Source organism: Molossus molossus, unplaced genomic scaffold (assembly GCF_014108415.1).
Source record: "Molossus molossus isolate mMolMol1 unplaced genomic scaffold, mMolMol1.p scaffold_m16_p_1, whole genome shotgun sequence".
Classification (NCBI taxonomy): Eukaryota; Metazoa; Chordata; class Mammalia; order Chiroptera; family Molossidae; genus Molossus; species Molossus molossus.
In genome coordinates this window covers 214070604-214322018 of record NW_023425344.1, presented here as the reverse complement: position 1 = coordinate 214322018, position 251415 = coordinate 214070604, and the positions used below count along the sequence as shown (strand labels likewise).

At 42.7% G+C, this 251415-nt stretch overlaps 1 protein-coding gene across 4 annotated transcripts; it reads right to left on the bottom strand.

Moving 5' to 3' along the window:
- Positions 1-40942: 40942 nt before the first annotated feature.
- DAAM1 (dishevelled associated activator of morphogenesis 1) lies at positions 40943-195535 on the bottom strand. Of its 4 annotated transcripts, XM_036260273.1 has the most exons (29): positions 168990-169053; positions 166247-166364; positions 164879-164971; positions 164067-164126; positions 132710-132928; positions 115079-115168; positions 94130-94201; positions 88598-88692; positions 86386-86719; positions 85684-85794; positions 85466-85569; positions 85107-85173; positions 84614-84731; positions 84051-84189; positions 83709-83767; positions 80270-80457; positions 79488-79784; positions 79083-79190; positions 72569-72598; positions 71430-71536; positions 64399-64483; positions 59112-59218; positions 57008-57096; positions 55988-56156; positions 52451-52558; positions 51108-51168; positions 47874-48005; positions 44577-44747; positions 40943-43618 (listed from the first exon to the last, which is right to left on the bottom strand). In XM_036260273.1, the coding sequence occupies exons 3-29, from the start codon at positions 164906-164908 to the stop codon at positions 43409-43411; spliced, it is 3360 nt and encodes a 1119-aa protein (XP_036116166.1). In that variant the 5' UTR covers positions 164909-164971; positions 166247-166364; positions 168990-169053; the 3' UTR covers positions 40943-43408. The 4 variants fall into 4 exon arrangements, with proteins under 4 accessions (XP_036116166.1, XP_036116175.1, XP_036116162.1 ...); XM_036260282.1 differs by lacking the exons at positions 164067-164126; positions 164879-164971; positions 166247-166364; positions 168990-169053 and adding an exon at positions 195313-195535; XM_036260269.1 differs by lacking the exons at positions 164067-164126; positions 164879-164971; positions 166247-166364; positions 168990-169053 and adding an exon at positions 194961-195109.
- Between the last annotated feature and the right edge of the window lie 55880 nt (positions 195536-251415).

Sequence of the window (251415 nt, the reverse complement as noted above, 5' to 3'; positions counted from 1 at the left end):
TTTTCATAGTGCAAGAAAGTCACTTTTATGCAAATCCTTTTCCCTCCCAGGCTCCTCTTCTGCCAGATGGCAGCAATTTAAGATCGCAGCATCCAAGTGTTAGGGGCTTATTTGGCACCAAAGCCTTGGTGAGCATCAGTCTTTGGGGGTCATCCACCTCACAGGCACGGCCGAGGCATCCATCAGCGTGTCTCCAGTCACATCCAGGGCCTACTGCGTGATTATCCCCACTCAGTCCAAGAGGACCCAGCTCTAACATCACACCCTTTAGAGCTCTTCTCCGGACACAGAAAGGTTATTACTCCATCTCAGTGCTAGGGAGATCTAATGCTATCTCGGGCTGTTTTTTAAAATCATTTTTAGTATTTATTATTATTTGGAACATTTTAGTATTGTTGGTTCAATAAATCAAAGTTATATAAAAAGTATAAATTGGGAGTTCCATTTACAGAATGTCAGTGAGGAGCCCTATGGACCCACTCCCCAGTGAAACAAGTATAAATGTTGAAAATCATTTTAAAAGCAACTATTTGAAGGCCCTGGAAATTGTGCTAAGAGCATGCAGCAGATGAGGGAATGTTTGTTCAGGGAAATCTACCATGACTCGGTAAGCACAGCAAGAATCTGCTGAATCTGCTCCCAGCTCAGTGCGATAGAAACTGCACTTCAGGTGAATACAGCCAAGAGAATGGGGCTCCCTCTCCCCCAGCTCCCAGGCCAGTGATGTGGGATCTTCCTGGGAGGAGCAGGCCATGAGACCTTCCCACCGTTCCAGGTACAAGGGCAGAGGCCAAATCCCAGGTGATTACAGCCAAGGAGTTGGGAGTTCTCATCTTCCACCCCGTCCCCATTCACAGGGTAGATGCTTAACCTCAGGTGCAGCATGCTGGGAATATCCTAACGATATGCTTTAGTCCTGTCCTTAGTCTTGGGATGTGATTCTTCTTTTAAGGCATACTTTTCTTCTTTTAAGGCACACTATTCCCATAGTAGAGTCTTTCTGTTGTCTCAAATGAATGCCTGAGGTGCTCAGTGGAGTCTCTCCATTCCGGAGGGACTGTAACCCCAACATCATCCAGTCCAGTGTCATTTAAGGTATCTTTCTGTCTTTCTGCTCACCTTTCAGTCCCTCAGTTGCCCCTCCCTCCTAGACCTCATGCAATTTGTTCTGCACATGTACAGCTTTGTTCTAAAGATCTATGGGGGAACCCCCATGCAGAATTCTGTCTCCCTCTATCACATAACTTGCTTTTCTCTGGTACACAAATTACCGTCACTTCAGCTGCCTTAAACTCTGATCTCTAATTTCTCAGCGTGGCAAGATCACCTTTCTTGACTTGGGCTCCATCTCCCCATGTCAAAGTCTGAAAACAAGCCCTAGGCAGAAAGAGGGGATAATTTACATAATACAAATGCATACAAAGCACTTAGCATGATGTCGGCAACATATGGGCAATATATGCTGGGGTTTTTTGTTTTGTTTTGTTTTGTTTTGTTTTTTATCCTCACTTGAGGACATTTTTCCATTTTTTTGTTCAGATAGAGTGGGAGGGAGAGAGAGAGAGAGAGAAACATCGACATGAAAGGGACACATTGAGTTGTTGTCACCCGCACAACCAACCAGAGCTGGGGACAAACTGCAACCAAGGTACGCGCCCTTAGCGGGAACAAACCCGGGTCTCTCTGGACCACAGGCCAACACTCTAACCGCTGAGCCAAACTGGCCAGGGCGATATATGCTGGTTTTTATTATGAAATCTTTACTGATATCAAATTTTATGCATGTATAATATTTTATTAAAGTAAAAGTCCATTATAAAACAGTGTATTTAGAGTGATCTCATTTTTGGAAAACAAACTTGCATTGAAATAAATCTGAAAGGTATCTACAAATAATATTTTTACCAAACTATATAATTATAGGTACTCTTCAGTTGTTAATAATTTATTCCATTATATTTTTGCAATAAGCATGTTACTTTTTAAAAAGTGAATAATAAAGATAAACCACAAAAGAGCATTTTCAGCCAGGCCGTGTGCCTCAGTGGACTGAGCAGCATCCCCTGGACTGAGAGGTCCCGGCTCCAGTCCTCATCAGGGCACATGCTTGGGTCGCAGGCTCGATCCCCAGTAGGGGGGCGTGCAGGAGGCAGCCAATCAATGTTTCTCTCTCACACTGATGTTTCCCTCTCTCTCTCCCTTCCTGTCTCTCTAAGAAATCAATAAAAACATTATATAAAAAAAAAAGCATCTTGAGAGGTCCGTGTTTAAGGAGAGAGGAGCAAGTGCCTCCCCTTCGCCTTGGAAGAGGAAATCATTTCCGCAGTTACTGCAATGGGCCCTGGGGTTTTTCAGGCCTTTTGGCACCGTAGCTCTGACTAAGGCCTGCGCTACCAGCCAGGGCTCCTGCAAACATACACCATGGAAACACTTCTAAGTTGTGTGGCTAAGTAGTTAAAAAAATATCCTGTAAAAATTTTAGTTAAGGTGTAAGCTAGTCTTATATTTTATTTTTATCATATTGTTACATTACGGTTAACAAAAATATACCAAGGATTCAGATGCTTGATACATCCAGTCCCCTGTTTTGTTCTCTGACACAGGAGTGGAGGAGCAGGAGATAATCTCATCATATCGCTCTGCCTTTGGTCCTCACTGGTCCTCACTGGTCCTGGCTCGGCTGGATCTCCATGCACACTGGCTCCGGAAACACAGCCACCAGCTTCTCACAGCTGCCATCACGGTCCTCCAGGGCGGAGCTGGCTGAGGTGCCGGCCCCTCTCCCCAAAGCCCTGGCTGGTTCAGGGAGGCCACCTCCCTCTCAGGAGCATGCTCTCTGGTCAGAAGCAGAGAAATCGTTCCACCTTGTTACGGTGACACATGCATCTTCCTAATTTATGTTCTCTGCACGAGCCAGTTTAAAAGTAGACAATTGTCAGTAAACTTGTTCTCTCTCCAGAGAACCTAGCAATCGATGTAACCGGAAAAGAAATGTAACCCTGTTTTACCTCCAGCTACAAGAGACAAATGAAAGGAGACACGGTGTCGTGTTCGTGCCCCCTGGTAGTCCTTACACCCTGTTATTTCCCAACGCCAGGGGCCACACCCAAGGACATATCTTCTTGATAGCACCACCTGTGCTCACACTGTGAAGGGGAAAAACCCAAATAGCATTTTATCTGCAATTTGAAAGCCTGAAATACTTTCAATTCCCCACAAGGAGGCCCCATTATCAAGTACAACAATTTTCAGAGAGCGAAAAGTATCAACCATTTTAAAAGCAACACATCCTGGTGTATTAAACTTTCATAACCATGAAACGCTTTAACCTTCCTGATTAGTTTGGTTCTTATCAACATATAAAAAGTATTGCATTATTGTAGTGCTATGTGAAGTAAGGCAAATGTGTCATGTATTAGATCTATAATTTAAATTAAGCTGAGGAGACAGAACAAGAGAGAGGTTTGGGGGGGGGGCAGGGAAGGTTGATAATTACAATGAAAAGAAATTTCCTCATGCTTCAGTTATTACATTTGATCCAAGAGTTATCACATACATTCAACTTTGGCTTTTGAAGTCAAATAAGAAAAAAAGATTAAACTTTGGCTAAAAAAAAAAATTCCCTTTATATATACGGCAAAACACTATGACCTGTTTAATGGCTCTTTGCTTCATCAATAATACATATGGCCTGGGCATTATTTCAATACCACTCTCTAAAATTAAAGCAGTGGATACCTCTTGTTGGGTGATGTAATATCTGAAAATACTGGCCATAAGTTTAAAGTATTTTAAAAGGAAATATAGATTGAATATATAATAACTTACACAGTGAAGATCTTTTTCAATGTATGATGTTAAAACTGAATAGATAAAATACTGCATGATGTCAAAATCTTTTCTTTTTCGTTCTTTAAACTATTTTCTTTAAAAATCTTTTCTTTTCTTTTAAAGGTAATTATAATGACCTTTTTCAGTTCTCTGGAAAAATAACTTAGAATAAATGTGAGTGCCAAAAGTGTTCAGTTAACTTTATGTTTAAATCATTTATTTTATACTATATGATGTCTGTATAAAATGTATCAGGGCAACTGAGAAATAAGGCAAATTTCTTTACATGGAAAATAGAATTAGACTTGTAATTTGAGAGTTTTAGTGTTCTAAGACTTTATTCTTCTTTACAGAATGGGATTTGGGGTGTAGCTACCATTTACTGAGTGCCTCCACTAGGTGCTTTGCTTATTATTTCATTTATTTTATATCCACGGGCTAGATATTACGCTGTAAGTGAAGAGACTGAGACTCAAAGAAATAACTGTGCAAGATCACACGCCATCTAAATGACAGCTGGTGTTGGAACCCACAGCGAAGTGGGGATGGGGAGAGAAGTGGGGAGGGGTGGAGGTCAGAGATCCTGAGAGGAAGGAGATGGGATGAAATGAAATGAGGGCAGAGTCTTCTCTGGGTGCTCACCAAAGGAGAGATTTCTATCCCTTAGCATGGCTTCTTGTCCTCATCAGCCCCTCTGTGCCAGATGGAGCTCTATTTTTCCAGTCAGCTGAATTTAAGCATCGAAATTATGTTTAAAATGTAAGAGTCAAATTGGTGTCCTATTATAACTTTTTAAATGACTACTGGGTGGCCAGGCAACTAGCTTCTTAATGTTTCAACTAGCTTCTCCTTACAGGTCAGGACTGTGCCCTGCTGGCCCTGCTGGCCCTCTAGAGAAGACCTGGTGCCCAGGGCAGCCCGAGCCCAGGGACACCCACCGAGACTCACTGATGGCTGCTGTGCACCCGGAGGAACCTGGTTTCCCTGGGGATGCTCAGGCTGCCGGAATATCTTCACCTCGGCGTCAAGAGCAGATTTGGTCCTGCCCTGGTTGATGTGCCTCGTGGTCAGAGCATCGGTCCATGCACTGGAGGATCTTGGGTTTGATTCCTGGTCAAGGGCACATACCTGGGTTGTAGGTTTAATCCCTGGCCCTGGTCAGGGCACTTGTGGGAGCCAACCAACCAATGTGTCTCTCTCACATTGGTCTCTGTCTCTCTCCCCTCCTTCCCTCCCTTCCACTCTCTTGAAAAATCAATGGGAAAAAACACCCTTGGTTGAGGATTGAAAAAAAAGCAGATTTGGTCTTAAATCTACAATTGGGATAGATGCAGGACAAAAATAATCTGAAATTAAACACAGAATGTTGGATTTAGCATGAAGTAGATAACCAGACAGCCTATCAAAAAAATAATACTCCCGGTACCAAAGCATTGAAGTCATAACAGAGGTAAACTTGTCAAGTAAGTTCTAAACAGATTCCAGATTGAGTCTTTGTCTTTGGTGCCAAAGAGACTAATCAGCTTTGCGTATCTGCAACTTACCTTTTTTAAAATTTAACAATGAACAAGGTTCATAAAGCTTTTTTTCTAAATATTTAAACATTGACAGAATTCAGTTTTGCACAATTTTATTTTGGAGCACACACACATACATTCTTATAGAAAGACATCTATGTATTTAGTTACTTTCTTAATTTAAATCATTCTTTAATTTTTCAATTACAGTCAACAAACAATATTATATTGGATTCAGGTGTACACCACAGTGATTAGATATTTTATAACTTACTAAGTGATCATCTCAATAAACCTCATACCCATCTGACAACATAGCATAGTTATTTGAATATTATTGACTATATGCCCTGCATTCTACTTTACATGCTCTCTACAACTTACCTTTAAATGGTCAAACTGCAGGTGTGATAAAATCTTTATCAACCTGTATGGTATGGGCACAGGTGCTGGTTATACACCTTCAATTGTTATTATTATTATTATTATTTTTTAATGCATCACCCTAATTATGGGGAACTGGTAGGCAGTTAGCATGCAGGAAAGAAGAAGAAGAAGAAGAAGAAGAAGAAGAAGAAGAAGAAGAAGAAGAAGAAGAAGAAGAAGAAGAAGGAGGAGGAGGAGGAGGAATGTCCCCTTTGGTCCATTAAAAATTACGCTACTCCTTTGGGGAAAAGGGAGAGAACATTCCTCCTGAACAGATTCTCCACTTTGGATAACTCCTCAGCACTTCTAAAAAACCTTCATTCTAGTTGTTGAAAATATGTAGAGGATACAATTTGAAAATGAACGTCAGTTTGCTTATTATACATTAAAATGCCAATAGTCATACGTGAGACACACAGAAGAAGAGGTCAAGGGGGGGGGGGGGACCCTGTCAGGGCTGCTTCCCCAGAGGGAGAAACTCGCTTGCGACTGGACCACGATGCAGAACAGTATCGTGGGAGGCAGCCCTGCGTAATACAGGGGAGAAGGGCGAATAGGTTTGGTTCCATGTGACCTCCTGGGCATCTAGTGTTCTCCTGCCTAGTTTACAGTAAAGGAACAAGGGCAGCACCTGGTCCTGAGGACGGCATAGTAATGAGGCTCTGAATCCCCTGACCAGGGAAGCCACCTAGACTGGCCAAGGGTGAGGCGAATTTGGATGCGTGATAGGGAGGGGAGCTGTGCAATATCTCGGCATCCCTGAGATCAACTGCATTCGGGGGGATTGTATTTCATCCCCCTACATCTTCTCCTGAGGAAAAGGGACCAACCAGAATCCCGAGGGAACTGTGCACGGTGTATAGAAAGCAGGGGAATCCGGGCAGTGCAGGGGCAAACCGCGGTGGATGCTTCCCTAGCTCCCCACAACTTTTATTCCTGAGACCGCTCTACAGTAAACGGCCCGAATGCAAATTTATTTCCTGGCAAATGTGGTGAAGAGAGTTTCCTATGAACTATTTTAAACATATTTGGAAAAGTGTATGTTTGTGACACATTTTATCAATAATATGCAAGAGCCCTGGCTGGTGTGGCTCAGTTGGTTGGAGTGTCGTCCTGCCCACCAGAAGGTGGCAAGTTCGATTCCCAGTCGGGACACAGGCCCAGGTTGCAGGGTTTGATCCCGTCGGTCGGGTGTGTGCAGGAAGCAGCTGATCTATGTTTCTCTCTCACATAAGTGTTTCTCTCCCCCCCCTTCCTGCCTCTAAAAATCAATAATAAAAAAAAAGTGTTTAAAAAATATGCTAGAAATGTGCTATGCTTGAGTTTATGTTAACTAATTTAGCAAACCTCAGTAAAACAAATGTAAAGCTTTAGCAACAGATTAATATTTCATAATCAGTTCTAAAGCACTGGACAGGCATTCTAAACATGCCATTTTAAGGCGATGCTTTATTTTTAAGTAATTAATATATGTTCAGCCAAATCAAATAAACTGCTTTAGTTCTTTTCATAACACTCGAAGTTCATAAAATAAATACCAGTGATGATACGCTTTCACTTCCCCATGTTTTTCATTTACCACAAAATTTTAACGGAGCTTTATAGTCATAAAACATTTCTAAACCTACGGTTTATTATTTTTCAACCGCATGCTTTCAATAGTTTGGTTTAATTTGTCTAATTTGACAGGTTTCAGAATTTATTAAAAATTATTCTGTCGAAATTTCATTTCTCCAAATGGGAGCTTCTACATTAGCCACCTTGAAAAGTTCATTGCACAACCACACTGAGGCTAATGAGGCTGGAGAGAGTCGACGATGGAGCCAAACTGTAAAAGCTTTTCAGCATCTTTGTTTTTCATAACAGCTTTATTCACATATCATTCTCGTAGCACGTGATTCACCCTTAAATTGTATAATTCAGCGCGTTTTAGTATATTCAGACTTGTGCAACCATTACCACATGTGACTGCAGAACTTTTCATCACCCTAAAACCAATCCTACACCCACCAGCTGTTGCTCCCCATCCCCTTCCCCTCCCTGCAGTCCCTGGCAACCGCTCGCCTCCTTTCTGTCTCCTTGGATTGGCCTATCCTGGACATTCCACATGAGTGGAGTCATCCAGCATGTGTTTCTTTGTGACTGGCTTCTTTCACTTAATATATTAACAAATCTTGTTGTCAAGGTTTGTCTATGTTGTAGCATCTATCAGTACTTCATTCCTTTTATTGTCTTATTCTTTCATTGCTGAATACTATTCCATTGTGTGGATGTGCCCCATTTTGTTTATTCATTTCTCAGTTAACGAATGGCTGGTTTGGGGAGTCGCTTCCACTTTTTAGCTACTATGAGTAATACTGCTATGAGCAGTTTCAGTTTCGTGTGGACATATGTTTCCATTCTCTTGGGTATATACCTTGTAGGGAAATGTCGGGTCATATGGTAATTTCATGTTTAATATTTTGAGAGACTGCCAGACTCCCCCGAAGCTGGCCGCGCCATGGTACCCTCCCGCGAACCGTGCCGAGGGCTCCGGCCCCTTCACATTTTCACCAGCACTTCTTATGGATCGCTCTCTGGTTTGGTTTCCTTTTTAGCATTAGCTACCCTAATAGGTGTGAAGTGGTATCTCACTGTGGGTGGATTTGCATTTCCCTAATGACTAATAACTGTCTTGTGAAAAATAGTGAAGAATAAAAAACAAAAAACACGGATGTTTGACTTGGAAAAAAAGGAAGACTTTGGCAGGAGGACCGATGGCTGTCTTTAAGTTAAGATAGAAGGACAGATGAACAAGGGTTGATGTTAACTAGAGGCAGAGTTTAGCTCTGTGTAAATGAAACGTGTCATGACCGGGTTGAACAGGGAGGGAGCAGGTTCTTCTTCCCTAGGGATGTTTAAGTAGCTGACACAGAAGAATTCTGCAGGGCTACTCTGATGAGTTGTAAACTTGTGTGGCAAATTTACAAAGTATATCGTGATTATTTTTTAAGCCATACATAAATAAGCTCGGTAAGAACACTGTTCTAATCGAGTCGTTACATATGAACAGCTACTCTGGAAAAGTCTTACACCAGCTGCAGCCTGGGGACGCAGAGCCGATGGGGACAGCAGAGCTCATCAGAAGCCCGATCGGAGGCGCACGCTGACAATCCGCCTGGAGAGTCTGCTAAGCCACCGGGAACCACTTCGCTGACTCCTGAGGATCACAATGTCTTTTCTAAACGCTCCCAAACCACTGATTAACAATATCCTAAAGAATCTTTCTAGAGCATGCTATCACGTTCTGGGATTCACCTTTTAGAAAATCAGAATCTTTACTGTTTTGACACATCTACTATAAATAAGAGGAATATTGAATTCCTATTATATAGGCATGCATATTTATAGGTATGTATACAGATATATGCTTATATACAAGTATACATACATACCTATAAATATGCATACGCATGTATCTGAGTAATTACCCATCGAATGAATAAACGAATGGTGATGATTTCATGGTAAATGGCGTGATGCCAAAGAACATAAAGCTGCCTCCAAAACGTGAAACAGAAAAAAGAGAGAAATGCAGGGACAGCTGTAAATAATTTTGCTGTAATTTACTGGACTCCTGGTTTTCCAAAATGCAAAGATAGAAAAGGGAGAATATTGAGCTCAACTCTTACTGAGGCTAAGACAAATTATAGAAATGCTTAAAATAAAAAAAAATAAAAAAGAATTCCTAATATGGGCTTCTTTACTAGCAGAGTTCACAAAAAAGATAATTATTAGATCCGATACCATCTGTGGGAGTTGACTGGGGCTTTTGGTGAGCATTCAAGTCCACAGTCCACATGCAGTTTATAAGAAGTAAATCTTGCCTTCAAAATAATATTTCAGTAAAATTAAACATAAGTGCCCTGGCCAATTTGGCTTAGAGGTTGGAGTGTTGGCCCGTGGACCAATGAGTCGAGGGTTCGATTCCAGTCAAGGGCATGTACCTCGGTTGCGGTTCATCCCCCGCCCTGGTTGGGTCGTGCAGGAGGCAGCCAGTCGATGTGGCTCTATCACATCGATGTTTCTCTCTGTCTCTCTCTCTCCCTCCCTCCCACTCTATCTGATGATAAATAGAAAAGTATCCTCAGGTGAGGAATTAAAAAAAATTAAACATAAGCGAGAGTAAGCTATTGTTCACCGTCCTTCTCCTCTTTTGATGTACAGTTTTGTGGTGTGTGTTAACATCCTGTTGCTCCTGCAGCTGCACAGACTGCGTGGTCTGAGACAGCACACGGGTACCTTCTTTTACAGCTCGGAGTTCAGGGACCTGACAGAGATCTTACCAGGCCAAAAGCAAGGTGTCAGCCGGGCTGATTCCTCCGGCAGGCTTCAGAAGACAGTCCATTCCTTCCCTCCTCCAGCTTCTAGAGGCTTCCAGGAATCACTGGCTTAGGGCCACAGCAATCCACTCTCGGCTTCCATCCTCCATTGCCTTCTCTCTTTGACCACTTTCCTCCCTTTTGTGAAGACTCTTGTGATTGATTACATTAGACCCACCTAGATGATCCAGATTGTCTCCCCATCTTAAAACCCTTAAATTAGCTCCGGCTGGTTTGACTCAGTGGTTAGAGCGTCAGCCCATGAACTGAAGGGTCCAGGGTTTGGTTCCTGGTCAAGGGTACGTACCTGGATTGTAGGTTAGACTCCAACATGCAGGAGGCAACCAATCACATCGATGTATGTTTGTTTCCTTCTCTCTCTCTCCCTCCCTCCCTTCCCCTTTGTCTAAAAATCAATGGAAAAATATCGTCGGGTGAGGATTAACAAACAAACAAACAAAAAACCCTTAAATTAATTATATCTGCAATGTTTATTTTGCCACATAAAATAATATATTCATAGATCCCAGGGATTAGGACATAAACCTCTTTGGGGGCCATAATTCAACTGACCACAGTATATAGTATGTATTTTAAAAAATAATACAACTTAAATTATTTTTGGAATGAAGTAGGAACATGCCACCAATTAATCAGACAACCAAACAGCTCTTGTTGATATTATTTATCTCTTGCTCCCTTTCACGGCTTTATCACTTAAATTCCTACCCAATTAAGAGAAGAAATAAACTTTAAAAAACAGCAGGTTCATTTCCAGCATTGAAGTCTGTGTTGGTTCAAAGCAGTACTCACGCAAGTGCGTTGGCTGAACTGGAAAGGAGGAAAACTGCACTTCACCTGGTGTCTGGCATCTGTCTGGGAGGGCATCCTGACCACCTGCAGACTGACGTGTGGTCAGTTCTGAACAGGCTACACCCACGCATGCGACATCCAAGTCACAGCCATGTGGGGTTACTCGGGATCACAGACAGTATTTAGCGAGATCAACTTTTTTGATAGTTAAAAAAATTATTGTTAAACTTTTTATTGTAGATACCACTCAGTTGTAGGAAATAACAGAGATGCCCTGTACCTTTTACCCACTTTCCCCCAACAGCAACATCTTGCAAAGCCATAGAACAACATTACGATAAGGATATTGATACAGGACATTTTCATCACTGTCAGAATTCTTTATGCTGCCCACTGGTAGCCCATCCATTCCCCTCTCACAGCCTTAACCCCTGGCAACCACTAATCTGCTCTCAATTTCTAGAATTCTGTCATTTTAAGAACGTTATATGAATAGAATCCTACAGTGTGTAACCTTTAGGGATTGGCTTTCTTCATGTAGCATGATTCTCTGGAGACTGATTCAGGTTGCACGTATTAATAATTGGTTCTTTTTTATTGCTGAGGACTCATCTGCAATGCTATTCTGAGTACTATTTCAGTATCACAGTTTGGTTAACCATTCATCTGTGCAAAGACATCTTGGTTGTTTCATTGGGGGGTTATGACGATCAGATCACAAACGAACGTTTCTGTGCAGGCTTTTACATGAATCTAAATTGTCATTTATCCAGGACAAATGCCTGGGAGTTGAACTGTTGGGTTGTAGAGTAGCCACATGTTTAATTTTTTTTTTCTTTATTGATCTTAGAGAGAGAGAGGAATTGAGAGAGAGAGAATAGAGACATTGATGAGAGAGAACATCTATTGGCCACCTCCCGCACGCCCCTCCACTGGAGATTGGGCCCACAACCTGGGCATGTGCCCTGACCGGGAATCGAACCAGCAACCTCTTGGTGCATGGGTTGATGCTCAAACACTGAACTACACCAGCTGGTGTTTTTTTAAGAAACTGCCATTATTTTCCAGAGTAGCTGCACCATTTTTTATTCCCACCAAGAACATATGAGTAAATATGTTTCTTCTTACCCTAGCCAGTGCTTGGCGTTGTCACTCTTTTATATTTAAGCTGTTCTGATAGGTCTGCAGTGGTATCTCACTGTAATTTTAATGAATTTCCCTGTTGGCTAGTAATGGTGAACATCTTTGCTTGTGCTTATTTGCTTCTTTCAATTGCTCTTTCCAGAGAGCCCTTGGTGTCACTATGAGGTGGACACGTAGCCAACACAACCGGTACCCTTTGCCTCTGCCAAAGCTGAGATATTATTATTACTACCCATTTTACATATTGGGCTTCTAAGCAAGATTTCATTTATGCAAGGTTTCCTCTGCTAAAGGAAAAACAGTGAAATCAACTTCATCTATTTTGCAAGTTATTTTGTAGGAAATGACTTCCTGCAATCCTAGACAAAAACTAAATTCAGAATTAGAAATTAAAATGTTTAAATATATTTGTATAAAAATATGCTTCACCCGGCTGGTGTGAATTGAGCTAGTGGATTGAGCGTAGTCCCATGGACTGACAGGTCTCGGTTTGATTCCTGGTCAGGGAACATGCCTGGGTTGCAGGTTTGATCCCCAGTAGGGGGCGTGCAGGAGACAGCCAATCAATGTTTCTCTCTCACATTGATGTTTCTATCTCTTTCTCTCTAAAAAATCAATAAAAACATATTCTTAAAAATATGTTACAAAGTCAACTACTTCAGCCAATATGTACTCTTTTTTCACTTTCTTATTTCTTTACAATGAATGACAACAGGGTGACTCTATTTTTTAAAAATGAAAATTATATCTCTCATTAATTAAAAAAAGCTAAAACATCTCTCATCAATGGTCTGCAGCAGTCCCCTCTCATCAATGGTGTGCAACAGTCCCCTCTCATCAATGGTCTGCACCAGTCCCCTCTCATCAAAGGTCTGCAGCAGTCCCCTTTCATCAATGGTCTGCAGCAGTCTCCCCTCATCAGTGTTCTGCAGCAGTCTCCCCTCATCAGTGTTCTGCAGCAGTCTCCCCTCATCAGTGGTCTGCAGCAGTCCCCCCTCATCAATGGTTTGCACCGGTCTCCTCTTATCAATGGTCTGCAGCAGTCCCCTCATCAGTGGTCTGCAGCAGTCCCCCCTCATCAATGGTCTGCACCAGTTCCCCCTCATCAGTGGTTTGCACCGGTCCCCTCTCATCAATGGTCTGCAGCAGTCCCCCCTCATCAATGGTCTGCTGCAGTCCCCCCTCGTCAATGGTTTGCACCAGTCCCCTCTCATCAATGGTCTGCAGCAGTCCCCCCTCATCAATGGTCTGCTGCAGTTCCCCCTCATCAATGGTCTTCAGCAGTTCCCCCTCATCAGTGGTCTGCAGCAGTCCCCCCTCATCAATGGTCTGCACCAGTTCCCCCTCATCAGTGGTTTGCACCGGTCCCCTCTCATCAATGGTCTGCAGCAGTCCCCCCTCACCAGTGGTCTGCAGCAGTCCCCTCTCATCAATGGTTTGCACCGGTCCCCTCTCATCAATGGTCTGCAGCAGTCCCCCCTCATCAATGGTCTGCTGCAGTCCCCCCTAGTCAATGGTTTGCACCAGTCCCCTCTCATCAATGGTCTGCAGCAGTCCCCCCTCATCAATGGTCTGCTGCAGTTCCCCCTCATCAATGGTCTTCAGCAGTTCCCCCTCATCAATGGTTTGCACCGGTCCCCTCTCATCAATGGTTTGCACTGGTCCCCTCTCATCAATGGTCTGCAGCAGTCTCCCCTCATCAATGGTTTGCACCGGTCCCCTCTCATCAATGGTTTGCACTGGTCCCCTCTCATCAATGGTCTGCAGCAGTCCCCCCTCATCAATGGTCTGCTGCCGTTCCCCCTCATCAATGGTCTGCAGCAGTCCCCCCTCATCAATGGTCTGCTGCAGTCCCCCCTCGTCAATGGTTTGCACCGGTCCCCTCTTATCAATGGTCTGCTGCCGTCCCCCCTCATCAATGGTCTGCAGCAGTCCCCCCTCATCAATGGTCTGCAGCAGTCCCCCCTCATCAATGATTTTCACCAGTCCCCTCTCATCAATGGTCTGCACCAGTCCCCTCTCAGCAATGGTCTGCAGCAGCTCCCCCTCATCAATGGTCTGCACCGGTCCCCTCTCATCAATGGTCTGCACCAGTCCCCTCTCATCAATGGTCTGCAGCAGTCCCCCCTCATCAATGGTCTGCAGCAGTCCCCTCTCATCAATGGTCTGCAGCAGTCCCCTCTCATCAATGGTCTGCAGCAGTCCCCTCTCATCAATGGTCTGCAGCAGTCCCCTCTCATCAATGGTCTGCAGCAGTCCCCTCTCATCAATGGTCTGCAGCAGTCCCCCCTCATCAATGGTCTGCAGCAGCTCCCCCTCATCAATGGTTTGCACCTGTCCCCTCTCATCAATGGTCTGCAGCAGTCTCCCCTCATCAATGGTTTGCACCGGTCCCCTCTCATCAATGGTCTGCAGCAGTCTCCCCTCATCAGTGGTCTGCAGCAGTTCCCCTTCATCAATGGTTTGCACCGGTCCCCTCTCATCAATGGTCTGCTGCAGTCCCCCCTCATCAGTGGTCTGCTGCAGTCCCCCCTCATCAATGGTTTGCACCGGTCCCCGCTCATCAATGGTCTGCAGCAGTCCTCTCTCATCAATGATTTGCACCAGTCCCCCCTCATCAATGGTTTGCACCGGTCCCCTCTCATCAATGATCTGCAGCAGTCTCCCCTCATCAGTGGTCTGCAGCAGTTCCCCCTCATCAATGGTTTGCACCGGTCCCCTCTCATCAATGGTCTGCTGCAGTCCCCCCTCATCAGTGGTCTGCTGCAGTCCCCCCTCGTCAATGGTTTGCACCAGTCCCCCCTCATCAATGGTCTGCAGCAGTCCCCTCTCATCAATGGTCTGCAGCAGTCCCCTCTCATCAATTGTCTGCAGCAGTCCCCCCTCATCAATGGTCTGCAGCCGTCCCCCCTCATCAATGGTCTGTAGCAGTCCCCCCTCATTAATGGTTTGCACCAGTCCCCCCTCATCAATGGTCTGCAGCCGTCCCCCCTCATCAATGGTCTGTAGCAGTCCCCCCTGATCAATGGTCTGCACCAGTCCCCCCTCATCAATTGTCTGCACCAGTCCCCTCTCATCAATGGTCTGCAGCAGTCCTCTCTCATGCAGGACCAATGCACCGTCACCCTCCTACAGGTCAGACAGGAGGGTGCTAGCGTGGAGGAATAGAAAGTCAGTAAAGGATCTCATAATTTGGTTGTCGTACCTTAGATATAAATATAATAGACTTGTAACATTTAACAATGATGATGATACCATGCAAAATGCTTGCATATAGTCTGATTGTGTAATTCCATAGATGAGTTGTTAGCACATAAACCCTTCCCAGGGAGCACAGTCATGCTGTAATCTTATATTCCTTGGGAAGAAAATTCCCCTAGAGACACTAGTATTTTAGACTCTTCTTCCCATACTCAGGCCCTCTTGGTATTTTCATTAAGAAGAGATGTTTTTTGAGCAAAGCCAAAAATCTTGTCTCATTTAAAAAAATCAAAAAAACAAAAAAACCCACGATAGCCATACTACACTTTTCCTGGTGATTTTCCAGCCCTTGGCAGGAGCGTGGGAGTCAGTGCTCCTGGAGGCCACGCAGGAGAGCACCGGGCACTAGCTGATGCTAAGGCACCAGGAACTCAGTCTGCCTCGGTGAGGCCATCTGAGGTGACAGCCTGTGGCCGGACATGAGCTGCATCCTCCCAGAGGACGGAAAGACAGAGGTCACTCCATCCCAGCTCCCAGGGAGCAGCATGACCTTCCCACCCATGGCCTCGGCCACCAGGGGCTCTCAGCTGCGCATCCACGTGCTTGCAAATGACCGTCCGCGGGAACACAGATGGCAGTAAGAGCATTTTTCTCTCATGGTATCATCCGTTCCGATTCTTCTGCTGGGAAATCTGTGAAAAGTCAAGGATAGGTCTGGTGGAAGAAAATCAAAACAACCTCTGTTCGTGTGTCTTCCTTCTGCACGTGTACCTCCGGAACACTGCGATCCCCACGCTCCACGGGGGCCTCCTACGCGGTGCTCGCGCTCCCTGGAGACGCGCTATTGGCTGGTGCGTGGTTTTCTTTCTCTGTGTGTGGTAGAGTGAATTAGCGGGGGGGATCTCCTTTGTAATAACATGTTTTACGATTCCACTGGACCTCAGGTTCGAAAACACAAGTAAACGTTTAGAGGGAGAGTTTGCGTCGGTCGAGGTGGAACAGAGGCCTGCTGGCCGGCTGGACCCCGGGAAGAGCTGGTGCCACCTCAGCTCATGCTTCACTGGCTTCCCCTCCCCAGGCCCGGGCAGGACCCCCCAGAACTGGAAGGCAGCGGCAGGGCGCCGGCCAGCGTCATCTTTCCCCCACGAAGCTGATGGCATTCCCTCCACACTCCCTCTAATTCAGGCCGGAGGACCCAGGGCGGGCAAACACTCCCTCTTTCCTGGAGGAAGAAGAGGCCCTGGTGCCTAAGGAAATCGGAGACCCGAGCCCATCCCCGAATAATGGTGGAACCAAGGCAATTACAGAGCCCATCTGGTCCTGGCCCCTCCAGAGTGAATGTAGTTGGGAGTTAGCGGAAGAGGGTGTCCGAAGCCATGTCCTATGCATCGGTGTCCGGCTCCGGAATCACACGTGGACTGACAGCCAGAGGAGTGAGGCCCTTGGGGAAAATATTAAAAACCGATGTTGGCCTTTTCCAAATATCTCATTTAATCTCCACAAGCACCCATCGGGAAGGTACTATTATAAACCCCATGTGGGAGCCAAGGGGTGGTAAGGTGACATAACTTTCCCAAAGTCACACGGACAGCGAGATGCAGCACCGGGAACCGAACATGGCTCCCGAGCGCGCGTGGCTAACCACTGGGCACTGCGCCAGGAAGACCCACTGCAGAGCTGATGGGGAAGCCCCTCACAGACGGGCACTGAGAAGGACAGAATCCTGCCTGGATCAGGACTTGTGCCCAGAGGGCGAGAGAGGGGTTAGACAGGAGAAGGGGCAGAGTGAGCCCGGGAAGATGAACTCAGGAAGGGAGAGGGATGTGCAAATGTGCAGAGGCAGGGGCCCGGCAGGCGGGAGCACAGCTCAGTGGTCATTGCATTGTGGTTGAACTGAGCAAGGAGGTCAGGGCAGAAGCAGAAGAATTAAGACTGGAGAGCTTGCTAGTTTAATTGGGAAGGTTAAGGAAAGCCAGTAAAGGATTTTAAGCCGAGATCAGGGTGAAAAGATTTGCGTTTCAGTAGGATCACTCTGTTTGTACAGGGATTCCTGGCAGGAAATCAGGGCCCAGGTGTGACAGCAGAGTCACCAGTGAGACAGCGAGGCCGGTTAGGAGACCACGCCCTTATCCAGTCAGAACTGACAAGGGTGTTGAGTAAGTGGTGATGGGGGTGGAGAGGAGGGAACAGACCTGAGAGACATGAAGGAAGTTAAAGGAGAGTAAGGGACAGGGAGTGTCGATGATGAAATAACACGGATGTGCTTCCTCCCTACATGATCATGGTATTCGTTCACGTGGGGAAAAAGGGGTGGAAGAAGGAGACAGCGTTGAGGAGGACAAACAAAAGGACAACAAGAGCAATTTAGAACACACTGAATTTGAAGTAACCATGGGGCCCCAAGTAAATACTGGCTAAACGAGTCTGGGGCTCAAGAGAGAGGCTTGAGCTGGGGAGGTGGGCTTTTCAATCCTCCCGTGGGATTCAAGGTTATGGGGTTGGGCCAATTTTTATCTGTCGATCCGAAGTCACTCTCTAATTGTCTCTGATAAGTCACTCGCTTTCAGAATCGGGAGCTGGAACTCTACAGACCACAGTTCTGCTTTGCCAGCTGCCTCCTCCTTGGGCTCTGCCAATAGCGGGAGCAGACAAGGCAGAGTCCCCTCCAGCCTGGCTCCTTCACTCCTGCAGCTGCAGTGGTTTCCAGTAGCAGCTGTTGGGTCCAGTGTGCAGTTTTTCTAACACGTGTAGAACCAGCTTTCTCTTACCCCCACTTAGAGACCCTTGCAGTGCCCAGGTTCGCCCCTCCCCAAGGTGTGGGTCCCACCCCATGGGGACTCTCCTCTCCATTCTAGTCTTAATAATTCCAGTCTTCCTTTGTCCCTTCAGCCCTAGAGGGGCATTGCTTCCTGTGGGTGCTGCCTCCACCGCACCTTCGAGTTCCTTTTTCACCCATTCTGTTACCTAGTTAACAACTTTCTGCCTAGTTAACAATTCTTTATCTTAATGTCTTGAGGTTAAAATGACGGGTAGGGTGAGTATGGGCAACCAAGGAAAGTACAGAGCTCATGAAGGGAGAGAGCTTTGAAAAGAACCTGGGAGCCCCTACATTTATGGGCTGTCAGCCCACGGAGTGGACCAGGGAGGCGCTGCGGAGCCAGAAGAGTTTGTCTGCGAAGGGAAAGAATCAACCGAGGAGGAGAGAGAACAGTCAAACCAGAGTGATAATTATTAATGGACAAGACTCCGGAGGAGTGGCAGGAGTAGCTTCGCCCTTGAAATGAAAGGAAAAGAACGAAAGTGAGTGAGAAGTAGGTACACTTTCAAGAGGGACGATCAGGGACTGTGGGGAAGTGATCAGCTGGAGGAAGGAGGAGGAGGAGGAGGTGGAGAGGTGGGCGGGGAGGAGGAGACTTGCAAGAGCCTCAGAAGAGTGTGGAATGAGGCTGCCAAAGGGCATCCTGTGGGCGGGAAGGGACAGTCAGAGAACTTGAATTTGAGGTGTCTCCCATCCACACAACTGGGCGTGCTCTGTTTGTTTTATACCACCTGGGCAGAGCAGTCCTTTGTGGGTCATTGAAAAGCCAGACAATGGGATTAATCCAGGGAAGGAGTTCACCAGGTACTCAGAAGAAAAGTGGGTTTAGGCAAGAGAGGGGTTAACATGGAGGACCTCAGGCTGAGGTTGGCTCGAACATGAAGTGAGGGGGTGATGAACAGAAACGCACAACCCTGTGGGAACTCGTGAGGGTGTACGTAGGATTCAACTCTCTTCTTTAACTAAAGCCATAAAAGGAAAACTTCCCAAATATCCTCTGGCCAGAGAGAAAAAATCCCCCACAGAGAATGGACACTGGTTTTAATCTTAATAAAACATGGCGGCTCATCCTTAGGTCCAACCTAATTTACAAATTACCCTTGTCAACTGGCTTATAAACCTGCATATATAAATTCCTTCTTTATTCGAGGTAAGGAACCAGTTTTCTGAGAATCAGTGTGACAAAGAGCTTAGAAAACGTTAGAACTCCTCAAATATGAAGAATCAAGGATATTGTTGTAATGAGGTAGGTCTGCTTTGAATAATATTTTATTACTTTAAGTTTTCTTAGGGCTGAGATCAAGTCTGATAAGCACTTTAACTTAGGCAAATAATGATGGCAATAAAATATTATGCCACTGCAGAATAAACTAAGTGCCCAGGCTTCCGAACTTTCCCAATTATTTTCTCGTAAATGCATTTCTATGGGGGTAGTTTCCCCCTAGGACAGAGCATAATTTTAAAAGCTTGTGTTCACTGCAGCCCTATAAATTACTGTTTCCCCTTAATGTTGGCAAGTAGTGATTTATCTCAGTAAAACTGCAGACTTCACCAGGCACGCTGTGCCGTGCGTGTGCTTCCCTGGGGCGTGCAAGACTTTTTTAGCATATCATATGGGGGACACATAAAAGCTATTAAATTCATAAATTAATTTACACATGAATTCCTAGTTTACTATGCTTTGTCACATAGTTTGTACAAAGTGGCTGTTTTAGTTGCATTATCCATAAGCAACTAAAATATACAACTATTAGTAATTCTTAATTTGTAGAACAGAGATTTATTGCTGCTAAATATCTTCAAATATATCTTTTTTTGCGTTGCAATTCTGATTATGAAGGATGACTTTTATTTTATTTTATTTTTAAAAAATTTTTTGTATGTGTCCCTAGAGGGACCCGAACCTGGGACTCTCTGGTCCGCAGGCCGACGCTCCAACCACTGAGCCAAACCGGCCGGGGCAGATGACGTTTATTAATGTTATATCGAAGACTCACCTTTTCACTAACACGGAATTTATTTTAACCCTTCTCACATCACACATTTATCTAGGAAGGGCAAAGGAAAAATAGTTTTCCTCGCCTCTCTCCTTCTCTGCAGCAGTGTTGCCTGTGCTGTGCTGGGCTTTATTTAAATCAATCATATATTTAAAAATGAAATGTATTCAGAAAAATATATGGAAGAGTAAATGTTGCATACAATGGGGACAAGGTGCGACGGTCTAAGGGGAATGGAGGCGCCATGAACCCCAGCTGTAGGGACCACTGCAGGAATCTTCACAAATCTGACCAAAAAGAAGTTACTTAGTAGAAAACAATCACCTGAGTCAGACAAATACTGGTTCAAAGTCTAGCTCAGCCACTTCCTAGAGTTTGAACTTGTTCAACTTGAACTTCTCGTAGTCACCGTTTCTTTGAAAATTGGAGATAAAGTAATTACCTCTCAAGGTCCTCTGAGAAACTTGTGATAACGGGTGTTAAGTGCTAGCCCCTGGGGAGCCGGGGTGGCCTCCTGCCTCTCACATCTAGGACTTCCTCTCGACCGCCTGGGGAGACACGAGGTAAGATTTTGCTAGAACCTAAAGGGCAGATGCCACCCACGGGCCATCATCCGTTGGTTGATTACAAACTTTCAAATGTGGAACTGTTTATACTTTGAAGACCTGGTGCAAAGTGTGACGGAGAAAAAGAAGTTTGTTCAGGAGGTTGTCTCCAGCCAAAAGGGGACAATAATGGCACCATAATTCCTATCCTAGGGCCTGGCCACAGAAGTGCCCGAATGTCATTACTAATTTGGAAACGTGGCTGAAAGTGCAGATTGCAAAGCAGTTGGAATCAAGAAAGCTGGAATGAGCAACACAGTGATCTGAAGCACACAGGAGCAAATTCTCTTGTCAAGAAAGCCTGGCTTAATACTCCTTTGCTATCACACCCGATCATCCAAACACTAGCAGCAAAATTATTTCATTTGACTGTTCATCAGTTCTATCAAAAAATCGGCATCGTGCTGTTGGTTCAGGGAAGACTCCCTGTGACCGTCTCCACGGCAGCTGTTCGTTCCTCTGTTTCTCATCAGCTCCAGTCTCTGCAGCACGTGACAGCTCGTGGGGGCTTTCCCACGGTGACCCGACCGGCACGCAGCACCAGAACCCCTCCCGCTGGCCTCTGCCCTTCTCTGCAGCAGCGCTGCCTGTGCTGTGCGGGTCTGCGTCACCCAGCCCTCGCTCCCACCAGTTCTGCAGGTAGCTCCAGACTCTCTGGCCCGGACTTCTCCCCCGTGCTGCGGTCCCCATTTCTACTTGTCTGCCAGACACAGGTACACAAGGTACCTGTCTCCCAGGTACCTTGACCTGGGTTTATCAGCTATGAAATCTGGGGTGTCCCATTCAATGTTGAGAGGCACTCAAAATGATCTGACTCAGTAATTCCACTCGGTATGAAATATATGAAAGCACATGTCCTCACAAAGACATACTCAATATTACTCATAACAGCCAACACGTAGAATCAACCCCATGGCCGTCCACTGACGAGCGGATAAACAAAAGGGGGATTGCTCATAACTGAGCGTCATTCAGCAACAGACAGGAATGAAACACTGATAGGTCCTACCAGCTGGTGAGCTAAGAAGACATTGTGCTGAGTAAAAGAAGCCAGTCACAAAAGACCATATATTGTCTAATTCCGTTTACATGAAATGTCTGAAACTAGGCAAATCTATAGACACAGAGAATGGTTTCCTAGGGGTGCAGAGGAAGGAAATGGGGGCCCCGGGGAGTGGCTGCTGATGGGCGTGGGGATTCTTTGGAGAGATGAAAGTATTTTAAAATGCTGCACAATGTGGGAATACACGAAAAGCCATGGAATTGCACACTTCGAGTGAGTTGTATAATATGTAAATTATATCTCAATAAAGCTGTTATTTAGAAAAGCAGTCAACTGGTATCAAGAATTATTATGCGATAAAGAGATAGGTTAGTCAATGGTAACATACGCTACTAAAAATTCTTTTGGAAAGAGGAAATTCAACATTTCAATAGGCACCTTCTAAACTTTCTCTTTCTCAAAACAGATTATAAGGAAACAGAAGAAATAAAAAGCAAAAGGTACTTGGTTCTTCACTCTGTCTGCTGAGACTTTATACTTTAATCAGAAATTATGCCTTGGTTTAGATCAGTCAGGAAATACCTTTTGCAAAAACAGTTTTTACTCTTCTATATCTCAAAAAGGCGAACATGAATATTTCATCATTTGGATAATGGGGAACTGCTATTTTTAGCTTTCATATTAATTTTGGAGGACACTGAACACAAATGAGCATTTTTACCCAGCTAGATAAGTGTGTTTTAACAGAAATGGGTTTGGACTTATCTAAGCCCAGACTATGAAAGAGCAGCGGTACTGGTAATGACTGCTGTGCACTCCTGGCCCGCGGGGACTCGTGAGAACACCGGACCACAGAAACCCTGTAAGAGTGCATAACATGGGAAACAGTCTATCAATAGGAAGAATATCAGTTATTTGCCAAAACACACAGATTTTGGGTTGACCACACAGAGAGCGAGGAGTAGGAACACCATCAGGCTCTCTGACGAGCTGAGTGAACCTTGGACACAGACAGTAATAAAGATATTATGTTCTCCTGAGCAGATGTTAGGGGCGAGCTGAAACCACATCTCTCACTCTGGTTGCTTTCCAGCCTCCAGAAGCGGGAAGTGGGCCTGGGAATACCGAGCCCACGAGCCTGTGCTGGCTCCTGTGCTGGACGCCCTGCGCTCTCGAGAGCCGACGCAGGCAGGGGGCTGGCTGGTCTGGGTTGGCAAGGACCATTGTTTGCTTCAGAGGTGTTGTAAGAGTCTGGGGAGCCTGGAGAACCTTCTTGATCAACGTGAGCTTAGCCAGAGTGGCGTTGTCCTGCCCTGAGGATGGCGCATGTGGCCACTTGAGTTTCTCTGAATAACCTGGTCTCCAGCGCCACCCACGTGCTCATATTTCCAAACATCCTCCACTCGATACGCCTATGTTTTGGTACATACTACTTCTTTTAGTCAGAACGTCTCTCTTCTTCATCTGGAAATCTCCTAGTCATCCTGTCCTTTCAAACTTACCTTTGCTTTGAAGCCTCCCCAGGTCCCTCCGGCAAAGTTAGTCATTTCCACCCCGCCCTCCCCAGGCTGGGGCTGTCAGAGTGCTCCAACCAGACGGCTCTCCCTCCCCGCCAGCGAGGCTCAAATACTGTATGAGGATTGCATCTCTAGTTTCAAACCTGTATTACTTAGCATGTCTGGCATATAGTAAAGTATTTAATAAATGTTTGTTGAATTCCACTAGATGGAGATCCTAAGAATGTGGCCTGAGAATACAGAGATAAGTAAGCCAGCTGCCTGGCCTAGAAGGAGCAACGACAATGTGTGTGTGTGTGTGTGTGTGTGTGTGTGTGTGTGTATTAATATTAAATAAGAGATTGTTAAACTGCATAGCCAAAGCCAAAGGACTGACTGTAATGGGAGTCTTCCAGGCACTGAGGGGAGAGAGATTTGTCCAAAACATACTATAATGAGCGTATTAGTTTGCTTGGGCTGCTGTAACAAAGTGCTACAGACTGGGAGGCTTAACAACAGAAATATATTTCCGCCTGATTCTGGAGGCTAGCGGACTGAGATCCAGGTGTCTCCAGGGTGGGTTTCACCACGAGGCCTCTTCTTGGCTTCCAAGTGGTGGTCTTCTCCCTCCATCTTCACGTGGGTCTTTGTGTCTCTGTGTCCTAATCTCCTCTTCATATAAAGCCACTAATCGTAATGGATTCGGTTCCATCCTAGTGAGCTCATTTAAATTACCCCATTTAATGACCTCTTTAAAGACTGTATCTCCAACTACAGCCACATTCTGGGGGTTTGAATTTTGAAGGGATGCAATTCAGTCTATAACAGTGGGTAACTACCTACTTTGCCTGAGGTTCAGACTTGCCTTGTACATCAGTTCTGCAAACTCTTTTTACCTTCCTTGAACTAGATCTTCAGATCTAAGCCATGCTGACAGAGTCCCTTTACACTCACAATGAGATGGTAATTGGAACTGAAAATGTGGAGCCTGGATGCGAATGCACGTCATCTTTCTTGCTCTTCTCAGTACTGCACGGGATGGGGAGACCTAGCCCGGGGACCCCTCCACAGGATGTCAAAGGTACGTGGTTTCTGACTGCACGTCCCAGCCTGTATTTCTCAGGCTGCTTTGATCCCACAGGAGTGTGCCATCCAGAGTCTACGACAGCATTTGCTGTCTTCTCTCTGTAGTTAGCACCACCCCCCCCAGCACTAAACCTGGTTAGAGCCCATGCATGAGGCCAGAGAGAGAAAGCTGACCAGCTAAGGTCTCTGTCCATCCTCACAAACTAGAACTGTGTGTAGCTGAAGTCACCCATCCTCAGTGCTGGATTGGAAACAAGGCCAGTCAGCGCAAACCCTGAGTGCAGATGTTCATTTCAAAATAGAACAAAAAAAATTATTATATCATGAAACTGTTCAGAGTGGATACCTCCTGGAAAGAGCAATATCGGAGTAATTTCCTGAGATAAAATAAATTTGGGTTTATAGGGTTGTCACTCCAGACATGTGCTTCCCCTCCTTTAGTTTAATTTCTCCAAGTGAGGTCCTCGGCCATCTAGGTTGGACTCACATGGGGTTCTTAATAAAAATGTAAATTCCTATGCCTACCTAAGGCTGACAGAATCAGGATCTGGGGCGGGGGGGGGGGGGAGATTTCAGAACCTGAGTTTTAGTTCTTGCCTTGTGTAATTCTTAATTCTTATCCAAGCTAACATGTGTAAACACTGATTTTGTAATTCTGCCTGGGAATGTAGGAGGCGACCTGTCAGGTGAGTGGTTCAACCTGGACAGTGGCTCCTGAGGCGCTCAGCCTTCCCATGGGCGTGGCTACCGGGGGCGTGGCTGCCAGGGGCGTGGCTCCCAGGGGCTGGGAGAGACCTGTAGATTCACCGCGTCCAGGTAGGGTGGATCTAGCTGCTGATTCCCACTCCAGGGCTCTGCTCACACTTCAGTTATTTCTTTTTCTGATCCCTTTGTCCTTTGAAGTCACAGTTTGAATCACTTCCAATTTGGAAAAAAAAAAAAAAAAAAGTGCCTAAATGTTCTAATCCGGCTCTTGCTCAGTGCTGATGAGGGCGTGGTGAGGAGGGAGCTCTCACACCTGGCTGCCGCGCGTGTGAATGGCAGTCCCTTCCGGAGGGCGATCTGGCAATCTCTAGTGAGAACCCGGGAGTTCTATTTCCAGAATGAACCCCACGGGAAATATGACTCTGACAAAGACATATTCAAAATATTCATCATATTCACATTTATCACTTACCACTTGTTGGTAATAAGTGATAAATAAATGTTCAGCCATGCATTTGTCAAATTCATAAAATTAAAATATTCGGTAGTCATTAAAATTTCTGTTGTAACAAAATTCCTAACAGATGGGAAAATACATTTTATTAAGTTTGTTAAAAAGTAAGATTTTATTATATAAAATATCTCTATATAATTCTAACCCTCCCCCCCAAAAACAACAACAACAACAACAACAACAACCACCACCACCACACACACAGATTTCTCTATCTCTATCTGGAGAGAAATATACCTAGTTGTTAAGAATGATTATCTTTAGGTCAGGGGCTTCGAAGGAGGAACCCCGAGGACACCATCATCAAATCTTCAGCAAACTTGCATCCATTTCCTGCCTTTCTCTTCGCAGGAGCTTAGATCAGCCAGCTCGAGTGGATAGGAGGCTGGGCGGAAGTCGACCATTAGAAACCAAAACACTTTGGCTCTCAACCCTCCGTGTGTAAAACGTCCCCAGGGAACCTGCTTAGAATACAGATTCCTTGGCCCCACTTCTAGAAATTTTTATGTAAAAGGTGGGTTTAGTAATCCTCATTTTAATAATCCCCTGATGTCATTTTGCTGTAGGTGACCTGAGGGTAACAGCTGGAGAGAGAACCCCAGGGGAGACCTAGGAGAGCAAAGGGCCCTGGGAAGCTGGGGTGAGGGTTAAAGAAAGGGGTGTCAAATTTTAACATTGTTCCTTTCTTTTCCATATAAACTAGGACTATTGACTAGAATACTGGGACCGTTAGAACGGTCTGAAAGTCCTTTGCCGGCTAACCTTGAGGACACAGCTATCATTTTAAACACAATTTCCAGTGGAAAATATGTTTTACGTTAAAAACTAATTCCCATCTGAACTTTCGGAATTCAGTTGGTTTCTATCCCAACTGACTATCTGTTCCGACAGCCATGCCATAAGCCTCCTGACTAGAATTTGGAAAACCACCCCAACCCTGAGCTAACTATTTAGATGCCATTCCGTTTTTCACATTGATTTCCGCTCACTTAACAACATAGAAAGAAAAGAAGGTAGACTTATTTTTGAGAAAAAGGGATAGATATTCACTGTTAAATATAAGATCACATTCACTCTCATGCCAAAAGCTACAAGTCGGATTGGAGTCTCTATTTTTTTCCCCCCAAAGATCTTTGGATTCTTGCCCTTTTGGAGAGGGGTAGTAGGAGGAATAGGGAATGTAGCTGAAAAGTTCTGGTCAGCTTCTTTAGATTTAGTTGAATTCAGAATGATCTTTTAACATTTTATAAATTTCAAGTTCAGTAACTTTCGAAATAAATTGTTGAACAAATTTCTTTTGACAGGTATGGAGTAAAAAAATAATAAAAACTGCCAGTGCTGAAAATGTACACAAACAATGTGCCATTATACATTTACAGTGTGGAAATAACAGGGCATTGTTTAAAGGAAAGTTCAGATGTGATTTGGAACCAGGTTTGAAAAGCTGTCAACAGGAGGTGAGTTGGGATGGCGGTGGTTCCCACGTCTGTCTTGCCTGGGCACAAACAGTGGTAAGATTAAAGGAGCTCCCAGATGCCACCATCTCTTCATGCTTGAATTTAGTTGCAAGATAAATTAATAGCAAACAAAATTAAAGTCCCCAAGAGCTGAGCTTGCTGGTCACAACTTGAGCTACCAAGGACTGAGGTGTTTGGACTAGATTAGTGATGTTTCAGACTTTAATAACAAAACCCTTGTTAATAACCAACAGAGCCCTCTGGCTGAAGCGGAAGTGGGGAGCTGGTCCCTCTTGTCTGGCCCCTCAGTTCCTTGAAGACCCCAGATTAGACATTTGTATCTGTTAGGATTCTTCGGTTCCAACCCACAGAATCTGACTTGGAGCAGTTTTCAGAACTGCTGGGAAAGCTGAAGAAGGAAGCTTTGGAAAGGACCGGAACCAGGGAGGCTCCTGACTTCTGGGTTCCAAGAATGATGAGCTGACTCTTCAGAGATTGTCACTGGGACCAGGCGTGGTGTTCCTCAGCTCTGACTGCCTCCCTCCGGTCACATGTCCCTCCCTCAATCTAGGGGAATGGGAACACTTTGAATGATCACCTGGTGGGAGAGGGTGGTTAGCAGTTGATGGTAGGAAACTAAAATGTGTGTCCACTACCTCCATTCGGATCCCCTCCAGCCTCATAACTTTAGGAGTACTGTTCCATTTTAGAAAATCCCACTGGCAACAGCAAAACAGAATGGCCCCAGACAGCTAGCCACAGGCTCTGTTCTCCACTTGAGTTTTCATCTTGGAGAACAGCAGCGTCAACATAAACGGAAGAAAAAAATCAGAGATATAATAATGGCAGTGCTTTTTGCAATTTCTTTTTAAAATAAATATCTGTTAAGGGTTCACACTCTGATCAGATTATGGTTGAACTCCGTGTGACCTTCAGTAAATTTCTTACTTTTCCTGAGCCTCAGTTTCCTCCTCTGTAAAATATGAGTCATTGGATTTTTAATGGGTTGTTCTATAGGAAGTGCTTACTACAGTGTCTGGGCTTAACAAACGGTAGTTATTATTTTTCTAAAAAGAAATTTCCCCTGAAATGTGAATAATAGAAATACATACAATCCTGTTTTAATGAGGTCATGTTCATAAATTCATTAAAACTTGGAGACATGGTAAACAAAGATATTCTTGGATTGTCAACAGCCAAGCCCAGCGGACGAACACACTGAATGGTGGTGATTCACCGAAGCTGCAGATTTGATTCCAGGAGCACAAAGACAGGTGGAGGGATTTGTCCCGGTACATAGCCTGCATGTTTGATAGCACCTGGGGCAACACTGCGGGAAGAATATTGCAAACGCGCACCGAAGATTTACCCTGGCTCTTCCTGCAAGTTTCCTCCACATTGACTTCCCTGGCAGGGATGACATATTCCTGTAGAATTTTGACATATAATCAAAATGTGTACATCCTCTGTCCTTTGGCAAACTGGAGCAGTTGCTGTATCCTCGTGATGATTAAACTACAAACGAGTTTCAGGCCAGCAGTGTGTACTGGGGATCATGCAACCGCTGCTTCCGGCGGAGCGCACTGACCTGGGGTTTGCAACAGAGGGACTGGAGTCTGGGGACAGCATTTCCGCCACTCAGTTCATCACAGGCACCTTATTAGGAATGGGACATGGGGAAGGAAACTGTTTCTACTGCCAGAGGATCCTGGTGCGACCAGAATTACGTCTGAGAGGAAAGGAGTCCTGCCCCTTTGCCGAACACACCTCCTTCCTCTGGAGCCTGGGGACGGGAAAGCTGAGCCTTTCGTTCCAGAGGCAAACGCCAGTGCTGGGAAACTCGGTGTCAGTCCTCCAGGACCCCATCTCAGGGTTTCTGAAACCAAGGGCCCACAAGCCTTTGCTGACCACTTACTTCTCTCTTCAGTGGTCACCACGCCGCTCCCAGAAGAAAAGGGTGATTCTGACTTCTGGACTCTGCTTGGGGGACCCGGGAAGTAACAAGACCGGGTGGAAGCCAGTGCGGCCCCAGGTGGGGAGGGAGCAGCTCCGGACTCGCTGCGCACTGGGCAGAGGCTCTAGTTCGCAGGGGGAGGTTGCAATCAGCCAGCTTATCTGTGCCTGACGGAACAGTGTCACTAGGCCATGTGGGACGGCAACTTGTTGACATCGTCTCGCATGCAGGAAATCCTGTGTTTACTCACTGGGAAATACTACATAAAGATTTGGATTTGTTTCCCCTTGTAATGCTCGTCCAAAATGAAATTTGGCAATGGAGCCACTGCAGACGAGAAGGACGTTGCTCAGGAAATGACAATACGGTGGCAGCCCATTGTACACAGCAGGCCTCATTTCTTTGTTCCCATCCTGGTTTTCAAAGTTAGTTGATAGAATCACTTCCTTCGGGAGTCCAGCCTCACAGGTTCAGGCTCCGGCACTGACGCCCTCAGGGGGCTTTGCTGTCTCCCCGAGAATGTCTGGGAGGACGGGAGAGGGTTGCCTTGGAGACGCTGGACTCGTCTGCAGCGATGTGGAGGGTGATGCGCACAAGGGACAGGGAGACGCTCCAGGTTTCAGCTAAGCGAACTAAACCAACTACGTGGACATAAAGTAGGCTCTTTCTAACGTCACCAGCTTGAGCCATAATGTCTACACTTGTAACTCAAGAGTTTCCTTTAGCCCAAAGATCAGAGGCTGTAGACAGAATCTGAGGGATGTTACACAGCACGAAAAAGATATGTGGGGATATATTTAAACGAAAATGCCATCAGCAGATGGTGATGAGCACCTGGAAGAAGGATGAACGGATGTACAGTATGATCAGAACTGTCCGGCACTGTGTGAGAACCGAGGATCCGGGAGTGTTATAGTATCACCGGCAAGGCTATGCCTGCGTGGAAAAGGCTTCCCCTTTAAATGAACTGAGCTGTGCGACATCTCTTTAGATTACTTATTTTGTTTTCTTTGATATTTTTGGTCGTTTTCTTATTTTTGAGTTAAACATTTAGTTCGCCTTTAATCATTTCTTTGCTTAAGAAATGAAGGCATCAACAAGCATACCTTTGCCTTTGAGTACAATTCGGGTTGTATTCTGTGCACAGTGGCTGTATTTTATATACAATGATGTTATCTTCACTATTGTATAAATTAGAGTTGCCAGATTTACCACATAAAAATATAAGATTCCCCAGTTAAATTTAAATTTCAGATAAACAGGAGAAAAAAATCTAGTGTATGTCCTAAATATTTCATGGGACAGAGCCATACTAAAAAATAATTTATTATCTGAAATTGTAATTTAACTGGGTGTGCTGTATTTTATCTGGCAACCCAATTAGTTTGGGGTAACTTTTGACCCAATATTTTTGGGAAGATTTTGCCCCAAATTGTGATATTTTTTGCTTAAACTTTTATTGTTAAATTTTGTTATTTTTATGTATATATGGCTCAATTTTAGGAATGTAACCATAAGTGGGTGGGTCTCAACTGGGGGTGATTGTATTCCCCGGGGGACATTTGGCAATGTGCGGAGATATTTTTGGTTGTGACAACTTGGGGAGGTTTGCTGCCGGCACAGGTCAGGATGCTCTACGTGCCCTTTGGTGCGCACAGCGAAGAGCTGTTTGGGACAAAATGTAATAGCTGCTATTGAGAAACACTGTCATAGACATTTAAAAAGACAGCTTTATCTTTTCAAATATATCCTTGTTTAAAATATATGTATTAAATACACCTTATCAACTGCATTTGTCGTGTCTCTATTTTTTGCATATTTGATCTATCAAAGAAGAGGGGGATATATTGAAGTCATTCACTTGATTTAACAAACATTTATGGAGAGCCTCGGGTATGTCAGATCTTGTTCCAGATGTTGAACTATTCAGTGAGCAAAGCAAACACCTCTGACTTCGTGGGGCTTTTATTCTAATGGGTGGGGTAGGATCAAGAGACCTAATACACAAACGATATGCCAAATATATGATGATAAGTGTTATGAAGAAGAGTAGAACAGAGAATAGGGATGGGTGCTGGGATGGGAATGGGTTGTCATTGTCAAGAGAGTGGCAAGAAAGTCTTTACTGAGAAAGCTACATTAGAAGAAAGATCTGGAGAAGATGACAGAGAAGGTGAAGAAAGGGGAAAGTGTTTTTGGCAAAGGACACAGACGAGCGAAGACCGATGTAGGTAGGTGCTTGGTATGGTCAAGGAAGAGGAGGGTGCCAAGGCAGCTGCAGCGAAGGGAGGAAGGGGCGGGTAGTACGGATGAAGTCAGAAGGGTGATGGTGCTGGGCTGGTACCCAGATCATTTAGGCTCTAGAAGGCCATTGTGAGAACTGCCGTGTTTATTTCTTAGTGAGCTAGGAAGCCTCTGGATAGTTGCAGTGGAGTGACAAGACTTGACATAGATTTGAAAGCATCACTTCAACTGTTGTGATGAGAATAGATACGGCAGAAAAGACGGAAGCGGAGAGGCCAGTTAGGAGGCCATTGTTATATCCAGAAGAGAGATGCTTAGCCCAGGATATAACAGTGGAGAGAGTGAGAACTGATGAATTCATCAGGCACACTTGCACATTGCTGGTGGGAACGCAAAATGGTACAACCCTATTAAGGTTATTTAGTAATCTTTCACAATAACCTAGGTGTCTACTCCTTGACTTAGCAATCCCACTTCTAGAAATTTATATTGAAAATACATCTCCAACAGCAATAGAGATGCACAGGGTTATTCATGACAATGTTATACGTAATTGGAAAATATTGCAGGTTGGTTGAATAAACTGTTACCTACAGATGATGGAGTACAATGCAGTTATAAAAAAAAGAATAAGATTGAAGATCTATATGATTGACATGGGTATTTTCTAGCAGATATTGAGTGTGAAAGGTTCATTGCAAAAGAGTATAGGCAGTATGCTACCTTTTGTGCAAAAAAGAAGGAAAAATAAATACACATAAATGTATCTATCATTACGAAAGGAATGGAGGGAAGACAAAGCAGAACGCATTAAATTTGAATACCTACAAGATAGGGTGGGTGGGGGTGACAGGGATATAGGAGTGACACCTCTCTGTGTACCTTTTCAAAGTTTTGACTTTGAAAGTATGTTAGCCATCTACACAGTCAAAAAATAAAATTAAATCAGAAAGAATGAGGAGACAAAACCTAACTAAAAAGAAAAGAAAATGCAAACAAATGGATCTAAGTGTATTTCAAATGATTATTATAACTGTACTAAGAGGGGGAAAAGAAGAAAGGAGCAATTCAAGTGATTTATGAACGCAGTTTTTGATTCCATACCTCCGTCTGGAACACAGTGGGATGTGGAGGGGAAGCAGAGAGGGGAGAAGTACACACTCTGCACTCTCCAATGGGGTGGTTTGTAGTGTTACGTAAGAAGCAATTTTAAGACTCTTTGAGATTCAGTATAGGATTGAACAAATGTGTAATGTGTTACATGGTTGGGAATTATTGTTCTCTGTGGAAGAAGGTATAGACAACTATGGAACCAGGGAAGGTGGGGGAGGACCCTGTGAGGATGGTTTAGAAGTTGAGGTATTGGCGTGAGGTCGTGATTCCTGATATATGTGCATGTTTATAAACATGTCTATGTGCATGTGCATATTTGTGTGCATGTATGTTATATGGATATACACATGTATACTTTTCCTCACTGTCTGTGATCACCTCGGTCTCTAATGCCATTTGCCAGTAAAAGCATCAAAGGTCCTCGGAGAAATGACTCATTCCAAAGCTGGGGCCATGTAGGTACAAGATAAACCTGGTACAAACTTCTGTTATGCCTGAAAGTTAGAAAATTATTATTTTTAATGGGACATATTACAAGGACACAGGGACAACTTAAGGAGGCATTCTCAGGACAAATCTGGAATAATCTGAGTATAAAAATAATTAAGTCCAGTAATAAACTATAAGCCACTTGAAAAAATAGGAATTTGCAAGCCTATGCTGATCAGAGGTGAATTAATGATGGAGGAGGAGGGCTCTTGCTTACAGGAGAAGGCTGAGGCCAGTGGGGAACGTGGACAGACGGCTGCCGCTGGGCTGCAGCATTATTTCCCAACCATTATGCTGAAGATTATTTCAGCCAAGGATCACCGATAGCTGCTAACTCTAGGGGGAAATTTTGACAAAGACCAGATAGCTTATTAATTGCAAGAGAGAACAAAACCCTATGATTATAGAGAGAAGAAATTGGGTCACATCTTAGTGATGAAAATTTATGTTACCTACTAGGAACAGATAAACATTGTGTGATTCCCTGATACCACCCATGCTGTCTTCTAGCCAAGAATGCATAACCTCAATCTAACAAAAAGAAACATCAGACGAATGCAACACAAGGAAAATTATAGTTGAATAAACAAATGGAACTGCATCAAACTCAAAAGCTTTTTCACGGCAAAAGAAACCATCAACAAAATGAAAAGGGACCCCACTGAATGGGAGAACACATTCGCCAATGATACATCTGATAAGGGGTTAATTTCCAAAAACATAAAGAGTTTAGACAACTGAACACCAGGAAGACAAACAGTCCAATTAAAAGATGGGCAAAGGAGCCCTGGCTGGTTTGGCTCAGCAGTTAGAGCCTAGCCCCTCAGACCAAAGGGTCACGGGTTTGATCCCCGTCAAAGGCATGTGCTCGGACTGAGGGTTTCCCCAGCCCTCACATGGGAGGCAACCAATAGACTCAACATCAATGTTTCTCTCTTTACCTCCCTCCCTTCCACTCTCTCTAAAACAACAAAAATGGGCAAAGAACCTGAATAGGCACTTCTCCAAAGAGGATGCATACATGGCCAATAGACATGAAAAAAAAATGCTCAACATCACTAATCATCAGAGAAATGCAAATTAAAACCACAATGAGATATCACTTTACACATCTCAGAATGGTTTTCATCAATAAATCAACAAACAAGTGCTGGCGAGGGTGTGGAGAAAAGGGGACCCTCATGCACTGTTGGAGGGAATGCAGACTGATGCAGCCACTGTGGAAAACAGTATAGAGTTTCCTCAAAAAAATTTAAAATGGCCCTGGCCAGTTTGGCTCAGCCGTTAGAGTGTCAGTCTGTGGTCCAGAGAGATCCGGGTTCGGTTCCCGCTAAGGGCATGTACCTCAGTTGCAGTTTGTCCCCGGCCTTGGTTGGTCGTGTGGGTGGCAGCCACTTGATGTGTCCCTTTCACGTGAATGTTTTTTTTTTTTTTTTTCTCTCTCTCCCTCCCACTCTATCTGAACAAAAAATGGAAAAAAAAATTAAAAATAGAACTGCCATTTGACCCAGCAATCCCACTTCTAGGAATATATTCTAGGAATTCTACAACACCAATTCAAAAGAATATATGCACCCCTATGACTATAGCAGCATTATTTAAATAGCCAACATCTGGAAACAGCCCCCAAACTGATCAGTAGCTGGGCAGATAAAAAAGCTATGGTACATTTACACAATGGAATACTGTGCAGCCATAGAAAAGGAAAACCTTACCTTTTGCAACAGCATGGATAGATAAACCTGGAGATTATTATGCTAAGTGAAATAAGCCAGAGAAAGACAAATACCATATAATCTCATTTACATGTGGAATATAATGGACAAATTAAACTGATGAACAAAATAGAAACAGAGTCATGGATACATGGAAGACTGACAGCTGTCAGAGGGGAGAGCGGGTACTGGGTGAAAGAAGGTGAAGAGATTAGCTGAGAAACATATATACATTACACAGAGATACAGACACCAGAGTGGTGATAGCCGAGGGAAAGGGGGTGGGCGCCAGGTGGAGATGGGCATGGGGTAAACGGGGATGGAAAAAGACTTTGCTTGGGACAATGGGCGCACAATGCAGTGTGCAGATGATGTCTTATTGAGTTGTACACTAGAAACTTGTACGGTTTTGTGAATCAAGGTCACCCCAATACAGTTTTTTAAAAAGATGGGTGGGGGGACTTGTATTTCTTGGTTCGTGACGCCCTTCCACTCCTAAAGCCAGCAGTACATTACTCCATCCTCAGCTTCTTTCCCCCATCTCCTGCTTTGACTCAGACCCTCCTGCCTCCCTTGGATAAGGTCCCTGTGATACCTCTGGGTCCAGGTGGGTGACCCAGGAGAGCATTCCTGTCTGAAGATCCTTTCCCTAAGGTCTTTTTTTCCCATGTAAGGAAACCTATTTACAAATTTTGGGGGATTAAGATATGAACATCTTTGGGGGGACATTGTTCTGCTTACCACAGGACTATTCAAAAATGTCAGTGTCATAAAAGACAAAGAAAGAGTTAAAGAGCATAAGAGCCTAAAGAGATATGACAGTAAGTACGACATCTGATCTTGGACTGGGTCCTTTTCTAGAGGGGAAATGCTCTAAAGGACATTCATTATTACAGACAAAATGGGAACCTGAATGGTTGATTAGGTAGAGGCAGAAATAGAAATCTATGAAGTCGATAAATGTACTGAAGTTATGTAAGAGTGTATCCTGCTTCTTAGGAAATGCACACTGGAGTATGTAGGAATTAAGGGCCATGACACAGACACGTTTTGAATGGTTCAGAGGAATAGATTATGTGTATTCATACTCACGGACAAAGAGAGCAAGAGAACAAATGATGAAGCAAATTGGGCCAAAGGTTAACAATAAGCAAATCTGGGGAAAGAGCACATAAGGTGTTCCTCATGCTATTTTTATTTTTTGTAAGTTTGAAATTATTTCCAAATGAAAATTTTTAAAAATCATCTCTCTGGCCCAGCCGGTGTGGCTCAGTGGCTGAGCATCGACCCATGCACCAAGAGGTCACTGGTTTGGTTCCTGGTCAGGGCACATGCCCAGGTGGGCCCAAGACCCAGTGGGAGCATGCAGGAGGCGGCCAATGGATGTTCTCTCTCATCGATGTTTCTATCTCTCTCTCCCTCTCTCTAAAGTCAATAAAGAAAAAAATATTTAAAAAAAATTATCTATCCAACCTGCCACTTAGTCCCAAACTTCTGACAACGGCCCTGATGTCATAGACGGTCGTTCAGTGCAGGGGCTGATGCCTCTCAGGACGGGCGCATCCAGGATCTTCCTGCGACTCCAGCTCAAAGGATTCTGCAAGTTCTCTACACGTTAAGGAAAATGAAATCTGTTCGGTGGTGACTTTTTCCTGTTGGTTGCAGTCCTGAGTTCTGGTAAAATACAGAATAAGTCTTCTCCCTCTTCAAATATTTGAGGCTGGCTGTCATATCTCCTTTAGAATTTGTCTTGCAGGCTCAAAGTTTCTTTTTTTTTTTTTTTTTTTATCCTCACTCGAGGACATTTTTCGATATTTTGTTCAGATAGAGTGGGAGGGAGAGAGAGAGAGAGAGAGAAACATCGACGTGAAAGCGACACATCGAGTGGTTGCCACCCACACGACCCAACCAGGGCCGGGGACAAACTGCAACCAAGGTATGTGCCCTTAGCGGGAACCGAACCCGGGTCTCTCCGGACCGCAGGCCGACACTCTAACCGCTGAGCCAAACCGGCCAGGGCTCAAAGTTTCTTGTCAGTGGATGCTGCTGAGTCTGTATCTAAGCCTCTTCACCAGGATGCATTTTGTCAGTGTTGCTCTTAAAATGCACTGACCCTGAGAACACAGCGTCCAGCTGTGGCCACTCCAGTGAAGAGTGAGGTGGGCCCACCCTTTTAGCTTGATTTGTTCCTGCCTCTCTTCCAAGTCACCCCACCTCTACAGGGAAATGCCTTTTAACGATATCTACTGATTTTATGATTAAGGCAATGCGGGAGGTTTGGGCGCAGCCCTGATGGGGCTCCGAGGCGCTACCCCACCAGTCGCCTGGTAAAACACGAGGAGACCCTGGAAGGGGCCCGGGGACTGCGGAAATGGAAACTGCGCCCAGCACTCGCCCTCCCAGCAGGCAGAGGCGGGCTGCTAGGCAGTGGGTGACAAGCAGTGCCATCTGGAGAGGTGAACTCTGGTTGGTAAGTTGGCTGCAGGAGCCTCAGAGGCGGGACTACTCCACCCTGCAGTGGGAAGTTTTCCAACCGCTCTGCCTAGCTTCCAAAAAGGGAAGTGAAGGCCCTGGCCAGTTTGGCTCAGCGGTTAGAGCGTCGGCCTGCGGTCCCGAGAGACCCGGGTTCGGTTCCCACTAAGGGCGTGTACCTCGGTTGCAGTTTGTCCCCGGCCCTGGTTGGGTTGTGCGGGTGACAGCCACTCGATGTGTCCCTTTCACTTCGGTGTTTCTCTCTCTCTCTCCCTCCCTCCTACTCTATCTGAACAAAATCAAAAAATGTCCTCGGGTGAGGATAAAAACAAAACAAAACAAAAAACAAAAAGGGCCCTGCGGTTAGAGCGTCGGCCTGCAGTCTGGAGAGACCCAGGTTCGGTTCCTGCTAAGGGCACGTACTTCGGTTGCAGTTTGTCCCCGGCCCTGGTTGGTCGTGCGGGTGGCAGCCACTCGATGTGTCCCTTCACATCGATGTTTCTCTCTCTCTCTCTTCCTCTCGCTCCCTCCCACTCTATCTGTACAACAAATGGAAAAATACCCTCGGGTGAGGATAAAAAAACAAAAAACAAAAAGGGAAGTGAAGATACGTAGGAGACCCACCTTAGGTCAAGCTCATGTCCCATGGCAATAGACAACTCTGGAATTCAGTTTTAGGTTCTAAAATGTTGCTTAGAAATTGGCACAAGGAGCTCGGGAGCAGTCTTCTATGGGGAGTACGGTAATGACTATAGGTTAGGATTCATCAGGGTCACCTTCGTCGCATTCCGAAGGGCATCATGTCTCCAGGTCGTGTGGCATTCACCTCCAGCAGTGATCCAGTGACACAGGGCTGCGGGACCCCACGCCTAGCAGTGCTTCTGCAGACACCGACAGACCAAGCTTTCAGTGGGGACTCTCCAGCCATAAAATACTAGGTCACTGAACAGCTGCTGCATTGCAGGGTCAGATAGCTCACATTCAAAGCAGTAGGAGAGGACTGTTTTTCGCAAAAGTCTTAAGAGAATTCCTAATAATGAAGCCTTTGTGATACTGGAATGAAGCTGGTTTGAGGGAAGATGGGAAGGGAAGGAGGGGGGAGGAGGGACAGGCTCTTCTTGGGAGGTCTCTAATGACAGTAAACTTGCAGAAACTGTTTAAACCCAGTGCTTATAATCTGAACTGCCTGAGCATGGCTAGCTCACTAGTGATCAACCCATCCTTTTTAAAAAAATCCTCACCCAAGGATATTTTTCTATTTATCTTTCAGATAGAGTGGGAGAAAGAGAAATATTGATGTGAGAGAGACACATTGACTGGTTGCTTCGCACAGGACCCGACCAGGGCGGGGGATGAACTGCAACCTAGGTACATGCCCTTGACTGAAACCAAACCCACGACTCATTGGTCCACAGGCCGACGCTCTACCCGCTGAGCCAAACCGACCAGAGCTCAACCCATCCTTTATTCCTGCCCCCCACCCCCTTCCAAAGAAGAGTTAAGGAATGGACAGCAGGTTCCACTGGCCTAAGAGTTAATCAAGAGGTTTTCAAGATGAGGCTGAAGTCTCGAAGCATGGTGGTCTGAGATGGAAGTACAAGGAAGTGTGAGAAGCCACCCTGCTGGACTGTTCTGGAGATGTACCCAGATGTGTATAAACTGGGCAAGTCAAGGGGCACGATAAGCTACCACAGGGAGTTTAGCTGAGGGGGCGGGGCATGTGCAAGGGACTAGGGCAACTTAACCCGACTGGCAGGGAAGTGTCTTGGCCCTGCACACAGGGACTTTTTTTAAAATCCTCACCCGAGGATATTTTTTCATTTATCATCAGAGTGGGAATGAGGGAGAGGGCGAGAGAGAGAAACATCAATGTGAAAGGGACACATCGACTGGTTGCTCCCTGCACAATCTGACCAAGGCCAGGGAGAAACCACAACCAAGGTACATGTCCTTGACCGGAATTGAACCCACAACTCTTTGGTCCACTGGCCGATGCTCTACCTGCTAGCCAAACCGGCCAGGGCGGGACGTATTTTCAGCAGCGGGTAGAGGACCCTCCTTCTCTTCCGTTTATCTGAGTCATTGCTTAGCGTGACATCGCCTCCTCTCTGAGCACCCGTCCCATCCCAGAAGTCAGGTGGCCCTCAAATCTCCTAAGGCATAGGACAGTTTCTCTACACTGGAGGCCGCGGGGGGTGGGGGTGGGGGAGCGAGGCCACTGACGGGAAATGTTCATCATCACATGGGGGGCTGCAGATTCATTTGCCATAGAAATGTGCCCACATGACCATAATGGGTGTAAATGAAACAGGAGATGGTACCAAAGACCAGTATTGAACTGCTTTTTCCTCCTCTCAGTGAGAAACCACAGGCAGAGAAGCCGAGAGAACAAATACTTTATTGGAATGACATGGCAACATTATACTTCAAAACCTCACCCCTGAAAAAGGAAAACATATCAAGGTTTGATAAAAATAAGGATCTTCTTTGTCAAAAACCCCTGGTATGCAGTCCTGTGTTCATGTTGTTTTTGGATACCATGGAAACACAGTTGACTGCAGCAGACAAAAGTGTGTCAGGGAAGAGACCAAAGGTTAGTCCTGATGTTTTCCCCACAAGACCGATGAAAAATAATTCCGATCCGATCGGTCTTTGCTACGGAAAACACAAAAGTCCTTATAAACAAGAAACTCCTTCCGTTAGGGCTCCAAACTTTCTCTAAGATAAAGAATTCACAAATTTTAAGCCATCTCTTAATTGTGAATGACAGGACTTTAGACTTCAGGAGTTCATATTAGTAGGGAAAACAGGAAGAGCCTCAGAGAAAATAGGCACCTACCTCTGCATAGTGATGGTCTATAAATGACCCCAATGCAAGAACCCAGGACTTGACCAGCGGTCTCTGCACCCAGTGTTTGTGGAACTGAATGGTATCAAGTAACTGTTAAACCTTTGGAGTTCCTAATTTAGGTTTTCTACTTGGTAGGAAACAAAATTTCACAAAAACAACTTTTTCAGAACAGTCTTTTGAATAATTGTGTCCAAACTAGTTTAATAAAGATTATCCTTTTGCCTCACATAAACCCATATCTGGTTACAGAAAAGGGGCAAAGTTCTGGAGGGATCAAATAGCTTCACCCCGACAGAAGCACATTTTCCCCAGAGACGATTTGTTGGGGGGGGGGCACCAAAGACATACAAGTGGAGTGATCTGTACGTTTCATGTTTTCCCTTATTTCTATCAACACAGCAAGGGCAACAGAAGGTCTAGGTGGTTCTTCATGCTCAAATGTACAAATAGGCAATGGTAGGCACATTCCATTTGTGGGATGGGATACAAAACGTGTCCAATGGGTAGGAGGGTCTCTTCCATCTGAATGAGAACAAAGTAGCCTTTGGATACTATGCAGTATCCAGCGACTAGATGAAAAACAAGATGGTTAGTAATTATAAGAACATCATAAATCCATCTGAAGATCACAAGTGCCTGGGCCCTCTATCACCCACTGGGACAGTTTGTCTTCAACATGGGCTGAGGAGAGCCAGGCAGCCAGTGATGTGGGGCCAAGAGAAAGCCCACATTTCAAAGGATAAAATACACCTGTATTGTTCTGTACGGGCAACACTTCCCACATTGACCTATACCATAAATTAATTTAAAAAAAAGAAAACTCTTCAAAATAAAATGGGTTTTGATTCTAGAGACTAGAGTCTTTTCAATAGCCGCCTGATCCCACCATGAAACTGCATCACTCATACAGAGTTAGACAAAGAGGTTGTAGAAAGTTAGAGACAGAGGTAGCATATGGTGGACTGTGGACAAACTGAATGCTGCCATAGCAGAAAACTGCACCCTTCTAGGTCTAGTATACACAAGTTAAAGCATATGTATATATTTCTGATTTAGTAAATAACTTGCAATACTTAAATGTAATGGTGGAAAGTACAAAGAAATTTGATAGTGCTGCTTTAATAACTCATAGGAAGCATATACATACACCCAATGAATTCATCTCTTTATTGCATATTGCTATTTAAAAAAATGTACACTCTCATAACACATACAACATTGTTTTCTTGGTACTATAGCAACAGTCCTGCACCTAAAGACTAAGTGTTCCAACTACTAAGCTAATAAGATACAAGACATACAATTAAGTTTACAAATTATAATGCTTTTTCTTTTTGGCATTAATTTAAAAAAAACAACAAACAAAAAAACAACCAAACTTTAAAATACACACCCAAGAGAGAAAAGTGGCTACTTACACCAGCACCAATCTAAAAAAGTAGATTTTTTTTCAACAATGGCACATGAAATTACCTGCACACAGCTTTTTGGGAAAGAAACCAAAAATGGAAATGGCGAAGGAGGCCTACCAGGATGGCCATCTCAAACAAGGATGCTGAGAAAGGGCGAGGGACCTGCTCACGCTTCTCCTTTCGGTGACTCTCCACCCACTTGTCTATTCCTTAAACTGTAAAACAAAGCCATTTTCAACATAGTCCCCAAACTGAGCCAGACCAAATTTCTCCTGCTATAAATAGAAAAGAATATACATAGAGGCACTTTAGTTAAGGAATAGACAAACCCATCGGCACATCCCACTCCTCCTCTCCAAGCCTTTGAGCCGAGTCTCCGTCCGCACCTTGAACAGGCGTATTTGCAGACCACGGTAGTCACGGGTTGGGGGAGCACAACCCTGCTGTGTATTTGAGTTTTATTTGCTCGAGTCATCGACTTCCAGTAATATGCAGAAAGTCGCTAAGTTTGCAATGGGGGGAAAATGTAAAACCACAGCTCTTGACAACTCTTAGAGCACTATTTCACAGCTTTCACACAGCGCAGAGAACTTGCCGTCTGCGCTAAGCATTATAGTTTATACAAATTATCTTTAAATAGCACAATTCCTGTACAGTGCACGCCTTGGTATTCTATTCACCCCTAATATCCCCATTAGAACACGAGCTCCGTGGGGCAGGGGCTCTGTCTTGCTTACCACTGTAGCCGTACTATGCCTGGCACATAGTAGGCATTTAATAAATATTTGTTAATTGACTGAAAAACTCAATTTAGTGAGTAAATAATGTTCTAGTGCAACAGGACAAACTACTCTCTCCACAGGAAACTCAACCACAATAGGATTGATGGAAAGAAAAGAGAGAACCTTAGCCCCCCTCCCCCACTACAAATAAATAAAGCAAAGCCAAAAAAAAAAAAAAAAAAAGTAACAGTCCTCTTTATATATAATTTAAAGATATTAAGAATTGGTAGGTTAATGGTAAGCATCTATATTTTCTTTTCTAATGTTCATTGTTTTTATTCATTTCTCCCTGAGAGCTTTATCTTTTGGACTGAAGTCTTACAGGTAGCTTTACTGACACACAATTTAAAATGACAACATATAACAGGAAACCACTTCAGACGTACTTAGAGATAAATAGATCTTGGCATCTCTGTTGTTGACATTTTGTGCATTTACTAAGCATCCTTTAGTCCAGACCTATATTTACAGAAGATGCAGCTTGTCCTAAGAAACAGAGGATAGATGATACCAAAAGAAAAAAAAGGAAGGCACCCCATAACAATTTTAAAAAATAATTTTTATCCCTTCAGTGAATTCCTCCTTTTAGGTGTTGGGTGGGAAATTATATTTTTAAAGTTGATACTCTATGATGTTAGAACAAACACATTCTGGCAATCTTGTTCTTTAACAAGAGCATAGATTGTATTTAGATAAATAGTGTTCTTTCCAAAAGCAATGTGAAGAAATCATCAAGACGCTTGGCAGAGAGCTTGATGAAATTAAGAAAAAAAATGGATGTCCAAGTTTTAAATATATTAAAAAGTTCTGATTGACCTACATAGTTCAGATTGTGTGCATTCTCCGTGAAGTTACAGATGGCATCCCCCACTGTGTCAGAGTCTGAGCCGGTCCCGTCGGGTACTGACGCACCAGCATCACATGTAACTATCAAACACCATTTTCAATCTATATTTTTCCAACACCAGTTTCACCAATGAAAATAATTTCAAAGTATGCCAAGCCTGGACATCATGAAATACTTTTCAAGCTTTTTTTTCTCTGTACTCTAAGGAATGTCTTTGTCATCTCTTCCAGGAGATGCGCTTGTGCTTCTGAGCAGTCGCGGTGTTCAGGGGAAGGTGAGCCACACTCAGTATGAATGTTCACACAAAGGGTCTCTGAGCACGGATATTAACACAGATTTGTACAAACCATATGGACAGGTCTCCAGACAACACTCAGACTTCTATATACAGTTTTTAATGTACATATACACATACATTTACATACACACATTCACACATTCACTCACGGATGGAAGAAGAAATTGCCACTGTTCGGATTGCAAGGCAGTGTAATGAAAAGTTCTAGTCACTTCAAAGGGCTGCTATTGAGCTTTCTAAAAAAGTATTCAAGGAAAATTAGAAGTTAAGTTTTGTGACTGGTCTCTCTCGGCTGCTGTCCGTCATCTGGTTGGTAATGCGTTTGCGATTCCGTTTCAGTTTGGAAAGGTCTTTGTCAAACACTTCTCCCGAGCGCAAAGCTGAAACCAGGTCATCAAACTCTCCGCCTTCCTCACTGTTCTCTTTAGCTTTCCTCATCTTACGCTCCCTTTCACGCTGTTCTTTGAGCTGCAAACAGAAAGCACCCTCTTAGAAGTGTCCAAGTGTTGAATTTTGTTTTCAGTGGCGATGAATTCTGTGAAATACGGCCATGTCCATCTATAGCTGCTCGCCCCTCCATGTCACGAGAGGGGTGGCAGAAGCAATGGACAACACAGAAAAGTGACTGCTACCTTGTAATTAAACTCTCGCCATCCAGAATCTAAGTAGCCTCTAGCTAGAGAGCAGTGGAAGCAATTTGTATTTCTATAATGGGACGAGAAAGTTTTTCCTATTAAGCAGACCCCAAATATTGGTTTTGTTGATGGCACAGAGAGACCATCAGGCCACTCTCCTTACATCAAAGGCTCAGCCTGTACCTACTGTGAATGCCCAGGACCCGCTATGTAAGAGTTACTATTATTGAAAGCCAAATAACACACATACATTATAGAAAATTTAGATAATTCAGATAAACAAAAAGGGGGGGAAAATCATCCTTAATCATCCTTAATGCTACTATCAAGAGATAAGCACTGCTAACTTTTTGGGAGAATATTGCACCATCATTTTCTATATTTACACTCACTTTACATTAAAAAAAGATTTCACGTAGAAATCATTTTGAAAGCTTTCTTGCATGATTAAATCACCTCTGAAGACATGACTTTCAGGGACTGCACAAACATGCCATTGCGCAGCTCTTGCTCCTTGGGAACTAACGCCTGGTAAACATGGAGACTGTTTCCAGGTCGGGCAATTATAAAGACTGCTGTTCTCGTGCAAATTTATGACTTCCTTCAGAATACTTCTAAGAAATGGAATTCCAGATCAAAGGATAGGGGTATAATTTTTTGGGCTTTGGGCCTAGACCACCACTTGCCCAAGGGACACTGGGTACCAATGTGAACTCCCAGCAGCACGGTGAGCGCTGCTTGAACCCCGGGTTGCAGATCTCGGAGGTGGAATCGGCCATCCGCCCTCTTACCTGAGCTTCCATGCGAGCTCGGCGCTCCTCCTCCTCCTTCTTCTTTCTCATGTTTTCATTCTCTTGTTTGGCTTCTGACACAGCTTGAAGAAACTGATCAAAAATGCCGAAGAACTCATCCGGCTGTATCTTGCCAGCCTCTTCCCCGAAGTGTTTCACTGCTTTCGTGAACTGGAAAGAAGGAGGTTTGGGGAAGTTGGTATCCCGAGAGTTCCACCATCAAACCAAGTCCCTCCAGGACTCGAGCTCAAACTGAGTCCCGTTTGACTTGCTGGACCGTTGTGAGTCTGCCTCTGTCTGTGGCGGCCAGACACGTCTATCCGTCATTTCTAAAGTAAAAACTGAATACTCCTCGACTTTGGAAACCATTTATTCTTGTCTGCCTCATTCCGGCTTAACATCTATGATTACCTCCTACCACTTTTTTATTAACTAAACAGTAGTAAAAACAAGAAAGCAAAATATGGTAGGGCAGAGCACTGAGGACGTAAAACTAACAGCAAGCTCAGCAGGGGCAGGGAAACTCGTACTTTCAACTTTTCTTTGAAGTAGTTTAATATCATTTATTGGTGCCATATGGTTAATATCAATAGCAAATGGGATCCAGTGCTTCTTAGATGTTCTTTCTAATCATAAATAATGCTAGTATTGTGAATTTCCTGGGCCTCAATTAGAAAACAATAACTGATGATTAAGGGAGACTAAAAAAATATTAAAATATATGTATATGGTAAAACAATATTTTCAGTCTTTTTAGTTTTAATTATTTCTAATTTTAGTTCTTCTAGTAGTTATCTTCATAACTTGAGATCACATGCTTTCAGAAGTCTTTGCATTATGATTATCCAAATAATGTCCAATGTTGGTCAAATTGTTGACCATGTTCTTCCTTCTGTGAGGGTCTAAAGCTGTCACTCCTACCAAGAATGCTGTTTCTAGCTTCAAAGCCAAACAAATGCTCATTCCCTGTGCCTAATTAACAACTTAGAATTTTCCAGATCTTGATTTTTTCATGTTTAGACCATAAAGTTGATGCGGTCTAATTGCTTTTGTTTTTCTTGCATTACTTGCCTAGATATTGTTTATCTGCTATTTCAGTGATACTATCGACCTAAAGGAAATGTTTTCAATATTTCGTCTCCTTTTATTTCTTATTCCCCCCTAAGCACAGTATAAGTTTAAGACGGACAGCATGACTTCTTGACATGCATGACTAAAATAAGTTTAGTTAACATCCCTAGTGTTGCAGATACAAGAAAAGGAGAAGTATTGTTTCCCTGCAATGAGAACCCACAGGTTTCCTCTCTTAGCACCTTCCCCACGTAGCACGCGGCGGGGCTAGCTGGTCACGTGTGGCACGTGACATCCCCGCCTTCCCTGTCTCCTGGCAGTGTGTACCTCTGGACGACCCTCCTTCTATTTCCCCTCAACATTTATTCTTAAATAACCAACTTTTGATTATTTGATATGTGCGTATGTCTATATATAGTACTTTATAAATACTATTTCGTATCTTTAAATTTACAATACAATATTACTTTACTACTTTTTCCTTCGCTGAGCAGTTGGTCTCAATGTTTTACTTATTTGGAAATATGCTATTAGAAACCAGAGCTCTTTAGGAAAAAACAGAGCATTCTTCACACGCCACATACAGTGCTCCAGCTTGTTCCATGGTTTTATAAGCGAATTTCTAAAAGTTCTGGTATGAGCAACCCAGCAATAGACAGCCTACAATTGTGTTTCTAAAACAGTCAAGTTCATGCACTTCAAGCCATCCTGAATGATCTTTTTATCTAGGAATTCTAGTGATGATGAAGTCATGTATATTTTCGTCTTAGAAATCTGAAGAAAACTAGTTCCAGACTAAAGTTCCCACGCTAAAATAAAGGGGAAAAAATAGACTTCTGCATGTGTGTGTGTTTAAATCAAATGTTAACTATCCAGTTGATTCTTATAAAAATGTTTGAGCCCTTGGTGAAGTAGGTCTATATTGCCCGGTCTGAGGTGGGGGTGGGGTCCCCTTCCTGCGATGAGTGTGTGAGTGGTGAGGCATCACCAGACGTGGAGGGCCACCCCCCGGAGGCCCTGACACGCTGACCTGCTGCAGTCACGGGGAGTCAGAGGCTGGACCCCTCACAGCAGTCTTCTGAATATACACTGTCTTTCCATTTATTCAGTAATGTTGGAAAGGGGGCTGCATGCTGACTACCTAATGCACCTACTTCTGCATTTTAACCAGTATGTGCGTACACTTACATAAACAAGCACCCAGCTCCACAGCGGAGCACGTCACCACAGAAAAATGACATCCACTACTCAAGTTTCAAAGAAAAGGTTTCCGTTAAAGCAGAATTTGTGGCAACTGAGAGAGAGGCAGTATGGAAGTACTCAACAGGTCAGGGTAGGGGCTTAATATCATTTACAAACAATGAGAAAGGAAATGAGGGAACATATACCTATATATGTATATGAATATGTATATATTTTAGAAGAGGAAAGAGAGGAAGAGAGAGAGAGAGAAGGGGTAGGAGGGTTGAAAGGTCTTGGTAATTTGCTAACAAAAACTTTTTCTTCACAGCAAAACAAAAATTTGAAATAATAAAAATTATAAAAAGAAATGTCTTATTAGGATATATTCCTCTTGCAAGGAGACCAAGGATTAAGAGATATGTCATTTAGCAAGTCCTTTTGCATTCCTTCCGAATGCCTCTGTTATTTGTCATTTGTCGTGGGTCTATCTGCCATCGCACAGCCACCGTGTCTCACAGATCGCCTCTAGAAAAAATAATCAACTCCTGAAAGTAAAAATATACCTTTATGGGCTTTAAGTAGATAATTACTCTAAATTTTCATATGGATATTATGGTGGGCCATCCTCTGCCCTGGGGAACTTTGAATAAGCTCGGCTCGAGATTTCAAAATGGAGGGCCCTGTTCTCCTGAGCATCTCAGGGGAACATATTATTTCCAGGTACTGAGGCACATGGCCTTGGTCACACCCCATCTCATTCCCCATCCTGACTTTGGTTTTCATAATCTCTTTTCTGGCTTCCACAGATAAGTACTTTGATCCATTATTAACCAAGAGAAAACTGTCTTAGTTTATTTACTAGTTTTACACCACTCAGATACTTCATGGTCTTGCGAACCTAAAGGCAACATAGGTAAGTCAGACAAAAAGGGTGTGTTTCAATTGAGCACAACCTAAAAAAAATAAAATAAAATAAAATTATAGCATAATATCTGGAAGTACCAGCCCTGTCAAACAACACTCGGTGTGCAAGGAGAAATTTACCAGGTCTTTAGCTTCTGCTAGAAGATCTTCAACATCCGAGAAGCTGAAACTGGCTACTGTGATGAACTGGCTGACAACAGACACAAACTTATCTCCAGGCTGCGGGGGCTGAGACTTCTGATATTCCAGCTCCTTAAACAGAGGAAATGGATAACGTCAATGCAGGCTTTGAATGCAGACACACCTTGTCTCATTTTCCATATGCCTCAAAGTTAATCAGTCTGAAACATTTTGGGATGTCCTAGCTCCCCTTGCCCTTCTGCCCACCGTGCCCCTGTGCACCCACAAATTTGCAAACAGCAATTTATCCAATTGTGTGAGTACTTATCAGTGTGACTTCTTATACCGGCTTAAATGTAAACAGATTAGGATCTGATAAAATTAGTAGAAGTTAAAAAGTAATTCTGGTTCCTTGATTTTTTTCTTCTTTCCCGCTCTGCCAAGCCTACTTCCTAAGCCATGTATCTGGGTCAGGAGGCTTTTAACTGCAAAGCTTGGCACCACAATCAGCGACCATTTTTCTCCTTATCCACACCAGTAACTCAGTTTTGGGGAACAGGCAGGCAAAGAGTGTCAGTGCCTTGTTAATACCAATACTCTCCATCACCATGGTGATAAACACACAGATTATCCAAATTTAATTTTGATAATAAATTTCAACCATCGTCAGATGCACTTTCTTCTTTACTCCCCCAGCGCCTGTGAGTGCGGCGTTATCATCTCCACTTGGAAGTTCAGAGGGTTTAAAATCCTAGAGCAAAGTCAACTGATATATGATAGGGTCAGAATTTGAACTCAGGCCTGCCTGACTCCAGAGTGTCAGTAACGATGATGCTGTGTACCAACTGACTGAATCTGGGTCTATTTTCTTCTCCACCTGCTTTGGCAGAGGTGGCCACAAGCAGAAGTGTGGAGATCACGGGCTCTGGATTCTGACTCAGCTCCACCACTGGGCCTCGGTCTCTTTGCTTGTAAAAGGAGGGCAGTATCTACATCACCATGGGAATCACATGAAATAACAGAAGTGGAAACTCATCAATTATGGAGCTTGCTCTGATGGAAACACTGCCACCATCCTGGAACTCTGGCCTGGAAATGAGCTGTGTGTGTGTGTGTGTGTGTGTGTGTGCGCGCGCGTGCGCGCGCATGCAGATGTGAAAGCAATTTTAAAGTGTTTCATTAGCCCTGGCCGGTTTGGCTCAGAGGTTAGAGCATCAGCCTGCGGTCCGGAGAGACCCGGGTTCGGTTCCCGCTAAGGGCACGTACCTCGGTTGCAGTTTGTCCCCGGCCCTGGTTGGTCGTGCGGGTGGCAGCCACTCGATGTGTCCCTTTCACGCCGATGTTTCTCTCTCTCTCTCCCTCCCACTCTATCTGTGCAAAAAATGGAAAAATGTCCTCGGGTGAGGATAAAAAAAATAAAAAAATAAAGTGTTTCATTAATGTATAATTTCTAAAGAATTCCATCTGTGATATCTTCAAATGATACAATCAATTTGTGCAAATCACAATTAGTACACACGAATATGCAGACAGGCCAAGGCCCGCCTCCCGATGCTCCCTTCCCATGCCACATCTTGACCCCTAAGCTGGTCAGACACCCCCATCAGGCTTCAGAAAGGCGGTCACAGCTGCCATGTAGCCTCAAGAAGCCCTCTGCAGGAGCAAATAAGACAGGCCTCGCCCTGCTTGGTTTGGCTCAGCGGTTAGAGCGTCAGCCCTTGGACGGAAAGGTTGAGGGTTTGATTCCCAATCAAGGGCACATACCTGGGTTGCAGGTTCAATCCCTGGCCATGGTTGGGGTCGTTCAGGAGGCAACCAATCTATGTATCTCTCTCACATCGATGTGTCCCTCCTTCCTTCCCTCCCTCCTTCCCTCCCTCCCTCCTCCCTCCCTCCCTCCCTCCCTCCCTCCCTCCCTCCCTCCCTCTCTATCTAAAAAATCAATGGAAAAATATCCTTGGGTGAGGATTAACAACAACAGTACCAACAAAACCAGCAAGCCCTTTCCCAAACTGCCCTTATCCGGTTTGGCCTCAGAAAGCTGAGGACGTGAGGATGTCCCACAAACTCACTCAGTCTCTCCACCCTCTGGGGCTGGAAAGAGTTCACTCAATTAGTTCATCTGCTTTTCTTTGTAAACAGTCCTCCCCCCCCCCAGGGAAAAAAGAAAACCTCATATGCTCCTTAGTTTATTCAAAACAAACAGAAAAGATTAGACACTATAACTTCAATTTTTATTAGAGGTATGTCTTTAATGAAGTCAACTACTTTCTATGGCATAATTTTAAAAAATATTTATGAGGGGCACCTTTCCAAGCTGCGTGTGAATCAGTCCCCTGCACCAAGTGCCCGACCGGAGCTATGCCCACTCTCCTGAGCCAGGCTTCTCCTCCCGACCTGCCCCTCCCTGACGACCGCAGTGCCCGGGTGGCACTGTGCCACCACAGCCATGGCCCGTTCCTCCGCCTCCAGCAGTGTGACCTGCTTTCCTCCCGCTGAGGCCTGGGCCAGGCGTCTGTACACCTGGGACGTCCTCCCTCCTATGTGGCTACGTTTACACCCGCATCAGCTCAAAGCTCCTCTCCTCCAGAGGAGAAGCTCCCTGCGCCACGTGCCAGCCACTCCACAAGGCTGACTAACCTAGACCCTCCCTTCTCCCCGCAGGCGCCTCTGTGGTCACCGTGCTTATCTGGATGTGGCCGACTTGAGCAAACGTGAACGTTCTCTGGACTGACTGTCTTGGCCGCTGCCACACCTGGACGGCAAGGATTCTGAACCAACACGACCCCTTGTCTTGAAATGGACCGTACACCCAAGTGTCTGTTCGAAAAGTACTCCCCAAAGGACCGCCTCAAAGACAACAGAGACGTTCCGTTCCTCTACGGAGACAGCAAACATCATTTATCACTAGAACGTGAACACTGAGGATGCTGGAAGAGATCTTGTCCAGCCCACGTTCCTGGGCCCTCTCCCAGGCGGAAGCTGGTGCGGCTCTAGGTCCAGTTTCCCAGCTCCTGCTCCAGTGACACCCCCAGGAACCCTGCTGCCTACAACTGAGTTGCCTGGCTGAACACAACCTGCCTCTGCTTCTTCAGTGTTGCTGTTTTTTTTTTTTTTTTTAAATCAATACATGTCTATCTGGGCCTACCCCATGCCAAGGCAAACGCCCTCACCGCTGGGCATCAGCAGCACTAGGCGCAGTGACGGGACGGAGTCAGAACAGGAAACACTCACCGTCTCCACGGCTTTCAGGCCACTTCTCAAGGTGCTGACTTCTTTGTCCAGCTCCGTCATGCTATTGCAAACAGCAAGGTTTCAGTGACCAGCATGGGACTTACATGTGTTAAACATAAGAGGGGTTTAACATGTCATGCTTGGAAGTCCTTACCAGTTGATTTTAAATGTTTAAAATTCCCTTCCATGTTCAGCTCTCACAGAAAGACAATACTATTTTAAACTTGTGGAATTATGTTTCTTATTTTCCACAGCCAGCAGGTCTATTTTATAAGTTAAAAATGGCAGAATTAAAACATCTGTCCATCCGTACAAAACTATTCCCCGCTGCACTGTCAGAGAGCTCATGTAAGCCAATCACTCTGCGCGGAAATGCGCTTCTCGCGCGTGTGGCTCCCTTTGACCAGCACGAGACGCCAGCTCAGCGCAGCCGCGGTCACGCGCCTCCTGCCCATGACTGCACTGCCCTTCGCTAGAGCTCTGCGGTGTGAACATTACAAGGTGGTGGCTTGAATTTCAATCAACAATGATTTTTCTTAAGGTTGCACTAACTAGGTTTTATTGTTTTTGCCTTTTTTTGAACAGAGAAGGCTTCCTGGACTTCTTCCATAACGCTTTCTACTTGACGACTTGTATGTTAGCACATGCAGCCTCATTCTCACAGACGAGCCGCACGTGAACACGTTCACCAACACTTCCTCTTAACTCCGTCTCACATGGCACTGTTCTACCGAACTCTACAAACAGGCTTTCCAATTCACGGCAAAAAGATGCAGTTAAAATGTTTTTGTTTGTTTAAAAAAAAAACCAAAAAACGCCAACAGGAGGAACAGCAAGGGAAATCGCCTGCTCCTCGGTCTCTGAAAAGTGGTGTGAAGTTTGTGGTCAAAGTTTGGCAAATTTCCATTTTTATTTTTAGTGTCTTCATTTGCATAAAGACTGTTTTCCGTGAAAAGGTTGCCTTGGTTTCTGGGAGTGTGTGTAACTACTAGCTACGCCCTGACATTTAGGTCGCCTATTTGCTTCCCCATCTATCCTCATTTAACTACCTATATTTTAATAGAACTACCTTTGAAAAATACTAGTGAGACCATTCCTTAATTCATAATACACACTCCGAACACACACAGTAAGGCCCTGTGGGACTAAACACTGCATGCTGGAGTCTTCCAAAGGAGCTAGAACACATATTAGAAACCATGTAACACGTTTGTGTGTTTGGATAAGATTCCAACTTTATTTCATGTAGTAGTATTCAGGGGAAAGCAAACAGAAGGACCCTTTTCAGACAAAGCTAACTAACTCTCTCAATGGCCAGAGCACAGTCCACTGTATGTACTTACTTTACTTTTGCTGCTTGAGGAATGTCCCGAAGTTCTTCATTGAGGCTGAGAACCTTGGGGTATTTATTTTCCACAATAGTTATGAGATAGTGCAAAAGTGTAATGTTCCTAGATTAAAGGAAAGAGTATTTATTAACTATGGTTAATATCTGTATATGATTTGAATATTCAAGTGATTGAACCCACAAGAATGCTATATTCCTGCATTAATTTCAAACTCTGGAGGTTCCTATAAGGCAAAGATCCTTGAAAGAAGGGGACATAGGGAGAGTCTACATGAAATTTACATAAATATATGTCACAGGAAGCATACACCTTCTACAGGGGAAGGGCAGAGGATAAGAATTACTTCTTTGGCCCATAATGAACAGCCTTCAAAATCTGGGTAACGCCATGGGTGATGGAAATGAACCTGAACCGTGACCAAAGAGGACATTCCTTCACAGTGTGTCCACCCAAAGTAGGGGTGTGCCCGGGCAGTGCATAGCAAGCAGGGCGGGTGGGGACTGAGGGATGTTGAATTCATTAACGAGGACAGCTATCTTCAAGTCTAAAAGTACAGGGCAGCAGCCCACTGACAACAATTATTGATAATTTTCATTTAAGGTTTCTTGCAACTCTGACAACATTCCCTCTGACTCATTTGTTTTGCTGTTGCAGCGAAGCGTGGTCACAGAGGTAGAAAGCTCCCTATTTCAGGGCTGGGCCTGGAAGCGGGCCAGGATTACGCCATCATGGATATGATATCCCTGTGGCCAAGAATCCATTTCCTAATTTTAGCAACACTTCGGCTCCTACCTGCATCACCCACCTCCCTCCTCAGTGGTGACAGGCCTGAACCCTGCCTGACCTGGGCTGCAAAGGCAGGCATCTCATAACACTATCCATTAGGCAAAGCGGTGGTTGTCTGGTCCTGCTGTCCCTGACTCCAATGCATGTTACAAGCATTTAATTGGAATGAGGTGGGACCAGGCGTGGGTATTTTTAAAACCTCTCCAGTGATTCTAACAGCCAGGATCAAGAACTATCCGTCTGTTGAAAGTTATCCTAACCAGGAGGACACAATGCATTTCTTTGACAACATTCCCATACTTCAGGTAGTTTGCTAATTCCCAGTGCTGTCACAACGGCCCCCCCACCTCCACTCCAGCAGCAGAGCTGCCACAGTTTCCTTGTCCATGACGATGAAACCCCCTCTGGTCACCCCTGCAGCTTCAGAGAGCCAGTGTCACCCTACTCCTCTGCTCAGCTGGCTCACATGTAAAAAAAAACTCCCCCAATTTTTCTTGCTCCCAATAATTAGAGACCAATTGTCCAGCAAAGTAAAACAGTGGCTGCAAAATCCCTTTGCAGACGTCGGTGCATGTCACTTATGCAGTTTGCAATCGACGTGTCTGCCGTGTGTCTGTAGGGAGCAGAATCCCAACCACGAGAAAGAGAATGCCATTTTCTTCGTTATCTGAGAAACGCTCTGATATTTAGAGACATTAAATGTAATTGACCACTTGCACCTTTCTAGTGTAGAAAGACTTAAAACCAGATCTGAGCTTTCCCGTACGTCTGCTATCCAAATAACACCTCATTTGACTGAACGTAAATTCTTGAGGAGTAAACAATCCAGCGCACATTCGATCCTCCTCTTGTCGTCACCAGAAACAAGCCTTTAGCGCAGTGAAGGCACCTTCAGGCTGACTGCCCACCTGCAGTCTGATCGGATTCGCCTGAACAGTTCGTGGTGCCTTAGGCAAGGCACTCAGCCGGGCACTACAGGCTTATAAGACACTGGGGCTACTTTGGGGGCAAATGTTCACAGGCAGAAAGAAAAAAAGGAAGAGATGGGAACTGTTTTTAATTTATTTGTTTTGAAAAGGCTTGCGAATTAAATTCTGTAGTAACTTCAATAAGCAGGTCATCGCAGTGGGTGCGGGGTTATCAGTACTACGCTGGGGAGGGCAAAGGGTATCAAAGGTGTGTGTATGTTTGTGGAAGGCAGAGGGGCTGGGAGAACAGGACTGACTGGCAGTGAGGGTTCCCTCCTCCAACCTGCAAGCCCAGCTGAAGAGAACATCCTTCCTTAAAGAGGTGGCTGCTCTTGAGACGCAAGGAAGATGCTGTAGTTATTTACGACAGCCTCCAAGTAAGATCGATTTTTTTGTAGAGTAGCACTGGGGACAGAGCAATAACAGGTGTCAAATACTTGCAAGGCCAGATACCCTGCTGGTGGTGACCTTGGGCAAACTAATGAGTCTGCCTCAGTTTCCTTATCTGACAACAGGTGATACAGCACTTGGCCTGTGACCTTCCCAGGCTGCTGTGACAATCAAATGTGAAAGTGCCCTGGAAAGGACCAGAGTTGACATTAAAAATAAGGTGGCCGTGACAAAACATAACAGCTGCCCTTCGTCATCTGTCTCTACACAATGCAAAGTAAGGCTTAGCCCCGTAATTTAACACGTTCTTTCTTATGGGAGAGTTCAGGGTGGCCACAATGCTATATACCTCAGTAACCCCACAGAATATACAGAGTAAAAAGCCTCACTCCTTAGGAATATTAGGGTGAAGAGCCTACATTCTTTTCTTTCTTTATTAATTTTAGAGAGACTGGAAGGGAGAGGGAAAGAGAGATAGAAACACTGATGAGAGAGAACATCAACCAGCTGCCTCCTGCATGCCCCCCACTGGAGATTGGGCCCACAACCTGGGTATATGTCCTGAGTGGAAAATGATCTGGTGACCTCCTGGTGCATGGGTCGATGCTCAACCACTGAGCCACACTGGCTGGGCCAGCCCATGTTCTTAATAGAAGAATGCAGGTACAGAGAAATTTATCTTAGAAACAACTGTGCCCGTTGCTTTGAAGTCAGGGAGAACCTCGGGAGACTGGGCCCTCTGCTGAATGACCTACCACTAGTGACACCAGCGCATCTCCACATCACGGTGTCTCTAACGAGAATCTGTCCACCAAAAACGCACTTTCTCAGAAGCATTTTAACGAGTCTTGGGATGAGTAGCTCAGTACCAACAGCCAGGAGACATTTACACATCCTAATTTTTTCACATAGCTGCGACCTCCAATGTGTAAAACCCCACAGGCTTCAGATTCTACCATCAGCTGTCAGGTTCTGTTCCTCTTGCCTGCAACACGGTCTCGATGGAGGGCAGTGGCGGGAGGTCATGAGCCCACCACGGGAGCACTGGTCAAGTTTTATTTCTGGATCTGGGCACTAGTTACACAGAGGTGTTCAATTTGTAAAAATTCATCAAGATGTACATTTATAATTAGTGAGTTTGTCTTAGTGTATCATAATAAAATACAAAGTTTATCTAAGGAAACCCCCAAAAAAACAAAGAACCTGGACTAGATGATACCCCTGTGGACTGAAATGGCTGACAGCTGGCCCAGCAGGAACGTGGGGACACCCTGGGTTATGCGAGAGGAGAGGGACCAGTGCAAACTGTGGAGGCGCGGGGCCAGGGGACGCAATAAGCCCTGACCTAAGCGCCTGCGTCCCCCAAGTGTGGACGAGCCATACTCACTTGTCAATACTGGACTTCGTGTCGGCAATCTTGTTCAGGCTAGATATCTTGAATCCATACGCATTGCCTCTTTGGCCTTTGTTCATGTAATTTCCAAAGGCCAAAACCACCTCCAGCAACTGCTTCAGGGCACCGCTCCTGAACACCTCTTCTGAGCCAGAACGGATTGCTTCAAAACAAAACATACCACAGCACGACTGTCACGACCGAGACTTTTCAGAGATATCCATCCTAACTCCACACACCTGATAGCATGTACTGAAGGTGCAAGATCGGGTCGTTAGATAACCGGGAGCACTTTTGAAACACCTGAACGAGACGCAGGCAGCAAGGGGACAAGGACGCCGGCTGACGTTGTCCAAGAGACTCCCAGACAGTTGCACAATCCCATCCCTCCAGTCCTTTACTTGGCTGTCTTATCAACCAGAAGCAGTCAGAAATACAGAACAGAAAGTGCACTTCCCACATTCCTTTGTGAACACTTGCTTGCCCGGTATGAGTCGGATCAACAGGGGGTTACTGATCAATTTCATTGATAGAAAAGCTGGCCCAATGTGCTACATGTTATAGCTTGCAGGTATCATCAGGGATCAGGGCTCAAGTAGGGTCCCGAATCCAGCCTGCCTTCTGGGGCTGTGCTCTTCAGCTGCCTGGACCACATTTTAACCATTTACAAATTTAATAGCCTCAAAATCAACCCATATTTATATCTCAAATCTTCCCTTAGAAAAGCTAATGAAAGGTTTAATGCTAGTAGCAGTAAAATTTACTCCTCACCAACACCCATGTGGTCAAAAGCCCAGTCTGCAGAGGGCCAGGGGTGTGCTGTGCGCTCTAGAACGCAGGCCCGGCCGTGAGCGAGCGATGACCTTAAGTGATTATCCATCAGAATTACAAAAGATTTCGAGCAAAGAAACCACCAAAGGAATCTTGTTTACTATATCCACTTGGGTTGCACTTGTATATAAGCACTTAAGACAAACATCATGTTCAGTCTGAGTGGCTTGACTCTGACTTTACCTTCCACTTTTGGTTTAACTTCGGCCACGCGCTCTGCAAACTTCTTTTTGAAGTACAGCGACTGTAATCTTTGCTGATAGTGATTAATTCTGTAAGAGCAAACACAGACTAATGAACGTTCACTTACTACATATAGCACGTCACTCAGTGGACATGAAGGTGGAAGTACCTCAGAGCGCTCTCAACCCGACACACACACACACACACACAGTCTCTCCCTCCCTCCTCCTCCTTTTTCTGGACAGGAGCACAGGGCCTGAGACGACTTTGCCTGGAGGGCCCACTTTCCTCTGCTCTGCAGTGGGGATTTGGGGATGGCACCAGGGTCCTCATCTCCAATCAGACTAGGCGATGGCTGGCTGTCCCCTTCCCTTCCTCAAAGTCTCAGCAGCTCTTATGAACAGAGAAGGGATAGAAACATGTAAATGAAAAGATTCCCCATTCTGCTGCAAATAAAGGGCTGTTTCCTACACTTCTCTCTGGGCGTTTTAACTTTCCAAAGTTTTCCTGTAAGGAACATGCCTCCAGCATTCTCGCCTCGTACCACCCTCTCCTCACTCACATCCCCTACCTTCCTCTTTCTCCCAGCTAGCTGCCTGTCTGCTCCCTCAGGGCTGGCAAGCTCTGCCTTCCACGACAGCAACTAGTTACTTGACATAAGGATAGAACTGGCCTCTGGTCACCATGAAGGTCAGCAGCCCTATGCTGCTGAGGGGTGAGGGTGGGATTTAGCCCAGACCTTCTGGAATCACTGCCTAGCCTGCTCTCTGGGAAATTTCAGTCCTGTAGGACCAGGGATCAGCCCCTTCTCCAAAACTATACTATACAATCAGAGAGACCTGGTTTTGCAGCCCAGGTTCTCCTTCTATTAGGTGACCTTGAACGGGAACTCCTCCGAGAAATGGAGGAGAACAGCTCTGGCCCACACCCTCCTGGCAGGGCCAGCAGGAGATTACGTGAGATGGTCAGCAAAGGTCTGCACAGTTACTAAGCAGCAGCTACTGCAGGTGGCCATCCTGTTTGTCTACATATAGGTTGCTGGGCACACCTGTCAAAATTTCAAAACCATCCTTTGCCCTCCTGCAGTGGGCGAGTAGTGACAGAAAAACAACAAAAATAAGTCTGGATAGGGCAGGAGTGTATAGTGAGGGGCACATCCACCTTGGTCACATTTGTTGGCCTTTGGCACTCGGGAAGGGCTCTGCCCTGGGACTGACAGAGTTTCAGGACCACTGGTCCTTCTCTAGAGCAGAACCCATTTGCCAGGCCTGGGATGGCACATGCACTCAACTCACACGCCAGACTCAATTAAGAAGCAGTGGCTGGCCCTGGCTGGTTTGGCTCAGCGGTTAGAGCGTCGGCCTGCGGTCCTGAGAGATCCGGGTTCGGTTCCCGCTAGGGGCGCGTGCCTCGGTTGCAGTTTGTCCCCGGCCCTGGTCGGTTGTGCGGGAGGCAGCCACTCGATGTGTCCCTTCACGTCGATGTTTCTCTCTCTCTCTCTGTTCCTCTCTCTCCCTCCCACTCTACCTGAACAAAAAAATGGAAAAATGTCCTCGGGTGAGGATAAAAAAAAAAAAAAAAAAGAAGCAGTGGCTGCCTCGGGGACTCCTGGAGAGGGGCTGAGAAAACTTGCCAGGGCTCTGTGGGAAGAACGCCACCATCGATTAGTGATGTCTGCACGTGTCATGATTTGACATCCAGACCCCGGCCGCTCAGCTCTGTGAGCTCCGGGCTGACATCATAGAGTCTGTCTGTCATTTTCTGTTTTATAACAACCTTGAGATGTGGAGGTAGTATAGGGAGTGAGAAACAATTCCCCAAAATCAAGAGGTGAGGAGAATGACACTGAATGGAACCAGAATAAGTTATGACTTAACGAGGTTGGAGCTCATGAGTCAAAAAGGCCCAGAAATAGAGATAATGGTGAAGAAACTCTGACCCTGTCTAACCCATGGACCAGGACTCAATTAAGCAAAACAAATTCCATACAATTCCAACTTGAAAAGATTCTGCAATTCAAAAAGGCTTCAAGTTAAACCAAATAATTCCACACGAATCAAAAGTTTAACTTTCTTAGAGAGGTAAAGGGCATTTTTAAACTCACCGGCTCATCTCAAAAAGGAATCGATCAGCCTTAGCCATCCGATCCAGCTCATGTTTATGTTCCTCCAGAAGGTCAATGTCACCTTTTTCAGGAACAAATTTCAAGAGCTGAAAAGTACGCACAAATATTAAAAGTGAGGTTTGTCATTTAAATTTCTTCAGTAACTTCTCCCAAGATGAAATTTTAACTTTTGTTTAATTTGTAAGCTCTGCTCATTAAAGATACATTAGAAATGACTAAAATTTCCATTTTACTTGGAAGGAGTTAAATCGGTGGAAGAGTCAGTCCTGGCATCTTTCTGTTCTCTACTGTCTCTCAAATCAGCATGTGGCAGCTCTTTACCAGACCTCACTCTACACAGCCCATCGGAGGGACCCGGGGGACTCAACCCTCGCATCAGAAGATGATACAAAGGAGGCCCAGAGAGATTAGAAAACCCACCCAGGATTACCAGGCAAGTGTGTGTCACCATCAGAAATAGAAGCTAAGTCTGGACTCCCAGCTCTGTGCTTTTTTCTATTACATCATGCTGGAATGAGTTAGTCTCTGTGCATTTTCCATTCAGTTTGCTTATCTGGCTTATCTAATTCCACCTCTCTTTTTTTGCTCCATGTAGAGTTGGAAGAGAGGAACTCAGTGGGATTTGAAGTTTTTAATTCCATATTTTATCTTGGAGGAAGACATGAGCATGGAATGTGGAAGAAATAGCAACAACATTTAGAGTGGAAAAAGTACTTGTTTGTGTGTCTGATTTGCTTTAAAGGAACGAACACCTAGGTGTGTGTGCGCACAGACGTGTGTGCAATTCTCTAGATCAAATGCCCATGGACATTAAAAAATTACACTGCCTCTGTGGACCCAAGATCCTTCCCAGAACTTGATGCTGACATTGGGTGCTCCGGTCAGCAGGTTTCACATGTGGGACTTGACGAAGGCACCTCAGAAAAGGCAGTCAGTATGGGTGCGACAGCAGAGAGAACCCAACTACCGGAAGGAGGCGGGTAGTGTGAGAGGGAAATGCATCCCGGGCAGAGCGCCTGCGTGGGCCCTGCGTGGGCCCTACGTAGGCCGGGTGGGCAGAGCGCCTGCGTGGGCCCCGAGGGGGCGGGCAGCGCAGCACGTGCAGGTATAAAGCAGCTATAATGTCGCGGGGAGGGCAGCAGGGGTCCAGGTCGGAGAAGAGCAAAGGCCTCATCAGTTTTGCCCTGGTGGGTTTGGCTCAGTAGTTAGAGCATGGGCCAGAGGACCAAAGGGTCTCAGGTTCAATTACTGGTCAAGGACACATGCCTCTGTTGTGCTTTGATCCCTGGCTCTGGTCAGGGTCATGTAGGAGGCAACCAATTGATGTTTCTCTCTCTCCTTCTCTTCCACTTTCTTTTCTTTTTTTTTATCCTCACTCGAGGACATTTTTATTTTTTATTTTTTGTTCAGATAAGAGTGGGAGGGAGAGAGAGGAAGAGAGAGAGGAAGAGAGAGGAAGAGAGAGAGAGAGAGAGAGAGAGAGAGAGAGAGAGGAACATCCACGTGAAAGGAACACATCGAGTGGCTGCCTACCGCATGACCCAACCAGGGCCGGGGACAAACTGCAACCAAGGTACATGCCCTTAGCAGGAACCGAACCCCAGTCTCTCTGGACCACATACTGACACTCTAACCTCTGAGCCAAACCAGCCAGGGCTTTTCCACTCTGTCTTTCAATGAAAATATTCTTGGGTAAGGATTAAAAAAAATCAGTCTTTATCTTGAGGGTAGTGGGATAGACTTGAAATCTTAAGTAGAGAAATGAGTTTGCATTTTAAAAAGGTTCTGTGCCTGAAGATGGGAGAAGGAATTGGAGGGACGGAAAGCACCAGGGCTATGACCAGACGGCTGATGCAGCGATCAAGGCGAGACGACGGTGGTCTGGGTTGGGTAGAGGAGAGAGTCTAGGGCTACTTAGGAGGTTTGAATTAAACTGGCCTGACTTGTTGATGGGTGGATAATGGTAGAGAAGAGTCAAAAGGATGAGGTCCAGGCTTCTGGCGTAGGCAACAATGTACACAGAGTGTAACAAGGAACCCAAGAAGAAAAGGGTTGATGAAGGTGGGTGGGGAGAAGGTGAGTTTGGTGTTTGAAATACTGGCAAGAGAACCAAGTAGTGATTTTTAGTAGGCAGGTGGACAGATGGGTCTGGAACCCTATCTGTTTGGAAGACAAAGCATTGGCATTGGTTGTAACATGCTTGGAAGTGAGTGAGGCAACCTGGCCAGCCTTTAGAGGGAAAACAGGGCTCCAGAGAAGCCAGCATTTCAGGGATGAGGACACGAAGAGAAACCTTCAAAGGAGGCAATGGAGGGACGTATATGGAGTCACAGGACCAAAGGAAGTGGTGTTTCATCAGGGAGCAAGTGGCCATCATGTCACACACCAAGGAGTCAAGGAAGATAAGGACTGCAACGTGTCCCTGGCCCCGGCAACAGGCAGTCTGTGTGTCCTCAGTGAGAACAGCGTTAGGGAGGCGAGGCAGACGGAGCTGAGGAAGAGGGAGCAGGAGGTGAGTGGGGACAGGCTTTCAAGAACTTGGGCTGTGTCAACAGCTAGACGGAGATGTGGGGTCTCGAGAGGGGTGTGTGTTTGAGAAGCTGACACTCAAACAGGTCATGTGTCGAGACGGAGAGGTGAGAGATCTGGGAGGGGGCAGTCTCCACTCCAGCTGGGTCCCTGAGCAGAAGGAAGGGACGGCCAGGGACACCCCTCTTCCCTAATGGAGTGGAAGGGGAGATAAAGTGGATGCTGGGAGTTCACAGGTCTGGTGGCCTGAGAGCTTCTGGTCATTTATGTTCTGCTGTTCAAATAGTGACAGTGGACAGGACAAGAATATTCTTGTTCTTCCTCAGTGTAAGGAGGGAGGTGGTCAGCAAGGGCAATGGAGAAGAAGACAGAAAAGGGCTGATTTTTCCGTAGTGTGGAATTTTACCTACCAGACAAGGACATTCAGTTCTAGTCCCAGTATTGCCCCCACTCATTATACTGAGCCCTGTGCATAATGAAGAGGTACCAAGCTCTCTTCATGCTGAAGGTGAGTCCTTCTCAAGGCACAGATAACAGACTGCATGGATAGTTTTAAGAAGAAAGAGTTAGACAAACACTTGGTGAGGGGAGAAAGGTATACTTTCCAAGAAAGAGTATACTGACCTCATCTGAGTTCTGAGCCCAGAGCTAAAAGCACAGGAAAGGAGGAGATGAATATGGCTCAAACGCAAATCAGAGAGGAGTCAAGAGAGGCTGGCTGCGGCACCTGTCTGGGAAGAGTGCTATGTGAAGGAAAAGGAAGCAGGAGGGATGGTGGAGTCAGGAGGAAAAGAAAGAGCACGAGATGAGACGCACAGAATTACCCGAGAGACCAGGTCAGAGGTACCCTCGCTGGCCAGATTCTGCTTCAGTAGACTGAGTTTCTTATTTGCATTTATCTGAAGTATATTCTATTTGCACTGCAGGCCCTTTTGGCAAGCTTTCGAAATCCTTTCTCTCAAGGAGGAATTTTGCTGGATGCAATTTCACAGTAAACAGATCTTGTGGAATTTTAAACATATGACCTTGTCGATAGGGGCTGAAGGCCTCAAGACTAAGGCGGCTTTCTGCACAGCTCTGCTCTCTGGGCGAGCGACTTCTGAGGCGGACAACTGCCGTGCAGGCCACCTGGGGGCTGGGCCAGAGAGACTTTCCGGCCTGTAGACAGCGAGGGAGGGAGGACTGTGTGGAGAAGCTGCAAAATGCTCTAAAATACAGATTTGAAGCTTAGGAATGACTTTAAACTATTCGGATACAAAGCATCCTAACGGGCTTGGAAACGTAGTCATGAACTATTTTGATAACTAAGTCAAACCTTACAAGGACAGCAGGAAACGTCTCCCCACCGCCAAGTGTGAGGGCTTTCACCTCAGACCACTGCAGCCGCGGTGCCTTTGGGCAGGCAGGTTCATGTAGGCATGGTGACATGGTGACACCGCACATCACTCCTCCCTGCTTTGTGTCGCAGGCCTTTTAGGACATTAGTGAGAACCACTAAACGTAGGCGCAGACAGGCACCCCACCTGGAGCAGCCTCGCCACCCAGGATCACTGTTAGCAATGCAAACTATTCTTTCCCTCTGCTCCCGGGGCTGAGCACGCCTGCGGACGAGCCCTCAGGTTCAGTGTGGAATCATGACTGCTGTGTCCACCGTCAAGATTGAGTGTACGTGGCCCTAACAAACATGGATGGACCTCTTGACCAAAATCATTCAAAACATGATTCTGTCCCAAGAACAATGAGACAAGCAGACAGAACAGTCTTGGAGCATTCTGAGACGATGTCTACAAAGCACAGGACAGGTTAGGCACAGACCGAGAGACAGGTGATAATCCCTAGAATATCAGCTAGCTAACTGTCATTTGGGGGACAACTGAACAAAGCTGCTGAAACATGTGACAGAATCGGAGTGGCTACACGGAGCGCATTACAGAAACTCTGCACAAAGAGAGGCCAGGTGACCGCACTCGACTTGCCTGCCAAGGACCAGACAGATCATCTCCAAATACCACAAACAGGGATGTGTGCTGACTGCGGGTAAACCCCTCCCACACTTGCCAGCCCTGGTAACGAGATATACTGCCATTAACGACACAAGAAGTGTGCCACGTGACTTAGAGACAAGACAGCCCAAGACCCTGAAACCTCACCGTATGACATTTCTAGATGTAGGTGAACGTGCTGGGGCTTTGACAGTGGCTTTATGGTTGTGGGAATGGCGAGCTGAGACCAAGACACACGTTGCATTAAGGATTTCGCAATGGGCCAGTTTATGCCGGACAGTGATCTCACAGTGCGAGGGAGATTCTTGATATTCCTGTGAACCATCTTTCGCTAAAGCTAACACACACACATATATCTATATCTATATCTATATCTATATCTATATCTATATCTATATCTATATCTATATCTATATCTATATCTATATCTATATCTATATATGACCTACAAAGGCATCCTAATGTGACACAGCATGACAGACGCATTTGTCAAAGTTTGGCATTGTGGATCCCAGGCATCTGACAAACTGTCACCTTGCTTCACACCCATCTTTCTGAGGAACACTGAGAATCAAGTCATATGCTTTCCTGATAGAACCCTATGGAACCTGGGCTCAAGCCCAATTTGGAGAAGAAGAAAGTGTCTACCAGCAATAACCAGCTTTCTCAGCACCTCCTCCCTCCTGTTGAAAGTCAGCTGTCACTTTTGCCCTGAGATAAGTCTGTCAGCTCACCTGTTCCAACATGTCCTTGGGAAGATCTTCCTGCTCGTCCATGGTTAGAATCGCCCGTTTGATTTCATCATTGGATAATTTCAACCTGAAGAAAGAATATCGTATTTTGTAGTTAACGATACTGGCTTGAGTAGTACAATTTAATGGACGATAATTCATTTTGCTACTCCAGCTGCTGATTTTCAAATACCGTTTTGCTCAAAACCTCTCAGTGGAAGCTTATTTCCTAACAATACTGCACCTAAAAATAGTATTTTGAAACTGCTCTAACATTCTTTCAGGGCTCTGTAATGCTCTGCTGACACAGCGAACAAAGCTGTTATGTTCTATCCTTTCGTTTCCTTGAGCCAGGGACTGGCAGCGAGAAGCAGGGGCTACGCCCACACACCATTTTCCCGACTCTGCACGACGGCAGGTGCAAGAGGAGAGCTGGGTCCCTCGTTTCGTTGTATATCAGGAGTGTTGACAGCTTGCTGTCATATTAAAAATGGATTTAAATAGTTTAGAATCTATGTTGTTAAAACACTGAACAATAGTTAATATAAAAAATAAAGTGTACAAGCACTTCATAGTTGAGGAATTTTCACATTATTTCATCAGAACTTCAAAATCACTGTGACGGTCTTTTTTTTTTTTTAATAGAGGAAGAAACTGAGCCTCAGAATAGTTAAGAAACTTGCCCATGGTCAAACATATAGAAAGTGGCAGTATCTCACACAAACCCAACATTTTTGATTGCTAATCCCAAGTTCATTTTATAAATATTGCTTACTTAATTAATATCTCATAGGGAAGGATTTAAGCAAAAACACAAATCTGTTTTCTATCATAAATTTATATGATTTACTTATTTAATTAAGGATTTATGTCTTGCTTATGTCAGGCACCAAAGTGTTTACTGTAAAGGGTTGTGAAATTAAAACATACTCGTAAAAATGTGTCTTTAGTAGACACAACCAATAGTCATAACCAGGGCAAAGTGTCTTAATTACATTATTAGCTGTAAACAACAGAGTCATTCTTTTGTTTTATTTGTAAGCATTCGACACAGACTTACTTGAAAAATCACACTTCCTTACAAACTACCAGTAATGTGGCATATTAACTTCATTTGCTCTGTTCTAGTTTATGATCTCCAAAAAGAGTAATATTTAGGACTAGAGAGAAAGACATAGACACAAACATAGAGTGAGATGTACAGCCCTCACATCTAACATCTGAGACGGGATTTGACATCAGACAGGCTGGGCCTGTCCTGGCTCTGACACTTCTTGGCCAGAGTGACCTTGGAAACGTGTTTCTTTAGCCTCAGTTTCCTCATCTATAAAATAGGGATAATAACTACATTTAAATAAAGGAGTGGGTGTGTGTGAGTGTAAACTTTAGCATAGTACCTGGCCATAGACAGGCTCAACACAATGCAGGTGTACTCTCCAAGGCAGACTCTTCTACACCAGAGAAAAGGGCAGCGGTACTTATGTAACCTTCATTGTCACATGCAGTTATTTGATCATTAAACAGCACTTAGCAGGGTTATTGTGAACACTTCCCAAAGTACTCTCATACCCATTATTTCACCATAGCCTCCTCTCTGCATACACTACCCATTAGGCCTGGGAGTATTAAAAAAGAATTAGAAGATGTAGTGTTTATTTTAAAGGTGGGTATAATGTTTGGGAGAATCAAATGATAAGCTGAGACACTCAAGACACAAGCGTACGCAAAGCATGCGTGGTTACGGTGTTCTCACAGATACACGAGGGCGCTGGATGAGAGTGGGGTGCACACAAGGGCCAAGGAGGAGGAAAGAACACCAGAGAGGAGCCCACTCTGCACACCTCTGGCTTGTCCTTTCCTCTAGATTTTGATGTGATCTTGCTAAAACCATTCATCCCGCCATTTAAATGGAACGCTGTCTCATGTGCCAATAAGTAGGATGAGGAAGAAACAACAATACACACAGAGTTGAAGAAACAAGGCCCATTCTATCGCCTGGTCCTAACCATCAGAACTGGGCCGTGGACAGCAACCCTGGACCTGAGCAGATTTCCAGACTGGGTTAGTCATCCTGGGGACAGTCAGTGCCCCATAATCATGATGTGCACTAGAACAGCGTGGTGGAAAAGCCCCAAACCTAAACAGAACAGCTAGGCAAGTTGGCACGGGTAAAATGAATGATGGAAAAAACTGTACCCCAGCCTCAAGGGCTCCACTGGACAGGCCTTGGGCAGCCCTAGGTCCAGGACGCCAAAGGCTCTGCAGCCAGTTAAGGGCAAACACCACGGTGCGGCCCTGCCAGGCCGAGGAGGAGAACTTAGGGAAGGTTGAAACTGCCACTAATGAAAACCAACTGGCTGTGGAAATGTTTCTAGTCATCATGAGAAAAGCCTGCTTACAAGAAAAAAATAAATTAGTTCTCTGTCCTTTTCACACAGAGTTGAAGAAACCACTTTATGGTGCAGTTCTGCTGAGTCCTTCTGTTTTGCATTTAAAAGAAAAGGAGTTGAAAATCAGAGTGAGAACAATCCTTGAAGTATCAGATTTGCATTTCATTAGCTCCCCATATGGAGTGCAGAACTTCTTGCTTTTGAAATTGTATATATTTATGCTCCTCAACAACCTCCCCCGCCCCTCAGGCTGTCTGGACTAAACACCAGCTCTAATTCATAACAATTTTGGTTTCTCTTAATGTGGTCCACAAAGAGACTCGAAACTTTAATGGATAGTACTTAAGAAAATCTACCTGTCAACGTACCGCCTTGCACGTGGCCTGGTGGAGCAGACAAAGAAGCTATACCTTTGGGGAAAGAGGAGAAGGGTATGCTGCCCTCCGGGATGGTTCCATAGGTTGCTGAGTTCTTAGTATCATCTGTCATCCACAGAATGAGCTGCTAATCTCTGTAATTTAAGGACCCTAGCAGTTCTAACCTTTTAATTGCTTTTAAAGCTTGGCAGCGGTGTTCTGGTGTGCTGGGGGGTGGCAACTTCTAAGACATCCACTTCAACTTTCTTTAGCAGGCAGGAAACAAACTGGCCATTTAAAAACAGTATTTAAATCTACCTTGCTTTACTCAAGTATTTAAAAAATGTGCCAAGAGAATTGGAATATCCAGGCGTAATTACAATAAGTCAGGGAAGGATGGCTACATCGGCTTCAGCTCTGCTTCAGTGGATTTAAGCCAAATCCTCCTACTTTAAAGTAGCTTTTTGTGGTTTACTACCCCCCGGCTGCCGTGTTAAGTGAGCATCTGGAGAAAAGAATGGCAGGACACTTCATAAAAGTGTTTTTTAGGTGGGTTCATTTTGCAATATAAGCCAGCTTCCAAGTTTCTTCCTGTCTTCTGTATTTTTTTCCCTTTTTGGAAGGGAGAGGTCTGTTTTGGGGAATAAGGCAGAGAGGATTTCGGATTGCCACACGCCGCCTACAGACACGCGGTAGGAAGCTGCTCACTCTGCCTGTGGCCTGAGGAATGGGTTCTGCCGCCACACCCTACTCAGGTCTGTGAAAGGCATGGTCCCTGGTGGCCTGGAGCTTCTAATTCAAGCTCCTACCTTCCAGGCACTCTTCCTAGGAGCTAAGAGTGACCCTGGCCACTCATGCTGTGAGCACGTAGAGAGGGACTGTACCTCCCCCTTGCTCGGTCCCTGGGATGGGAAGGGCATTCTTTCTGTCCGTCTGCTCAGCCCCAGGTGAGGCTGTGGCAGGTGTCTCTGACCAAAGGGCCCACTGACTTTTGCAGTGTGTGTGGGTAAGGAAGAACTTTTAAGGATAATCAAACACCGCAGACATGCACTCATTACAATGGAATACACCACAGACTTCACTGTGGTGAAATCTGATGTAATGACTGCACTGCTGGGAATTAAATTCCTAGTCAGCAAGATAAGAAACAGAGAGGGCTGCCACCCTTTGGGAATGAAATAAGCAGAAGAGAAGAAAGATAGTAAATGTGGAAAGGTAAGAAATCTTGACAGCAACTTGGAAACGTTCCTATTCATTGTCCCCATGCACAAGTCTCCACGTCCTGTTCGGGGTTCCTTTGCCTCTCTCAACTCTGTCTCTCCTCAGGCCTCACTTGGGCAAAAGACAGAGCCTCCCACCTCATGGCTGCCTTTGCCTCCAGTTCTTGACCCATTCCAACCTATCCTGCAAACCTCAGAGATCACACTCGCAACCTTATTAAAACAAAGTGATCTCCTGAACAAACTGCACCGATCTGCGATGCCCCGGGCACACGCACAGGCCGACTGAGCAGCTACCACACGCAGGCATCCGGCCAGGTCTGATTCTCACGAGCTCACTGCCAGGCTGCCCCACTCATTATCTCCATTTTGATGGAGGAGGAGGGGATGGCTCCGTCCTGGGAGGACTCATGCTCTCATAGAGGCACCAGGCACGGACTGCAGGCTCTCCTGCCTGGTCTCGGTCAATCCAAGTGACAAAGGTCTGCTGCAGTCCCAGCGCTCTCTGTATTAGCAGCTTCTGCCCCTCGGCCCTTTCCTCCTGCGCACGCCCTTGGAACTGCCTCCGGCCCCTGCCCACCTAGCTGTCACCGCCCTTCCAGGCCCACTGTCCTAGTGAAACCCGTCGGTGTCCCGCTCACTTAGCTGAGCTCCTGTCTCCTTCCCGTCAGATCAGTCTGAGCCCTGAACTGCTCGCAAGTCACCTCGCCCGTGTCATCCACCTTCTCCAGTTGGCCATGAGCTTCCCCAGGCAGCAGTGCTATCGTAAGTGTGGGTACATCCTAGGACACCCCGCGAGGGCCAGGCAGATAGATGCCGCAAAGCGGCAACTCCCTAAGAGAAAGTACCCACCGTGCCCTCCCAGATCTCCTCCTGGGAGGCCCCGACCTCCTGCAGGGGCAGTAATGCACTGCGAGCGAAACAGGAAGAGAGCAAGGAGAACTGCCGACTGCTTACAGAAACTCAATAAAGACAAACAAATGAAACCTGCATGATTTCTCTTACCTGCACCACAGCACAAGGAGCATGTCAGCCCTGTGCTTCCCCGAGCAGAGTTCAAGCTGCCGGTCACTGAGCGGGAGAAAATGTGCTCAGGAAGCCTCTGGGAGGGAAGGTGTGGGAACCCGATCGACAGGGCTCAATTACCAGAGGGCCAACTGAGACCCCAAATTATTTTATGTACAATAGCTTTTAATTATGTACACTGTAATAACGAGTATTAATGATATTGAATGTTATTAGATAATCTAACCGACACGAGGCAAGGTCTTAAAACTGTCTTCCTGAGAGAGTTTAGACACATTCAAGTTCTAAGTCCCCTTAGGCTCTGACACTTTTGAGGTAACAAGGAAATTATATAGCACAAATATGGAACAATTCCTTCAATAACTAGTGTAAGTACCCTGGATGGCACCTAGTAGTGAGAATAATCTGTCTGTAAGGAGCTGGGTCACAATTTATACTCCTATGAGCACTTAAATACCGTGGAAATTCAGGAGTGACAGCTCCCTCTGTCAAATTGTTTTAAAGTATTCCTCTAGAAAATACAGAAAAAAATTCTAGAATTAAAAAAAATTTCCCCCAGATTTTCATTTCATTTGTCTGTTAAAAACGTTATCTGTAAAAAGATATTGGCACAGCCCTGGCCAGGTGGCTCAGTTGCTCGGAGCATCATCCTATACACCAAAAAAGGGTCGCAGGTTTGATTCCCAGTCAGGGTAGGTAGACAAGGCAACTGAGCGATGTTTCTCTCCCACATTGATGCTTCTCTCTCTCTCTCTCCCCCTTCCTCTCTCTCTAAAATCAATAAACATATTCTTAGGTGAGGACAAAAAAATTTGGAACAAAACAGACTGTATATACTACAGAAGAAAAATGAGAGACCTTCAGTTATTTTCAGTGGTATCTTCCTGAGCATGTGACCAGAGAGCAAAAGTGGGGATAAATCCAGGGCCCGGCCATTTACACAGCCTCCTTTCTTCCAGAGGCAGAAATGAAACGCTAGCGAACAGGACGGGTCATGTTACCTCACTAGTTGTATTAAAATTCAGGGATCTCACTAGGCTTCAATTTCTCTTTCACTAAAAGAAACATTTGGTCCCTGAAGTAATATATATCTGGCTACAATCAAGCTTCCATGCTGAAAACCAAGCAGTAGCTCTTTGTGTTAAAAGAAACTTACTCTAAGACCATCTAAAAACTCAGGACGACGACTTTCCCTCTTTGCTCTCCCTGAAAGAGAAGTGACCTTACACCAGCCTCAGTGCACACCCATTTTTTCTAGAATGTAACCAATGGGACCACACTTAAAGCCTCAAAGTTCAGGCTTCTTTACATCTTCATTCACCTAATAAAGCAGTAGGTATCTTTGCCTAAGGTGCAAGCTCCTTTTGGAGAAAAGAAGAAACCAGATCCAGACAGGCTACTAGAAATGCCCACGACGACCTAAAGCAACAATCAGATTCCAGGCTCCCACATTTCCTTTCTTCTTTTCAAGATCCAGGGTCGTGACGGTTCACTAATTATGAGAAAGATTTCTGAACAGGGCCGAATTAGATAAATTAGCATTTCATTGAGGTTTGAGATATACATATTCTTTTAGTTATAAAAATGTTCAGAAAGAGCATGACATCACATAAACTCAAAGTATATAAAGATGACTTTAGAAAGCAAAAGTGAAAAAGAAAAGAGGCTTCATCATTGGTCCCGATTCTGTGACAGTGTTACTCAACGGCCAAAATATCTCTGAGGCCAAGACATATAAATAAAAGCAAAGTCCATTTCACAGGCTATCTTGGAAAAAAACAACATACACAACAGTGACTTGGGAAGGTCTGCTTTTTAAATTGAGGAGTCTGTGGAAAGTAAACTCTAAGAAAGCAGGCGACCAACTCCATCACATTCCAGGAGGGAAGGCGCGCACCACAGCTGCCCTCGCCTTAGATGGGAGAGCCCGAAAACAGACCCATCCAGAGACCAGTTACCAGAACCAGTGGGAACGTGTGCTGCGGAGCCACACGGCAGAGAAGGTGGCCCTACCAGAAATGTCTGTTCAGCATCAGCAATACCTTGACAGGAGGATGTTGCAGTTCTGAGCCCTCCGACCATCAATCACCGAAAGCTCTTTGACTTTAAGTTTGGAACTCAGTGTGTCGTCGATGGCATCTGCTTCTTTCTGTAAGGAGCGTGAAAGAAATCCATCACAGTCAAATAGGGACAGTCCGACTTCAGACACATACTTTTCCTTTATATTTTCTGCACACACACACACACACACACACACACACACACACTCAGCAAAGCTGAGATGGGGGGGGGGCGTAGGGAGGTGGTAGAATTGACACAAAGACTAAAATCTAGTAGACAAAGGAAAATAATAAGGAAAGCTGACCACCCACATTTGAAAACGCATTATTTGGAAGAACAAAATGCTTCAAAGTTGAAGATGCTAAGCGTGCATCAATTATCAGTGAGTGTGCCCTCCTTTTGTCCCCAAACCCCTTTGGATAACAGACAGGACTGTCACTATGAATGAAGCTCTGCCGAGGCCTGCCATTGCCGGTCCGGCCACTTGCAGGGCACATTCACCCCAGAACCATTTGCATCCTGAGCACTCCAAAAGCTGCACAATAAAGATTCCCAAACGTCTTCATGTGCAACAGGAAGCTACGAAGCCCAGACGGTACCTTTCACTACCCTGGAGCCTGACGGACAGCTCAAGGGGAGGGGGCAGCCCAAGGCACTAGACGCCTGCGTTAACGAAACACGGCCTCTGTGCTGGCTGCTGCACAGAACGCTGTGAGCAATGATGGCCAGTCGTAGCTTAGGTGGGAGGCGATGAAACAATTATCTATAAGATACTGTTTGAGTAAGCTGGGCATCAAGGTAAAAACACACACCAACTTGGTAAATAGCAATTTTGATCTTATTAGAGGTCAGTATCCATTTAAAAAAAATGTAAGGAACCCAAGGAGCTGTGGAATTGTGTAACTGCTGAGGAAACAGACAGTGTGGAGTTTCTAGTAAGAGCGCCATGTGAACAAACTGAACCGCTGTCTTTGGTCGTGATGAGACTGCAGTTAAGAGCTGAAACCCAACTTGAAGTGACCTCAGCTCTCCGTTACACTGCCTGAACAAACGAGACTTTCCGAGCTCCTAGAGAGCCAGGAGTTGACGCGAAGCAAGGTTCAGGTGGTCGCTCACTTACCTGCTTGGAGTTACCGCTCACAAAGAAGTCCTACAGCCAGGCCGAGGCATGAGAAAGGCAAATCAGATACATGCAGCTCAGAAACCACAGCAACCAACAGGGGCAAGTCAAGATCAGGGAGGGGAAAGAGGCGACTGTGCCCCTAGGGGGGCCGTGAGGGTTAATGAAGATGAAAATCCTGGTTGAAACACAAGTAAGGGCGTGGTACTGAGCTTTGGGGCACACAGGGAAGACCATGTGCTGCACCTCATCTTCACTGGTGGAAAATCAAACTGAGGAAAGAAAGGACTTAAAACACTCCAGCAAGACTCAAGTTGGAAAAGGAACACATCCTGTTTGAAAGGCTCCAGGGACTCAACATGATTTTTACTTGAAGTAAAAAAAAAAAAAGAAAGCAATTGAATTAACTTAAGAAAATTATCCCCACTGTCATATACTACTATATATATATATTTGGTGGAAGTAATCCCTGTTTTCTTGTATCATAAGGGAGGATTATGAAAAGACAGAAGACTGGTTCAACAACACCCGTCAGCAGTATTGACCCTCAGTACCGTCCAGAGTCCAACAATGCCTGTAGGTGCTGCAGGGAGGGAAAAGACAGTAAGGGGTTTGTGTGGTGTGCTCCCACTGGGGACCCTGTCCCAACCGCCTCGGGGCTGTTTCAAGCACACAAAAGTCAACAGCCTCTTCTTGAAATAGCCCATGGAATCTTGGAATGAAGAAGAAAAAGAGGAAGAAGTAATTGACATGGTATGAGAAAGTCACAGCTTTCTTGGCATATTTTTGCCATGATGGAATGAATAGCGCTTTGGTGTGCAAAACACACCCAGCTTTCGGCCAACCGCTTGCACAAGCAGCATTTGCTCAGCGAATTCCTTCAGGCCTCACTGGTCCTGGCCGCCCCACCAAGGCCAGTTTACACAGATGAGCTGCTTCACATTCTTCTAGTGGGAAACAGTGTCCCCTCCCCTGGCTCCACCCAGACAAGGAGGATTGCTTTTCTAGAATGACATTTAAAAAATAATTTTGATAACCACGAGAAACCTTTCTTCTCCCTTGATGTCCCAGTTTTCTTTTGTCCTTGTGGTAATTTGTCAACTTTTCTACTCTAAGACTCCTTAGGACTCTTTTCCTGTAAAAGCAGCTTCTCCTTTCAAGGGCGGAAAACACGATGATGATGTGAACTCCGTGAGGTGTTGCCCTACTTTGCTCTCTTAAAGAAACAGGTTTATCTAGCCTTCAGAAAAGAAACTTCTAAGAAGTTCTCTAGCAACTCTCCATAAGTTCCCACCGTCAGGAAATTAAGACTTCTGACCTCTACTGCAGTGGGTATGGAATCAGACCACTATCGATAACTAGGCGTGTACTGGTGCTCAGTCCGTCCAGAAAAAGGGCTCAACAACTGGATTATTAGTGTGAAGATTAAATGTGATAATGCGTGTAAGCGTTTTGTACAGTACCTTACACAGAGCTATGAGCTCAATACTTGGAAGCTATCATAAAATGATCTCATCTTCCAAGCTGAAGATCGAGTCCTTTGTTTTCTCCTACTGTCCTGCTTCAGCTGAGACGAAGAGTTGGTCAAGACCTCCCACTGGTGAGCAGCAGCAGCAGTGAGGGTCAGTTAGTAGTTAAGGAATGTATCCATCTTTCCCGAGGTGAGGATGAGGAATGCCATGGAGAGTTTGGTTAACTGCTAGCCTTATGATTTCCCTTCTTTTAGGTTCCTTTAATCATCACATTTTAAATAAAATCACAAAGTTTATTAGATGGGGCATGGCAAAAATAACAATGTTTCCAGGCCTATTTCAAATAAGTCAACATTCTTTTTCAAACCTTAAATTCTTCACTAACTGGCTTGAACTGAACATGATAGAATCGTCTGTATTTGGCACCATCGAACAGGATGCCTGATTTTTCCAGATGATTTTTGGTGTAGAGCTTTGGGCAGGGAATATAAATAGGAAGTTGGGACTTGCATTTTCAGGAACTAGTGCTAACAGATTCCTATAGATAGGGTTCCACAATGAAATAATGACTCAACACTTCTTGGATAATAATAACTCTTACATGAATGGTTCTTAATTTTTGAGGTTGAGATTCCTTTGTAAACCTGATAAAAGCTGGGGATTCCTCTCCAGAAAAATGCATACACTAATATTTACATAAACCCTGCATTTGATTAACTCTTACCATGCAGTGAGGTTCTAGACCCTCTCCCTTATACTTGAATCTTAAGAAAAGCCATCATGCACAATTTTCTCTTTGGCGTTCATATGCCATAGCTAAGGGCCAAGATTACTGAAACAAATATCTTAAATCACATAAGTTTTCCATGTGAAAACTAGATATACAGGAAAATAAAAAATATAAAAAAATAGAAAGGGCCCTGACCAGTTTGGCTCAGCAGTTAGAGCGTCAGCCTGCGGTCCGGAGAGACCCAGGTTTGGTTCCCGCTAAGGGCATGTACCTTGGTTGCAGTTTGGCCCTGGCCCTGGTTGGGTTGTGCGGGTGGCGGCCACTTGAGGTGTCCTTTTTACATAGACATTTCTCTCTCTCTCTCTCCCTCTCTCTCTCTCTCCCTCTCTCCCCCTCCCACTCTATCTGAACAAAAAGTGAAAAAATGTCCTTGGGTAAGGATAAAAAAAAAAAGGAAAATGCTTTGAGTATTTATAAAAATCAGAAGATACCATCAAACGTTCCAAAAGGAACCCCAAGAATGATTTCTGCATTGCATATTGGCAGGAGAGATCAGACTGTGGAGCCCGAGAGGCAGTTACCCTTTGTTCCCTAAATCAGAGCAGAGAGGCTTTGAAAGATGATTCTATGTGCTGACAATAGGACCTGTAAAGAAGAGGTATCCGCAGGCAAACAGCAGGGAGGAGGAATGAAGACAGTGAGCTGCTAATTTATTACTACAAAGATAGGACTTCCTCTAGGTAAATGTCAAGTTTATTTCCCTCTGTCCCATGGCATGAATATGGAGAATTAATTTATAACATCTCAGGATAAAATTTCCCACAAAACCAACCAAGATGAATAGTGTTCAATTGTATCTGAAATAGTATTACTATGTAATGTGCTACATTATATAATATAGTAACCTTTTGTGGCTGGCCTATATATTATAGTTTTAATGAGAAAAAGAGGTTTTGAGATTCAAGAAATTGACTTTCAAATGAACCTTTGGAATGTGAGTCAGGGATACCTGCATGCTATCAAATTCCATTGGATGAGGCTTCTAAACTCACAGTCAGCTCTGCACACCTTTGATATCCACACTGAAAAAATCCTGAATAAGAACGGTCTTGTTCTTAAAACTTTAGTTAAAGAAAATCCTCTATAAAACCCAACCTTCCTAATGAATAAAACCATGGAATAAGAACAATGTGAAACTAAGAATTATGCCACTTGTACACCTGGCCGTGCCGCCTGTTTGGACAATGAATACACACTAGGCCATTTTTTATTAGCTGTGAAATGAGAATAATACTCACTTCATAGAACTGGTGTGAGGATCAAGATTAAAAATAAGTATAAGAGCTCCTTGAGAACTATACTGTAGGGTTGATGAGACTGGGAACTGTATATATCATATTCAGTACCCAAACTGATTATCAATTTTGATTATCATCTTTCAGTCTATCTTATGGTTATTTTTATTTAAAGATTTTCCTCATTTCTGCTTTTATACCACAAGTTGCATTGTAGGCCTGTGCAACAGTTTACTACATTTGCATCAATCTGAAGTAGTTCATATACAAAGCAGACAGTATAACTATTTGGTTCTGCTTTTAATGATACAATGTTTCTCAAATCAGTGGAGCATGTCTTGTGCATATGTATGTACATATATTTATACAGAATTTCTCCTGAACATCATCAATCAGTGTTCACCTAAATTACACTGATCTGACCTGACCCCTCCATCTCCTTCTCTGCCGTGTTCCTGTCGCGAGCACGCAGACAGGGCACGCGGGAGCTCCTCTCCTCCCAAGAAACTGACTTGGCCAAACAAACTGGCTGAAGTACAGAGAGTTTGACCAGGGTTGTTTTTTGTTTGCTTGTTTGTTTGTTTGTTTGTCTGTTTTTACCTCTGGAGGGAAGAAAGAGGAGATACCATAAAAAAACCGGTTCCCAGTATTCACTTGGGAGTGGATAAGAAAGCGGTTCAAGTGTGATGACCATTCTCAAGTACTGTGCCAAGACTAAAATGAAAATGCATAGGTCTCTAACACTGTTTTCAGTCGTGAGACCAGGGGACATTCAATGACAGGTACCCCGTTTCCTTATTCTGTCCTACACCTTCCCACTAGGATGCCTGCATCTTTCGATTTTCTGTCTCTTGACATCCAATAAATTCAATTAATTGGCTCAAATTTCCTTCAGTTGGGAGGTATACTTATGGCTTTAAAATTGTCATCTCAAATTCTTGCACCAAGAGGAGAAACATACTTGAATCAAGCTGAGCAGGTGTGTTGAGATTTTTCTCTAGGAAGTGCCATTGAAAATGTCACAAATGATTCGACTTACCAGTGTACTTAGTGTTAAGTACAACTGAAATGTTCTGGTCTATCCTGACTGCAGTGACTACTGATTACTCAAACAGTGACAGGTTGCTAGGAGACAATTACCCACTTGCCAGGCTTTCTGCAGCCCTATCTCCCGGAGCTCTTGCGAACTGTCCACAGATTTGTCCCAGAGCATTTTGGCAGCATCCTTCTGCACCTTCTGCTGAAAGCCAGTTAATTATGAGTCTTGTAAACTTGGGTCTTTCAGCCACCTGCCTTCATAATAAATCCAACCACATGCTCGGACTTGAATAGCATCATTTGGAATAACTGCTGTTTTCCCTTCCCTTAATTTACTTCCCAAATCCTCACCTTCAGCAACCAGAATGGACCAGTATTAGCGATTGAAACTAAAGGAGGAAATCAATGGGTCATGTAATGAGGTCACAAAATTATTTGAATCTACCAGGAAATCAGCTAAAATGCCCTAAGACTTCACGTCAAGGCCCAGAGAATACCTTGCAGCCAACCAGGCACGAGTCTGCACTGAGCACCTGCTGTGCAAGGGCTCTGACACACCCTTTATTTGAAAGTCAAGTGTCTTGCTTCCCACTGGACAACGCCTCCTCTTCCCGTTCATTCCCTTTAACGGTGTGTACGACACTGCACACGTCTGCCTTCCTACCTACAGGCGGCCCCAGCTAATCCTGTTTCAGGGCTATGCTGCCAGGACAGCAACCACTTAAGGTTTTATACTTTTCTAAAACATCATTAACACGCACTGCAGAGAAGCTTTCCCTCTAAGTGAAAATATTCTGGCTAAAGGTCATACCACATTTTCTTTTCAACTGTAGGTGTATCAACGGCCATTTTGAAAATAAAACCTCTCAGCTTTTGTTTCTCCCCCAGCCTCAGGCACCTTCTCCCTAGGTGCTCGGTAGTTCTGTCTTGAGATACTACTCTTTCTTAGGAAGCAGGACAAGCCTGAGCAGACTAGGAAGTGTGCTGCTGGTCTGAGGACGCCCCACCCTGGGCGTGGTTCATTCGGGAGCTAAGGGCTTCCCCGGAAAGGGCCCTGTGAGATGGAGGCATCCCTGTGTTCCTGTTTAAGATGCACTCTGCTCTCCTCATTTCTCTCCCCCGGTCATACTTAAGAATCTTCCTTCTCACACTTGGGGACTTAACTTTCCCCTTCCCAGATCTGACTGACTGTTCGGGACCCCGCTCCACCTTTCCCTGCTCTTCTGAAACTCTCTGAACCTAGCCACCTTGCTGTGACCTCTGCTGGTCCCCCCTCAAAAGGCCCTAAAACACCCTCTCAAGGAGTGAGAGGTTCCACGCAGAGGTGACTGTGGCTCACGAGGTCACACTGACTGCTTGGCCACGTAAGCACTAGGCCACATGCTCTCACGACTATCACAAAAGCTCAGCCAATGTTCAGAAGCTTCTCTGGTCTGAACTGTAATCACTGCCCTCTGTGTGCTTGCTCGGCCCCACATGAGTCAGTCATGTTCCTGACACAGTAAACACTCCCCTCTAGGATCTAGTTAGCTTCCAAGTTATAGTCATTTACCAACCCCTGTACTTCTAAAGGTTCCATCTACTTGAAAAAGCAGTTCAGTTCTGATAATAACCATTTGATATATATTTTTTCAAAGTCAGATAGACGAAATGGCTTCAGAAATAAACACTATTTTGACTAAGCACAGTGATAATAACATACAGAACTTCCACCAATGGAGACGAGGTCCTAGACACACACCAGGGCATGAAGCTCAATAACAAGGAGCTTATATACCTTCGGCATGTTCACACACACATACTGACAGGCACACACGTGTGGACACATACACCAAGCTGCTTTGCAGGAACATGCCAGGGTAGACCAAACAGCCCAGAACTAAGATGCCTATCATGTCGTGGTTATGGCAGGTGGCCCAGGGATCATGCACGAGGACATGTTTTTCCTTCTGTGGCATCTGGAAGGCACATGCTATTACCTGCTGTCTTTGGTAGGCAGAGAAAGTCCGTTCCAGGTCTTCAAGATCTAGAATTTTGAAGACTTTTGTATCATCAATTTCAGTCCATACTGTTCCTTCCAGCTTGTTCTGCAAACATGAAGTTAAGAAGTGCTAGGGTGTACAGTTATTCCCAAAAAGAACAGACGTGGTTACATTTTAACATGCTGTTGTCCCCAACTTTTCATCCTACCAGATGCTCCAAGTGAGCTGCTTCAAACAACGTGCTATTTATTTCAGAAGCTTTACCACTTAAACATCTGAGCTGGTGAGGAAGAGCCCACATTAGAAAATAAAGTCATTTACAGCTAGAACCGCTCCCCCTTCTGAGACAGCCCGTGAGCGGCTGGTACCGCCATCCGAGGACGAATGGAGGGGATGGCTTACCTCAGGCAGCTTGGACCAGTTGAAGGATTTCAGGGCGTTGGTGGGCTGAGGAATGTTTTTCTTCTTTAGTGCCAGGCCCAGTGGAGCACCAGGAGGTGGCATGATGCCCCCTAAGGGAGGAGGCCCTGGGGGAGGAGGAGGACCCCCCGGAGGGAGGGGAGGAGGTGGAGGAGGAAGCATTCCTCCTGGTAGAGGTGGCGGTGGGGGAGGAAGGAGAGACCCTGGCACAGAGGAAGGAAAGGGCCCTCCTGGGGCCCCAGGCGAGGGTCCACCTGGGATTGAAGCACAGACAGCCCTCTGCAAAGATACAAATAGGAGAAAAGAAGATCAACGGAAGAAGTAAATTCACTGGATGACTTTGAGAGTCTGATACTTTGCCTAAAACTGTAGAGAAATTCAGTCTGAGAACGTGGGTTTCCAGGGGCACTAGTTGGTGGACTCGGCTGGGTCCCTTTGTGATGGGCACTCTGGTGCTTGTCTGCAGAGCGTTCACAGGCCTCTCACTCCTGGAACCATCATCCAGTTTGGTTTTGATGGAATCAGTTTTCATTCTAAAAGGCTAATGCATTTCCCTTGCTAGGAGAGGACTGGTATTCAAAAACGTACACTCCAAATCGCCTCTGCTGCCCACCCTGTATGAAAGCAGAGGCAGCAAGTCTCACCACCACTGTGATAAACCCCGAGACGGTTCAGGTTTTATTCCCTCGTCAGGAGCTGTCTACTTAAGGCTGAGGGGCTCCAGGACACCAGTGAGGACAGAAGCCACTGTCCTTGGTCCTCACCCTGTTGAGCTCGTGGAGCTGGGCAGTGAGATCCGCCACCTGCTGCTTGACTTGCTTATGCTCAGTGGTCTCCTTTTCAAGTTTCTCTTTCATTTTATTTAAAGTCTGCATCATCTCCTCCTTCTCTTGGGTCTTGGCGTCACATTCTCTCTCTTTCTTCTCCAATTTCTGTTGTAGCTCATTGTGCTCTGCACAGGAAAACAATCAGACATGAAAACAAGGGACTCTTCAAAGCTGAAGCATTTTCTCTCAAAAGAAAACTGACTGAGGATTGGGAGGCTCTTTATTAGGTAAATATTATTCCTCTTCCCCACGAAGGGGAGCGACTTGCAGGCTCAATGGTGCTTGTACTTGGAGGGGCTTCAGATGAACAACCCTATTAGCGACAACATTTTGTAAAGGACGGGGAGGAGAACGGTGCCTGTTTGGTACTTGATTCAGAATCCTGCCACAGAAATGCCTCTTTACCTACACCAGAGAAAACGAACATTAAAAGGGCCTCTTTCACAAATGAGCAATGGGAAGGAGAGAGGCCCAGGGTTTATTACTAGGTCTTCTGGCTTGTGTCCAGCTAGCGGAGGGGCCGAAAGGGAGGGCCTTGCGCTGTGCGGCCCACTACTGCCTGCCGGGTGTCTGTCCCAAAGCAGTCCTTTCTCCCACCCCCTCAGAGGGCAACTTGGACTAGAAGAATTTTATGCTTCTGGGAAACACTTCTTAGAACTTGTGAAAGCAAATGTTATCATCTCGGCATTAAATATCTTTAGGGCAGTAGTACTGGCCGAACACGAGAATCACCACACTACGGGGAGGAGTGCTAGCAGCCCTCCGCGGTGTTAGACTTCCAGTCCTGCTATCATTTAGCCCGTGTTGTTTACTTTGCCAGTACGCCTGACTCAGCACTAATGGGAGTGACGAGCTTTGGAAAGAGGACTGATGAAGTTTAGGCCACAGAACTTTATTTCAATACTTGGCCCCAATTTCTGTTCTTTTTATATCAGTAAACCCACTAGAGATCTAACACACTGGGGCAGAGCTACACAGAATTAGTCTCTATGTCTGAATTTGATAAACACATTTAAAATGTTGCCTTCTCTATCCCTTACTTTTCCTCTTCTGAGTGCTCCAAAATCAGAGTTTGCAGAGAAGGGTTCAAGACACCAAAGTCCTTGCATTTTACCAGCCTTGGAATGAGGTGACCATTAACGCACTGGTACCATTTCGTGCAGTCAGACACATCTGCGAGCCCCTCCCTGTCTCCATTTCCTTCTGTGTCTCCCTTTCATTGCTCTTCCACAGCTGTAAGACTTGACTTGCCATCACCAGTCACGACCCTTTGACAAATCTGGCCTTGCCTCAGAACCACCTGGGAGAGTCACATCTCAGGACCCCCAGACCCCGTCCCAGGAAGTCTCTTCTGTAGGCTGAGGGTGGGGCTTAGGGACGTGTGGTGCTCCTTAGATGATTTTGATGTCATGCTAGGTTTGGGAAGCTCCAGCCTAAAGGATTCTCTCCACAAATGGCACCCACTTCTCACCCATTCGCTAAGCTTTGAGTCAGCATTCCCTGGTGTGCCGCACGGAGGGCATTCCCCACCTCTCAGGCGCAGAACTTCCTGTTTCCTCGTGGCCTCCACCCTCTGACTAATGCACCAGCAGTGCCCTCCTTAATACAGCTCGGCTACTTGAAGCTTCCAGAAAAGAATTCATTTTATCTACTACGTCTCCTTTCTCACTCTATCCTTGACCTCACTTGAAAACAGCCTGTCCTCCTACTGACCATGGCTATTTTCTCTTGTATCCCTGTGGCCACTGAAATCCTACCCAAGTCCCTACATTGATTGTGCAGCTAGCATGTGTCTGACACTATGCTACAGCCCTTACATTCCTTTTGTCATTTAACCCACAACAATCCTGTGATTTAGGTTTAATCTTCGTTTTACAGAGGAGGTGCGAGAACTGGACTTGGCCTACCCACACGAACAGGGGCAGAGCTGAGACTCAGCCCCGGGGCCAGCACAAGGCCCAACACATACAGACGCCCAGTACGTATCCCCTGAACGAGTGAAGTACTCCAAAGCTCATGTCCTAAGTTCTCTCCTCAACTTGTACACCCTAGTCTCCATCCTCTAAGGGCGTATCCCTAAATACCACTCACTGACCATTTTGGTATAACTTCTCTTTACCCTAACTTTTAGTCAGTATTCCTATTTTTTTCTACAGAAGTTTCTAGAATTTATTTATAGAAATGGATGTACAACCTTACTTCTGAATTCTTTTGAGGAACCTGAAATATTGCAGTACTTCACATTTCATGTTTTCCCCTGTTGGTGGTGGCCCTGCCTGTTGCTCAATGAAGAGGGTCAAATGTGACAAGAAGGAAGGAACTGCTTCAGCATCTCTTGGATCTTCTTTCCAACAGTGAGTATCGGGGTGAGTGCTCATTTCTGTTTGGTTCATCCTCACCCGAGGATATTTTCCCATTGACTTTTTTTAGGTAGGATGGAAGGTGGGGAGAGAAAGACACACATTGACTAGTTGCTTCCTGTACAACCCAGACCAGGGCTGAGGATCAAACCTGCAACCCAGGTACATGCCCTTGACCGGAATCGAACCCATGACCCTTCGGTCCACAGGCCGATGTGCTAACTGCTGAGCCAAACCGGCCAGGGCAGGGATGAGTGCTCTCGTATTTCACTGGTTGTGACTAACTAGGACAAGGAACAGGAAATCAATGAAGAGTAGCGGCTGGGAGTATGACTGTTTTCTCAAAGGGGCCAACTTAATTTGCTAATATTTTGAAGGAGTGGAGAAAGGTATATCCACTCTGTGAGTGGCTGGCACGGCGATGGGCACAAATGACCCTCCTGTCATTTGGTGCTCAGTGTTAATATCAAAGACCTACCCAAACACTTACCAATAGCTGGCCTGTTAATGTTTCGTAAACACATGTCTACAATGGTCAGTGACCCTCTGCATCATTTCTCTGTTTATAACTGGTGCCAAATTATGGTCATGTGAAGAATTGGACTTGTGAAACCCAATGCCCTGTGTTTCTCTTTCAAACTCGGGTAGTCCTTGTGTTCATTAGTACATTTCTGAAAACCCGGGGTGCTTTAAAAAGCAGCTATGGAGTGGGGGGTGGGTTGGGAAGATTGGTAGTTAAGAAAATTTGAATTAACAAATATTGAACAGTAAATATTTCAAGCTTTTCCAAAATATGTATATAGTTCCATTAAAAGGATAAAATTTGGGAATTAGCATGACAACTAAAATAGTTCAATTCAAGAAAAACCAGTACAAAATGCCCACAGGACATGAAAAAGACTTACACATTAAAGTCAATAAGCTGCATCAATGTAAATTTCTAAAATATACAGAAAGCAGAGTTCCCCAACAACCAATAACATGCTCTGTTTTCTTGTCAGAGCCTCATCACTTACCTTTTCTCATTTTTTCTGCTTGTTCTTTCCACTGCTTAACTTCATTTTCATTAACCAACCTGTAACAATTTAAGTACATTCATTACAAAAAACATAAAAGGCCACTGCTAAATGCATGCTCCCTCGGTGCAAACTAGTCCACCCCAGGGCAAACCCGCAGCATGCCTGAATCCCACTTCAGTTCAGATGAGACTCAGACATAATACATAAGCATATAAAGGGATTAATATTTGACCTCTAGAATATTTCAGTTCTCCCAGCTGCTATTTTAAAGTAGGATTAAAATAAATGTCTTACATTGTCACTATTATCTCACAGACAGCCAAATAAGAAGGAACTTACATCCGTACGACATTCTTAATATTAAAGTTTTCCAGAGGTGTGGAGTCAGGGTCCTGTCCTTTGTCATTCTGGATGACTATTTGCTGTATAATTCTATCTAGTAGTAGCCAGTACTGAACGGTGTTGCCGCTTCTCTTGTCTAAAAAAGAAAACAATGGTGGAAAATACTTCAGGTTATTTCTAAACTAGAACAGATATTTTTCAACAGTGGTCACCCGAAGGCCCAGCCACAGAACCAGAGAGATGTTTACATCTGTACCTACGCTTCCCAAAGTTCCGGAATTCAGACCTGTGATGATCATGTATCTGATTGAAAGGAGCTTTCTATCCCTTTCTAAGGGTGTTGCAGGCATATTCTTACTTTAAAAATCAAAGTAAGTTATGATTAATTTCACTCTGAGAACTTCACAACACCCCATGGGCTGTGTGGAGACACACTGGGATGTCACAAAACCAAGGACTGAAAAATCCCTGCTGTGCACCCAACCTAAGCAGCCCTGTTCAGAAGATACAGCTCTTTGGATGATGTCCAAACATTCAAAATAAGGGTCACAAACACTCACAAGGCATTTGGAGGCAGTGGTGCAGGATGGACATGAAGTGAGGGTAAGCTTCACTATGGGTCAGCCTCTTCCTGGTCAGCTCAAACATCTGAGTTGCACTTTTGGTGTCTATGTGAACCTATTTCATATGAAAGAGAAATCTAAGTCAACACCCGAGTTCCTCCATTCCCACAAGGCAAGGTAAGCAGAAGCTCATCCAAGGCAAACAGAAGCTCATCCTGCCACTTGGGGAGCAAGAGAACCGATGGGGCTCTGAGGTCACACCGCTCCGCCTGGACCCCCACGGTCACACCGCTCCGCCTGCACCCCACGGCTCACTGAAGAGAACCGATGGGGCTCTGAGGTCACACCGCTCCGCCTGGACCCCACGGCTCACTGAAGAGAACCGATGGGGCTCTGAGGTTACACCGCTCCGCCTGCACCCCACGGCTCACTGAAGAGGAAATTCCGCGAGCTCGTGAGTCAAAGTCGGAAGAACTGTGAGCATACGTACCAGTTCAAATCTTTTGGCAAATTCTAGTTCATCTTCATTTCGGAGCATTTCAAAAAAGTCTAAATGCCTGAAAGACAATTAAAGAGAAGCTATTAAAAGTAGAATACTCTACAAACACAGGCACATAGGAATCAAGTCTGGGAAACAGATGCAGGGCTAATGCCAAAAACCACACTAAGTTCTCTACACAATATGTTGTTTCTTTCATCAAGAAAGTCTTAATATAATAAACATCATTAGCCAAATTAACGTTCTGGTGCAAGTACCTTGCGTTACAGACAGGCTACCAGTCGTTCACAGAGGGCACTACACACATGGAAAAAGCATGAACCACCGCAGAGCGTAACCGTCTAACTTACCTATCCAATGTTGAATTTTCATGTTCCCTTAATTTATCTATGACAGGTTGAATTCCTAACATCAGAAACTCATAGCGAAGATGAAGTCTGAAGTCCAAACTTTCCTGAAAGTAAGAGGGTGATAAGATACATATTTACGCTTTTTAGACTACATAGTTAGTAATCTTTCAAAACAATTCTTTACTATATACTTTATGCTGTGGTACAGAGGTTCTTACCACTCCCGCGCCTTGGCTCAGCACGGCATTGATGAAGGACATGATGGCAGTCTTGAGGCTCACTTCATCTCGATACCGCCCCGTGCTTTTATCCAAGTCGTTAATTAACGTCTACCAAGGACACAAAGAGAAAAACAAAGTACTGAATCATTATTGACCTTCCACTCATTTTATTAATTTTTTTATACTCAGAAGTTAATTTTTAAAATCTTGTGTTTAGTTGGAATTACATTGATCCATAAAAAGCCACTTTTAAAAGATTAGGCCTAAAAAATTTCTCTTTCAAAATTCTTAATATCATTTATGTTCATATGTACGTGTACACAAAGTACAAAAGACTGTGCTTCATTAACTCTGCTTGCTTTTTATATGTGACTATAAACATGGAGAAATCATCTCACTGTTTATACTGATCCTAAAATTAAGAATGACAACCTGTAAAATTTTCAGGGAACACCTCATTGAGTGGATTCAAAAGATACGTGCTCTATAGTGTATAGGGCCACAATTTCAAGTTCAGTAAATCCAAAATCCCAGACTGATCAACTATAGAAAGGATACTCTACTCTCTGGCTAAGAGAAGAGAAGACTTGATGTCACAGTGTGAGTAATCACCACCAAGGGAAATCTCAAGCTCCGCCCCCTCAGTGCCAGGAGGGGCCCCGTCAGAGAGGCGGATGGAGAGGAGGGGGACACACCCACCTGAAAGCGGGTTCTTTCACTGGCATACTTCTGGTAGTGCAGCATGGCCTGCAGAACTTTCTTGTGGCCCCCGGGAACCAGGCACACGGCGCCCAAGATTTCCAGCACAGCCACCTTTGTTTTAATGTTCTCTGTGCTCAGACTCTGAGCAATTACATTAATACTCTCAGAATGAGCCAGGACATGAGCCCGACCTTGAGAGTTGTTCATTAGCGCTTTTATACATCCAATGAGAGAGGTATGTATGCGAGACTCTGAGGTCTCGTAGTCCATGGTCTTTAGAAAGTTGAGAATACATGACAGGCCATCCAAGTCGATGAATCTGGTTACAAACCTGTCAGGAGGAGGTTAAAATGTATCAGACTTAAGTCTCTCTGTAATTTTGTAATAACCTTTAATGGACAAGTTCAGGGGTTGGGGAGCAGGAGAAAGGAAGAAGATGCAGTTCCTGAAGTACCCAAGGCTTACACTGATGGAGTCTTCTTAATTCCTGGCCTCTTCCTCAGCACAGACCCAGGTCTAACCAGAAGTATGAAAAAAATCTCCATTTGAGGTAAACAGACCTCAACTGACACAAAGAAGCAATTAACAGATCAGTAACCACAGAAAAGCAGGAACAAGAAGGCACTCAGAATATTTGTCTTGGGTTAAGTCACCTGGTGTTCCCACGTTATTGCAGCATCCAGTCCTCACGCACTGTTATGTGCTGACCACTGACTGGGGCAGGCCCCATATCAATGAAGTCAAGGAGAATCCTTAAACTCTACTATATTTGCTTGTCAAACACATGATAATCTGTATCCCTAAGGTTTTGTAGCAAAACCCTTTTGTGTGGCACGTTACATGGAATCCGAGTATATAAAATGAAAGCAATACTTTATCACTGTACCTTAATTTTATTGATATTTATGATACTATTTACTGTAAAGCCAATCAACAAGAATAATTCACAATGTACATCTGCATGTTAAGCTTCTGAAAAGTTCAGAAGTAACAAACTGTTTATCTGACTATCCCAGAAATTTCCAAATTTATTGAATCTTGGATATCCACTAACATCTGAGAATGCAGAACACACACGTGGAGGGAAGCAATGATTGAGTTAAGATAGGCTAGAAAAACTGTCATACAACTATGTAAGATTTTTGATGAATCTGTTGGTTTTTTCTTAGTTAGCATTTTATAGTCAAATAAAGGAAGTGAATCTTTATTTTCCAGCCTTTTCACCTGAACACATGACCCAGATATAGCCAGCTGGTTAGACCAGTTGGCTTCATTCATAGCACTTGTGCTAATGAAATGTACTGGTAAGCCCAACACCCCACCAAACCTTAGAGGCACTGATGGAAAATGCAGGTGTGGGAGGCACACAGTGGAAGCTGATCGCCCAATCTCTTTTTAATGACAGAGTTTTTGACATATTAACTCAAATGCATAAAATTCACACTTTCAAAATGTACAATTTTGTGATTAATATATTCACAGAGTTGTACAAACATTGCCACGATGTGATTTTAGAACACTTTATCAGTTTAGTCATTCTCTGAAGACTATAAATGGAATCATATACTTTGCTCAAATATTTTAAGGCTCATCCATGTTGTAGGTATATCAGTGCTCCATTCTTTTTTAATGGCTGAATAACCCATTGTATGGATATATCATATTTTATTTATCTATTTTCAGTTGACAGAATTTAGGTTGTTTCCACTTTTGTGCTATTATGAATAATGCTGATGTGAAAATTTGCAAACAAGTTTTTTGGAGTATACTTTTTTCATTTCCCTTGGGTACACGTTGAGGAGTAGAATTGTTGGATCATGTGGCAACGCTTTGCTTAACATTCTGAGAAACTGCTCAACTGTTTCCAAGGTGGCTGCACCCTTTTTCATTCCCCCCAGCAATAAATGAGGGTGGCAATTTCCCCACAGCCACACCAATACTCGTTAGCTTCTGTCTTTTTATATTTTAGCCATTTTAATGGCTGCTTGCATAGCTTTTAATTGAAGACAGTCAATTTATTGAATGCTCAATGATTAAAGTATTTCATCTATGGTTCAATTGTATGCTTTTAATTTAAGACTTCCTCAAAAGTTTGGCTATTGTAGAAAAAAAATAGAAGAAAGAAAAGAGAGGAATAAGGGATGGAGGAGAAGAGAAGAGAAAAAAAGAAAAGAGACAAGTAGTATACACTACCCAGGAAAAAAATTACCTCATTGGTTTTGTCCGTAGTGCTGTCTTCAAACTCTCTATGGTTTTACTTCTCTCTTCTTCTTCTTCCTTCTCTAATGCAAGCAGAGATTTTCTCTATGCAAAGAAAACTGGAGTTACTTCATCCAATTCTATATTTTAATTATGGTACAAGCAAGACATGCTATCCTCAATTTTAATACCAATAAATAATAAATCTATAACTAAGATTTACTACAAGCCAAAATGTAGAGCAAAAGCACCAAGAATTCTACACATTTGTTATCTCTACTAAAAGTTAGTTCTTTCAAATTTTAAATAAAGCTTTAAGAAAATGCTTAGAAATCCTAATAGAGATTACATTGTCCAAATGTTCGTGTACCTGTTCCATAACCGCACTCTGATAAAGGTATTACTATTTATATTTGATAGAAGGAAGAGTAAGCCTGTAGTTATTATAACTTTCTGGAATCGAAGTTGGTCACATTATCACACTATCAACCTGAGGTAGGCAGCAACCCTCCGACCCCATCTCTCCCATTCCTCAGACGAAAAGTATAATCTTTTACACTTTTTGTTCCATCTAATTATTTTTTAAAAGGAAGGATTAAATTGGACCTGACACTATGATGGACAATTTCTTCAGCGAAAATGCTTAAGTTTTAGAAATGACTCAACATCATTTGGGAATCAGGACATGGAAGATGTGTGTGTGTGTGTGTGTGTGTGTGTGTGTGTGTGTGTGCATGTGTTTACACTCTCCCCACCCAGGATCTGCGAGAGCAGTGCTTCTCAAACTGTAACGTGGATATGAACCACCCAGGCATCTTGTTGAGATGCAGGTCTGATTTGGTAGGTCTGGGTGAAGCCAAGGATGTTGCTGCATCAGACTAGTTTCCATGCAGCACGGATGCTGCAGGTCTGTGGACCTCACGTTGAAGCAGAAGGTCTAAGGAAACAGATCTCAGTTGATATTATAAAGTCACAAATGCTAGTAAGGCTTATGGACTTGTTAAAAAGTCTTTGCATTCCTCTCACCCCATGATCCCCTAGTTGTACTAAACGTTTCCCAGGTGCCTCAACCCACAGAACCACTGGTCCCTTGCCTTCATCCTACTCTGAACACGGGCTTGTCCAGTCTCAGTCTTTCACCTGTTACCAATTCAGAGAAAATGCATGGTTAGGGAACAGACTGGGGTATTGGAAAAAAAAAATGTTTGGCCCTTATCCAATGTGTCGCAATGGTCCAATCTTTCCCTTTCTTTCAGGACCGAATATCATCAAGGGGGAACTTTACTTAATTTTTTTCCAGTTAATAGTATCAGCATTAAGTAACTAGATGTTAATTACAGCCTGTCTTTGACTTAACAATTAGGAGGGTAAAGCCACAAACAAACAAATATATCAGTATCATTTATAGCAACTGAAATAAAAACCAGTCGAGTCTTGTTTTTAAACTGTTCCTGTTTCTGCTAAAGCTGCCCTCTTGCTGGTGATGTATCCGGACAGCTGTCACCAGAGGATGACTGGGAAGAAGCTGTGTGCAGAAACGTCAACGAATTCCTTCACAGCTCTGTGTGACCCATCCTGGAAAACCCAGCTCAGATCCAGCCAAGCATGTTTAATCTTCTGCAACACAGTTGAACTCTCGACTTTTAAACCATCCCTTTGCACCTGTAGCTCAGAATCAAGTCTTTTATGATCATTACTGCGTGTTCCTAAGCTTAATCACAAAAGCTATCTCCAAATTAAAGACTACTCACATTTTTTATTATGGTTCACTAATACAAAAAGAAGATGCACATAGTTATCTCAACAATCTTGAAGAGGTGGAACATTTGTATAAAAGCAGATTACATTGAATCTCTCCCTAATGGAGTTGGGAGATTAATGAAAAGTCAAGAAAATTAAATTGAAATTTCCCTTCCCAATATAAGGACCATTACTTTCCTCTCAAAACAAAAGACAATGTGGCCCTAGCCAATGTGGCTCAGTTGGCTGAGCATTGTCCCATGCACTGAAAGGTCAGTGGTTGGATTCCCGGTCAGGACACATGACCAGGTTGTGGGTTTGATCCTCAGGATGGAGTGTACAGGAGGCAATGAATCAATGTTTCTCTCTCACATCAATGTTTCTCTGTCTCTCTCCCCACTTCCTCTCTCGCTCTCTCTAAAAACAAATAAATACATAAATATATACACATATCAATAAAAATAATAAAAAATGAAACAAAAGACAATATGCTCTTCTTTTGTACATCATATGAGATTTAAATCTAAGACTCTCTTGCAGTGAGAAAACTGAGGATATGTGGATGAATCTAATATTCTACTGACTTTTTTAAATGAAATAATTTATAGAAAGTCTCAAGTTTTTAAGCTTCATATTTAAGAAGAAAGCTTAAGTTTCAGCTTTTTGTAGAAAAGGGGAATGGCTGCTATATCAAACATCCAGTGTGCACGCTGGCACATGCAGGACAGGCCTATGACCCTCTGTGGATGCTCTATTCACCTAACACATCCCTGCTCACATGAGAAGTGGGAAGAAGACAAAGTGCATCTTGGCAGAGGATGTTCTGGCCAAAGCTGCAACAGTATACACTGGCACACTCAGGTCTAAGAGAAAGGCACGAGGCCCAGAAATTCTTGCAGGCTGGGAGTCTGCAACCACGCTCGCTCCGGTTTGAGACATTTCGTTGGTGTGAAACCGGGAAGCATTCAGGCTAAGCACACTGATTTCACCTCACACCCTTCCACCCCGAGAGTGCACGGAGAAGTTACACACAAGGAAAGCCCAGGTCCTTCTACAACCTGTTGGGCTGCACTTTTATTATTCTGTTTTTCACTCTTCGACGGATCATTCAGGGGTCCTCTAAAGAACAAAGCATTCTTGTTATGAGGCTTACGTAAGTAACTGAACTTGCTCCACAAAAGGCTTCACAAACTAGTAAGTGCTGCAGTCCTTGACCTGGACTGTTTATCACTCTCAAAGCATTAAAGAAAACAGATGCCTGCCCCACCTCAGAAAAGTTGGGGGAGGGATGGGATTACCAGGCCTCTTTTATGGGTTTTTAACCCAAGTTAGTGAGAGGCAAATTGGAAAGGAGTCTTTGAGCTCGGGTTTAAATTCCAGCTCTACCACTTCCTAATTAGATGACCTTGGGCAAGGTAACCTTTCTCTGAATCCCAGACTCCTTATCTATAAATAGTACTTATAGCATAGGGTGCTTGTAAGCCTTTAAAACAACATGTAAAGTGCCTGTTATACTGCTTGTCACAAGATGCACACTCAATAGCAGTAGTTGCTACTGATGCTGAAGCCAAAGGATGGTGACAATGGATAAATGCCCCTTCAACAATTTCCTAAGCGGAGAGCCAGAGTCTCACTGCCAGGCCATAAAAGGATCTGAACGAACTTTGTGCCTTCCAGCCCGCAGGGACAATGTGTCAGGACTGCTGCTGTGTGTTGCAAGCATTGTCTAATAGTTATCAGAGAGATTGGCCAGAACTATAGGAGGAGGTGGTAGCAACAAGCATGGTGAGAAACAGACAGTTCAGCAGTGTCTGGTCTCATCAGGCCTCCGAATCCCTCTGTGCACACAGTAGTTCTCAGGTCTCATTAATTCATGAATGATTACTGCCATTTACCTTTAACCCTGGAAAGATGCTGGCTGGGTCCTTAAAGGAGCATCAGAAAGCGTTGATAGGTGTTTAACACATAAAGAACAGCATTTGACTGACAATTTAATAGCCTTGAGATTCTCTTGGAAAGGACTTTGGATTAGAATCAAATATAATTGAAATGTACACAACTCGTGACCACAGCAAAGGGCTGTCCAAGGCACTGGACGAAGGAGAAAGGAGGCGCATGAAGGAGTGCCACATCCTGGCACATCCTGGCCCCCAAGGGCAGGAAAGGAGCCAGGTCGACTCTGGACAGGGCATGGATTAAGTCACTAAAAGACAAGTTAACCTAACTCCCCCAAAATATGAAGAAAGGAAAAATCCATAGTGTTTAGTGCTTCTCCATTTATAGAAGTGAATTCATTAGCAACTGCCCTTGTTAGACATCAAACAATGCTAACTTAATTAGAAAGAAAGACAGCTTGCCTACCCGCTCCTTTTTTCCCTAATAGCAAAGAACAAGAATTCAGAAATAACCTTTACGTGCAGGAAATGTAAATGACTCTCAATGATTATGGCTTAGACGGAAGCATAGAAAATCCCTGACGGTCACCACAAGCCTCCCAGTCTGCTAACACATTCATACAAATGCTGACATCGTCCTTTCTCATCTTTGTCATTGTGGATGCCTTGTAGAAGGAGGATTTGGTAGTTATTTTCCGTTCTTTTCTGCTGGGCTTTCAGACTAGAAACCCTTGGGGCAAAAGCCTCTATAATTTATACAGCCCCGTTCACATTTACCAGGCTGTTTATTATTCATTGTGGGAGAGCAGAGAAGCATCTTCAAAGAAAAAGCTACAAAAGGGGACGTTACTAAAAGTCAAGGCCTCTGAAAGTTTAGCAAAAGTGTGAATGATTCACATATTTTGGTCAGTTTTTAACTTTTGCAGCAGCAGCAAAATGTTTGCTTTAAGTGATAAGAAACTGATTCTCCATAAGGACTCTGGGGAAGGCAAGCAAGAGAGGTAGAGAAACATATTATGGAAGCTGCCCTCTATGGATAGTATAAAGCTGACTCTAACAGACTGACTCTTAAAATCATGAGTGTGTCTGTCCACTGAGGCAGACTGTGTTCTACTGGGGGCAACCTCCTATTGTTATCAACAGAACGAGGATTTAAGCTACTGAGGCTCAAAGGTCGATGGCTTGTTTTCTGATGCATATTTCAGCGGGGATCACTACGTGCTCCTCAAGCCACTCAGAGCACTGACATCACAGGTGATCAGAATGCATATTTTAGATGCTGAACATGCATTTTAAGCAATTACCGAACCAAAAATACAAGTACCAAAGATTTCCCAAGGACATCTCGGTGTTGTTGTTATTATGCCCTTTCATGATACCACTAATACCACGGGCTTTTTTGTGTGTTATTTATATTAGCAAAAGAGTACCGTGGTGCCCAGTAAAATCAAGAACCTAGGAGGAACTAAGCAAATCATCAGTAAGTACGAGAATGGGAGGAGAACAATGAAGACAGTGTCAATGCACTGGTTTTAAATAGCATTAACTTTTCGAATAGCGCTGCCATAACTAAACTCCACGTAATTGGTAAGAGCAATTGCAAGTTAAAGTTGAACACAAGCCAGAATTAAGATTGCATTTCCTCTTACAACATTAAACTCGCTTATATTTGAGGGTGTGCTGATTTTATTTGAAACATACTGAAAAAGTCATTTTGCCAAGTACCACTCCTGCCCTCCCTCCTCCACCAGTGCTCCCCCTTTTCCCAACATTGAACATTTAAAATGGAGCTTGGAAAGATAATGACATTTGCTAGTTCTTACTCAAGTAAATTTATTGTGCAACTGTGTGCTTTGTACTAGCCCTGTATTTTAAACCATGTGTCGGAGGACAGAAAGTATACCTACAGCAGCCATGGAATTGAGCTGATCGATGTAGAATTCAGGCCAGCTTGTTGCTCCCTTGTTTTCTTCCTGATCCTAAAGAGAAAAACAAAAACGTGATATACCACCACATGTATACACCCCAGGGACATAAGCGCATCTGATGTCCAGAGCATAGACAATGGCCCCCACAAACCATTAGAAGGCACTGAGATAGAAATATTTGTCTGTAAATGCTGGCTTTCAATCATCAGACTGTCCACTTGACTAGGGTGGTCTCCCTGATTCAATTTCCAGGGAGTGCTAAAGGCATTTCAGTGGGAACTTAGCCACATCATGATGAAGCTGTTTTTCATCAGGGGCACAATAACCCTGCGCAGGGCACTGTGTTTGCTGCAAGGACAAAGGACCTCTAAGTCCTGTGTCACACCGAGGCTAGCACTGCTGGACCATTCGTCTGGATGAAATCCACAAGAAAGGAAGAGTTGTCTTTAAAAATGACCACAGGATTCAGCCAGCTGTTAACTAGATTTTCTCAGTTAGTTTATTCAGACTCCAGCAGACAGTAAAAATTTGAAGGAGGGTTTCATTTGATGTGACCAAAACTAGGTACTACTTCAGATGAGGATGGAGAATGAAGCCTGACATTGAAGAAGGTAATAAAATGAACACACATTCGTCACAGGCCCAGGCCTCAGGCTATGACAGATTGTGAGTTTGGATAGAAAATATAATGGGGGCTCAGCTGAAGAGAACCGAAACCCAAGGAATTCAGGAACCTATTCCTAAACCGCTCCAGCCAGTCTTGTCTTACAAACCAGGGTGCCCTGAAGCCAGCACCAGAGCCCCCAGGAATGCCAGGCTGAACCCACACCTCCAAAATAAATAAATAAGTGAATGAGGTAGTTCCACTGGAGCACCGGGTCCCTCAGAAGGTGCACTGTGGTCGGGGATCTCCACGCATGTGCGAACCTACATGCTACAAGTCATGAGCAAACAGACTCACAGGAGAAAACTCCAGCTATTCTCTAGCTTCCCATTCAGAGAGCAGCTTGGTACAATCAATCGCCTCAGAGGAAACAATGAAGTAGTTACTACCTATTTACTGGTGTCAGAATCCCATCCTCAAGATAGTGATTTCAAGATGGGCTTTTAATTTCATTCCCATACTTTTCTTAAAAAAACAAAACAAAAACAAAAAAACCACTTTCTGTAAGCAGTCTTTCTAGTCAGGTCTACTAGGGTAAGATGAAAGAAACGTAATTTCACAACTATTTTTTAAGTAGTCACAAAAAGGGGGCAAAGTAACTATTGCTTACAGCGCCCTAAAGTGGGCAGTAACTGATACCTGAACTCGGGCACTTGCATGGATTTCATCTGGAGACTGAACGAGCCAGATGATGGGGACACAGGCTACAGCAGTGGCTTTGAAGTGGGGCTGGATTACACTTCCATGGTTTTAAAAAGCTCAGGAAATCTGATGAGTTTTTAGAAGAGGCCTTGATTATTATTTAACATGTTAATAAACTAGCTAAATGGTAGTGTAAAGACTGAACCCTTCTGTCCTCGTACAGGGTAGTAAGTTTGCAAAACCCCTTTTACCAATGTTTTCAGCAAGCCTGAACCCACAATAATATTCAATAGTATTTGAACCTATAAAATGAACTAGAAGGTGCCAGATCTTTTTATTCCCCCAAACAAGGGCAAATTTCCAAAACTACAACAAAATCACACCCCATGTCCAGGGTCCCATGAGAGCCTGTCTGTGGTAAGCTTACTAGTCATGGTTATGGAACAGGAATCGTTTTAGAAACTGAAGATTAATATATAGACAGAAATCTCTACACCTTGGAAATGCTTTAATAATGTAAACAGATTCAGAGTAGACCTAGATACTGTAGTCAAAATAAGGGGAAGACATCATTATTTCACATGCCTCAAGGCTGACAAAACCAAATGAGCTCACGTATGTGAAAACCTCTTGTAAATGTACCAAGTGTTGTCACCATATTCCTGGCGGGCGAGTCTCAGAGTCCCTCATGCTATCAATGCATCTCCAGTTTCCCCTGCGCGACCCTGATCCTTCTACACAGATGTAGATGTGGCTACAGTGGCCAACTGAAACTCACAACCGTGAGTCAACTCTCTCCTGCTCTGTGTGGCTGCCAGGGTCTGTAGTTCCACAGAAGCACAGGACAGAAGGAAATGAAGGCGATCGTTTGCTGGGAGTCCCGCAAGGAGCACCGGACACTGAGACATGCCAAGGCGAGACACTCCCCTAGGAGTCCATGAAAGAAACTCCCGGGGGAGCACGACGTGTCCCATATTCCTGGAAGGCAACTGGGTCCTTGTTTTACAACCTCCAACAGTTATTATTCTTTAAGCTATCTGTCTTAATTCTATGTATTTGTTCTGGAGAAATAAATGGGAAATACTCAAGATTGTATAAATTGACTAAAGGAAGTTATAATGGAAGCAACAGCAAAATCCAATACATATATAGCTTATATTCAAATACTGTTCTAAGCACTGTGCTCTTCATTATAATCTACCCCAGAGGTAGGTGTTGTTATTATACAATTTTACTAAAGAGGAAACAAGAGGCAGAGAGAGGACAGGTGAGTTGCCAAAGGACACTTGCTGAAAATTCAAGTGAGTGGGAAAGAGTAAGAGCAACTTTCTAAGATTAGAGCTCGGATGAATCACAAACAATACACAGGAAGTGCAAAGCTGGCCTTTCTCTCTCAACCATGTCACTATAAGAAATTCAAACATGGTCACTTCTGTCACCATCAAGGACATACATCTGAATCCTCAGTAACTCACTACCTTAAGTGACTGACAGGCAGGGAAGAGAAACAACTCTGTGTGACTCAGTTTTAACTAATCTGTAAAATGGGTGCCTACTGCACAGGGTCATTGTGAGGATTTAAAAGATAATACAAGTTAAAAAAAAAAAAGGCACTGACGAGTGGGGAACCTTTTTTCTGCCAAGGGCCATTTGGATATTTATAACATCATTCGCAGGCCATACAAAATTATCAACTTCAAAATTAGCCTGCTATATTTGGTCAGGCTAATTTGGGGAGGTGTGTGATGTTAGCTGGTATTGATTCTGAGGGCCTTATGTGAAGGCCTGTGGGCCGGACGTTCCCCACCCCTGACACAGAACATACTCAGTAAATGTCAGCTAGGATGATAATGAAACTGTTCCAGAATCTCTAGCTGTGGCCAGACAATTTCTTAGTAGCAGCTGAAGTCTTTCAGTAATATAAGTGAGATTCAGAGTACAGTTTAAAAATTAAATCTTCAAAAATAACAGCTTTTGAAATTCACACAGGACAAATTTTTAATAGGATCACTTCCCAAGTAATAATATGTAAGAACTGGTCGAGTTTTTCCTTCAGTTTAAGATGCTCTTTATAAGGTTCAAAATAGGCTGTGCAAAGGTCAATCAATGGTAAAGGACATGCTCTGGGGTTGTTCACAAGACCACAAATCACAGGCTGAAGCAACAAGCATTTGGCAAACTGAAGCTGTACCTCTCCACGCGCTGCTATACTCCCGTGAGGTTCTTCGACGACACTTTTTAGAAAAGACAGACACTCTTTCCTTGTCTAGATTGGCTAAGGATCCTCCAGCAATGTAGAAGAGCACTGTCAACCCCAAACAGGAGGGGCATATTAAGGTTTAACCAAATAAATTTCAACCGCAGAAAGGTATTATTTCGGTATGAATGTATGAAGTAAATTTCATTCTGATAATATGCAGTACAGGACAAAGGCAACTTAATAATAATAAAAACCGGTTCCATTTGTTTTAAAAAAATGCTGTTAGAAAACATGTTAGCTGTGATCATTTATAGGATCAAGAAATTCTATCCCTTGGTAATAATCAAAATGGTCACCTATTACATTGAGTTGTCATTGTTATTCTGATTCAATGGGTCCACCCCCACAGACTAATACATAAATTCATTCTGACCTGGAATTTTCAGAGAATTCTAGTCAGAAAGAGGAAGAAAGGCCCAAATATTTTCCTCTCTTCGGCATGTCTTCATGATGTGTGTGGCATTTATCACACTGAAGTCAGCGAGAGGAAACAGGAGTCCACGTGGGTGAAACTGCGTGGAAGGAAGAGCTGGTCCGATGACGACGGAACACTGTGTTGTGACAGGCCCTGCTAATCACTCTGCTGACTTTCCCTTGACTCGGTAATAGCGTAACCAGCCTCTCCTCAAAAGATGGCCATGACGAAGTGTGGAGGAACAGCCTAGAGACCAGTGGCTAGCAAACTTTTTCTGGAAAGGGCCAGCTAATAGATACTTTAGGCTTTGCAGAGCACACCGTCTGGTGCAACTACCCAACCCTGCCTCTGTACAGTGCAAAAGGCAGCACAGATAACACCTCAAAGAGCGCGGCCACTGTTCAACAGCACTGCGTGTACAAACACGGGTGACTGGCCAGATCCGGCTCTCGGGCCACAGTTTGCGCTAGACAGAGCTTGGCTCTCAAGAGGGTGGGAGTACATCACAATTCTAACTTAATCACCTACTATTTTCCATGCCTTTTCCTTTTCTTGAAGCCACGCTATCTCTAGTAAACCCCAGCTGTAGGTTAGAATCAGCTCATGAGGTTCTTGGAACTTGCCCAGTAACCTGCACTTTTTCTAGAGAAGAAGCAGGACCTACCATGCCCGAAAAGTCTACCTTCTTCCCAAGCTCCCTGAAAGTAGTCAAAACAGCATAGCATCCCTTGGTCCTCCATATCCTGATATTAGCCCCCAACTGTTTCTGTCCGATTCACCTTTCCCTGAGAAGAGAAGAGCCAGCAGGCCGACAACCCTGGATTCCTGGGCCGGCTGCTTTACTCGGACCTTCCAGTGCTTGCCTCTCGCCCCGAACAGTGGGCTAGAGCTAGATCCCACTTCCGAAGCTCGCCCAAGGGTGGCAGTTGGTTTCGAAAAATAATTCCTGTGTTGGCACACGTCAAGATAATCATGTGGTTCCCGGGACTGCTGGTCCTGGTTACATATTTTGGTCACTGCCACAATTATACATCAAGGGCATTTGTTGCCAAAATCCAGTTGGGCCCACACAGAACAGAAGCTTCTTCATCCGCCAGGAAATCCAACACGTCCTCCTAAGCTCCAGAATGTCAGCCATTTTCTGGAAAGACTGGAGGGTGACTTTGCAATAACAATGGTTTTCATATTTAGCATTTGGAATCATGGAAGAAGAGCAAACCTCTGCCCCCATTGTTCCTAATGCTACACATCTGTATGTTTTTAAGGAAAGCCATCACATAATTATATAGCTAGGTCTTTGACCCTAGAGACACCCTAGTTTGAGTTTTCCCCCCAGGGGTCCTTTATATGAGTCGCCAGCAGGTGATTGATCGTGCTCTCTGAGAGAGGGCTTCAAGGGCCCACAATCACAGCCAGGACTCTGTTAGAACAGTCGTCTCTTACGGAATCGACAGATGTCTCCTTGTAACTTCAAGCACTTGTTGGCCTTAGTTTTGCCTTTGGGAACTGCATGGAATAAGTCTAATTTCTCCTATGAGCTATAACCCAGCAAATATTTAAACAATTTGAATAAAGCTATTATGTTCTCCCAGTCTTCTCTTTAGCCAAGCCAAAAATTCTCACTGGCTGTATAGCACACGTTTATCTCCCTCAATTCATAAATAAATCTCAAATTTTCCATAAGTTCATCACACCCTCGTGTTCATTCTTCTCAAAAATAACTCCAACAAATATATCTCAGTCCCTGTGAAAGGGCTCCCCTCACACGGCTGTGAGGGGTGCACAGTGCAGACAGGCTCAGCGGAGGGCGTCTGGAAGACTGCTGAGCAAGAAGGCTCCCCAGGAAGGAAACGAACCAGCTCGTGCTCTCCCGACGGCCCACAGCAAACATGTACGGTTTGGAAGCACAAGATGCATGCCGTAGGAAGCAGAGGTGAACATGCACAGTCCTTCAGGTATTAGGTATATCTATTTCAGCAATAGTGAAATTAGTTTTCTTGTGGGAAGACTGAGGACACTTTCTCTCTAAAACATAAATGTAAGTTAAAGAATTAAAAATGAGTGACTAGGAACTGCTGAGACTCTTTGTAGGACATTAAGGCCCTGCAGGGCTTTGCTCTTCAGGTTTCTGGAGTACACTTCTGAACCCCCATTCCTCGCCTGTGCACCCATCCCCCACCAGACATCAGGGGATTCTTCCACAGATGCGCGTGAAGCCTGGCACCTCTTCCGAACCCAAGCCCTGCTCCTTCCCCTTCTCTGGTCTAGGGAGATATAATACATATCTCCATGGGATCGATATACAATACACATTTCCCCACAGACAGCCTCCTGCGATCATCTTGTACTCCAGCCTAAAATATTATTAAAGATCTCAGGTCATTTAGAATGTTTGCCCCTTTATCAATCCCCTAAGTTAAAATTCTATATTGATAGAGGACAAATTTTTTAAAAGGTAAAATCATGACATAAACTGATGTCAAAGATTTTAGTGAACTCCTTAATAAATAAGGGAACTGCTAAGATGTTATGATGGGTTCAAAAGAGAATCCAAGGGGCAGAGGTATATATAAGCATCTACTTACAAATATATACAAAGCTGGTCAACAGAACAATAATCAATTGCATTAGACAATTTGTATTTCAATGGACAAGAATTATTAGCGTTACCAGGTTTTTAAAACAATTTTCAGATTTGTTAAAAAGCTCCAAGATAGTGAAAAGTAAAGATCACGCTGCACAGTGCTATCGGACAGAACATTCAGTAACCCCCACTACCACCATCATTTCAATGTAATTACAGTGTAGCAGAATAAGAGATGCATGACTAGTACTTCCTAGTTGAGGAGAACACCATCTATAAAGGTGTCATGTGGAAGCCAAGCTGTTGACTAACACTCTGCTCCAGGCACCTCACACCTAAATTACCCAATTGCTCAGGCCTGCCCAAAGTTCTTGCTCAAGAACACCTACCCCATCCTGACCACTTCACCTCAGTTCTGCCTGTTTCCATTGCCTTATCTGGGCTGTGTGGCAGTTTCTATTTGTGCACCACTGAGTCTCTGACTTGAAACCATTTAGACCACTCCACTCCATTCCCATTATACACACAGTGGCACCCGGTACTCTATCCTGCCCCAAAATTGTTGGGGAAATCACTGGAGTACTTCTAAGATTGCTCATAAAAACAAAACAAAACAAAAACTGTGAGTTCAGTGAGTTTAGACTCACACCCCACACTGTCCCACCTCCAGCCAGAAAATAAGCAAAACTTTACCACTGTTGCCTAATAGTTTGGTCTGGAGCCCGGTGACATCTAAGAGTAACACTTAGCCTAACACTATACTGCTGAACATAGGGCTTCTCAAGGGCAGGTCAGAGACAAACCCTGTCATCATACTTAATATTCAGTGCTGAACTGAATCTTAAAAGTCATTTGCTTTCCTTTTCATTCATTTACTCATCCAATAAACATTTATTGAGTTGTGTAATGGCAGAGACACTGTTCTAGGTGTTAGAATACATGAATGAAAGAACAAAGCTCCCTGCTTTCCTTGTTACTGATCCATGAATACAAGAAACGAGACATATGAGAATGTTTCTAAACTTTAACACAGAGAGTGTCTTACAAGATCACAAACTTATTCTGACAACTGGTTCTCAGTCTTTGAAAGTATAGCTTCAAAAAACTGTATCCATTTATAGACTTCACTCCCTTTTTTCATCATGATAAAAAGAAACAATCAAGTATTATTAACTTCTGCATTTTTACTAAACTTCAGTCTTTATCAATGTATCTTCCAAATAAAAATCAAGTATAAACATTCCTAAGCTCTACTGGGGAAAATGCTTTAAAGCATTTCTCAATAGCATAAAATATTACATTATTTTCTTATTGACACAAACTTGATTTACACTGGTAAAAATCATCAAAAATTTCTGAATGACCTGAAATGAAACACAACATCAAAAATCTGGCGTGCACTGCAGTTCTCAATTAGGTATCATTTTTGTTCTCCCCAAATAACATACCCCAGAAAAGCAAGGAAAGAGTGCTATTTTAAAGACATCTAGTCTCTTTTTTAAAAAATCCTCACCTGAGGATATTTTTTCCATTGATTTTCAGACAGAGTGGGAGGGAAGGAGGGAGGGAGAGAGGGAGGAGAGAGAGAGAGAGAGAGAAACATCGATGTGAGAGAGACACATCAATTGGTTGCCTCCTGAGCGACTACAAGCAGGGTTGGGAATAGAACTGCAACCGAGATGCGTGCCCTCGACTGAAATCGAACCCACAACTCTTTGGTCCACGTTCTAACCGCTAAGCCAAACCAGCTGGGGCAAGACATCTAGTCTCTCGATGGGGACCAGCAGCAATGAAACAAAGAGTCAGTAACAATGATATTTCAAGAGTAAAGAAACCAACTGCATTTCCGAAACCGCTCAAGGGCCCAGTCTGTTCAACGCCCTCTTCTTTCCTGAAAAGGCCTCGGCTGACTCGACAGAATTGAAAGCTTAAAAGTCATATGCAGGATCCCCGGGGGAAGTACACTTCATGTTCTGATATATCCAAAAGATAGTCACATCCTTACCTAGAACTAGAAACTGAGACTTTACTTTCCACTTCCCAAACTATGAGACATTTGTTTTACTTATTAACAAGTCATTTCTTTGGCAAAGCTGCTTCCCAGCATGGAATATGGCTGGAGCCTAAAAATCTCAATCAGCACAACTCGAGCACCTGAAGTTAATTTTGGATAACACCCCCCCCCCCCATTTTCATGGCAAAGAAAAAGAAACATTCTCCAATTATTATTTTCAGAAATGATACAAGCCCACATTCCCCTGTTGCCTGTGACACAAAAGTACACAGTGACATAAAACAAATGACTTCTATGTAGCTAGCTAAGAATCACGTCTTTGACCTGTGTGTCACCATGAAGTGCTACAGTCCTAAGTACAGTTTAGACCGGCTGGTGGTAAATTCACATGTCTGGACACACATCACTACCACTGTGCAGTGTGGAAATCCAATCAGTGGTGTCAATGGCCTTTGTTGCCTCACATCTTGCTACCAGATTTCCTGCTACTAGACCAGCCTTTCAGAATGCCATAAAGCAGGTTTTGATGTTCTGTAACCTGCTCTTGGGAAAACAATCAAAGTGTGTTTATGATTTGCAATATAATGCTTAACACGAGGCTATAAAGGGAGGACTTTGGAAAACAGTAATTACACTAAGAAGAGAATCAGGGGAAACAGTGAGCCCACAAAGGCATATTCCATTCATGGAAGCATTCTCAGGATGACTGAGAAATGCTCAGACAGGGCTCACTGTCCCCTAGAAGGAGGGTCATACTCATATTTCTGATTTTAAGCTATCATTGACTCTGTGATATACTATTGAATTAATGACAGCATTTTGGGCAAAAGAAAATAAAGAAGGAAAGCATGGGTTGGAAGATTTCACTATCTTAGATATGTTTAAATGAGAGGACATGGGAAGTAGATCTTAGAAACTGAGGAAACGTATATGTATGGGGACAGATGAAAGGACACCGTCCTGGGACTGCTTATGTCAAATGCTGTTCTGTCCCGTACTGAAGGAGAACGAGAGAATGTATGACCGTGTAATTTAGAGTTGGTATTCTTCGGTAGACTTTCTACTGTAACCAGTTTCTAGTTACACAAAGTACCAGGTTCCCAAAGTATAAGGAATTTGGAGAAGCCCCAATTAGAGATATTAGCAGCACATTCTAACTTATATTCAAAGCCTCTTCTTATTTTAGGGGGGGGTGGAATGGGGGTGTATAAAGCTCTGAAATACACCAAGCATAACATGAATCCAATGGTATTTGGTGTGCAAGAGCTATTAGTGAAAAGAATAAATACATATGTCTGTTTATTTATTTCATATAAATATATATGTATATGTAGAAACTCAGAAAAAGTGGTTTTGTTCTCCTCTGATTTCTAAAGTGGATACTTCCTTCCGTTGACGTCTTCCACAAATCTATCTCCTGGAGATGGTGAAGTCAGGCAGGCTTGGGCAATCTCTTTCTATGAAAGGAGGTGCCATAGCACTTAGAGTCTGCAGAGAACCAGGGAGAGAACCAGGAGAAAAGACGTAATGAAATATGATACATACCACTATAATCTAGGAGCAAGAGGAGCCCTCAAGGGCAAAGATGGCCAATATTTGCTACACATGACACATTTTTCCATCATGTGTCATGACAGACACTGCTAATCAGTTACCACACTATTCTTACTGAATCCATTCATAACCTCTGAATGCTTCTCAAAGTGCTCCAAGCTTCAACACCCAATTGTTTAAGTCTATATAATTGTTAGTAATCTATATAAACCTTTTTGTCAACCCTGTTTGAGGTTCTTCAAAGCGTGTTCAGTTAAACAGGAAGGAAGCCACAGTCCTAAGAAATATTGAAACAAAGGATGTGCAGTGCTCTGGAGTGTCTCCTGTGCTGCATGCCCCTCAGGGGCCCATTGGGCAGGTAACAACCAGACCAGGAGCTACTTCTGGATCCTCAAACATGAGATATTGTGATATCCCTTTCCATCAGAGATATAACTATCACTCAGACCACTCGCTCACTGTGCAATTCCACATCTGAAGATTGCAGAATTTTGGAAGCGAAATGAAGTTATGTCTATATGCTTCAATCCAGAGGCAAGGGGCTCAAAGCCTCACACAGTTGCAGTCAGAACCTTGGTTCCACAATAGCCCTGTTGACAAGTCCTCTAGGGCAAAGACTGTGAGCTCCAAGAGAGTCATGTTTTCCTAACTCTGCAATCGACACGTGATGCAATTTGTCTGTACTCAAGCTGGCAAAAGGAACCTTGTTAAAAATTAAGAGTGGGAAGCCAAAGATAACTGCTCTGCAGCAGCTGAAGACCACCACCCTCTGAGGGCTTCCATTCAAACCCAGAGCTCCAAGTCTCTTGCAGTGATGGAGCCTAAGCAGGAGTGTTCTCCCCGTAAGGCAGCACCAATGTGGGTGTGAGCGGCAAGCACAGAGTGCAAGCTGCTTCTCTAGTTCCATTCCAGAGAACAGAATAGGACACCACAGGACACAACCCCCACGGTCCCCAAGTCTCCACATTAATTGGTTTGCCCAACTAAGAAAGTATCTTACTTTCTCTCGGCTGTACTTTGCTTACTTATTTATTTTTATTGTTGTTTGAATGATTATCAATGAAGACAAACACAGGGTCATTCTCTCCACCCTCTTCCAGCCTGGTGTTTTCTAATTACAAAGAAAGCAAGGTCTCGGATCAAGGGGTTACTCAATGAAGAAATGCAAGCATGAGGAAACACCAAACAGATATGGTATCCACAAAGCAGATACATAGTCACTGTTTTCCCAAAAGCAGAGGAAGTATTTCTAGACTGAAGAATCAACAATCCCCAAATCCAGAAGTTGGCTTGTGCATAGACACTAGCTCAGAATTTAGGTCTGGGGGATAGGCAGACAGCAAGTTGCACACCTCGACTTCTTAATAACCGAAGGAATCAAGGAGTGGGAGACAGAAGAGAGGCTTTCACAAATTTTATCAGGAGACGCTCAGGAAAAAGACGCTGTGGTTGGAGGAGGAGAAACGCCACTTGTGTGATTTCCAGCCACAGCTAATCTGCCTGCTTGTGCAGACGTGCTGATTCTGCACCTGCGCCTTAGTCACCCACGGGGAAGTGGTGAACGCCTCAGAGGGACTTCCTGCGCTGGTGATGGCGCACAGCAGTCCAGAGCTGGAGGGATGGAAACAATCTGCCTGGGCTGGGACTGAGGGCGTAAAGAGATCTAGAGGAGGGAGCGTGAACCACACACAGAGCGGCTTCCTTTGCACTCAAACCAAATAAACACAATGCGGGGTGAACTGTCCATTTTTATGTACTTCTAACATTTTGCACTTGTGTATGGCTTGACGGGTATTCGAATAGAACACTTCAGTTTTTAAACCTTGGGTTTTTCTTTTTTAAATGAACACCTTCTTTTCTAGTAATATTTACTTCAATTTGATTTATTAAGACATATGGAAGAAAAATGAAGAACCTGAACAGTTTCCTGTACCTGGAACATTCAAATGTGTGCAAAGTGGTTGATCAGGGCTCTGAGAAACTAATTCTCTCCCTTCAGACAGTACCAGCCCCTCAAACAACCGGCAAATAATTCACTGCAGGTATAAATTGTTATAACCACTCTGCAGGCAATGAAAGGTGAAAATGTTCATATGAAAGCAACCCAGTAATTAGATGTCTAGGTGTCTATCCTAGAGAACTTCTGAATGCATGCACAAGTATGTTCACTACAATACTTTTTCAATAATAAAAAATTAGAAATTAGTATTATTCAAAGGGGACTAAAATAATTAAATGGTGGCATTTTCATATAATGAACATTATTATATTGCAGTTAAAATAAAGAAATACCATTCATTCTTTATTTTTTTTTAAATCCTCATCCAAGGATATTTTTCCATTTATCTTCACATAGAGTAGGAGGCAGGGAAGGAGGGATGAAAAGAGAGAGAGACATGAATGTAAGAGACACATTGACTGGTTGCCTCCCGAACAATCACAACCAGGTTTGGGGACCAAACCACAACGGAGGTACGCGCCCTTGACTGGACTCGAACCCACAACTCTTTGGTCCGTGGACTGACATTCTAACCATTGAACCAAACTGGCCAGGGCTTTACCGTGTATTCTTAATGAATCTAAACATGCAAAGTAAGGTTATAAGTATATGAACGAAGAAAAAAAACATATATACCACCTTCATAATAGAAGACATTACTGGAATTCAACTATATTTATAATGTTTTATGACTTTTTTAAAAATCCAAGGTGAATATAATAAAATGATGGCATTTGTTAAACATGAGCGTTTATTATATTCTGTATTTTTGTATATTTAAAAATTGCACAACAAAAATAAAACAATCAACCAGGAAATAATTTATCTCATGACTTGAGGTTTGTTAGTTTTCTGGGTTTTTAAAGAAATTTTAAAAAGTGCCAATTTATTGGAACCTAGACTGTCTGCCCTGGTAAGTAGATTTAAGACTTCCATCAATAACAGTATCTGCAACTGTGCTGAAACATTCTTTTATAATTTTAACACCAAAGTTTTGTTTTATTAGCTGAACATCGGAATCACACAGCTAGATCAACTATTGAATTTTAATGCTAAGACTTTGAACAAATGTTGTTGCTGAATAGGGCACTTGTAAATCTGGCCCACTTCAACCTAATAAGTTACTTATTTGTGAAAATGGACTTGTTTAATGAAACCTCTTAGTGTTGTATCCTTTCACTAGCAGTATCTCAAGCCTGAAAAACAGTACTATACACAGAACCAGAATGTAATACCCCAACAAAAGACTCAGAAGGTGTCTACAATATTTTAGATTTGTTCATTTGTCCAAGCACCAAAGACGATGGCTATGTTTTGGTTCATTCTACAGGCGAGTTTGCTTACTGCTTCTTCATTACTTAAGCTGGACACTGCATTTATGAAAACACAGACTGTGAGCTCAGGACCATTCTGGACACTACAAGTCAGGGGTGGTAGTAAGCATGGCCTGAATGACAGAAATGGTTAATACTGGGGAAAAAATACCCAAAACTGGTGATGTTGAACAAAGGGATTACAGGAAGAGGCAAATAAATGCTCATGAACCAACTGTCCTTATTGGAATACAACTTCGGTTTAAGGGCTAGCTAGAGGCAGAGAATCCTTAAATTTTGTACTCCAAATCTAAAATGTGGTGCTCATTTCGATAGCACTGCTTTTGTAATAAAAATAAAATGAAAAAAATTGCTCACTAGCTTTGAGATTATGCTACTAGTGGGGAAGAGGCAACGAGAAACATGCCTGCAGGGGGTTCTGGGCAGAAAGCAAAGGAAATCTCATCAGGGCCAAAATCGCCATGTGTTCACAGTCACTGACTAAACAGATAAGTGATATTGAAAAAGTCTGGGTGGTTTACAGATTCACCTTTGTTTTTTGTTTTTAGATAGAGTAGAAGGCTGGGAAGGAGAGAGAGAGAGAGAAACACTGATGTAAGAGAGACACATGGATTGGTTGCCTCCCGCACATCCCTGACTGGGCTGGGGATTGAACCTGAAACCCAGGTATGCGCCCAACAACACAAGCATTGCTTGTGTTTTAAATTATATTTATGTTTCCTCCTAATCTCTATAGAAATATGTGGTGGTTTTCAATGATCAAGTTGGCTAGGCTGAATGGCACCCTTTCTTGTAGGTTTCTGGGTCAGTGAGCCACACAGGGCCTCTCTCATGGCCGATGCAGAGGGTGGCAGTGAGTTTTGTTGTTCATCCACACTGTCCCCTATCTGCTGGCTCACCTCACTGGTGCGGAGCAGCACAGGCCGGTCTGCAACTGCTCCTCCGACCCTGGATCCTCCTTGTCTTGGGAGCCAGGTGCGTGCCTGTGCCTGCTGAACTCTGAGGAAGGGCCCAGGCCTGGGCAGGGCCCCCACCTCGGGGGCAGAGGCAGTGCAACCGACAGAGGTTGTCATTGTGGGCTCCAGCCTACCCGTGTTGTCCCCTAGTTTACACCCACTGTCTTCCTAGCTGCCTGCTCCATGGACATGAAGCTCCAGCGTTATATGCAAAGACATCAGCTTTATGGAGAGTGTGGAGCCAGCTTCCTGATTACTTAAGGGCAAACCTCTCTGCTGTGTGTGTCTCCCCAATCATCCTGCTTCTCTGACTGAAACCTCCCTCGTACAAAATATATTGCATGCTTTTGTTTTAAAAAGAACTAGTTTATTTTTACAATCAGGGAAAAGTATTCCAAGGTAGGAGGGAAAATTTATATAAAGAAAGGAAGCTAAATTACAGTAAATCACCCATGATCCCACCAAACAACTGTTTGTCTGTCTGCCTACTTTTATATATATTCTTTTGCATACTTTTGATCCTACTGATTGGTTTTATGTCTTTTATAATCTGTTATTGCATGCTGAGCAGTTTCTAATGTCATTAAAATTACTTTGAAAATACGACTTTTCAATGGCTGCAGCTACTCTGTTATGGCTATATTATAACTATCTTCTTTTAAGTTGTTTACAATCTTTGGCTTTCAGAGTCAACACTCAAAGAACACCTCACACATAGGTCTCCCCCTGTATCTCTCATCACTTCTGCGGTAGCAATTTCTAGAAGAGGAATGTTTCAGGCTCTGGATACATATTATCAAATAGTTTGGTCACCATCTTCAGGTCAATCAGCTTCTCACACTTAGGCCAATGTTTAAAATATTTATCAACCATTATAGCACGTGGAACAGGGTCCTGGAGTCCCCTGTTGTGCCATGCTAGGAGTTAACCCTCGAGTTTCTGAATCATGAGGGTCAGTGTGGTTTCATTGGGGTAACTGCTCTTTACTAACTGGAAGTTGAAAATATTTCAACAGATACTCTAGTTCCACTTGGTATAACCAGTGAACAGCAGCCTGTGTTGGAGTTTCCACCTTTCTCTTCTCCAAGCTGAACAAACCTCAGTTATTTTGGTCTCCTCCTGCCCCCCCCCCCCCCCCCGTGTTTTCATTTTTCCAAAGTTTAAGCCTCTTTATAGATTTCCTAACAAGCCCCAGAAATTGTGTTAAGATCAGATTAGGCCAACAGTCTGACCTTTTAAGCACCGGCAAAAGCAACACAGAACAAAGCACCAACGCAGAGGGAAAGTGCACGGTGCAACCACGGCTCTGCGGCCGGAAAGCAGCTGGTGTCCAGACAACGTGATGAAAGCGTGACAACGACAGCTCCTTCACTGTGCCACCACCGATGGGTCGGAGTGGTGAAGGAACTCATCCCAGTCCCACACATGCACCTTCAGAGCTTGGTGGCTCCTCCCTGTGCCCCAGAGCCTGTGTGCTTACCCTGTAACAGAGCTTAGGACAAGACCTGGCATTTATTTGATTTTATCTGCTTCTCCTACCAGGATCACCAGCTCCAGGAAAACTGACTTATTGGTTTAATCATCCTCAGAATCTACCCAAGAGTCTGCCCCAGAGAAGGGCCTCAACACACACCGGGTGACTCACACACCAACCTGCCCTTCACCAACTGCATTGTTTCATTAAGTGAAGTACCTGTTGTTCTTACCATTTCAGTCTGGGATTATACACAAATCCTCATCCCTCAAAGCCAGGAAATACGTAGATAGGGCAGGGAGTTTCACAGGCAGGAGCCTGGAAATGCCCGCTGTCTTCCAACCACTGTGCTGCCCTCATCTAGTCTTGAGAGAAAGAGGGGGAAAGAGAGCCCAATCCTATCTCTAATCATAACTACTTCGGCCACTTTCTTTAAACCCTTGGCATTAGGAGCACACATGCCAACTGGAATCCATTATTGGGGTGAAAACTCAATGGTAGGAGACCAAACCAGGTACTTCTCAAGAAGTCTAGAAGTAGTGTTACTGAAACCTAGTTTTCTCTCATTTACTGGTTCCTGCTCCCAAATCCTGACATCTAGCAAAATGGGCACTGAAAATCCAAAGCTCACTCTAATGTCCAAACAACTACAGTAAAGAAAGGAGAGGACGTCTAACGTGTCCTTCCTCTCAAATCTTCCAGGCCAAAGGCCCGACCGTCCACGCTTCTCCGCCCAGCGGTCCCACAACAGCTTCTCATCAGGGTACTGGGACAGCAGAGCTTAACGGACCAGCTCTCTTTCCCAGCTGGTTTGTTTGACAGTTTGAGTGGAAAACTGATGATGCCTTTTGTCTTTAATCCCACCACGTTCCTTTAAATCTGTGTTTTGATTAAACCACTCCGCCCCTGCCCTGCAAATGCAGGAGGGCCTCAACTCGAGGAGCCGAGAGACGGGCACCCTGATGACCATGCCCAAGGCAGCCTCAGTCTCTGCGTGGGTGAGGTGAAAGAAGTCCTTTCTGGGGAGGGGGGTGGGTGATCCAATTAGGATATGCAAACCAAATAATGAGGTTGCATAAAAATATCAGCTGAATTTTCAGTTACTTTCCCTAGACGTCCTCTCAATCGGTACTCTGCACAAATCACAACTGCCAGGTGAGGTGTGATTCTGGAATGACTTAATTGAACTGGAGTCAAACAAACTCAGCAGCAGGGTGAAAATTCACCTTCTCCAAAAAAAACCTCGAAAGATACAGAAAGGTAATGTGGAGGCTACAAAGCCTTGTTCTTAAGCCTTGGCTCTAGAGATAAAAAATGAACGGAGAAAAATGTAGGTGTAGTCGTCAAATCCTGATCTTTGCCTCAAATACCGGATGTCACTATGGCTAACAGGGCCTGGCCCAATTCACCTACTTTGCAAACTCAAGCTCAGAGAGGAGAAGTACATTCTGGATACTCGGAAGGACTGAGAGGTGACAGGCTCTCCTGTGAAGAGCCGCAGCTCAGGATCCCTGCGGTGCTGGTGAGACTGCTGTCACCACGCACGGTGAGCGGACACACCATTTTGTTTTCTCCCCTCTGAAGACCTACTCCTCACTTTTCCCAGGGTTTAAAAATCATGTTAACAATAAGCAAATACAGCGTGGCCAGATGCCTTTCGTGGTTAGATGGTTCATTGTTTAAAAAGCTTCAGTTTAAAATCCAAAAGATTGTTAACAGATGCAGTTTCTGGCTGGAGACTGGGAAAAACCTCACTTAAACAAAAGAGTATGTTGTGATTGGAAGTAAAAAGGGAATTACCTTTAAAGATAAGAACCACAAACATTTCCTATTTGAAAATACCCCCCGCCCCCACCCTACCAACAGGACCTTTTGGGGACCTTTCATGAAAGTTAAAGAACTTGACAGTGGATTGCTGCGAATGACAAACCGTGGCTGACCAACCAGTCCAGTCACTTCCACAGATCTGTTTGGACTTTCAACAAGGCCACAACATCCATCTCTTGCTCTCCCCTGGATTACTCAATTAGGCAAAATTCCAATTAGTTTCTTTCCAATTCTTTTAGACCCAGAAATACTTTTGCTGCTTTCATTTTGGCTCTGGAAATAGGTTTCCAACTGGAGACTCAGATAGAGAAGTTTGAGAAATGAGCACAGAGCCTGATAAGCAGATAGCCACTGCTGGGACTCCAGTCACTATCGGATGGAAAAGAGCCACTTGGCTGAAAGACCTGGCCCCTTCTTCAGTTCCCAGTCCTGTGCACTTTTAAACAGAAAGCCTGCCTTTCACCAGCTCGTGTCTGTTTCTGTTGGCTTTCATGGGCCCTTCCGCTGTGTGTGAGAATGTCTGTGATGCCCATGTCTGAAAGATGGGAAATCTGAAGGAGCCACGGGTAGGTGGCTTTCCCTCAGCCTTTCGTTTGGCTTGCTAGTGACAAGCTTGATTTGAAAAGGCTACACAAGAGATGGTCCAAGGAAAATAATCTGTTCTCAGTATTAAGGATGGCCACCATGGCTCTGTTCTGAGATGGTCAACCTGTCCCTTAGAAGAGCACATTCTCAGGAGAGAGGTAAACATCATGTCCTTTCTGTGCTCAGGTGTTTGTGTTCTCTTATTCACTGTGTTATTTCCTGATTTATTAAGAGACCACAAAGGTCAGTTTCAGACCAAAGGCATGGTCTAGTTTTAGAGTCTGAGAAGCTCTAATTAAGAAAATCTCTAGTGAAGCACCGCTACCATCCATTTTAAAGTGAGGCGGATCTGGACGCCCATGGGACTCCCCAGAGGGTCAAAATGCCTTTCCCCCTCAGCTGTGCCATTGCTAAGTCATGTAAGAAATCCAAGCTGCTGGAATGAAGCTAGCAGGAGAATTCTACTCTCCGAGATCTGTGCAATCTGGCCAGGTACTTGCAGGAAGGGGCCATCCATCAAGAAAGAGGATTCTGAGCCAGTGGCCACATCCCTACCCATCCTCTTACAAAAACCCCACCATGCGCACAAGAGACAAGGTCTGCACAGGGATTTGATAGGCCTGGAAATTGAAAAATGAGCAGCAGCTGCGAGCCCGAGGTCATTACTATTCTCTAGGGTTTGCCTTTTCTAATCTAAGGGGCAGTAGTTTCCATGATTAACTTTCAATTGCTGTCAAGGGTGTAATAAAATCTGGGAAAGAAGAAAACTTTCCCCTCGGTAAGCTGCTCCCATTTTCCTGCCCTTTCCTTTCCTCCAGTGCATATTTCAACCCCTGCTTCATATTGCTTCCTTATTTTGAGGAAAAAATCTGTTCTCGGATGAGCCAGAATGGACAATGTCCTGTGTGTGCACAGGCAGTCGAGGACTTTGCGTTCTCAGCTCTAGGGCCCGGTCTTGAAGACGGCTGTGTGAAAAGTTCCCTTGTTTCCAAAGACCTGACAATACCATCACTTGCAGAACTGAGCACATTATATTTCACTTTAAAACTCTTTCCCAGTGTATTACATCTGCTTCCTGAGTCTCGACAATCAGTTCAACAAGAGAGAGGTTTTCTAGTTGGTAAGAGGTGTACAGGGGGAAAGAGGAGAGGACATGTTCATTCAGAAACACATCTTCCTGCTGTGACTGGATAGTTCGGGACCCTTAAGACTGTGGCTAGGTCTGCTCTGATAGCGGCTTGAAGATCATACTGAGAAGTTACAGCTGGACATGTCTCTCAGCAAGAGCCCCAGAACCAAACCCCATGCATAGTTTTATCCATGGTAACTGCTCAGGTGGAAAATTAAATGTGCTTAATAACTGGGACAGTTCAGTATACCAGCAATGATAACTTAGCGGTTCACTCATCAGACATTCATTTCCAAACATCCGAAGCTGGAGTTACAGAGATGAGTAAGACATGGTGCCCAACCACCAGGGGCACTCATTGTGCCTGGCGAGGGTGCAAGCAGGCTCGTGGCATGCCAATTACACACGGGAGCAGAGGCGACAGAGGTGCTGAGAGACAGCCACTGGGCAAATGAAGGCCCCACAATGTATACAAATCCCCTAAGAAAAGGCTTCCCTGACTGACAGCATGTCTTGAAAACACATTGGAATGCTGTGGTTCTGCTTTCCCTGGGACATCAGGGAAAAGTGAGTCATCAGAGTGTCTACTGCCTGTTGGAGAGAGGTGACATTTATCCTGGGTGCTGTCCCTGCCCTTCCCACCTACCTCCAGCTTGATTCAAGCCTCTACTGGACCAGAAGGGAAAGTGGCCAAAGACAGCCATGAGCACGACTGGTTCCAAACATCTACTCATTTGCCGCGGGTTTAAAAGGTGGCAGGCTGAGCTTGACTGCAGGGGACAGTCCGCAGGGTGAAGCCTAACAGCACAGATGCTAGAAAATAGGAGCTGTGGGGTTTTTGCTCATCCATTCTCCTCTTCTATGAAGGTAATAGAACTCCCGGCTTTTAAGTGAGGGGACCACCCAGAATCAAGACTGTGCTCCTTGCAGTGAGGTGCGGCCATCTGCAAACAGTGGGGTGTGAGAGGGATTCGGGTGTATGACTCCACGCACGTTCCTAAGAGTGGGGGGGGGACGTTTCGCCCCCCTCTCCCTTTCCCCATCCTTAGTGTGGAACATGAAATGGTTGGAGAGCCACCTGACGACAAGGCCTTAGAGACAGCAAAATGGGAAGTTGTGAGAAGGTGGTCACAGAGGACTGGGACCCCATAGTACTAGCCCTACTCCAACTATATACAAACTTTTACGTAAATATCAGGGGGAAAACTTTGATTGTTGCATAAATTGATGTTATTTTGGGTCAGTTGTACATGATTATGAATAACGATTACACGTACAAGGTGGGGTGGGGGGTATCCTGTGAAACGTTGGTAAAAACAACATCCAAGAAGTTGGCACTTTGCCGAAGGTGGCACCACAGCCACAGCAGAACATGTTCAACCTGGTTGTACATTACGAACAGCTGTCTGAATTCTGGTGGTGACATGGGAGAGCAAAGGGAATCAAAAATGATAATTTTCCAGTTAACCATATATACAAGGGACATCTTACCTTTTTCTTGCTACAGTATATTTGCCATTTTTTCTCAGCTGGAAGTGCAAACATGGCCTCCCTGTGTTTGTCTGTGAGATCAAGTTCATCCTGAGAAGAAAAATAATAATTAGTATTTCATAGATTATTTGTTATCCCTATAGAGGAAGTTATCAGCATCATTAGGGAGAAAAAACAACAACACGTATTTAAAATAAACTCAGAAAAGACCAAGAAGCTAAGTTAAGGTGTATGTTGCCACCTTTAAGAAAGCACATCCCTGGCACGGGGTTTGGCACCACGCACAACAGGGCGGACAGAGCCCTGCTCTTACTGAAGTGTGTGGGGAGTGGGCGGAGCACGGACAGGGTTAGCCTGAGGCTTGCCCGGTTGCAGAGGGTCCATCCATCAGTAAAGGCCATCACGCTCGAGTTTGGAAGGCTTATCATATCACAGATAAGGCTTTGCTAGGGCTAGCTCCACAAACACTCTCAGGCTGGGCCCTGAAGGGCTTGGGCGAGATGAGGAGGAGAGGAACAGAATCAAAGGCCAGGACAGGGTCACAGACTTGGTGTGTTTGGGGGACATGGACCAGCTTGGCTGAAGCCCTGGGGTTACACAAAGCATCATCACATAAAAGCTTTAAGGGTAACCAGTTTGTGGAGAGTCTTAAATGCAAGACTATGGAGTTAATTGTCTTGACCAAGGAGAGCTGATGAAGGTTCTGATCAAGGGAGTGACATCTCCATCGCCATAAACTCACTGATATTTATTCGTATCTTAGGAGCCAAGCACTGTACAGGCTATTCTCATTTCATTCTCACAACAACCCTAAGAGTTCCACTCATTATTACACCCTCATGGCAATGATAATCCATTGAATACAGCTGAGGGAAACTGAGTCAAAAGACTGCATAAGTAACCTGCTGAAGACCACACATCTGGTAAATGATGGGCTGGGTTTGCAACCCAGAGCTGTCTTGACTCCAGAGCCGACTCTTGGCCTCTCAGACCGGTGTCTGGAAACATTAATTTTACAGAGGTGTGCAGCTTAGATTGGACACTACAGGAAGGCGATTTACAAACATACATAACTAATGAACAACAACAATGGGATACAGAATATAAAGTGCTTAGAGGAAAGCTCTTGGCACTTGGTATCTCAGTCCACGGTCAGAATTCTTATTCCTATAGGGAAGCATGGCAGACTGGTGGATGTACACCAGTGGTTCTCAACCTTCCTAATGCCACAACCCTTCAATACAGTTCCTCATGTTGTGGTGACCCCCAACCATAAAATTATTTTTGTTGCTATTTCATAACTGTAATTTTGCTACTGTTATGAATAGCCATCGGAAATATGTTTTCCGATGGTCTTAGGTGATCCCTGTGAAAGGGTCATTCGACCCTCAAAGGGGTCACGACCCACAGGTTGAGAACCACTGGTTTGGACATATAAAAGGTGCTATAAATTAATGCACAATTAGGCTTAGATACCTGAGGAGTATAAACAAGCCCCCTCCATGAATGCCTTTGGTGTACATCTTCAATTCTGCCACTCATGGACACTGATTTCCTCTCACATTCCCACCTCTAGTTAGTCATCAAGTCCTGTTATTTCTTCCTTGAAAAGTCTCATCACTTTCCCTTTGTTTCATTTCCAGTGAAAGCACCCGGACCTATGCCCTAATAACCTCTCCCTGGGCTCCTGGCAATAGGCTCCTCCTTGCCCGTCCACTCTTCCTACAGCAAGGCCAGGATTCATTGAAGAATGAATTCTCAAACTTGAGCCAGCATCAGAATCAGCTAGAAGACTCCCTGCATCCCTGATCACCCAGGACTGAGCAGGTGGGAGGAAGTATAAGAATTTCTATTTCTTATAAGTTTCCCAGTGTTGCTGATGCTGCTGGTCCAGGGAACACACTTGAAAACCACTGCCTTAAAAATAGAGCACCTGTGCTGTTTTGAGGTCCCAGTTCAAAAAACTTCATTTGTTCCATATAACCTACCAAATGAATTATACATTCCTCAGCCTGCCCTGAAGGTCTTCTACGTATAATCCCAATTTACTTTGACAGGCTTGCTTCTGGTTATCACCTGATGCCCTGTCTTATTAACACCCGTACCACCAGGGTCTAGTCATTCGGGGACTGATACATGCTGGCTTCCCAGGGAAGTTCTGAATCTAATTAAACTTCTACTTCCTCATCTCCAGGATGGGCATATCATTTCTCTTTCAGGGCTGTCCTGAGGATTAGCCATCATGTAGCAATGTAGCAAGGCCTGATGGGGAGTAGGGGGTGGGCAACTATACTGTTGTTATTTCTCTCAACATTTAAACACAGATCTTTAAGAACAAGGTAAACAGCCCTGGCTGGTGTGGCTCAGTTCGTTGGAGCATTGTCCTGTACACCAAAAGGTGGAAGGTTCAATTCTTAGTCAGGGCACATACCCAGGTTGCAGGTTCAATCCTGGCGGGGTCATGTGCAGGAGGCAACTGATTGATGTTTCTCTCTCATATCGATGTTTCTCTCCTCTCTCCCTCTCTCTTCCTCTCTCTGGAATCAATTAAAAAAAGGTAAACAGTTAAGTCACTAAAACACACCCACATACTATTATATCTTAACCACAAAAAAGCTAGTTAAGAATTTCAACAATGAACAACCAGGGAAAGAATGAAAGATATTTACAGAAAGTTCCATTACAAGGGAACATGCTAAAAATGTTAAAATTTTGGCATGCAACTATTATATATGTGAAGTAATTATTTTTCTTCCTTTCTTTCTTTTTCAATTTCCTGTAAGTCACACACCTACTTTCATCTATTGATGAATGGGGAAAATAATGGTGACATAAATCATTTCTTAACAATCAGGATTACTTTGGGGGTGGGGGGGTCAGGTCAGTTATTGAAACAGCTTGATAATATGGTGCTTAGTTTGGGGGAAAGTCTGTGATTTATAAGAGAGTGAACAGTGTTATTAATGTCGCATCCCTACTACACTACGGTACTGTGTTTTTGCTGAGCAGAGGTGGGAAGAAAAACCTAAATATTCACAGCAAAGGGTATTACTGAATATTACCTCATGTTGCTGTTACAGATAGAAAACTTCTGCTTCTGTTGTACACAGAAATGACCAATTTTGAATGGACAGAACACAGTTGAACAAGGACTTAGGTAGGAGCAGATGGCTTCATGCAAGAAGTGAACTTCCATAAACAAATTAAAAATTGCTCTAGGGTCTCTGGATATAATTTTAGATTACAGTAAAAAACTGGGAAGGAATCAATGGATACTGGCAATAGTAATAGCTAGCAATTAGTGAGCACATTCTGTGTGCTTAGTATTAGTGTTTTATATGAATTCATTTAGTTTATCCTCACAACAATCCTATTAAATGGGTAATATTACCTCATTTTCCAGGAAGCTAAATTCAGAGAGATTACAGAGCTTGCTCAAGGTAACAAAGGTGGAGGAGGAACCTGAGTCTAGACTGTCTGGTTACAGAGCCCACATTCTTAACCAGTAGGGCCTGTTCACTGTATCGATCATTCAGCAGGTAGGTAGAATCAGGACACTGATGCAATATGAAACGCATGCTGTCTGTTAGCAGGGGAGGAGGGTTTTGTTGTCAGACATCCTGAGTTCCAGGTCTGGCTCTGTGGGTCATGCAACCTTGAACAAGTGACTTAACTTCCAAACTTCAATTTCTTCACCTGAAAAATTAGAGTGGTAATATATGTCTGACAGTTATCTCAAGGATTCATTCATGCAAACAAATGTCAGCCATTTGTGCTAGGTGTAGAGGACAAAAGGGTACCACAGAGATCATATTCTTGAGCAGGCTGAATGGAAATAATCACATATGACCACACAGGAAGTTGAGCTTGGAGAGCCCACTTGCTGTGGAGAAAAGCGGGGCAGTGAAGGCTGTCCCAGGGAAGGGAACTGAGATCTGAGAGATGGCTAGGAATAGGTTAAAAAAAACAAAATGAAAAGAAAGCACTGCAGACAGTGAACAACAGCCTTAAAGGCCACTATCACCTTTGGTCTTTATCCTAAGAGTAATCAGAGGTCATTGGCAGATTCTGAGCAAAGAGAGTGACATAGATTAAACTGGATAATAACTGGGAGTGCCTAGGCACAATGCCCAGGATGTAATAAGACCCCCACCCCTCCATTCCAAAACTATCTGTGCTCTGACTCATTCCATTTTAATAATATGGCTGAATCAAACATGCAAGACTCGAAGAGATTATCACAGCCTTAGAGATCAATCAACACTTACTCGCTCTCTACCCATTCCAGGACCATGGCCAGACATTATAAAGAATACAAAGATGAATAACAGGCCCTGATTTTACGGAATTTAGAATCTATTTAGGAAGACAAGCTGATAGAAGGCTTCAACAGTTCCCTTTCGTTTCAGGATAAAGTCCCAAATTCCTTAGCTGGTAGTTCGAGACCCTTTAGGATAATGGCCTTTGTCAACCTGTCCCACTTCACCCCCCTCCCCTTCCAACAGCACACGCCCAGTTGTTTTGGGGGCTGGTAATGAATGCAAAAATAAACAGAACAAATTTAATTTCTGTCAATACACCTTAGACTTGGATGGCTTAGCTCTTTTCACTGGCAATAGAGTTTTTTTTTGTATTATTAGATATTTTTTAAAGTTGACTAAATGAAAACGACTTAGCGAGTAATGAAAGGAGAAACATTTTTTTTTTTTTTTTTATCCTCACCCGAGGACATTTTTCCATTTTTTGTACAGATAGAGTGGGAGGGAGAGAGAGGAAGGGAGAGAGAGAGAGAAACATCAACGTGAAGGGACACATCGAGTGGCTGCCACCCGCATGACCAACCAGGGCCGGGGACAAACTGCAACCGAGGTACGTGCCCTTAGCGGGAACCGAACCCGGGTCTCTCTGTACCGCAGGCCGACGCTCTAACCGCTGAGCCAAACCAGCCAGGGCGAAAGGAGAAACATTTTTACTGAGCATCATTATTCTCCACAGACAGTTCAAGTTTCTGAAAAAACCAATAAACAAAATCCTTCTTCTTCGAGAAGATGTTAATTATATATTTTACATTTTTATAAAATTATTTACAATATCTTAGAGAAAAGTTATATATATGTGTGTGTATATATATTATATAATATATTATATATATTATATAATATATATATATATTTTTTTTTTTCCTCATTAAGAAGAAAGGACCTTTAAGAGAAACCCAGCTGTGGGAACTAAAGTCCTAGGTTTCATCCCTAACAAAGCATTTTATTCAGCCCTACTTCTAAAAGATTCTGTACAAATAAATCTCACCAGTCCTATGCTCTGGAGTAAGCAGGCAGCTCTATTGAGAAATCTACATAAATCAGAAAACAATTGGCACAGTACAAATAAATCTAAGGAAATGGGTTCATTTGCTAGATTAAGCAAGGGAAGGAATTTTGAAATAATATACAATAAGGGTCTTAAATGAGTTGAAAAACCTCTTTTCAGTGATAAGAGCTAAATAAAAATATGGGATTATTTATAAAAACTCCAAAGCAATAATAAAAAGCATTCATTCTTTGAAAATCTGCCAAATCAATAGATTTCAGTGAGCCAACAAGTAAGTTTCTAGCTAACAAGAGAAAGCTCTAATAAAGGAATTCTATTTCTAACGAGTGAAGCTAATTCTTTACATACACACTAATACATTCACAGGGAGATTGGAGGACATGTGCTGGGGGAAGAGAGAAGAAGGAAAATGAGGAGAAGGAGAAGCTAAGACAGACCCCTGGAATCACCCGACAATCAACTTATTGTGTTTGTGTTTTGGGTTGTTTAAATTTTGTGTGTGTTTTACTTTTTAATGGTTCTTGACAAGGTAAACATCTATCTGACTCAATATACAGAGCTCACAGAATTTCTGATCATGTTATTACTCAAACAAGGCTAACTTTTCTCCTTTAATATTAAATATGCCAAGTATTTGACCACAGCAAACAAGCCCAATTCACCCATTCTAACCCAACCACATGCCAAAGTTTTCCCACATGCCCAGCAGGCAGCAACCAATACGCCAGCACTATTAGCAATGCCTGCCTTGTCTGGATTTAACCCTCTCCTCCCATTCTACAACTCATCACTACCAGTCAAACCTCTGGAGGGGCAAGTGACCAGACCTTAAGTCACAGGACACGGTGATAAGTACACCGTCGGGAAAAGGCCAGGCAAGGCAGATGGTGGACCAAAGGGTGACGTTTTGGCAGTATGGAGAAAATGTACTATGAGGCTGTGATAATTCATTAAATTTATGAAAATCCATCCTCACCATAACAAATAAATAACCATCACATCCAGGAGCCATGAATTGCCAACATAGCTCTTAAAATTTAACCACAATGACCCTGAGAACAGTATTTTATCTTCTCAGTGATGGTTTGGAATCTGAAAGTTAAATAAGATTTTTGTCAGATTAAATAGAGGTACATTCAGTGAATTATTAGTGGCTCCTACCAGTCAGGAAAAACATAAATGGAAAACAACAGAGCTTAAAATTTCAAAAGGGATGTGTACACACAGAGACCAAACCTTACAGGATTTCAGCCTATAAGATTCCTGCCAACATTCTTAGTTATTACACAAAATACCACAAGGTGACTCACTGCCACCTACACAGTAATACTCCGTGTCTGATAGACATGTCTTCCTTCCATATATAAAAATAAAACTTGAGAAATCCCACAGGCCAAGGCTGACTAACAGAAATAATTTTTGGTTTCTTACAACCAATGGTTGAGTGTTTTATACTATTTCTCTTCTTGCGTTTAATAGTAGGCAATGCAAACTAGACCCATTTTGCTAGACAAAGTCTGCTGCTAACCCTGTAGGCTTCTCATTTAGCTTCTTTGTGTAATTTCAACTAGAAACTCATTAAAGTAACTTGAACTTTCAATGAGTCGGCATCACCAGCAGTTTTCCAGTACTCTGAAATAAATAACTGTTCCAAGAATATATTAAAATCATCTTCCAATATCCATCCAGCCACCCCAAGCTGCAGTTTTTACACCTATAATCTAGTACAACTTCTGTTGACAAGGCTTAATTGAAAGAATGTCTGTGTTTTTTTGCTAATTGAGTGGAGGGACTGTGTCTCCTGGGACATAGAACCAGCTGTAAAGTGCCAGACGAGAAAATGAGCCATGGGCACCTGCGAAGCCAAGTTCCACTCATGTCCTCCTCCCTCGGTGACAGCAGCTCTGCTCTTGCCAGCCCCTCCCACACCTGCTCAGCACACCCTCCAAACTTGTTTGTCAGCTTTAGGTTTTAATTGGGTCAAAAGATATCTAGTACAATGAGTCTCTTCCACACTACATCTATTTATTTATTTTACCACGCAATGTATGGTAAGAGACTGTTAAGGACAGAAACTATTTCTTAAACCTTATCACCCTTATCCTTTGAATTTGCTACCTTTCATGCCAGCCACTTTGGGGCTCCCATAGTAAGTGACCTCCAAATGAAGAAGATGAGCAAAGAGAACGACAATAGGTAATGGGGTGCAGGAAAAGTGCAGGGACCAGTCCAAATCTATCACTACTACTTGGAGAATAATTCAAAATACAAACCCAACTGCTGAAAGATGCATTCACTCAAATACTTACTGAGGATCTCATGCGTTATCCTTCAGTAATTAGTTATTCACCCATGAAATAAGTATTTACTGAGCACCTACTCTGGGCCAGGCACTGCTCCAGGCCCTGGGAATCCTGAGGGTAAAATAGCCAAGTACAATGCCTGTGTGCCATTCTACTCTCTGAAGGTGCAAGGGTGTATATTCATAGGGATTTAACAGAAAGAGTGTCCCTATGGGAATAAACTCAAACTGTCTGATTGTTTAGAAGAGGGCAAAAGACCATTGACTTTTTCGTCAACATCCAAGAAATGCTCATCTTTCCTGAAAACAACATTAGTTTTTAAATATTACATTGTGCAGTGAAATACACAACTAGTAGCTGTAGGATGTTTCTAATGGATTTATTTAAGATAGAACAAGTGAGGGAAAAATACAACTTTTTCAGGGATCTGGTTATATATATATATGATTCTTTATCCATGAGCCAGAAAAATAATAACTAAAATATGAAGCTGGTACTGAGCTCCTATAAACCACATAAATAAGCAGTTTAAAATTCCAGAGGAATTCTGGGAATTGAAGGTACTAGAGGGGAGGGTACTAAGCAAAGCAAATAAAAACATGTGAGAAGAGGTTATAACTAAAACACACCACCCACATATTGGGCATTTACCTTCCACAGGCCATGTGACATATGTTTTGAAACAGCAAGTTATGTTTAGATGATTCCCAATGTATCAATATATATTCTTATGAGCAGTATTAGTAGAAACTACTGAACTGTTCCAGCCATTACTGAAATATATTTTCAAAATCACACTTGAAAGCTTACCTAAACCACACTAATTATGGAGATCAAGTTATTCTCCCAGTCTTTTAAAATCTATACTGGTTTATATGGGACATGTAGAGAGCTGGAAAGTCAGGACTGTATGTTGATTCTGTGTAAATTGTACATGGTTGCCTGAGGATTAAGTTAAATAAGCCAAAAACTAGGTAGGTACATACTGCACAGAGTCTCTTTAAGACTCATGTAATGAAAAGTCATCAGGGCCAATGGGACAACCCTTTTCTTAATAACATCATTAAGTTCAGAGATGATTTTGCAGTATTTGCATTAAAAAAAAAAAAGGAAGTTTTGCCCAGCTGGTGTGGCTCAGTGGTTGAATGTTGACCCATGCACCAAGAGGTCGCCAGTTTGATTCCAGGTCAGGGCACATGCCCAGGTTGTGGGCCAAATTCCCAGAGGGGGCATCCAGGAGGTGGCCCATGAATGTTCTGTCTCATCAATGTTTCTATCTCTCTCTCCTTCTCCCTTCCTCTCTTTCTAAAATCAATTAAAAAAATTTTTTTAAAGAAAGTTTCTTTCCGCCCTGGCCAGTTTGGCTCAGCGGTTAAAGCGTCGGCCTGCGGTCCAGAGAGACCCGGGTTCGGTTCCCGCTAAGGGCACGTACTTTGGTTGCAGTTTGTCCCCGGCCCTGGTTGGTCGTGCGGGTGGCAGCCACTCGATGTGTCCCTTCACGTCGATGTTTTTCTCTCTCTCTCCCTCCCACTCTAGCTGTACAAAAAATGGAAAAATATCCTCGGGTGAGGATAAAAAAAAAGAAAGTTTCTTTCCTCCATCTCTCCAAGCTCCCCCCAATTTCAATCCCTGCAATTAATTAAGAGGCACCCAGAAATCAATGTAATGATTGATAACAAAGTATCCAACATGCAGTCAAAATCTGCCCTTAGAAAAGGACAATTGGAATGATCTAAGTGAGATAAAATATAAATTTAGGACTACAAGGAATAAAATGGTTTTGTGGTTTTATCTTAAACTTGACTGCATTTGGCTAGTGAATCAGAGGACGAGAAAGAAATTTAAGAAACGACGTTGACCATTTACTGTCTCTAAGCTGACAGGACTTCAACCAGTACAAAGAAATGTGCCCTGTCCCCAGGGATGAAGGTCTACTTTAATTCTTAATAGTGCAACATTCTATTCAAAAGTGCAACAGATATTAGTAAGCAAACCGCCTATACCAACAACATCCTCTGTAACACAGCCATGAGCTGTTCTCAGAGCCAAAGTAATTTATTTATAAAGTTCTGAGTTTGGGACCTTTTTCTGTCATCTTAAATTGACACTGGCAGCAGCTCACATACACTTCATAGGAATTTTTAGCACTGAACACACTTAAGCCCTATCTGCATTCCCATTTCCCTTTGTGATATACTACATATTTTCATGCTGTTCTAAATATTTTTCTGTGTACTCATTGAGTTGATTTATCCAGAAATGCCACAGTGTTAAGAGAAAATCTATTCAATATTTTTTTTCTTCTTTGTTAACTAATCATGTCCTTTACCTAAACAGATTTTTTTTTTTTCTTTTGACCTTTATAGGTTTGTCAAATGAAAATAATTTTTAACCTCATGGAGATAGAACAATTTTAATATCAACGTCATTAGACCCTGATTTTTGGCTTCCAGACAGCTGAATACTTTGAGACTATTCTAGATAGAGCTCTGAAGTCTTCATATAGCCTGATTTCCTCAGCTTAACTCCTGGGCAGTCCTTTACATTCCAATTAAGAAACCGTAGATTAAAATTATGACTCCTTACAACCAGTTTCTTTTTTCTTCAATCAAGTTAACATTAAATTTCTTGCTACCCAGTCTTTTCATCTTTCTTGGAGATAGGGAACTGAATAATTTGTAAGAAACTTTCTATTGTTAATCATGGTCTTAGTGTAAAAGGGAAGTTTTAAAAATTAAGAGATAAAAAGTATTGAAACTTTTCATTAATTCTGGTGAAAATGAAAACATTTTCGTATTAAAGAGAACTTAAAATAGCCCTAGTAATGAAATAAAAAATTATGTTGGCAGCCTATGAAGATGGGTAATAATTCACATGGCTAGTAAAAGAACAAAATTTGTACACTGGCAAAACCATAAGACTAATATGGATTCCTGTAGCTCCTTTCATACCAAAGTGACTTGAGACTATATTGAAAAATGAAGAGATTACTGATGTCGGTTCCCAAGTGAGTGCATTTGGCACAGCTCAACTTGACTGTGAATTCATCTAACTGTGATACATCAAATGAATTCTCTTGTTCCTTCTATCTTCGTTTCTCAAATTCTATGCTGGTTACTAATGTTAAAAATGTCCTCAGTACTTAATAATAATAAAACAGACCTACAGTAAGTAATTATATTTATGAAGATAGAAATCTTCCCATCATCCTATAGTATCCATCATCACTACCTTCTTCATTGAGATTGTAACTTTTGTTGACAATCCTCAATAGCATAAATGGTTTCATGATCGGTAATGAATTTCTCAGTAACTTTCTTTAAAATATTTTACATTTCCTGGAAGGCATAATACTCTATATTATTCAAAAACATTAGACCCATTGGCCAAATAAATGGAAGACTAAGCACCGGATTTGGAAAAATGCAGATTAACAAAAAAAAACAGCGAATAATGGAATTGGTAACTTTTCCAGCTTAGGAAAACTTGGGTGCATATTGCATATTATTTCCAACTAGCTACAAAGGCACAGTGATGTACAGCATTAGAAATGAAAGCTTTCCTCGAATAAATCTATAAAACTGGTTCCAGGTACACAAGCAATGCCTGTGCTGTAAGGCATGAGATTTACTGTAGTATACTTCAAAAATAATAACCAGACTTGTTTTAAACCTGGTTTCTCACCCAAAATCTCATCAGGAAAAGAGTCGGGTGTTTTGTATGTTTCACAAGGCAAGAGAGCATAGGAAACCTGAGAGGAGAAATCAATTCCAATATCACTGTTCCTGGAAAATATTCTGTAGAAAACTCAGTCCATCAACTTTGGGTGTATGCAGGACTGTATGCATTGAGTAGAAAAGGGGAGGGGGCTTCTAGTAATTTTATTTCACAATTACAGCAGGCAGAGGAGATATGAATTGTAACAAGAAGGCATTTCCCTTCAACAATTGGACTCAAATGAAAAAATACTCAGAATCTACTCAGGGAGACATAACATCTTTTGTTAAACTTACCAAAACCTCACAGAGACCGCAAAGAGCAATTATGATGTTTTGTAAATATAACCAGATAGGAAAATATTTTGATGTACTTTGGTATATTTAATTCACTGAAAAAAACCCTGTTTTGTTTTTTTTAAAGGCAGAGGCATTTTCCTCTGTTTCAGAAGAAATCTGAGACATATAATTTAACCAAAAATGCAACCATCCCCACCCCCTTTCCAGGCTCACCTCTCAGAACCCCCAATGCTCACAGCTTCCTATTTTATGCTCCATCTATGTGACCCTTCAGTCCCTTGAGCCTTCCACAGTCTCACCTCCCAGCACTTATGTGTGCTATTCTCACTGTCTGTAACACCCTTTTCTCTCCTCTTTGCCTCAATAATTCCTTTCTGTTCGTCAGAGCATACATTCACGTCACTTCCTCCAGGAAGCCTTTCAAGACCCTTCACACTGGGTCAGGTACCTGTGGGGCCTGGGGGTAGGTGTCAGTAAATACTACCCTCCTTCCCCAGCAATTTGGAATTATCTGAGTGCTCAGCTAAGGAATCAGTGAATGGAAAAAAAAAGTTGGGAGAACCCAACTTTCATCTGTAGACAAGTGGGCCTGCTGAGATTTCAATGCTGAATTCGACGTTTATCTGCCAATCATAAGGATAGCTGACCAAGTGCAGAACTCCCCAAAGAGGGGTTATTCTTATGAAATTTATAGCACCAAGGGTCACAGAATATGTTTCCTGAAAGCAGGCTGAATTGCAAAGAAACGGAGAACAGGAGAGAAACTGGGTTTTGCATATTCCAAAGAGGAGACGAAGAGAAGCTGGCAATGTTACTCCCCGGCAAGAGTTCAGGTTGATGAAAATGGAAGCTGTGAGTGGAACATCCTCTTTGCAAAAAATGGGGGTACAGGTCATTCCCCAGCAAAAGGTACTGCTTGAGCACACCCCACCCATCTCACAGCAGTTGGTCACACTGGGGAAGACTGTGGTTAGTTACTTACTTCTGGTGCTAGACCATTAGCTCCTCAAAGTCATGAAGGACCATGACCATTTCAGGACCTGGCACAGAGTAGGCGCTAAACACACATACAGATCAAAAGAACTGGTCTTTCAATTCACGACACATTCTTCTGTTCATCCCCAAAGAACTCTCCTGTTGCTAACACTGAGATGAAAAAGTTACATGAGCAAAAACAGTGCATAGAGTTGCCATACCTAGGACTCTTCAAACAGGTTGGCAGGGATAACCTAAGACCTTTAAAAGCCTGTAGAAAAAAAGACAAGACTTTATTTAGCTGAATCTTATTTTATGGGAACAGCGCTGGGTCTCAGGTTGGTTATGCTCTTGATTTGTGCCTGAAACTCAGGTGAGGCAGAAAAAGTAATACAGGAAAAAAGGATTGATACTCAAAGGCATAGAATATATGGTTAGCAGAGATTACACAAACTCAAGAGTTGGCAAATATGTGGAGAAACTGGAACCCTCCTACACTGTTGATGGGAATGTAAAATGGTACAGACCCTTTGGAAAACAGTCTAGCAGTTCCTCAAAAGCTAAACAGTGTTACCATATGACACAAAAATTCTACTCTTAAGTATACATCCATGAAGTTTAAGAATATGTTTCCAGCCCAGCTGGTGTGGCTCAGTGGATTGAGCGTCGTCTCATGGACTGAGAGGTCCCAGTTCGATTCCCGGTCAGGGCACATGCCTGGGTTGTGGGCTCGATCCCCAGTGTGGGGCATGAAGAAGGCAGCCAATTGATGTATCTCTCTCATATCAATGTTTCTATCTCTCTGTCCCTTCCTCTTTCTCTAAAAACCTCAATAAAAACATACACACACACACACAAAGCAACTCTGTTTTAAAAAAGCACATAAATATATATTTATATATTTATACATATATATACGTGTGTGTGTGTGTATATATATATATATTTCCACACAAAAAGTTATATGTGAATGTTTATAGCAGCATTATTCATAATAAAGATTGACAACAACCCAAATATCCATCAGTAATAAATAGATAAATAAAATATGGTATGTCCATACACTGGAATATTATTTGGCAGTAAAAAAAAAAAATAAAGTACTTATACATGCTAAAACATGGATGAACCCTGAAAACATTTATGCTAAGTGAAAGAAGCCAGTCACAAATGACTATATAGGACCACATGTTATATGATTTCATTTCTATGAAATGCTCAGAATAGGCAAATTCACAGAAACAGAGAGCAGACTGAAGGTTACCAGGGGATGGTAGGGTAGGGGGAAAATGGGGAGTAATGGTGATGGGTAAGGGAGTTGCTTTTTTTTTTTTAGAACATAAAAATGTTCTAAATGGTATTGTTCTGATGGTCTCACAACTCTGTGAATGTACTAAAAGCCAGCTAATTGTACACTTCAAATTGACGAATATGTGGTATGTGCATTGTATCCCAATAAAGTTGTATCCCAATTTTAAAAAAAGAAAAAAAGCCCTGGCCGGTTTGGCTCAGCAGTTGGAACATCGGCCTGTGGACCAGAGTCCTGGGTTCAGTTCTTGCTAGGAGCACGTACCAAAATAAATAAATAAATAAAACTAAAAAGAGGCAGGGTGTGAGGCTGGGACCTCCAGAAACCACGGCCGGGATCGGAGTGACTGCTTCTCCTGCCTGTGACAGGCCCTGCGAGAGAACGTGGCTCTCTTTGCTGCCCACCTTCTTTAAAGGCTCACACGGCTGACCTCCCATACAGGCCTGCTTTATTTATGAGATGATATGGCTGCAGTAAGCTATTCTGAAAGCAATCTGTTTGTTATCACTCTTAAAAACATCAAATGAGTAACTCATCAGACAAGGAAACGAGCTTACACAATGAGCTCTGATGAGATGCTTTCCAACGGATACAAAGGTGAAATGGCCTGAAAGTTGGGACCCACACCTGGCTTGCTCACATCAGGCAGATAGCTTTCAAGAAGAGGAAAAGCCTGGGCTATTCAAAAAAACCCTGAATGATCTCCCTGCTCTAGGACGTGGGGTGCATGGCACCTGCTGGGCGCCAGCCTTTAGAAAGAAGCTATGTGCTTCCACCTTCATACCCACCCTATGGGAAAGAAGGAATAACCCCCATTGAATAGGCAAGAAAATAAACTCAAATTGCAACAGAAACCATCTTAAAGGAAGCCTGCCCTCGGCCGCACAGTGGTCTGACTCCAGAGGCCACGCACTCGCCACCTGCCCACGTGGCCTTCCGCTCCGGGAACTGGCAGAGGCAGAACTGCTTCTGCGACTGCGCGAGAGAACCCAGGGCAGAGGCTTCCAGGCTCTGCGTCCACTCCCTTCGTCCCGGGACACCCTTGGCAGTTGGGTAGATTTGTAGTCTAAGGGCCTAAAATCAGAAGTAGACAAAAATTCACCCGTCACTCACCAGGGCAGATACAAACCTCAAGATAATTTCTTTTCCAATGGTTTCTGCTTAAAGTTCTGGTTTGGCATTGGCGTCTTAACAACTAACAGCTGTAGGCAATTTTCACACAGAATAAAGACATCAATAAGGCAGAACATGGAATTTTCTCCCTTATGAAGACAGAACAATGAGCTGTCTTCAAGACGTACATAGAGCTGCCACCACACAGGGTCTGGCTCAGGTCTCACTTGGGAAGGATGACAGACTTGACTGAAAGGACAATGGATGTGGATACTTTGAGGGCACAAGCTGTACCCACCAGCTCCATGACCCCTGAGGTCTTTATCTACCAGCAACATCTGTCTCCTTAGGTTGACTTTTGATTTTGAAATGCTTTTAGTGGGAAATAAAACCACGCCTGTCAATACATCATTATTGCCCGTCTGGACAGCCATCATGGCAGATGATTCACTGCCCCTCCCTGGGAGAAGATTATGTACCCTCCACCCACACCGTGACCTCAGGCTTGGCCATGTGACTTATGGCACCGGTCTTGACAGAAGGGTGATATGTCCCCGCCCTGTGAACTCAGGAGTGGCCATCTGATTTGCCTTGGCCAAGGAAATGTGAGCAGAGTGACATGCGTCATTTCCAAGCACGAGCTTCGAGCCCCACTAGCAATTTACCATGCCTCTTTTTTTCCTTTTTATTCAATTTATTGGGGTAACATTGGTTAATAAAATTATATAGGTTTCAGGTGTACAATTCTGTAACACATCATTTATATATTGTATTGTGTGTTCACCACCCCAAGTACTATGCCTCTCTTTCCTCTTCCACCAGGGTTGGGTCTTGGGCAGAACATGGAGAGGAGCGGAACCAAAGCTGACCCATACTGGTTGCATCTGCTGTTGTAACCACTGAGGTTTTGCTATCACAGGAAAAACTAGCTTAAGATGACCAAGTCAGTCATTAACATCCATCCCTCCACTTCCCTCCTCACCTCAATTGCTCCTCACAACTCACTTCCTCCAGAAAGTTTCCCCTGGCCGCCCTCCTCACCACCATGTCCAACACCACCACAACCCCTTTCCACACAATTTATGCATAAGTGGGTTGTGATGCTTCTTTGGTGGTATTACACCTTTACTGGTCCCCTTCTGCTGCTGACATGATCAGCCCTTTGGGAGCAGGCTCTAGTTTTCTATTTCGAACCTCTCATTAACACCTAGAACAGAGTTCTGTATGCAGTGACGATAGCAGAGGGTACAGATTCCTGAAACACTGAATATTCAACATCATGAAGTATAAAATTGCTGCCAAGAGTCATCTCTTCTTTTTGCCAACCTGTTCCTGTTGGTAACAGGACCATTCATCTGCTCAGAAGACCAGAACTCACAGTACTCCCTCAGGTTGGCTCATCTTGTAGGAAAGGCTTAGAGGTGAACTGTGGTCTAGAAGAGCTGATGCACCTCTGGAGGGCAGTGACACAGCCTCCGTTACGTTCCTGACACAGTCTTGCTAAACAAAGCACTTTCTAGTATCTGCCGAACAATATCAACGGTCTGATTAGAACGAACTCCCTTACAAAATGCCAGTGGTGACCAAGACAGGACAGAGCGCTCATGTAATACTTACAGCGCACCAGTGAGGACCAGGCATTGGGCCATTACTCTATTTATTATTCTAATTTAAACATTACATCAAATTAGGAGAAGTATTATATTTTCCTCCACTTTCCAGAAGACAGGCTCAGAAAAGCCATATGCTTTTTCCATCTTGATGATAAAGTCAGAGTAATCGTTTGAACCAAGGTCCTTCTAATCCCCACGAGAGTGCCATGATCTCCTCTTGAAGCATGGAATGGAAAAAACCGCTACTTCGAGCTGCTTGAAAAGCTAATTTGAAGAAAGCCCTTACATCGCTTGATGAATGGGTCTTACACCAGACACACCTCTCATCTCAGCACAGTGAATTCTAAAATACGATCATATCTACAAAGAGTTTCTCACAACAGTTACTGGGTCCTACCCCAGACACATCTCCCACTTCAGTATAGTGGATTCTCAAATATGATAGTATCTATAAAAAGTTTCCCACAACAGTTATTATGGCAATCCTATCATTAGACTAAATAATTATACTGTACTCAAGTAATAATGTCTTTCATCAAAGGGTCAAGGACAGGAGGGGTAGCATGACTAATTTGTACACAGACATTAATACTGTGCACCGGGGCTGGGAGAGGCGGAAGCTCCAGGAGGTATGACGCAGATGAGGGGACTGTGTGCACACAGCACAGGCCAGCTTGGGGTGGGGCGGAATCAGAAAGGGTAACTTAGGATGCAGTACTGCCACATATTTGAAGACCCAAAGGTCTAAAGTGCTCCACTGACAGCACCAGCAAAGGCCTTTGATATGGTAACACTATCTCTTCCTTCGCCTCTTCCCACAGGCTCAGTGCTGACGGTGGGGCTGCAGACATAAGGGACAGAGGGGGTCACTTCAGTGAAGCAGGGCAAGCCCATGGCTGACCAAACCAAAGCACAGCGTCCTCTCCTCTCCCTCCCAGCTCCCGACCGCCCCAAGACGGAAGTGTGGGACTTACCACAAGTTCAGTGAACATGACGTCCAGCTCCTCCACGGGGGGCATGGGCAATGCTGGCTCCATGGTCTGAAGTGCAAAGTTGCTATCGTTTCGCAGCCGATATGTGATTTCTGGGTGATCATTATTTCGGAAACAGCAAAAAATGAATGAAATCCCCCGTCCACCTCTCTTTCTTGGGGCCATGGCTGAATTCTCTTCTACTTCTTGAGTGACTACACTCTGCAAAAAAAAGAACATGACATGGTTAAGAGTGCAAACTGAATAAAAATTAAAAGAAAAAAAATCAGACCGATTCAAGAAAGAGCCCCCTACACTGGAGGCAATGGCAGTGCCTTGCAGGGCACAGAGAGAATTAACCCCAAGAGGGTCTGAGTCCAGTGGGGCAAACATGTGCCCTTCCATTCATTTGGTGAATGTTGCCAACTGCTGAGCAAACGGTACGACCCTGGTCAGTCCACAGCACTGCAGATGCTGCCATCACACTGGGATACCGGTCATTCTTTGTATTACATGCTCTTTCCTGCCAACCCATTTTGTTGTTATGCCCCCTGCATAAATGACCGTCTCTTCCTTGCCCCCAGAAGATCTCTTACTCATCCTTTATGGTTCAATCCTAATGTACCCTTCTTCACATTCCCCAAGTTGAATTAACAATATGTATAATATATATACTAAGGCATATTTATCCACTCCAGAGAGTGCGCAGATGTGTGTGTGTGGGAGGGGGGGGAGCGACTTGCTTTCTATTATTTTTTAGAGCTGTGGGCAGGTAACCTTGCTGGAGAAACTACAATGAATGCTGAGCACCCTCAGAGAGTAGACTGCAGATCATCAGACGTCATTAATGTCAACATCCTGACAATGTCAGCATCTCCGATTCAGGGCTAACACTACTGCAGGGACATCCTAAAAAGGAACTGAAGGCCTGAGGGGCAGACAGAGGTCTGCATCTATCCTTGAACTGATTTCAGGGCTGAAAGAGGAACAGAGCTGTGTCATCCCCAAGGTTAAATTCAAGACCAATGGGAAGCTGCTACAAGGAGACATAAGAAAGAGCATTCTAGTGTCTGCAAATGGGATAGGACAGGAGTGAGAAGTCCTTGGCTCCGCCTAAGGTGTAACATACCGAAACTATTAGATGGGAGATGGGGGAAAGATTAGAGATTTTCACTAGGTGCTAATTTCAGCTTCAATTCCAGCAGCTTGCTTTGATCCATTTGGATCTTGAATTATTAGTTATTAATTTTATTTTATAAAAGCCTCCTGTGGCTACTCACTGTAATTATAAGAATATGTAAAGGCCATCAATAGCCACCAAGGGTCTCCACAATCTGGCCCCTGTCTGTCTCTCCTCCCAATGTAACCCTCTCTCTATGAGTCACTACAGTTCAACTAAACTGGCCATGCTGGCTCCTACCTCAGGGCCTTTGCATCAGCCATGTCCATAACTGGCATGTTCTGGCTCACATCGGTGCATAGCTGATTCTCACTTTCTCAGAGAAGACATCCCCAACTATGTATCTGCAGTAGTCCTACTGCCATGCCCCAGTCACTCACTATCCCTTTCGCCTGTGTGTTCTTCATGGCCATTACCACTATTAGAAACTGTGGTGGGCAGTCAGACAGACATGAGCATAGCAAGGATGGTGGCCCAGGTACAGAAGGTCACCAGGGTGGAAAGCGCTAGGTACCTAGCATGGGACAACTGTAGGGACAGAGGCCCCATTCCGCTCAGCTCGTCCCCAGGGTGACCTTTCTTCACCTGGCATATTGTTGTTGGTCATGCGGTCTGGACCCCCTGGCCTTTCCTCCCTAGACAGAACATCTAGGTCTCGGTTGTATTTAAGCTACAGAACCAGAAAAGCAGCAAAACTAGACAAAAAATGGCACAGCTGACCTCAGCACCAGTTGCATTGGATAATGCCCCCCTCCCCTGGCACCAGCTTAGACCCTGAAAGGATACACCTGAAAAGCTGAATATTCTACTGAGATCTTCTCCTGTGGCCTCCCCTAAAATATACACCTCTAAAACCCTTAGGACAGAGGCCCCATTCCGCTCTCCCTCCAGGGAGCATGCCTGTGCCTTTCCCCTACCGGCCCCTGTCTCCTTCCCTCCAGGCACGTGACCAGGACCTTCTTCACCCCCAACTTCCAAAGGCCCTTCTTTTGCCCCTGTAACTTGTTTCCTGAGCCGTTTCTTCTACCGTTCATTCCTTCCACCTCTGTGATTTTCTAAATAAATGTTCTCTCATAGTTTGAGTCTTGGCTGTGAATTCTTTCCTAGTCAGAACTCAAGCACCGAGGATGCTGAACCCAGGTCCAGTCTGACCCCACTGGTCTAACAGCTACCTGATCCCACCGCTGCCAACAAAATGATCTTATGTGATTATTTCCTGGGGCAGGGGCCTTGCATATATTGTACTAACCTACTCAACGGGATGTGGTCTGGGCCCTCTCAGCATTTTGTGACTCCAAGATGCACAACCAACAAAGTAATTTGTGATCTGGGTCTTTCTTCCCCCACTGATGCATCAACTCCAAAAGGAAAAGTGCCCACCACAAGTGTTGTTCATACCAAAGTACTTGAGAAATGGAGAGAGAGACAACTGCTTTGGTTTTGCATTTTACAAGTTGTTTCACTTAAACCCAAGTGATATTACATTCTGGCTGTGTTGAGGAGGGACGCAGAGGAAACGTTAAGATCTAAAAATCAGTCCAAAGCATTTTCCAAGTCTTAAAAAATGCCAATAGTTCTATAAACCAAAGAATACGAGGGTCTTGGCTAGTTTCTAAGATGTGTAATAAGATACAGAGCCTATTACATTTAAGGAACTAATTGACATCATTTTAATAAGGACAAAGTATTGCCTTTAGCAGGTGATTTGTGTTTAAATGCCTCAGTAAAGCCCAAAGGCCCAGTTTGATGCCGGTTCCTTTGTGGAACCCAAATACAAGGTCCTCTTTTAAACCAAAACTTGAACTATGGATGATGGCAACGCTGTGAGGTTTCCCACAAGCAACCATTTTAAAAACACATGTCTGGAACTCCACTGTTCAGAGCCTAGTCTCCTAGACATAGACCAAAACAGGAAGCGAATGTAATCGTCCCTCTTGACCCCCTCCGTGGCAGTAAATACGTCTAGCCCGGCAACTGCTCTAGCACTTCACTAATGAGGGATCCCAGCAACCGCCTGTGAATATGATTTTAGTAAGCACGTTCACACCCATCACTTCATTCCATTAGCTCCATTTCACATGTGAAACTTAAGAGGACACTTGGGAGGGAGCTGGGCAATTTGGGAAAGTCTGAGAGAGACTTGCTTTGCTGGTAAAGGCAGAGATGTTTATTCAGAAAGGGCTGATTGGTTGGGAGTGGGACAGGGAAGCCTGGCAGAAGTCAGGAAACCTGCTTGCTTAGTAGGCTGGAATCCAGTCCTCACCCTCTTCAACCTCAAGGTCATGACCTTAGTTCAGTCTACTGCCATCTCCCATCTGAATGACTGCAAAAGCTTCTTCTTCCTTTTTTTTTATCCTCACCGATGATATTTTTTTTCTATTTATCTTCAGATAGAGTGGGAGGGAGGGAGTGAGGAACATTGATGTGAAAGAGACACATTGACTGGCTGCCTCCTGTATGACCCCAACCAGGGCCGGGATGAACCGCAACCGAGGTACATGCCCTTGACCGGAATGGAACCTGCGACTCCTTGGTCTACAGGCCGACGCTCTAACCGCTCAGCCAAACTTGTCAGGGCTGCAGCAGCTTCTTAACTCTTCTCCCTGACCCTGGCTTCTCCAGTCTAGAAGTTGGTAAATCTTTTCTGTAAAGGGCCAGATAGTGCTTTTGGTTATAGAGGCCATTAAACCTCTATCACAATTACTCAACTCTACCATTTTACCATGAAAGCAGCCACAGGCATCTGTGAACATGGGCATGCTTGTGTGTCAATAAAATTTTATTTGTGGACTCTGAATTGTGAATTTCATGTAATGTCATGTCACAAAATATTATTCTTTTTTTGATTTGTTGTACCATTTAAAAATGTAAAAAGCATTCTTAGCTTGTGAACCACACAAAATAGGTGGTGTGCCCATGTGGGCCCTGGGTTGAAGGTTGCCCAAGTTGCCCTAGTCTATCGTATTCACTTAATTCATGAAGTCAAATGTTGATCAAATTACGTGTGAAACACTGGGCTACGTACTTAGGAAAGAGGGATGAAAATGAAATCATGTAACCTCAGAGGGCTTGTTAACTTGGGATAAAGCAGAAAAAATCAAGTAAAGTAAAACAAGTATTGATTATGGTTAGTGTTACAGGGGATGCAAGAAGAATGTGAAAGAAAATGGTGTTAATGGTGGTGATGGGAGCAGACAGCTACTTTAGATGGTGTGATCAGGGAAGGCCTCTCAGAGAGGGGCCTGTAAACGGAGGCCTAATGGATGAATGGACTCGCCCTGCAAAGTGTCAGGAAAGAGGATTCCAGGCAGGAGTGTATATAGAAGCCGGAAGCTGGTGGGGCACTTGGCTTGTCTGAACTAGGGAAGGAAGACCAGTGATGTTGGAGCACAGTGGGTAACAGGAGTGTTCAGAGAGAAGAGGCTGGAGAGGGCAGGGGCCCAGACCCCAGGGCCTCATATACCATAGTGAGGAGTCTGGGATTTATTCTCAGCACATCATAAATCTGATTGTGCCACTCAGCCCTGTACTGTCTCCTGGATACAGTCCAACTTTCCAGCCTGGACCACAAGACCCTTGCCCACAGGCCCCCCACCCCATGCATGCAGTCATCAGACCTTGACAGGAGTCACACATCTGAGCCCACACCTCTGGAGTCCCCTCAGCCTAATATGCTCTTTTCCTTCTTTACCTGACCATCTTCCACTCACATCCAAAACCTACTCAAATACTGCTGCTTCTGTGAGCCTTAAGTTTCCCAGAGACAGGCACATCTTTCTTTCTGCACCCTTAGCATTATATACATAGTTGAAAGGGTTTTTTGTTGTTGTTGTTGTTGTTTTAAAACACAGTGCCTGTTGGGAGAACATATTTGCTAATGATACATCAAATAAGGGGTTACTATACAAAATATATAGAGTACTTATACAACTCAACAAAAGAAAGACAAACACTCCAATTAATAAATGGGCAGAGGACCTGAATAGATACTTCTCTAAACAGGACATACAAATGGCCAAGAGACATATAAAAAAATGCTCAACATCACTAATCATCAGAGAGATACAAATTAAAACGACTATGAAATGTCACCTTACATCTGCCAGAATGGCTGCCATCAACAAATCTTCAAACAAGTGCTGGCGAGGGTGTGGAGAAAAGGGGACTCTAATACACTGCTGGTGGGAATGCAGACTAGTGCAGCCACTATGGAAAACAATATAGTGTTTCCTCAAAAAATTAAAAATGGAACTGCCATTTGACCCAGTGATCCCACTTCTAGGAACGTATCTTAAGAAGGCTGAAAAACCAATCAGAAAGAATATACACACCCCTATGTTCATAGCAGTGCTATTTACAATAGCTAAGATCTGGAAACAGCCCAAGTGCCCATCAGTAGATGAGTAGATTAAAAAACTTTGGTACATTTACACAAGGGAATACTATGCAGCTGTAAAAAAGAAAGATCTCTTATCCTTTGAGATAACATGGAGAGACCTGAAAAGTATTATCCTGAGCAAAATAAGCCAGTCAGAGAAAGACAAGTACTTATTTATGGATCTCACTTATTTATGGAATATCATGAACAAAATAAGCTGTCAATCAAAACAGATCCATAAGGAACAGACTGACAAACCTCAGAGGGAAGAGGGGTTGGGGTAGGGGGTTGGGAAGAGATAAACCAAAAAACTCATATGCATATATGCATAACAATGGATACGACAATAGTGTGGGGAAAGCAGGAGGGGGGTAGGAGAAGGAAGAGGAGGTCAATGGGGAAAAAGGGGTGGGGGGACATCTGTAATACTTTCAACAATAAAGGTAAAGAAAATAAAAAAAATAAAAAACCATGCCTGTTTCATGCCATTAGATTATAAGATCTTGAGACAGGGACCAAGTTTCAGTCAGGTCTGGCGCACAGTATATTCTCAATAAATGTTTGTTGAATGCAAAAGCATAAATGCCTAAGTGAATAAATGATCTCACCTCTGAACTTCAGGGTAGTGTGACTGGGTGTTTGTTCTTCCCATAGTTGCCTGTGGATCTGTTTTTCACAACTTAACATCTGAAGCCCATCAGACTGCCAAGTGCTCTTGAGGCCCTTGTCAAGATGTTTGACGCTGGCAGTAGTCTCACAGACAGACTTCATCATTGGGGTATCTGCACCTTCCCTTGAGCAAGGAATTTCTTTCTGGCTGAACTAACTGGTGCTGTTTTTTCCCACCCATCCTCAAGTAAGCTCCTTTGGAAACAGACCCACCAACAGAATCTCTGAGACATTTCTCATTCCTTACATTTAGTGAACGCTTTGCCCACGATGTTAGTCACTTACTCAGCTATCATAGCTGAGCCTACTCAACCCACAGGCCAGGCAGTGTTTGGTGCTAGAGAAACTGATGAAGACGACTCAAAGATTAAGAGATCACAGCCTCAAAGGAACATTTAGGGAGCAATGAAGTTGGTCCTTCTGTCCTGTGAAGGGGGAATTCAGTTACTGAAACCAGGGGCCTATGTTTCTACATCTTGGCTCCTTTTTAATCAGATCAGCCTGAGAGAAAGGACTAATTCCACCATGACAGCTGGGCCCTCAACCAGAACACATCTAATCTCAGCTTCTGGCATTGTTGCAGGGGGAAAAGTCACTTCTGGGACATCCAAAATGCAGTCCATCTTCAACATTACAGATGACTATTGCTATGCCCTGCACAAGGAAGCAATTAAAAAGCTACTTAAGATTCTGGAGCAGGTGCATTTTGCTTCGCAAAGAATAAGAAATTTAATCCATCTGTGGCCTAGCTCAAAGTCAGAGTCATTTGTACTGTCTTTAATAAAACAAACAAAACTCTCAATGTGGCAACAGTCAAAAAGTGAGAGTCAAATTTTAAGGAATGTAAATGATGATCATGATGATAAAAAAAAAAAAAAAAATTGAAGAACAACTTACAGTCAGCAAGAAAACTCTCCTTAACATTTTCCTGTGATAATGCCAAGTCACAACACACACGTGATAGGTACAGTTCATTTTCCACACAGTAACACATGGCCAGTACCAAATATTTGTGGGGAATCTGAAGGTGGTGCTGACAAAATAGATCTGCACTGACGTATACATCATTTAACTTGGTTCATCAGAGACTTCTGCCATACATTTACAAGATGGCTGATCAGACAGGGAAATATGCTCCCTGGCTAATTCACCAGGGTTTTCCTCTAACCAAAGTGGTTACATGAGAAACAACAGCTTAGATGACAGAGGAAGGGAAAGAAGGAGATTGTGCGCTCCCCCCAGCCACCAACTTGGTTCAACAGTTGAGAGTTTCTGCACGTATTCTCAGTGTGCAGAGGGGACCATATATGTCATGCCTCATTTCTATTACTCTAATAAAGATAGTCATTCACAGTCAATTCTCCAATTATAATTTCAACACTAAAATATTGTCATTGTTTCTTTATTATAAATGGTCTCTGGAGTTATTGAAACAATATCACAGACATAAAAAGAGGGACGAGAGAGAAAACTTATGCCATGAGAGCAACTAGAATAGTTGGGGGAACTCAATGTAATCGCCATACCCATTATTTTCAGAGCTGCAGTTTACCCCACATTTTCTATTTTTGCAAAATACCCTGACATGCAATTTGGGTTACAACAACACGATAATGTTAACCAAAATTCTCTTATCAAAAAGAATGTGAAAAGAAAAAATTGCTTTGCTTCTTTCCTTGGCCATCTCTCTCCCCTCTCACATTCCTCATGTCTGGTTTCATTTCCCAAGTACACCAGATGCCAAATACTATTTGGAGCTTTAAAAAAATCATGAGATACAGTCTAAAGGTTGTAGGAGAAACATTTGAAAGGGGATGTGTTTTCACTGCAAGTTTCAACATCGTCGCCGTCAGGAAGCAGAAAGGGAATTTCAGTGAGTGTGTCCAGTGTAGGGACAGCCCTTCCCACATACTTGGCCCCAAAAGGATGCTCTAAGAGGGCACTTCTTGGAGTGGCTCCTGGAAATTCCCCCAGCAGTCAGTAGTCAGTCCTGGCAGTCGAGTGACTTTTCTGATGCAAGAAGAAAATGAGGCAGCCACCCCACCATCAACGAGGAAACCAAAAGCCACACATTCAGAAAAGCCACCAGCACCCTGAGAACACTGCCACTGCACTATCTAGAGCAAAGTAGGGAGGCAGAGCACACTCCCTCCTCTGTGCTCTCTGCATCAGTGTAGGCAGCGGCTGTGCGAAGTGGAAGCCAGACCAAGCCCCTTCCTTTCCCACTTCCTCCCTAGATAAGGGAGGAAGGAACCCAAGTGAAGTCCATGCACACCCTCAAGCCAGACCAAGCCTCAACCAGCACATAATTAACAGTTGCTCTCCGAGCCCAATTCATAGACTCCTGCCAAAACACCCTCTCCCTCATGTAAAGAGCAAAGAAGGAGACCTCTAGGTTTCACCCTAAAAAGCTGGCAATGACTGTCTGTCATGACTCACTACTTTAACCCTGGGTTTAGGGCATAAATCCCTAAAGCCAATACAACACAGTTCTCGAGTTAGGAAGTTGGTGGTGTTCACGTGACAGAAACCAGTCTGGAAGCCAGGACATCTCGTCTTGATCATCTGGGAGAAGAGCCAAACCCAAAGTGTCATCGGAGCTCCCCACCAAAGAATGCAAAGCCTCGCCAGACAGCCTGTGCCCTTGGGCCTGCTGACCTGCTGCTAGTCTGTGATTTGAGTCAATAAACAAATTTAAGCTGAAACTGAAAGAAATGCAAATCATAGTCCCCCTTTGGGTTTCTCTCTTCACTGCTTCTAAGGGATCCACTCAGACTGTACAAAGACAAAGTTAAATGGGAGGGTTATGCAAACAGAGGAAGCTACAACTCTATTGTTATATAAAGCTCTCCTCTTCCAAGAAGCCAAGTTTTGTTTTTTAACAAGCTTGTTAAAAAAAAAGAATGCAACTTTTTGAATCACTTACAGGTCTATCCGAAAGGATATGAGAGTAAGACATCACAGTCACCAAAGAAAAGTACATTGCAAGATGCCAGCAATCACCTGCTATATGCTCCAGTCCTCTGCTGATCCCACGGAAATAACCCCTCAAGTCAGTCTTCACCACTCCAGGTAAATGTGGCACCTCTTAAAATGTCTCCTCACAGCAATCACCACACTAGGCATTTTAGGTTTCAGAACATCCCTCAACAAGCAGCCAACCTTTGGGTGCCATCCACACAGAGAATGCTAATGAGATTAAAAGACATCGCCCAAAAAGAAATACATCTTCAGTCATTTTTTTGGAAACTTCACACAACTGAAATACGTCTGGCAAATCCTGAGAGAGAAGAGGTTGAACAGTTACAGACTTAGCTAAAATAACTATTTTCTAGATTTTGAGGCAAAGTTCGGAGAAGATAAACTGAAGGTGTTCTGGGCCAAGGGCTCATGATACCATCCTCACAGTAACGGTGAGTCCCTCTCCCCAGGGAGGCCATAAGACATGGCCCCTGGAAAAATGATTACTGCGCTGACCTTCACAGCCCTCAACCAAATGCTGTTCAATCTTACCCCTTCTCAAGCACTATACATTGTATCATCAAGGCATTTTATTGCCAGCAGGTATACTTTTTATTTCTATGCAGGATTCTATGAAGAATAAGGTCTACTGGCACGCTATGGAAACTCCAGGTCTCTGGGCTGAAAATAGAGACATAAAAGCTTGCCTAGAGGGCTTTATATGTTCACGTTTATGGAGAGCAAATATTAAGACTCGTTAATTACCATCCTTTCTTTGTGTTCTTCTGACTACTTTTATGCCGAGATTACTTTTAATACAATTGCAACAGGAGAAAATGAAACACCATATACAACAAAAGTTCTAGGTTAAAATTAGCCTCCCTCCCTGGTGACTGTTACGAAACCCCCATCTTTCTCAAGGGCGACGCCTGAGCTCTTCAGTCAGGGACACGCTGGAGAACAGACATCAACATGCCGCAGGCAGCCGTGGACCCGGCCAGGGCTCCAGTACCAGCTCAGCCCCTTCTTTGGGGGAGTGACTTTAGGAATGACTCCAGCACCCCGAAGCCCTCTATAACTCATGGATTGTACGAGGACATTACCAAAGGAAATGCGAACGTTACCAAGTCAGAGGGGGAATTTATATTTGATAGCTACTGTTTAGTGCAAATATGTTAACCAGATTCCTCTCTCTGACATTCCTGTGTGTATCAGCAGAACAAATTCCTGGAATGAGGCTGGTGTAATCTCTACAGGGCAGTTGTCATCACTAAATCAAGGGCTCTGCAGGTTAGTCAGCTTATCTGCAAACTGTGGGAAATTCTCTGAGAGTTGGGGGGGTGGGGGGTGGAAAAAGGCATTTAAAAAATCTTAGCTTTCCTGTATATTCTAAAGCATTGAACGGGTTTACTATTTCAAGCCAACCACTCATATGAAATCGCCACACAGCACACCCAGTTTAGTCACTGCAAAGAAGCAGACATCCGCATCATCAACCTTCACACTGTCCTCAGTCACTGATCTCATCTACGATCAGTCTGTTTTTCACATCTGAAGGCATCTTGTCTGCCCGGGAGAGTAACTGCAAACTGGTCGCCATGATGGGAAACCCGCTACTGAAAGCACCAGGGCTGCTGGCTTTCAGGCTTTGGCCCCGGAAAGGTCATTCGGAACACGTGTGGACACAGTCGCCACTTGCCATTACAAATGCAAAATATATTTATAGAAAACTAAATACATGGTGATTCCTGGGTTTCAAATGACAGTGTGATGAGTTGTTTACAAGATCCCGAGCCTCTCCAAATGCTGGCTGCTCGGAGGGGCTCATTTTGGACAAGGGCAGCACCACACCTACGCTCGGGCCATTCCCTGATGAGTCCTGCTCATGACAAGGCAGGGAGAAGCCACCCAGAAACAATAAAGACAGATCATGAAGAGTCATATTATGAAAACTGAAACTCCCTTTAAAAAAAGCACTCTGCCCTTCATAAAAACTCTACCTACAGATTTTGCATAATAAATCTTCAAGAGAGGTTTATGGAAAGATGACAGTAAAAGCTTCAACTGAAAGCAAGTGCAGGTATAGAAACAAGGCAGTAAAGAGGCACTTTAGCCTCCACCTGTTCCAGGTGTTGTGTGGCTCTAGTGGGTGTTGCTCTTCAACCAGAACTGCCCCAGCCCTTCATGAGAGACACAAACACACCCTCTAATGATTAGAAGTTAAGGCATTACTTTGTCATGTCAGCCTATAAAAATAAATTTTTAAAGGGACAGCACTATAAAGACCTAAAGAAATAAAGCCTTGACATGAGGTTTCCCCAGTCTCCCTTTATGTTGGGAATCTCTATAAGCACTTAGATATACGACAATGCAAAATCAGAACAATGCTAACTGGGAAGGGGGGCCAACGGGGGAGCCCTCAGACCCACAGTGGGCAATCTAATAACCTACGGATGGGAAAGCCGATTGTATTGCCTTGGTGGAGCAATCTGGCAGTGTCTATTGTTATTTTTTTACGAATATTTTTTAATTACTGGCTCTTTGATCTACATCTAAGAATTCCTTAGACTGCATCTCTAGGGATTAACCTACAGATATATTCACACATGGGCACTGAGATATAGCAACAAAATGTACACTGCAACATTATAATAGAAAGAAAACAGGATTCATTATTTGTAACAAGAGAATCATCTAAGTGTCCTTCAATAGGGGAATGTTTTAATAAGTGTTGGTACATGTGCAGTATAAAACACTGGTTCTCTTATCTTGATGCCCAGGCTTTACTCTCTACCAATTATACCAGATTCTCCCGTACTGGGGGCCCGGGCGTGGGAATTTTTCCAAACATCACAGGTGATTCCAACGTGCAAGGTTCATGAATACTGACATGGAAAGATCTAACATATTAATTGGTTGGGGGGAAGGCAGAGATCAAGTCGCATAACAATACATGTGTATCTCCATTTGTGTTAAAACTAAAACAAAAGCATATTTATAGCTACACACACAAACACACCCTAAATATATGAATGCATAGAAATCCATCCAGAAATGGAAATATTAACTGTAAAGTCACTAAAATACTTAGCCAAATGCTTGGCACATGAAAAATCCTCAATAAATGGTGGCTATTATTTCCATGTGTGTCTAAGATTTTTGGAGCCTATAGGAATAGTTTCACATGGATAATGAACTCTCATAAATGCATCATGCAGATGTCAGTATTCTACCGAAATGAGAATGTTTGCAAGCCTTCTCGATAACCTCATTAAAACTCTAAGAATACACCTGAAAACTCGTTGGTCATTACATTGATTCTTTTATCTAAAATTAATGCTTGCTTTGTGTATACTTGAAACTCATGCCCCAAAATGCTTACAGCTTCACTGTCAGTATTATATTGATTTGCAGATCCACCAAAATGGCCCATTTAAAAGTTGTCTATGTCGGCCAAAAAAAAGGATGCAACCTTGATGAACACAGACAGGAAGAATATTCCCAAGACTGCAGGAACCAGCTATAGGAATAATAACATGACAAACTTAAAAAAAAAAAAAAAAAGTTTTGTTTTGAATTCTGTATGTTCCCAAGGGACAATTATTGGAGAAATTCCAGTTCACAAAAGCCATTAATTTGGAAGTTCTTCAAATGGTCACAGAGTCAGTTAGAAGAGAAGTCAGAAAGTTCTATTATATTTTCCTTTTATTTGGCTCTGATTCAATTAGACTTCTATTGTGGATCAGAAATCATAAGGGCATCAAGATATAGCCCAGAACAGGAGGCTTAAGGATGCTCATACATGAATGAAACTTAGTACTTGATACATTTTAAGATACAATCAAATATTTAAAAATTGGATTTTATAAAAGTGAATTCAATCAAATTTTCAAAATCCTTCTCTACTTTTTATTTAAAAAAATTTTTTTAATTGATTTTGAGAGAAAGAAACATCAATGTGGGAGTGGAACATCTCTTGGTTGCCTCCTGCACACCCCCTACCGGGGATGGAGCCTGCAACCTGGACATGTGCCCTGGTGGGGAATTGAACCAGCAACCTTTTGGTGCATGGGACAGGCACCCAACCAACTGAGCTACACCAGCCAGGGCCTCAGATACTTTTTAAAAAATGATACATAAGTATTATTTATTTGGGCACTGATTGTTTGGCTACAACTTTAAGGCTGGTTTCTAACAATTTTCTCCCAAGTACATGCTCTGGAGGGTCTATCTCTAAAAGGCGAAATGTTTGGGGTCCTCCTTATCAATCAATAAAAAGTCCCCACACTACTTATAGAACCAAATGAAAACATGGTGATCATATATATTTGTAAGTGGCAAGAGAGCCCTGGCCGGTTTGGCTCAGTTGTTAGAGCATCAGCCCATGGACCAAAGAATCAAAGGTTCAATTCCAGTCAAGGGTACATGCCTCAGTTGCAGTTCAGTCCCCAGACCTGGTCGGGGTCGTGTAGTAGGCAACCAATCGATATGTCTCTCTCACATCAATGTTTTTCTCTCCCCCAATTTGCTTCCCCCCCCACCACCACTTCTATCTAAAGATAAATGGAAAAGTATCCTCAGGTAGGGGTTGAAAAAAAAAAAGAAGCAAGAAATGGTCTTTCCAGGACCAGGTTAAGACTTTATCAAGGAATTTTATGAAACTGAGGTCTGAAAGCTAACAATAATCCTATGAGATGACTAATTATTTCCTGACCCCATCTCCAAAAATTTTACATAATTGAGATGCGATTCCTTCAAATGTCCCTAAATATTCATTGCAAATAGCTAGAAAGGAAACTGATTCTGAAAACTGCAAAATGATTACCAGTATTCTGATATCAGTCCCAGTGAAATAAAGTTACCATTACTTTGGAAGAGAATGCTCATTGGAAAAGTAAAAGTAAAATTCTTTTTCTGAGGTTGTTCTGAGACACTAGAACTTAAGTACATACAGCTCATAGGACAATGAGGACCAGGTCTGAACAAATGGTCCAGCATCAGTCAATGGACATGCTTATCAGGCTTTAGGAAAATATGAAAGCAGGAACTTGTTCTGATACCTGTCAGAATTAATAAGCTCCTTTGGCAATTGAGTTTCAAGGCACTTCCAGAAATCCCAGATGAGTAGGAAGATAGATAATGGATAATGATGCCATTTCTGGGAGTTACGAAGCCATACAAAGGTAGAGTCTTGAGGAAGTACAAAGTCTGGCACGTACTCTCAGGAAAACAGTGTTTGCCTTTTCATGTGCACTTTAAAATTGCCTACACCCTGTACAAAACAATAGCAATGCACAGACCTTGAGGATGGAGAAGGAAGAGGGAGAAGTTGTGAGAACTAGCGGTCACTGCCAAGAACTGGAGAGCACATTCGTTGAGCATCTCTTTTCATTAAACAAAATTAATAATCAACCAAAATAAAAATTATCAGCAGTTTGCAACAAAGAGTGTGCTTTTTCACGGGTGATTTCTATGTGATACATATCCTTAGGAAGTTACTCACAGAGTTTAATAAACAATTCTGAAATGGAGGAGCCAAACAAATAATGAAGATCTTTACTGAATTTTAATTACTACACATAGATTACAGCACTCTTGATTTACACCTGAGCCAAAAAAAAAAAAAGTCACTCCACAGTCATTATAAGGGAAGTGTGAAGGAAACTGATACTGTCCAATGTGCCCACTCCACCCAACTCTGATTTTCTATATAATTAGGTGAGAACAGTAATTGCTTTATGCTAATTCAAGACTAGACACTAAAGAGACTGCTTCTCTTGCAAAATTTATTCTAAACGTGATAACAAGAAAAGCTCTGTTTTAAATTATTATCTGGACTCATTTACCAAGCCTAGAGTAGTTGGACTGAGGGTTACTATTTGGACTTCACATTCTCAGGAATATTGTTAAACAGCCAATAGTCATCAAGTGGCTAAATCTGGGAAGTGACTGATATAGGACTGGTTAAATGACTTAGGGTACCTCTGTAGAATGAAATACTGTACAGATATTTAAAAAGAATGGGGCATCTTTTCTGATACCAAGAGGTCTAAATTACATTAAATAAAAAGGTCAAGTTTCATAATAAATATGGTATATCATAAATGTAAAAAGGATATACTTATTTAAACATGCATAGAAATTGTCTAGCATGTGATAAAATAACAGATACAAAAACCCATAAAGAGTGGCTCCTTCTAGAATAAGATGGAGATTGGAGAAGGAAGGGAACTTGTAGGCATCTTAGTCCCTTCCACAAAAAAACAACTTTCGGTTACCCACCCTCTTCAATATACTAGGCACTTTCAATGTGTTTTATATGCATTTGTTATCTGGATTAAGAGATAAGCAATGTTCCTTAATTGTCTCATTTTGTCCTCCTGGGAATACAGTTCACTGTCAGTGAATATCTTAGATCTTAGATCTGACCTTGCTTCACAGAATATTTTCATTTCTGCACTTTTCCATGTCACCACACTCAACCCTACAATTGCTAGATTTCAAAATGAAAACAATCTGTTCAACTGTAAAACACCAATATGAGCAATGACTTTTTTCCTTTAAGCTTATAATTTAGAATGGGGTTGGGGAGGATACCAAACCATTTACTACAGACAGTGCTATATATCAACATGATTCCACCTCATCACAGTAACAACAGAATGCATAGCTTCTCACTGTCCCCCCCAAATACAATGCAGAATTCCTTTAAATTCACTACATTTTTTGCTACAGAAGTAAATATGGCTATCTTTATCTTCGGATCTACTCTCCAGGTGGCAGCCCCAGGAACATTATGTAAAAGACTAGAAGTATCTAAGAACTTTTTTTTTCGTTTTAGTAACCTCAAAGTCCTGCTTCCTAAAACCAGATTCTAAAACGACTGAAATAGTAGTACAGTGTATCCTGTTACATTCACGGCTTCTGACCCAATCTTAAAAGAGGGAGCAAATACAATAATAGAAAGTATAAATCAGCCAAGGGCACCAAATGGAAGCATGACAACTGCTCACAAAAGATGAGGGCAAACAGGAACTTCTTTTAAAGAGGGACAAGAAAATCAATGCCAAAGGAAGAGGCAGTATAAGTATAACACTAAAAGAGACCTTACGTAACAAAACCAAGAAAGTTAGGCTTGCATTTCAAGAGAACGTTCAATCTACTACTTGAAGACATAAGAAAAAAATGTTTGATGCTTCCTTATTTAGGATTTCTACATATACACCATCACCTTTCCCCTGTGCCCACACCCTTTTTTTTCCCTTTCTTTCCTTCTAAAATTGCCACTTACCTTACAGGTACCACTTTCTAGTCCCTGAACATAATCAACTAGGATGATCTGTTTTCGTTCGGTCTCTCTCCTATCCAGCAGCAGTAAGCAGCTGTGACCAGTGTTCTTGCTAAGCTGGTTACTGGCTCATTCTGGTTACTCCTTTTAAAAACACCACCCACCTCACTGGGTGGTGGCACATAAAAGGTAAAAGCCAGTCCCTTTGTGAAAAATATGCTGGTTAACAACTGTACTTGCTCATACTGGAAAAGCAACCAGGACAGAGATGTCCACAGATAATCAACCTAAACACATACACACACACACACACACAGTGAAATTTGAGAGTATGCTATATCTGTCTTTGGGACTTCTGATTGCTACCTCTAATAGCGATGTCTCTTACCTACTTGTCTACCTTGCACACTTTGGGGAATTACTTCATCTCCTCCTTCATGTGACTCTAGTGGAGTAGTCAACCAAGTGATCCTGCTTCTCCATCCATAGAGATGGACGAACACATGGCATCAGCTTGGCCAATCAAGGCACTTCATCCGCCTGGACAGAGCAATTCATCTAGGGATGGGCACACAACACAAAGAAGACCAGAGGTCTTTATGTGGATGGATGCTGCAGATGAAAGGTGGATCTCCCTTCCTTGGAATCATGAGATAGAAGGACCGCATACACCTGGAATTTACAACAGCTGTCTTTCCCACCACATGTTGGAAACTGCTCAAGAACAACGCCAGCATAGGCAAAAGCAGAACTGAAAGATGGGACAAGGTGGATGGGAAGATGAGGACAATGCAATGACATCGTTTAACTACTAGATCCAGCTGAGCTGTAAGTCAAATATCCCTTGAACTTCCCAATGCATGATTCAATGAACTTTTTCCCCTCTTAGGCCAATTTAAGTGGGTTTCTGTCCCTTAACAATGCAAAAGACCCTGATTCATGCTTCACATGACTAAATAAGATGAAACTACACTTACTGAGAACCTCCCAAGTGGCAGAGATGATGTGGGACTTGAGCTAATTTTTAGAGTCATGCTGGGAAGAAGATAGGACCGTTTCACAATAACGCAAGTAAGATATAAAGAAAATTCATAGAACTAGAAGGTAGTAGCAAGAAGTAAAGCCTGCCTGTCTCATCCCAAAGCCTACTCTCCTTCTACACACCATACTCCCTCGAACAACAAACCCATCTGTTTTAAGCTGCGTCATTATTTTCTAAGAATCAATTTAATAGTCAACCTAATAATTAAGCCACAAATCCAAAGACAAATGTCTTATTTTAGAGAAGGCTCTAAAGATTTTGCTGCCCACCAATCAGTATGAATAAGGTATCACCACTTTTCTCAAAGAGTTTTTATTTTTGGAAATAAATTTTGCTAGATTGACTTTCTAGGAATCTTACATAAGCCTATGGGAGATTTATACCTCGAAGCTTGGAAATAATGCATGTTTTGGTATGTATGGTGCTGAAAAGATATAGTTAGTAGAATATAAAAGTCATTATCATTGCTAAGCAGGGAGCATTCAGACATAAACACCACCACCCCTCTTTCTCAAAGGTAGGCCACAATCCAAAATTGTGGCCATTCATTCATCTCTAACTTTGTCCCCAGGAGTAGAGTTTGAAAGAAAGAAGGAGAAGAAATGTAACAAGGGCAGGGATGGGGAGAAGCAGACAACAAGGCAAAAATTAAGAAAAGCATCAAGAATCTGAACATTTGACCACGGAGCCTATAAAAGAAGGTGCCACCGGTGCAGGTATCAAACCAGTGGGGGGAGGTGAGAAAGAAGGGATGGAGAAACTGGAATAGGCAAGGGTGCAGTGAATAAAATGTACTGTTCTGCTCTGAGCATAAAATTCATTAGCTACACCTCTGTCTCCACCTAGGAAAAGAGCTAGCATGGCAATAAAGAAACTGTGTTTAACTAACTGGGCCCTAGTATCATTTTTTCAGGATTTGAGTATTAACAGGTGGAACTTGAGGCCCCTATTTGGGTACTAGCCAACTGTCCTAATTATAGGTTGGATTACTTATTTTATATAACCACAAAAAATTGAAGTGTTAAAACCATAGGGCGTCACCTATTTCATAACATGTAATAGTATACTCCCTCTGTAAGGTAATTTATGGTTTTCTAAGTACTTGTGTATGTACCATATCATTTGATTTTCCCAACAACCCTGAGAAGAGAGAGGCATAGGCAATCAGATGTCACTTTTATTTTGAGTTTATAAATGAGAAACTGGCTTTGAGCACTAAAGTGACCCCCACAAGGTCAATCACTCCGAAGCAGCAGAGTGAGAACTTGAATTCAGCACATCCTTTTTACAATCTTCTGCAATGCCAGCCTGCCCAACCCAGAATCATCTAACAAAGCGTAGCTGAGGCTCTTTGCTGAAAGGCTCTGATGGAAGAAACATCATTTACATTATGTTTGAAATACATGACTACTATGTGTCATCAACACTTTTGATGTTTTAAAGGGCAATGCGTTATACTTCCAGGAGGTCTACAGCAGCAAAAAAAAAAAAAAATCATACGAATGTAGACATTCCTGTGTTCTATTGAGTCAACTACAGCTTCACTCACTCTTCCATTCATCTAAACATCAATTAAGCAGCTATTTGTCAGGGGTTATATGTGAAAAAGAAATACAAAATGGAACAAGCCATACTCTGTGCCTTTCAGAAATTAAGGAGATAAAAGGCAGAGGCTGACCTGCAGATGTACTCTGAGAACACAGAGAGGAAGGACGTACTAACTACATCCAAGATGGAGAGTGGGAAACAGTAAAAGAAACCGCACTTGGTTCCAGTCATTTAGGAGCTTACAATCTAACAGAGGAGAGACTCATGCACACAGCAAAAAACAGAGCAATAGATACAAATGCCACAAAAGAGGTATTAAGTACCATAAGGGTTCAGAGGACTTAAAGGGCACATCCAATTAGGATGACCTCAGAAATTTTTTTATAAGATGAAATATGAATGGGCCTTTAGAGAACTGTTACATCTTAGTGGAGCTGAAGGAAGAGACTACAAGCCAGCTGCCTGTTCCGTGAGACATACAATCTGAGAAATTCTGGGTTCCATCTGGGTCTAACTGAGAACAGGGGTGCTGCTGGACTTCCCTGAACTTTCTCTGATTCACAAGATCAAAAAACATCTCATAAAACAGACAAACAAAATTGATGAAAGACATCCAAGACATTCATCTTACTAGGACATGCGCCATTATGTGAAGAACATGAATCATTTGTGCCTCCAATATTTCTCTTTATATAGTCTTCATACGCACTGATGGAAAGATCACAATGCAAAGAACAAATATCCTACTCCTCAAAATTGTCAATTACATCCTCACAAGTTACTCTAAACAGACCAGTTAGCTTTGAAGGAAAAGCAATATGAATATATCATCTAAAAGCATGTTAATAGCTTCAAAGGGATATATGGGATATATGGGCTTCACGGATTTTCCCATTTCCAGCAAAACTGAAGCTGGCATATCCGCTCAACTAAAATTCATCACCAATTATAAAAGAGACTTGAGAGATGATCTTCATTTTATAGACAATGAGGCAAAAAGAGATCAAATAAATTCCTCAAGGTCACAGACTAATTTGGAGACATGGCAATTAAATAAGACTCAAGAAGCGATTCTAAATAGATTCTTGAAAACTGGGAAACCTGCCCAGCTGGTGTGGCTCAGTGGTTGAGCATCAACCCATGCACCAAGAGGTCACCGGTTTGATTCCCAGTCAGGGCACATGCCCAGGTTGTGGGCCCGATCCCTAGTGGGGGGCATGCAGGAGGCAGCCAGTGGATGTTCTCTTTCGTCGATGTTTCTATCTCTCTCCCTCTCCCTTCCTCTCTCTCCAAAAATCAATAAAGAAAAAAAATTTTCAATTAAAGAAAAACAAAAAACTGGGAAACCTGACCTAGCAAATGAATCTTGAAATCCTGCATGAATTCATTTTTTTACCACAGTTTAAAAAAAATTGATTGGCAGGTAAATAAACAAAAATCTATATGAATGTTTTTGGTTTCTAACGATGCTGTTCATGGAACATCGTTTGGAATTTTATCAAGATTTTAACAATCTAATTCTAACTGCTTAGTAGAACAAGTCATCTTTGATTCCATTTTCTCTAACATTTTCAAAGGAGAGAAGTAGAAACCTCACTCCAGAGACAAACTATGAGTGAGGCCTATCGTCTATGAGTCTGTGATCCTTCAAATAACTGAAAGAGCTAGGTCAGAGAGACTTCCCCACTCACCAGCTCGCTCCTGCTTTGGGGGGCAGAGTGGGGAGGAGGGGAAGGGTCCAGGGACTAACAGTTTCCTTGGCTACGAGGAAGCTCAACTGTGTGGTAGAGTCTTACCAGAGACAATAAAGCCTGTGCCAATCCTAGTAAAAAACAACAACAAAAAAAACATTTTATAAGTTCAAGTTTTCAAAAGTATGCCCGATAGCATATAAGTATCCTTGAATTTATTCTTCTTTCGGAAGAAAAATGCATAAAGTGTTCCATAATTTCAGATGCTTCCATTTCCTAGGTATTGCATTAGCCTAAACTAAATCCTATATTGGCTTAGGTAGGCCAGGGGTGTTCAAAATAAACTTTTTTAACTTTTGGTTCTTACAAATATTCCTCTTGGTATTTCCACTGCAATGCTAGAACAGTACTTAATTTTTTCTGTTACAATAATCGCTAATATGTATTCCACTGCTGGGGGGTATCTCTCTTTTGGAATATTTCTATCATACTACAGATAATTTTTACTACATGTTCTCTTCTTGCAGAATAGGAACAGATGTTCTCATGCTCCTAGTTGTAAACCAGGTGAACTGAGCCTCCAATGAAGACAGCTAGTCTTCACATCCCACACTCACATATATTCCAGAATGTGTAGGGTAAAACCGATGGACTCTGCACAGGGTAGGCAATCTATAGCAAGTAGGCCAAATGTGGTACCCCTCCCCCTCACCAACAGTTTTGTAGATAAAGTTTTATTGGATCATATCCACACCCATGTTCATAGACTGTCTATGGCAGCCACAGAGATATTTTGGCCCCCAAAACCAAAACAGTTAAAATCTAGCACCTTACAGAAACAGTTTGCTGACCCCTGGTCTATATTAAGTACATGAAACAAGAAGTTTGGGGAGGTTTTCAAAAATAATTACATTAAAAATAAATTCATTCATTTAACAAGCATATATTGACTCCCTTTGGGGACAGTTCTCAGCACTGGAAGCCCGTTACTGAGCTAGAAAGATGAGGCCCCATCTTCATGAGGATCATATTCTAGGGAGAGGAGATAGGTATACATAACTACTCCAATTTCAGACAGATACAACAGGATACTAAGAGAGAATGGCCAAGGATTCTGAAGGGGTAGTGATTCTTTAGCAGATGCAAAGTCGTGAAGATGACAGCCAATAAGATGCCACAGGAACTGATAAGTAAATGATGAGAAGTCAGCTATGCAAAAATCTAAAGACTGTCCCAGGCAGAGAGAATAGCAAAAGCTTGAGGGGAGGAATTGCTAGGCCTGCTCAAGAAACCAAAAGGTGCCTAATGCACCTAAAGCACAGTAGACAGAGAAAGAGGCTCCAAGCAAGGTCAAAGGAGTCAGCAAGGGCCAGACCATGTGTCGCGAGTCATAAGCAGAATCATGAGCCTAATTAATTTTCGTCTTCAGATCCTTCTCTATTAAAAATACTACTAGATAGAAACTCAAAGTGTAAGGATTGCTCTGGCAACTCTGTTCTGCCACATCGTCTTCCTTTTGATCTGCTGAAAATTACCTGAAGCCTCAAATGCCTAGCAGCTCAAGAAAGAACGCTTTGTTAGAAACAGTTTCTACTAAGGAAGCAATTACCCACTCCCCACACCCCCCTCAAAAAGACTGGCTGCTCTTCTCATTGTAAAGACATAAAGTGAACATTTAAAATGAGATTTGTTTTTTTTTTAAGAAAGGGAATTTCTCGTTATTAAGCATAATTAAGTCTATTAAGTCTACTGAGCTATTCACTGGATGAAGTGAGGTCTGTTTCCTCACCACCTCTGGGTACCAGCTGGTCACATGTCCCACCAGCAACTTTTCCAAGCCGTTGACTGGTTTGGACAAAGTGCAATATTCCTCGAAAGCCGGTAAAGATGTGCCACATGGCTTCGTTGACCATCTCCAAACTAAATGGAGGACTGACTTCAATATGGTGGTGAACAGCCACCATGTCAATCTCCTATGTTAATGCCCTTTCCCCTCTGATATTTTAGAGAACTGATGAATTTGAAAAGATAACTTTCTATTTTTAGATGCAAGAAAAAAAGAAATCAAGGGCATTCAGAAGAAAGGCCAAGACAGAGGTGTTCTGACAAAACCCTAACTCTCAGTGAACTATCTACAGTTCAGAGGAAAAATTCGTTATGAGATATTCTGGAGGGATGACATCCAACTGGCCTTCACTAAGTCATGCCGATGCACGGGTCTGTGGAACAAGCTCTCCTGTGTGGTGATGGTATAGATGTTTATAAGCAGATCTGAGCAGTCTACAGAAGAGCAACATTGAGAAACAGGCTGAAGTGTGAACCTTCATGCAATAGCACTGCTAGAGAAAAGCCAGTGCACAACTTCCAGCATTAACTTGCAATCAGTTTCCTCTCCTGGAAATTGGGGATAAAATAGTATCAATCCTCAGGCTGGTGGACACTTCACTAAATGCTCAATAAATAGTATATCTATCCACTGTGCCAATTGCTTCACATGGCTTACCTCGCTGAATCTTCATTAAACTCGCAAGTGGCTTCTACTGTGCCACACCACTCAAAACTGATTAGAAACAAGGACTTAAAAGTATTATATAACTTGCCCAAAGATAAAATAAATGTCCAGTCTATGCTCTTAAACAGAAGTTGCATATTGGTAGCTCCCCAACACACTTTCTTACATCTACTTGGTGTTGACTAATATAGTAGCAGCTAATGTTAAGCACTTTCTATACGCCTGAGTTCTTCTAATGAACTATCTCAAGTTCTACCCGCAAGCCCATGATGTGTTTTTTGTTTGTTTGTTTGTTTGTTTTTCCTTATTGGCAGATTAAGTATACTGCCCAAGGTCACACAGCCAATAAATGGTACAACTAAGATTTGAACATGGCTGTCTGGCTCCAGAGCCAAACTCTTACCCACTAGACCAAACAGTCTCCTTAAAAAAAAAAAAGTTTAAAAATGTAGTTTTATTAATTGTCAAATAGGTGGGCATTCTATTAACACAGGACTTCCATTCGTAGCAGCACCAACTTGGTGCAGTTTGCCATGGTCCCAGCACCAAGGCTAGGAGTTAGTTGCCATTTTTCAGCATTATTGCTTGCACTTTTATTTTTCCTTATAGAAGAATTAGGAGGAAGGTAAAATTATTCCTGGGCTTGCATTTCAAAGGTGAGAAAGTAGAAGACAGTGTGCCATGTGTCCAAAGAAAAATGGAAGACAGGTAGAAATTAATATTCTTGTGAGTTTAATGTGCAAAATGAATGACTGCTTTCCTTCCCATGCTGTTACATTACCTAGTTGCTAGAAACATTTTAATTTCATCTGCTTTAACTTCTACATCACTGTAAGCAGCAAAAGACATGTTGTTCAACAGAGGAAACTTACTCTTACAATAGAGAGATGGAAGAGGTCCAACATGCCATAGAATAATGCTTCCTAAATTCACACGACCTGGAAGTCTCTAGTCAATTAATATATGTTTTATTTTTTTAATATTTCATTTGCTTGAATAGAAAGAAACCCAGCCCCAGGAAGAGCTCCATGTTACCCTGTGGAACACTACTGCCTCCTGGGTAAAGAGACTCCCATTTGTAAGAGAGGCCTCTAAGGCCCAATGTCCTTACCACCATGCCACTAGCTCGGCTGCAATGTTTGCTTCCAGTTAGGTACACTGGTCTCTGGACTGCCCCAGTCATACTTCCAGTCAACAAAGGCCACCTGGATCTAGTTCCACTATGGCCAGCTGTGAGGATCTATTTGTAAGAAGTGATAACAGGCCCACCTAGATATCTACTGTTGCCAGAGCAGTCATGGATTTGTCGTGTAGTTTGCCTCATTGCCATCATAGCAGAAATTCCATTTGCAAGGGGAAGAGAGTTAATGATGAGCCTTAAACTTAAAATCAACTAAGGTTTATACTAGTAAGCTGACAAAGCTAAATTTATCCCTCTCACACTGTTCCATTATCTCAAACATTCTACTATTAAAATGGGTGGTGAGGGAAGAAAGTTATTTGACATTCATTCCAACAGAGTGAACTATTTATAGGCAGGAAAATAACCATGGCCACCCATAAGGTGGAAACCACCACCCAGGGCCACGGCTTCGCTGAGGGGTCTCTGAGGGCATTCTAAGAAGAGAAGTGACCCACGTGGCGGGGTTAAGCCTCCTTCCTTTGATTTTCAACCAAGAAGTTTAATCAAGTAGGTTTTTAAACAACCTGATTTACTCTTACCAATTTTTAAAATTTAGGACTACACTGTTGACCACCTGTTAAAAGTAAGCAAATGGAGAAATCTTTCTACTGCATTTACTTCTAAATTGACAGCAGAATGAATACACAAAGGGTCAGGACAGATTACAAGTAATTGTAGGTCTGCCCGGCCTGTGTGGCTCAGGGGTTGAGCGTGGACCCATGCACAAGAGGTCACCGGTTTGATTCCCGGTCAGGGCACATGCCCAGGTTGTGGGCCCGATCCCCAGTGGGGGGCATGCAGGAGGCGGCCAGTCGATGAGGCGGCCAGTCAATGTTCTCTCTCAACAATGTTTCTGTCTCTCTCTCCCTCTCTCTTCCTCTCTCTCTAAGGACAATAAAGAAAAAATATTCTAAAAATAAAATAAATAAATGTAGGTCTTCCTTTAATCTTATTTGCATGATTTTTTACTCACAAATTTTTTTAAAAAAATACAGCTCACAAAACCAAAAGCTAAAGGATTCACTGGTGTCAGGAAGATCTCCTCCAAACGTAATGGAGAACAAATGACAAAAAGCATCCTCTGCTCAATAAAATCCAGGAGTGTCTTTGGTAAACATCTTAAATCAGTAATCTCCACTGCTGACATGTCAGGCTGGGCAAAAAGGTGTACACCGAGGAAGCATCTGACAGGGATCTTCCAGGTCAGCCCACTACATGCTTCTTGGTTTCAATACTTGCTGGCTAATCAGAGCTACAGATATTCATAATCAAATCCTCATAAAGAAGAATTTATTAGACGACTCTCTAACATTTCTAAATGTAATATATCTTTAAAAATGGAAAAGAAAGGTGTTTTAGAACTCAGGGAGAAAAATGGAGAGTATTCATTCTACCAGTGGACTGCCACTGGTAACCAGGAGAAATAAATTACTTTAACCAGAGGTAAATCTAAAACAAAGTAATCTTTTGATCTACAACACTTGGGAGAAGGGCAGAGGGAAAAGGCCCGCAAAGAAGACACATGATTTATTCAGATTACAAACTGACATGTGTACTGAGTTGGCTGGCCTCCGGGTGATTCTGGGTAAAGAGAAAAATAAGGACAAGCCATCAAGCACAGTACACATAAATACGACCCTGGCCCTGGGGGAATAAAATCTGAGTAATGAAGCCCAAATATAGGAGTGCAATCTAAAAATAACCTTTCTGCTTCTACAGAGGTATTTTCCTTTTAGCGGTCATTCGAAATGTGTGGGAAGACAGAACAGTTCAAGTTAAATGACTTTCCAGATATTATCAAGTCAAGTGATGCTCAAACCCACTTTCAACCAATAGTAAAAATTCAACTTCCCCACCCTTTATTTTTCTCTTGTAAGTAAATGTGAGGGTGGGAGACGAAGGACAATACTGGGCAAGAATGGATTTCTAAATTCTATGAGAAGGTGAGTAAAACCTCTAAGTAAAACATCTTAATATCTACCTTATGACATGGAAAACGATCAGATCCTCTGAATTGTGTCAGCGAAAACCACTATAATTATTATTTTTTTCATAAAGAAAGATGAACAGAGAGTGACAGAATGTTGACATCGATTCCATTTTCCTAGCATGCCAAAATTTACAAGTATCACTACCTAGGTCCCCCCACCATAAGATTAAAAACAAAAACAAAAAAAAGAAAGTGGTAGGAAAAGCCAACTTGTGAATCAAAATGTTTTATTTCCAGTACTTCTTCAAAAAAATATTTAAGGGGTATCTACTACCAGCCAGGTTCTATGGTCTGTGCTGGCCCCCAGCCCAGGCAAACCTTTTCCCTAATGGCAGGTACAAAAAGACAGCCTTACTTCGTTTTCCATGCTGTGCAAAACTATATAACTGCAGTGATTATGCAAAAAAGAATAAAAGGAGTGCCAAGGGATCCCATTTCCCTGTGTGACAGCAGAGGAGTCATAAGCAGATGTCCTTTTGGTCACGCAGAAACAACAGTGCTGCCTCGACTGTGACTACAAGACAAGATACAGCTTTTGGGGATGACTGGGCATAAGAACTCACTGAGTCCCCCTGACAGCCTGCCTTTGGTAGTGGGTACCACCTGTTTAATAGTCCTGGGTGTACAGATGGAGCCCAGCAATGATGCTATGACAGTAAACAAGATCCCTCCCCTCCCTGCCCTCAAGAGTCAAGTTTAGTGGAAGAACTTACAGTGTGGGCAGTGAGCACCAGATCCAGTCTAGGATACTGGGAATACTGGCCCCGGTATGAGGTTATAGACAACCTATCTAGGCAATTTTGGCCCACAGGTGAATTCCCTCATTGTTCTGCATAGTTTATGCAACATAGGATGAACACTACAGAAATGTTCTGTTGGAACAAATTAAACTTGCAAATCACACTTCTGCTACCTGGCCATCCCAAACAGGTCCTTCAGGACCTTCCCACAAACAGGGATCTCCCAATCACTGCCAGCTGTCTCGCTTAAACAGGGGGAGAGGACAAGAAGGTAGCCTACGGAGGTGGTCTGGAACGGAGAGCCAGTCTTTCCCCCCCTTCACTGAAAGCACAGTTTCAGGAGTGAGGAACAGAAGGAAGGAAATGAAAGCTACACCACACCTTTCCTGTTCACATGTAAGCCTATTTCAATACAGTGGTCCACTTTCTAAAAGCACCATCAGTATTTACAGGGAGTCTGTATAAAGATTCGGATGCTAAGATTAGAACACAAGAGAATTATTTTGAAAGTATATTATACATTCATTAGTTTGACTATGGAGAGAGAAATATTTTGACTGAAAACAGTAGTTAGTTGTTTCACTGGAAATTCTACAGATCTATGCTGGACACTTTTATTAAAGTCCAGAAATGGGAAAACAATTCGACAGAAACATAGCCAAAGATATGGAAAGGTGGAAACCATAACTTTGCATAACTCCGGGGGCGCCATTCACACTACTTCTTGTGCCTGAGTTGGGCAGTAGCGGCCTCTGCAGATGCATGCTGCCTTTAGAATGACCCAGGGCCCCGCTGAGTACCAGTCCTAGGGGAAAGGGCCCTCCTATTATATTTTCAGGACAAATGCCTCTCAACTCAAGGAAGCTCTTTCCCTCTCCAATCTCTCTCAGCTTTATTTCTCGTTAATAAAAGGGACAGAAAGACTTAACTTATGCTGGTAGATACACGGACAGAAGTTGTGAAGTTGCCTCCCCTAATTTCAGAACACTGAGAATCCTGCTGAAACCTAGTGTTGTGTTTGCCTGTCTAGCAGACTGATCTTCCAGGGTGCTGTGATTTTCCTTGTACTCTTGGTGTCAGGCCTCCAACCAACCCTGCCAAAATGTGCCAGTGCTGAGCAGGGACCAAGGACAGGCCAAGCAGCCTTTCTCCCTAGAATTCTAAATCTCTGAGCCATCCATGCTTTCCAGCTTTCCTTAGGTAAAAAGGCTACCCCATAACCTGCAATCAAAATAATTCTGAGCCCTGGCCAGTTTGGCTCAGCGGTTAGAGTGTCAGCCTGCGGTCCGGAGAGACCCGGGTTTGGTTCCCTCTAAGGGCACGTACTTCGGTTGCAGTTTGTCCCCGGCCCTGGTTGGTCGTGTGGGTGGCAGCCACTCGATGTGTCCCTTCACGTCGATGTTTCTCTCTCTCTCTTCCTCTCTCTCCCTCCCACTCTATCTGTACAAAAAATGGAAAAATATCCTCGGTGAGGATAAAAAAAAAAAACAAAAACAAAAACTAAGAACAAAATAATTCTGATGCACCAACTAAAAAGAAAAGAGCAAAGAAATAGCCGCTTTGGCGCTACGTGGTGCCTTGTCCATGACATCACAGAGATGAAAAACAAGTCAGCTTAGACAAGCACACCAAGGAAGTTGGCATCAGCTCAATACCCCTCTATCACACTGAATGTCCCAGAGGAAAGTCTATCAAATGGAATCTAGTGAGAAATGTTCTGAGCTCCATTCTCAAACTACTTGAAACTAGTAAGAGGTACCAAGTTAACCATTCAAACACCAAAAAAAAAAAAAATCAACGAGCAACTTATGTTTCATTAGACTCCTTGCAGTTCTTAGTTGCCCCAATGCCATAAGGCTTGAGTTTCTTGACACGTGAATAAGAGTGTTCAGTGAATGTAATTATCAATCCATAGAAATACACAGGCAATTTATTACTTTTTAATAGCAAGAGCATACATTTTATAGTACTGTGCAAAATGATTCCATGTACTATTTCTCCTTTGATCTTCACAAGCCCCTTCTAAATAGGCAGGGAGGCAAGGCGTCATAATACTCACCTTATAAAAGGGGGGACTAGATCAAACCTTTCCCAGAATCACAGGCTAGTTGTGGCATAGCTGGCCCAAGGATAGCCTCAAATCAAAATCTCTGCCTGCATCCTGGCCAGGTGGCTTAGGTGGGTAAAGTGTTGTCCTGTACACCAAGAGGTGGCAGTTCGATTCCCCATCAGGGCACCTACCTAGGTCATGGGTTTGATGCCCAGTCAGGGTGCATACAGGAGGCAACCAATCAATGTTTCCATCAATGTTTCTCTCTCAGATCATTCTCTCTCTGTCTCTCTGCCTCCCTCTCTCTCGAAATCAATGGAAACATATACTTAGATGAAGATTAAAAAAAGAATAGATCTCTGCCTGCCAAACCCAGATGCGACTGCACCACCCTGACACATTCAGAATCCTTGAACCACACAGTATTTAGTCCCAGGCTTCCTCCGTGTCTAATGGAAGAAAAGAGGCTACACAAAGCTGTGGGGTAAGGCAGGAGGGGAAGCAAAGGCAAAAAAAGAGAAGGCCCTAATTGTACCTTGTGTTAGAGAGAAAAACAGTTTCATCGGTGTTGCTTCACTAACCACACTCATTTTTTGGCTTCATCATAAGATCTACTAATTATCATTAACAGATTCATAGTAAGTATTGTTGGAAGCAATAAGAGTGTGGCTAATGTGAAAACCATGTAATGAGCTAGTTCATTGTTCAAAACGAGGCAAACATTTTTATTATAAAATATTTAAGTTAGCGCACCTTTAAATGTTAACAAAAATATAAAAACCACACTGAGCATATTTGCTATAGAGTTAATCAATCAACCAATCATAGATTAAGTACTATAGGTTAACTACTTATAGGTTAGGTATAGATAATAAAGTAAAATATTTTGCCCTTGCCGTTTAGGAGTTAAGAATTTAGATAAGTCCCATGACATGTAGAAAACAGATTCATTAATTGTCTGACTTCTATGAATCTCTTCCTCCCATCAATCTATCTCCTGCCAGGAGCTTCTGGTAAAACAAAATCCCAGGAGGAGAAGCCTTGAAACTTGGGTCAAATGCTTAATGCCAAGAACTGAAGCCAAGACAATACTTTTCATTGTGGTTTGTTGATGGGCAAGGGATGCCATTTTGGAAAATGTCTATTTTCAAAACAGATATCCACATCCACAGCACAAACCACTCTTGGGTCCACACACAACCCATGGCTAGCACCCAGACAAGGTAAATGTATGCGTCTGGAGCAAGATGTTGGGCCACAGTTTAGAATGAATAAATGCGTGGCCAGATGTAGTACCAGACACAGGCCCTGAGGCAAGCAAGTGGGCACCAAATGCATTTGAGAAAAGCAGAATTCTGAGAACAAGAAGCCAAAGTAGGGGCTGAATGAATCAGAACACAATGGCCAAGTTCACATTCAAACAAAACATATGTTTATACGTTCATGAACATATGAAGACATTGGTACTAAGTCTTGACTAAATCTAAGATCCAATTCTGGGAAAGCAGAAATTCCAATTTTTTAGACATTCACCCAGGTTTTACTATTGGAGGAAAAAGTATTTTATAATAGTCTACATACAAACTTACCATGGACTGGGGGAGAAAAAAGTGACACCAATTATAAGCAGATGCGAAACACAACAACAGAGTAAGACTGATTCTTCATTAAGGAGAGAATGTAAAAGCCCTTCTTGAAGTGCTGTAACAGGGACAAAAGTGCTCTCGCTGTCCCAGAAGATAGCAGAGAACAAGAGCCAGGATACTCTCCACAGCACGCAAGTGCTCTCCCTTGGAGGTCATGGCAAGAACTGGCTACTTGCTATGGGATAAGTTTTTCCAGACTTCGGGAAGATTATTTTAAAAAAGAAAGAAAGAAAAGAATAGAAACAACTCACACAACCTCACCTACAAAGTTTCTGAAGATAGGCTGGTAATGGGGTGGTGGGGGTGGAAGGAGTTAAATTTCTCTTCAGCATCACATGCTTGGCCTAAGTTTAGAGAGGAATTTAGATATAATTTTGACACAGACACCATCACCACCAAATGCCAACATTAGGAAGAACACAGTTAAATATTCTCAAGCCACTGAATTTCAAGGTAATGGAAATTAAAGAAGGAATGCTCACATTGTCTAGGAAAGGTCTTTCAGTTCTTTGCGACTCTTCTGTCCATTTGCCAGAACCCTCCTGGAGAAGTAATACATTTTGTCCATGTTTTATGGCTTGTATGCAGCAACCTCAACCTTTGGATATCAGCATTAATAACTTAACATTCATACGTGGAGATTTGTGCTCAATTTTTTCTATTCATAAATTATAACTTGTAAATTCAAATTTTAAGGTGGATAAAGAAAACTAACAAATATCCAGTCTTAAAATGATCCCCAAAGAATTAAAAGCCAATAGACATACATTCAAGTCAAAACAAAACTGAACTCCCCCAAAGACAAAACATGAATACAGTGAAACTCATACATATGTACACCATTAGAAAACAGGTCAATAGTGATAATCAAGTCTTTTTTGTTTTTAACAAGCAAAAGTTTATCTAGAAAGTCATAGAGGTAGAAGAAGTGAGCCAGCTGGGCTGCATGGGCTCAAGAAACAAGTTACAGAAGCCAAAGAAGGGCTCTTGGAACTTAGGAAAAAGAAAGCATACACTGGGGAAAGAAAGGGGTGGGAAAAGGTACACTCATGCTCGAGAGCCTCAGATAATCAAATCCTGGTAAAATTTAAACTTACCCTCATCTCATTCCTGGGCATAGAACCAGAAGTACTGGTTCTAAATAACTTATTTATATACTGTTTCAGAATATTAAACTTGCATTTAAATATGAGCAAGTCTGATTACTGGATGTTCACAGACCTTTGGAAACAAAAACCACAGCTAGAAAACACTGCCCAGAAAAAAACAGAGCACGAATGGCACATCTACTTACTTTTCTCATTTTAGGCTCGGGACAGACCATAGAATTTTCCAGCACCTGAATTCACCTAAGCAAAGCTTTTCCTTTACTGTGATTAATAGCTTCCTTGGATTTTGTGGGGTAGAGAAAAGTCTATAATCAGTAAACTGGCTGTTATGATGGATATGTTCTATCTTTGCATGATTTAATAGAGTTTCTATTAGCCACATGAGACTAATAAGGGTCTAAAAAATGACTAGTGTGACCAAGGAACTGAATTTTTAATTTTAACTAATTATAATTTAAATAGTCATGTATAGCTTAGTCACTGCCATATTGGACAGCATAAGTCATGTTTTATTTATAAGAATTGAATATTACACTTCACTCAGAACTCCAGTTATAAACCTACACTGATCCAATCGGAAGCTCATCAAAGGTGAAAAAGCCACAGAGATAGAAGGATGATTTTCTGTGGCTAAGTTGCAATGTAGATAAATCCATTCACAGTACTTGAGTTGAAGGTAGCTATATGAAGTGTTAATGGTGACGGATGCTTGATAAATGCTTGCTGCCTTAGAAACCAGTCACAGACACTCAGAGAGCTGATGCTGGGGCCAGCAGGCGGCAGGTCAGACAGGCTGCCTCTCTGAGTTACTGTGGTCAGCAACAGAAAGGCGCATACACAGATTAGGAAACCAGTTTTCCACTCCCACCCACATGAGAACCAGCCTTTTTCAGACGGTTCTACTTCTCCCAAGACCAGGTCAAACACAATGCCAGGTGAAAAAATGTATATTGAAGATCTGTCTTTAAGAAATAAAAACTGCTGGAAACTTCCATTTTGGAGAGTTTGGGAAGGTATATGAACTCTCAATCTGGTCAAAGCATGGCTGAGCCACAAACAAGTCAAAAAAATATATATGTATTGTATATATTTAGAATTCAATTCTTTATAGTTCCAATTGATGTCATTAAGTCAAATACATCAATAACTACAGAAATTATACAATAGGTTAGCCAACAGAAAACACATCAGCTGTTACTCTGATTTTAAATTCTTCATGGTGATATAAAATTGACCTTTGAAATTGATGTACTTAAAGTTTTGTTTTTGTCTAATTTAAATATAGGTTTAATAAGATGGGTAGACAATTTGTAATAAATAGGCAGGTGTTCAAACCATACACCGCCAACCTCATTTTAATGGAAGCAAAATATTGATTTGACAGAGATACCACAGGACATTGAAAGAATGTGCCTGAGAGGGGCAGTTTCTAACAGAGAGAACAGGAACATGGGGCCCTCCCCTGACTTGAGTAAGCCATCTCGGGGAAGTCAGAGGAGGTATGACGAGACTGCTTGAGGAGCCCTGGAAAGGTCCTAGGGACCAACCCTCACCTTTAGACTCTCACTGCAAGTAGTGCCCACAGGGAGAGTGTCACAGGCTCACACTGGGTATGTGAATGAAAATCTGGAGGGAATCCACCCTTGCAAACATCGTTCATATAGTTCCACTCTGCAAGAATAAAAATGGGGGGAATGTGAGAAGGGCAATCATGAGAGGCAGGCCTTCTCTGTTACAGTGGTTTCAGCAGGCAAAACAATCTGATTGCTTACTGCCAATATACGACCAAAAGTAAGCAATAGTGGCCAGAACACAGTAGGAGATGTCATATTTATAGACCAGAACTAAGAAATGACATTTCTCGGTGTCCCTATCCCTGCCTACTCCCCAAGTGGGTTGCCCCAGGCACAGGAGCTGAGGTCTTGTCTTTGGCTGTGTACTGGGACACTTCCAGAATCTCCAGACTTGCCTGTTCACTGCCACGGTGGATTACAAAGGGTCCCGTTATTCTGAGCTCAGACAGGACAAATTCAAACACCACCGCCTGTTGCAGGCCTGTAAAGAGCCTGAGCGGCTACGGCCTGCAGAAAGCATGGTCTGTGGCAGGCCTGCCAACGGCCCCGAGCCAGCTGACCAGCATCCAGTCACCGTTTCTTTTCCAAACACCAACTGAACAAACCTTGATTCAGCTCTTAAGTTACGCTCTGGTGGAGGACGGCGCAGGGGACGCACTGAGAGAATGATTTTAGAGAAACTAATCTGGGCATAAACCAAGTACATGTTCCGTGGAATTATTAATAACTCAGGGGTCCTTTATGTTTGTTTGAACCCTCCATGTCTAGCTGAGGAAAAGACATATTTCTTTTTTCTCCTCGGGGAGAATAAAAGCAGGAAAGTAAAATTCCTGGTAATGTCATATCCAGTCAAACAGGAAGGTTTGTAGGCTCCAGGCTGAAAGGTTTCCAGAGCTGCACTGAGCCAATATGAAAATAATTTATTTGATTTTCATTTGTTTCATTCCCTCCAAATTATCATTCAACTCCCTGCTCCCACACCTACCAAGACAAGAGGAAACGTTTTGTAAACAACAAAAACACAGTGTTTAGGAAACACCTGAGATGTGGAGAAACTGAAACACTCATTCATTGCTGGTAGGAATATAAAACAGGACAGCCACTTTGGAAAACAGTTTGGCAGTTCCTCAAAATATTAAACATAGTCTCCATATGCCCCAGCAATTCTATACTTAAGGTATTTACCCCCAAGAGAATTGAAAACATATGTTCACACAGAATTATACACAAATGTTGACAGCAGCATTATTCATACCAGCCAAAGAATAAAAACAACCTAAATGTCCATAATAAACAAAATGTGGTATATCCATAAAATAAAATATTATTTGGCAAAAAAAAAAGATTAGGTTTTAATACATGCTATTGACATGGATGAACTTTTGAAAACATTATACTAAATGAAAGAAGCCAGTCACAAAAGGCCACATATTATATGAGTTTATTTATTTATTTTTTAAAATATTTTTTCTTTACTGATTTTTAGAGAGAGAAAGGAGAGAGAAATACATCGATGAGAGAGAACATCGATTGGCCGCCTCCTGCATGCCCCCACACTGGGGATTTGGCCCAAACCCGGGCTTGTGCCCTGACTGGAAATCAAACCGGCGAGCTCTTGGTGCATGGGTTGACGCTCAACCACTGAGCTACACCGGCCAGGCTGTATGACTCTATTTATATTAAATGTTCAGAACAGGCAAATCTATACAGACAAAAGGCATCTCAATGGTGCCTGGGCTAGTGTGACTCAGTTGGTTGAATGTTGTCTCATGTACCGAAAGGTCGCCAGTTGGATTCCTGGGTCAGAGCACATGCCCAGGTTGTGGGTTTGATTCTCAGACAGGGTGCATGCAGGAAGCAACAAATCAATGTTTCTCTCTTAGAGTCATCTCTCCTCTCTCTCTCTCTCTCTCACACACACACACACACTCTCCCCTACCCATCTTCCCTTTCCTTCCCCTTCTCTCTGAAATCAATATAACATTTTTTAAAGCATATTCATGGTTGCCTGAGATGCACATAGGGGTGGGGCGCAGAAGGATGGGGTACACAGATGACTGCCAATGCCTATGTAGTTCCTCTGTGGAGAGTTGAAAATGTTCTAGGTTTGGATTGTGGTGATGGCTGGTCAACTTTGTGATTAAATCAATGAACAGTAAAAAAACAAATGAACTGTGCTCTAACATAGGTGACTCATGCATGTAAAATATACCTCCATGAAGCAAAGCTGAGGGAGGAAGGAAGGGAGGTAGAAAGAGAAAGAAGGGACGGAGGGAATTCAGACCTGAAATGTCTCACCTGGCACGGTAATTATTCTTCTCAGGGTTTTGTTTTGTTTTTTAACTTTTTATCTTTCTATAACCATAGACTCATAAGAAGTTGCAAAAAAGAGCAGAGATCCCTCTTGGTGACATCTTGCATAACCACAGTACATTCTCAAAGGAAACTGACATCGACACATTACAGTTAACAAGACCACAGAGCTTAGATTTCTAGGGATAACTTTTTAAAACAGCTTCTGGGTCATAATCCTTGAGGTTACCCTCTTCTCTTTTTACCTGAAACAGCAGTCACTTCGGTTGTGATTATCACAAGCTAATCAATCATTCCAGTGACACAGATACAAGCGGTGGACATTTTAACACCTCCCACTTCCTAATTTGCCTTGGGAAGAAACTAAGTTACCATTATGTTCACCAAAGCACATGAAGTTCATACATACCTTAAGGGTCCTTCAACTCATTATGTTGCTTCCCAAGCTTTCTCCCTGGAAAGGAACTTGGTGAGTCTTTCTCTAGAGTGGTGTTGCTGACCTGCTGTGAGTACTAAAGCTCTCCTACAGTCTTTCCTTAGTTGGACAAAGAATTTGCAATTAGCCATCCTAGTCCATTCTGAAAGAAAATAGACTGTTGGAGGGTTGACAGATGAGAGAAAAATATCTCCTGTTAAAGATAGCAAATAGATTTTTAATTTCCATGTGGGAAATGACAAGAAGAAATCCCTGCTCAAGTGAAGTCTTTCACAAAGTTCAAAACTCCCCTTTAAATCTCAGCTGTATGACATAGAAGCAAAAATTACTGCTCAATTGTCTAATGATCAGATTTCCAATGTAAGGCTTTCCTGTCTTTTGTTTTCTTTCTTCCTTTTATATTCATTTTTAAAACTGATCTCAGAGATCGAGAGGAAGGAAAAGAGAGAGGGAGAAAGAGCAGAAGATGGAGAGAAAGGAAGAGAGGAAGGGAGGGAGAGGGGGAGAGCAAGAGCGAGTGAGTAAGAGAGAGAGAGAAATTTGTTGCTCCAATTATTTATGCATTCATTGGTTGATTCTTGTATGTGCCCTGACCCAGAATCGAACCAGCAACCTTGGCGTATCAGGTCAACGCTTAACCAACTGAGCTACCCAGTCAGGGCTCTTCTTTTTATAGTTTTAACTTTTGGTTCTTCTCCTTCAGTAAAAAGTAAGGTGGGGCAGAGAAAGTTATTTCAGTTTCGCATCATCAGATGAGAATCAAAGAGGAGGTGAAGTATTGGCTTGGTCGCAGCTAACAGAAAGGCGCTTCTACACAGCAGGAGACGACCTTCGTGAGGAGGATGAGGAGGGTGAGGAAGCAGGCAGCCTGGCAGGCAGGGGTCTGCCGGAGCAGTCAGCACTGCCTGGGCCTTGCCAACTAAGAAGAACCTGAATAGAAAACACTTAACACCCACACCCAGGTATAGAGCCAAGATGGATACAGCACCCTCTGCAAACTGTCACCAGACACTCGTTGTAGTTATTCTGGATCACCTGGCCCTAAATGTCCAAGGTAAGCCAAGACAAGCAAGTCCTAGAAATCACAGCAAGCTCTGGAAGGACATTTGGCTTCATGCTCCAACCCTAAGCAAAGAAAAAAAAGAAAAAAAAAAAGGTAGCCCAGACCAGGCATGTTAACATCTATTTAGCTGATATACTGATGCCATGTTGATGTAACAATGGCAATGGGTGAGCACAGCAGAGAAGTGAGCCCTGAAGTTGTACTTTGATAAATGGCAAAATCCAGGCTATAGACCAAAAACTACTTGGACAGTGGTTAAAATAAGGTCAAGGTAAAGCATGCCACAAACAAAAGAAGAAAGGGACACAGCACTGGGAGAAAAGAAAAAGGAACTGTCTTCTGCCTGTGACGGTAGCTCTTCACTGTTCTAAAAGAAAATTAAGTTAAAAAAAAAAAAAGGATTCATCATCCTTCTACCCACCTTAAATAGTGAGAGAAGCCCACACACAAACAAGACAATCATTTACAAATAGGCACACCACATAACTTTTTAATCAAGGGTAGAAGCAGACTACAGTCCCCTGATATTACAATGTAAACGATTTTTCTTTCCATATAAGCATGTGCTGCACTCTCAGCGGGTGGTGGTGTCAGCTTACACCCTCTGCAAGCTCTATGAATAGCAGCTCAGGTAGGGAGATGAAGAGTGGCCAGCAAGTCAGACAACTGAGCTCTTCATCCTGGTTATCCTAATAGGGTAACTCTGAAACACTGTGTAAAATGGGAAGGTGTGATTCACAGTGGTTTTCAATATTTTTTAAGCTGTGAAACCCTTTATCCAAATGAAATCTCATGGAAAACCCCAATTACAGAAGAGTTTGAAGGAGACAGGCTGGTTAAAACTGGAAGGGTATGCCCTGGCTGGTTTGGCTCAGTAGTTAGAGTGTTGGCCTCTGGCAAGGGCATGTACCTAGGTTGCAGGTTCATCCCCGTCCCAGGTCGTGGTCATGCAAGAGGCAGCCAATCAATGTGTCTATCTCACATCAATGTTTTTCTCTCTGGCTCTCCCTCCCTCCTTTCCACTCTGTCTAAAAAACATGGGGGGGGGGGGAATTATATATATCTATAATCTCCTCAGGTGAGAATTTTAAAAAAAAACCTAGAAGGGTATCCCATGAAGCACTTTCTGGAATTGGGACTACAGGGCATATAGTATGAAATCCATGAAGATCACTTAAAACAAAAACTTATTTTAAAAAAGTTATTTTAAACTGAAACCAAGAAAAAAAAAAAGACAAAGTGGTATAGAATAATGATTTCTAATGCCTGACTTTTGCTGAGGGGATGGAGTGGGGTGGGAAGGTATTACATGGGGCCTTTCATTTATAAGCATGTAAAATGTCTCACACAGATATGTATGCTCATTTTTCCAAATGGTATTATATGCTGTGATTAATAAAACGAAAATCCATTTCATTGTAACTGAATTCATGGTAATGTGGGAATCTATAGTTTCTTTTTTCTTTCTTTTTTTTTTTTGGTAATCCTCACCAAAGGATGTATTTTTTCATTGATTTTTACTTTTTTAAGATAGAATGGAAGGGAGGGAGGGAGGGAGAAAGAGAGAGAGAGAGAAACATCAGTGTGAGAGAGACACATCGACTGGTTGCCTCCTGCATGACCCAAACTGGGACCTGGGATGAAACCTGCAACCCAGGTATGTGCCCTTGACCAGGAATCAAACCTGCGACCCTTCGATCCGCAGGCCAATGCTCTAACTGCTGAGCCAAACTGGCCAAGGCTATAGTTTCTTTTTAAATTAAAAAGGAATCATCACATTGGGAACCACTGCTAAAGAGAAAGCAACAATTCTCCACTTGTATTAAACAATATAAGTCAATCTCCTTAACAGAATTTACAGTGGCCTTTTTTTATTTTAAAGATTGTACTACTGACAGTGTCAAACTACTTAGATGCCCTTGTCTGTTAGCTGCAGCTATTAGACTGTTGCTTTAGAAGGATTCTGAGGCCATGTCCAGGCAGGAAAGAAATGTCACACTAGATAATCGTTAGATAAACACTGTCTGTGGTGGCTTTGAAGGGAATAGGAAGTGAGGGAAGGGACACATGGATCTGACATCCAGGGCTGTGTCAGATAATCATCTAAGATACAATGGTTAGTGGAGACCTGAGTTCTAACTCTGATTCTGTCATCACACTAAATGTATTAGTAGGCAAAGAACTCATTCCAGGTTTGGATTGTGCCAGGTCTAAAAAGGAAACATCCTGCCGTCTGATTCAGAACAGACTCAACTCAATGAATGCTACACTCTTTTAAAAGCCACTGGAGACACAACAAAACTGTCACAGCCCTTCTGAGCAAACCCAAACCTCTCCATTTTACAGGTGAGGACATTAAAGCCCGAACGATCGTTAGCCAAAGTCTCCAATGTAGGATAGCAAGCTAAAGAATTTGTATTGCCCCACTGGAGAGTTCTCTACAACACGAGTCATAATATGTAGTTTGAAACTTTGACTTAATTACTGTATTAGTTCTCCTTGGGACAATTCACAATATAAGGGCTTCTGACTTGATACTATAAAAATATTCTCAATTCAAAAAAGTTCATGCCACCCTGGCCGGGTAGAGTGTTGTCCCGATATACCAAAGTTGTAGGTTTGATCCCTGGTCAGGCTACATACAAGAATCAACCAATGCATAAATAAATGGAACAACAAATCAATATTTCTCTCTGTTTCTCTGTCTCTCTCCCCCCTTCCTCTCTCTCTCTCTCTCTCTGTCTAAAAATGAACTTAGAAAAAAGTTCATGCCTCTCAACTAGATGATTATATTAAATAAATTATAACATTATTGCTGTAAAACAAACCTATCCTTTGTCACTTTTAAGCTTAGGTATCAAAAATGTTTCTTCAATAGAAAACAAGATAAATTACACATTTGAGACTCTCAGTAAACACAAACCAAACAATAGTTGCCAATCTCCACAGAAAATTAATGATATCCCACAAAAGGTCAAAGTCTAACCCACTTAGGACCAGCCCCTTTTAAAAATGAAACATAAATAAAGAAAATTACAAAATGTGAATTCATTGGTCATACAGTCTAAAATTTTATAAAAAGAATTAACAACAGATGGCAGAATCAGAAAATGACAGAACAGTGTTTTATGTCTTAAATCAACTTTCTTTGATAAATTCAGAAAATAATATGGAATTCCTTACCATTAACAAGAAAACTATGTTTGAATACTTTTAGCCCAGAACTTTACCAGCCATAGAATAAAAGACTTTATAACCTCTATTGCTTCAAATTAAAGATATTTTATAAGATTTTGCCATTGCAAGTCATAGAAAATTAAGATAAAACATCTCATTATTCCCTTTACACTGGAGGTGTCGTTTGCCCTCAGAATGTAGGAGTGAAGTGTTTGAGTCCTTACTTAGAAAAGCATATGAGACTTTTTCACCCCTAAAATCAATTCAAGGCTTTTATTGCATCTTTAAAATATTACAAATAAGCCAGAGAAAACCTTTGGCATCTTGCTGTTTCTATAGCTGAGCAACTTAGATCTTATTCATCAGCCTGCTGAACTGTTCCTTTTTTAGAAACATAGATACTATCCAATAATGTTCTGATAACTTTGTTTTTAACTGTTGTGGCTTGCTGAATCAAAGCAGCTGAATTTGGTACAAGTTCAATGTCATTCCTTCAAGAATTAACTCATCTTTCTGGGCTTGAGATACTGAATAAGCAATTCCTGACCTCATCTGAACCCTGCAGATGTATTTTTTCGCCCAAGAAATTTCTGATTTCAACAAGAGAACCATTCTCCTGAATGACAGCATTGATGGGGAAGTGAGCGTATGTACACAGACCCTCATCTTGTAAGCAAAGCCCAGTGTAACACCCTTGATCTTGTTCTGCACATGACCACATAGTGCGACCTGTAGTCAGTTCCTTTCTATTTCCCCACCATTTGTCAACTGGAGCCTTTTTTTCTTTTCAAGGAGACTGAGTTCTACATTAATGTGATTGAAGTCCCCCTGAAGGGTACCTCTGAGGCCCTTCACAATAACTGCATCTTATAGACATTTTCTGGAATGCCAACAGTCTGACTGCTGAGAATGGTCTTCATCCTCACAGATGCCGCAAAAAGAAGGCATTTGGTACTTTTGGCAATTCTGCTCCATCAGTCAATTTCATAATGAGTCAAAACCACCTGTGATTTGAATGGTGCTTAGGAACTAACCAATTGGCTGAAATATCCATTCTCCCAGGCTAGGAAGACATGAATGAATGTTTCAGGAAGGAGAGTGCAAAAGTGACCTTCTCCTCAGGATCTTGGTCCTCACTCCAGAGAATATTCTCGTAACCTCTACACCACTGGGTCAAACCATATTTCCCAGCAGATGCACAGAGTTCCAGGAAAAAGAAAATGCACAAACAGAACCATGATAATACTGAATAAGTGATCTTCTCTAAAACGTGCTGGAAAGCATTGCATTATATTCTACTACTGGGTTACCATAACCATCTAAAATTAGTTTCAAAACATGAACCTTTAAAATGTTATCTTCAGTTTAAATGAGAACAAACCGGAAGCACTGAAGGTAGGTGAAAACTCATTTCCCCCACAACACTGACTTACACTGATGACATGAAGACAACTGGATGGGCAGGAGTACAGCGTTTTCCTAATGTTGGGTCCTGTACAGGCAATGCTTTAAATGTTTCAGCTAAGCATCTGGGTATCTGTTTTACAACACCACTTATAAACAAAAAGTACTGGGCATAACATTTCTTTTATCACATAAACCATTCTAATATAAACTTCTGCCTCCCTCCTCATAATATTTGGATTATTTCATTGTTCTACCTCCTATTCTTCCAAACATATTCAGTCCAACGGAAAAACTACACATCATCTCCCTGTTCTCTCTGCCTTCAGAAATGCCCTCTGTAGCAATCTCACCATCGGCAGAAAAACCACATACAGTAGGAAAACCAATGAGGCAAACTCCAGAAAATGCAAACTGGCCATAAAATGACAGGAGCTGACTTAAGGTTTCCCTCCAGATAATGAAGAAAGGGCTTGTTAAGATAATTAATTTTGCAAATCGGCACCCAGAGACCCTTAATCGCAGAGAAATATTTTTGATCATTTTAAATGTGCCCGGAGGTCTCATAAGTTTCCTTCTAATGGTTTCCCTGATTGTTTATTGCATTTATGAAAAGTTCTGATAGCTTCAGGTTTGCACTGCTAATTAATTTCTTTTATGATCTGTTCAAATCGTTGAGATTTAAACAGATAAACTGGCAAACAGGCCACTTGAGAAAAAAAGAAAAAATACAAATAGCATGGAGAAAAAAAGATCTATTTAACAAAAATTTTAATGCAAATTAAATGCAATGTGATAGCATTTGTCAGTTGCCCAATGACAGATAATTGTAAAATAATACTCAGCCTAGACATGGGTGAAATGAAAGATGCTTTAATACCCTAATTCATTGTCAACTGGCAAAACCTTTCTTGAGGACAATTTGGCAGTAATTTAAAAAGCTTTAAAATTATATACACTTTGACCTATTTATTTCATTTCTAAGAATGTATCCTAAGAAAATGATCTGAAACATGAAAAAATGTTCTTAAGTTTTTAATGGAAAAAGCATTGGGAAAATGATTACCCTTTACAGCACATAAAATGGAAATAAATGCCACCATCTAAGAAGTTTATTAAGAGTTTTAATAACTTTATACCCATTAGTATGGCTAGTATAAAAAACAAAACCCAGAAAATAACAAATGTTGGTGAGGATGTGTACTTTTGTTAGTGGGAATGTAAAATAGCAAAGCTGCTATGGAAAATAGTATAGCAGTTTCTCAAAATATTAATAGGACTACCATATGATACAGGCTCTAGGTATATCCACACCTGCAAGCATATATCCAGGAGGAAAAAAAAAAAACAACAACAGAAAGCATAGTCTCAAAGAGATATTTGCATATCCATGCTCATAGGAGCATTATTCACAATAGCCAAGAAGTGGAAGCAACCAAATATCCACCAGTGTGGGTGAATGGATAAACAAAATGAAATATATACATGCAATGGAATACAATGCAGCTTTAAAAAGGAAAGAAATCCTGTCACATACTACAAAATGGATAAACATTGAGGACCTTATGCTAAGAAAAATAAGCCAGTCACCAAAGAACAAACACTATAGGATCCCACTTATATAAAGTATCTGAAGTAGTCAACTTCATAAAAAGAGTAGAATGGTGGTTGCCAGGGAGTAGGGGGAGAGGGAAAAGGATATAGAATTTCAGTTCTGCAAGATGAAGAGGTTCTGGAGATCTGTTTTACAACAATGTAAATATACTGAATACTACTGAACTATATACTTAAAATGGTTAAGATGGTAAATTTTATGGTATGTGTCTTTTACCACAATAAAAAATGTTTTAATAACTTGAAAAATGCTATAACAACATTTGGTTGGGGGAAAGATACAAAGAAGTGCAGATAATATATAATTTAAAATATTTTTTGACCCTGGTTGGGTAGCTCAGTTGGTTAAAGCATCGCTCTAATATGCCAAAGCTGCAGTTCAGTCCTGTCAGGGTACATACAGGAATCAACCAATTAATGCATAAATAAGTGGAACAACAAATCGGTGTTTCTTTTCTCTTTCTTTGTTTCTTTCTCTTTTTTTCTTTCTTTCTCGCTCTCAAAATTAAGCAATAAATAAAAATTTTAAATATGTATGCAATTTAAAATATTTTTAACCTTCATAATATTTCCCATATTAACATTATTTGCCTCCTTTGTGAGATTTTTCTCTATTTCCTTATACTTTCCTGTTTTTCTCTTTTTCATATAGTAACCTATATTAATTTTTATAATCAAATAGAATAAGTTTCTAAGTTCACAGTTTCAGAATAGTTGTATAAATTCCCCATGTTGGGCAGGACAACATTTGTCAAAGAATAGACTACTTTTGGGGAAAAAACAAAGATTGAGATATGGGCAAAAAAGATTATTGACATTTATTCAGTACAGTACTATTTGTGGTCGAGCAGGTCCTCTAGAAATTCTTTGACTTTTTTTCCTTTTAATTAGGCCAATATCTATACAAGGAAAACTACAAAACTCTGATGAACAAAATCAAAGAAGTAAATAAATGGAGAGTTATTCCATGTTCATGGACAAAAAGACTCAATATTGTCAAGTTGTTAGTTCTTCCCCACTTGCCATACCCATGTTTCCATATTGTCTATAGCTGCTTTTCCTATAACAGTGGAAGAATTAAACAGTTGACAGGGACAGTATGGCCCACAAAGCCTAAAATATTTACTATCTGGCCCTTTAAAGAAAAGATCTGTATCTCGGATTCTAAGCTACTATGCTCTTAATTAAGATTTTACTTATTTCATCCCAATGCCATTTTTTCCTCCAAAACAAAATTTAAAATAATAACTCTTCTACTTTCTTTCAATGACAGTCATACAAAATTGTCATTTTAAAACAATATTAAGTGTTGCATTTTTTAAGGTAGTATATTCTAATGGTAAAGATTTAAAATATACATAATATTATTTGAGGACAAAGGGCATGTCTTTGGAGAGCCTAGAGATATGAAATAACTATCCAAGCCCTATTATAAAAAAGCAATTATTTTATAATGTTCCTAATTTTTAGAATATGGCTATTTTCCAAGACTCAAAACTGAAACACCTTCCTCCTTGAGAATTTTTTTCCCTTTTATGGAAGCTAAAACCTGATTTAACAAAAACACTTAGGCCAAAGAACTAAACAAATCCAAGTGTCACTTAATGAATCTGTATGTTGTATATTTTCTATAAGAATTTAAACTGCACTAATTCATGCACCGTAGGTATATAACAACGAGACTGCTCTCAGTAACAGTTATCTGAAAAACCCAACATACTTGCTCTACTCCCAAATGTTTTTCTTACTATCTATACAAAAATGGATTTAGTAAATTTTATCCGTACATTCTGTTTACCAAAGAAACTTTTCTATCTCTAGTGATCAGATAGGTCCATGGCATTATTTTCATCTTAACTAATTTACAGGAAACAGAGATTTGTACCATGAGATCCAGACTGTGGGAAATTCTATAGACAAATAGGGTTCTCTTCACAAGTAATTTGCAAGAAAAATGCTGCATGGATATAAAGAGGCTTAAGGAACAAATCAAAAACTGTAACATATGAACCTTATTGAAATCATGAGTTGAAGAAATTTTTTAATTTTTATTTTTAAATATGTTTTTATTGATTTTAGAGAGAGAAGAAGGGAGAGGGAGAGAGAGAGAAATATCAAGGACAGAGAAACATCAACGTCTATCAGCTGCCTCCTGCATGCCCCCTGCTGGGATGGAGCCCACAACCCAGGCATGTGCCTTGATGGGGAATCAAACCAGCGACCTCTTGGTGCATGGGTCAATGTTCAACCACTGAGCCACACCAGCTGGGCCGAACAAACTTTTTAAAAGTGAAGGGTAGCCCTGGCCGTTTTTGCTCAGTGGTTAGAGCGTCGGCCTGCGGACCAGAGAGTTTGATTCCCACTAAGGGCACATACCTTGGTTGCAGTTCATCCCCAGCCCCGGTTGGGGTTGTGTGGGTGGCGACCAGTCGATGTGTCTCTCTCACATAGATGTTTCTCTTTCTCTCTCCCTCCCGCTGTATCTGAAGATAAATGCAAAAATGTCCTCGGGTGAGGATAAAATAAATAAATATATAAAAATGAAGGGTAAATTTGAAAACTGATAAGATGTTCAGTAATTTTTAAAAAATAATATAAAAATTATTATAGGTATGACAATGGCAATTTAGTTATGTTTTTAAAGAGAGTCCTGATTATTTTTGATATAAATACTATATTGACAGAAGAAATTATAAGATCTCTGGAATATGCTTCAAAATAATCCCAGAGTTGATGGAAAGTAGTTGGCAGTAGAAATGAAAGATTAGACATGAATTGATAATTGGTGAAGCTATGAGTATATGGAGGATTCTCATATTAGCTATTAGAGATTCTACATGTGTGTATGTGTGTAGAAAATTTTCAATTATAAAACTTTTTAAATCTTCATGTTCACTCTACTTGAAACAAGGAATGGAAAGCCGTAAGTGTGAGGGGGAGTCAGTTTAGGAAGACTTGGGGTGTTGAAGCACACATGTGAATTGTCATTCATTTTTGGATTTTGGATTTTCATCTTAATAATCATCAAAGTCTATTGGCATAATTTCTGTTATCTGGTGTGATAGGCTGAACTTTGAAAGAACTTGTGAATACGATGAGATTCACTGTCATGATTGTGCTACATTGTATGGTCAAAGGAAGATTACCCTGGGTTGGCCTGATCTAATCAGGTGGGGCCTTAGAGCGAGCCCGTTTCCAGGCTGACGGCAGAGAAGTGTGCTCCCACTGATCCGGAAGAAAACTTCCAGGTGTGAATGCCAATGTGGGCCACATGGCATGGAATGTGGGTGGCTCTAGGAGCTAAAAGCAGCCCCTGGCCAACAAGTAGCAGTCCTCAGTCCTATAGCCACGACCTCCAGTGAGCTTGGAAGAATCCCCTGCACCCCAGATGAGAACTGCAGCCTTGGCTGACATGTGAGTTTTAGCCTGGTGAGACCCTGAGCAGAGAACATAGCCACAGCATGTCCAGACTTCTGACCCGCTGGAGTTTTAAGCCACTAAATTTGTGGCAATTCGTCACACAACCATAAAACTAATATGCCTGGATAAGCATCTTATATCTGAGTAGTACCGCCGTACCTCAAAGCCTACCTCTGCTCACGAGTTTATGATCCCACTGGCACCAAGTGAATACCTAAACATTCAGTAATTTAACATTTTATGTAGTGTTTCTCAAAGGATCATGAATCCAAATTTGAGAAACCTTGAGCTACATAATCCCTTATAAGTGAATTATTTCTTTTCCAACACACATAGTTAGCTTTACAGGCAAGATTACATACTTGAGTGCTTTTTATAGTGTAAAGGCTTATACAGCAGAAAAACCCTGCAAAATAATCAAACGGAACAAGTCTAAAGCAAAGTGTGACTAAGCTAAATGTATCACCAAAACCTTAGCCTATCATCACAGCAGGTACAAAATCATGCAAAGTTTTGTATAAGAAAAATATAAGCAAGATTCCACTGCAATAAAAATTTCTTTATAACAGTTTCCATGTCTCAAGTGGCCCATAAATGTTAAAGAATTATCACAACTATTCTTTGTCTGTGATATACATCTATTTATTTAGAGGAAAAATTGAGATATACATGTGGAAAAGAAATGGAAAAGTAAGGCATAGATATTATCCCTAAAGTCTAAGATTATGTTTCTAAAGTTTAACATAGCCTGATTCTTTTTTAAAAATAATTGCTTTATTATTACAGTGATACCTCGGTTCTCGAACATAATTCGTTCCAGGAGGACGGTCGAGAACCGAATTGTTCGAGAACCAAAGCAATGAAACCCAATAGGAAAGCGTGACTCCACAAAGCGTGACTCTCTCTCTGCACTCACACTGATGACGCGAGCAAGGGCGCTGGGCCGAATGAACGCCATTCGGCTCAACTCGGCTCATCTCGGAAGTTCAAGTTCCAAATATTTGTTCGGATTCCGAGACAAAAGTTTCTCGAATCTCCTGGTCGAATACCGATTGGTCGAAAACCGAGGCGTTCGAGAACCGAGGTATCACTGTATTTCCCAGCCAGTGTGGCTCAGTGAGCCATGCATCAAGAGGTCCCTGGTTCGATTCACAGTCAGGGCACATGCCCAGGTTGTGGGCCTGATCCCCAATGGGGGGCATACAGGGGGCAGCCAGTCGATGTTCTCGCTCATCAATGTTTCTCTCTCTCTCCCTCTCCCTTCCTCTCTCTCTAAAATCAACAAAGAAAAAATATTTAAAAATAAATAAATAGCTGCTTTATTGAGACATAAATCACATTCCATAAAACCCATTCATTTAAAATGTACAGTTTAGTGGATCTTAGTACGGTGGTTCCCCCCCTTCCCTTATTTGCAGTTTCGCTTTCCATGGCTTCAGTTACCGGCAATCAACCATGGTCTGAAAATATTAAATTTCCCCAACCACTGACATCATCTGCTCCTGACATTCAACTACCAACATGGCTCGATGATTCAGGATCACCCAAAGCAGATAATCCTCATTCTGACAGAGCCTCAGAAGGTCAATGGTAGCATCCCAGGCTACATCACAATGCCTAATTATTCACCGAACTTCATCTTTTAAATTAGGCATTTTTTCATCTCATATCATCCAGCACAAGGTGAGTACAGTACAATAAAATATTTTGAGAGAGCGAGAAAGACCACATTCACATAACTTCTATTATAGTATTTTTTTATAATTATTCTATTTTATTATTAAATATTGCTGTTAATCTCTTACTGTGCCTAATTTATAAATTAAACTTGATCATAGGAAAAAACATAGTATGTTTAGGGTTTGATGCTATCTATGGTTTCAGGCATCCTCTGGGGGACTCGAAACATATTCCCTGTGGGTGGGGAGGGGCAAATGTGTATCTACAAACTGTGTAACCATTACCGCTGATTTTAGAAAATTTTCATTACCCTATAAAGAAACCCTGTATCCTGACTTTTTAACTGTCCTCCTTTCTTTTTTTTTATTTTTTATCCTCACCCGAGGACATTTTTCTATTTTTTGTTCAGATAGAGTGGGAGGGAGGGAGAGAGAAACATCGATGTGAAAGGGACACATCGAATGGCTGCCACCCGCACGACCAACTAGGGCCGGGGACAAACCGCAACCAACTAAGGTACACGCCCCTAGCGGGAACCAAACCCGGGTCTCTCTGGACCGCAGGCCGATGCTCTACCCGCTGAGCCAAACCGGCCAGGGCTGTCCTTCTTTCTTTAATACCATGTCATGCTAACACATTGTTCTCTAGCACTAGAAAAAGCTGGCCAGCTGAGACTCAAAATCAGCATTTAAGGAAGAAATGAACTGAGGGTAGAAGATGTGATCTACAGGCATAACAAATATTGGAACAACTGAGTTGGGATTGTAGAGTATTACTTCCTATAACTAAGGTGGTGAACATTCCTTTGAAAACACGAACATGATCCAAATAAGCAAAACATGAAACTACTTGCCAGTGAAAGCAACAAATCTTTCACTGGGGAGACTCTTCACTTATTGCACAATGTAATAGGTGATGACAGAGAATGATCTGAGTTTTATGGAAGTAAAACAAGAGTTCTATATTCCAAAGGAAAAAAGTCTGGGGTTTAAAACAGCATCCTTAAATGTTTACACCCAACACTTAAACATTTTTACATGCTAAAATGAATGAATGATGTTCTAAAATGTTGCTTCCATGGTTTATGATAGTCCATAAAATGCCCAGTATAATATTTTCCCCTAAAACTTAGTTATGCCCTTGCCTCTGCTATGCTAGATAGAAATCTGGATCTAAAATTCTAAGCACACTCCCAGTGAAAGGAGCCATTTCATTCATGCCCCACTTTGGTAGTTAGAACTCTCCATGGTGGCACATGGCATAGGCTAAAGAAGGAAACTGCAAGAAACAAATCTATGCCATGTTTATGAAGCCAGAGAGAAAAGTCGGATGGGAAACTCCCTGAGTTAAACTTAGCTGTGAAACGTTTCAATCCTTCCTTGGATCTAGATTTTTCTAGAACAGAAGCTAGTAAGAGTACTTACTACTATTCTCCCACTTACTAAATTTATCTCAAGGGCACTCACCATGTCAGCCACTTGTGATGGGGTGGTTTATGTGCCCTTAATTTTTACACAATAGGTTAATATGCAAATTGAATCCTCTCAGGGAAGCATCTTGAGAAGGAGATAACTTCCTCAAGTTTTTCAGTAAAGCCTGCCAAAATATAATGCAGCTTCGAGATTACTAGAAACATTGGGTTCCAGGTATCAGATACTACCACATGTAAAAGAGCAATCCTTTTCACAAATTCAAAATTCTAGAAAAGCAAAAAAAAAAAAAATCATTCAAGCCAAAATGGATGTAAAATTTTTAAAAACAAAATTTAATCAGCCAGCCATCTGGGCCTAGCACACATCTGCGACTGTAACGACACTTCCCAAATGCAATATCCTCTGCTCTTCCCACTAGTTTTCAGTCCCGGCTAAAGATCAGAATTACCTGGGGAGCTTGAAGTATCCAGGAAGTTGGGCCCAAACCCCTAGGCATCTCTTTTTAAAATCGGCCATGAAGAATTCAAGGTGCAAAATCAACACACAGCCTTCAGGAAGAGGCAGGGATCCCTTCCGAAGTCCCACCCAGGCCTCTGAGAAGGGACTCTGGTTTGCCTCTTAACTGCAGCTGTGTGCTTCCCAAGCATTATCTTTGCATGCATTGCTCAAGAACTGGGCCTGGGTTGGTTCACTGAAGCTTCACAACATTCTCCCTTTGTACACTGAAAATCTTACCAATGTTTTTCTGAGAGGCAAGGAAAGTTTGAGTGTGGCCAAAGCCCAAGTTTTAGAATCAAGTTTTAAAGACATTCTTGTTTAAGGGTGACCAAAAAAAAATGGAATGTCACTGTTAATCCTCTTCAGAGCTCTTCCCACACTGCTGATTTAAGGCTCTTTTTTTTTTTCTTTCTTTCTTTCCCTTTTTAAAGCATTTTAGCCTTTGGCAATAATGACAGAGATGACCTTTTCTTTCCCAAAGTTTCATCTTCCTTACCCACAGATAACATTACTGATCTACCAACACAGGCCATGGGCTTCAAAGCTGTTTACCCACTGGCTCTGGTGGGCTTGCCCTGACCCAGCATCAGTGTCTCACAGAGTCCCCTGTTGTGACCAAGGACATGTCCTTAAAATGTGGCTGGCCTCCCAGGCAGTGGTCATGGAAGAATGGAGAAGTGACCCCAAAGGGCCTAATCCACTGACCTTTACTTTGCTCTAACCAACTGCCCAAATAAATAAAAACAGCAGGGTAGCTCAGTTTCCCAGATGAATTCCAATTTATCTCTAAAGATCCAAGCTTGGTCCAATGTTTAAAGTTCTCAGGCCATTCCAAATCTGTCAACTGGCTCTCAACTGAGGCTGATTTGGCCCGTCAGAGGACACTGGGCAATGTCTAGAGACATTTTTGCTTGTTACAACCAGGGGAAAGGTTGCTACTAGCATCTAGTGGGTACAGGGCAAGGAGGTTGCTAAACATCTTATAGTGCACAGCACAGCCTGACACAACAAAGACTTATCCAGTCTAAAGTGTCTATAGTGCCCAGCCAATGTGGCTCAGTCATTGGTTGAGCATCAATCCATGCACCAAGAGGTCACTGGTTCGATTCCAAGTCAGGGCACATGCTGGGGTTGTAGGGCTCAATCCTCAGCAGGGAGCATGCAGGAGGCAGCTGATAAACGTTGATGTTTCTCTGTCATTGATGTTTCTATCTCTCTTCCTCTCCCTTCCTCTCTCTCTAAAATCAATTTTTAAAAAACATATTAAAATACCAATAGTGCCAAGGTGGAGAGATTCTGGATTGGGTCATTTGTCAGTCCACTGCTGGAGAGATGCTTGAAGAGACTCTCATCACAATTTAATGTAGTTTAAAATAGGGATCACAGACTTAAATGCCTTCAAGAGCCAAGGACTAAAGAAATATCACATGAACAAAGTGGCCATGAGGGTGGGGTGAAGTATGAGCCATGAGGGTGGGGTGAAGTCTGTGACAAATCAGTGTAAATGCTCAACCAAATCGTTCCATTTTTAAGAACAACACTGTGCTTGCTAGCCAAACAAAACATGACAGCTGGCTGCATCCATCTTGGGCACCACTGGTGGTCAAACTCTGGTTTAAAGAATTATCAATTTAAACAGAACTAGATGATCACTGAAAGACACTGTGTAGCCTCATCACATGGACTTTTCTGAGAGCTGGAAAGGCAGTAGAGAAGGTGACTAGAAGCTGTTCAGTTAAGGAGAACAGGCTACAGATTGGTCTTGAGGTTTCAGCTCCAGCCAAGGACAGGGTCTCAGGTACACAGTGCTAAGAGCAAGGGCCAACTGATCTCCATTCTAGGGAAACCCAGTGCACATTATGCCAGTGTTACACCATGCCAAACAAGTGAGACCGTTTTAAGATGATACCTTTCTCAAAATCTTCACCCTGCTTCACAGATTAGGAAAGAGGCCCAGGATGTTTAAGAGAATCGAAAAGAATCACCAAGATTACCCAAATCTGAATCTAAACTCAACTGCTGCTGTTTCTTTTTCCTCTGTGCAATTGCAAAGCAGCAACCAAATGCGAAGGGATTTCATGCACGGTGTCAAACATTCGTGACTCAACTATCTACCAACATAAATAAGTTATACATAAGTTACACTTAACATACATAAAAGTTATACATAAATAAGTTACACCTACTTAGCGTCATCCTCTTTCCTCATCAGAAAAGTCATTAACACGTTTGCCCTAAGTCACCGTTTTAAGATCTCTTTTCCACATAATGGAAAAATTCAAAGCAGGTTAAAAATCTGCAGCTCCGTTCCGATCAGGCCCCAGCGATCAGGCCCCAGCGAGGAAAGCCAAGTCAGCAGGAACACAAGAAGGAAGCGCCGCCTGAATATCCCCAGTGTACGCGTGCTTTCTGCTGGAGGAATTCCTGGCCAGAAGAGACAGTATAAACAAAGGCAATCCAGAGGGAAACAAATGATAAGATAAGTGAAACCCAGTAACTCACTCTGTCCTCCCTTCTACCTACTTCCCCAATGTGTTCCATCAGAAAAACAATCTGAGCGCTGGAGAATTAAAATGTAAACTTTCCCCTCTCTGCCACCACACAGCTCCCCATCCTGAGTTAGGAAGTTCCGGGGAAAGATGTGTTTCTTTGTAAGGTCAGGGACTGTGGCTCCCCTTATATGGAACCTGGCAGCCTGGGACAGCAGTCTCCCTCTGCCCACAGGGAGGCTGAGAGGGTGGACTGGCAAGGAAGCCGTTTGCTGGTCCTCCTGACTCAAATTACAATCCAAGAGGTATAGTAGGAAAAGGTGGAGTATGGAAGAAAGGAAGCTACAGTCATAGCCTCAAAAGAAACTGGGTCAAACTAAAAATAACATATAGTTTTTACATTTTAAATCAATCTCTTAGCAGAAAATGTCGTAAGCAAGGCAGTTTCTTGCCACAGTTCCTGGAACTTCTGTAGTTGGAAGTGTTACCTACTCCCAAATGTCAAGCCCCAAATGGATCATAGAGGTTTTCCAGTCCAATCCAATCTCTATTCTTGATTTTCAAAACACGAAAATGTAATAACAGGCCATTCATTTAACCTTCTGAAAACACAATGCAATCTCGGCCATCATCTTTGACTCCAGCACAATTCATTCCACACCCTGACTTCTAGTGGGAATTACCACTGAGCGCAGAGCAAGGGGAGGTGGGGGAAGGGTGGCATGGGGCGGGCACTACCTCTAATGCAATCACGATCACCACACACAAACAAAATAGAAAACAAACAAAAGTCATTGCTGTTTCCTTTGCCACCATCATCCTAAACCAAACAACAATTGCTAATATGGGGTAACTATAAATGCATTTACCCAAAATCCTAAATAATGTACCTTGGGTAGAACCATAGGCCATTTTCTGTATCCACAATTTCACCAACTATCAAGAATAAAGTAGACAGTGCAAAACCGTCCTTCACATGGTTAAATTTATTCATTTCATTTTCTTTAACTTTTTACAATAGGTTTTGTAATAAGTTGTCAGGATTTCGGAGGGCTCCAGTCTAACCTTGTCACAGAACTGCAGGTTCTGAATTAACTTGTGTTTAGTCATGTCACTGCTTGGTTTTCCCAAATCTCAATGGAACAAATACAAATTTACTCCTAGACACGTATGAACAATCTGACTCACCCGGTGAATGATGGTGACCACCATCCCTCCCTCTTCTTCTAGGGTATCTGCAGAAGCTTCACAAAAGAACAGTGAAGCCCAGAAGTGGCACCAAAACACACACTAATGACGTTAGTCACACCCCCAAGAATGGGAAAACACCACTGCTTTTGGGGCTTTGACAAAGTTTTAGGAACTGTTCCCTAGTCCTGACCCACTATTCACAGGTGGATACCAGTCAGGGGCATTTAGTTCCTTGGCACAGCCTTGCCTCTAATTCACAGGGTCTGAAAAAATTAAGACTCCCACCCATCAGTTCATTTTATAATATAGCACCATCTCTTGCCCCGTCTGGTGATGGCTATGCACTGATATATCCACAGTTTAGTGTCTACTCTCCGTTGTAGCCAAGAGCATGATGAGTTAAAAAAAACAAAAAACAAATTGACTAGGATTACAGGTGCAGTTTGTGGCTCCAAAACAAGTTAAACTAACCCATGCCCTTGACCTGCTTTGTACGTCACTAACAAACTGAGCTTAGCCAACAAGCCAGAATGTAAGAACCCATCTCAAAAACAAAAGATGGACATCTGTATTGCCCAGACAATGCCCAATGCTCGGATCTGGGCTATCTACTTTTGGAAGTCTAAATTCAGAAAGTCCATCAGATGTGCAACATTTGCCAATCTCACAGATCTTTTTTTTTTTTTTTAAGAAATGAAAAGGACAAAGGCCCACTTAATAGGTGAGTCTAACTGTGTACCTGGCAGAAACACAAGTAACCTTCAACTCCAATCCTGGTGCAATATACAGAACAGAATGAGCTCAGGTTGTTATTAAAGGTGAATGACATACTGAGGAAGTGTAACAAGATGAATGAAAAAATAAAAAGTTTCTGAAATCAATGTCTGGTGCATGAATATCATGTCTGAGTAGCCTGATGACTAACAAGTCTTTTGTTTTTATTTTCCTTCCTTGGCAATATACAATTAGGGCATAATATTCCTATTATTTCCCTGAGTGGCAAAGTTTGTGTTTTAGTGAATTGTCTTCATTAATTATTGTCAAAGTGGTACAATATTTAGTTTTAAGCCAAAAGGAAAAGATCTATTGTAAGTCAGGAAATCGCACCAACTGCATTGGAAATTGAACTTGCTTCCCTAGTTTTCCACATTTAATTCACAATGGTGACTATGGTTTAAAAGACTTGCAGTTGTATATTTGGCACCAAATTTGCTCCACTGTAAAAATAAATAAAAATCTTTCTGAGATAGGGGGAAAAAAGCTTAGTTTAATATCTAAGAATACCCAATATTAGATTATGTATTTGACTACTGCTCAAGTATTCATTATTTTCTTTTCCAAAAAGCTTTTACAATTTATGTTAAAAGACAACAGGGAAGCAAAGCTAAGAAGTTATGGAAGCCTTAACTCTCAAGGCAGGCTCTGTGGCCCTGTTTTGGATAAGAAGGGCTTTCTTCAGATAAGGGATTCAACTTACTGAAAAGTTATCTCAGTTAATAAAGAGGGTCTAAGGCTGGACAGGCTCCAAATAGATTTGGAATATAAGGGCATTTCCTTTTTCCAATAATTTGCCTATCATTCATGTAGCAAACAGAAAGGAATTCAAAAGTTTTATCACTCAAATAAGCAAATGCTTATTCACTCAACATTTTTTGCTCCAGAAGATCAGACTAGAAGATACTGTTAAGACTGGCCAGTGGGGCTCAGTGGACGGAACGCAGGTCCCAATTGGATTCTTAGTCAGGGCCCATGCCCAGGTCGTGGGCTTGATCCCCAGTAGGGGGCGTGCAGGAGGCAACAGATGGATGTAGTTCCCTCACATCGATATTTCTATCTCTCTCTCCTTTCCTCTCTCTCTAAACAATCAAAAAACATATTTAAAAAAAAAAAGATACTGTTAAGTGTAAAAGCATTTTTACTCTCAATTAACCCACCATTTATTGACCTAGCACTATTTCAGAATTAAGAGATGCAAAGGAAGTTGGGATTCCCCCAACTTGAGAGAAAAGAACATACCATATACGTATAGAAAAACTAAAGGCAAGATAAGAGCACAGGGTATAAAGAACTATGCTGGCTAGGTCCCCAACCTGGTCTGCTACTTACCAGCTGTGTGACCTGAGCTAGGCAAATTCCTTAATTTCTTCGGGCCTCAGTTTCCTCACCTATAAAATGGTGATCATAGTACCTACTTCATACAGTTGTTGTGAGGAGGCAATGGTTAAGCTCCTGCCAAGTATTGGGAAGGGCTTGGTACAAGGTAAGCACCTCCCATACCTGGACTATTAGTATCACATTAGCTGTAAGCATTAGGTTGTGTGGCCAGGCTAAGGACGCTACAGAGGAAGGAACAGAGGCGGGTGGTGAAAGCTGAAGGACAGGCAGGGAAGGCTTCCTGGAAGCTGAGACACACTGGATCTGAAAGTACAAGGAGAATTTAGACACTCAGTAGAGTACACTTTCCAGTCGAGGGAGCCATTACTGCAGAAGTTCACAGAGGAAAAACCAGGCAGGTTTAATGGTCAGCAAGGAAAATAAGCTCACCAGAGCTGCTGAGGGTATATTTGGTAACCTCAGTTTAATGGGGGAAGGGGGATCTGTATGTTTGTTGCTGTGCCCCTAGGATTTCCAATTTAACTCATTTTTAGACATGTGTACTATGCAAACTCACTTTGAAATGCTCAGTTCTTTGGTCCTGGAACAGTGGAAAGGATGCCAGAAAATAAAAAGGTAAACACTTTTTTGGGGGGGGGGTATAGAAATAGTCTGCTAGAGTGGAATGTAGATCACCAAAATCAGCTTGCATCTCATCTTCATCTGTCTCTCTTTCCGTGGGGGCACTAGTGGTGGCTTGGGGGAAGCTGGGGGCTGGGAGTGGGGAACGGAGACCCGTCTTCAATTCCAATCTCCATCAGCAGCTCTCAGCCCCTCTAAGCACAATCTACATAAAAAGACACTAGACTTGCTAAGTGATTGTAACTTCAAGAGAAGGGTAAAAGGGGACGAATATATGGTGACAGAAGATGATTTGACTTCAGGTGGTGGGCACACAATGCAATCACAGATAATGTATCATAGAAACATACACTTGAAACCTAGATGACCCTATTGACCAGGGTCACCCCAATACATTTAAATAAATTAATAAAGAGAAGTATCCTCAGCCCCAGACTCCCGCCACCCCCCCCCCCCACGCCAACACACAGAAACTGCCCTCCTTACCTATTTCTTAAATGTTACCTATGCTATCAGTTGCCTCTAAACTGAGTTCTTGGGAAAACCACTAAGAACTGATGCTACGAGTGTTTAAAATAAACATTCATTTAGAAGTTTCCCTCCATTACCAAGTTAGAAATTGTAATGCCAAAATAAGCAACAACAGTCCACACTCCTTATTCAAAGAAAACCCACAAACAAAATAGAAGAATTTTCATTTTGACTGGTGCCCCCTCTAGAGATTAAATAAGGTGGCTAACGTAACTTGACAAAACTGCTTTGTTTCCTGCAATATAAGAGGTAGACTTTAATACTTGGAAATACCAGGAACATGACATAAAGCCAGGGAGGACCCCACAGAAGTTACAAGCTCTGTGATTATTTCCTGAACCAAACACCTAAGGTTCTCAGTGGTACCAAGCTTTGTTGGAAAAGCTTGTTTCCCCTGATCCAAGAGCTGTAACTTTTTAAGGGATTTCACAGAAGAACTCAAGATTCTTAAGCCAAAGCCACTCTTTTATACCACACTGCAAATATTTACAAAATGAAACTCTCAATCTTAACTATACTTTGTTGGTAAACACCTTATTTGTTCTGATGAACATACTACCAACAAAAGCAGCCTTCTAAACAAAGTAGCTCAAGCAAAACCACACATAGACACAACACACATTCTTAACACCCAGAGCTGTCCACAAAGCGAGAGAGCCAGGATTCAAATTCCTTGGCACCTACTCACTGAGCTCCTATAGGCACCACCCAAGGACACGACCCACCACACCCTCTTCACTATCACACCTCCTCACTAATTTATACTTCTGAAAGCCCACAGAACCCGACTTACTAGATGGTAACAGAGTGTTACAAATATTGGACAAATGGCTCCCACCCTGTTCCTCTATCAGGCAGCCAGCCCGGAACAACTGATCCTGTTTATGGAACAATTCCATCCCAGATGAGAGTGCTATTGTCTAGCTATTCTACCCAAATGGTGCCCCAGGAGCCACTGGTGGCCTGGCAAAGGACTCTGGTTATCTTTGTCTTGGGCTCCCTCCCTGTTCTCCTGTCATACACCTCCTGGGAAAGTTATCTGGGCCAAGGATAATACAATGGAGAGAAATCTAGAAATGTCTGGTCCGGGGTAATAAGAATTGTATTAAAAATTACAGAGGCCCTGGCCGGTTTGGCTCAGTGGTTAGAGCGTCAGCCCGCGGACCCGAGATTCCCGGGTTTGGTTCCCACTAAGGGCACATACCTCAGTTGCAGTTTGTCCCCGGCCCCAGTTGGGGTCATGTGGGTGGCAGCCACTCAGTGTGTCTCTCTCACATTGATGTTTTTCTCTCTCTCTCCTCCTCCCTCTTTCCCACTCTATCTGAAGATAAATGCAATAAATAAATAAATAAATAAATAAAATAATTATAGGGGCCCTGGTCGGTTTGGTTCAGCGGTTAGAGCATCGGCCCACGGACTAATGAGTAATAAGATCAGTTCCAGTCAAGGGCACGCACTTTGGTTGCGGTTAGTCCCAGGTCCTGGTCAGGGTCCTGCAGGAGGCAACCAGTCAGTGTGTCTCTCTCACATCGAAGTTTCTCTCTCTGCCTCGCTCTCTCCCTTCCATTCTATCTGAAGATAAACAGAAAAATATCCTTGGGTGAGGATTAAAAAAAAAAAAAAGAATGACAGGGGACCCGGGCTGGTAGCTCAGTTGGTTAGAGTATCATCACGATATGCTAAGGATGCAGGTTGGATCCCCAGTCAGGGCACATACAAGAATCAACCAATGAATACATAAACAAGTGGAACAACAAAATCAGTGTTTCTCTCCCTCTCTCTCTAACAATAAATTAAAAAAAAAAAAAAGTATAGTATTCCAAAAGCAAATAATCACAAAATATGTCTTTCAAATACATGAAAGGCCTTTTATACTTCAAGTCACATGCTACACAGGAGATGTGGTTTATGCTGAGATGAAACTGCTTGACAGAAAGCTCTGAGGAATATTATAATCAGTGGAAAGGATACAGATCTTGGATCTCCAATCATGGCTCTACTACTTACTACTGATTCTGCAAATTTTTGTTGTTAATTCTCACCTGAGGATATTTTTTCCACTGATTTTTAGAAAGACTAGAGGGGAAGGAGAGAAGGGGAAGAAAGAGAGAGAGAAACATCAATGTGAGACAGACATATAGATTGGTTGTCTCCCACATGTGCCCCAACTGGGGCTGGAAATCAAACCTGCAACTCAGGTATGTGCTCTTTACTGGAAATTGAACCATTCAGTGCATGGGCAGATGCTCTAACCACTGAGCAACATCGGCCAGGGCTGATTCTGCAAATGTTTATCAAATACCTACATGGGCAAGCAGATTTGAATGCTGAAGAGACATAGACAAGATAAAGACCCTGCTTTCAAAGACCTTAGAAGAGTGGGGGAAACCCCCATACATTGGAATTGGTGTCAGAGTGATAGGGAAAGAGAAAGTAAACAGATAATTAAAGGAAATTTTTGTTTAAGTCAATGATAATCTAGGGCAAAAATAAGGGGTGACAACTTCTGATCCCGTTTCCTCATGAGGAAGAAACCACATCCTTAAAATGAGTTGATGAATGTCAACCACCTGGCATATAGCATTGCGAAACATTTACCTACACACAGATGCACATGTATAGATAGATGCTCACAGATACACACTTTCCCCCCCTTAACAACAGTATCTGGGATAATACACCTTGGTATGAAATGAAAGCAGAGGAGAAACAAAATGTTTGTGTAATCAATTACCTTTAATGCAATTATGTCGCAAATAACTGCATTCAAAAAAGGCAAAACCTAAACAATTCTAACATAAAAGAACAAGTCCAGATTCTGGGATAATAGTAGCAGTATTGGCGATAATATAAACAGTAACATGGCTGCCTTGCCCACTTTGAAGGCTAAGTGAGGCTAAGAGATATTAACCCAATGCCAGTGTTAGAAGTTGAATTTAACCAATCATCTTCAGATTCCTTTAAGGGAAATAAAAGATAATGACCAAGACCTTCTTAGAGTCACAAGATTTTATACCTATAATCAACTTTAGGAAACCCTCTGTACTCATCTCCCCATCACTCATGACTGGGGTCCCAGAGGTAAAGGGTTAACCCCAGAGTGGGGTAGTCAGTAAGGAGAGAGCCAGCATAGGGCCCAGGGCAGATTTCCTAGATGACAGCCAAGCGTGCTTCACTCTCAAGTGCCTGCATCCTTCCTCTAGGCAAGCTTTTAGATTTTTTCAGAAACTCAAGGGATGGTATTGACTTCCAGAATTCAATTTCAGTTATTACTTGTCCCTAAAAACTTGCAGTAAGTTGCACTTAGGTCAAATTGAGGACCTATACTGGTGAGGGAGCTCTCTTAAAGTAGAATAGAGAGCTCCCTCTTTGGGAAAGCTACTTCCAATACTGTAATTCACAGTACTAGGAAAATGAACTGGCTAGCCTAAAAGGGGAAAGAGATATTTGTATTGTAATTTCCAGAGTTTGCCTCAGGAACAAAGGCTCCAAATAATTATTTCTGATGAGGGAAGTGGAGAGGCGGGAACGGGCACTCCAAGAGAGAAAGTGGCTAAGGACTGTGTCCAAGCTATTTACACGAAAATGGAGAGAGCCCCAGGACTGTGAAACCGGTGAGGAGAGAGCAGCTGGGCCCAGGGCGAGCATTTGACCACACTCACTGGCCACTCCCTCCCAGCTGTCCGCAGAGCCACATCGAATTGAAACAGCACTGAGAGCAGTTAAGATTCCGACGGCAGGAGTCGCCATGGCAACGGGATTCATCTTGCAGACAAACTCCGCTTCAATTCACTAGGTACTTCTCGAGCCTCAAGAAACTACCAGCTTAATGATAGCAAAACGGTCACGGGTGGCATTTGCTCTCGATGCTCACCTGCGGGTGGAGATGGTCAGGGGGGCAAAGGGAGACGGGGCTGAGGATAATGGAACTTGAATATATCTATTCCTGGGCCCAGAACACCCAACCCCAGGCTGTGAGCAACTTGAGAATAGAGTCCTTAGCAGGGTTTGATCAACGAGTAAGCAAAAGAACAAGGGTGCTAGGAATGGCAAAGGAAATCCAGAGAACTTTATAGAGTTAGCAGGCCTCGTGTACATATCCAATCGGAAGGCAAACGGATCACAAGTAGTTGAATTTTCTGCACCAGTTGGGAAAACGCGATTACCGAGCCCTCCTGCCCTCCAGCGCGCCTTATCATTAGAATATTTGACATCCCCCACGGCTTTCCCACCTCCCACCCCAGGGCTCAGGGCAGACGCCTCACCCCAGCTCAGGTGCTCTTTGTCGAATAAGTGCAAGGAGGACCAAGATGCGCCCTCCTCGGAAGGAAAAGGGGCGGGAGCGCTCTGCGGCGCCTGGAACCCGGTCCGCAGGCGGCGCAGCCTCCCCTCGCCGCTGTCCGCCAACACCCCTCGCTCCTTCCGCAGCGCGGGTTTCCCCTCCTCTCTCTCTTTTGAAACCTTTAGCGTAAACTTTGCCTGAATTACAGTTACTCCATCCCTTTCGAGTAAGTGAGGGTGCCAGGGGTGGTGGGGGTTTCACTCGGAGTCCCTCCTTCCCTGTCGCCACCTCGGAATCCACCAAGTCTCAGGATTCCCCCTCTCGGAGCATCCCCGGCCAACAGCTCCCTACAGCAGCAGTGCCGGCAGCCGCGGCCACGACCCCCAGAAGCCCAGCCCCCGGGGGACTGCAGTAAGGCGGCTGTACCTGGTACCCTGCCGGCTCTCTTGGCATCCGAGTGCCTCTGAAAGAAAGGAGGGAGGGACCCTCATCCTCTGGGGCGCCTTCCTCTGGGCTCGCCTCGCTTTGCGCCGCGCTTGCAGCCATTTTCCCAAATCCAGCTTGGCAGCCGGGAGCTATCTAGGTCCTGTTCCCACCCAGACCCAACCTGAAGGACGGGTTTAATATTTACCTACTGGCTGGGGAGCTCCGAGGAGGCAGCCGGAGGGCGCGCCGCGAAACCAGAGCCCGACCCGAAAAAGGGCGCCCACCCCCCACGCCACCGCGCGGTGCCACTTAATGAATGAATGCGGCGGGCGAGGCGGCACGTCCCCCTTACCTGAGCAGTCCCTGCATGCTGGAAAGGCGGCTCTGCGCTCCGGGTACAATGGGATCCGGTTAAACAGTTTCCTTCACAGCCGCTCGTAGGTTACCAACTCGCAGGTGACATCACCCTCTCCTCCGCTGATAGGATACAATGTGGCGCCCACTGCGCATGGACTTCCCTGTGGGGCCCGCAGACTCCTGGAAGTTGTAGTTCCAATTTCCCAAGAAGAGCCTGGATAGCTACGCCTCTGGGGTTAGCAGAACTACACTTCCCGACGCGATCCTCGGCCACTTTGTCTCCGCCCCTAGTCCCGCCCCCACAGGGACCTGCCCCCTCCCCGCCCTCCAGCCTTGCAGTGTTAGCGGTGGTCGTGCAGGAGCTAAATTGCGGAGAGCGCGGGCGAAAGGAGGGGCACTCTGCGGTCGTGCTCTTTGACTTGACCTCCACTCGACCAGTGGGGGCTCTGAGGGCCCCAAATGCTCCGGGGCTAGTGTTCACTGGCCAGGCAGCTCTGACCAACCCTGCTCTGTTGGCCCCAGCTGGAAACAGAAGATTAAGTCTTTTACTGCCTTTCCTGCGCGTAGCAACTAATTAATAAGACGCATGGGTTTCTGGGTTAAATGCAGTCCTGGAATTCCCCCACGTCCCCGAAGATGAAGCGAAGCCCACCCCGAAGGAGAGAAATAAATCCCCGTGTGCCCCATTTGGTACAATTCACCTTTCCGTCTTCTCTTTCCTTCTCTCATTTAACGGAGTTCGCGGGGAACAGCTTAGTTGGCTGAGCTGACAGAATAACGGAGGCTGTCACTAATAAAAATGCAGTGTAATAGACAAGACAGTCGCCGCAACCCTCCCTCGGGGAGCCTGCTGCTGCTGCTGCCGCTGCTGCTGCTGCTGCTGCAGAGATAATACTATCGCGCAGCCATGCTTTTGTTCTTCCCTGCAGCAGACTTCCCGCTCTGATGGCTTTCAACTCCCAGGAAGACATCTTTTTCTAAAGTTTTAATAAATGGCATATATACGTACACACGTACTTTTAAATCCATAACACTGTACCCTCATTTTCCATACTTTCAACTTCAAATATTTCTAAGTGGCCTAAATAAAACAACGTGCTGTTCAAAGATTGCCCTCGTCTTAACATACCTGTTTATTTAAAAGGTGAGCCAAAAGTGTGTATTAGAATTCTGAGCCTTCAGGAAGATTTGTAAATATGTAAAATATTTTCGTGGCACTTTTAATTGTTCAACGAATGCCAAACATGAAAAATTAACATTGAGAGCCAATTTCAAGCTGTCTTTTAAAATGAAAACAACAACAAAACACCCTCATTGCAGGTAGTTATTCCCGTTGTAAAAGTAGAGTACATTACAACCGCATTTTATGCTGAAGTCAAATGTAAGGATCAGCTCACACCCATTTCCACTAGCAAAACCTCTAGAATACTGTACATCTTGTGAAAAGAAAGTTCACAGTTAAGATTTTAAACAATTCTCCACCTAATTGTTGGTGGAAGTCCTATCACTTATCTTCTTATTTCATTGTGCAACAATAACTTGGGTTCGAGAGAAAAATATTCATGAAACTAGTTGAGGATCTCAGGGGAGAGGAAAACCCTTTATTCTGCTGAGAGAGGTGTTTTAGTGCTGAATTCTGGTTTTCTTTTAACAAGCCTATTGCTTATGTACTAGACACATTTTTCTCCACTAAAGGAAGATAAATTTGAATGTTGCTGTCCTGTTCTGAGCTATTCCATCCATTCCAAATATTGTCTTAAATGGAACACAGACAATACAAATGTTCCATTGGCCATCAGATCAAGAGTACAATCAGTGATATTCTAGTTAATGGGGAGTCTTAGCAGGCTTAATGTATTGCAGTACAGTGTGGAAAAATATTCAGAGAGAAATCTGACCTGGGATGATTCTAAAAGCTCTCCCAGTTTTATAACTCTGTAAAGCTTTTAGATGGAAATATAATCAGTGAGCCTGAATTTTATTTAGTTAGATTGGATGTGGATATTCTCCATAAGGCAGGGGCTTATCCTTAAAGATAAAAGTATATTATTGAGGCACACGGAGGGGTAACTTTATAGGACAAACCAACTTACAGCAAGTTCTCCTGGGTTTTCAGCAGTGAAGAAGAGAATGGAGTCTGCCTGGAAGAAAATACCTTTTCTTTATAGCAATTAATATTATAGGGATGTACCACGTTACATAGTTCATTTCCATATATAAAGGACATCGTGCACAATAGAGTATAAGCACAGGAATGTGGGGATGTGCATGTGTAAGCTGTACTTCCTATGAACTAGATATATAGATAAATATCGAAAGCAAGGCATTGTGTTTGGAAGCATTTTGCTGTAAGTGTAATGGATTTGAACTGATCCCTGCACACTGTTTCACTGGTAACCAGGGGAAACAAAGATGGCTCTTCAGCATTAGAAATGCAGTCTGTGGAACTGGGACCAGAAGCTTAACTCCTAGAAAGGATCCCCCCCACACACACACACACCCTTATTGCATGTGTGTGTGTGTGTGTGTGTGTGTGTATTTATATTTAATTCTTTCTAGGTGACTAAGTAGTCTCATAGCCATCAAAAATACCCACTCTGGCTCTGGCTGGTTTGGCTCAGCAGTTAGAGTGTCAGCCTCACAGACCGAAGGGTTGCAGGTTCAATCCCTGGTCAGGGTCACGCGAGAGGTAACCAATCCATGTGTCTCTCTTTCTCCCTTCCTCCCTTCCACTCTATCTAAAAATCAATGGAAAAATATCCTCAGATGAGGATTAACAAATATATATAATATATGATATATACTCACTCTGTCTATTCATTTATACTCTTTTTTGAAAAATATTTTTTCTTTACTGATTTCAGAGAGAGAGGAAGGCAGAGAGAGAGATAGAAACATCGATGAGAGAGATTTCAGAGAGAGAGGAAGGCAGAGAGAGAGATAGAAACATCGATGAGAGAGAACATCGACTAGCCACCTCCTGCATGCCCCCCACTGGGGATCTGGCCCACAACCTAGGCATGTGTCCTGAGTGGGAATCGAACTGGTGACCTTTGGGTGCATGGGTCGACGTTCAACCACTGAGCCATACTGGCTGGGCTATTCATTTATATTCTCAGCCAATGGTTTTGTTTTTTTTTTTTCACTCTTTCTTCTTCTTCTTTTTTTAATGACTGCTGCTATTCTAGAACGATCTTCTGAAAGACCTTGTCTTATTCCATAGTCCTTGCCTATTAATTAGGAAGCTGTGGAACCGCTGAAAACAGATTTAATTGACCTTCTAGAGGTAGAGGAGGGGGAAAGGCGCCAGAGGGTACTTTGCTGATCTTTCTAAGCAATCTCTTCGTTCTGGTTATAAGGTTTACTCTAGATGTTGGGTTTTAGATAAGGGAGAAACTCAGATATCAACAGAGAAAGAATTTTACATTTGAAGCTTTGCATGTGTTTTCACAAAATAGCTTGATGTTTTGCAACAACTGAAGTTGTGTGCTGAGCCCAGGTTTGGGATCATGCCATTTTACCACTTTTGAGCAATGTGACTTTGCTTATTCTGTGTGGCTTATTCTCTCTGAGTCTTGGTTTCTTTATTTAAAGAATAGGGCTAATAATAAAACCTACTGCACAAGGTTTTTGAGGATTAAATTAGATGAGACATATACAAACACTTTTCAAATAGAAAAGAACTATACAAATGCTAGTTCTTATTATCATTTGCAATTTTCCACTAGAGATTATCTCAGAAATGTCCGCCCTAATTATGGAACAATTTAATAAAAATCTACTTGAATTTTTTTAAATCCCATTTTTAACAAAAAACTATGAGAAATTCTATAGTGTGTACATATTATCTCACTAATTTGTAAATAGGCAAAATGTACTTTGAAGAAAAAATGAGAAATCAGAATTGAACAGTGCTAGTTTTCAGATCCATATTTTGTCCTTCCACAGTGTCCCAACTTGTCCTCAGTGTCACAAGCCACCTTCCCCAAGCTTCTCAGCAGAGAGAGGACTGCTGGGACTGGAGGCAGGAGAGGGAGAAGCCAGGATATTTCTCCACCTCTGCGGGGTTGCACTGGCTGATGTTTCTGGCAGCATCAACAGCATTTCCTCTTGGGACCAGTCTGTTGTGGTTCCAGCTTCTTCAGATCACTCCAGCTTCTGCTAAGGCCACCTTCTCCCTTGGTCCCTCCGTCCCTCCAGCCTAAGGGTGGTGGTAGCTTCCTGCTGTTGCTAATCCCTCCTTGCCTGTTTGTCGTAGACCTCCTATCATCCAGGAGACCAGTTCCCTATAGTATGTTATATCTGTTTTAAATACGCAGAATGGTTTTTGTTTTCATGGTAGAACACTTCACTGATATACTTATGTCTTTGTTTAAGTTCTTTTAGGGGCAGACTACAGAAACTTTCTATGGCCAGTTTATGGGAAAGAAAATATGTAATAGGATTTATTCAAAGACTTGAACAACCCTTAGGCTCCACCTAAGAATGAGACCAACTCTGCAAACCTAAACAGTGGCTGTGTCTGGAACCACTTTCCAGAGCATTGCTCTAATAGCCCTCAGTATCTGTGTCTTTGTTCCAAATTTCAGATTCCTGAGAGAAGCTGATTGCCCTATCTTAAAATAACTCTCTCTGCCTTAATTATCTAGAGCAGTAGTTCTTAACCTGTGGGCCCCAGACCAGTAACATCAGTATCACCTGAGAACTTGTGAGAAATGTAAATGCTTGAGCCCCACCCACAGACCTACTGGAAAAGACACTTTAGGGCTGGGTCCCGAAGTCTGTGTTTTAACAAGTCCTCCAGCTGATGCTGGTGCATGAAAGTTTTGGAACCACTAGTCTGTGGCAAAGATTACAAGATTGTGTGGCTCAGATATGATCAGTCAGGACCTATCCCTGTGTGGGTGAAGTCTTTCCGGAGAGGAAAAAGTTGTGAACTTGGCAGCCACCCCCAAGAGGTGTCTGATAAAGCTGGTAAATCTGTCAGGGTCTTAACAGTAAAATTTGGTTCTTCTTGACAGAGAGGACTTTGTAGCATTCTGAGCTAACCGATCAGTTTAGTCACATACATTCTAAAGCAGTAGAACAGCTGATTAGGAAATAAAGGTGGTATCTAAAAATAAATGATAGCAACCTAAAACTTCTCAAGAATAATAGAAGCAGAAAATGTGGAGTGCTTCCCAAATTATGTGGAAGCCCTGATGCTCCCTCTGGTTTTGAAGACTGAAGTCTTGCCCCCAGGAATACCTTCCCATCGCTCTTGATCAGAAATTCTCCAGTGAAGACTCCGCTCACCTTCCATTAGTGAAAATTCCCTGGCCGTACATGTTAGACAAACCATCCCATGTGAGCTTTCAAAAGCTCACTACTAAGTGTGTCACACGATTTTAATTTTCTTTTTCTTTTTAAACGTCAAATTTCTGTATGGGCTCTTTTACACTGACATGGGCAATCCACATGTGGCAAAACTTCGTAAAAAATAGGCTGGGTGTTCTGTGGTGAGAAAGAATTCTGTGGACTTTTTCTGTAACTTTCCTCACTGGGAATCACCCTGGCAGATATATTCTCCTCTGAGGCTGAAATATTGCCGCGCGTGGGATTTATGGGCGAGCCTTGTTTCACAGCAGGTTGTGTTAGCATTCAGACCCTGGATTTGGAAATTAGGGACGACTTTAGTCCTGCATTACATGAGAACCTTGTGATGGGGAATTTCTCATGGAAAGCCACACTTGAATGCAATATGTCATGGCCTATTATCTTTGTGAGAGTATTTTCTCTTCACCAAGCTGTGATTGTAACCTTTTCTCTCGGGTTGTCTCTGCCCTCTCCCTATGTCTCAAACTCCTAGAATAATATTTTGGGTTGTCAGAAGACTAGCCACCCCATTCAAATGGAAAAGGAGATATTGGAATGCTTTATTCTGGCTTTGCTTTCCAGCAAGTGACAGGTTCTCTTCTCTGGGATTGATGTTATTGTTTTAGGAAATTATACTCATTTAAATCTAAACATAGTTAAATCAAGTAAAATATAAGCCCGTTACTTTTCACTCATGTGTGACAGTGACTCTGAATAACAAGGTCATCCCCTCTTGACTTTGCCTGTGTGTTAGCCATGCTGGAAGCCATACCACCTCTGGCTACACGCCCACTAGAATTTGCAAGCTGAGTGGCATTGAATAAGGTCAGTGCTAGGATGGGAACCTCCAAGGAAAACCCAGATGTCTCTAAGATAAATATATGATTTTAAATAAATGTAGCAGATCTCAACAGCCATCATTTTCAGGAAGCCTTTTCACTCTGCATGTCCCTACTTCAAACGTGCAAGGCGGATCCACGTCACCGAAATGTAGCAGCCCCATGACACTGCCACACAAAAACCATTGCTAGATTTTGGAAATTTTGTGAGCCAGCTACTCAACATAGTTCCTGTTACACATTATATAAACTTGCAGTTAAGTGAGTTATATTAAAAACAAAAGTGATTACTCAAAACTCATCCCTTATTCATCATTTCTACATTTTACTATTACCTATGATCTTGAGATTCATGGTGTGCCACTGTTCATCTCTTCCCAACTCCATGGTCAGTGACATCACATTGGCAGTCAAAATCAATAATGGTGGGGGCTGTCCCATCATGGAAGCCTGTAAATGCTACAGGTTCGGCTTCCCCCACAGATCCGGTTGTTGAACACCCACTGGCATGGTCCCTCCCCTGCACCTGTACCAGGAGAGAAGAGCCCTGCTCCCAGTGCTCTGCAATGCTCTGTCCTTGCCTCTCGTGACCTCATTCTGCCGGTGGGTTCTAGAAATGGAGCACGTGTGTCATATTACTAAATTTGGGCAGAAGTGTGGCTTCGGACCCTGAGCCCTGTTCCCTATTTGCTTCAGGGAGCTGAGCATGTCCCCTCAAACAGGAAAGAAGAACTTGGTGATAGGTTTAGCAGGAGGGGAGTGGTTTTGAACCGGGAAGAGGAGGAAGTCTGCAGGCATCAGATGGGATGCAGAAGAGTTCTGGAGTAACCGCGCCAGCACGGAGGCTGCCCCGAGGCTGCAAAATAATGATAAGAATAATCTCACAAAGACGGTGTGGAGAGTGGCTTATGAAATGAATTTTTTTTTTCATTAAAAAGGACTGTTCTTCATTCTGGGATCGTAGGTTAATTATCTCAAGAATAATAACCACTTTATTAGAAGCAGAAAGCTGTTATTTAAACTATATTTATGGGTGGTTTACATCTTAAGAATGATTTTGTTCCAAAAGCTCATTTTACACCCATTTCACATGCTTGCATTAGAGAATACTTGTTTTTTTCTTTAAAAACAACAACAAAAACCCCAAACAAACAAAAAGATGAATGTTAGAAATGGTGATCAGGTTCCCAGGGTGGAGCAAAAATGCAACTGCACCCTAGAGTAGAGCAGTCATAGCATTAATCATATTAGCCTGCGTCTAAATGGTGGGGGGAGGTGGCAGGAAGAAAGAAGAGCAGAAGAGAGGAAAGACCATTACTTTTCCTTCCCCTGAGCCAATAGACGGTGCCCTAGAAAGATCTAAATGGGTGAAGTGTGTCCTCATCTGTCCCCTCACCTCTCTTTATGCCCCACTCTCTCAGTATCTGGTCCCTCTCACCGGGCTCCCCCCCCCCGTGGCACCTGTGTTCTCCACAGGCACCTTCACAGGCCCGTCTGAATCCCTAAAGTGTCCCAAGCTCCAGAAAGCACTTGCTCTCTCCTCCTCTCAGTCGTAGCTCCTCCATCCATTTCTCCAACACAGCTGGTTTCAGGTGTCATTACACACGTTTACACGGATGTGCGAATAACTCATAGTCCCTACTTTTCTAGAATCATTTAAATTTTTTAGAAAGGAATCTGGCAAATACAAATTACCACCAATTGGCAGTATAGTGTGACATTTAGAAAACAAATAATATGAAAAACCAAGTCCGGCCGGTGTGGCTCAGTGGTTGAGCATCGACCCATGCACCAAGAGGTCACCAGTTCGATTCCTGGTCAGAGCACATGCCCAGGTTGTGGGCCAAATCCCCAGTGGAGGACATGCAGGAGGTGGCCAATCAATGTTCTCTTTCACTGATGTTTCTATCTCTCTCTCCCTCTCACTTCCTCTCTCTCTAAAATCAATAAAGAAAAAGAAATTAAAGAAAAATTTAAAAAAGAAAAAGAAAAACCAAGACAGAGGAAGAGATGGGGAAGAGCATCCAATGGGAAGGAGTGGGGCAGATCCCACAGAAGGACGCTGCAACCAAGTTGCTTAATCCTTTAAAATGTGTCTGTGATTTTCACAAACTCCTCCCTCTGACCCACAGATTTTCCTGATCTGGACAAAACTGGATTTAAATTAATCCTTGTTTTGGTCATTGCCCACTGGTACAAGCAGCCCAAGAATAACAAATGTTTGAAAATTAAACATTGCAATCCTTTATATTTTTTTCAGATTCATACTTGAAAAGCTCTCCATTTCCCATGAGGGGTTGTTGTAGGAACTGCGGAGCTTCCAGCCTCGAAGGGGGATGGCGTGAGGCAGTGTGTGAGCAGGTGTGTGCTGAAGTAGCTTGAAGATGTATGCATGCATGCACAACTATTTATCGTTGTGTAAGAAATGCTCAGTGTGTAATTAAACACACAAAGAGCACAACCAATTCTAGCTTTGCCCAGTTTAGGAGACATGTCTTAGCTCTAACATCTAAACTCACATCTAAAATTCCTCTGTCCAGCCATTCCCTTCTCAGACCAAGGTCTTCCTGCTATGATTACTAGATGTATATTCTGTTTACAATCCTAATCTCTTTGCTCCTTTCCCCCCTCATTACTTCCTATGCTTTGCACAAAACAAAACGTGTTTTCTGGTGCTTCAATTGCCTTTGTTCTATTGTTCAGAGCTAACCACGACTCTCTATTATCATCTCTCAATCAGCCTTTGCTCATTAGCAATAAATATTCAGCAATTAGCTATAGTTGTTCATCGACACACCCGAACACTACTGAACAGCCACAGACGTTAATGAACTACCAAGAGGTGTGAACAAGGAAGGGAGCCTGCTCGGATCAGACGAATCGTGGTCATTGTTGGTTGCATCTTTATCTTGCATTCGTAGTGGGTGAGGATCCAGGCACAACTCAGAACACAAGGCCCCTGACCTTGAGGAACTGAGAGATTTAAAAAAATAAAATAAAAGCAAGGATGCTTCTCTCAATTCACCACAGGGAACTTCACCAGAGAAAGGGGAAGAAATCTCAGCGACTTGAGTGAAGGTCAGAGAGAAACATTTTTGAAATGAAAACTGTGCTTCTGTTTAGGCTAGGCAGAAAGGCGACAGACTAACCATTTGTCACACAGTTTTTGCTAGGCAGCATCTGCTTACCTCTTTGTTCTAGAGAGCTGCTGTCTGATAGAGACATAGTACAAGCCACATGTGTACTTTAAGGTGTTCTAGAAGAAAGTACAGAGACAGGTTATATCGATTTTAACCAACTATATCCAAATATCTTTTCAGCATGTAATAAAAAATTATCAACTAGATAGTTGACATTCTTGATTTCACACTGTCTTCAAAATCGATGTGTATTTCACATCTGGATTCAGACTAGCCACAAATTCAAGTGCTCAGTAGCCACACGTGGCCAGTGGCTACGGAGGGGACCCTGCAGGTCTAGAACACTCCACCTCAGAGGGTGCTCCGTGTGCACCGAAGCTCATGTTTACTGAGGAGGGGACACTGGCTTTCTTGTTCTCTCGCCACCTCCTATAGTCAGAAACTGCTTGGGGGCAGGGAAAGGATAAGGCAAATCATGTTTAAAGGTTTCCAAGGAGCAGTTTAGCCATGCTCGTTATCAACCTGAGGTCCTGAGGAACAGAAGAGAGTCCTCTGTGATGTGCCAGGAGCATTCCTTGCCTCCTAGGAGTTTATCTCTCTTTGCAAGCTCCTCACCTACGCGATAGGCCTGGCCCTGTGGTCTGGATGGGCAGGAATTCCTGGACTCGCTCTCTTCCTCTCAGGCTACCTAAAGATAATGCACACTGGAAGAGTTCCTTCTGTCTCTGGCACTCTTTGAAACGCCAAGGCCCTGTCTGGGAGGGAGTGTAACTGATAGCAGGAGCAGCGTCCACCCCTCGGTGTTTGGCCTTTTCGAAGGGAGTTCAAGGGCTCTATTGTGCCATCCTCCCTGCACTGTCAGGATTAGCACTTGGATGAAGAATCCACCTCTGGACCATCACGGTGATTTGGTGGTCAGCCTCTGCCCAAGGCTTTTGAATTTTAGCATGCATAAGAACCTCCGAGGGTCTTAGAGGGTCAGGCCTGTGTGGAGCTTCTTGTTTAACAAGCGCTCCAGGTCATTCTGAGTCAGGGGGCTTGACTGTCTACAGTTTAGAAATACTGCCAGGCACTGGAACCCAGGTTCTTTTACATGGAGCTCATTGCTGCATGTGTCCTTAGCTGTCCCACATTAGGAGGTAACACAATAAATCACTTGCATTTTTTAAACTATGTTTTTATTTATTTTAAAGAGAGAGGATGGGAGAGGGAGAGAGAAATATCAATCAGCTGCCTCCTGCACACCCCATACTGGGGATTGAGCCCACAATCCGGGCCTGTGCCCTGACCGGGAATCAAACCGGCAACCTCTCGGGAATGTGGGAAAATGCACAGCCAATGAAGCCACACCAGCCAGGGTTGCATTCTCATATGAAATTATAGTTGAAATCCTTTTGGCCCATCATAAAGTTTCCCTTGGCAGCATGAAATCCTGAGTGTCTATTGGCATAAGGATCTGCTAGACAGGGTTTTTTTTAGAAAAAAGATAAAAGAGATATATATAAGCTAAATAAAAATCAAAGCTGGCCTGGTAGCATGGTTGGTTAGAGTGTCCATCTAATACATCAAGGTTTTGGGTTTGATCACCGGTCAGGGAAAATATAAGATTCAACCAATGAATGCATAAATGACTGGAACAAATCCATGTTCTCTCTCTCTCTCTCTCTCTTTCTCTCTCTCTCTCTCAAAAAACAATAAAAAATAAAATAAAAATAAAACTTTAAAAAATTGAATAACGTGATACTAGATTTGCCATTAACTTACTTTCTTCCTTATCCTTGCTAGACTTTTTTTTTCTTTTTATCCATTTTATTATTTAATCAGTAAGGCTTTCTTTAGATAAGTGAGAAAATACAGATAAATGAAAAGGAAGTTACCTGCAGATCTATCATTCGGAAATATTAGCTTCTTTTTAACAAAATGGATTCCTAACATATATTCTGCTTGCCAGACTTTTTTAAAAATATATGTTTTTATTGATTTTTGAGAGTGAGAGAGAGGAACATCCATGTGAGAGAAACATCAGCTGACTCCCACACGCCCCCTACTGGGGATCGAGCCTGTAACTCAGGCACGTGCCCTGACTAGGAATCGAACTGGGACCTCTCAGTCCATGGGAAGATGCTCAATCCACTGAGCCACGCTGGCCTGGCAGCACCAGCCTTTAAAAAAATTTTTATTTGATCTTTAAACATGTCTTTATCCATATTATTACTGTTTTCAATTATAGTTTCTTCCACGATATACCATAATTTCATTAAGCCTCTATATTGGAACTTATACTTTTTTTTTTTTTTTTTTAGTGGACTTTATATTTTAAAGCAGTTTTAGGTTCACAGGAAAATTGAGAGGAAGGTTCAGAGATTTCTCTTATACGCCCTGCCCTCACACATGCGTAGCCTTCCCCGTTATCAACATCCCTCACCAGAGTGGTACATTTGTTACAGTTGATGAACCTACACTGACACATCATTATCCTCTAAGTTCATAGTTTACACCAGGGTTCACATTTGGCTTTGTGCATTCTATAGATTTGAACAAATGTATAATGACCTGTAGCCACTATTATGGTACCACCACAGAGTAGTTCCACAGTCCTAAAAATCCTCTGTGCTCCTCCTGTTCATCCTTCCCTCCCTCAACTCCTAGCAACCACTGATCTTTTTACTGTCTCCATAGTACTGATTTTTCCAGAATGTCGTGTAATTGGAATCACACACTATGTAGCCTTTCAGATTTTTTCTTTTCTTTCTTCCCCCTCCCCTTGACCTCCCTGCCTCTGCCCTGTCCTCCTCCGCCCTCTTTTTAACAAAGCTATCATAAAAATTCTTTATGTACATCTCTTTTGGGAAAGATCTTGAATTTTTAATAAATAAAAATGTCGAAAGCAGAAACTAATACCCATTTCCCATTACTCAGAATTAACTACTATAAATGTTTCAACACATTATTTCCCAGCCTTTCCATACATATACATTTTTTTTTTTAAGTATACAAATATTCTTTTTTTTAAAAAATGAGACTGTTCCAGATAAAAATTCCCTTTGGCTATATCATCTTCCACTCTGTTCCCCTCCTTCCTCTGCAGAGGAGATAACTATGATGAGTTGGGTTCATACTGTAATCCATGTTTATACATACATATATAATATATATATTAAAAACATTTAGTAATGTCTTGTGTTTTTAAAATAAATAATATTATTCTGCAGTTTGCTTTTCTCATTCACCAATATATGTTTTTGACATCTTCCCCCATGTTGTTACACATAAATCTAACTTATTCCTCCATATTATGACTTTACTGTCTCTTATGTATCTGTTCCCTACATAAGGAAATTTAGGCTGTACCCCTCTTTTTTCTCATCTATTACAAATAGTATATGAACATTCATGTACTTGTGTGTCTCTCTTTGTGGATGTGTATCTTTTTCTCTAGGTTAGATGCTGAAAAATACAACCATTGGGTCACAGAGTAAGCATGGTATTTTCTTAAATAGTGTCAAATTTGTCTTCCAAAGTGAGTATACCAAGTTAGCTTCCTACAAGCAATACATATCTATATTTTTAGGACCTTGACAATGCTTGACATTGGAAAAAAATTTTAATTTTGACAGCCTCATGGATGAACAACAATATGTGTGTGTGTGTGTGTGTGTGTGTATTTTAAATATATATTTTTAATTTTTCCCAAACAGTAACATTTTAATTTGAGTTTCTCAGGTTAGTATTGAGGTTAAGGATCTTTTCAATGTTTATTAGCTAAATATAAATATATTTACAATTATCTAATTATATTCTCAGAAAAAAAATTCTATCTGGTCAAAGGCTGTATTTCAGGGCTTTCAGAACATATTTTGAAATTATCATCTAAAAATTTTGAAACTATTTATATTCTTTTCAAAACCATGATAACATATCGATTTCCTACACTCTCACAAAACTCTGGATTATTCATTTTATTTTATTTTGGATTATTCATTTTAAGATTTGCTAATCAGAAAAGCAAAAAGTGTATCTTGTTTTAATTTTTTTGATTACTGTCAAGGTTAAACATATATAGCTTTAAATGCATTCATATTTCTTCTTCTATAGATTGCAGTTTATGACTTTCAACCAACTTTTATATTGGAGTATCTTTTTCTCATTAACCTATTGTCATATAATTTACAATATCTTGCCAGTTTGACATCCCTCTTAACTTTGTTTATGGTAATTTAGCTATTGCACATATTTTTTAAATTTCAAGCATTTAAATATTTCTATGATATTTTCTACTTTCTCTTTGAAATAATAACTTGCATTTCTTATCTCAAAATGCATGTTCATTATGAAAAATTATTAAAATATAAATAAATTAAAAGAAATAAGTAAAACCCATATCATTTTACCACCTAGAAATAAGTATTATTAATATTTTAAAGTATATCCCCACATTTACATGCATATATAATATTCACATACTTAAAAAATAGAAGCATATAGAATATACCTTTGTAATTTAAAAAAGTTTAAATGACATAAAATGTTCTTATGAATCATCCATTATAATGCTATATAGTATTTATTACCTTTGAGGATGTACCATCATTTATTTAGCCAATCTCCTATTTTTGAATACAGTATTTAGATTGTTTTCAAATATGACTACTTTCTAAAGAGAATCTGTTTGGTTCTTGTATGGGACAAGCAATCCTTCACACAGTCTCTTTCCAAGGGGGAAAAGTGTACTCTTTCAACAAATGTCCATTTATTCCAAGACTGAAGGTGCATATCATCCTGATGTATGGGATTATTACATTTCCTTCTCTACACACTAAGGCTTGCTCCCGGAAATCCTAATTAGTGAGGGAGATGTGTGGGCCATAGCATTTTCTGCACCCTCTCAAGGCCCTCAGCTAGCAGGGCGATGGGAGTCTAGCTGCCTGGTGCCCTACAGAAACCTGCCCTGCTCACCTGTGAGAGGTGGCCCTGCGTAGGCCAGCCCACAGTCTTATTTAAAACAGGTGCGATTTACAACTTTCCAGTAATCTTGCTGAGCATGTGATTCAGGGAGAATGTTCTAGGTTAGTGGTTCTCCAACTCTGGCACCCATCAGGTCACCGGAAGACGCTTGTTAAAATACAGATTGCTGGGCCCATGCTCATCATTCCTGATTCCATCGGACTGTGAGGGAGCCTGGGGATTTGCATTTCTGACAAGCCTCCAGGTGATGCACAGGCTGCTGGCCTGGGGACCACACTTTGAGAACCAGTTTTAGGCTCTCTCCCTCCAAACCATCACCGGGCAGTCACTTCCCTACGTGCGCCCTGTTGGTGGTTTCCTCCTGTCTACAGGGCAGAGTCCAGACTGCTTGGCAAGGCGCATGGGTCTTTCACGGTCTGGCCTTGCGCTGCTTCCTCTCCAGACTCCCTCTTCACACTTGGCCCGGCTGGCTCTCCGCCCCAGGAAGCTGACCTGCGTGGACTATGTCAACAGGTCCTGTGCTCGTGCCTTCTGGGTCGGCTGACAGAAGGCTGGAGGGTGGGAAGACAGAGAAGTCACAGTACTTTCCCTCCTAGTCTCCTTTCCGCCAAGGTTTGGCAGTGGCTGCATTCCTCCACCTCAGGTCCAAATTGATTGGGTTCTTTCCCAGCGCTGTCGTTTTCAATGAGCTCTGGTCATTTCCCCTCCATCAGACCCTTACGCCCAGGGATCAGGTCCCAGGAGAGTGTCACCATCCTATTTGGGTTCTCTTAACTCTGCCACACCTCTGGGAACAATCTCTCCCTCACGTTCTCCTTATCCTCTTTGGATCACTCCTCTCCCTCCTGCTGAGACCGGCTGATTCAGACCTTTGTTTTATTTTCCAGCCTCGATTCCCACTAACCTCGTCCTAGGTGTGCACCGGCCACACATTCCCAAATACCGTGTGGTTCACAATTCCTAGCTTTTCCCTCTCGCCGAAATGCCCTTCCCCTTCCTCTTTGTGGCAAACTACTCCTCGTCCTTTAATCGTAGATCAAATGTTATTTTCTTCATAGTTTCCCCCTTCTCATTACTCCATAGTTCTGGGACTCTTCAAAACCAGTGAGATATATTGCACATTTATTTATTTATTTATTTATTTATTTATTTATTTATTTTATTTTTTATTTTTTTCCTCACCCGAGGACATTTTTGCATTTTTTGTTCAGACAGAGCGGGAGGGAGAGAGAGGAAGAGAGAGAGAGAGAAACATCTATGTGAAGGGACACATCGAGTGGTTGCCACCCGCACGACTAACCAGGGCCGGGGACAAACTGCAACCGAGGTACGTGCCCTTAGCGGGAACCGAACCCGGGTCTCTCTGTACCACAGGCCGACGCTCTAACCGCTGAGCCAAACCAGCCAGGGCCTATATTCCACATTTAAAATGGACAGTTCCGTGGCTTTTAGAATATTTCCAGTTATATGACCATCACAGCAATGGTTTTAGAACATTTCGTTACCCCTAAAAGAATCCCTGTACCCATTAGCAGTCACCTCCTGATTCCTCTCAGCCCCTGGCAGCCCCTAATCTACTTTCTTTCTCTATGATTTTGCCTATTTTGGACATTTCACATAAATGGAATCATACAATATATGGTCTTTTTTGACTGTCTTCTTTCACTAAGTATAATGTTGTTGTTGTTTTATAGTATTTTTTTTCTTTATCAATTTTAGAGAAAGAGGAAGGGAGAGGGAGAGAGAGATAGAAACATTGATGAGAGAGAACATTGATTGGCCGCCTCCCACATGCCTGATGTGGGGATCAGGCCCACAAACTGAGCATGTGCCCTGATCGGGAATCGAACCAGGGATCTCTGGGTGCATGGGTCGATACTCAACCACTGAGCCACACCAGCCAGGCAGTATAATAATGTATTTAAGGTTTATTCTTGTTATAGCATAAAGCAGTACTTCATTCCTTTTTTTGGCCAAATAATATTCCCTTATATAAATATGCCACATTTTGTTTTCCATTAATCAGTTGATGGACATTTGGGTTGTATCCACTTTTTGGCTACGATGAACAATGCTGGTATAAACATTCACCTACAAGTTTTTGTGCAGACATATATTTTATATAGTAACTTTATGTTGAACATTTTCAGGAACTACCAAAATGTTTTCCAAAGTGGTAGTGTATTCCTAACAGCAGTGAACGAAAGTCTACATTTTTCTACATCCTTCCCAACAGTTGTAATTATGTGTATTTTTAATTATACCATCCTAGTTTCTGTGATGAGACAACTCACTGTGACTTTTATTTGCATTTTCCCAATGAATAAGCATGACGAGCATTTTCTCACACACTTCTCAGCAATTTGTCTGTCTTTTTTGGAGAAACATCTATTCTTTACATACTCTTGATACAGGTCTTATCAGAGATATGATTTGCAGGTATTTGCTCCCATTGTGTTGTTGTTTCTTCACTTTCTTGATGCTGTCCTCTGAAAGCACATTTTTAATGTTTGAAGTCTAACACTTAGTTTTTCTTTGGTTGCTTGTGCTTTTGTTGCTATATCTAAGAAACAATTGCTTAATCCAGGTAATGAAGACTTATTTCTACATATTTTTTCCTAGTTATATAGTTCGCTCTTACAGTTAGATGATGATCTAGTTTTGTTCATTTCCGTGTCTGGTGAGAGGTAGAGATCTAATTTTGTTCTTTTACATGTAAATATACAGTTGCCCCAGTATCATTTGTTGAAGACTGTTCTTTCCCCTATTGAATTTTCTTGGCATCCTTTTTAAAAATCAACTAAGGCCTGGCCAGGTGGCTCAGTTTGTTGGAGCATTGTCCTGTACACCAAAAAGATTGTGGTTTTGATTCCTGGTCAGGGCACATACCTAGGTTGCAGTTTCAATCCTTGGTTGGGGCACATAGTACAGGAAGGCAACTGGTCCATGTTTCTATCTCACATTGATGTTTTTCTCTCTCTCTCTCTCTCTCTCTCTTTCTCTCTCTCTCTCTCAACTTCCTCTCTCTCTCAAATCAATAAAATCATATCCTTGGGGGAAATTTTTAAAAAATCAATTGAACATAAAGGTGAGGGCTCCTGGTACTTTTTTACATATAACTTTACTATACCACTTACCACACTGACTAACTTACTAGAATTTAAGCTTCCTGGGTCTAGGAATTGGTCATGCTTGATGATGTAGGTAGAGCATAATGCCCAACACAAAACAGTACTCAATGTGTACTCCAGTATTTAGATACATCTTGATGTTTTCTTCTGCTAAAATGCAAATAATCTCTGGAAAAGAACATTATTAAGTCCTTACCACGGAATAGTTAATCAGATTAGAGGATAACTGAAATTCTAGGGAAGGAGACACAGGACAGGTGGGTTTTGTTGGAAACATTAGGGGAAGAGAAAATCTTCAGCATTGGTCTTGTCTGGCTAAGGGAATACCTTGGGTGACTGGAAATGCACATCTTGGTGTTGGATCCTTGAAAGGGGCTGAGAAAAAATATAAGTTAGAATGTAATAAGAAGAAGCTGAAGAAGAATTCATGTAAGTAACAATTTTGGTAAGGGCAGCCCACTTTTTGGGAAGGCAAAAATAAAAAAAAATCTTGTCAGAGGTGATTTGGATATTTGGTTAAAGTGAGATCGTGGGTGTTTGTGAAAAAGCACCTACCTGGTTACTAATCAAAGTGCCAATAAAACATTTAAACATGAACATAGAAACAACACAATTAAAAGGACAACACATAGTTCTATCAGAACTGAGGAACATTTTGGGCAGAGCCTTGACTAATAAAGGACATGATAAAGTCAATATGGAGTACAGGAAACTTTTCTGGTAAGGCACAGAATTTTTAAAAAATATGTTTTTATTGATTTTTTGTTGTTTTGTTTAGAGAGAGGAAGAGAGAGAGAGAGAGAAACATTGATGTGAAAGAGAAGCATCTACTAGCTGCTTCCTGCACACCCCTAACTGGGGACTGAGCCCGCAAATGGGACATGTGCCCTGACCAGGAACCAAACGGGGACCTCTCAGTCCATGGGATGACACTCAATATACTACTCCACACTGGCCCGGCAAGGCACAGAATTTTTGCTATCTAGGCAGATTATACTTAAAGAAAAGAATAAACACTTTATGTTGTAGGCAAAAGCATTAATCAGTAAACAAACAAACAAAAAAGTAAAGCCATCAAAACTGAGCATATATTATTAAGATTTTTAATATACTTCATCGCTTCTTTTCCAATTCAGCCATTAAAAAACTAAGGCAACTCAAATTACTTTGCATGTTTTTTCTTTCATATTAATTTCATCAGTCCTTGTCTCACTGTAAATGTGTGGTACTTGGAGTTCTTTTCTGAACCAGTTGTAATATCCTACTGTTTCTCTCATTAGCGAGTTAAATAAAACTTTTCAAATGTGTTTATTTTATATTTGTATGAGTCATTAATTTATTCTCTTGTAAAAATAACTCTTTAACACATGAGGCACTGGGAACACAGTGTCACCACTTTCTGCCGCAGGATTTTGTGACTAACAGTACTCACTCATGGGACAGGAGACAGCAGTGTTCCCCTCTAGACTGAAGAGTAGTAATTCATTCTTTTACTTCTCAGCAATGCCTTCATCCTTAGGGTATCCGCAGTTATCGCCCAGTCAGCTGGTTTGTATTAGAAATACCTGTAGTGTGTAGACTTTGATGAAGAAAATAAAAAATCAGTAATATAGTAACACGTTTCAGTTTTACTCATCTTAAAAATCAGAATGTTTTGCCCTGGCAGGTGTGGCTCAATGGTTAGAGTGTCAGCCAGCACACCAAAGGGTCTTAGGTTTGATTCCAGTCAAGGGCACGTGCCTGGGTTGCAAATTAGATCCCTGGCTCCTGTTGGGATGTGTGTGGGAGGCAACCAATCAATGTGTCTCTCTCACATCAATGTTTCTTTCTCTCTCTCTTTTTTTCCCCTTCTTCCTCCCTCCCTTCCACTCTCTCTAAAAATCAATGGAAAGAATATCCTCAGATGAGGATTAACAATAACAAAAAAAATCAGAATGTTTGTTTTTATCTCCTTTGTTTTCTTCTCTACATATCAATTACAGATCAAATCTTGATATTACTTTTAAGATTTTCATTTCCAAGAGCTTTTTGTTGTTGTCCATTAATTTTTTATAGCATTCTGTTCTTGTTTCATGGGTATAATATCTTCCCCAATCTCAATGATTATATTAATAATAATCTTTTAAATAGAGTTCTTGAGTTATTTTTATTTTTGGAAGTGGTTTTGGTGTTCCATCTGCCCCAGTACTTTTCTGTAGCCCTGTACAACTCTACATAGACTGGGGACAAGTCTGGCTCCCAGTCCTGGCACAGACATATACAACAAGTATTTGTGGAAAGAATGAACATATGAATGCCCACCTCCAACATGCGTTTATATTCATTACTTATTAAAAAAAAATTTTTTTTTTTATTAATCCTTACCTGATTTTTAGATAGAGTGGGAGGGAGAGAGAGAGAAGGATCGATGTGAGAGAGACACACCTATTGGTTGCCTCCCACACACTGACCAGAGCCAGGGATTGAACTGCACTTATGCGCTTGACTGGAATCAAACCCATGACTCTTCGGTCTGTAGGCTGACGCTCTAACCGCTGAGCCAGACTAACCAGGGCTGCATTACTTCTTTTTATCCTTATAATAACTCTATGCCATTCTGATTTTTTTTATGGTTCTTTTTTAATTGTGAAAATGTTGGAAGACCAACAACTGATAAAATATTGAGTAAATGAAGGTATTCAGCAAGAGAACAGTTTTCCTATTGCTGCATAGGTTTGAAGCAGAGTAAATGGCGGGGGAGTGAGACTGATGGATGAGGGGGAAGGCCTAACATGTACCTGGCACTGTGCTAAGTAAGCACTTTGTATATTTTGTTATTTCTCAAAATAATCCATTGATTTATAGACAGTAAGTTGAGGCTCAGAGACATTAAGAAATTTGGCCAAGATCACACAACTATATTTAAAAATAGATCTCTCTGGTTCCCCTAAGCCTATGTTCTGGGGTGTCTCCAGGGGATCAAGACAGATTGGGTGTTGGCTTTGGTGGGACTTCTGGTACACTGATGGGACAAGCCTCTTCCCAGCCCATCTAACTGCCTTATATGTCTCCCTTGAATGTCTGAACTTCTCAAGCCATAATACTTTATAAAAGTCAGTTCTGTATTTACCAGCATGATTCTTAGCTATGGCAATCGATAAGACATACCCTTTTTTCGCTAATGGGTGCATTATGTGGCATCTGTCCCTTTGCATTAAGAAATCACATTATACTTGTCTGCCAATGGACTGAAATAAAAATCACTTTCAACAGCTTTACCTCTTTAACAGCTGCTGCTTTTCTTTGAGCTTAGCAAGAAAGGGACCAATAAGATGAACAGAAGGGGACTCCTCGTTCCCTTGCCTTGCCTACCCCTTCCATGGGCTCTGACCATGGATCCAAACTAAGGCAGCTTTTCAGGCCTAAATGTCATGGGCAGCACTTCAGGCATACAAGAAAGTTCTACAACTCTTTCCCACAAGCCATTTCTCCACTTCACAGTGTCAGAGATATGACTGAACCCAAGGGCTTGAGGGAATGGAGCATTTATGTTATGGGTCATAATTTTTAATATTTTTTATCCTAGGATTATTGGATTTAGGTCCAACCTGATTTGGGTAGGTTCAAGGCCAGATTACATAATTATAATATTCATTAGCAAAGCCATATTGGGTAATACATGAAATATATATATATTATATATATATATATATAATTCTTTGTTTCTCAAGCCATTAATCATCTAACCTTTCCCTCAGGCATGAGACAGGGCTTTATTTGTATGCTTCTTAAGAGTATTCTTCTGTCTGGCTGGTGTGGCTCAGTGGTTGAGCATCGACCCATGCACCAAGAGGTCGCTGGTTCAATTCCTGGTCAGGACACATGCCCAAGTTGTGGGCCTGATCCCCAGTGAGGGGCATACAGGAGGCGGCCAATCGATGTTCTCTCTTATCAATGTTTCTATCTCTCTCTTCCTCTCACGTCCTCTCTCTCTAAAATCAATAAAGAAAAAAAAAATTTTTAAAAAAGAGTATTCTTCCAACAGACTAAGTCATGTAAGCTAAAGTATATTCATTCTCTTTTCGATTTGTGGATCTGATCCACCATAAAGCATTCTGACTACATCAAAAAAAAAAAAAAAAAGCAACTGTGTAAAAAGCAAATATTATTAATGTAATACTTCCCCTGAACACATTTGCCAACCAAAATATTAAGTGTCCTTTAAAGAAATGCTTGGAAATTCTTAGTTTGTCATTTAGTTAAGGGTTTATATGTGTAAAAATATCCCAGCCAAGGTTAATGTGCCTTCAATGTCACATCATATGGAGTCTTCCAAAAAGAATATTCGGGCCTGCAATTCCCCCAGTTTGGGAATTTTTTTCTTAATTGTTGGAATGCCAAAAAAGTGTGCTTTTAGCATACTAGGCCAGTCTTTGATGAAACTGTCAGCATTCTTTTGCATTGAAAATATAAAAGCCCAAATGGAACAGTTTCTATTTACCACTTACTTTTTTTTTTTTTTTACCATCACATGTTTAAACATGTTACCCTTATCTGCTAAAAAACTAGATGAAATAAACCAAAATGTATTTAAATCCGGATAAAATCACCAGCCCAATTTGTTTTTCATAAACACCCAGAATATGAATTCTAGCTTAGCTTCCCTCTCCCCTCTCTGCTCCCTTCCTCTTTCTTTGCTTTGACTTCAACACTTGAGAAATCATCTGTTCTTTTCCAGCCTAGATTTAGAAGCCATGCTCCCACCCCACCCCCTGTCCAAGCAAGTTTACGGTGAGTTTGTGGCCGGGCAACGCAGGGCCTGACCCCATCTCTGCTCCTGGAGGGGGCTGGCCAAGCACCGCTCACAACAATGCAACAGCTGTCACCGACCAGCTTCTTTCTTTCTCAGGGGGCTGAGTCTCACTAACTGCACTGGACATTTTTTTTCTGTGAAAGGGCATGTGGTCCTAAAGCAGCCTGTCTCCAGCACCCTCCGCCACCTTTTGCTTGGCCTGCCCATCCCTGAGCCAAGGCTTTGGTGAAATGTGATGCAAAAGCAGGCAGAGAAATCTTAGACTTGGAACAAAGCCACTTGAGAGCTGTCGCATCAGCCTAGGACCTTGATTGTGTGCGCTTGCCGTCTTAAATGCGAGTTACTATAGCTACCGTGAGCAGCAGATATAAAAAGGTGATAATGGAACCAGGCAGTGGCTTTTCAGGAGGATTGTATATCACATTTTCTTTTTGAGCTTTTCTTGCACTGAATATTAAGTCAAGGCTACCTACTTTAATTACTGGTTGAATTGGAATAAAAAATGAATGTCGATTAGCCACCTGACGCTGGTCATCTGTAACCTCAGAGTAAGATTTTCAGTACCCCAGTTTTCTGCCACACGTGGAAGTGTGTATGATGCAGAGCTAATCAGAAAGAAGCCCATGTAAGGCTTATTGGTATTGGTATTATTCTGATTTAAAAGTCCAAATGTCAGATTTATCCCATTAAGTTTAATTTGAAGAAGCAATGGATAGCAATCCCTCTAATCTCCAATCTTTTAGAATGATTAGATAAGCATTTTCCCATATCACTAGACATTGTAAAGATTCAAGCATCTAAAAGATCTCCCGGAGAATAATAAAGACTATAAAAGCTGAAGACCAACCTGCACAACTTCATGGTATTTCTCTGGTTTATCATCTAGTTTCTCTTCAGTGGGCTGTAATGTTGTCTAAGTGGTCATTATAAACTGTTAATTTCCCTTTCCCTGAATTATACAGCTCTATAATCAGAGGCAACATTTTGCTTTGGTAAAGTCTTCACAGCAAAACCAAATAGAAAGATTTACAAAAGATCTCGAACTTAACAGAGAAGCAAAAAGCAACACAGCTTCCCTGCTCCTGATGGAAATGATTACCAATGCAAGATTACCCACAGAGAAGCCTCTCTCCATGATGCATGGAAAAGTTTCCAGAACATAATCTAATAATAGCAAAGTAAATAGAAATACTAAATAAATACTCCGACAAACTCATGGCTCACATCACGAATGGAAATCCAAGTGCTGACAGTGGGCGGGTTTTTCCTGTGACCCCAAGCATGGAAGAGGTATGCACCCAATCTCGGTGATATCATATCGAGGTGTGGAATGTCATCGTGCCTTCCATTGTGGAAAAAGTGATGTACAGAAAAGGCATAGGGCTTGCCCAAGGTTATCTCTCACAGAGGCCAGTTTATTATGGGTATAAGCATCCTGGCGTTCAGCTGGGGCCTGGGCTACGCCTGATTCACTGCCCCTTCTAGCACATAAACTGTCTTTACCATGAAGCCGTATTATGCTATTCTTACATCTCACTGAGCCTAGTGTGATGATCAGGAAATAATTATTTTAATAATAACTTAAAAATGTATGCCAGTGTTCATTATAGAAAAACAAAAACTATATTTAAGATGAAAGAAGAAAATAAAAATCAGCTGTAATTTTATCACTTGCGTTTTAGTGCATATGCTTTTAGACATTTTCCTTGGCATTTTTATAGTATACAAATAACATAAGTATGACATTTTGTTTTTTACCAAAATAACTTAATTTTTGCACACGTAGATTGCTAGTATATAAATATATTAATAAATATACTCCTACAACTTTATTTTAATGGCCAAATAGTGTTCTAATATTTAGAATTCCACAATTATCAACAAATTCTTCATTGGTTGGGCATTTACTTTATTTCTACTTGTTTACAAATTATTGTTTTATGAAGTAGAAATGCTGAAAAATATGGTGGTAAACATTTTTATCATTAATGTTTGCACACACCCTTAACTACAAATACTTTATTATTAATTGAGTGGTATTAGTGTAATGATGTTTTTAAGCCCAGCAACATATAGATCATGTGTACAAAGGCACATTCCTTCTGAAGGAGTTAGATCCTGCCTCCCTATGACATCACACAGTTATCTGTTGAAAGCAACCTTGAACTTTGCAGTCTTTTCTACCTTAGCAGTGTAGGCAGGCAGGGTTTTAGCCTAAGGGAGAGAGGAGAGATGAAGAGTCGAGAGGTCTGACTAAATTAAAAAAAAAAAAAATCTTCATTAGTGGAAGCTTCCAGTTCCATTCCATACGGCGAATTCTGAATAGATATGTTCTCTCAAATGCCAGAGTGATAGAAAATACTACCCGTGCAAAGGGACAAATTGTGGGAAATAAACTGTGAAGGTCAGATTATCTTCTAAGAAGCCACACGGAGAAAGAAAACTCCTGATGACAGAATCCCATCAAACCAACAGATCTGCCTTGAAATATGAACTTCCACGGGATATCATGAATCCTTCTAAGAATTGCAAATCTCCTTGATCTTTCTACCCGTAGTGTTTTGGAGATGTTTACAGTAGAACTGTAACTTAAGACTGGCCTTTCAGGAAAAGAATAACTGGTAATCCGATCCTGGAAAGCTTTCTGCACTGGGCTTTTTAAACCGTAAGCGAGGAGAAGGCTTTCCCTCCGCCATGCCCCACGAAGGGAAGGGGATGGGAACTGGCCTGCATTCAGTAGCTTCTGTGAAGCCGGGCGCTGGGGTACACGTTCTACACGCGTCATCCAATCTCGGTGCTTCCTCCCGACGGCCTCACGGTGACTCGTTATTCCTGCATTTTATATAAGACGGAAACTAAGTTTCAGAGTGATTTAAAAATTTACCCCAAATCATATAAGTGGCTAGTGGCAAAGACTAAATCTGAAAACATTTCTGCCAAAGAGCAAATCACATGCTTTTTCCCTACCACACTTCTGTATTTACAATATCTCCCTCCTGCCTTGCCCAGATGTGGGTGATTCCTCTTTGTCGTGAAGCACATGCCTTGGCCAGCCAGGCAAGCTGACTGTGAGGTAGGAACCCCCTCCCACGTGGTGGCAGCCCTCAAATTTGTCCATGAGGTGATGTGCAGCTTGAATAAAATGCTACCTCCTTCGGATGACTCCAGATTCTGAGGGGCTCGGAAGCCTGGGAACTTTGTAAGTGGCACTCAGGAGGGAACCCTAACTGGGTACTACTGAGGACGGTCTTTGTAGCTCGTCTGAGCCAAGGCCTGGTGGTGTGCTGGTTTTGTTTTGTTTTGTTTTGTTTTACTAACTTGGTAGGGATACAAGGCAATTATTTCAACTTTCTAGTTGTAGAAAGAGGCTTGGAGATGCCACGTTTGAGGAAAACTCTGATAAGAAGGACTGTAATGGTTCAATATTATTTCAACATCACTAGGATTCTAGGAACTCAATCAAGTAACGCTAACCCTAGTAATAAGAATTAAAAGAGATAACAGCATTTAGCCTTTACTGAGCGTTCACATTTCCAGGTACTGCCTAAGCCTTTGAAACATACTCTGATACCATCTGGTCACTGTGATGCAATTCTGTCACTAACCGCCCAGGTCAAGGGCTCAGTCCCCACTTCAGACGCCAGCCACTCTTCAGGGTCCTGAAGCCAGCTGCACGTCTGATTGGCTACCAAACTGAGGGCTCCTACGACCCCTCCAGGTTTGATAGTTCACTAGAACAACTCACAGACAGAAAAACACTGTGCTAATTATTAAAATGTTATTATGAAGGACACACATCAAGATCAAATAGGGCAAGACGCATAGGGCGAGGTCTGGGAGGGTCCTCTTTGCCTTCTTGTGGAATGAGAATGCCTCACCCACCTGGCATCCAGGTGTTCGCCAGCCAGGATGCTCCACCGAGCTCCAGTTCCAGAGTTTGTATTGGGATCTCATTACATATTGAATCGTTGGCCACATGATTGAACTTCATCTCCAGCCACCAACCCCTCTCCCACACCAGTCAGGAGATTGGGCTGTTATCACATGGCCCAAGCCCAACCCTCTAATCACATGGCTGGTCCTTCTGCTAACCAGCACCCACCTGGAACTATCTCCATCTTGTTAGCACAAACTCAGGGGTGACCCAAGGACTCATGAATGACAAAGACACTTGGGAAATTCTACGAGTTTTAGAGTCCAGGAACTCAGGACAAGACCAGAAAAATGTTTTATTTTCCAATAATACACATTATTTAATTTGCCCCTTGTAACATGTCTATGAAGTAAAAATGATCTCCTATTTATAGGTAAGAATGTTAATGTTTAGAAGCGCTTCTGCCCTGGCCAGTTTGGCTCAGTGGTTGGAGCGTCGGCCTGTGGACCAGAGAGTCCAGGGTTCGGTTTCTGTTCGGGGCACGTACAAAAAAAAAAAAAAGTGCTTCATACCTAGTCAGGATTCAAACTCAGGGCTCTCTAGTCTCAAAGTCTATTCTTGGTCTGTCTACCATTAAGTAATAGTGCCTTCCATGTGAGCCCCTAATTACTCTTAAGAATGAGACTGTGTATATAAATATATACACGTATTTTGAAGCTTGTCATTTAACTACTATGGGAAAATTCTAATTGAATTCCAATTTCCATTTCCCTTTGATCAGGAGAAGCTCCCAAATTTTAGACTTTTCCAGACTCCTTTGCATCTAGTTGTGAGGTATGTAATTTGGGGGACATGCTATTGAAAAAGAGGTGAACTTCCCTCTACTTTCTCATTTTCTGTTCCTTAGGACTGGACCGTGGTCTGGCACCAGTGAGCCACCATGGCGCATGAAAATGAAATGAGAGCATCTTAACAGATGCAAGGCATCAACATCAAAGCAACTTGGCTCCCTATCTGGTCTTGAAAGAGCCACCTACTCACCCAGAATGCTCAACTACCTCTGGGAGGTAACGTATGAAAGAAATAAACTCCTGTCTTACTTAAGGTATTGTATTGTTGGGTCTCCTTGTTGCAGTATCTTGGTCTGTATTCTAGTCATCACAACTACCACTGTAAAGGTTTTTCTGCAGACTTCTAGTATTCCACAGTAACGGGTACAGTGTCACTGGTTTGCCATCAAGTGTTATCCTTCTTCAGCATATGCATCAGGCTTATTCCTTCTGGTAGGTTCTGAGTGCATACCGGTGGTTCCCCTCGATCGACCCTGCTTTTATCAGCTTGAAATGCTCTCTGTTGAGTTGGTTGTCTGCAGGCTGACTCCAACTGATCCTTCTGTACAAATGTATTTTGCCATTCTATGACAGTTGTATTTTTTCCCTATTGTGAAGCACTGTTGAAAAATCTCAAAACAGAGGGGGAAAATGCCATCAACTTTCCTTCCTACAGTAATTCCGACTTGCACTGAAAAGGCTGCTTTGCCAAATGTGATCTGTGCGGTTACTGGTCTGTATCACGCGCTGTCCCTAAGCTGAGCTCGTACTGCTGCGAGGCTTGGCCCGTTTGGTGGGTTTTGGTCTTGGAGGTTCAAGTTTGACTGGAACTGGTATCCTGGACCTTTGTTTAAATTTCTCCTCTAAAGGCTCAGATACATTTAAAAATAGAACTTAACCCAGTATGTCTTGTTGGAAAAGAAATTGAAATGTAAAGAAAAGTAATTTGCAATTTTTAAACTTATAAAATCTGAAATTATTTAAAAACCCCACTACCTTGGTCTTTTAAAACTCAACTTTATGTTTGTTCCAATGAATTTTTTTATAGTGGCACATTAAAAAAAAATGGCCGGGTAGCTCAGTTAGTTAGAGCGTTGTCCTGATATGCGAAGGTTGTAGGTTTGATCTTCTGTCAGGGCACATATAACAAGCAATCAGTGAATGCATAAATAAGAGAGACAACAAATCTCTCTCTCTCTCTCTCTCTCTCTCTCTCTCTCTCTCACACACACACACACACACACACACCCTTTCTCTTCTCTCTCTCAAATACAAAACAAAACAAATACAGCATGCTATGGGGCTGTTTTTGAACTGTGTTCAATGAAAAACTGACGCACATTTCAAAGCTGCCCTGTGCTTTCCAAAGAGTCCTTTAAGGAAGTCGTTTAATGTATGTGTAAGTGAAACTTAGAGAGGGGTGTGGTTATTTACATAGTTTGGTGTTCCCAACGTACCCACGGTATCTAAAAACAGAAAGATAATTCTGTATAAAGAGAAGACAAATGGAGTAAAAATCAGTTTTCTTTTATTCTGTTTGCATTTCGGAAGAAAAACTCATTTTAGTGGATGAAAGAGTAACTCTTTCTGAGGTCTAAATATAAGATCATCAAAGTGTAGCCATATTTCGCAACAGAGGACGGCCCGGGGAAGCTCCGTGGAGAGTGTTGTGAGGCTGGCGGGCCTGAGATAAAAAATGGCTCAAGAAGGCAGCAGAGACAAGCTTCCTCTTACTCAAGTAAAGTGTGGTAGGTCTCTGGTGGTGTCACTCATCCCTGAGGTGCACCCATCTCTGGCTTTCCTTGTTACTATAAATCACCTTCACCTTAGCATCAACTAAACAACATATGGGTAAGAACACAGAAAAAAAACCAAGGATGTGTTTATTGCCCTGTCTGATTTGGCTCAGTGCTCAGAGTGTCAGCCCATGGATGAAGGGTCTCAGGTTCGATTCCCAGTCAAGGGCATGTACCTAGGTTGCAGGGTTTGATCCCCAACCCCTATTGGGGTCGTGCGGGAGGCAGCCAGTCAATGTGCCTCTCTCACATCGATGTTTCTCTCTCCCTCTCTCCCACTCCAAGAATCAATGGAAAAATATCCTCGAGTGAGGATTAACCACAATAAATAAATAAAGTGTTTATTTTTTTAGTTATGAAAGCAGAATTAAACATAGCAAATGTTGATTACATAACAGGTTGGTTGTTGCTATTAGAAATACAAGTTTGCTTAATTAAAAAAATTGAACAGAAGTATCTTTCCTTTAAACTTAGTGTAACTGTGATGGGTTCATCTTTATAAAATGTGCAAATGAAGTGAATGACATCATTTGACCAAAATATCCAGGACATATTATTGAAGTCTAATCAGACTTAGACTTAATCTAAATAATCACTTTAGTTCTTTACTTTAATGAGAGAATGAGATCAGTCATTCTGCCAACCCATGCATTGTTTTGGATTTTCTCAACCCAATTCAATATTCTGAAGGATTTACTTACAAATAACTGGTAGGCATCTGTGCTTAGAAAACTCTATCATTACAACATGTAATGTTAATAACAAGTAGAAGTCTGTTATGAATTTTATGTGCTAATATGAACACACCATTGGAGGGATGATCGTCTGTCTCTCTGTTGGTCAGTCTCTCATCCTAGGGCAAGAATATAATCAACATCATCAAATATTTATTCAGTACCCGCAGGAGTGCTGATTCTACACTGAGCCCCACACCTGCTCCCTTCTGGTGAGTAAATAGAGTTGAAACTTCAATCCTTTACAGAATATTGTGAGAATTCATGTGTGACCTGAGCTTTAAAAATTAGTATTTTTACATGCATATCTCTGTTGTATAAACTCACTTATACTGGAGCGAAACTCCCAAAATCTAAACCCTTAAAAGCACCAAGAAGAAAGTAGACTTGCTCTTTTTTTTTTTTTTTAATCCTCACCCGAGGACATTTTTCCATTTTTTGTACAGATAGAGTGGGAGGGAGAGAGAGGAAGAGAGAGAGAAAGAGAGAGAAACATTGACGTGAAAGGGACACATCGAGTGGCTGCCACCCGCACGACCAACCAGGGCCGGGGACAAACTGCAACCGAGGTACGCGCCCTTAGCGGGAACCGAACCTGGGTCTCTCCGGACTGCAGGTGGACGCTCTAACCGCTGAGCCAAACCGGCCAGGGCTAGACTTGCTCTTTTTTAAAATTATTTGTTTTAATTTATTTTTGTTACAGATGTTTCTCCTTTTTCTCCCATTGACACCTTCCTCCCCATCCGCCCACTGCCCTGTCCCCAATTTTGTTGTCCATGTCCACTGGTTATGCATACATGCATGTAAGTTCTGTGGTTTATCTCTTTCCCCCCACCACTCCCTCTTCTGAGGTTTATGTCTGTACCCTACTTCTATGGCTCTGTGTCTGTTTTGTTCATCAGTTTGTTTAGTTCATTATATTCCACAAATAAGTGAGATCATGTAATATTTGTCTTTCTCTGCTTGGCTTGTTTTGCTTAGTATAATACTCTCCAGGTCCCTCCATGTTATCTCAAAGGATAAGAGATCTTTTTTTCTTACCACTGCATAGTACTCCATTGTGTATATGGACCACAGCTTTTTTATCCACTCGTCTACTGATGGACATTTGGGCTGTTTCCAGATCTTAGCTATTGTAAATAATGCTGCTATGAACATAGGGGTACATATATTCATTCTGATTGGTGTTTCAGGCTTCTTAGGGTATAGTCCTAGAAGTGGGATCACTGGGTCAAATGTAAGTTCAATTTTTAATTTTTTGAGGTAACACCACAGTGTTTTCTATAGTGGCTCCACAAGTCTGCATTCCCACCAGCAGTGTACTAGAGTCCCCTTTTCTCCACACCCTCGCCAGCACTTGTTGTTTGATGATTTGTTGATGGTGGCCATTCTGACAAGTGTAAGGTGATACCTCACTGTTGTTTTAATTTGCATCTCTCTGATGATTAGCAATTTACAGATTCAGGGCAATCCCCATCAAAATACCAACAACATATTTCACAGAACTAGAACAAATACTCCAAAAGTTTATATGGAACCAAAAAAGATCGTGAATAGCCACAGCAATCTTGAAAAAGAAGAACAAAGTAGGAGGGGGGGGGTCACAATACCAGATATCAGGTTATACTACAAAGCCACTGTAATCAAAACAGCCTGCTGCTGGCACAAGAACAGGCAGATAGATCAATGGAACAGAACAGAGAACCCAGAAATAGGCCCAAGACAATATGCTCAATTAATATTTGACAAAGGTGGCAAGAGCATTCAGTGGAGTCAAGACAACCTCTTAAATAAATGGTGTTGGGAAATTGGACAGCTACATGCAAAAAATGAAGCTAGACCACCAACTTACACCATACACAAGAATAAACTCAAAATGGATAAAAGACTTAAATGTGACTCAGGAATCCATAAAAATCTTAGAAGAAAATTTACGCAACAAAATTTCAGACATCATATGCAGCAGAATTTTCACTGATACAATATCTAAGGCAAGAGAAACAAAGGAAAGAATGAACACACGGGACTACATCAAACTATAAGGCTTCTGCACAGCAAAAGAAACAACCATCAAAATGGAAAGGGAACCCACTACATGGGAGACCATAATTGCCAATGATATATCAGATAAGGGGTTAATCTCCAAAAGATATAGAGTACTCATACAACTCAACAAAATGAAGACAAAGAACCCAATTAAAAGATGGGCAAAGGACCTAAAGAGACACCACTCAAAACAGGACATACAAATGGCCAAGAGACACATGAAAAAATGTTCAACATCACTAGATTTGCTTTTTTAAACTAAATATCAGGTGATTGAGAACTTTCAGACTATGCCCCCTCCCGCCCCCCATAGAATCAGGAAGAGTATATGGAATGTGGGACACAATCATGGCTCTGGATAGCTGATATCTACCATTGATTTTATACATATGCATATAATCTATACATATAGACATCTTCTACATATATAAATGTATGATATATTTAAGTTTTAGATGGCTCTATTATAGATACTTTATCTATCAGGTTTTTATTTTGGGGGTATTCTTAGAGCCCTTCAAGTAGTTTTATTCTCATTTTTATCATTGCATGTAATTGCATGTCTTTACTAGGCTAAGTGAAATCCCAAAACTTGGGTCTTTTCTTTGTAAGAATAGTTTATTGTGGTACTAAGAATAATTCTCTCTGAGATCTAAAGTGCTTTAACCATGATAACATGGAGCTGACTGGAAAGAGTGGAGGGCCTAGAATGAGAATCTACACGCCAGGGATTGCTGTCAAAAGCTGAAGCTGGAAGAGGGAGGAAGGGTTCTCTGCTAGGGCATCAGAGGAGGCCTGGCCAGAAGTCATGCCAACACCGAGAGGCAGACGCTGTGGTGGGGGCTGGCAGGAAATCCAGCGAAGCAGGATGCAGAAGCTAGAGTAGCGATCCCTTAACTTGAGTGTTCATGAAAACCACAGGGACGACTTGTTAGAAACGTGGAACCCTGGATCCACAGCTGGAGTTCTGATTCAGTGGAGCAGGGTGGGTCCAAATAAATGATATTTGAACAAGACTCTTACGTGATACTGCTGCAGGTGGTCTGTGGACCACAGTTTGAGAAACACTCACCTAGTGAGCTACAAAATGGGTAATAGATAATAATCAGGGGCAGCAGTTGGCAACAGGAATATTGCATCCTGGGAATGAGACTCATGGAAGATGGACAGAGCTTCAGCTGAGGAATTCAGATACACAAAACAGTCTGCGAGGTGCGCCGGCAAGCTGTGGTAGTAAGCAAGATCCCAAGATCCCATTGTCCCAGGCTGAGATGAGTCTCTAGCTTTTGGAAGGAGGGCTATTAAGACCAAAGCAATGCTGCATATTGGAAAACAAGGACTTAGGCCCAGGGAACAAGGCACCCATCTAACTCAGGGCATCAGGTAGAAGCTGGAACTTGAAGTGTGCATTGAATTGTGTCCCTCAGAAAAGATATATTGAAGTCTTAATCCCCAGAACCTCAGAATGTGACCTTTTTTGGAAATAGGGTCTTTACAGAGGCAACCAAGTTAAAATGAGGTCATTAGGGTGGGCTTTATTCCAAAATAACTGTTGTTCTTATAAAAAGGGGAAATCTGGACCCAGAGACAGACATGCGCAGAGAGAAGGCGACGTGAAGGCCCGCAGGGCGGAGACGGACGCGTGCATGGAGCGGTGAGTCTACAAGCCAGAGATCGCTGTCAAATGCCGGCAGCTAGAACAGTGAGGAAGGTTCTCTGCTACTGCATCAGCGGGACCATGGTCCTGCCAACACCTTGTTCAACTTCTAGCCTCCAGAACTGTGAGAATAACTTTTCTGTTGTTTTAAGCCACCTAGTGTATAGTCTTTTGTATTGGCAGCCCTGGGAAACTGATATAGCTCTCATACTTCTTCCCATTCCTATCACCAACCCTGGCTCCAGCCACATGACCATCTATAGACTGGATGAAGCCCTCTCCTCCAGCTTTGCTTCTCTCCTCTCCATCATCCACCCTGTTGTCTCTCTAAACACAAATTATTCAGTTTATTTACTTGCTTTCAACATGTTGGCTTCCTAGTTCTTTTTGGATAGAGTCCAAACCCATGGCTTATAGCTCTCTTTCATCTGGCCCTTCGTACTTCCCCAGTCCCATATCTTGTGATCTGTCCTGTTTCCTTTACCCTTCACCCACTCGCTTTCTATGCTCCAAAGTGAACAGTTCTTAGCCTTTTCTTATGGCCTTTGTAGATACTGAATCCTCTGCTTAGGACTCTTTCTCCTGCCTCTTTGCTACCTAAGTCTTGTTATGCTTTAGGTCTTATCTTGATGTCATCTCCATGACACTTGGGTTCAGTGTCCTTCCTGAGTGTCCATAGCCCCAGTTAGTGTCCCCATCAGAACATTTGTAGCCTGGGTTGTCACTGACGGCTTACTTGTTGGTGTTTGACCCACTAAATGTAAGTTCCGTGAGGACAAGGATCAGACAAGAGTTGGCTCCAGAATTTCCAGGAGAGGATTTGAGTGGCAGTCCGGAGAAGAAGGGCTAGGAATTTATGTGGGATGAGGCGACTAATGCAGATTGTGGCATATCTAAAGCCTCCCCCAACTATTTTATATATTGCCTTTGGTAGGCATCATGCCTATCTTGTTCACTACTGTGTCGGGCACATAATAGGTACTCCAAAATGTTGGCTAACAAATGACTGGTTGGCTATGTGGGAAGTTCCACAATGAGTTCTTGTACCCAAGGTCAGAGCCAGATGTACTATATCTCAAATAGAACTAGAATATCTTAAAACCCTTCCTGCCTGAGGTCAGAATCAGTTGTCGGTGGCTCAAGCTGTTGGAAGAGGAGAGATCCCCAGACTGGGAGCCAGGCTAAACTCCATGCTGGGAAAGGCTGGCTAGTCATTCGTCATCAGTGCCTCTGGCCTGGTCCTTCCTGCTGCTTATCACAAGTGCAGCTCTCATTATCGACTCTACACCAGCTGCTTCCTTCTTTTGCAGCAAAATAAAAGGGCACCATTTCTCCAAGACTGATGGTCTACCTAAGAATGATTTTATTGATCTCTAACGATGCCACACAGCAGTCACCCTCTTATGTGTTTATTGAATGGACATGGCCATTCAGGATCCCACATAAGGGTGTCTCTTTAGGGAGTGGTAACAGCTGCTTTAAAAAGGGGCATTAAAATAGAAAGAGATGAGAAGGGAGAAGAAACATAACTGGATGCTGGACAGTGAAAGCAAACTTTGGAGGGAACATTTATATTGAGCTTGAAGAGACCTAAGATGAATCCTGATAATTACATTGTTAGACAGCCAACAGTTATCTAGTGAGTCTCTTCAAAGAGCACTATTCTAGAAACTAAGGAGAACATGGAAAAGGAGCAGGAACTTCCACAAGTACATCGTATGTATCAACGGAGCATATACAATAGGAACGTTTGTGTGTAGCTAATGCTGTGTTTCTATGACATATATTTGGGAGAGGACTAGAGCTGTGGACCGTGGATGAGTCCAGTGGCCACATAACAGTGTAGGTTCCCTGCCTTTATCTTTTCCAATGGAATTGTAGGCCACGCTCTGGGCCGAGGAGGAAAACCGGTTTTATTTCAAGTGCCAACCAAAAAAAATAATAGCTCAGAATGATAGTAGGTGGTTTGAGAAGAATTCTGAGAGTACATCTAGGCTAATTGACAAAACAGTGCCATGATCAATTGGTGATGCCTATCAGTTAATGGGGAGGAACAAAGGCACCACACCTTAGGTAAACTTTCCATCCCTGTTCTAGATCATTGGTAGATAGCTGAGGAGCCTCTCGAGTTTTCAGCTTCTACTTCCTTTCTAACTATAAGCTGGAAGTTTGCTCTTCTAGACATTCTTTTGATGAGCTGGTAGATTGTGTCTTCTAGATTGAAAAAGAAGTGATTCAATTAAAAATGCATACATACTTATCTTACTTCAATAATATTTCTCATTAATAATCAAAAAAATTAAAACAAGTACAATATTCTTTTAGAAACCTATTAAATATTAAAGAAAAACTAAGTTTCAGGGAAGTTACACTCTTGTATAATATTGAACAACATGCAGTTTGGTATAACCTTTCTAGAAGGTCCTTTGGGAATATAGGCATAGGAAGAGTCCAGAATATTCATATCCTTTTACTCAGTGATTCTGATACCCAAAGTTTACTTTAATTATATTATCAATTAGCTATAAAGATTCATGTTTAAAGTCATTCGAAGTGGCAGGGTTTTTTTGTTTTTTTTTTTTTAAATCCTCACCCGAGGACATTTTTCCATTTTTTGTTCAGGTAGAGTGGGAGGAAGAGAGAGAGAGAGAGTAACATCGACGTGAAAGGGACACATCGAGTGGCTGCCACCCACATGACCAACCAGTGCCGGGGACAAACTACAACTGAAGTATGCATCCTTAGTGGGAACCGAACCTGGGTCTCTCCGGACCGCAGGCTGACACTCTAACCACTGAGCCAAACTGGCCAGGCCCAAGGTGGCAGGTTTTTTTAATGACAAAAAGCTAAACACAACCTAAATATATAACAAGATGAGATTGATTGAACAACGGTAAGTGCATTCAGTAGAATAATATAGGAGCCACCAAAAGTCCTCAAAGATTATTTTTAAAACGTTGACATTGCCCTGGCCAGTTTGGCTCAGCAGTTGGAGCATCAGCTCACAGACTATAGGGTCATGGGATCGATTCCCATCAAGGGCACATACCTGAGTTGCAGGTTCAATCCCTGACCCCGGTCGGGGTCATGCAGAGGAAGCCAATCTATGTTTCTCTCTCATATCAATGTTTCTCTCTCTCTCCCTCCCTTCCTCCCTCCTTTCCACTCTTTCTAAAAATCAATGGAAAAATACCCTTAGGTGAGAATTAACAACAACAACAACAAAAATGTTGATAAGATCTATTCAGTGAAAAATGCAGGCTATAAAGCACTACATACAGTATGATTGTAATTTATCAAAAACATTTTTCTCTTTACTAGTGTGTCTCAAGGACACATATACACAAGATTGAAAGGAAATACAGCAAATGTCAGCAATGATGATTTCTGGATTTATAGGTAAATTTCAATTATTTTTATTTTTCTGTACTGTCTAATATTTTCCACACTGAAATATAAAACAGGGAAAGAAGATAATTGCTTCTTAAAAATTCACCCATGCTCTAAGTTACCTCTGGGTAGTCTCGCCTGCCTAACTGGTCTCCAGCTAGGACTGAATAGAATTCTTTATCTTAGTTTGTCACCTTAGTGTGTATCATACTAGGCATACTACAAACAATCTCTCCCATCACCCATGGTTTCTATAGACAAAGAGATTGAAACATCGGAGGGAAAGAGGGGGTATAAATAATTAGAGAAAAGTCAGGCTGTAAGACACTGGCAAGACCTTAAAGAAATTTGAGGCTCCAGTTTCCTAGCCCCAAATGTAAATCCCTCCACCACACTCTGTCATACGCCCTCTAATCAGTTGGATTCCCTCTTTGCAGAAGTAGATTGTGAATGAAAGTCATGTTTTTTTTTTTTCTTTTGTCTCAGCTGCTGTTGTTAAAGTTTTCTCCTCTGAGGCATCTAAACTAAATGACTTTCTAACTTCAAAGAGCCCCTTCTATTTTGTGTGACTATGCGATATTTGCAGCTGGACAGACTTCACATAGCCATTCTTTCTCAGTCAACATCAATGTTGACTTTGCTAACATGTTAATATTGACCCATTATATATACTTATCATTGGCATTTGTAATTTTGAGGTAGCAGACTTCTAGTTCTAGATATTCTAATATTGTTATCTTCCCAGTTAACTACAAATAAAAATGACAAAACGAAGATTTTTTTTTTTTAAATCCAAACAATGCAATTAATTCCATCAGCTTGGTAGAGCTGGTTATGGGTATAGAGGCAGCCTGTTCGTGGTAACAAGGGGAGAATAGGTCTGGAAGCACAAAAATCTGTCTGTTCTTTGTCTGATTAAATCTCTGACTTGCCCATAACTCAAGTTGTTTTTGTCACTTTCTCAGAGACCCAGTGACTCAATTGTAAAACAGAATAATTTATGCCTTTCACATAAAACACAGGGTTGGAACAGGCGGCCACTCAAAGTGGAGGCTAGTGCAAGCTGACACAAACACCAGACGAGTCCCATTAGCTTCTTAAAGAAATATCAAATGGCAAGATGTTTGATTACTTTGACATTTGATTAAAGGTAATAGTAATATAACCTTACATTTGTATTGAACTTATTTAGGAAGTAATATGGTGAAGTAAAAATGTAATCTCTTTTAAATTTGTCAAATATTAACATTTAAAAAGCCTATTGAGGTATTTTATATATGAAGTAACATTATTTAATACAAGCAACGTGAATGTATTTTAGGTGCATCTGAATAATCTGCATTAAAATAGTATGATATAAAAATAAAAATTAAGTTTTCTTCAATGTACAAAATTTGAGATGAGAATCCCCAAGTTAAAAATTGATCATGAATCACACGATTTCAGCACCGGCAGCCCACAGGGTCACCTGGGCTGTTGCCTGGCATGTGATAGCTTCATTTAGCCACTTAGGTCAACAAAATTACATGGTCCCTCTCACCAGGACTAGTACCGAATAATGCAGGTCTTGAAATAAATGTGAGCACGGAATTAATCAAAGTCTCTGGGCTTCTATTCTTTGTATTACATGTTCCTGTTCCTTACATGAGAACAATTATGGGATGTCAAGCATTTATTATCCTGAAGGCCTCTCACTTTGACTTTGAATTTAAATGAAAGATAAGTGAAGCAAAGACAGTGTTTTCAATCTAGGAAAACACATAGTTCAGAATTGTGTTAAAGCCATAGTAAGATTCTCACAGCCTGCCCTGGCTGGTTTGGCTCAATGGTTGGAGTGTTGGCCCATGGACCAAAGAGTCTCGGGTTCAATTCCGGTCAAGGGCACATACCTGGGTTGCAGTTTGGTCCCCGGCCCTGGTCAGGGTCATGTGGGAGGCAACCGGTCCATGTGTCTCTCTCATGTCGATGTTTCTCTCTCTCTCTCTCCCTCCCACTCTAGCTGAAAATAAATGAAAAAGATATCCTTGGGTGAGGATTTAAAAAAAAAAAAAGATTTCCACAGCCTTCTTTCATCAGGAAAGGAGTTTATTCCTGGTCCCAAACAGGCTCTGATGGTTCTAAAATAACGTTGACTTGCACTGCTCGATTTACCCTGTGCTGATAGCTTTTTAATGGCTAAATCCAAAGATCTATATTTGGAACTTTTTGCTTGGCTTCCCGGTATCATTTCCCTCCTGAAACCCCTTCCTTTGCTTTGGGAACCCAGCTCACTGCCGATCTCCTGACACTCAGCACTCTGCTGGGAGTCTTCTGCTCGTTCTCCTTTTCTGCCCCGTCCTTAAATGCTGGTGTTTTACAAGGTTCCAGCGCTTGGTTTTTTTCTCTTCTAACTCAGTAAACTCTCCCTGAGTGATTCCCCTTGTTCCCTTGACGTTAACCTCTATCCTTATGGTCCTGACTCCTACCTAGGTATCTTTAGCTCTGCACACCTAACTGGATAACCTCAGACACCCAAACTGAATCCATTATCCCCAATGTCCTCATCACCTTGTTCTTGGCCTTTATATCTGACACGAATGGGACTAAGCTGGAAGACAGAGTCATCCTCAATAACTCATTCTCTCACTCATCACTATCCAGCTTCTCATCCACTGTTACTAATTCTACTCTAAATCTACATATTGAGTTTGATTCCCCTTCTCCATCTTCATTGCTACTGCCTGCCTAAGAGGAGGTCTTCTTCACGTCTTGCTCAGACTACTGCAAGAGCATCCTACCCTGTGTCCTTGTCATCAGTCTCCATCCCCTCCGCCGCCACAGTGAGCTTCCTAAAAACCAGGTCTGATCATGCTTTAAAACTTCCATTGGTTCTCCGATCAGTAGAAGTGTTTTGTTTTTTTGTTTTGTTTCTTTGTTTTTTTAATATGGTTTTTATTGATTTTTTAAAGATAGAGGAAAGGAGAGAGAGATAGAAACATTGATGTGAGAAAAAAACATCGATCTGTGGCCTCCTGCACGCCTCCTACTGGGGATCAAGCCCACAACCCGGGCATGTGCCCTGACCAGGAACCGAACTGGGACCTCTCAGTCCATGGGACAATGCTCAATCCACTGACCCACACTGGCTGGGCCAGCAATCCAATTGACAATTAATTTCTTTAATAGCAAAATTAATATTGCATAGTGATTCAGTCCAGATTCAGGAGTTGGGCATAGTTTGACTCAGGAGGTTTTTGTTTATCATCTCAGTGACCTTGGGCGATATCTCTAAACTTTAGCCTTGGCATTTATAAACATGGAATAAAAATAGCACCCACTTCATAAGTTATTGTAAGGATTAAATAAGGTAATGCATGCAAGGTACTTAGTACTTAGTACCTGGTTTATGGTAAGTGCTTTGTAAATGGCAGCTATATAGTTACTCAATTCTCAGATTAAGGGAACTTGGATTATCTTACTGAGTAGTTTTCATAAATCTCAACATGAGTATGATCAAACTATAAAATGTTGAATTAACATTATTTCTCCTCTACTTTGAGACCCTACTTTGAGACTGTGTATAATATTTTCTCTGGTGATTACTCATGGGCAGAATTTTGGGGTAATATAGTTTGTTTTATTTTATTACTATTGTACTTTTCTCCTAATTTTTAAGAGGACATGTATGTAATGCTTAAAAATTTTTATTTAGCTAATACATCAGATTCTGGATTCTTTCTTTGGCTAAATTTTGAAATGAGATAAATTTTTAAAACTTAAAGGTTTAATATACTCTCTTGCCTTGTATACATATAAAGAATAAATACACCTTTATTTGAAGGAAAAATTTCTAAAAATTTCTAGCAGAAATATTTTAAATACATATTTTGCATGTTGTCGCCAAACAATTTCTCCCATAACCAAATTGATTCAAACTCTCTCTGTATTTTCTTTGTGAAGCAAAATCCATAAAATCAGCAAAGCTATTATCAAAAACTTCTCTTTCACAACAATATATAAGCTATTGCAACTAAAAGGCTGGGAACTTTCAGAGCTGTTAAAAAGGAGAGCCCTTCTATCATGTCAGGGGAGTGTTAAGTGGAAGGCCACGGCGTGGCTCGATGTGCCATACATACCAGGGTGTGCCTTGGCTCAGCGAGGAGCTGATTGTGCAGGAAGGCCAGGGGAAGCAGAAAAAGGCATCCTAACAAGGTTCATTGGCCACCTAGATTTGATTTGCTCTGGATTGACCATACAAATGCTTAATGTTGTCTATATTTACAGAGAAGAAAAATAAAGTTTGCCAAGAGTTTACCAATTATGTAGACTTTTATCCAGACTTTTTATTTAGAAACGAGAGCCTGCTTTTATTCTCTTTGGTTGCAAATGCATATAGTTTATCAATGTACCAATGCTGCCGTTCTTTGAGGGGCAGAGAATGGGAGGGGGAAACTTTGTATACCTTGCCTTGCAGAGCAGTAACCCGTGGGGACATCTTTAAATGCCACACTCAATGAGTAGCATTGTCCAGTAGGCAGCATGGGATTGTGCACAAGGGTTCAATTCCTGCTCTATCCCTTACCTGTGTGACCTTAGGCAAACCACTTCCTCTCTGAGTTGCATTTTTATCTTAGACCAAGCCCAGCTGTAGGATTTTGACACCTACCTTCCCAAGGCCATTCTTTCAAACATCTTTTCAGAAAATGTCTGTCTCTATTTCTGTATTCTCCTCCTCCTACTCCCTTTTTCCCCTTCTTCCCTCGCCCCCTCTTTTCCTCCCTTCCTTCCTTCTTTCCTTTTGTTGCTTTTTTTTCTTTGTTTTCACATTGGTCTTTTTTTTTAGTGTAGTTGTCAGCTGTGTGGATTAACAGTTATCGGAATGCAGTTATGTTTACATCAGATAGCCAACTTGTAGGTTAGCCAAATGAGTTTTAGAAGTAAAAGATAATTTTAAATGAATGAAATTAATTAAAGGTGGCTATGATTCTGGTTGCATAATTACCCACTCTGTCTTTTCAGTCACAATGTGTACTCATTTCCAAAAGGCTGATCAGGGTTAGAAATGTTCATGTATTTGGCTATAACCTTTAAAAGCACTTAGCGATTTCTCCGAGGGTTACAATCACTTATTGAGACACTAGCTATCTTTTTTTCCTCCACTTCTAAATATATTTCTTGTACATAGTTCTGCAGTCATAAATCCTTCTAAGTGTCCAGGTCTGGACTCTCTAGAGCTGTAGCTAAGCACCTGAACATAATTCTCAGATCCCTGGGTGCCGCTCTGCATTTCCCAGCCCTGCGCGACTTCGACCTTTTCTTTGATGTTCAGAAGTTGGTGTCTCCACATGTCCTTCCTCAATGATTTCTTGTTTTCATTTCTGAGGAGAGATTTCTTCATGTAGACCAATTACATTTCCCACAGTAGTTTTTATGTTTTTAAAGATATGTTTTATTGATTATTTAGAGAGAGGAAAGGAGAGAGAGAAACATTGATGTGAGAGAGAAACATTGACTGGCTGCCTCCTGCACGACCCCACTGGGGATCAAGCCTGAAACCCAGGCATGTGCCCTGACTGGGAATCGAACTGGGACCTCTCAGTCAGTCCAAGGGACGGTGCTCACCTGACTAAGCCACACCAGCCGGGCTTCCCCAGTAGTTTTTATCTGTAAAATATTGTGAGGCATCCATAATTCTGGCATTATCTTTCAATGAACTTAAATTTGACTAATACATGGCTGAGCTAGATAGGGTCTTAAAAGACCATCTAACCCAGCCCTCTGCCCTTCAGCAGTTGTCATAGCCTTCTCCCTTTGGGGCAAATTGGGTGATTTATTTGTCTCTACTACACCTGAACAGCGTGACTTGAGCATAAAAAAAGTTCAAACTAGTTTAAGACGAGTCGGGCTTTGGTTAAAGAAAGGCCATACTCTTTACGTCAAAGGAAATGGATGTTGGGAGTAGGTAAGCATATATCACAGCGTCTGAACGACGAGTTTCCCCAGAGTGGACTGGAATTCCAGTGGTTCATGATCCTGTCAAAGTCAAGTGCTGAGAAGAAATGGGCCCCAGATTTCCTCACTGCAGCTGAACCCTGCAGGTGCTGGTCAGTGCTAGAAGGAGAAAGATTAGGACCTTCATTTTCTCTCATATAAATTATTATTCAGGAAGGAAATAAAGGTTATTGATCATTGGGTTACAACTTCAAAAGGAACAGGTGTTCTGTGGAGAAATCAGTTTGGTTTTGTATGGAAAACAGACCATCCTGGGAGCGATGGTGATAATACCTGCTAAGCCACATGGTAAAAGTGAGCAAATTCGTTAGCCATATGGGATCAGTCAAGGGAATCTGATTGTTCTGTAAAGGTCTTGGTGTCAGTCCAGGACTATTTGATAGGGTCTCTGGTACCTGAGGCTGAGGTCTTTTATGCGTTTCCTGCACATTTACCATCTGCTTGAGCCTGAGTTTGGAGTTAATTTATTTCACATGTTATTAGACCTGGAAGAAACCTTAGAAATCATCTGGTCTTTTGGTGCCAATTCAGGTACTTTTAGGGGCCGGGTACTAATGTCAATGTGTATGCTGCTGGGCATAGGTGACTGGAAAGTGCAACACACACACACACACACACACACACACACGCCACTATGCCTATCAAGGTACACAGCGGGGCCAGGTTTGACCCAGGGACCACATATCGCAACTACTAAGTCTCCAACCCTTTATTTTGTAGTGGGAGAAACTGAGGTCACTTGTACGATGGCAAAACTGAGAATAGAATCTGTGTCTCTGTCTCCCATCCTGAAGACTTGCAGGAGTGTGTTCCTAGATGTTCAAGACACAGTCATGAGAGCACATTGTCACCAAGTAATGCCACTGCATGGTGGGACTAAAGTGCAGGCTTCAGAGATCGAAGGAGGAAAGTGATAGAAGATAGGGCTAGAAAAGGGGCCCGTGGCTGGACCGTGAAGAACCTTCTCTGCCACTCCAATGAGTTTGGACCCAATTCTGGAAAAACAAAAACCAAAACCTTGAGGAGCTGTTAAATTACAGTAGAGCCACTTGTCCTTAAGGGAACGCTGCAAGGAGGGCCCCCCAAATTGCCCTTGCTGATGGAGTTGCAACAAGGGTTGCTGGGGGATGAGAATATCAGCCAAACTCTTACAGTTAGAAGAAACTCAAAGATGAATTTAAAGATACATTGGTCTTAAAGAGATGATCTATTAGATAATGTATCAACCAGAGATAAGAATCCTCCTAAATTTATTTCCTAAAGCCCTCGTGATTCTGTCTTCCTTCTGATCCAATCCTAAAATAACGTCCTCTTTCTAGCAATCACTTTACTTACTCTAAGGAGAATTATAAAAGTGAATATAAGGAAAAGGGCAGAGCCTGAAGTGTCTAAGGAAGTCACAATTTTCCCCTCTTCTTTGTGTCACTTACAGTCTGAGAGACAAGAAACGGGGGCTCGTGGTGAAACGATCTAAGCTGAATTGACAGTGTAGGGACAGCCCTTGTCCTCATGGCTCCCTCATTCGGTGCTTAGAGTGTGCTTGTCTCTCTGTTCTCCAGCCACTGTGGGAAGACATCCGGGAATAATGAGAAAATGCTTATAATTCCTATGGGATTATAATCAATGTCAACAAAATGACAAGCTTTTCTGGGCCATAGTTTACAAGAAAATACAGCTTTATGGGAGACGACAGGTTATTTTTTTCTCCTCTATAAAAACTTAATGGTGAGAATGAAAATGTACCCTAAGTTTGCTCAATCCCAAACCTGCTATCAAAACTCTTTCTACACAGAACATGTTATTTGACTTTACAGATATCTCCTATCTGTTGATCTCCGTACTATTCCTACCTGTGAGATACTGTGACTTGACGTCCTTCCCTAATCTGGTTTAGGTTTTACTGCCTATCTTTCTAACCCCTTCCTTGCTAACTCCTTTGCCAGACGTCTTTGGTTGCACCCAAATGGATGAGTGGTTGCTATAGGTCACTGAGGAATTTCCTCTAAACAGAAGGGACGTATGGACCAACCATCAGGTCTTTGGAGCCAGAACTCTGGGATATAGTCTATGCATGTGTATGAGTGCTTCCAAAAACTTCATTGTGATTCCGACACAAACCCTGGCTAAGAACCACTGCTCCCACAACACCCCATGCCAGCGAATCTAGCTATCTATGTATCTCCCTGTGATTGCATCAGGCAGCTGAGGAGTGCTGGGGAAATATCACATAACGCGCTGATCATTATCACTCCAAGTTCATGGCCACCAACCTCAACGGGGCGCCCAATACTGCCTGTGCATCTTACCCACTTTCTTTAGTTGACTGACTTTCCTACTCTTCATAATTACCATTTGAAGGCTTCCACATTCTTTGGCTTCTCTTTTTTCTTTCCATCTCCATTTCGAGAGACAATTTTGCCTCTGATGTTGCAATGAAGGAGCAAGTCCTTCTCCTACCCAAGGCTGATTCTCACACACGTCTTCTGGACCTCGCTTCCCACCTACCAGGCAGGAGGCAGAAGTTAATCGGCACAATTTTATAGTCACTTTCACTCTTACACAGTTGGCTGCTCTTTCCTTCTTGAGCCACACTTCTTTTGTGATAGCACACACTTTCTTGGGGTTTTTTGGACCTCTCTGTCCCTCCCCCAAGTCTCCTTTACTGGTTTTTCCTACTTAACCTTTAAATGTTAAAGTTTCTCAGGGTTATGCCTTGACCTTTTATGTTCCACTCAGCACATTCTTCCAATATCCATTTTTGTATTGTGTTGTTTGTATGTGTGTGTCTGCACATGTGTGTGTTTATTCAGTTATAGGAATTCAGTTGTGCAAAAATATAACTTTTTGTGAACATTTCTCATGTTCTTATTGCTGTTCATGGTGGTACCTCAGTTTGACTCAGGGTTTCTCACCCTCAACACCATTCACACTTTGGGCTGGACAATTCTTTGTTGGGGGGCTGTCCTGTGCATTGCAGGGTGTTTAGCTGCATCCCTGGCCTCTGCCAACTGGATGTCCACAGCCACCTCCCCTTCCCCCATGTACCAACCAAAAAAATGTCTCCATACATTTTCAAATGTCCCTGGAGGGGCAAAATTGCCTTTGTTTAGGAACCACTGCATTTAGGCGAAGTCCAGTCTCCTCAGAGGCACATGGTCATTTCCTGTTTCACCTCTTCTCCCTTCTCCTTCTCATCTCCCGGGAGCCACCAGGGCCCCGGGGATTGGTGTATAATCCTGGCCCTGAGAAACCTTCTGCGCTGCAATCACGTCTCTGCTGGAATCCACTGTTGCTGTAACTCAAAGCCGGTTCTCACAACAGGCTCGCCTCAGGGCAGTTGCTCTGCTGGGGTCAGCTTTCTCCCCTGTTGATGTGGTTCCTGACTTAATTCTGGCTGATGACTGCCGAGCTTCTGAAATTCAGCAGCGTTTTCCATCTCATCTCTGATTCTGGCTGCCCACCCTGCAGCCTCTACTATGGGAGCCCCCCTCCCTCCTCTGCAGTCCAGCACTTTAGTTCTCTCTGTGCTCACTCAGGTCCCTGGTCACTCTCAGGCCTCCTGCAGGTCCCGCAGATGCAGAAGGAGATTCCAGGTGCATGTGGGTATGTGGGTCAGCCTCACATCCTTTCTGTCCTGTGCTGGCCCTGTCCTTAGTCCCTGATCACTCTCAGGCCTCCTGCAGGCCCCGCAGGTGCAGAAGGAGACTCCAGGTGCATGCGGGTATGTGGGTCAGCCTCACACCCTTTCTCTCCTGCGCCAGCCCTGTCCTTAGTCCCTGATCACTCTCAAGCCTCCTGCAGGTCCCGCAGATGCAGAAGGAGACTCCAGGTGCATGCGGGTATGTGGGTCAGCCTCACACCCTTTCTCTCCTGCGCCAGCCCTGTTTTCCCATGCCACTCCATGTTGGTCATGGAAGGTCATTTTCTCCCAGCATGTCAGACAGGACCCAGGGCACAAGGCCCCCTCCCATCTTGTCTTCCCACATCTTTCTGGTGGTGGGGGGTGGGGTGTTCCATCAGCCTTGCCTTCCTAGGGATTTGGACTCAGAAGCCTTTTACAAAGACCCACATTATTAACTCCCTTTCTGTCTTTTTACTCCACTATGATTCTTCAGCTCTAATCTTTTCTCTGTGTTTCAGAAAAATTACTTTCACAACCAGACGCTGGACTTTATCATATACACACTTTGTCCTGAACACTTCATGTTCCTTTCTTTCTGGAGCTCAAGAACACCCCCCCGTCCCCCGAAGCTGCCTCTGCTGTGTTGGAGTTCAGTACAGGCTACCGAGGCTGCTGTTCCGTCCTCTTGTTCCTCCCGGAGCGCCTGGTGTCCTCTCTTCTCTTAGGCAAGAAACCTCAGTCTTAAGGTTCAGCATAAAGAATAGAAGAACTGGAGAATAAAAAGCAATTCCCAAGAAGAAGAGAGAAAATGTATTATTCCCTTGACATATGTCTGATTATTTAGCTTTTGTGCTGTACTTTGCAACAGCCGTTTGCAGGGCGCACCAAACATTCATTTCCAACAGCGCTTCATCTCCGTGGAGGATGAGGATGATGCTACCTGCTGCTGGCCTGGGATGGGAGTTGAAGATACAGGGTCACAAAGAGCTAACTAGTACCCCTTCCTCCAAACTGTGGGGTGGATCACGTTGAGTCGTCAGAAATCGGCTTTGAGAGGGGCTGCTGGTGGAGAACCACATCAACCACAGTCTGGGTGGACATGACCAATAAACAAATTTGAAGGGCGTGTAATGTGCATATATGTGCTTAAAAAGTTATTGGCAATGGCTGGCTGTTTCGCTGCCAGTAACGGCCATTCACTTTTTTCCCCTAAAGTTCTATTCGGCTTCATTCTGGACAGATTCAAATAGGAAGCCGACACAATGTCTACCAAAAAATCATTTTAATCTCCAAGTTCCATAAAACAATATAAGACACTCCTATAACTCACTTTCCTGGAATGAAGGTTGCAGCAATGAAAGTGCTTCCAATTTTATTTTTAGAAACTGGTTCATGCATTTGTACATTAAGCCTAGTTCCTTTCTGTGACAGTTGGGAGTTGCTTTCAATCTCAGCCAGTAGGGAAAGAATAATTTGTTTCTGACCTACATTTTTGCTCTGAAAAGACCATTGACTCTATTAATAAAACAAATGCTGTTTTGGTTTCCTTGAGAAGCCACAACCTGCACAGCCTCTGCTTGACAACCTGAGACAAAAATTAATTGTGATAAAATAGATTTTATATTACAATAAGTCAGCCTGACACGAGAGCCGAGGGACGGGTCCTGAAGAGTGACAATGACATTTACTACATTCCACGGCCGCAGATGCATCAGGGCCCCTGCCCCCGGTGCTTCTGCACAGGGTTTTCAAGCCCTTGCAAATCCATATGCAACCTTTCAAGATAATCGATACCTCAGCTGGTTCCTAAACCTCAAAATTACAGCCCACGGACAAAGGCATAGTTTAGAAAAGAAACTCCCATAAAACACACACACATATAATATAGGTTGAAAATGGTGTATAATTACTGGTACATTACTTACTGATCATTGTTGGTATTAAGAGCTTGCTTTGATTAAAAAGATAATAAACTTTCAAGGGATTAAATAATTCTTAAAAGGCACAGTGACGGTTAACACTAGATTTCTGTGTGCCACTAGGAAAAACTAAGAAGTACATTTATGTGGGAGGTAACTCTTTAGTTTCTCCAAGGACAGGATAAACACTGACGATCATTTTTGCTTCGAATGTGGAGATCGAATAACAAGTAAATCTTTGGTAAACCCCTTACAGTCTGGAATTGGCTCAGAGAAAACAGAAAGGAGAATTCAGAAAAGCCACAAGGATGAGAGCTGCGGGCTGACAAATGACAACCCCCAAAGTGTAACTGCTAAAGAGGTTTATGTGCAAACCTCAAACCACTGTATTAACTGATTAACCCTCAGCATATGCTGCCTATCAATCATGTATATTTTGCTCAGCGACTTCTCTTTAGATTATTATTGTTCTTTGGCTTGTATTATTTGTTTTCCCCAATTTTTTACTTTGAAACCTGCAAACCTACAGAAATGCTCAAAGAATAGAAGGATAAACACTCTTCTATCCTTCACCTAAATTCACTAATTGTTAAGATTTTCTCACATCTGTGGTAAATTTGTGTGCTTTTTGTATACATCTCCCCCAACCATTTGCAAGTAAGTTGCAACAGTACGTACCTCCTAAGAGCAGGACGTCCTCCCACATAACTGCAACAGGGTCATCACACCAGGAAACTAACATGGTACTAAAAATATTATCTGATTATATAGAATATACTTACGTTTGGTTTCCAAAATGTCCCTTTATTCTGACCTATGTCCAGTAAAGGATCATGTATTATATTTGGTTGTCCTATGTCCTTTGTCTTACTTTTTTTTTTTTTTTATCTGCACCCGAGGACATTTTTGCATTTATCTTCAGATAGAACGAGAGAGAGAGAGGGAGGAAGAGAGAGAGAGAGGGAAACATCTATGTGAGAGAGACACATCAACTGGTTGCCACCCACACAACCCCAACAGGGGCCAGGGACAAACTGCAACTGATGTATGTGCCCTTAGCGGGAACCAAACCCGGGACTTGCTGGTCCATGGGCCGACACTCCAACCGCTGAGCCAAACCGGCCAGGACCATCCTTTGTCTTCTTAAATCAAGAACAAGGGTCAGTTGCCCAGCCGGTGTGGCACAGTGGTTGAGCGTCGACCCATGCACCAAGAGGTCGCTGGTGTGATTCCCAGTCAGGGCACATGCCCAGGTTGTGGGCCAAATCCCCAGTGGGGGGCATGCAGGAGGCGGCCAATCTATGTTCTCTCTTATCCATGTTTCTATCTCTCTCTCCCACTCCCTTCCTCTCTCTCTAAAATCAATAAAGAAAAAATATTATTTTAAAAGAGCAAGGGTCAACAAACAGTTTATGTAAAAAACAAGATATAAATACAATATTTATACATATTATAATATAATAATATACAGCTGACCTTTGAACAATGCAGGTGTTAGGGGCACTGGCAGCCCCCCTGTCCCCTGGGAAATTGAAATTTGATGTATAACTTTTGACTCCCCAAAAACTTAACTACTGGTAGCCTACTGTTGATTAGAAGCCCTACTGATAACATTGACTTATGGTCAATTCACACAGCTTTTGTATGTTATATGTATTATATATTATATTCTTATAATAAAGTAAGCTAGAGGAAAAAAATGTTTCTAAGGAAGTCATTGCAATAGCTAAGCATGGTATCAGATGGATACTAGATTTGTTGGGGTGATCACTTTGCAATTTATATAAATGTCTAATCATGTGTCATACACCTGAAACTAATATATGTTAATTGCAATTGCAATATAAAGAAAAAAATATTTAAAAGAAAATCATAAGGAAGAGAAAATATTCACAGTATTTATTTAAAAAAACAAACATTGCCCTGGCCGGTTTGGCTCAGCGGTTGGAGCTTTGGCCTGCGGTCCACAGAGACCCAGGTTCGGTTCCCGCTAAGGGCACGTACCTTGGTTGCAGTTTGTCCCCGGCCCTGGTTGGGTTGTGTGGGTGGCAACCACTCGATGTGTCCCTTTCACGTCGATGTTTCTCTCTCTCTCTCTCCTTCCCACTTTATCTGAACAAAAACAAAAACACAAAAAAACCCATATATAAATGGACCCATACAGCTTAAAAGTGTGTTGTTCAAGGGTCGACTGTAAATATAACTATTTTAGGCTTTGTAGGTCATATTGTCTAATTCTAAGCTATTGAACTTTGTTGTCACAGCACAAAAACAGCCACGGATACAATACAAAGAAATGGAGGTGGCTATGTTAATAGGCCCTTCTTCATGGACACTGAAATGTGAAATTCATATAATTTTCACATGTACAAAATATTATTTTTCTCCTGTTTTTCTTTCTTACTTTTTTTTTTTACCATTTAAAAATATACAGCCCATTCATAGCTCACAGGTCATAAAAACAGTAGCTGGCAGGGCTTGGCCCACTAACCATCATTTGATTACCCACATCTAGAACAATCCTCTGCCTTTTTAAAAAAGTAAACTTTTTATTAAAGTATATGGAAATATACACAATTTTAAGTGGATCCCTTGATGATTTTTTTTTTTTTTTATCCTCACCCGAGGACATTTTTCCATTTTTTGTTCAGGTAGAGTGGGAGGGAGAGAGAGGAACAAAGAGAGAGAGAAACATCGATGTGAAAGGAACACATCGAGTGGCTGCCACCCGCACAACTGACCAGGGCCGGGGACAAACTGCAACCGAGGTACATGCCCTTAGCGGGAACCGAACCCGGGTCTCTCAGGACCGCAGGCCTACGCTCTAACCGCTGAGCCAAACCGGCCAGGGCATCCCTTGATGATTTTTACGACATGAACACACTCAGGTAATGCACCTCAGAATAAGAAGTAGCTGTGACTTTCAGGGATGTATAGCACAGCACAGAGGATGCAGTCAGTAATAGCATGTGTGTGGTGGCAGGTGGGTACTAGACGTTTCAGGGGATCACTTTGCAAGTTATATAAATGTCTAATCACTATGCTGTACTCCTGAACCTAATATAAGATTGAATGCCAACTGTAATTGAAGAAAAGAAATAACTGACTTTATTTAAATTTTTTTTCTTAATTGATTTTAGAGAGAGAAGAAGGGAGAGGGAGATAGGAACATCGATGAGAAAGAACATTGATTGGCCGCCTCCTGCATGCCCTCCACTGGGCATCTGGCATATGCCCTGACCAGGAATCGAACCAGTGACTTCTTGGTGTATGGGTCGACACTCAACAACTGAGCCACACCGGCCAGGCTGTGACTTTGTTTACTAAACACTTACTGGTGTCACATGTTGGCCCACAGGCAGTTAGCACCAAGCCTGTGTGCGCAACTGCAGAATGCCTCTAGAAATGGATTTGAGTGCTCCGGAAGAGTCCTCACCCTCTGCCCACATAGCAAGGAGATCTGCAGTGATCCACATGTTTCCTCTTGGCAATCGGCCTGCCTGTTGGGCCAGCCTGGGACTCGGAGCTCTTTCGGAGGGCGTGGCAGCTCCTGCGGTTCTAACTGCTGCACCCCTCTGCCTCCAGCTCTATGCGTCACCTCGGAGGATGCCCAGGCAAGACGGCACTGGTTTAAGAATGACCTTACGGTCGAAGTCAGCATGGCCCGCAGTCTGTCGGGTCTGAGCTCTGTGAAGTTCACCTTTATCAAATCAGCTGTGAGGACGTGGAACCCTGACAGTTCCCGGAGGGTAACTGGCTGATGAGAGACTCAGGGTAGTTGCTGTATCTTGTTGGCCATGGGGTGCAAAGTCTCACAGCTTTGTAAAAACAGAACTTGGAAAGGCTCCTTCAGACATGGGAATAGTCATGAGTGACTCACGGGATCTCCACCTGAGACAGAAATAAGCTGCCTCACAAGCCCCCCTGGTGGGCCCTAGATCTCCTCTTTGCTCCAGGCCTCAGGCCTCGGGCATTCTAAATCTCTTTACGATATTTCTGGGTATTATTCTGAGTGTGAAGTGGGGATTAATGCATTCTTTCAGGACACAGAGGCAGGCACCAGTCTCAGCTTCTCTGCAGAGGGCAGAATTGCTTAGATGGCAGTTTAGGACGCGTATCTTAATTTGAGAGACGTACGAGCAAGCAAACGATGGTCCAGGCTGCAGCCTCTGCACATGGGCTCAGTCACTCATTCTTCAGGGGCAAATTCGTCTGAAGAAGCTTAATCTCAGGGCAACTCCACTGTACACCTTTACTACTCTCCTAGGGAATCTTGTACCCAAGGTCCAAAATAAAAACAGTATTCCTGGAGGGGTCTGGCAGGAAAAAAATTGAACAGACTAGGGGGGCCCTTCTTTTGTCTACTCTCAGACCTAATTTTGTGTCCATTTCCTGCACCCCCCTCAAGCTATTTTCACTTGGGTGAAGGCTTTTAATTATTAGCTCTTCAATTGTATTGAAAAAACCTTTTTTTTCCCTTCATAGTAACATTTCAAGTAGTAAAATGGCCCGAAAACTAAACAACATGGCAGAGAATCTCTCGTAGAGATCACAGACCAATCAGACATTATGTCATTAAGGAATAGATTTCAGGATGGGAAGGAAAAAGATGTGCTGAATCCTGGTAGCTTTTTCAAGTTTATTTGTCACGATGCAGCCTGAAGAGATGATGGGCTTTTTCCTCTCTTTATTTACGGTAGGACAGGGTTGTCGGTTGCTAAGCAAATCCCATTCTCTGGCTTTCCCGTGTAGTTCGTGTTTCCAGCTCAAAGCATCATAAATAACCAATGAAGAAACATTCTGTCTAAACATTAACAGGCAACTTTCATAAACGTTCACATTAAAAATGCATGGTGCGTATGAAGACTTAATTTTAGCCACAGCGCACTTTCTGTTTGGCTGCGGTCATATTTTTCTTCGCGCTGTCTGTCTTGGCTATTTAACTTGGAAGCCCACTAAAGATGAAAAATAGGCATGTATGGAGCAGGCGCACATGGCGTGGGTGGTTCAGCGGCTGACCTGGCATTTCCCCTCCGCAGCACTAGGCCCCGTGTTCTCAGCCGTGAGATTTCACTAGCAAACGATCTCAGACCTGAGAGGTGATGAAGAGAAGAGGGAGCAGTCAGTGATCAGAGGCATAGGAAGGTTGACTGCATTATTTCTTTGGCCTGTAAATAAAATAACCTAACACACAAATAATCACTCCTACCCAGCTATATGAATTCTATAGTGATCCGAGGTTGAGCAGGAGACACTGAGACTGATTAATGAGCGTCCTGAGCCAGAGCCTGGGAACATAGATGCAGTGTTCACACTGACTTCCACTGAAACCAAGAAGAAGCCTTCGCCCGACAGAGAAAAAGGCCTAGAACAGGCTATTAATTACTATTATTGTTGTTGTTGTTTGGCAGACAGAGGGGCTTCTGGTTCATAACTGTTCTTTGTCAGAACATGTTAGTAAATAGCCAGAAGTTGAGTTTGGTAAATGGTTACAGTTGAGAATGTAAGTAAGAGAAGGCTTTTTTTTTTTTCCTGCTTTTGAAATTCTTGGTTACTAGACTTTTGTTAAGTGTGGGTAGGCTACTGAGGTCTCTGTGGAAAATGTCACGTTGGCCTTCAGAAGCGACCTCAGAGTCGGGAAGCTATTTGGCTGTTTGGGAAGAAGGGTTGCGAAATGCCCCCCTTATTTCCACTGGGAAGGGGCTGCTTCAAGACTTATTTTCTTTGCCTCCAGCACCAAAAATGTAAAGGGCTGAGATATTTTAAGTCAAACAAGTGAAAGAAAACATGGCCCTGATAGGCTAAGAAGAAGAAAAACCCTATGGTTACACTGGAGGCATCACGATGGGAGTCTCTGAGGAAAGACCTAGAATCACCTAGTTAGATTGGGGCCAGAACATTTTTCATTTTTTACAGAGAAGTTGTGATGATTTTCTGAATATAGTTTTTATTTCCAAATATCTTTCAAATTTCTTAAGGGTTGAGGTCCTTTACTGTTCTAGGTCTTCTACACAGAACATCCAGAAGGGACCCTGCCACATAGTGATGGTTCAATATATGTCTGTGGACTCATATTGTACTTTTAAAAATTCTTCTTGCCCTGGCCGGTTTGGCTCAGCAGTTAGAGCATCGGCCTGCGGTCCCGAGAGACCCGGGTTCGGTTCCCCCTAAGGGCATGTACCTTGGTTGCAGTTTGTCCCTGGCCCTGGTTGGTTGTGCGGGTGGCAGACACTCAATGTGTCCCTTTCACATCGATGTTTCTCTCTCTCTCTCTCCCTCCCACTCTACCTGAACAAAAAAAATGGAAAAAATGTCCTCGGGTGAGAATAAAAAAAAAAATTCTTATTATTATATTTTGTCTCTGTGTATATTTTGATATTATTATTATGGTGAACTTTGAGATAGAATTAAGTCATGTTCTTTTCTGTAAAGAATACTCATGGATCAAGTGGAGAATGAGTCAAGAAATAGCCTCCCCTTTGCCTGGGCACCTCCAAGCCCAGCACAAGAGCAACCACCTGCAGTTCACTTTGTAACTGATGCCAGGTGGTCCCGGATAGAACACAGGCAGTGGCTGACCTTGCCCCAGAGCCAGCACACCCAGTGGACAGCTTCGGACCACATCGAAGCACCACTATCCAACCACCTCCACAAGTGACACACTCAATGAGTAGACTCGGTGGGTACCAGGCCCTGCTGAAGTAAGTCTTGCTCTGTGTGGTGGCCCCTGCACAGCTGATCCTCCAAAGTAGTCAGAGGTCAGTGATCAGTGGGCACAGCCAGTCCTTACAGCTGATCAGCCTGAGTAAATCCCTCCCATTGACGTGTCAATAGCAATCAAGACTCAATTACAACAGAAGTGTGTACAGTCCACACTAGGGGTGCACCTCGAGGGCCCAGCTGGGGTGATCAGGGAGGCTGTGCCACTGGATCCTATAGGACACCAACAATAATAGGTCACCCTACGAAGCCTAGGAGACATAGTAACTCTACCTAATACATAGAAACAATCACAGGGAAGCAGCCAAAATGAAGAGACAAAGAAACATGTCCCAAGTGAAAGAACAGAACAAAATTCCAGGAAAAGAACTAAACAAAATGGAAATAAGCAATCAATCAGATGCAGACTTCAAAATGCTGGTTATAAGGATGCTCAAGGAACTTAGTGAGACCTTCAAGGAACTTAAGGAGAACTCCAAGAAACTTAGTGAGAACATTAACAACGGCAAAAGGACCAGTAAGAAATGAAGGATGCACTAACTAAAATAAAGAATAATTTGTAGGGAATTAATAGTAGGGTAGGTGAAGCCAAGAAGCAAACTATCGAACTGGAATATAAGGAAGCAAAAAACACCCAATCAGAACAGAAAATAGAAAAAAGAATTTAAAAAAATGAGGACAGTGTAAAAAGCCTCTGGGACAACTTCAAGCGTGCCAATGTTTGCATCTTGGGGGTGCCAGAAGGAGAAGAGAGAGAACAAGAAATCGAATACCTATTTGAAAAAATAATGACAGAAAACTTCCCTAACTTGGTGAAGAAAACAGACATATAAGTCCAGGAAGCACAGAGAGTCCCAAACAAGAGGAACCCAAACAGGCCCACACCAAGACACATCATCATCAGAATGTCAAAGGTTAAAGACAAAAAGAGAATCTTAAAAGCAGCAAGAGAAAAGCAGTTAGTTACCTACAAAGGCACTCCCATAAGACTGTCAGCTGATTTCTCAAAAGAAACTTTGCAGGCCAGAAAGGAGTGGCAAGAGATATTCAAAGTGATGAAAAGCAACAACCTACAACCAAGATTACTCTATCCTGCAAAGCTATCATTTAGGATTGATGGACATATCAAGAGTTTCCCAGACAAGAACAAGCTAAAGGAGTTCATCACCACCAAACCAGTTTTATACAAAATGTTTAAGGGTCTTCTTGAAGGAGAAGAAGAACAAAAATATGAACAAATAAAATGGCAATAAATACATATCAATCAACAATTGAATCTACAAACAAAATGAACAAG

Coding starts and splice junctions, on each gene's coding strand:
- DAAM1 (XM_036260269.1), bottom strand. CDS start 195,080: ATGGCTGCAAGCGCGGCGCAAAGCGAGGCGAGCCCAGAGGAAGGCGCC. Junction 79,191..79,487: donor ACTGGTCCAAGCTGCCTGAG/GTAAGCCATCCC, acceptor TCATGTTTGCAG/AACAAGCTGGAAGGAACAGT. Junction 51,169..52,450: donor CCTCAAGCAGCAAAAGTAAA/GTAAGTACATAC, acceptor TGTTTGCAATAG/CATGACGGAGCTGGACAAAG.